This window comes from Phaethon aethereus (assembly GCF_964289735.1).
Source record: "Phaethon aethereus genome assembly, chromosome: 2".
Classification (NCBI taxonomy): domain Eukaryota; kingdom Metazoa; phylum Chordata; class Aves; order Phaethontiformes; family Phaethontidae; genus Phaethon; species Phaethon aethereus.
Window position 1 is genome coordinate 95938007 of NC_138582.1, and position 288358 is coordinate 96226364.

Consider the following 288358-nt stretch of genomic DNA (forward strand, 5'->3'; position numbering starts at 1 on the left):
TTTACTGTGGGAGCTGAAGGAGCCTTGGCCATCAACTGAACCTGCTGTAGAAATGGCATGGGGTCTGTGGTAGAGGACTGACTTTGGCAAGTGCGGTCACATCTGTGACTGGTCTATTCACAGCGCAGACAGCATTGTTCTGGTGCCTTCATTCCTGGGTGGCATGGGTGCCACCTCCTGCCCTGTGGTCTACCTTGAAGCTTTTCAAAAGCTCATACCTGCATGCAGGCATGGTTCCAAATGTATTGCCAAAACATAATGTACGGTATCATCCCTATCAAAGATATGAGTTCTTGCAGTTGTATTAGCTGTCTCAGTATGGAGATTGAGGTACAGGGACAAGCCCATGGAAGCTTCAGAGCTGCTGAGGTACCCAGGAATGCGGCAGTGGCAGAGTCAAGTTAAGGACCTATGTAACAGGAGATGGAGTGCCTGGTGCTTGCACGTCCACCTGAAGCGCTTTGAGAAGCCCCACTGGGAGCTGCTGACAGGACAGCCTGCGTCCAAAGCCCTGTGTTGGCTCCCCACTGCGAGTCAGAGCAACTGTGAAACCCAGAGTGCATATCTACTGGTAATGCTGGTGGAGCGCTTTGCCATCTTTGGATCGTAGATGCTAGTGGTGGTTGTTTAATGTTTATTTCCCATTTATGTATGTGTTTTCAGCTACAGGACCTACAGCTGCTGTTTGGCTTGCTGTGGTTGTTAGCTGGCTGGCAGTCTTTGTGGGATTCAGATTTTGTCACTGTGTACAGAAACCAGTTTCATTTTACTGCTGGATAACAAGCACAGTGGAAATGAAAGGAGAAAATGATAAAATTTAAACTGCATTTTCAGACCCTCAGATCTAGAAATAACTGTCTATTTATTATAAGTGAACATAAATAGTTAGTGTATCCTTAACATTGCTAGCAGAAAGGTAAATAGTTTTCTTTATTTTCTAGTGTTGCTCCCTGCCCTGGTAAATATTTCTTTGATTTGAAGGTTTCTTGTTTGGTGTAAAGAGTGTAAATGTGGCTTTTTCCTTCCTTCTCTATGGTTTCTGTCCCCAAATGTAATTTATCACCAGCTGAGTTGAACTAAGTCCAATACCATTTTTCTGTAATGATCTCGGAGGTAGCATACATGAGTCTATGGTGGGAGATGGCAGCAGAAGAGTGTTGGTGAAGGACTTCAATGTTCCTAGCACTCAGGTGTGATACCCTGTTAGTGGCTCCTTTAAGCTTGTTTGCTGTTGTTTGCAGTCCTTGGACGTTGGTGAACTCATTGGATAACATTGGGTAACTGCAGCTTTTTTTTCTTACTGCTCACAGTAGATTTTGCTTTAGATTAGAATAATAGTGCAGATAGTAATGCAGTTTAACTATTTAAGGCACAAGCATAATGAAAACTCTGATAACAAGTTCATCTGTAGGTTTTTCTCCTGTACAAGTTTGTGAAGAGTATGTATCACTTGCTCTGAAATATTAGAGTTTCTGAACTATCAGAAACTGATAGCAGTGTTGCTCATTACAAATACTGAAAAATCATCAGGTAAGACCTTAGGGATGTATACGTTAGTCTCCCTTAAAAATTATGAATCTTAAAATAAACAAACAAAAGTCCCACCCCCCCATCACTTATGGTTCATGTTCTAATTTCTTTTTCCATAAAGTTATAATCATGAGAAGACCTGTTATGTGAAAGTTAAACTTCTCATATGGTTGTCTCAGAAGAATGGTATTTAGGAAAGCAGCAAACATCACGAGACTCAGGATAGTCACGAGAGTGTTTTGTACATTACAGTTATGTATAAGTTTTGAATAAAATTTTTTAGAAAAATAAATGTATGGGCAGATGGTGATATTTACTTAAGGGAAGCTGAATTCATTATCTGACTAGAACTGGGTATTTCAAGCAGCTGTTTGAAAATGAGAACTCACTTTCCATGAAGAAGAACGTATGTTTGGGGAAAATGGAGCCTCTTTTCAAAATGTAAGGCTGTCCCTTGTTTAGTCTATGTCAGAGGGTTTCTGGTGTGTGTGTGTGTGTGAATTCATTTATGGAAGAACCTTATCAGTAACGGCCAAGAACTAATTTGGTGAAATAGTTTTGCAAATTCTTAAGAAAAAAAAAAAGTCCTTAAAAGTTTTAAACCTAGATAAAAATTGTAGCTGCTCTTTTTTCTTAAGATATTTGACCAGAAGAAGGATTAAACCAAATATTCTGTAATCTTATGCTGCCCTGCCAAATCTAATTTCTGACTACCCAACTTGTCTTTACTTTGATTTACAGTTACTTCAGGAAGTAGACCTATAGAGAACATTGAGGCATAAGCCCGAAGAAAGGCAGCCAAATATGAATATGCCCATTGTCTTTTACAGATCTGTTTTTTGGGGACTCTGTATTCTAGAATGTGTCTATTCCATTTGCCTTTTTTTTTTTTGAGCTTAAGAGTATGAAAAATAATCTTAGCTTGTTTGCTCCTTTTTTACAGAACAGTTTGGTTTTTTTTTCTTGTTTCTCTTATGTTTCTGTGGAAAGCTAACCAGATACTGTAATCCTAGCATAAAGATGGAAAGCTATCCCTTAAAGATTGTGATCTATTCATAGAATCTTAGAATCATTAAGGTTGGAAAAGATCTCTAAGATCACCAAGTCCAACCGTCAACCCAACACCACCATGTACACTAAGCCATGTCCCAAAGTGCCATGTCTACACGTTTTTTGAACACCTCTAGTGATGGTGGAAATTCCCTGGGCAACCTGTTACAATGCTTGAGATTGTCCTTTCTTCCCCCATTTGTTTAAGACTACTTTCATGGGAAATTCTTTCACTCAGGAAACCTGTGGCCCTGGATTTCTTAGTTCATAGAGAAATGCAAACCAGTTTGTTTGGAGCAGATGGCTTTCTCCAGTCACTTAACTTGTAATGCCTCTGCTTTCCCATTCCTTAAATAACAAATTGTAATGCTTAATTATTTTCCTTGACCCTTTGCTAATATTTGTGAAGGCCAGCTGTAGATTTTCACGTGATTTTGCATCTCGGAATGGGCTTACGCATTTGGAGTGACTGAAGGGCTCATGATTCTCAAAACTCTTTGTTTTTTTAATTATCTCTTTAATGCAGCTGTGTACGCGTGAAGCACAAAGCCTGCTCGTAAACAGGGTGGATGTGTAAAGATGGCCAGCCCTTGATAGGAAACGAGTTGTTTGGTTCAAACATCTTTCAGAATCTCATCACTTCATTCACCTTCCTGATATTTGGGGATCCTCCCTTTCCAGTACAGGGGTTTTGTGCCCACCCCAAAATGCTAACATTGGTTCTGACTATGTGGAGCCTTTATTGTGAATCTTGTGCAATACTCATATGTGAACTTAATACACTGTTTATATATAAATATATGCCTTGTGTTCTGGCCATCTGTTTTTTCACAGTGGTTCAGTGGTTTGAAAGGTTAAACTTAATGCCAAACAAAAATGGTAAGAATTAGGGATGATTGCATAGTGTGTGCCACATGCGTCTGGTTGATGTGGAATACCTTCTGTAGCTTCTGCTCATGGGGGGAGATGATACAAAAATAAGCTAATGCTTGGGGATTAATTATAAGCAAGTCTCTGACTGCTGAAGGGCGTTGCTAAATTTCTGAGTTTCTTATAAGTAGTATTCAGTTATTGCCTTGTATTTTAACCAGATGAAAAATACTGTTTCAAAGAAGACCTGGTGTTTGTTCAGCTGTAAAGAGTAACAGTATCTGGAATGGGGTTAAGGCTAGGTCTAGAGTCATTAATACTGATGCAGTGATGCAGAAGACTGATAATTGAATAAGATATCCTGGATGAAATTGGATCACAAAGATACTTTCCCTCCTCTAAAGTCTAAATAATGGTTTATAATGGGAACTTTGTCGTATTAATTAAGCAGACATCTGGATTTCACTTATCCCTGAGGTGCTAGCAACTCCTGCAGCAAGATTACGGTTCCTAACTAATTTTTTTTTTTTCTTTCTCTAGATAGTAAAAGAATTTGTAATGGCAATGCTGTGGAAATTCATGAGAGTTGCCAAGTATTCGAAAACAGCTTTATCACCAAAAGTAAAGGTAAGAGGAATTCCCGCCCATTCAAGGCATTCTTCATCCAAGTCTGTGCCTTCAGATTTGGCTGCCAACAAGCCCTGCTCGAGTACTGTGGAACTGCTTGGTAAAGCTTATCCTCAAGATGACTACAGCAATGTCACAGAGAAGATTCTTTCCAAGGTGGGGAAGAACTTGCACAACAAAAAGCATCACCCTTTGTGGCTAATCAAGGAGCAGGTGAAGGACCACTTTTACAAACAATATATAGGACGCCGTGGGACTCCGCTCTTTTCTGTCTATGACGGTCTTTCTCCAGTGGTTACAGTACAGCAGAATTTTGATAGCTTGCTTATCCCACAAAACCATGCCAGCAGAAGGAAGGAGGATAACTATTACTTGAATCGTGATCACATGCTAAGAGCACATACATCAGCTCATCAGTGGGACTTGATACACTCCGGCCTAGATGCCTTTCTGGCAGTCGGAGATGTCTACCGCCGTGATACAGTTGATAACACACACTACCCAGTCTTCCATCAGATGGAAGGAGTTCGGCTCTTCTCCTGTCATGAGGTAGGAATTCTCTAATTGGGGTGAAAGAGATTTTGCGTAAGTTGTATGATCTTGTATTTCCTGTAAGCAAAGTGAATGCACGTAAACATGTTACAACACCACATGTGTTATGCTGTACACTGATAAAGATCCAGTGATTGATCATGTAGTAATGATCAATGTAGTAATGATCATGTAGTAATGATTTTAATTTGGGAAAAATACAGGTGGAAAATACTGAGTCTGAAAACAACTATCAACTTCCCCAGACAAATGTGAAAAAAATGGAAAGACAATATTCTTGTGAGCTAGCAAAATAAAACATTATCTGAAAGGAAACAGCTTGTTTGGCTAATGATCTGCACAATTCAGTTCTGGGTCTATCACAAGTCTCTTCCAGTGAAGACACTTTACCAAAAACTTTATCATATTAATACTTGGAGGACTCATGGATGTGAGTTGTTGCAGCTACATCCAGAGTGCAGTTTTTATTCTGTCATCTTTTTTCTTTTAATAGCTCCAACCTTCTGTAAATTAATGTCTTTATAAATGAATTGTTCTATTCTTCATCTCACTCTAAGGCTGCATTAAAGGATTAATCTGTTGCAGCTGATAGTTATGGGTGTGACATACACAGTAAACTCAGAGTCCAGAGGCATCAGCTAAAGAGCCCTAGGTAGATGTCCAAAACTCTTGAGTTTACATATTTTGTTGCCAGAGCTTGCGTGTTCTACAGATGCTTGGGTGTCATTAAGTATTCTGCTGTGTCATTGATCAGTGGTAAATATAAGCCAGTTTGTTTTCCAAATAGTAATTAATTCGTATAATTTGTATATGCTTGTAGCAGTACTGCCAAATTCACATTTCTATAACTAAAACTAGCTTATTCTAATAATACTGAGATGTAGACTGTTCTTAGTGTGGTTGCCAATGGGTGACAGGAGCTTGGCAGGGAAACCTGATGGGTTTGGATGCCTGAGAGAAAATTAGAATAATCACAGACCACTGCTTTTCTCGCTGGTGGGAGGGGTTTGTGCTGTCCGTACTGGTGTTTCCCACTCCATGCAGTCACTGCTACTTCCGCTTTGAAAACATACCTGCCTCTGCAGATGTCCTGTGACCTGTGTGATGTCGAATACAGCTTGCAGCCACTTCTTTGGTAACCAGGAAATGGAAATCTTGCAGATTTATCCAGTCTTGTTTGTTTGCTGTTCTTTTCCCATAGGCCTGTTTATGAATCAGGGTATATGCAAGAGAAAAATGTACAATACTACATTATGAAAACACCACTTCTTAATGTTTTATGTTCATGACAGATTTTTTTCTTGAGCAGGAGCTCAGGCATTCAGATGGAAGGATTTTATCTGCCTCAAAGTTATACATCTACATTCTTGCAGGATGGAATTTCTGCAAACTTAGGTGTGATTGATCTAATTATTGACGTTACTGTTAATGAGTATACCCCTTAACAAATTGTGGTCCTAATGACAGACTATTTCTTTCTTCTCTACAAATTTAATAATGGGAATAATAATTTTTATTATTATTTAATAACTGGGAAGAAAGTTACAGAAATGTTCACTGACATTTACCTAGAAATACATGGTGTATAACAATCTGATTCATTGCATTGTAGAGGTCTTGTTTCTTTTTCTCTTCTTTCTTTTTCCCCAAGAAAATGATTGAGATGTTATTGGAGACTGTTAATAGCTGAGTTTGAAGTTAGCTATGTGCTGGAAAATGTGTCCGTTTCTCTGAAGAATGAAAGTGCAGTCAGCTTTCTGTACTCATGAAGAAAGAATAGCGGTATGGTGCACAATATGTAAAGTTTTGTTTGTTGGGCAACATGCATAAATGCTAAACCCAAGCATGATCTAAAGCATCCTTTTTTGCTTCAGTTGCAGATTAAAGACTGATAGATTCTTGCAATATGTAAAATTCCATACAGTCATCATCACGAGAGTCTTGTGGAAAAAATTAAATGTGTAATTCTGAAATTTCACTGGGGACTGATTCAGTGTTTTATATTCTGGTTGCTTGTTCAAAATAACCCATATTTAAATAATTCCAGAAGGAACTGTCTGAGCAGAACATAGATTAAATGGAGGTAATACCACATGAGAGAAATATTTTTATATTTTTTTATTCATTTATTTATACCCATGTTTAAGTTGTAACTGACTGAGCAGAAATGTGTGAATGTCAGGGCCTGTTACCTTCTTCTCAGGCTTTTCATTCATATCCAGACTGCGATCTCTGGAGAGAGGAAATTTGCACAGTACCAAGGAAAAGAAGCTTTGGAACTAAGGGAAGAACTGGTAGCTCTTAGCTAGAAGCCCTGGGTGCGTTTCATCTTATGGCCAATACAATAATTTTGTATGCTATAGTCAGTTAACTGCTCTACTTTGTTCCTTTGATTTATACAAAATTATTATTTGTTGTCTTCTCAGTGAAAAGTGACCACAAAACTGGTGTGTGTGTGAACAAAACCCAAAACTGAGAGTGATTTTATAGAAACTTGAATTTAGAGGAATTGACATCTCACGTCAGTTTGGGAGGGGGGGAAAAAATGTCAGTTCATCCTCAGCTGAAACTTTAGGCAGCATAAGAAAGATGTAGAAGACGTAGCAAAGTATCTCTCCTTTACAAATAACAAATTCTGTAGTCAAGGCTAGGTTAGAACTTCTGTCCTGTGACTGAAACCTTTAGTATCATTCTTCTTCATATCAAAGTTAAAATCAATACATAGGAAGTAAAAGCTGGAAAAACAAGTCACAGTTTTGCAGTTTTACAGCATTTTACTGTGAGACACTTGCAAGCTATTTGCTTTGGCTAGACTATTTTTCATGATGGTTGGTTGATTATTTTTGTAAGAGAAAAGTAATTTGAAGGTGAACAGGTAGCTGATGCTTTTCTGCAGCTTTGTATGAGTGCAGATTCTAAAGCACTGAAGAAATTCCCATCTTCCAAACTCACTCATTGCTAAAAGTTAGAATAATTCATGGTAAAATTTTCCATAAACTTTTTAAAAATGGCCTTGTACTGCTATTGAAGAACACCTGAAAATATATTTAGACATGTTCTCAGTATATTTAAAAATATTTTACGTAATTATTACCTGAACGAAATACATAGAAGCGTTAGAAACTGACTAGTAGAGATAGTTAAAACTAGTGCCACAAGTAGCTTCCCAAATCTGCTTCAAAATGCTGGACATAAAATAAACTGTTCTTCTTAAGTGTTACACACAAGTGGTATTTCTTTTGTATTCTCTCCCTCCAGCATGCCATTTTTCCTTCTAAAGGGTATTATAGATTTTTTTTTCCCTTCTATTGTGTATGGCTTTTTTCTTTTTTTAACCCTTTGGGTTGGCAGTATTGACACTGCTGTAGTCAGGTTTGAACTGGCAAACTTTCCTGGATGGATTATAGAAGACATTCTTTCTGTGCTATGCAGTGGTCTTTGGTGCAGTTCTTTACCTACCACAATTTATGGAAAGGAATAAAAATCACAGCTAAATCACACTTTGTGCATGTCAGCCAGCAGAGGGAGCCAATATAAACCCAATGGCAATCGCAGAACGTTTTCCGGTTGATAACAAGTAATGTTTACACATTGGAAGGAGACTTCATAAGGTATTTTATAGTCTGTACTGAATGATACATAAATTTTAAGGGCAACAGGTGTGAAAACATAGGAATTTCTCCTCTAATTTAGTAACCTTGTTCCAATGGAGGCCAATACCAGATTGTTCAGATGGAGGAATGATGCTCTCATCAGGCTTACTTGTGCTAACACCTGAAAACTATAAATCGAGAGACTGCGAAGAATTAGTAGGGGTACATCTTTATTCTTTTTTCTCCATTGAATTTTTTTTTGGTGGAAGTGGCAATATTTTTGTTGGGCACAATGGAAAACTGTAAATATTCCAGTTAAAAATGACTGCTCCTCCAAAGCAGTATATGTAATTGCAAGAAACCATTTCCATGTTGTAACTTCGTAGTGTTTATATCCTGAAATGTAAAGGCTCTCGGCCCAGGTAATAGGAGTGTAGATTTTCTCTTGTTCGCGTAAATATATACTCCTTTCTTTGTCTTTTCGTACTTGTGTACCTTGGCCGTATTCTTTGTGTATAGGTTAAAAAAAAAAGAAAAAGCTGCTTTTATCCTTTTCCTCATGCTTTGGGATAGGTGTGAACACCTGATTGACCAACATCTTTGTTTACACTTTTTTTTTTTATTAAATAGAATAAATGCATGCCACCCTAGGTTTTCATTTGCAAGACTAGTGTCATTAGGTTTCACTTCTCCAAAATCCTGGAGAAGTTACTGCAGCTTTGGACACTGTGTTTCTATTCTGACATTGTATCAAAGGAAAGCCCTTTCCTGTCTTCAGTCACTTTTTTTTCCTCCTTACATGCAATGGAATTTGAATAAATTTATAGTGTTTCAGGGATCAGCCTGTTATGTAGGGTGATTTGGAGCATTTACAGTACGTGTGAGAAAATTTGTCTTGAAAACATTTTATCCCCTACAGTAACTGGGAGTCATAATAGCAATGTTTACCTGGGCACTGAGGAACAAATACTTAAAAAGGCTTAACCGGCCTAGGAACGGTACTCTTCTTAGCTCTCTGCGACCTAAGGATAGGGAGAGGCTCATCCAAGTGTGATAAAACACCCTGAAATCAGCCTGTGGATATCCCCTTTTCTGTGTGTTTCTTCCCATTTGGGTGGTGCTCTTCAGTGCCTCAGCTGATGGGGATTAAGGCTTGGGTGAGGAGTCGTCAGTGACTCTGTAGCCAGGTGAGATGGACATGGAGAGTCATGGATTGGTGTGTCAGTCCCTCTGACTGAGGGCATTTATCTCCTCTCATGTAATAGCTTGTGCGGGTCAGAGGGAATTTGGGATTTCCTGGACGCTTTCAGATAATAGTATTGAAGTGGAGATCCATGCAGCGTTCTTCTGTAGGTAGCAAATGATGAAATAGATTTTTCTTTAGGATGGACATCTCCCAGGTACCTCCCTATGTGTCAGCAGCTGGTGGGCCCACATCTCAAACGCTTCCAGGCATGGGAAGTGGCGCAGGCTGCATATGTTTGGTGAGACACCCAGCTCAATAAGCAGTGCACATCACATCATGTTTCAGGTGCTACTGCCTCTGGGATGGTGTTTGAGACGTTGATTGTGAGCAATCCATCCATCCCAAGGAGCCTAAGAGATGGTCCTCCTCCTCTCAGGTAGCAGGCACAGGCATACAGGGGCAGGGACACCTGGACTAGATCCCCCCCATGTTAAGAAAAAGAACAGCAGTGTTACTTTGCTAGAGTGTTCTGGTGCGAATTTATTCCTGAAGTTGAGATTTGGCTAAGTGGTATGAATAAAGGGCCTGGCTAGTTTAGGTGGAACTGACTTCACTCTTGCGGATGTCTACCCGAGTTGTGAATGTTGTATTATTCAGTATTTTCCAAGTTGTGGTGTATAAATCATGACATAATAAGAAGAGCTTCACTGGTCCGAGGACCTGCATTGTATTCTTTCTTATTTTCAGTTGAAAATTTGACAGCGAAGGACATCAGAAGGTCTATGAGATTTTCATGGTGGTCCACGGTCTAGAAAGTTTGGAAGCCACTACTGCATCCTTTATTACAAAGACTTGATACAAAATATTTTTTCAAACTTTGTCTTACTTTGTGTCTCATCCAGCTAAAAAAATCTAGCAATGCTTTTTAGAATAAAACAGTTAAATTATTCAACGTGATATTTAGTTTGTGCAGGAAAAAAAAAAAGAGCAAAATGGCTCCAAGTGTATTTGGGAACTCTAGGGTGCTTAAAAATAAAGGAATTCCTATTGCCACAGGAACAGAAGTCTAAGTCCTGTCATATATGTCTCATTATAACTGATATCTGTGCAGCTGCATTGCTTTTTCTTTGCTGTTCCAAAACACCTGTATGTTTTTTTCCTTAAATATGGTGATGATGTAGTGTTTTTTTCAGAAACACTTTGATTAGGTTAAAAAAAACCACAAACAGAAATAACCTATCTCTACTGTAGTTGGAGGACTGAAAACTGAAGGATCCAGAAATTAAGATGACCACTCTGCAAGCATGTTGCTTGAAGTGAATTTTGCCATCTTCTCCCCCCAAAAATGCTTATCAGTATGCAATAAAGAGCATTCTGTTGTGTGGATGACAGACTGTGTATCTCTTTGGCACATGATACTGCCTGGATGGGGGTGCAGGTTTACCAGTTTTATCCTCTTTGAAGTTGATTGGGACTGGCATTAGGTTGTCTTTTTGATGAGCCATCTTCAAGTGGCATCATGTTCATCATTCCTGATCCATTGGTTGAGTGTTACAGCACATTTAAAATGTTGTGGAAGTGGTTTGCTATTTGTAAGTGGATTTAGAGTGCAGCTGTTTGTTTATTTATAGGGAAATTCATCAGGGCCAGAGAAGTCAAAATGTATTTGGTGTGGTAAGGTTGAGCGTTGCCACATGCAAATCCTCATGTAGAGCTAGTCTTCAGTGCCGGTTTGTCTGTGAGTGTAAGTACATAAGCATTATGTATTCATTATCTTAATTGCTGGTGTATGCATGACTGGCAGGAGGAATACACAACTGCATTGTGGAAAGGCAGGATGTAGTTACAGATCTTTCTGATCTGAAACCTACTGTGAATGCCATCCTGTAAAGGGACACTTAATCTTGGACTGAATTTTAAGCATATGGATAATGAAGTGATGTGAGTCTGTCAAGTGACTGGAGAAACGTTGGTGTCTTTGTTGAAATCACACATGTGACTTCTGCCCTCCATGCCAGGCTGAGAAATACCGTGAAGTGCTTTTAAAGGAGCATTGCTCCGTTTGTGTTTGTCCAATTAAAACTCAGTGTCTTCTGGCCATGTTACCAAATTTGACTTTATTCTTATTATGAGCTAAATTGTGAGCAAATTTCATGCCACATGATAAGGTCACTTCAATTCCTTTTTGCCTTCTCCTTTGTAATGCAGCATCAGTCAGATATGCTGATAAATCCTGGTAATTATTAATTTTTTTTACTTGTGCATGATGACACAATATTCAATATTTTGCACACCTTCACTTAAAGGAAAATCTTCTTGTCCTTACACTAGACAGACACATAGGTGCTCGATTTATGGCTACAGGAAATTTCTTTTCTGGTACTAGTAATGACTGATCATATTCAATACAATAAAATAGTGCATTTTACTTTAGTCTGCACTGGAGGAATAAATGTAGATGAAATTGTAGCATCTTGGATGTGTCAGTGTTTTATGCAAGACTGTCAGATTTTTTTTTTTCTCCATTTGCTCAAATATGTGCTTGAGAAGAATTGACTTCAAAAAGGAGTGACCATAGGTGATTCTTCATTTTATTCAAGCTTTGACTTTCCTGGCTTTATGTATATAGAAATGTTGAAGTGTTTCTAATCCAAGACATGTACTTAGTACAGTTCAATCGTTGTAGTAGTGGAATTGGTGTATCAATTTAAAGCTGCTCATATTGACATAGCAATGTTGGTGAATGGCAGGAAGGGAATAAATACTAATACAACTGTAAGTCATCTTTTTTCTCAGTGTAACCCCATCCACAGCTGTGCTGGAGTTGAAAGGAGCTGGTGGAGCCTCTCTGGAGAATACCAAAGTGCCTCTCTGTACCGAGCTGTAAGGGGGGGCTGTTTCCTTGCTGCTACCTGCCTTTCAGGGACTCCCCTAAGGCTCTGCTTTCACAGCCTGTGCAAACTGGTGTAGATTCACGCCTTTGCCAAAAGTGGCCCAGCTCCACCCCACGTGCCAGTGTGTCTCTTGGTGCCGACAGTATGCTGATAATTGATTACCAAGCTGAATTTGACTGTTTTCACATTCCTCAGTTTCGTCCCTTCTCATCCAGATCTACTTCCCAGCCTGGCTCAGTGCACTACTGCATGGACACTTCTCCTGGCACGGAGGAGATGGTGCATATGGCTGGTTTGGCAGAATGAACAGGCTGGCAGGTTAGAGGGCTGGGGTATGACTAAATGTATTTACTCTAATGGTTCTTGCATGTATTTTATTGCCACATCTGATACAATCTGCTAAAATAGTATTTTGCTTCAGACAGTAATTGCAATATCAACATTTCAGGAATAATACAGTAGTAAGGAAAAGTATTTCTATGTACTTGTTGATACAAATACTGTATTTTGAAGGCAGTGTCCAGACTATCTGTTCCTTGCAGCCATCTGATGAACCAGTTTTAAGCTGGGAGGTGAGGGGAGGAATGAAAGCGAAAAGTCAGAAGAGAGTTTCATGTCCTAAAATACTGCTGATAGGGGAAAATAACAAATACATCTTCTAGTGTGTAAATACAGTGTATTCTAGTCAAGGGGGCGGAAATCTCTGTGGCCTGAAGGGTGTTTCTGGCTTACTGAGGATAGTCTCTTCAGTCAATAGAAAGAAAAAATAGCTACCTGTAGAGGGTAGTTCAGAGCAGGAACCTAATTTAGCCACTCCAGGTTCCTGTGTGATGGAGCTTATGTCTGTCCATTGACCACGCAGTAAGCCTAAGATGATTAACCACCGTAGGCTAATGCTGGCCTCTGTGAATACCCCCTGGCTTTCAAAACTGCATGCTGGATGACTGATCTGCCCTGCAGACAGTAAATTAGTTACAGGATAGGTATCATCTGCTTCTTCCAGCCAGTGCAGAAATAACGCCAGTAAGGAAGAAGGGGTTTTAATCTTTCAGGTGAACACTTGAATAAAGAATTAGTTATTGAAAAGTGTAATACCTAGTTTTGTCAACCTGCTGCCTTTTGATTAGTAAAGGCGTTTTTGTTAGACTGATGGATAATTGTTTTATTCGGTATTTCCCTTTTTCCTTTTTTTATTTTGTATTTTTCTGCAGCGCACTAAGGAGATTAACTTGAGAGGTGTTTTCTCAGTCTGCCAGCCAAGTCTCCTTCTGACTAGCAATAAAAAGTTAAATGCTACTGGTGGGATTTTTTTAATTCCCTCAATCCATTTTGCTGCTAATTTGTGTGCTATCTAAACTCAGACTCCATCTATGTGCATTGTGTCTGTATGAAACGTGCTAGAAGCTAGTCTTAATTAATTGTGCCCGGCACTTGTAGGCTACTGGAGGTTCACCTGAATTTTTTTAGAGCATCTAGTGTACTGAAGGCATCAAACTGCAATTAAAACAACTTCTGTGGGCATCCATGAGTTGTTAAGGTTACACACTGCTTGTGGCATCTCCTGAGTAAGAGCTAGTTATGCTGGGAGGCTTAATGTGAAGAACATCTCAATGCGTGTTTTTTCCCCTCTGTGTGCTTGGTTGACGGTGGGAAGGTGGAGGAGGAGGGGTAGGAAAGAGCACTAGAAACACTTTCACAATTAGCTCTCCCTACCTTCCAGACTTAACAGAATTGGGTTTTGTACAGCTGTAAGGATTTCCAACAAAAATTCTCTTTAGAGTGTAAAACAGCCTGCTTGTCTCCCCAAGACACAGAGTCTCCAACAATATGGCTTAGCGAGAGTGTTTTGTTGGTCTCTCCAAGAGGATGTAGATTTGCTGTTATGTATCTGTCTGGGATCACCTGGCCAGAAATGTATGGGGATGTACAGGAAACAGAAATCTTCAACTTGCAGCGTATGTGGTGGAGAGCTGCCTCTGCATGAAGAACAAGTCTGTCACATCCCAAATACAGCCTGCCCCTGTTCTTCGTAATTTATCTGGAAACTCCAGACCAAGACCATGAATCCTTAAATGCCCCATAGACAAAATTCCTGTACACAGAAATGTGCTGTGTATGGGAAGACAGGAAAATAATAGTCTTTAAATGATTAAACTGTACCGAAGATCATAGAATCGTAGAATCATAGACTAGTTTGGGTTGGAAGGGACCTTTAAAGGGCATCCAGTCCAAGCCCCCTGCAATGAGCAGGGACATCTTCAACTAGATAAGGTTGCTCAGAGCCCTGTTCAACCTGACCTTGAACGTTGCCAGGGATGGGGCATCTACCACCTCTCTGGGCAACCTGTGCCAGTGTGTCACCACCCTCACCGTGAAAAATTTCTTCCTTGGATCTAGTCTAAATCTACCCTCTTCTAGTTTAAAACCATTAAACCTTGTCTTATCATGACAGGCCCTGCTAGAATGTCTATCCCCTTCTTTCTTATAGGCCCCCTGTAAGTACTGGAAGGCTGCAATAAGGTCTCCCTGGAGCCTTCTCTTCTCCAGGCTGAACAACCTTAACTCAGCCTGTCCTCATAGGAGAGGTGTTCCATCCCTCTGGTCATTTTTGTGGCCCTCCTCTGGACCCACTCCAACAGGTCCATGTATTTCCTGTGCTGAGGGCTCCGGAGCTGGATGCAGGACTCCAGGTGGAGTCTCATGAGAGCAGAGTAGAGGTGCAGAATCCCCTCCCTCAACCTGCTGGCCACGCTGCTTTGGATGCAGCCCAGGATACGGTTGGCCTTCTGGGCTGCGGGCACACATTGCCAGCTCATGTCCAGCTTGTCATCCGCCAGTACCCCCAAGCCGTTCTCTGCAGGGCCCTTCATCACTTTAATCCCTTCATCTCCCAGCCTGTATTGAATCAAATATAAGCATCTTAAGATCTCATTAAACTGTCAGGTTTTTGTTTTGTGTTTTTTGGTTTTGTTTTTTTGTTTAAAGTTAAGTTGATTACACCTTTTAAAAAATGTTAGATTTTTTTGTATATCTTTTACATCATTCAATTACTAAAAAAAGTTGAAGCTGTGATAAATGCCATTGTGTATTATAGTTTTTTGGATATAATTTACATTACAGTAGACTTTGTTCCGCTTGATAACTTTCAAACTAACAATCAGAAAAAAAGGAGATGTTTCCTTTATAAATTAATATTTTTCTGTAGCTAATCATATTATTTGAAGATATACAGAAGTAAAACAAATCTTATTATTTGTTATTTCTGATTTCTGTTCTTGTGATGATTTATCTCTGTCTTTGGTGAACAGAATAAAATTACAGTCTTTATATTTGTTTTTCATGGTGCAGACTTAGCAGGTAAGATTCCCACTTAATAAACCTTCGTTCTCTGTTTTTGTTTAGAAAGTCACTGATGCAAAGCACTGATGTTTTTGTGGTTTTGTTCTAGTTGTTCTCCAACATTAAAGATGGTGAAGGCTTACAGTTGTTTGAGCAAGGTCATCGAACTGCACATAAGCAAGAGTGTCACACCATGGAGGCAGTGAGGTTGGTGGAGTTCAACTTGAAGCAAGTGCTCATAAAGCTCATGACTGACATCTTTGGTGATGGTAGGTTCTTGCACCTTTTTTTTATGGCTGTAGTCACCTGGACTTCTGAGAAACATTTTGCTTCATAATAAAAACAGGAGGCTTAGGAGTGATGTTGACAGCTGGTATACTGAAAACACCCGTGGGGGGTGTGGTTCTAATCAGAGTTATGGTAATTTTAGGAGTCTTTATTCATGTTCTTTACTATTACATTTTTGTCTTAAGTTTGGTCAGAGTTCCATGCCAGTGCCTTTTAATGTCAGAGTAACTGGCTGTTGATCGACCTTTCATCTGTAACCCTTATTTATATATTGTTGTTCTTTAATACTGTTATATCCCCACCTTATAAAATTATGGCCCAAGAGGCCATACACATTCCTCTCTCGGTTTTCCTAAACACTGGTGCACACAACACTCTGTTGAATCATCAAGTTTTTGTGAAAATGTTTTGGTCTGCAGTGTGTCAGGGTAATGTAATGGGTATGAATACAGGTAGGGACATGTGCCAGACCCAACTACAGGCGCTCCTCTGGCAGAAGCCATGCGTGAGAGTCAACGCAGTGTACCTGTTTACTCTAACACATGGCTGTGAAACAGGTATGCACAGGTGTGGGTCCTGCAACGAGACGCAATTCCAGCTCCAGCAGAAATCTGCGTGGGACACTTTCTGCTTCATCCTCGTGAGCCTCCCATGTCCCCAGAGGGCCAGAGCGTGGCTGCAGCATCACATCTGGGGATGCATCAGAGCTTGGGTGCTTCTGGGGAGGGTGCAGGGCAATGATCACATCTCGCACTGGCAGCATGGAGATTGACAGGAGAAGGGAGGGGGTACATATGTGGATGTGCTACTTTGCTGCATACCTGAAGTGCCTTGAGTATTGCCCTTGCACAAATAAATGAAACCTAGCTGAGGGGAGACAGCATTTGCTAAGTTTGCACCAAGCTGAAAAATAATTGGGTTTTGGTGCTTAGAGTGGAATGAGGAAGGGTAATGAATGTCTGTGTATACAAATGAAATATCCTCTCCTTGGAAATACCTGCTTTCAGTTTCAGGAGCTGAATTTATAAATAGCCTGAGTCAAAATTCCTACCTTAATGCTCTTTCCTGGCAAGGAGGCTGCTCTTCTGAACGGATTCATTTTTCTGTTGAGGGAATACTGGGTAGTATTAGAATACACAGAATATCCTGGCTACTTTCAAAGCTCTTTTAAGATGCCCACTGCATTTAGAGCAGTAGTTCCAAGAGTCAGTTGATAATGGTAGCAAGTCCTATATATGACTGCTTGAGTATTTTTTTTAAATTCTAAAGGTGGATTTACAGCAAGCAAAACTTTTACCACTTTTTGTTCTATTCCACCTGCACAAAATTTTTTTTGTTCTATTCCACCTGGACAAAATTTTTTTAAGTTCCTGAGTTCAGATTTTCTTGTGGTTTTATTTTACTTAACAGTGGCCTTTTGAAACATACAAAATTAGGATGAAAGTGAGTAATAGTAAGAATAGTATTTTCAGATCAACCTCAGATGCTGAGAATGTTGTTTAAAGTGAGCAATTCCTAGGAGTTACTAGTGATATCTGAGACTGCAGTGACATCCTTCACTAACTGTTGACAGATGCTGCACTTTAAGCTTCAGTATGTTGTCTATTACTAGTTCTACAGTCCACACAGTAGCTATAAAGACATTAAAAATATATTCTTAAATTATTGTAAACCTACAGACTAAAAGTAGGTGCTGCCTTCTTGCTGTAGAGGTTTTCTATTTCTATGCCCCCAGTATTTTTCCTGAAATACAAAGACAAGATATAGTTAGTGATTTAATTTTAATTATATCTCCCCCCCATTCATGGAAATATTAAGCTCTCGCCCTGTCACCTTCTTGATCTTCTTGTAAGGTGTCAATAAAAACAGGAAGGTAATATTTGAAGAAGCAAACTTTGTGCTAGGCACTAGACATATGATATGGGTGCAGTGCAAGTGACCTGGGGGACACATAATTAAATCTGTCTTTTGACAGCTGTCACGTTTTAACTTTCATTTTACTCCTCACTTTACACAATACTTTTGATTACTTTTTTGTCTCAACTCCTGTAGATTTTAACTTAAAATTTAAAATGTATTTCACTCCATTTATTGCTCTTGGAAAAATTCTATATTTTTCTTTCATGTGGATATTCCATAAGGCCCCACGTTCTGTTAAAAGCAAAAATTTCATTCCTTTTATACTTCACATCAGTTGTATTCTTTACAGCCTGTGCTGTCAGCAGAATATTGCAGTGAAGTTGCACATCTTTTCTAGCAGGATAACATGATCATAGCTGCAGTAAGCTATTGAAATGTTGCATTGTTATACAGTCAACTGTTATTCATAGGCAGATTGTTTGGATTGCAGGTTAAGTCTACCATGAATGCACAGACATGCAATTTAGTTTTGCATAAACTAGCTTAGGCCAGAACTCCTGCACTTGGATAGCTGTGCTTCTGCAGTGCTTCTCTGAATTTACCAGCTAAGGGTGATGATAGATTGAGGAGCTCTGCAGGAAGGTCAGACCACTAACTTTTCTCTTTTTTTTTTTTTTTTTTTTCATTTCATTTCAGATATGTGTTGCACTAGATTACATAATATTTAATGAGCCAGTTTTGCTTTACCTGATTCATCCCACACTATCTGGATACTTTAGTGTTGACTGCATGTGCCAGTAAACAATAGAACAAAAGTTGCTTAAATATCACTAGGCTGTCATGAGGAAGGTCAAAGACCATGAAAATCTTCGCCTACATATATTCCCAATGTTTGTCTTTTTATTTCTTCCTGGCTTTGCCAACAGGCAAATGAATAATGGATATTAGAGGCAGGGAAAGATCTGGAGCATGCAATCAATTGTCTTAAATACTTGACAATATAAGATAGTTCTTTTTATGACATTTTCTACTGATATGCCATGTCTGATTTTGCATCCTACAAGTGGTGGTCTTTCAGTTTCTTTCATGAGATTTTGCTGTCAGGAAGCTATTTCAAATATTACGCCTAGAGATCACATTTCTTAGTTTTTCTCTCTTACCTCCAGATACGGTGCACACTTAAAATCCACTAATTTAACTTACACCTCCATCTCCACATGCAGATCCATCAGTGTAGGAAGTCTGTTCTGTCTCATTTCAGTTACCTCGTAATGAGGCTTTCCAAGGTTAGCTGTCTTAGGTTTCTTCATAAAGTTAGTCAGTTAGTCTTTCCCAAATCCAGTTCTTTCTCTAACCCCTCTGTAGTTTGCCAAAAGCTTTAAGGATCCTGAGAGATTCAGAAGTCATCTTACTAGAGCAAAAAGAAAAGAATGACTGTGTGCTGGTTCTGTGATTTGTTGCTTTACATTAAATGGCCCAAAATTCACTTCTGTCCCATATTATCTACCCAGTTCCTAGGCACTGGCAAGAGAAGATGGGAGGGTGAGTAATGGCGTGCTTTGACTGATGGCTTTGCTGCTGCTGGTTCTGACTGAACAACCGCTGAGTGTCTTTTAAATCGAACACGTTTTTCTGCTCTTTCTTCTTCTTAACTCTGTTGTACAGATATCTCCTTCGAGTGCATGGAGATCTATGAGTGTAAAGAGTTTAAAAAAATAAAATCTTTTATTTAGGACATAATGGTCTGGCTAATAATAAGGTGAGCTAACACAGGTTTATGGGCAGCCAGCTCCTGTCTGCTGCAAGTGAGATGAATTAGCCGAAGCAATGAGGTGCAGAGTACTTAAAAATCAGCACACCCCTCGAGTTGCTACGGCTCAATACCTTCTGTGCTCCTCAGCACCCGCCTTGTGTTCCTCTCCTTTTTTCTCCCATAGACTCCTCCTCTAAAAATAATCCTCACAGCAACAAAGAGAATTTCTGGTCAGTGAAGACCATCTGGGTCTCTGGCTTTGTTGCTTCTATTAGCAACAGAATAATATTAGCAATAGGCTGCTTTAATGTGTTGGGGTTTTTTTTTCTTATTTAGTGCCGTTGGTCAAGCCTTTTTCATTATGAGACTCAATTAGGCTCGCACTGACAGATACTTGCTTAGCTTAATGTCTGATATAAATGTTATTTTTGAGAGTAGGCTATGACCAATTCCGTACCTGGATTCAGTACTTGGAAATAACAATAACTATTCACTTTTTTCTTACTCATTGGAGATATGACATGTAAGTGTCCTTAAGGTTACATCCCTAAGATGTAACCTTGCGTGGCAAGGTTTTTGTAGCGGTGGGGGCTGCAGGGGTGGCTTCTGTGAGAAGCTGCTAGAAGCTTCCCCTGTGTCCGACAGAGCCAGTGCCAGCTGGCTCCAAGATGGACCCGCTGCTGGCCAAGGCCGAGTCTGTCACCGATGGTGGTAGCACCTCTGGGGTAACAGAGTTAAGAAGGGGAAAAAAAGGGCACAGCAGCAACTGCAGCTGGAGAGAGGAGTTGAGAATATTTGAGAGAGACAACTCTGCAGACACCAAGGTCAGAGCAGAAGGAGGGGCAGGAGTTGCTCCAGGCACCAGAGCAGAGATTCCCCTGCAGCCCATGGTGAAGACCACGGTGAGGCAGGCTGTCCCCCTGCAGCCCATGGAGCTCCACGGGGGAGCAGATCTCCACCTGCAGCCCAAGAAGGACCCCACGCCGGAGCAGGTGGATGCCCAAAGGAGGCTGTGACCCAGTGGGAAGCCCATGCTGGAGCAGGCTCCTGGCAGGACCTGTGGGCCTGTGGGGAGAGGAGCCCAGGCTGGAGCAGGTTTGCTGGCAGGACTTGTGACCCCGTGGGGGCACAGGCTGGAGCCGTCTGTTCCTGAAGGACGGCACTCCGGGAAAGGGACCCAGGCTGGAGCAGTTGGTGAAGAACTGCAGCCCGTGGGAAGGACCCACGTTGGAGAAGTTCATGGAGAGCTGTCTCCTGTGGGAGAGACCCCATGCTGGAGCAGGGGGAGAGTGCGAGGAGTCCTTCCTCTGAGGAGGAAGCAATGGCAGAGACAGCGTGTGATGAACTGACCACAACCCCCGTTCCCTGTTCCCCTGTGCCACTCCGGGTGGAGGACATAAAGAAACTGGGAGTCAAGTTGAGCCTGGGAAGAAGGGAGAAGTGGGGGGAAGGTGTTTTTAAGATTTCGTTTTATTTCTCATTATCCTACTCTGACTTTTGATTGCAATAAATTAAATTAATTTTTTCCCGAGTTGAGTCTGTTTTGCCCATGACGGCAATTGATGAGTGACCTCTCCCTGCCCTTATCTCGACCCACGAGCTCTTCATTACATTTTCTCTGCCCTGCCCAGCTGAGGAGGGCAGTGATAGAGCATCTTTGGTGGGCACCTGGCCTCCATCCAGGGTCAGCCCACCACAGTTACTATGGGCATGTGCCCACTGGAAGGGCTCCCATGAACGCTCCCGTGTGAGGCTGTGAAACGAGCAAGTGTCCTCTGCTAATACAAATCATTTCTTTGAACTAGGAAAATTACTGAGTTTGTATCTAGTGATCAGTCTTTGGTTTGATTCAGCACTGTGCTCTTTTAAGTGCCTCTGTGGTTTAAGACAGATACACATCTCTTGGCCTCCTAAAATTTCTAGAAAAGATCATTTTTGCCAGCATTTCATAGGCTGTATCTGAATAAATAAATTAGGCCTAATCAGGTAAATTATATAGTACTACAGAAAGCCTAATATAATCCTTTTAAGTCTTTAGTGGTTTAATTTGCTCAGTGTCAGCAATGCCCTTTATTCCTTACAAATATATTGAGCACCAAGACAATATTTTGTATCTAAATAGTAAATGTACCCATTTATTCTGTGACAGTCTATAGAAATGCAGTTAGAAGGCTTAATCTTGCCAAAAGCTGAGCACCCTCTGCTTTTCAGCAAAGTCCTCCAGAGCCAAAACTATGAAAGAACAGTTAAATGTAAACTACAGAGGTATTCCCAGTTGTCCTGGCTACTGTATGAATAAAATTATTGTGATATATGGGATTAACTGTTAATTCAGAAAACAGAATGAAGGTGAGAGTTGTTTCTTCATTGTGAATTTGTTTTATTTTATTCAGACTTTTGTTTGTTTGCTTATTTGCATTTAAAACAAGTGCCTCAGGTACTAATATGCATTAAAATTCAAAATGTAAAAAGAGCTTTCAATTAATGTTTTTGCCTTTTAAAATGCATTTTAATCAAGAACAAAAGCAGAGAAATAATTTTTTCCCAGAGCTTCATTTTGAAGTAATCAGAAGTTTAAAAAGAAACCATTGTCGGAATGTTGTTACTGAACACAAAACTATTTGAATATTCAATGTCATTCTTGCTGCAGCTGCAGATTTTGCAAGCTAAATGGAGATATTTTATATGTGCATAGCTTTACAGTGAATGCAGAGTTGTACAGCCCTAGGATTAAAAATGCGTTTGTACCAAGTGCGGAAAACATTATTTTAATTTCCTGATAACCATACTGTTGTATACGCATGACCTTTTTCATCTTGAATTTGTTTTATTGTTATGCAGACAAAAAAACAATAAAGTGATTGCTGTAAGTTGCAGTACAGTTATGAATGACATAATTGCTGATACTTACAGTTTTCTGAGTTCTGTGTATAAAATTCTCAAAATACCTTTTTTATCATTCATATAACTTCCCGAGGTTGATTTTTAAGAGAGAAAAGAAAATCTGGAAGTACCAATGTGTTTGTTTTGAAACCTGCTTCTCCATTTGAAAGTTCATAGCATCCAAAGAGGTTCCCCATTAACCATTAAGTGTTTTATGTTTTGACTATGTATGTACACTTTTGTTGTAACTTGTTGTTTCTGTATCCACATTTAATGTTTCAGAAGTAATCAAAGAAAATGTAATCCTTGAGGCTGCAGAAAATGCTTTAATTTGAAAAACTGTCAGTATAAATCATGCAATTTCATGTTTTAAGTTCCTTTCATGAAACAAACCCAAAATAGCCTGAAAATCAAACCAAGGGTGTTAACAGTTACTGTCACCCAAACAACCTTTGCTGTGCCGCTTATTTTCAGAACTGGACCTGCTTGGTTGTTAATGATCCGAATGCTGACTAGCATTTGGCTTAACTAAAGGGAAAAATGGGATTGGGCTGAAGGCATTAGCTCACAGAATTTGCAGTTCGATTCTCTTCCAAGTTTTTACGGTTCATGTTTCTGAGACTTCTTTTTTTCCTGACACCTAATGGCTAGAAAAAACTCTTTAGCGAAACAAAGCTTGTGTAAATCGTTACAAGAACTAAAACTCATCAAATATAACGAGGGCCTTGACAACACCTCTGCTTTTGGTGGCACTGTAGACTTTGCCCTCTTCTGGCTCCGCTGCTCTGAGATGCCAGGGATTTGTTTCCTCGCTCTGCGCAGTGGTACTTGCCGAGGTGCGGAGCTGGGGAGGAGGAGGAATTACCCAGTAGTGCCTTTCTCTTACACTTCACATCCACACAAAGTTAAACTCTTGTCTCCTGGGTCCAGAGTACTCCGTATGTGTTGGTATATAGTGTACCTTAATAATGTACAACTCTGTATATATATATTTCTATTTGTGTGTATTAATATCTACTTTTAACTTTCATATTTAAACATATACAGAAAGAATACTTTTGTATTTTAAATAGGTTCTGATGAAAAAAATTACTTGTCTAGCTGATCTATAAAATACTAAGTAAAAATTACAGACTTAGCTTTTCCATTGAGGAGTGGTTAATCATTTCCTGGTGCAAAGAATAACAAAATTACTGACTTTCCCATGATCTTGGCTCATTTTTGTTCAATGCCAGGTGGTTCCTAGAGTTTGACAAATGATTGATTTGGTTTCAAAGGGTGCTTGAATTGCACAAAGCATTTTTCATATTAGAAAAGACATGGTCATTTTTTCCCACAAGTTTTAAGATTTATTGCCTTGCACAAGTGTTGTAAATTAGCTTGTTTGCTATTTGTTTTCTCTGGACTGCTGTAATTGGTGTCATTAGTTGAAAGGCAGGTTTTACAGATGGTTGGAGGGATGGCCTTTTAAGCATATACCCTTCATATTTATGTATTTTTTTTAAACACCTACAGGATTGCAAGTCAGATGGGTGGACTGCTACTTTCCGTTTACTCACCCTTCCTTTGAGATGGAGATCAACTTCCAAGGAGAATGGATGGAGGTCCTGGGCTGCGGGGTCATGGAGCAACAGCTAGTTAATTCAGGTACGGAAACTCCTTTACTTCATTGACATCTCTGTTAGCAAACGCTTCCAGCGCAATCAGCTTCACAGTCTGAAGTGCCCCCTTCTCTCCCGGTGAGCGCAGGCATCTCCGTTCGTGGCAGCCGCCACAAACAGTCCTCAGGTGGAATGCAGCCCTTGCATGCTGTGATTTTAAGGTAGCAGTTGAGTGAGTGATCTGGAGCCTGCGAACAGAAAGCTTGCCTTTTATTCTGTGCAGTAGGGAGACAGACAGATGTCAGCTTTAAAAGAGAAACTGACAAATTGGGGGGTGTGGGTTTTTTTCGCTTCCAAGAGACGTCAAGTGCATTCATAGTTATGATTTAGAGTGTGATAAGCAAATAGTATCCCCTAGGATACTAGGAATATCAGAGTGCTCCTGTATCGCTGAAGTATAGAAAGAGGAATGTGGTATCTTTCACATTGACATTTGGTCACTCAGTAAATGGTAGGGTTGCTTTTTGCTTTTGTTTTGTTTCTTTTCTCCTGAGATTCACTACTTATGAGGTTGTAAACTGCATTAAGAGCAACATAATTTGTTTTAATCAAAATTATTACAGAGCGATGTTACCTGACGATTTTGCGTTCAAAAACTTACACATAAGTACAAAAAGACAGGAGAAATCGGTGGGGTTTTTCCTGATTATTTTTATGTAGAGAATTTTACGTGCTTGTTTTTTCAACAGCTGAGAATAGGCAATTCTTTGTAAGCACAGGGCAGAGTGAATGTGCTCAGACCTCTGTTGTTCAGTGTCTTCCAGTACTATGTATTAGGCATGGGAGCCTTTGGGCATATGATCCATTTAATTCTCACACGTGTACTTTCAGATGGCTAAGTTATACTGAGTTGATTTTTTTTGCGGTTGGTTTCCTCAGCTATCATCAATTTTTAAGTGCTCGAAATTCTTTCTGTTGAAGTCCAAGTGTAATAACCATGAATGGCTCAATTTTGGCCACAGTTAACTTGGCACTGCTTGTTTTCCTCAAAGTTTGCACTTATTTTAATGTGATCATTTTCCTTTTAAAAAGATAAAACCTCTTCCAGAGTTTTTCCCCCGTGTGTTTATGCTTAAATTCTTTCTCAGGATATTATGTTCATGGTGTGGTAAATATAATACAGCTTCTGATTGGCCTCAGAAGTGAAAGACTACTGTGTAATATTATTACCAGATGTAACACACCAGTGGCCAGGCTTTCTTCTTGAAAAGCTTTTATGTTGCTCAGTTCTTAATGTTTAAGTTCCTTAATGTGTGAGAAGAGCTAAACTGTGGCATCTGAACAATTACTGTATGCATTGTGAATGTGCATGAAACACCAATTCTTTCTAAAGCGGTCAAAGTTTTCAATTTACTCTTTCTGAATTATGGTCTTCAAAATTATATACCTTGTGCACCAAAACTCTCCTAACTATTCATTGTAATTCTAATCTTGCAAGAACTCATGAATTTAGTAACTCAAGTCTAGCTTTTGAATGATGTTTAGACTTGAATTATTAAAACAAACAAAAAAAGATTCTTTCACTTTACTAGCAAGATATTTTTAGAGAGTACAAATTCAGTTGTGGAAGTGCCAATTGTTTTTTCAATTAATTTAGAGAGAATTGCACTTTATGTAGCCAGAGTTTTGTTTTTCTGCTCCCTCCAGTAGCTCTGCAAAAACACTTGGCTACAAAAGCTGAGTCTAATATATCTCAGCATGATTTTATTGAAGCACTGGAATCTGTTTACCAAAAGTGAAGGAAAAGTGTGGCTAATAATTATGTTGGCTAACAATTAGCTTATTTGGTTTAAAGTAACAATTAGGACAAAGTAGATCACGTTTTCAGTCAGGTAAGGAGTCAAACACCAGTCTTCCCTGCCTATTGTTGCTTTGAGTATTTTCTTCTGTAATCTTCTTTTGCAAGGATTTAAAGCCCCAGTAGGCTCCTGGTGTGTCAACTTTCATCTATTTATGGTGAAGCCAAGTTTACTATTACTAACTCATAGAATTTTTTTTTTACTGCGTTACAGCAGCAAGCTGCTTTTGCCCAAAATTGAAAATCCACAAGTCCATAAAGGAGATTCTCTGTGAAAGGATAAGGGTGAAAGTTTTCTTTCCTAGCTCCTTCATCTTTTTTTTACTAGCAGAACTCAAGTGCCTTCCAAAGCCATCCCACATTTCAATAGCAGTAGTTTTTTCATAGTTTCCTTTTTTTACCTTTAGAATGTTCTTAATGCCTCCAGTATCCATGATCAATGGATATTACTTATAACTCTAGTCCCACGCCCATAAATTTCTTTGAAACACCAAAGTTTCAGTTTTAAATCCTTTCATTTTAAATTAGTGCAGATCAACAAGGAATAGGAACTTCATCAAACTTGGGAAGGCAGCCTGTGACTTCCCAACAGCTCTGTCCTTGTGTCTTTTTTTTCAGCTACTGACTGTTCATCTTTATAGTAGGCAGTGTTATTTTCAGTCAGTGGAGATTTCCAGGCAAAAGAAACTGAGGTGAGCTACTCAGAAAAACACTAGGTTGTAGGTTTGGTTTTGGTTTTGGTCTTGTGGGTTTGGGTTTTTTTTTTGGGGGGGGGGGTGGTTTGTGGGTTTTTTTATCCCCACCATTTCTTCACTAATAACAAAATTCTTTAACTACAGGTAAGTATCCCATTGCCCAACATGAAAGCATCTAACCTCAAAGCACTGACTCATACCACAGACCTATGCCCTCTGATGAGGGCGACAATGCTGGTGCCTAAACCTAGATGCTCTTACTTCTTTGTCAGATGTCTAGAATACGCACTGCAAACTTCCCATTCCTGTCTCAATCTCTTCAAGGGCTCTACCAGACAACAACAAAATAGAACTGAATGAAAAAGAGAAACATTACTCATTTTTGGCTGGCTAAAAGCTGATGCTTTTATGCATCAGCATCTTCTGATGATGAAGAAATATTTCATTCTAGGTGTGCCAGTTCACCAGGCAAATGCAGAAAGATCTTTTCATGGTGTACTGTACAGCTTGCTGATTAAAAACTGGAGAAGAAACTGATGAGTTTGCAGAATTTTTTTTTTTTTGCAATATGATCTACAACATTTCTAGTACCTTGCAGTTTGGGATTTTTGTTTTATGGGTATTTTTTGCTTGATATTGACTATTGAAATATGTATTTCTGAAATGGATTGTTTGCTGGCAGGCATTGCTTTTCCTTCCATAAGACAACATTTTCCAAAGGGAAAGGAAGAGAGCTTTTAACTTCAAAATCCTCAAGTCCTTTTGTTTTGTGTGTTGTTGGTTGAATACGAAAGACTGGTACGTGAGGCAATTGGCAGCAGTCACTAAAAGCAGAAGTTGGATGTGCCTGATTATCTATGGTAGTTACAATTTAAACAGTCAGGATGCTTCAGCACAGATTATTTTTCTTTTCATTTTTGTTTTGTTGGAAAAAAAATTCATATAAGAGTATATATGAAACACAACAAAAATGCAGAATAACTGAAGAAGCCTTGTGGAGGGATGAAAAGACAAGGACCATGCCACAAGTAGCTGTTTCTTTATGTTGGCAGACACTAGCCCTAAGTAGCTGTTTCTTCATGTTGGCAGAAGTTTCTATTGAACTGGCATGTCTTATAATGATGAATTCCTGCCCAAAATAACCTCACTATAGTTCCTTGGAGATTAACCTCATCCAGCAAATTTTGGTGGTATTGACAGATCATTTTAAGATTTTTTTTTTTTACTCTTGAGTGAAGATTTCTATTGTACCTTTCATGCCCCATGCAACCAGCATTAAATTTGTTTATATTTTTATTATTATTTTTATTTCTTTCATATTATGTTTAATATATTGTTATTTGTATTTATTATATTTATAATATTCAGTTATTTTCTGAAAGACAATATCCTATTGAATTTTTATGATGCCTTCTTATGTTTTGGATGGAGCCTTTCTTTGATTTCAGTGACTTTTAAATAGAAGTGAAAGAGATATTTAGTACATGCAAATAGAAATACATTTTATATAGGGAAAAATTGTCAAATAGGTTCAAATGTATTGATAGTACTCTTCATCACCTGCTTTCTTACTCTACTTTTTCCTTTTGAGGTCTGTGAAGAGTCTCTATGGTCCTCTCTTCTTTTTCCTGCATGCTTCTTAGCAAACTATATTTCTAGTTTCTGACGTAGATCTCCACAGCACAGGTGTGATAAAGAATAAGATATGAGAGGCAACAGAACAAAACAGCACTTTTTGTTGCAACTTTATCATACGTGGACTTCCATAGTGCTTTATCTCACCCTTGAAATTTCACATTCTTGAAATGTTAAACCAGATTGGGATTTGCCCAGGGAGGGAGAGCCAGCCTCATTCTTAGTCATTCACTGGGTGGTGGTGATGATCCAGTCTTCTGAATCATTCAGATTTTCTGTGTTAACAGCAAGCAAGGTTTCTGTTGTCTTGGTGTGTGGATGAGCAAATAAAGTTTGATGAAGGCTGTAAGTACCATTTCCATTAAAGCCAATCCAGATATTGAGTATTTTTTAAGAGCTGTTTGTGTTCAGGAAAGTCTCCTACTACTAACAAAATGGAGAATATGGTGTTACTTACTATTTTCTAACAGTGATAGTTGCCATTTTTAAAAGAAAATTATATACCCTTTGACAGTGTTTTTATATAGTTATTGAAAAAATATGCACTGCTGCAAAGATGCACTGAATTGTAAGGAATGATGTTACATGTTCCCTTAAGGCTGATGGTGCTAAACTAGAGCAATTATTTGGTATAATGTGAACATAGAAGATCACTATTATAATCAATGTTCAATAAAAAGTACAAAATCTAACTTATTGTACTGTTTAACTTCCCATTTTTATGTGTGCTTTGTTTTTTGTCTTAAACTGTACCTGGATGCATAACTTTAATAGGAATGTTATGTATAAATTTTGTTATGAAGAAAAGTTATTTTTATTCTGGTTAACACTGCGAAAAATATAGAAACTTTACAGTTTAAGTATAGTAGCAAGTACTCTCAGTTTTAGGTCCATGATGAGAATACAAGGAAATTTTGTGGTTCAGTAGAACTAATACCAATTAGTAGTATGTAAGCTATTTATTTCTGTGCTTCAGGAGTTTGTTAACCCAGATTTGCAAAGCTGGTGTTCATTGGTAGGCGTTGAAGTTCCCAGGTCTGTATGGAGTTATACGATTCAAAGCTTTGAATACAGGACGCTGCTTACTCAGGGGCTGCGATCACATAGTGCTGCTTAGTACCTGTGAAATTGGAAGCAGTTAGGGTGTGATCCTTCGCTGATTGAAATCAATGGCAATGTTCTCAGCACTCAGTGTTGCAGAATATGTTAGCTGGTGACAGAAGCAAGAAAATTGGACTAAAATTTACCTCCAAACCAAGAGACTGTAAACCCCAATCATTTAAAAAGAAAAAAAACCCTGAAACAAACACCCCACCCTAAAAAAAACAAACCCACAAACAAATCAAAACAAAACAAAAAAACTTGAAAGAGAATTCCTTAATTTTTTGTAAGACTTCTCATGTTGTTTTTGAACTCCTGAGGTATGCAAGAAAATAAACTAAGGATGGCACAGCAGATCAAACCAAAGTCCTGGGCGTCCCAGTATCCCTGTTTCACGACAGCATCCCAAGCAGGTGCCTAAAAGATGGGTGGAACAGGCATGGTTGTTGTCCCAAAAGTAGGATCGTATGCCTGGTGTGCAACACGCCAATATACACACAGAGTAGAGGTATTTTATAGCATATTTGCGCAGATATGGGTGCTAGGTGGTACTCCACAAAGCCAGCGCACCACACGGAGGAATCGCCACATATTCCATTACATGATTAGTGATGAAAATAATAGAGAACCCACCCAAGTTTCCATTCATTGGCTGGTAATTACCTCATTGCTTATTAAATGCCGATTTAAATCGGCACGCATGCTCCTAGAAGGAGCGTGGGGTAATTTGCATCGTCCCTCAGTTGAGTCGGTGGTCACAATCTCCTCCTGCCCTCTTTACCCTGGTTACTGAGGATTCTGCTGACCTCATGACAGTTACATGTTTCAAGAGTGCAGGAACAGGTAAGTCTTCATGGTTTACTGCTTAAGTACAGATACGTCTTCATCTTCTTGACCACCAGATCCAGTTTCATTGATTTTTTTAATTGTGTTCGTTCCTACTGACCTGCCCACTAGAATCTTCCATTTGCCTTAGATACTATGGTTATGCTGATCCTTCCCTGACACACTCCTGCAGCTGTCCGTTTCCCGAGCTGAAAATGGTACATTTGTTTTCAGTACTCGTTGTGGAATTTTCTTCCATTCATATTTATTGAAGTGTTCTTTGAGTCCTGGTAAAACTTTACTGTCTTGCAGTGTCTTGTAGCAAGAAATTGCATAACTCAACTTGCACGAGGAATCACTTTGTTTTGACCAACAAGTTAGAGTCACAGTTAGAGCTCCTTCTCTCTCATGCGAGAAGAGACAGTGAGTAGCTGTTTCTTCTTCCTTGTTTAAACCACTTAGGATTTGTTCAGCTCTCTGTTGTAACTCTCATCACTGACTTCTTTCCAGGCCAAAAGGTCCTGGTGAGACAGTCATTCCCTGTGTGGAGCTGATCCATATGTTCTCATAGTCATGATCACTCCTGCCTGCATCTTCTCCAGTTTTCTGCTGTAGGAGGTGAGTGTGTAATGTTCGAGCTGTGGGCATGTGGTGATTTTGTACACTGGCATAAAAACTTTGCCTTCTCTTTTCCTTTTACAGTAATTCTTAATATTCATTTTGCTGTGTTGACCTTTAATGAGCCTTGAGTTGAAAAATGAAGGGAGGTTTTTGAGTGATGACTGCCGGAGATGATTGCTTTTGATCTTTCGATCACTGGCTGGTGGTTTGAAACATCCTGGCACACAGCCAGCCATTCAGCTCTGGGTGGGAGCTCAGGCTGAGGTCTCATTTCTTGAGATTATGAATTATGAAGGTAGCTTGTATTTAGGCTCCCAGTAAGAGGAGTTGGTAAGACGTTCCTGCTCTATGTGGAGTTTTCTACCTTCCACATCAGAAAGAAACATAGATATCTACAGTATTAAGAAGTCAATTTTTAATTTTGTTTTTAATTTTTGCTTGTCAATGTGAACATAGTAGGGAATGGAGTAGGGGTTTGGAAGAGGAACTGTCAGCTTTCCAGCATGTGTAGTAGGAGACTGTCACGGCATAGCAAGGAAATGAGCAGGTGCTGGGCATTCAGTAAGGCTATAGAGGGAACTTTTTGTCAACAGTTTGCATACAACTATAGTTTTAAAAGTTGCTGGGCAGTCGTGGTCTTCAAAATGTGTGTGATATCCTGAATTCATAGCAAAGGTAGTTTCCCTAGTACTGTATTTCTTGTTAGTTCTGTGTGTACTTCTAATGAAGAAAAAATTGCTAACCTTGTCTAAACATCTTCGTGAATACGGTTGAACATGACGAAAGGAGTTTGTCATAACTTCTGGAAATCATTGCTTTTGTTTTAAAACGTGGAAGCTTATCTGTCATGAGTGTACACTCCGTGGTGAAACTTGATTCTTGAAGTGTAAGTCTGTCCCATTTGGAAGTCCTTTTAATGATCAGTTGCAGGACTTATTTCCAAAATGTAAATAGTATTTGGCCCAGGGCTGCCACCTTCAGCCAAATACAAGTCTTAACATATAGAACTTGTTTGGCTTCAATGCTACAGTAACTAAATCTTTCTTTACTCATTTATTGAAGATCATCAAAACTGCTGCCTGAGAGGAAGTAACAATTTTAAGTTCTTAACCTGCCCACACCTTTTTGATTTGTTTTTGGCAAAAGGATTATTAGTTTGGACAGTTCTCCATGGGCAGCAGATTAATAGTTAGCAGAAAAATTATGTCAATGTTACCTTGCAGACACAGGATTTTTTTTAAATTTCTGAATATGTTCTTAAATCAAATTTTAGTTATAGGTGAGCTTGGTTCATATATCAAGCAGCAGGGGGTGTTTTGGGGAAGGGGAAATTTAATATCTTTCACCTAGCAGTTATTTTCCTGCTCAGCTCTTGCCTGGTAAATTATATTAAAATGTTGGAGCAGATGGTGCATGTGGCTTAAATAGTATGCAGACCCATGTTCTGTCTACGCCAACAGCTCTCTGTGGGGACCTTGAAATAGTTAACGCTGTATGTGTCTATATGAATATAGCGTATAAGGGTAAATATAATGCATTTAAAATACATCGCCGCAACTCTTCAAGGTGAAATTAAAATTACAGAGGTATTAGTGTCTTGAGCACCCAGGGCCTCCCAAGAACATGAGGTAAAACTGTTGGATGGGCTGGTTCTTCCCACACAGTACATCCAAAGCAATTCAAGTCTGCTGCGTAAGCTTCACAGCTCCCCATCACAAACTTCTCGGGGGTTAAACTCTGTTCTTTTTAGGTCACTGTTTGTCTGCTGTATGATCACATCACTGCAGTACCTTGATATTTCCCAGCCTTGCCTGTGCTTATACTCCTGAGACCTTTAGGAGATAGCGAAGTGTTGCCATTCCTCTTTTTATTGCCTGAAGCTAAAGTGCACAGGAGACCAACACATGTGCACATGCACACTGCGGACAAAAACTTTAGTTGTCTTTAGTTGTCTTACAGTTAGCTTTCCTACAGTCCTTATATATTCAATAGAGAAAGAAGGTCTTCCAGTGTGTTTTGAGTATATGGAGCTTGTTTTCTGGACCAGTCTGCTGGGCAACCTCTTTCTATGACTGGCTGCAGGGGGAGCCTGGTCTCCTAATTTAGGCAGGTACCTGAAGGTTGAGTGAATGTCTCACAAAGACAATGTGTCAGATTAAATGAAATTAATGGGAAATTAGGAAGCATCTGAGTTTGGCTTCCCAAGGGTCTCAGAAGTTGCCTGTGGCAGAAACTGGAGGTAGCTCCAAGCTTTGTATCTCAGCTCCTGGGTCACCTTTGTCTCAGTTCATCCTAGTGATTTACATTTGCACATACATACATATACGTGTGTGTGTGTGTGTGTATATATAAAAATAAACACAGAGTGAGACAAGTAGAACAAATCAGTGGCCAAATAAATACAGAATGAGACAGATTTGGCCTATTTTTATTTTTGTGTGCATGTGGTTTTCTCCACACCCCAGTGTAAACAGAAAAACTGATTGTCACAGCTGGCTAGTTTGAGAGACACTCTGTTTGAGCTGGCAGCCACTGAAATTTTGCTTTGGCCAGTCAAACATGGAGCTGGTGTGGAGTTGTGGTCTTTTAGAGAAAGATGTGATTGAATTTTTATCTGTATTCTGTAGCATTTCATATAGTTACCCACAAATGTGTGTACATGGCATATCCAGAGAAGTGTGTACCTAAGACAATGCTGACCAATTTAAAAGGGAATAAGTAGTAGGGCAGAGGACCTGATTTTCCCTAAAAATTTGTGGTGATCCAGCCTGTCTGTACAAGGAGAGGAGCTGTGATTGTTGTCACCTGGGTAGCTACCAGCAAAATGGTTAAGCATGTGCTTAACTTTTAACCTTTGAATAGTTCATATAAAGGCCCAGACGTGTAAACGTGAGGGGCGTGGGGGGGGCAGTTAGCTGTCCTTAGTTGACTGCCACATCTCTTGGCTGTAAAGGAATTGCTTATAGCCAGTGACAGCAGAAGTATCGGCCGCTTTCTCAGCATCTTGAGACTGGTTAGTGCCAGCCTCCTTCGTGATTGCAAACCTCAGTGATGGTTTGCTAGACATCCCAGTCCAGCAAAGGGAATAGACACAGCACTGCTACCTATTTACACATGAGCTGGGCCGTAGCTTGTGCTTTAAGTTTTGGCAGGATTAGATCTGGACTTTCGGGATTTTGGAGGTTCAAGTGTCTAAAGAGCATGTATTTTTAAATTGGGATGACTCTTATATAGAAAAGCTATTTCTTCTATCTCGTTTCATCGCACTCAGAGAAGAAATTGGAGAGAGTTTTATTTCCCGCATTTGGATGAAGATTGTCTTTGGGGTTTGATTTTAGTTTGGTTTCTTTTGAACTGACTGGAAGGAAGTCTTTGTCTTGCCTGAAGTCTTTGTCTTGCCTTGATAAGTAAGCCAAAACACACAAATGAGTTGCGCAGAGGTGATGATCAAGTTTTTTATCCAGAAGGAACCCATAAAATTTTTGAAATGGTGCTTTCTCTGATTTTATTACCTTTGACAGGTTCATTATGTATGTTAGAGTTGGTGTTCCTCAAAAGAGTTAATAGAAGCTTACTCCCAATCTGGATGTGTTTCTGTAGAGTGAACAAATACAGTATTCCATTTTATGACAATCCTATTACACCTCTTTCTGGGAAATGTGTTATTTATTTACAGGGGTGTTTGTGGGAAAACAAGTATAGGATTGAATCTTGAAGTAGTTATTATAGAACTTGGATGGCCATTTAAGTTTGTGGCTCCATATGATTTTGCCAGCTGAGCATTAGAGTAGTACTGTCAATGGATTTAGAGGATAATTTCCCTTTCCTGGTGAAGACTACATTTTTGGTTGGAATGTATGTTCCTTATCTTAGCAATTTAGGAAACTACTTTGTCTTCATGCTTCATTTTCTCCTGCACAAAAATGCCTGTGAAAAATAGTCTAACAGTATCTCTAACACATGAAACTAGCAAGAGTGATTATGTGATTGACTGGTGCATGGTACATCTTTCCAGCGAATTAAAGCTCCTCCCTGGTATATGTGAGGCTGATTTTAGTCCATTTGGGGTTTTAAAAAAGAAAACAAAGAGGTGGGAGAATGTGCAGCTGCATCTTCCAAAGTTTCTATTGCCTTTGAAGCACTTTGCCCATGTGTATGTATTACCTCTCCTTCCCTTTAGTCTTTTTTAATCAAAAGTAAGTTAAAGGTTTAGTAATTCACTATGATTTGTCTCCTTGGGATCCAGCAAGAGGACTACAGCACCACACACAAGAGAAGGCTAAATAATGATGGATGTAGTTTATTAAGCAGCTCCCAAAGTAAAACAAAAAAAACCTTGAAGAGCAACAATTTATAGCACAGAGATGGTGTTTCCCTTGGCTTTCTTTATGCAAATGAAAATACAGCTAAATAATACTATTGAATTACTACACTGTTATGTGATGAATGCTGAATGTTTTTAATCAGTGAGGAGTTGGTCCAATGAGCCTAATATAATTCCTCATCAGGCTAGGATACCCTGTGGGGTTTTTTTTGTTGTGTTGCAATATTAATTTTTGCTGTTCCCAGGACATCTATCAGGACTACCCAGCTGAGGGTGGAGAAGAGATTTTACAGGCATGTTTCTAACTGTTCCTGACTCTGCTATCCAAAGCTCAGCTGAGATAGTTTCAGTTCAGCTGAGATTAGATCAAGCATTTTGGGAAGTATTTCTCTTCACTAGATCGCAAATACAAACTTGACTTCTTATTTGTGGAGGGGGAGGTTTTGGTTAGGATGTTTCTGTTGTGCATCATTTCTTGTCTTTCAATTTTCTAGTTGGTGAGAGGAATGGGTGAACACGGGTCTCCTGCGTGACTGCTGGAGGCTAACACATGTCTCTCTCCCTCTCTGCTCTGCTACTATATTAAGAAAATAACAAACTGGTGGTATCGTATGGGTGGTCAGCCTTCCCAACTCCATACCATTTATCACAGTCTCCAGCTGAGTCATGAGACACATGTCTTTAGAGGGTAAAGAGTGGGGAAGGGAAATGCGAGCATGTCACAGTTGGGAGAGAGCAGTGGCTTCCAGTGATGATGGGCCAGTTGTGGCAGCAGTCCAGGCCGAGCCAGTGATACCAGACTCTCATGGCTTATTTCAGCTGGAGGCTGAGAAGATTGGATTGCCCAGCTGTCTGTGTGCCAGTGCATAGTGATCCACAGCTGACCACATGGGCGAGCCTTGGCTGGGGACCTTTGTTTGAATTGTGTGTAAGCAAACACAGAACAGCTCAAGAGCCAGAGTTTGGTCACCATTTCTCTGTTGCTACTGCCTGCCAACAGAATAACCTTTTTATGTTATAAACTCTAGTTTTGTAAAAGTATGTAAGTCAGCTCCACTGGTGCCGTTTTGGCTTGTATTACAAAGAATAACTTAGCGTCAATTTTGCTTGGGCTTCATCTTCAGATATCCAGATTTGCTTTCCTGTTCAGCATTCATGAACATGCAGTGTCTACAAGCAGTAGAGGCGATAAAACCTGTAACACATAAATAAAAAGGTGTGCAGGAGGAGGTTGTTACACTGTGAAGGTATATTGGGTTTGCATAGCAAGGTTTTGCTGACGGGGTGGCTACAGAGGTGGCTTCTATGAGAAGCTGCTAGAAGCTTCCCCTATGTCCAGTAGAGACAATGCCAGCCGGCTCCAAGACAGACCCACTGCTGGTCAAGTCCGAGCCCATCAGCGACACTGGTAGTGCCTCTGGGATAACAGACTTAGGAAGGGGGGTGAGGGGAGGGAGGGGGTCAGTGGCAACTGCAGCCGGAGAGAGGAGTGAGAATATGTGAGAGATACAACTCTGCAGATACCAAGGCCAGTGAAGAAGGAGGGGCAGGAGGTGCTCCAGGCACCAGAGCAGAGATTCCCCTGCAGCCTGTGATGAAGACCATGGTGGGGCCAGCTGTGCCCTTGCAGCCCATGGAGCTTCACGCTGGAGCAGATCTCCACCTGCAGCCTGGGGAGGGCCCCACGCTGGAGCAGGAGGCTGTGACCCTGTGGGAAGCCCGCACTGGAGCAGGCTCCTGGCAGGACCTGTGGCCCAGTGGAGAGAGGAGCCCAGGCTGGAGTGGGTTTACTGGCAGGACTTGTGACCCCGCGGGGGACCCAGGCTGGAGCCGTCTGTTCCTGAAGGACGGCACCCTGTGGAAGGGACCCAGGCTGATGCAGTTGGTGAAGAACTGCAGCCCATGGGAAAGACTCATGTTGGAAAAGTTCATGGAGGACTGTTCTCTGTGGGAGGGACCCCAGGCTGGAGCAGGGCAGAGTGTGAGGAGTCCTTCCCCTGAGGAGCAAGGAGTGGCAGAGACAGTGTGTGATGAACTGACCACAACTCCCATTCCCCGTCCCCATGATCTGCTCGGAGTGGGGAGGTGGTAGAGAAAATGGGAGTGAAATTGAGCCTGGGAAGAAAGGAGGAGTGGGGGGAAGGTGTTTTTAAGATTTGGTTTTATTTCTCATTATCTCTACTCTGATCTGATTGGCAATAAATTAGATTAATTTTTTCCCAAGTTGAGTCTGTTTTGCCCATGACGGTAATTGGTGAGTGACCTCTCCCTGCCTCTATCTCAACCCACGAGCTTTTCATTCTATTTTCTCTGCCCTGTCCAGCTGAGGAGGGGAGTGATGGAGCATCTTTGGTGGGCGCCTGGCCTCCAGCCAGGATCAATGCACCACAGGAGGATAATCGTGTTTCCAGAAGGAAGAACAGAGTGTACAACAGGTTTGGCACCTCCCTGCTGCTGGAAGGCATCCGCAGCACAGCCACGGGGAGGCAACAGCCTGTTCCAGGCAGCGCACCAAACAGTTTCGAGTGGGATCTGCTGCTGCACCTAAAATGAATCGGAGAAAAATGCCAGCCTTTATTAATACTTCTTTCCCATGTAAATAACAGTGACAGATTACTAATAGATATTAAAGCAATGTCTCCTTTTTCCTGAAGAGAACGGGTGCCATAAATTACGTAGTCTGGTGACTATGCGGTGAGCATCAATAAGTTTGATCCTAAATATTCTGGCAGAGTCCCAGGAAACTTTTGTATATATCAACAAATGGCATTTAAGAGGTAACTGTGGAAATCATCTTGCATCTGTTTTCTTTTTGTCCAAAAGGAGAGTGGAGGGATAAAAAGGAGTTGTTTGTTTCCTTGCTTTTGAAGACATTTCGATTATTTAAACACTTTAGCTGAATATTTGAAAATCTTGGCAAATTCTGTATTCTCTATGTCAAAATGTTGGCTTTATCAAGAAAAAAGAAAAAAAAATCCCAACAAAAAGCCCATAAGCTGGTGGTGACAGTTTGAGCTCTTCAGCTTCTCACCCTGCAATGAGCAATAACTTTAATCTCATCTTTATCTTAAAATTGTGAGAAGACAGGAAAAAGTAACAGAAGAATGTTTCTTCCAGTCCTGAAGTTTGCATTGCTCATTCAAAAGTACCAGTTGTCTTTATGCTAATGACAGAGATTGTCGCTGACATTGTAATTCAGAGATTTTTCTGTTTAAAAAAAAATAATTAAAGTGGATTTACTGAGTTTTCTTTTAGAACAGTGATTGATGCAAAACAGCAGTGGGGATTATAATAGAAGAAAACTTCGTAGGATCCATTTAAATAAGGCAAGAGCCTCCAGTTAGGACTTAATCTTAGCCTGTATGGGTTGAAAAGTATTTAGCTAATGAATTATTCCAAAAGGGGTGGTACAGTGAGGGGAATCCTTTTCTCATATTATTTTAGACTTGCTGAGCATGTTTCAAAAGTGACAGTCAGACTACTGACTTGGACTCCTTTTTTCGTCTCAGGGAAATATATTCTTAGTACAATACTACTGCATGGCTCACAGCAGAAACTATAACTGCCAAGATATCTCTGCTACTGTATTAGAACCCATCATATCACAATCAAAGACGGGCAGAATTACTCACTTGTAGAAGTGCTAAATTGCTTTCTATTCTTACTGAATAAAAGCTGGCGATCTTAGAAAGGAAAACTGTACACTACCTATATTGGCATTTGCTGCTGCTTCTTTATTTAATAAGAGCTGGCAGTTCATCTTATAAAGAAGAGGTTATTTTCTCTAGGGTTCTCTGCTCACAAGGGGCAGTTTGTCCTGTGTCTGCCCTCTTGTGGTTATTTATTTACTTGTATGGTTCCTTGCCATCTGAGGTTCTGGCCATGTTCAGAGGAGGTTTAATAACTTCTCTGAGTTGCAGCTCTTGCACATCATAGGCACACGAGCAATAGGAACAAAGAAAGTCGGCATTTACTTGAGCCACTCCAGAACAGGAAGCTGGAGTTCACTTAAGCCATCCGAAAATGCACTTAATCATACAGTAGTTTTAAACAAAAGTTATTTTCCTATGTTGCTATCAGCTTTCACTCTTCAATAGTGAAGTGGAACAGGCTGTGCATAAGCATTTGCCACGTTTTGCATATGACTGATTGGAGGAGCTGTAAGCAAACAGTAGGCAAATGTTGTAGCATCCTCTGTAGATTTCCTAAGTTGTTCTATGCTATGTCTGTGGTTTTTTGGTTTTATAATAGTACCCAGGTGATAAGTGATGCACTGGTGAGTATCTGGGTTTCTTTAAATGTGACCCTATGAGCTGCTGTCCTAGTGGGACAAGGAACAAGCTGCTGCTTTGTTTTGGCAGCATGTGATGCTGAGCGGAGTTGCTCAAAAAAGTATAATTTGTGCTGTTTCTGCTTCTCTACTGTTAATCGATACAAATAATCTCAGTAGAAGCAAACCTGTACATCCTGGGGTAGAAAGAAAGAAGCACTCAATATTATACGACTGTAATTCAGTGAAAAGAAAATAAAGTGATTTTTGTGGTGCCCCATCAGTAGTTCTGTATTTGTCATCTTTGTGGCTGTCAAGAAGCACTAACTCTGAAAAACGGGAGGGAGAGTAGGGGAGTATGAAAGATCATCAGTAGGCATAATTTTTACACATACATGACTGGTAACTGATTTTTTTTTTTTTTTCCTTATTGTTACATTACAGACCATTCATAAATACTGCCATCACCCTGGAGTTTCCTACTGGATACTTCTATGAAAATGGTATTTAAAAACAAGAGGGAGTGCAATTAGAAGATGAGACAGGTAGAAAGTCGGGTCATCCTAAACCATGTTTAGGAGCAGTTGCAGGAGTAGTGCAACCAATCATTTCCTATAGACCTCTGTGGGCTCTCTGATGTCGGACAGAGAATGGTCTCACATTCTTGCCTCTTCTTCATGGGTCAATAATTAGATGAAACTTTTTTAGCAGCCATCAGAGACCTCCCACCTTCTGGTGCTCTTTATTAAATTGGCCATCAGGTTTAAAAGTGTTCAGGGGAAGGGAAGGAACAGCAGCCACTTGCAACAGGCATGCCCCGAGCGTGAGATCAGGTTGGCATTGTTTTTGTAGAACAAATTAACATAATAATTCTTAGAGGTGGAAACACAGTCACAAAAAGAAATGCAAATCCTTTACTTCACTTATTTTGAACAGACACCCTCTTATCTTCTGTGCTTTCCACCACACCTGCAGGTGTGATACTCAGCAGTGAGAGAAAATCATTAATTCTCTCCTTGAAAGGCTCAACTTTGAAAAAGCCAGTGTTCCCCTACAATGACCTTCTTGTTGCCTTATGATACTCTGCAGGAAGAGAAAATCAGCAACTCTTTCCTTGAAAGGCTCAAATTTGAAAAGCTAGACTTCCCCTTTTGTGACCTTTTTGCTGCTTTACTCCCATCTCGCTTTCATTATCTCTCTTCTCATGGGACTTGAAGAAAAATGCATGCACCTTAAGTTAGGGGAAAGCTCTGTGACTGTACAATTCACAGGTGGAGTTTGAGGAAGGTGAACTAAGGGGCACTAAATCTATAATTTCTTTTTTGTGTTCCACATGTTTGTGCAATACAGAGCTGGCAGGGCCTTCCCAGGCTCCCTGGAGATACCCAAAAGGCTTTGTAGCAGAAGGGATTAATTGCAGCGAGTATGATGGCAGCTAAAGGACAGCCCCAAGATGATTTTCAAACCACAGCAGAGGAAACTGTGTCAAGGAAGCGTGACAGCAGGGGAGATGCCTGCCTGAGATCATCAGCTCTTATTCTCCACCACCTGTGGAAGTCTTGTGCAAGACACTGAATTTGGAGGGCTAGGATTTGTCCCAAGCATTGCTTTACTCCTGGTTCTGGACACATGCCTTGCACAGGAAAGGTGTTTGACAGGTGACTGAAGGCCTCTGTAAAGGGTCTGTGACCTGCTCCACTGACTTTGATTTGCTTACTCAACTCCCAGCCTATTCTTGTAGAATGACAGTTTTTGTTTCAATAATCCAGTATGTGGACTTGCTTGCCGTGTCTGCAGGGATGTGAAATGGAAGCTGAAATCTTCCTCTGGGAGACCAGAAAAGCATCATGAGGAAGGGGTAGGACTGGAGTAAAACGCTGTTGTTAGGAATAAGTATGAGGAGTTGAGCACTGGTGAAAATGGGGAATAAAAAAAGAGTAGCTTGAACTTGAAAGCTCAAGTTTAAGACACAGTAGCAGCTGTAACTGGAACAGAGAGAAGGTGTGAGGAATCACACTTTTTTTTAATTTTTGTTTGGGGTTTTTTTTCCTAAATTAAATTGAGGGAGATGGTTTTGTTCTTTTAAGGACATGTCAACTGAAAAACCTTAAGATAAGCTGTAAAGTCTGATGGCTTGAAAGGGGTATATAGAAGACCAATGTTTTCCTGCGACCTTGCATTCCTCTTCCACTATTCCTTAGCCTTACTAGACTTCGAGCTTCCTGCAGTAGAGTCCACCCTTACTCAAAAACTCCTTACTCACGGTTGGCCATAATGCAAATACCTTTAAGATGTGATGTTTTGGCACCTATCCAGACCTGGGTCACTTGTTGTAGGTGTCATAGCTTTGAGAAAGTATTGATGTATAGATCTGCTAGCACTGTGTCCTCTTCAGCTGCTGAAGTGCATTCATCTGAAACCTCTGTTTGATGAACCCGTTGGGGTTTTTTTGTGGTGGTTGGTTGTTCTGTTGGGTTTTTGCTTGCTTTTTAAGGCATGTGGAGAAAACATACTTGAGAGGAACGCTGCCTCTAGCTGTGCTCAGTGAAAGAAGCATGGCCAATCTTTGTTGTTCTGCTTAATGCCCTCTGTTGGATGATAGTAAAAACAGTGCTGCAATGTAGCGCTTTTCAGCAGCATGCCTTAATAGCTTTTATAAAAGCTATATTATTAGACAGTTTTTACAGAAGGGGAAACTGTGACACAACTGAATGTAGTGACTTGTCCCATGTCACCTTACCATCCACTCAGAGACTGGCCCTATTTGGTTGTTTGTCCTCAGTAAGGGCAGCATTATTGCTACCTTGTCATCCTTTTCTAAACATTTTAAAGTTGATCTCTGGCTCAGAAAGTTTGCTAGTACTGGGCTTTTTTGTTTTTACCTGAGAAGCTCTGAGCTGGAGCAAGCAAAACAAACATTGAGTAACCTATGTTCCAATGTTACGTGAGACCTCCCTAAGATTGACAAGGCTTTTTATAATAGCCACAAACTTTGTTTTGCAGGAGTTGTTTCCTTTCCTGTAACATGTGATTGGCTTGGTGCACTTGGACTGATGCATTAGAAAAGGTTTGGAAAACCCTCCAAAATTACACGTTAACAATTCCTCTGGAATTCCATGGTACACAAATTCCACATGCTACATTATACTTAATATGATTAGATGCTGTCAGACTAGACAAGATTAAAATATACATGGAGTATCAGTCCTCATGTGTCAAGATGACCTGTAGCCACGTTATTGCATAATTACAGCTTCTATTTTCTATAGCTGGCAAAATACCAAAGCCATCAGATCCTTAGGTCTGCTCCTATTGTAGAAGATTCCTATGTATCATAAAATTGCAAGATTTTCAGATCAGTTCTCAAACATTTGGATTTTTTCTGAATATATTTGTAATCTTGGTTCTATTTGCAGAACGGTATGCAATTTCATACAGTAATATGTCATTTGTCTCTGTCCTGGTGATTACTAATCATGTACATACAGTATGTAGCACTTTTTCTGCATTGAATAAGATTAGAATAAAGTCATGCTTACTGCTAAAAATTGTTTGATTTGGTGTTTGCTTTCTGCACAAAAGTTGCATAGTTAATTGTATGGAAGGACTGATGTTTATATTAAAACTATTCAGTAGGATTGCTTGAACTTAACATCTCTGTTGCACTCACAGTCATCTTCAATTTACTTGTGTACAAAACAGAGATAATAACCTATTGACTTTTCCCTGTTGCTTCAGGCTTGATTAGCAGTTGCAGAATGCTGTCATACCTAGTGGTGGAAGTCAGTCAGCAAGTGCAAAGTAGCCTGGGAGTCTACAGGTGCAGTTGCTGGTAGAACTAGAGCTGCCCAGCCTTGGATTTTAGTGAGGAGTAAGCCACCCATGGCATGGATGCCAGTGGTGGCTTGTAAGCAGATGCCAAATGGTGTGCAGTAAGGCTGGCATAACGTTGGAGAACGGACTTCTGAGAGAGGCACAGCCTCTGACTCCTGGGAAATGCAAAACCAAGCAGGCTATAGGAAGAGCTGTCTGACGTGGAAGCGAATTGTTGATGAGAGGGTTGCTGACAGTATCTTGTCTCTTGGAAAGGTACCATCATCTGTCCTCTGTTGAATACCTACCAGCGTGCTTAGTTTGGGATGGAAAAATACAAACCGATATGCTGCCCTTCTTAAGTGAACAGCCTTGCTTAGTCCAGGTATCAGTGGTAGCTTATAAAGCTGCTTCTCCAACAAAACGAGTTAGTGGTTGCTGTGCTTCCAGAGGAAGAGCATCTGTGCTGTGAGGCTGCAGGGTTTTGTAGTTAATGCTATTAATTGCATCAGTGCAAGGAGCTCCCAAAAAGTGATTACTGTTCTTAAACATACACAGACCAGATCAAAAGTACAAAAGAATCCTCACTGCAAAGCTCACAAAAACTAGCACTGATCTGGCAAGTAATGAGCAAACAAACTAGCAAGCGTAGGAAAAACTGAGGTAAGTTGTCACCTTGGGCTTCCTAACTATGCTGGTAGCCTTCTGAGTGTTACTGGTCACAGTGCTGTCAGACTGCTCACAGTAATGTCCCTGCTTCGGTGTTATCCAAGGTCTGCCCCGCAGCCATGCAAATGAGACCTTTGCTGGGCATTATCTTACTAGTACATTTTTATATTATTCTTTCTACTGTCTTGAAGATAAAGATATATGCTGACAAGGCTCATGCTGAAGAGTTCTGCTTTAGCTTTCTGATCAAAATTTAGGACCGTTGTCTGCTGTACAAACTCATTTTGAGAGGTATCCAACTTGAACAGTTCCAGAATCCATTTGTCATTGTTGCTTAGAAGCATTCAATGTTTTTGATGCATTTTCAATCACTGTTTGCAGCACTCTGTAAAATGTCTTTATGGCACTTGGCTTGGTGGCTGCAGTCCTTTGCTGCATAGTTGGTTTTTATTCTGCTTAAAACACTTAGTGCTTGCAGCAGCTGTGACTTGTGCCCATCAAGATAAAAAGACAGTGTTTTTATTGCTGCTGCAAATCTTTCTGCACTGGGTGCTTGTAGGTACCTAGCAATACAGAAGCCCTGAAAGCCAGCAACACTGGCTGCAAAGACTCTGGGAGGGGCAAAGTGAGACTAATGCCTATTTCCAGCCCCTCTGGTGAGAACTGCTCAGAGCAGAGAAAACCCCTTCTGTCCTCCCCAGCACGTCAAAATCCGGCAGCTAGCTGCTAATTGCCTTTACAGTGATTCACATGCCATCTGCCATTGCTGGGATCTTTTGTCGTAGGCTCTGGGCGGTTCCATAAACTTCATGTGGTTCTTCTGTCAGTGACACCGACTCGATGCAGCATGGTAATAACAGCGACACTGCTATGTGCAGAAATTAATTAAGAAACTATTTACATGGTGTCACCCTTTCTTTTGGCTTTGAGAGGACAGCACTCTCTGGGATAAGGAGAGGGGGAGAAAAAAGCAAGAAAGATTATTTCAGCTGTGTGCTTCTAAGGGTTCCCCCACCCTCACAGAACGCAACTCATGGGTGGTGGGAGAGCGCTGTCGCAAATATTAAAAATGCAAAGGATTATTATGTATATGTGTATCACACCTCATGTGCCACCCAGGGGCAAGCAGAGGAGAGCGTGGCATCCCTGCGCAGTGGCTGGGGAGGCAGCGGGAGCCCCGCTTGCTGGGAGCCCGGGCAGGGAGAGGTGAAGGTGCTGGTCCTGTCGCAACTTACATAACGGTTGCATAAGGGTGCCAGTGCCGTGACAGTCAGAAACACGTGGGAAAGACGGGATTTTTTCCCTCCCTCTGCTTCCTTATGGCTTGAATCAGAACCGAAGTCTAAGACGCCGTTCTTTACTCCTCTGTGTAGCTGGGGATTCTCTCTTCCCCCCTCTCCAAGGCAGCAGGGGGGCTCCTGCTTTTGTTTAATCCTGCCTTGTTTTGCTCTTAGTTCTTATTTCTCTTCTCTTCTTTCTTCTTTCTCCTTTGCCTACACTTACATTTCAATACTCACCATTGCTGCCACCATGATTTTCAATAATTAAATGTTTTATCAGCATTTTCTAAAGCACCTGGATGATTGCTGAAATGCCATCTCATTTTAAAGTGGTCTCTTCAAAGCAGAGATGCTGCAGAACCTCATCTGGTTTTTTTTTCCCCTCGTTCAAGCCTTCTTTTGAGGATGCTGATATGCATGTCTATAAGCAGGCACATAAAACAGCTTAATAGATTAACATGTTAGGAAACAGGGTGGTGAGGGAGGGTGAGAGCGTGACATTATCCAATCAGTCCATTCAAGGCTGCAAGCCGAATACGCTTTTTCCAGCCACCCAGACGTACACCATTGGAGGGTGTTGTACACCTCAGTCAGTGCAGGCTGGCTTGCATGCCGGTGAATAAATTAATCCGGGAACAAGAAGTCGGAAGGGTGACTGGGAACGCCGGCCTCCTCATTCCCCAGGCAAGCTTTTTGCCAGCTGAGCTGGGGGTCAGTTAGTTCATGCAGCTTGGGTGGGCAGTGGCTTGGATAATCCTCATGGCTCCCGCCACACCACTGTGGCACTGATCCTTTCTGCTGCTGCAGGGCTGCCGGTGCAGCAATTCGTTTGTTTGGGGTTTTTTTTTATTTATTTATTTTGCTTTGAAGCAAGAGAGAAGCTTTTGGCACTCGCCTTTTTAGTTCTTGTTACGTGCGCGTAATTGTCGGCATCCGGAAAAGCGAACGGGTTTATATACGACCTGGTTCGCTGGTGTTGACAAGGTGATTAGAGCAATGCCTCCGTCCGCCGGAGGATTCCCCCAGGGCAGGTCTCATCCTGCCTGCGCACCCGTGGCCGGCCCTGGCACGCCAGGGAGCGGGGCCGCAGCCCGCTGCAGCAGATGAGGACCGGCCGTTGCTGTGGAGATGGCGGATACAGCTGGGACGCGGGCAAGGGGCACTTGATGCAGCACACCAGCTCAATGGAGACCGCGCGGAGAACAAGCCACCCGCGGGACAAGACCCCCGGCAGCCAGCCCAGATGGAATTTTAATTTCCATCCTCTCCCCCAACCCTGCTCATGGCGCTCCTTCCTTAACGGCAGTAATACCAAGCGCCTGAGTTGCCGGTGCGCAGCCGGCTCTGCCTCCCTCCTCGCCTCCCAAAGGCCACGGGCAGCATATTGATGGCTGTGTAATGGGGAAGAGGGGAGGGGGACGGGGCACGGGGCTTTCATGAAGGAGTGTGCGCCACTTGCCGCTCAGGCTTTAGTGGGTGTCATGGGATTTGTTTGCAGCATATGCGATGCTGTTAATGATTGAAAAATTACCACAACAATTAGTCATGGATCGCTGAAGGCAAGGCCCCCAAACACTGTGGACAATATGATTAAATCCATGTATGTGACAATTAACTCTCCTGCAGGTTTATCCACCAAGGAGATGGAAAGAAGATGGACAAAAAAAAAATGACAGGCGAGAATAATGTGGCAGAATGGACCCAATACAGCTGGCACTATCAATTTTAATCTGACACTGAATTAATCACACTTGGATTAATCCCATTCTTATTGCACCATTCTGGTTGCCTGTTTATTTTATATTCTTCTTCCTTTGTGTGCTACATGGAGGCATGACGGATTTAATTCCTGTCCGTTCCATGTTTTTAAATTTAAAAGGCAAATCCTTCAGTCATGCCGTGTTTGAGGTAGTCCGTGGTGCAATTATCTCATAAAAAATGAGCAGAGTCCAGATGCACCATGCCATGAATCCCCTTCAGTATCACAGCTGAGTAACTCTCAATAAATATTTGTTCACCCAGTATTCTCACTGGGTAGATCCAGTACTGCCTGTCTGGCCGAGGCAGACAGACATGCAGACACAAAAGTAATGCTTTGCTTGTGCATTTATGTTGCCATAAGGTAAAATTTGGTGCGTGTTCATTGGTGATTCTTGTTATGCTTATGATTTTATTTTGAGGAACCAAAAGCAACCCTTTTGTAATGTTTAGGTGTTACGTTACTGAGAAGATTCAGAGTGGAAATGGAAGTAGGTCTGCTGCAGGAACCAGAGGGGGCAGGTGTAGATGATCTGGGATAAAATTTTTAAAAGATTAAGACTTCTAAAGAAAAAAAAACACTAATGTTGGCCAGACACTGCTAAAGTCTTTCTTTCTGAAGAGAAACAGTGTGTATCAGCAGACAATCTGCTCACATTAGCCAACTGTGTGCCCTTTGTAGCACAGTAAAGGTAATTTGCTTATTGCCGTCGCTGTGCCTGCTCCCTGGCAAGTCTCTTGTTCACAAAGTGGCAAGTGCAGTTTAATGGTTGGACTAGCCACAGTTTAATTTCACCTGTAGCTATTGCAGACCTCTCTCTGCTTTCACCTCTTCCCATTCTTCCTTTCTTGTTTTTATTTTGTAATCTCTAAAGAAGCTGTTTTAACTTTGAATTCAAGTTGACTTAAGAGATGTATCCAGGCATGCTATAAGGAGTCAGTTTTACTGCGGCATATTACTATGGTGGTCTGCAATGCTTAACATTATTTTAAGTGTTCAGATTGCTAGTTTAAGTGTCATACCTTTCCTGGCTTTTAAAATCCCAGTTAAAACATTGGATATATTTAACTGTGTTCTTAAACAAGGTGCCTTAAAGGCGTGTTTCTATTTGAAATGACTAGTAAAATCCCTGCTGGTTTAAAAAGTCAATGTTTTCATACAGAGCCCTCTATTTATGTATCGGTGACTTGAAAACACAAAATGAAGTATAGCTGAACCACTTTTAGAGTGATAGTTCTTGTGCTCTTGTTGCCAGAGAACACAATCTGTTCTCCTGCTCTGACCTGTGGGCTTAACCACAAGGAATTGAGCAAGTCCTGTGAAGTTAGTGGGCAATAAAGAGATCAAGGACCTTGATCTGTAATTCAGTGCCCAGAGGAACCTTGTCTTTCTGTTGACAATGGAGCTTTCAAAAGGTGGTTCAGGGGTGGGTGCACGAAGCTAGAGGATGTGAATTTTGTGTCTTGTGTTTATTTGCATGCAAAGGTAGCACAGCACACTGCAACATGGATAGAGTGGATATCCTATTTACCGATAGAATAGTAAGTCCTAAGTGAAGGTCAAAAGAAACACCCAGGTATCTCTAGCACACCAGAAAATTTGCAGTAGGTTCTAGTCAGAATCTCAGTCTCACATTCAGCAGTAGTATTGGACATCATAGCCCAATGAAGTGAAATTTGAGTGAGAGCTGCTTCTTTCAGTCATTTCTCCCACTTTATATATTTCTGCATCTGGGGTCCATCTGGATTTAGTTGCAGTTACTCTTTTCCTTTTTTTTTTTTTTCCTTTCTTCACTGAAAATCTCCAGGGAAATAACAACCAAAAATATTTTGAATGGTTTAAATCCATGTCCCCCCAAATGCTGATGCTGGATTCTGAGAGATTTGCAGTAAGTACTGGATATTGGGTCTCATCTGGCAATAGTTTGATTCTCAAAATGTCCGAAGTAATAGTAAAAGGGTTTCTTTTGTTGTTTTTTGTTTCTGTTGGTTTGGGGAGTTGTTTATTTCTTTTGTCATGTGATGAGATCAGTTTTAGGTTCTGATCCTCTTTTACCTTCTGGCAGCTCAGAAGAGGAGTTGAGTGTATTATAAACTTGTAGCAGAGGATTGCTAGGTCTGCTGGGCATCAGGGATAAAATTTACTTTACATCAATATCAAAATACTGTCTGTACAGGTGTCATGAAATGCTAACAACATGAATTTAATTTCTTCTCCTTCCTGCTCCCCCATTCCCCTGGTATAGCCTGGTGTTTTGCAGTTGAATTTGCTGCTGCTTGATGGATAGCAAATACTTGCTGATTACGTAACTAATTGACAACTATGGAAGTTACTTCTTTATTAAGCAATTTATCAAGTGATTAGGAGACCATTTATGTAGACTCTATTAACATAACACCAATAGTTGAGCACATTGCTAGGGAAAAAATATGAGATGGTTTGAGACGCACTTTTTAAAGCAAACTTTGTTTCTTTTCCTCTGAGACTTCAAATCACAGGGGTATGATGCATTAGAACATTATTGCCTGGGGCTTCTTACACTGGATGGTCCATTGGCCAAACGTGCATTACATTTTACACCAATCAAAGTTTATTTAAATTTAAGATCCATCAGACTGATTTGCTGTGCCTGCATTATAAATAGAGTGAGAGTGACTTGGTTTAAGTTTGGTTAACAAGAGTTGAGCTTCATTGTGCAGTTAGAACATCAGTAAGTGCTATTGGCACACTTAAAGTTACAAGTGGATGCTCTGCACGTGACAGTGCTTGCAACCCATGTCAAACCTGTGAACGAGAGCATCATTAAGCATTTCGTGCGTGTGGGTGATGAAGTCAAGGAGCGGTTTGGAATATCTGCATACGTTGATTGCTTGGATCACTGTACAAATCAAACACGTTTGCTTACTGGCAGAAGAGACAAGCTTGAAATGGAGACGAGATTAAGAGGCCTGCCAACAGGAGAGTAAATCTTTCAAGTACACAGAACTTGAGCGTGATACGGTGAACTCCCTGGTACCCAAACCTGAACCACTGAGCTGAGGTGATTTTTCTGATCTTTCCAGCGAGGATGTTTCCTCCCTAGACCCCATTCAAGTCATGGTCTGCAAAGAGGAACAGTTCTTTTTTTCTTTTCCTCCCTCCTCCCCACTATGTGTTTTTCATTGCCATTTGCATACATGGAACTGGATGGGAACAATGCAACACCCCAAGTGCCAAAAATATCTCAGTGTATCTGTGAGAAAATAATTACTTAAGGTACTTCAGTGTCAAAGAGAATATATTAATCCAAGCGTCCTTCTGAATCAGCCAAAGGGGAAGTGGTGCACGAGGAAAAAGGCCCCAAAACTTTGGAATTAAAACTGGTGATAGAGCATTCATATTCTGCCTTTTTCCCCCTCCCCTTCTAACTGAAGCAAAATTTTCCCTTTTCATTTTTTCTCCTTATGTTTTGGCAACAAACGCTACCTGGGTCCCCATGTGAATGTTGGATATGCTTCTCAGAGGGTCAAATGAAAATGAAGTGACAAGAATAAGCACAGGATTGAATGTGTGGAGAAAATACCGTGCTTCTGTTGGTGCAGGGTTAATAGTTCTTTTATGCAATATATACGTAAGAATTCAAAAGACTCTTTTGCCTTATTAACGTACCTCTAGCTTGGCTAACCTATGAAGTGTAACGAAGAGGATTGTGTATATTGACCCAAATATGGCTGGCTGTATTTGACAGTGGTGTGTTAGCTTTGGCTGTGCACTCAGTGGTAGTTGCAAGCCAACTCCAGTCTGGGAGCTAGTAAGACATACTAGCATTTGGCAGTGCCTCTGCCAGTAAGTTCTAGCTTTCTGGATTTCGGGTTGCTGAAGTATTATTAATTTGGGGAGAATTTGAGCTGGAAAGAAGTAGGAGACATAAGAGGTTTCTGTTTTTGGAGACGATTGCTGTTTTGTTGTCTTTTGGGCAGTAAATTGGTGGTAAGTAAAGCAATTTTTTGCCATGTGAAACAAAGACTAAAGGATGATATTGCTGTTCCTTGGGGCAGTGCAAAACAATTTCATATGGTCTTTATCTAAGTCCTATTTGTAAGAGTTTAGACCATCACTTGGACAGATTTGATGATGTGTGGACACTGCTATATCTACAAGTGTAAAATATGATCTACAAGGGTGGAGATGGGGTCAAGGAAAAGGCAGAGTGTCATATTTTACTCCATGGTTTCGTGATGTACTCATGATACTTTCGGGATGTAGTAAGCCAACAAAGAGGTAAAGGACCCAATTCTCAGCTAGTGACTTTCATACAGTCTCTTTTCTTTAGCCAACAGAGAAAGAGAGCAGATTCCAGACAAAACAGCCAAAACCTGATCTTTCTGTCAATAAGGATGCTACTCAGGAAAATTGAGAGCAAAGTTATTGTTTTTTATTCCTCTGACACAGTTATAAAGAAGAGACAATACATAAAAAGTATGTAAATACATGTTTATTTATGTGCATCTATGTATGTTTATATATTTGAATACATGCACAGACAAACTCTTCCAATTTTTTGAAGTACCAGAAACATTTTCTACACACAAAATGCAAATAAAGACTGTGGGTGTTAGTACTAGCCTTTCTTAAAATACATATGTGGAATCAGATGACTAAAGAAGTAGAGAGGAAAGAGAAATGATTTACTGAAAGCTATCTCTTTGTTTTTATTTATGTTAATGTGCATGACCAACTAGTGTATTTGACTGAAAAGCCTTGCTTATTCATTTGTGGTTTTATACAGACAAACTGCTATTATTAAATTTTCCAGAAGCATATAATATAAAAGCATATGCTTTTGATTCTTAATTTGTATATGCTACAACTTTCTGAAGACATTAATAGATAGGATGCAGGTTTTCAGGTGATATGCTATTTGATAGACATACACAACTCTTTTTGTGCTGTCACATTGACAGCGAGTTAGTCAGTTTTGTGTTGGTATGAATTGAAAACATGTATGTTGTGCTTGTTCATATATTGCCCAGTAGGAATCTTAGAAGAGACAGATCTGCCTTTACAGGTTTTCCTGGTAGCAGCAGTATCATGTGGTGCATGCTTCTGTACTAGCCGTAAACCTCCATAATTACTTCCCACCTTGGCTTTAAAAGAACCCACGTACTATAGCCTTGAAAAAGGTACTGGGCGTGTATATTTGAGGCATAACAAATTAGGATTCCTAATCCAGTTCAGGCATTTGTGTAGGACCAATGCTTGTGTACTTGGTCCCTGGACAGCTGGATACATGGAATGTGTGCACTTACGATATTTCTTCACAGCGCATTGTAGTGTGCATGGAACTACTTAACTCTCAGGAAATGGAATTATATTTAAAATATTTTTTAAATTTGCCCTTTACCACTCATAGCTGGCTTACAAACATCCATCCTTCCTAAGCAGAAGTGAATTCTTTGTCCGGCTGATTAGCTAGGAAAAAAAAAAAAAATCTCTTGGAGACCTTTGCGAGGTCATTAGTGAAGCTTCCCTTTCAGGATGTGAATATGCCACCTGCTTTCCATAGCCCAGGGGAGCCTAAAGGCAGTGTGTGTCTGGGAGCACACTGCAGAATGGCATCTGCGTACTGCCAGGCTGATCTGCTCATAGCCAAAGGAAAGGGAGAATTGATGCCAGGGGTGAAGAGAAATGCTGAAACCTTGCAAAGTGTTAAGTGCTCACCTATTTATTAGGCAGTTAATGCTGCCTGTAGCGTTGCCAGTGGAGGATGAAAGAAGTGGGGCGTGTTGCAGATTGTTAATTGGTCTGAGAGCTGCATGTTGTAATTACTAGCTCACTTTCTTCTCTACAAAGGAAAAAAATATCCCAGAAGGGACCAAAGCTGAGACAGTTTTCATCTGCTAAAAATCATGTTATGTTTTAAATGTTTCTATTGTTTTTTGTTTAAGAAAAAGAAAAATCATTTTGCTGTCAGACTGGTAACCTGCAAGAAGGCCCCTACCTGATTTTGACACCTTTAATAATCATCCTTTGTAGGTGGTGGGGTCAGAACTGGTGATTTTCTGTGTGCTTTGAGATAGTTTGTGGTGCATGCATTTGTCTCTGGGAGAATGAGGGAGGTCATTTCAGTAGGCTCTGGTCTTGCTTTTCATGGTAAATTGAGAGTTATGTCTCTGTGTACAGACATTGTGTAGGCTTGAAGATGTGTTGGTAGGACCAGTGGACAGAACTGCACATAGGAGAGATGAATGGCAGAGCCATGGGCGAAGGTGCATGACATTTTTATATTACATGGTGACATGTAGTACATATTACATTATATGTATGCTGCATCTGTAAGTGTGCAACTTGTGATCTGCCCCTTAGTTCCTTCTCAGCTGAAACTTTATTTACATCACCTCAGGAATTAGCCAGCAGCTTTTTTTCTAATATCATTGTAAAGCCGCCTCACGAGAAGCATCTGGAGTTTTTTGCTGTCCCTTGTAGATTTTCCCCTCAAGATTATATTACTCAGAGATCTAATATGTCATCTCCAGTCTGTGAAGACTTGCCAGACTGAAATGTCACAACCCGTCATATCTGACAAGAAGATGCAGATGTCATTCATCTCCTTCGTTACCCTGTCTCACGCAAGGCAAAGGTTTAAAGGATGTATAAACGTGTGGGGAGAGATCTTCAATTGGTGCAGATTGTCATGAACCCAGCTGACGCATTGCACAAGCTGAACGTCTGCCTCTTTATTTGCTCTTCTCTCAGCATTTTGCAATGTCTAAGCATATACAAACACCCTACCCACCACTATCCCTAGTTAACTGAATAAGTGAGTTATGTTTTTCTGTTGCGGTGGAATATGGAGCATGCAACAGTACTAGCGCTGTTTCTCTCTCTCTCATGGTGTAAGTACAAAATGACAGTTTTTGAGTTTTTTGCAGGGAACACAAGTTCTGTATGTGTAATATGGTAGTGTTTTAAAAATACTTCCACAAGGAAGTTGTTTAAAGTCAACTAGCTGAAAATACACAAGGTAATTAGTTAATTATTTTTTTGTGATTTTTACTGAGACTGGGTAATTTTCAGTTGACTGTTAATTGACTTTTAAAATCTTAATCTTCCTATAGGAATAAGTTCTTTCTCTTTCCTCTGAGAGCTTCCATTTTGTCATTATGGTTTTACAGTTTGGTCCTCTCTGAGTATCCAGTTTGTGCAAACTCTAGATTCTTTGTCCAGCCATACTTTCTCAGTTGTGCCCCCATTTAGTCCATGCCTTGCAGGCTAAGGACAAAACGAATTGCAACATTAAACAGGAGATTAAATTGCTAACTGTTTTATTTGACTCCTTATTCTTGGGAAATGTCCTCTTAAATAAATCTGTTCACAATAGCAAGAAGGACAATGGTTGGTATTTCTGCTTTCTGACAGGTAACACAGTATTTTGCCAAGTATTGTCTAAGTAAAGATTTCAATCTTAGTTTAAATGAGTAGTTTATTTTCCTTTTTCATGCCTGCCTGCTTTCTGCAGGTTGATTGTAACAGGTTAGCAAACAGTTCTAAAACTAGATTCCTTGATGCTGCTGGGTAGGGTGGGGGAGGTAAAAAGGGGATGACTATCTCATCCCCATTGGTGCCATAAGTACAGTATTGTTCTCATGAAGGGGCAGTAGGTTTGCAGCCCTCCCTCCTCATCATGATTCTTTCCTCCAGCCCTGATTTATGCTTGCGATATAGAAAAGACAAATCTAGCCTACAGGTCTGCTTTTCCCCCGTCTATCCCTGCCCTTCATGTTCCCGCAGCAGGCACAAGGACCTCCTCCACCAGCCCCAGCTCAGCTTTCCCTCCGCTGGTGGAGCAGATTTGCCTCCCACACCAGCAGCAACTTTGGCTTCCCCTCCATCTTTGTTGGCATTTAGGGTAGAGGTGGGTAGAACACACTGAAAGAAACTTTTGTCTCAGTTTAATGGTAATGTTACAATACAGCCCATGTGTTCTATGGCCTTATAGCAGCTTCAGGGGGGAAACATTCTTTCCAGTATTTTTTTCTTTTTTTCATATCTAGAAGTAAATGAAGCTATATGTTGGAATGAGTTCTTCCTTTGTAAGGCTTGTTTGTAACTAAGGACTCAATGTGTAAACACTTCTTGCTTGCTTAAAATAAAGGCAATGCCTTGAAAATAATTTCCTTGGAATTTCCTTCCTTGCTTATCTGAGAACTTAGCATGGTAACGTTTGGTTGCTAGAATGCATGCTTCGCTAAGAGGCCGGACAAGCTTCCAACTGTGCATGCAGAAAGCATTTGAATTTGAATTTCAATTAATTCACGTACAGCATGAAATAAAAATGTCATGTTTGGAGGAGGATTATTGTTGTTTATGCAGTTTTGCTAGAAGACTCACAGAATAAATGATTGGCTTGTACTACAGCAGAGTATTAGAACAAGAAGTGATTGCATTATTAGCTGACAAGTCATGAGTGGCCTGGATGCTTTAGTTTGCTCCCATGTAAAACTGCTTTGAAGATTAAGGGTCTGTCTGTTATGTGTCTCATCCTTTTTAACATCATATTCAGGTAGGTTTTACAACATTACTTGTCCTGTGATAATTCATTGAGCTATCAGCTGCAAATATTTGTTCAGCCTAAGGAGACCAGGCAGGCGTAAGAGAAAAAAGGTCAGATCATGAGGGATAAAATTCTGTGGCCTGAGTTTTTGAGTAAATTAGTATTTTACTTTGTTCATAAAGGAATTACAATCGGAGCTGTATCGATTAGTCTGTGCCTGCGTGCACGTGCTCTTCATTGCTCGGCAGCCAGACTCTGCTTTGATTTTTGGATTGGCAGAAGTAATGATGCTGGAAGGCCCAAGTACAGGAGAATAAGTGGCCCCCAAAGGGGGGCTACTAAACATGCAGCAGAAACAGCTATGTATCCAAGCATGTACAGCTTCCACTGGGTGAAAACATTAGTTGACAGGACAAGGTTTAGGACTGCTAAGGGATTTTCTCATTAAAATGTTGTTGGTTTGAGCTGAAAAAGTTATTTTTATTCAAAATTGAAACCTGTAAAAAGAACCTGGATGATTTCTGAGAAAATTTTCATGATAAATTGTTCCAGAAATACCTGCTTTATCCATTTTTATACTTTTTGACATGACATATTGTGATTTTTTTCATTGTAAGCCATACTGAGAGGAGTGAAATACTACATTTCATGAACGATGTTTCTAAAACATCCCAAAAAGAAGCTTTTAAAAATTAACTTGATTATGAATTGAAGGACAGATTATACCACTGTTCGGAGGATCAGCCCAAGAGAAACAGTACAAAGTACTTATATGGTTCAACTGGATGACCTCTTGAGGTCCCGTCCATCCTGAATGTTTTTATCATCCTGTATGAGGACAAGGCTGCTTTTCTGCTCCTGTGTGTTCTTTGCTGTTACTGGGGCAGCCTCAAGGAGTTGCTGTAAAATACTGTGATCTGACCCAGAGTACTGTAACATTACGCCAAAGCATTGAATGCTTCAGTGTTAAAAAAGCAAACAAAAGAGCTGGGCAGCAAAAAGAAGAATTCTGTCAAACTTGAACAAGAAAGGGAGGGGATGCTTTGAGACTTCAGGTGTATTGTGTATTGATGACTTTGGGAAGATTCGCATCCATCTGTCTGGGGGCTGAAGTTGCTAGACAAAAGAGATGAGGTACAGGTATTAGTGAAGACATGGCTGTGCAGCTGAGGCCCTTGTAAGATGTGAGTGAATCAAAGGAGCTGCAGTTAGAATCTTTAAAGATGGAAAAGAATAGTAACTTTAATAAAAAAAAGTGGAGAATAAGGATTGCTATTTGCAGATCAGTTAATTGATATGTAAGTATGGTGTTCAGTTTTTGCATCTAGTGCATACTTACTTGATTGATTTGACTAAACTGTCCGTACTTAAAAAATACAGCAATGCTGTCCCATATTCTGACTGCCTTTCCCCTTGACTACTCCATAGAATTGTATATACAGGAATTGCCCAAGGGTCTTCTCTGCTTGCTGCACCAGCACGTTGAAAATAATGTTTAGTTTTGCTTTTTACCTCAGTTTTGAAAAGTCTGTTTGAGGCTTTTGTTTTCACTGATGACCTATGTAATTTAAAATCCCCCGGATTCCAAACTGATAGGAGTTTGAGGCTGTTGGGCTCTTAAGGAGCATGAAAACCAGCACTTTTTGTATTGATATGATAGTATTAGTGAAAAAAACCTAGATATCAGTCACTCCTGACATTTACAGTCTCACTTAAACCACTTGTAACTCTTCCTCCCTTTGAGTTAATTGATCTCTATATTTTGTTAACTTAGGGGGTTTTTTTGATCACCCATTCAGTTGAGTGATCTGACAAGGTTACTGCCTCATCAATCTGTTTGCTCTTCCATGGACCAAAAATATTTGTAAAAGTTGAATTTTACAGGGGGGAGGTGGGAGAAATTCTTTTTTTTCCTTGTGAAGGAATGTGTGACGTTTATCTCCAGAGTTTTCACATGGAGGAAGATTGGTGTATCATTTTTAGGTTAATCCTTGAGATGTCCTTTTAAGAGGAGCGGATGTTCTAAAATCCATTGATACTGCTGGCAGCTGAAAACTTAATAAAAAAAGATTTAGTGATTTTTTAATTGAACTAAACGCGTTGTCCTACACACAAGATGTTATTTGAACTTGTAGAAGCAAGGACAATAAATAATGACAGTGATGCATAATGACACATTAGTAAATTTATGGCAGCACCCACTCCTTGCTAGGCACTTACCACACAGTCTCAAATGACAATCAGATTCTCTGAAGACCTTGCAGTATAAAAATAGGTATATGAATGATCTACCAGCAGGATGCCATCCTCTAGAAAAATCCAGAAAACTAGCCCTCAGTGGCTTACAGGTATATTTATACACGTTGAAAGCGTATCTTTGGTAGTTTTTGCAACCAAGGCGTATCAGCCTTCATTATGAGGAAAGAAGCAAGAAAGGTAGGAGCAGTAAATTGAGATACACTAAACCGGCCATAATAAAGCCTGTCCAAGCTAGCCTTTCCATATACCTGTATTTCACCTCAGGCTTTGCTTCTGGCGTTCAACATCAGTTAGGCAAAGTCTTTGGTCACATTAATTTTTCAAACCTTTTTCTTGGTTGGACAATTTGAGCAATGGGAAGGAAATCTTCAAAAAATTGGGTAAAAGTACTGTAGGAGTTTGTGTTAAATGTATTGCCTTTGATTCTTAATTTATCCATGAGCTTTTTCTTTAATAGAGAAAATGTCTGGGTTTCTGTGAGCAATAGTCAGTTGGTCTGGAGACTCAGGCTACAGGGGGCAGGGGGGATTCAAGATAGGAAGCATTGGGGGATTTTGGTAATTCTCATAGAACAGGAAAGCTATTTTTTCTAATTTATCAAAGTTGCATGCAAGTGTCTTAATTTGACTTTGCATACAGCATAATATTAAACATGTGCTATTTTAAGCAGGATTTAAAACCATTCATCAAACGGGGGAAAAAATGAGCTGAAAATGTGGATTTATAATAATGGCATATTGGACCAGGAATGTGCAGTCTGTAAGATGCAAGGAGTACGTGCTTTCAAGAGCAGCAGCACTGAAAATATTGGGTGAGGATTAAAACATATCTTCCTGATCTTCTGTTACGTTGCTCGAATAGGTTCATATTCCTTTGAGGCAACGTGCTGTAATTCCAATAAATACTGCTGTAATCTTTGGGTAGCATCTTAGTGATTTCTTTCTCCTAAAACCCGTCGATACTCATAATGGAACGAGAGGAGAGGGATCTTCTATTGCTAAAAGACCCATGTGAGAGCTGGGCCCCACATGCTGCCTCGGCACAGGACCGAGGTGATTCCTGCCCTGAGGGTTTCAGGGAGGTTTCAGGAGCTGAAGGCTCCGGTTGATAACGTCCTTCTTCAAGCCAAGCTGTGCTAGCTGAAATGGTCCCCGACCACAGCAGTTTGTTTTCTTTCCTTGCCAGGCTTTTCCGTTCCTTCAAAGCGGTCCCTGTCTGGCTGGGATGTGTGAGGCAGTAGGTGTACATTTGGTCAACTGGACCAAAATGGGGGAGTTTGGTTAAGGGCCAGTCACCCACAGAATGGTGCTGACAGACCCGGGGGGAAGAGCAGGAGGTACTCTGTGCTTGAGGTACCTGCAGGGAGAAGGTTGCGACGAGTGACTGAGGGGCAGTGACCCCCTCTTCTGCCTCAGCCACAGAGCAGAAGGGACACCCAAGTCCCGAAGGCTGGGTTAACTTGGGCCTCCTGATCCCTCCAGTGCAACTCCCTGCCCAGAAGCTGATAGCGAGGAGGTGAAGGCTGCTGCCCGAGTGCGTGCCAGCTTCTTTTGTGCTCCCTCCGGGACGAGGGGGTAGTTGAAGAGGGTCTGAGTCAGGGAGTTGACGGTGGGGAGGACGGAGCGGGAACGGCCCCTGTGTCCCTGATAAAGGGCTACTGCTGAGCTTTCTCTCAGTCCTGAGGCTGAAGATTTGCATTTGTGAGCTCTCTGATAAACGGCCTTGGAACTAATTACAGTTAAATGATCTTGACTTTTTTTTTTTTTTCTGGGTTATTGTATGACTGTTCTGACCTTTCCTCTCTGTACTGGCCCACAACAGTATGAAATGACAGACCTGCCTGCAGCCAGCCTGGTTTCTAGAATTACTTGCCAGAGCTGCTGCTAGTGCTTTGTCCTCTGTGCACATCACTAAATGCTCTGCTTTTGCATCTGAAAACGTCTTAGAGTCTTTCCAATGTTATGTTAGCCTTCACATGAGGAGGGGGATTTAAAAGTAGCTGGTTTAGTGTCAGCATTTGTAGTAACAGTTGGACTTTCTTTTAAGAAAGCTTCCAGATTCACCACACTTAAATGTACAGCCTTTTTGCATCTCTGCTACCACTCCCTGCTCTTCAGAATTGGCCTGTGACTTTGTTCCTTTGTCCTTGATTTTTCTTCTTCTTTTTTTTTTTTTCCTAATGGCAGTTGTTCCTGATTTTTCTGTGCCAGAAAGTTGAGAAGAATGATCTTCTGTGGCACTATAATGCTTGTCAGCTCTTTCCAATCCTGATTTTTAATGAACAGTTAGTTCTTTGCATTTGCACTTCTGCCTCTGCTGTTTTGCTGCTGTTCTGGAGCTTTCCCTGCATGAGCAAGGGAGTGCCTGTCAGAAAGACAGGATTTCTGTCTTTTCTGCCTAAATAATTCCCTCTGACTGCATTTATCCAGACCCCTCTTTCTCATTCTTTCTTTGCCTTCCTAAGAAAGCTAAAGAGAAATGCCACATCCCTAGGCCCCTCTACACTCTTTTGTTTATCTGTATTGTAACAGCAGTGCTTACTTAGCACTTGCATAATTTTGCTCCCCTGCATAATCACTGTAATCATTTATGCATCTGTTTTATAACAGGAGTAGGTCAGATTCTGAGACGGAGCAGAGCAGTTCTGGCTCTCCACTGCGTTTGCTGGTTTGGCTGGTACTTGTCATCACTCTTCGATGTTTATTGTACGTAGTGTTTTATGTGTCAAACCACTGGGAGCCAAAGTTTTGTGGATTTGAGGATTACCTTTTGTTCCTTTGATTTTTGTGGAGTTGGTTGCCCAGCTTTGGGAAGGGGCAGCAGAGTAGGGATGACATAGCTGGATTCAGGTTTGTTCCTTCTCCGATCATTTTAGGCAAGGTGAGCAGGTGGTGTTTATGCTCGGAGTAAGGAAAGCTGAGACCTACTGCTGAAATTACCTTCCTGAGCCACAGATTATGGGGTGATTTGAGAGCCGGTGAGTTGCTGACTGTCCTCTGCTCGCCTTTCCAGAGTCCTGCTGCACTGCAGATAAGCCTGTGAGGTCTAAAGGCCCTCTTTCCTAATCTGATGGTGGGTAAACTACTCGTAGAGGAGCATTTCCTCCCAGGTTTTTATATTAAGGAGCCATTTGGATGCTAGCTGCAGCAAGCAGAGATTCTACGGAGACAGTGTGAGCAATGTGTGTGTTAAAGAGGTCAAAGAGCTGCATCATCTGTAGTCATTACTGCACAGTGCTGTGCGGGGAGTGCAGCGCCAAAGCTGGCACCCTGGAGGAGCATCTCTGGGTGGAGCTCTCTTCCTCCTCCATCACTCTTTTCATTTTCTCAGTGTTGACCTAGTTTATTAGTGTTAATTTTATTAGTGCATCTGCTTCATTTTTATGATTATTAAATGCTTTGGGGGCTTCATAATTTGATTATTTCAGTGCCTTTCTCGATATAATTGAAGCCCGAATGAATGTAGCCTGAAAACATACTTTATTCTAACTTGATAAATCTTGTACAGCTAAACCAATTTACGTTAATACTTTTTTCTTTTTTGCAACCTTATGCTTATGTAATGTGTTTAGTGGTGCAATATTTTTTTCTTTTTTACCCAGAGTGCCTGAAACTGGCATATCTCTCTGCTAGGTCTCTTTCTGTTCATTTTAATTTTTAAAAGTTTTAAACACTTTATGTTTAGGGCCTTACATAACATATCCCATCTCTGTAATAGGAGGTTGACAATCCAATTAGACACTGATTGTCCCCATCCATTCATTTGCATCGTTGCCTCCTGCTGTGATAGCTTCTCTTACGGTACCTTTTTATGTCTGCCCTTTCACATTATTGCTAGATCATCTCATCTCAGGTGCTGTGATACATTCTTCATTCCCTGTCTGTGCCACAATTTTCATAGCCTTTCATTTTCTGCTGCTTTTTTTTTTTTTTTTTTTTTTATCTTTTATTGCTGGCCTGAACTAGAATTGCTTTCCCGTGGTACTGGGGGAAGGTTTCCAGTGCCGGAAAGGAGAAGCTTCAGACTCAGCTTCCCACAAAAAAACAACCCCTGATGTTCTTCCTGTGCAGGTCATTCTGATGCCTTGCTCAGCTTGTTTGCTCTGAGGTGAGTCTAAGAAGCGTAGCAAGACCCTTCTCTTCTGCCTAACGAGAGCCATATATGCTCACTGGGGCGGGGAGTAAGAGGACTGACACATCGTTTACCTCCTTTGGGATGCTGGCAATGTGCAGGCAGTGCTAATTTCTTCTCAAGAAGAGAGCTGTGACTTTGACTTCCTTTGAACAGGAGTGGGCTAGGAAACTTAAGGTTGGGTTGGCAAGCACCTCCCTATGGAGGTCTAGGAGTCCTTCCAGAACCCACTGTGAGCCCCAGGAGATCAGGACCTCATGGGTTAAAAGGCACGAAGTTGTTGCTGGTTCATCATGAGGCAGCTGACAAGTTCTTTGGACTCTTGAGCAAAATCTTGCTAAAAATGTAATGGCTCATTCTCCTAAGCCTGTCCTTACTGTTCCTACATCTCTAGTAATGGTTTTCTGGTAGTTTAACTATCTTGTCATAGGTGTATAGCATACCTCTTCATAGATCATTGGAGTAATTCTGTTGCAGTTAGGAAGGATTTAAATCACAGCTCAGCTGAGGGCCTACTTTGATATCCTTGATGGTAACTTGCAGAGTTTTATAGATCTCTGACTTGGCAGAGTAATGTAGATTACTCTAAAATGTGTCGTAGACCTTCTTCCATTGGGAGGCTGAGAAAAACTTACATCTGGTTGGACAAGGAGTGGCATAGGCAATAGGAGTGAAGAACTCTTAATGCCCCAGAGAGTTTCCATTACTGCTTTGGATCCAGTGCAATGTATACATGCAACGTACAAAGTTACAGCATCTAATTGTCTGTGCTATGGCATTTGTCTTTTTCATTTTCTGTGTGATCAAAAGTCACAGACTTGATTGTATTTGTTTTTTTTCCTCAGTGTGAATTCAAGCAGTAGAGGAGCAACAGTTTGTTACGGTGCAAAAAGGGCTTGAAACCTTGCCAGAGATTTTCTGTAATTAAAAATGGAGTTGGAAATATCAACACCTTTTCTGTTTGTTGTACTGATGCCTCTCAATTTTCTGATAAATATCAGAGTTATGACAAATAAAGAGCCAGGGGAGTCAGTGGCTCAGGGGATTAGTAATTGGGTTCAGAGCCTTTCACCTTCAGGTCACCATTTTGCATCTGTCCAGGTTGGTAGTCACCAAAAATCACTGTCTGGTTGCTGCTCAGTGACCTATGCAAAATGGGTTTGTATTTGCAGGCTGGGTATATCGCCAGCCCCCTGGGAACAGTTGGCAGTGATTGATACCCTTGGTGTTTTCCTCAGGGAGGCCAAAAACAAATCAAGCCCTTTCTTGTAGAAGCACCACCCAAAGAACAGAGTGATGCCGGCAGCTCTCATCGTGCCCGTCTCAGACGTATGGGCTCTCTGCAATATGCAGGTGGTCTTGGTGAAGGGAGTTTGTCGGCCAGGTACCTTCTAATAATAATATTGGTACATTTAAAATATGTTCAGGAACAATCTCTGGTGCAGAACGATTAAAAAACATTTTACATCAAGCTTCACCAAGTAGGAAACTTTCATCATGTCCTTATTTATGGTAACATGCTCCAAAACTTCAAGGAAAAAAATTAGAAATACTCTAAGCTATTATTAACATATGATAATGCACATATGGGTAGGGTATACAAATGTTTAATGCACAAACATTTTAAAGGTATCTGGATTGACGTTTTTAATTTTGAGATATGGCTACTGAAATGTCAGTTTGAATGAATCTGGGTTAGTTCTCTCCTGGAGTACTTGCCAAAAATCTTTTTGAAATGAAGTGACTACACTTACAGGACAAGGAAAGATGTTCCTTTTTCAGTGTAAGGAAGCATTTGGCGTACAACGCCTCAAGCATTCACTACATGGTATGGGTACTGAGTTGCACCTATGAAAGAAGTAGGGGAAAATGTTATTTTTGATCACATGAAAAAAGGAAGCAATTTATACAGTGGTTTCTGTAGAGTGTTTTCTCTTTGTGGCAGAGACGTTTTAGACAGTTGGCGGAGATGGTAGGGTGCCTACAGTAAAATGGAGCATTCTGTCTGTGTTGGTGAAGTAGATGGTGTCTTACGGAGATGCTACTTGTGGTTTCACGTTTTGCAACAAGTTTTATAAGACAGCAAGAGCGAGTCACACAAGAGAAGTGGAGACTCGATCCAGCCATGTTACATAGATCAGGATTTCAAAGGTAGGTGGACTTTTTACCTAGCGGGGATTGAACCCTTTAATTCCAGTGGAGAGGGTTAGACTTGTTGTTTTGTATAGCTTAAGCTTCCTATATGGTCAGTAAACCATAACAGTGATATTTAGTATTTGTGGTTTTGTGTAGAGTTGAAGAAAGACAGAAGAGGCTACTCTGGAACCTAGGATTGCAAAGATGACAGAGAGGTTGCACCTGCCACAATGCCCAAGTAGATTTTAGATCCCAACAAAAGGGATCGGAATTTTCCTGCATTTTCCTGCAGGTGGAAAGAGGAGAGAAAATATCTCCTAATTGATCTCTCTGAAATATAGAATAAGAATATCTGAATGATGAGGGCAAGGAACTGTGGGTTTTTTTCTTCATAATGTTAATAATAATACCATATTGCAGTGTAATTTCATTTCTGCCAGTTAAAAGCTTATTAAGCTGCTATCATGGTAAATAGGTTATTAACATTGAAAATGAATGTCACTAGCATCATTGAAAATTCTTTCAATTCCCTTAATATCTCTTAAATGCTCAGCATAATGTACCAATCTGTCTAAGTTTTGGATGTGAGGAATTACATGTTTTTTAAAAAAAAATTCAGAAAACTCTTTTTTTTGTCACTACATTGTGTATTTCCCAAGAATAGAGAATTAATAAACATTTTAATGCCATATTTAGAGATCTGTCCACCCAATAATTTATTTCACATTGCTGTATTTGGATTCAATTTACTTTTCTTCCATCTATTTCCTCATTCCCTGCTGAAGTTGACTCCAGTTTAGAAATAATATGCCTAATTACTGCAGCTTGGTTTTCAAAAAGCAAATCTGATATTTTTCTGATTTTTCTGATTTTTTTTTTTCCTGGGGTTTTAAGCACTAAAACTACTATCAGAATGGCATCCAGAAATTCTTGTGTTCTTGATGAAGATGATAGTCATGTTTAGTAACAGAGGGATCAAAGATAATCCTGAGTGTACCTATTTGATTTGCAATCATGGAAATAGGCAGTAACTCTGCTGAAGTTTTTAAAGATTTTAAAGATTTGAAGATTTTAAACCCTCAGCAGAAACAGTTCCAAAGCAACAAACTGAAATCTAAAACATTGAATGCTTGACTTTTTAATTCGACTTGTTTTTGAAATATTTATTTTAGATTTTTTCCCACCTTTCCGCGGAGAGAAATCAGTAAAGCTACAGAAAAAAGCAAAGAGGTTGTTTTTATAATCCTTTCAGATCTTAAAATGCTCTCTAAGTATGGGGCGGGGTTTCTTAGATTTCTGATTGTGGCTATGTTTTGGCAGTGTTGAAGCTGTTTAACAGGACATGTCGATGGTGTGGGACAAATGTAGAATGACAAAACAATAAAGCAGAAGGTAATGCTGCAAAAGTGAAATTTTCTTTATACTACCCTGAGCTTTTTTTGAAATGCACTATCTTTAAAGGATACAAACAGTACTTTGATTTGTAGTTTATCTAAGTGACAGCATCTTCAATATTCTGTGTCCCCTCTCAGCTTACTAGTTAATTTTTAACATGTATAGCAAGAGTATATAGCATTACCCATGAAATAGCACAAAAACCGTAGCAGTGTTGTGGGTAGAGAGTCAGGAAGTCTTGGATCTGCTGTTCCCTTCTTGTGTGAGTATGTCTAGGTCATTTAGGGCAAGTTGTCCTGAGGAATCCGAGTGTCACGATGTTCTGTGCCTAATGGAGTTGGTTCCCTGGAGCTGTGGGAGCTGTTTTGCTCCTGTAAAGGGAGGGAAATTTGGTTCCTAGGCACTTTTTAAAAGCTGAGGATGATGGAGAACCAAGAGATAAATGGTCCTTTGTGAACTGTCCAGTAGCACATAGGGACACACAAAGGGCCCGACTGGCTTTGTGGAGCATGTGTTATATTGCTTTATGACTCAAATTCTTCATCTGAAAGCTGGGATTAAGAATGTGTCTTTCCTATCGTCTGTTTAGGCTGTAACCTCCTCGGAGTGCTTAGCGTTAGTTTATGGAGTGCTCAGGAAGATGGGGCAGCAGTCTCATACGGGACATCTCTTTCAGCCAGGCCCTTGCGGTAATAAAGACAATCAGAACTGCCTGCGGTGTCTGGATTTGCTTGCAGATGGTTTGCTAAAAACTCTTCACTATTTAGTTTATATGGGCCGAGTGTTGGAGTGTCAGGGAAGGTAACGTCTGTGCTTACTTGAGAGCCATTTAGCATTTTCTTGAGAGCTGCCTCAAGCAACTAAGTTGCACTGTGACATATGTATGCTTAGAGTCCCTTTTTTTGGGAAAATATTCCGGTGACAGGCCTTTGGAAGAGGTAAAGGGCTCTTATTTCAACCACTGCACTGAAGTGATGTCTATGGCGTGATCTGGGGTAGCTTCACAGCTCTGTGTATCTCTGTGCATTGCTCTTTGCCCCCCTCTCCATTTGCCAAGTGGGCAATTTAGCCAGCTCTGATATTTTCAAAACCTCAGTTCAGTGCAGAGAACTCAGGCACAGCTAGTTCCTTATTTGAAAACTTAAAAAGTGGAGTGTGTATTTAATACTAAATTTCATATAGCTTCCATGTTGTTCATTTTTAATCCATGTCAAATGTTTCTGAATTTGCTCACTATTGCAACTTGGTACTGAAAAGTTTTCTTTTCAATATTTAGTATTTGCAGGAAACTTGTCAATTGAAGCTTAATGCCTGGGTCATACAGCTGCTTCCAGCTCCTTGCTGTGATTTTACTCTCACTCAAAGCAATGCTAGTTCTAGTCAAAGACACCACAGATGATGTCAAGCGTTTAAAAAAAGATGCTTAAAAATGCTAGGCGTGGGTTTGGTTTTCTTTGGTTCTGCTTCTAAGCCATATTTTTACACTGCCACAAGAATTAAACAGTACTTTTTAAACCTCTGAAAGCTGTAGATTCTCATGTCAGAATCTGGGGGGAAAAACAAACAAGTCTGCTAAATATGGAAAGACTTGGTGAAGCTAAGTGAGCTGGCAGCATGGAAAGCCATTTTCTTTTTTTTTCTGGAGTGGAAATTTGGAACAGCTTAGTCCTTACCCTGCTGAAGGGTTTCTAGATCTAGGATCTATTTATCCTAGATCCTTTGCTGCTTAGAAGCAAAGCTCAATCCTCAGAATAAAATCTGTGAAGGAGTAAAGCCTGAGCCATATGCATGAAAATGTGCATACATGCTCAAAGTTGTGTTTTAACGTGAGTCGTGCATCCAGAATTGTCATTCTGGGCTATGCTTACAGTAAAAAAGGACAAGGAATATGTTGTTAGGAGAGGAATATGTTGTTAGGAGGACTTTATCAAGCAGGTTCCTTTTAGCTTCCTGGTAAAAAGAGGATTGCCAGCTCTAGGTGGACAGTTTGAGCAGGTTAAGTTGTGATGAATTCACTGGACATAGAGGGGCTGTTTCATTTGAAATGTTAACTACTGTCTTTTCAGATTATTATTTTGATTTTTTTCTTCCCTTTCTTGTTCTCTCCGCTCAGAAATGAAGGGACTGAGGTTTCCTGGTTTGGATCTGCCCGTTCTGGGGTTTTCTTTTTTTTCTTTCTGAAGAGAACTGAAACTACAAACTGCTACAGAAAGGGATCTTCCTACCTCCTTAATGACTTAGATTTATGTAGCTGTTGAGCAGAGGAGGCTGGAATAGTCGTCTTATCTCTCAAAGAAAGAATGCACAGTAGCTGCTGTTTGTTTGAGTCTTGCTGTGCCAGAGCAGGCTTTGTCTCAGTGATGAGTGAAACTGAATTTGGGACTGACACTGTGCTCTTCACTGCCATTTTGTAATTCTTATGAACAGGTCTTGGTCTTTTTGTATCCCAGAACTCCCAAATGTAATAATGATACAAAGTGGTAGGTGCAGGATTTTTTTCACTTTTCCAGTTGGTGTGCTTCATAAAGCATTGCCACAAGCAAAAGAAGTAAGCTTTGAACTGGCAAAGGACTGAAGTTGCAAAGGAGCCCCTAGACTGAAGAGAGCCCACATACAGTATTTATATTTTGTAACTAAATTTAGGAAATGGTGAAAAGGGAAACTGAGTTCTAATGGCCATACATTTTTAAAAAGCTTGTGTTAATAAAACAATCGGAACATGTAAAGCAAGCTGTTGTACCACAACCTCTTCCTGAATGTGAATCGCAGAGTGATACATCTCAGTTTTTCCAAGCTACTGTTCAGTCAGCTTCTTGAAGAATGTTAAATGAGAAGAAAAGAGTGCTGGAGGAATTAGCACTTCAGGGTCTCCGTTCATCAAAGATATGTATTTTCAAGCTTAATATAGTTTCACACATGCTGCCATCAGCAAAATCATTGTATTAAGAGGTTTCCAAAGTTGGTAGGAAATTAAGGGAGGCATGCTCTGAAACTCCAAACACAATCATAAAGACGTCAACGATTTCCTTTGATCTTCTATTTGTTTTCCATAGTTCCTTCAATAAAGGTATAAATCATCAACTATAACCAGAACAAGCCATGGTTTTCTGAAGCAGTGTTTCATCAGTAAGAACACCTGCTGGAATAAACCCTCAGCTTTAGGAGTACAGGAAGAATGTTGTTCTGACACAAAAAATGAAGTTGATTTGTCAGAGAGAATTGAGTGTGTTTTATTGTTTCACTTGCAATTCTACTTCTTCCTATTCCAGTATTTCTACATTTACTTAGAGGGCACAGATCATTCTCTTTATTATTCCTTGTATTTTTATCTCTCCTGATTTCTACATGAGTTGATGAAGCAGCAATTCCAGGCAGCTTACTCTTACAGTGGGCTAGCATACTTCTGGGGTGTCTCCTTGATCCAGCCCAAGTTGTGGTGATTTCGTGAATTGGCAGGCGTGCCTTCCGCTAAACTGCTGGGGGCAATTTAGGATGTTAATACATGATGCCACATTTGTGAAGAATAAACTCCACCAATAAGCAATAATCAGGGCCTCTTTCTCAAGCTTCACGCTAGAAGAAGACAGCTTCTGGTTTTGAATATTTCACACTTGTCACAGGCGGTGTCAAATTCTGACTTTCTTTGTATCCTGTCTTGCATTTTTTGTGTTGACTATATAATGTATTATGGAAAAATAAGTAATCTTGGCAAAGTGAGTCCTATGTTAGATTCCCGACAGGTGTTGAGTTTAGGAAATATGTGAAACACTCTTTGTCTGAAGAACCATCACAAATCTGTCTAGGGCCATCTTTTGGGTTTGCATGACTGCTAGCTCAGTCTTATTACACAATGAGTGTTATGCCAAGAGTGGTCCCAGCTGATGAGATTAGACATTACAGACCAAAGACTAGGAGTAATTCAGGTTAGGTTAATTTAGGAAGGAATAAAGAGTGCCATCTGGCTCCACATGCAGCAAAATACTCTTGGAGAAATGCAGCACTTCATTTTCTTTGAAATGCACACAAAATCTTTGAGACAAAGGATGAGATCAGTTGCAGAAGGGACAGGGAAAGATTCAGTTTGCGTCTCTGGTGAGATGCATCTGGAGTTTTGTGTCCAATTCTGGACTCCCCAGTACAAGAGAGAAATGGACATGCTGGAGTGAGTCCAGCAAAGGGCCACAGAGGTGATTAAGGACTTGGAGTATCTGTCATATGGGAGGAGAACCTTGAGAAGAGACAATGCTCAGGGGGAATCTTCTCGGTGTTTATAAATACCTGATGGGGAGCAGTAGAGAAGACAGAGCCAGACTCTTCTCAGTGGTGCCCAGTGACAGGAGACGCAGTGGGCACAAACTGAAATACAGGAAATTCCACTTAAACAGAAGAAGAAACTTTTTTACTGTGAGGGTGGCTGAACAGTAGAACAGCTTGCCTGGCAGGGTTGTGATGACTCCATCCTTGGACATATTAAAAACCCAACAGTACGACATGGTCCTGAGTATCCTGCTCTAATTGACCCTCGTTTTAGCAGAGAGGGTTGGACTAGCCAGTCTCCAGAGGTTTCTTCCCACTGGAGCCATTCTGTGAAGGAGACGGTATTGCACGATGGAGGATATCTGTTTCATACTTTTCACTCAGGAATATCTGAAATAGGAAGGGACCCCCAGGTACTACATGTATGATCCGTCTACTCACAGAGACCTCTTTAGGAATTATTTGAACTCAGACTTTTTCCACACTCCCAGAGTTCTGATTTTAATCAGTCAATTGAATTCAGTCTTAAATTTCCGGCTTGGCAGTGGCTTGGCTGGAAGATGTTTAACCACCAGCCTCAATTTTGCAAGACATATTTCTGGAGATAAAGGTGGGTGATACTAGCAGGAAAAAAGTCAATAGTTTATCAGGGAAAAAAGGAAAAGAAAAAGGAAGGATGACCCATTTCTCTACCACCCTTGAAAGAAGGAGCTTAGCAGAGTGCTGGCCCACTCTGTGGCAATTAACTTATAGCAACTACTAAGAGTTAAGATTTTAGTAGATGACTAGATAAGGATAGTTGTTCCAAGTAACCTATCGCTTTGGCACAGTCTTATTTAATTTTATCTATCTATATAAATAAAAATTACAGCCATAATTTACAACAAATAGAGTAAATTCTGAGGGCTAGCAGTTCTTTTGCTCCTAAGTGGTAGATCCTGGCATCAGGAAGATGTTTCTCCATTATGTACTGAGGAATACTTAGGCAGACCTGCTGTGGTGTACATAGCTAGTAGAGGGAGTGCCTTCAAATGTGATAGGTCTCATCATTTCTATCCAGTTGACAACTAATTTAAACAGCACTTTGTCAGAGCTGGAAATTAAGCATTTAAGCAATGTTAATTAAGAAAGTAAATTAAGAAAATGCCATAGATACATTGTTCCCTACGTTCAGAGAAGCCACACAACGTGGATATTTGGTGGAAAAGGGAGAAAGACGTATTATATCTTGATGTGAATTGGTTAATTGAGGGTTTTTTTCCTTATCTTTCTGTTCCCCAGCTGGCCACACCTCTGTATTCAGAGTGTTGTTAGTTACATATTTGTGATTGTGCATAATTGCAAAAACAGTTTCCAGTTGATTCTGAAATTGATATTTCTCGTCAGGCAGTTTGCTTCAGACATCACTGGTAGATCACATGTACTGTTTCTCAGCCAATGCCCAAAATTTACAGAGCTGTTTCTTTTGCATTTTTGATTGTTTTTTTCCCCTCGTTGTGTTATAATGCTAATTAAGGCTATTTTTAGTAATTATGTTCCAAAAATGGAACAGGCTGCACGAAGTGGGACTAGACTATTTGGGAATTGAAAACCCTTTTAGAAGTTCAAAAGTAAAACGGTATCAGGAAAGTCAGGCTGTAACAACAAATTACTGGCTGTGCTCTTAGGGCTGAATTGCAGCTTTGTGGAGTAAGGCCACGAGGCTAAATGTATATGCAAAGAACGTGTGCTTTTGTATTTTTTACTACTGAAAAAAGGCTTTGAGTTCTCAACAAAGGATTTTATTTTGCAGGCTGCACTCTTTAATGGTCTCTGTTCTCTGCTGCTTGAAATTTCAGATTATCCGAAGAGCCGGTCATCTTTGAAATCTGACCTTGCTAACTTTTTTCTCTAAAATGCAGTGGTACTAACTAGTCAGAACAAAGAGACGCTTTCAAAATTTGATGCTGTTGATTGACAGAATTTGTATTGTATGACAGTTTTATAGGATGTTGGAATAGAAAATTCATTTTCTGAATCCTAGCAAGATGGCATTTGTCAGTTTTTCGTGTAAATATTGGCTGAAATGTGTATGATAAATTACCTAGCTTATAGTCTCAGGGAGAAAAAAAGCCCTGTAGGTTTCAGAAAGATTTCAGTCTTCCTCTTAGCAATTCTTTATATACCAAACTTGTGGTGCATGTTTTTATTAAATATGTGTGCACATTCATGTATTCTACTAAACATGCTCAAATTGTTGGCTGACTGAATGTATGAAAGACCACTGATTCTGGATACTTTTCAGCTGCTGCATTTATTACATGGAAAATGCTTCAAAAACAGTGTAATTGTGAGTAACAGGTTAACAAAAAGACCAGAATGTACTTAACTTTATACTTGGCAGGTAGGGCACATCAGTTCTAAGCTCTGTATTATGTGCACAGCCACTGCCAAGAAAAGAGCATAGGTGCTTTCTTGTTATACTATTAAGAGCATATTTAATTAAGGCAAAATGCATAATTATGCTTTTCAGTGTAGTGTAGTTCCTTCCCAGATGAATCAGAATTTAACGTGATGGTCTCCTTAGGTGTTTGCTGAATACTCTGTTCTCCTCTTGTGTTACTTATTCATGCTGTTTCAGAAGCATAACTGCATGCCATGACACAATCATACATGATGCAAGAACATTGTACTATAATCAAAAGTTTTGCTCACAGATATTCCCTATTAAATAAAAGGGTGAACCTGATGATCACTTATCTTAGTTGCTTTGCTTTTTTCCTCCTCTAAGTATATTCTTAAGCAGAACAAAACAGTATCTGGAACTTCAATGTATTTCTTCTAGAGTACTTGGGGAGCAGAGACCCTTGAATGTGTCATCTTTAGCGTCCACAAAAGACTGTTCGCAAACACAGTACTTCCTTGCCTGATAGCTGTACCCTCCTCTGTGGCCAATCTCCTGAATGAATCTCAGGGACAACAGAGGTTTTATGTTACAGAAAAAGAGAGCGAGTAAGCTGATGCTTATGAGAGTGTAGCCCTTTATTCTCTTTACCCATGGCTTTTTGGTCCCAAGAGGCTGCTAGGCTTTGTTTTACCATTTTTGCTGATTTTTTTTTTGCCCAATGTCATTACTATTTTCCAGGGTTTTCCCCTCGCCTCTCTTCTGGTCTGTGTTGTTTCATGCCTGACTGTATCAGAAATGTTTATGCTTAGGCATGTCATCCAATTTTGCTAAAAGCTGGTTAAATCATGAGGGAGCGTTGAGGCAGTTGTGTTTTTACAGCCACTACCCAAACAAGAATCACAGAAGGAAAAATTAACAGAACCATACATGTTTCCTTAATTTCCAACAGAAGAAACTCATGGAATGACTTGTATTCTGTGTCTGCGTGTGGTGATAATCTTGTGTAATGAACAACTGTCTTGGTGGTAATGGCAGTGCAATTGCATTAGACGTTATTGGACACATGTAACTGGAACCCTGTGGTACCATCTTGTTCTTAGGTGCTCTTGATTTCTTAAGTATTGGTACTTAAAAGAGGTAAAGAACAGAGGGCCATACTTTTCACTCTTTGATTCCTACTGCTGGTGCCTGTAATGAAAAGATTCTTCTTCCCAAGGAGCCAGATATCAAAACTTCCTTTGAAAACAATGTGAACAGGAGGTGTTTTATCTCTCTTTTGAAATCTGCCCATGTATGTAGATGTAATACATTTTAAAGAGTATATTGCTAAGCTTGTATGCATGTTTGTGGGGGTAATGCATAACGGACTGGGTGAGGAAAGGTTTATATATGTTTGAAAATCCTGGAGGTCTCAATGGCTGTCATGTTACATCATCAAAAAGATGTAAGTTAACTATCCATCCCCAATGTTGTCAGAGCAGAGTGACCAAGCAAAATGAGAAATGCTGATGTAGGGCTATCTAATGCTCATGCTTCCAACATGTGCTGCTGACAGCCACCATCTCTCTCCAGACAGCAGTTTGGTTTCAGGCGAGTTGGATCCTGAGAGAGAAAGTACAGAAGTCAGAAGAAGGGCAAGTGATGAAATTTCAAGATGGAAGGGTGTTCAGAGCGTAGAAATTATTTGTGTAAGAAGATTTTTCTCTGCAAGACAGAGTTGTAGTGGTGAAAAAAAGAGCTTTTCAACTGTGTGTGGCTAAGAGAAAATTTAATTCTATTTAGGAGCTACAGGCTGAGAGGAGCTTCTGTGGTATCCACAGCCATACCAGATGTTGGGCATCTTGGATGTTGGTCCTGTGTGTTGTAGGAGCATATGCCCCTGAAGCACTGAGGGAGAAATGCTGGCACTACTTTGTTGCTTTGTAGTAGCTACAATTAGTACTTCGGAAGCCTGTGGCATGGTCTGGTTTCGCATTCTTTAGGGCACCAGGAAAAAAAGAAGAGGTGCGTGTTGTCTCTCCATTCTTGGCATTATACTTCAGGCTGGTCCTTCCAGCTATTTGTACTGTACCGTTATTTTCTAGAGTATCTCTACTAAGCCTTGCCCTCAAGTGGAAGTTGTGTGTTTCATCAGCACGCTTAGTTCTTATCAGCCATTTGGGCTGAAAAAGCTTTTTCTTTATAACTCCGAAAACACCAGTTCAGAAAGATGATGTATCTTTGTGTGATGTATACATATCTATCTATCTATCTATCTATCTATCTATCTATCTATCTATCTATCTATCTATCTCTCTCTATGTAAATAGATAAATATGCATTGTTGTGTATACACGATCACACAGTCAACTCCACTAAGCATAGCAGAGCACAACTTGACTTTCTTGCAGGTGCCCTTAGGAATGCAAGTGGCAACCGCTAAGACTCATCTACTTAACTATGACTGTTTACACCATAAAAAGAAATTCACTTTTATAATTATATTCAGAATTATAGAAAGCTGTTGCTGCTTTAGATAATTTGATCTCTCTGGGGAAACTTCCATCAAACATAACAGCCTACATTTTTACTTTGTTAATTATAAGCTGTGAACAAGAATGCAAGACAATCTCTGCTATTCTTAGTGTAATAGTAACTTCCTAAAATATTACTGCCTTTATGAGTCCCAGTAGAGGACCTTTCTTTGTGGGGGAAAAAAACCACCATCCTATTGCATAAATGAGGAAATAACATTCCAGATGTAGTAAGCAAATAATCAACACACATTTATCATGGCCTGTTATAAATCCATGCATTTAGGTTATCTTCAGGTTGGCTTATGATGTTTTTTCTCAGTCTACCGCATCCAAAACAGATGTTGTTTATTCTTTTGAAACATTAGCTTCTGCATTTTCTGCCAGGAAGGATAGATTAAAAATAGTCTCTTCTCTTCTTTTGTGCCGATATGGAAGAGCAGCCGGGAGTTGTGGAGAGTAATACTTTGCTTTTGGCGGCTCATGAGGTATTTCATAAAGATGAATATTTTTGTATTGTCCTCCTATTAGAATTTTTTTCAGAGTTCCTAAATATAACTAAGGTGTTATAGGCCTTTTTATTGCTTAAAGGATCTTTTCTTAAAGATGAAAATCTTAAGATGTCAGACAAGATCCATGGAGAGGACTGATCACTTTGTCTTGTCCATCTGGAATATCAAACAGCTGAAGATCATTGGAAAGGATTTGAGGCTTCCTCCAACATTGTCTGTGCTTGTGGAAGTCAACTTTCTTGCCTTTTACATTGGCATTCATTATTTTCAATTTGCTTGCCCACTATGTTTGTTACGATCCAGAGTAATGGCTTGTGTGGATATATTTTCACAGCTCATTTTCAGAAGGCAGGAATTGCTCTGTGAGGCTTATGATTTTAAATGACCATATAAAATTCAGTCTTTTTCAAGGTTTTTACTTTTTTGGCTTATTCACTGTTACTTTAAAAAAAAAAAAAAAAGGAAGGAGAAAGAAGAAGGAAAAGAAAAAGGAAAAGGAAAAGAAGAAGAAAAAGAAAAAAGAAAAGAAGAAGAAAAAAGAAAAAGAAAAAGAAAAAGAAAAAGAAAAAGAAAAAGAAAAAGAAAAAGAAAAAGAAAAAGAAAAAGAAAAAGAAAAAGAAAAAGAAAAAGAAAAAGAAAAAGAAAAAGAAAAAGAAAAAAGACAAGGTGTCCTAGTCAGTTCAGCTGGAGATTATTGACCTGTATCACTCATCTGTGGAGAAACTCAAAGCCCAGCTGGACCCAGTCCTGGGCGACTGGCTCTATCTGGCCCTGCTTGATGGGACTGGACTAGATGATCTCAAGAGGGCCCTTTCCACCTCAACCATTCTCTTTTTGTGTGTTGCAAAGACGTTGTTCAGATAATTCTTTCCTTTAATGCTTTGATATTTGTATGTTCCACTGTGATCAGTTCTGCTATTGTGATAATTAAATCATTATGGTGCAACTCCTGCAAGGTCTCTGCAGTTCTCCTTCTCAGAGCATCATCCGTTTCAGTGATGTCCAGTTGCTGGGCACTTCTAATTGCAGGACTAGCTGAGCTGATGCCCAAAAGTAAGCATTTGCTGAATTCTGAAACCATCAGGCATATGAAACCAGATCTGCTGCAATGTGCAGCTGCTTTTTGTTGTGTCTGTGCTCCCCCAAAGCACAGCTGTTGGAATATGCTTTATTGAACAGTAAAATCAAATCTCACAAAATTAGTACCAGGATGGTTCTGGGTGCAGAGTGTTTACCGCTGGCTTCAGAATTAAACCCCTTCTGAAGGGTACCATTTTGCTCTGAATTCATCAAGAAGCCATTGTTGTCACTCAGTTGAGCTTTAAGGTAGAAGGCCAAAGAAAACTTCTTATGAAATAAAAATTGATTAGTAATGATTTCATGTATGTATCTTGAGGATATGCCATAGTAACTCAGTCCTTTGAAGCTTGTAACTGCTTTCTGGATGGTCACTGAGCACCGGATGGATTTGACTGCTATTGTTGAAATAATCAGACTTGGGTTTTTTTTGACAGGCACCATTTAACAACCTGAGTGATAGCTTTGCACATTTATTTCACCAGTGAAACCTATGTTTATGCTACCTTAAGAGACCACTGTAAGCTTTTGGGATGCTTTTAAATCTTTACTGATAATTTTCACTTGTCTTAATTTTATTGATTAATTATTTTTTAAAGATTAATTTATTAGTCTTTTAGATCAAATCTGTAGAAGTGTTAAAGCAAATGTATCAACCATAGCAAATACATAGAAGTGATATTGAGGACCCAAATGTGTTTCTTGGCTCAAACAGTATTGAACTTGATAGCATCAGCGCTCTTCCTGCAAGATAGTATTCTTTTTCCTCTAATCATCTCCTAGTACTGCATTCCTTTTTGGCATATATGGGCAAGAAGAGTAACTTTACAATGCATATGAAACACAGAATTTGTACCTTCTCCTTTCAGTAGTAGCTAGGAGGAGTGGGAGATATTTGCATGTAGTTTCTTGGAAGTTTTTTGTCCAGATTTTACTCTGGTAGCCTTTGGGATTTTCTGGCAGTCTTCATGGTCATAGAATACAAAGCAATTCAAGGGCAGAGAACAGTACATCTTCATAATTATTTGTGAGCATTGCTTGAAGTGCAGTTGTGCAAATTCACCTTCCTTTCTTACTTGAACTATGTGGATTCAAAGGGAGGAAAGATCGATAGAGGCAGACTTTGCAGTTTTCCTATTGTAGCATGTCTGTGTGACAATATCAAAAATTTGCAAGGATCAGTACACAATTGTGATTCTGTGATAACAGCTGGAAGATTTGCCAATTGAAGCTGGACTAATAAAGCTGACACAGTGATGAGTTTATCTTGAGATTAGTGGTAGGAGCAGAAGATTGGGGAGTAGCACACCAGTTTTTGGGTCACTGGAAGAGGCAGGTGCGTTCTGCAATCTTGGCAGATGAGTAAATCCTCAAGATGTGTTTGCCACAACCAGAGCAGCTGTAGCAGAGCTGGCTGGTTTACCTCGGCAAGAAAGAAGTGGGATAAATTGTTCTTCCTGGAGCTTCCTATTGACCTGACTAGACCAGAATCAGCAGCTGAATTAGCTTGTTCAAGAAGTGGCCCGTGTACCTTTAGCCTTTCTGCACCGCTTAGACACTCTTGCAGTTTCCCTGGCAGCAAGACAGGGAGAGGAAAGGGCTCTTTTGTTCATCTGAAAGGATTGTCTAAACGTATTGTAAATATTGACTAAAGCTAAACCAAGGAATGGACAATGCGACTAGCAATTTTACTGAATTCAGCTTCCTCTGTGCTGTGATTAGGTTAATATCAGCTGTGCAGAACTGCGTAATGGCTGGACCCTCTTTCTGTTGAGAAGTTGGAGAGTGACAAAGCGCAGATGCTGGTACAAGCTTTCTTCCATCTCCCCGTGTTGGGGAAGGAGTTGGCACTGGCCTGTTTCTGCTCTTCTTGGTTTGCTCTGTGTGCTTACAACCCTTGAATTTTTTTTACTTCTTTAAGGGTGGAGTTTTCCAAAGCCAGTCATGCAGCCTCTAATAAAAATTACCGCCTGGCAGGAATCCTCCTGCTTTGTCTGGCATGACTTTAGTCTGATCTGAAACGTCACCGGATGGTGTTGGGTAGCTGAAGTGGTTGTGCAGTCAATAGATGTTTGTGGGCAAACCTGTGGAAACACAATACTTCTGATTTTTCTCCTACTTATGCTGCGGGAAACTAGGAATAACAGCAGTGAAGCCAATGATATATTTTTATGTGCACTTGCATGGAAATTGGAATACATAAGAACTAGGCCAATTTTTTTTTCTTTTGCCATTTGGCTAATAACAGCTTAGATCTCATCTGGTCTAAATTGGCACAGCTTCACTGATGTTGGAGGGGCTTTTATACTAATTCACACCAGCTGAGCTTGTTATGCAGTCCAGTCTGTGCAAATGTGGGGTGGGTTTTTTTTCCTTTTTACCTCTGATTCTGTTTTCCATCTTGTGCTCTTGTTCTTGGTGATCTTTTGTTCTGCCTCTCATGTGCAAGTTCCAGCTCTGGCCGATTGACTTGCACATAAACTACAAGCCTGTTTCAGAGTAGAGCTTCTTTACAAGAATCTGGAAGCCTATTAATTTTGAATCGTGGATGCATAGATATGTAAAGGATTTATTTTAAATCCAAAATGAGGATTTGTGCTTTTGTATAGCTTTTTTTTTTCCTATGAAAAACACAAACTAATTTTAATAGCTGAATACATTTCTGGGTAGGCAAGCCCTATTTATTCCATTTGATTTTTGAGGACTCAAAATGAATGCATACTGAAATCTGCTGCTGATGGTGATTCTTTCTTAGAGTTTGGCAGAAGAGCTTCTGTTTCTATTGTGACAACAAAAAGTAGGAAGGAGTTACATTCATTCAAGCATCATTATGCCTTAGAGCATATCCTGTCATATCTGACCTGCAGAAATTACATACATTTTGTAGAAAGAAAGCTTATGCTAACATATGTGCAAACTTCGTGTGATAATTATCCAAGGACACCTTGATTAATCTGGTTGTATTTTAATGGCTGATGACATTTTAAATTATTCAGGAAAGCAGGCAACCATGATGAAAACAGTGCTCAGAAGGTAAAAACCTCTTATAATTATGTGCAACTGGTGCACAATACATCCTAGGAACTGACAAGGAAAATGAAATTGTGATGATTCTGTTGAGTTTATAATATTTGAATACCAAGTCATGCCTGTGCAATTATACTGATTTTTCTAGTATTTTGTGGTTTACATTCTTAGAGATAAGGATATTTTAAAAGTGTGTTAATGCAAAAGAGATGATGGAAGTTAACAAATGGTATTCTCCAGCGGAGCAGTGGTCCATCTTGCGGTTGTGTCTCGTGACCAGTAATATTTGCTTCCGAGAAACATGTGGAAAAAAACCTACAGTACACAAGCGTGATAACCGAATATTGCATATATTTCTTTCTAGCCAGGAATGCTTAGCAGTTAGCTGACAAGGCAAAACTTTATGATGCTTATTTTCCCATATATCCAGTGTACTGCACGCTTGCAATCATATATTTTATTAAGTGTAGGTTTTTCATATATGGCTAATCTTGAGGTATAGAGTAAGGAAGTTTTGTAGTCTCAGTGACTTGTGATAAAATGAACTGTTTAAGAATGTTAAACACATGTCCTGGATGCTTGCTCGTTTTCAGTTTGTCACAACAAATTCCTCACAAACAGTATGAGTAAGTAACTGATGAGATAAAGTAATTTAAAACAGTATAATTAAGATTCTGGTAACGCAGCATCATTGTGTAGAATTTAATATGTTTGGAAGTTCAAAAGCTTCACGAAGTTGGAGCAAAGTACAGAAATTTCTGTTGAAGTGTATTTTCATGATTCAGACATCAATTCTAGAAATCAATAATTCTGAGCTCTGTTTTCACTTAGTTAATGATTTGGTTTCTTTGAGGAAATTACTAGTATGCTTCAAATTTCATCATTTCCAAGACAAGATTAATTGTAGTACTTCCCTAAGGCTTGATGTTTGCAAGAAAATATAAAGAACCATGTTATAAAAATGCTTCATAAACATTAGTCTCTAGGCTGTGGCTGGTTCTTGTCCTCCACTCTGCACTGCTGCGTCACTGTTGGAAAATTATTATCTTTTATTGTTTAATTCCCTTTGGGTTTGAGATAAGCCAGATGGTGAGGTCTCCTTGTAGAGGAGTTTTCTGCTTTGCATTATCAATTTTCCAATCCCTTATTAGTAATGGAGGAGTTGCAGCATGTAATCCCCTCTGGTCTAGACGATTTTATGTACCTATGTGTTCATTCGGTAATTCCTGCTATTTCTTATATTTAGCTTCAGTCCAAGTAGTCCATTTCTGCACGGCACAGAAATGGCCAGCTTCCAAGTAACAAACAGGTATGTAAACAAGGCATTGCTAATTAGTAGTTGGGTACCTTTACAGGCTTTTTTTCTTTTTTCTTACAGACTGTAATAACAAGATTATAGAAATGTCAAGGGAATTTAACCACAAAAGCATGCATTGCCTTGTCTTTTTTGGTAAGGCATCTTCCAAAGATCTCTAATTTGATTTCTTTAATATACGTTAGGACATATCCTTTTATGCTTATTTTTTGGTAGTAGGAGTCTAGCTCCTGTCAGTGATGTGAGAGTTTCAGACCTAGAACGTTAATGAAATTGTGGTATCAAAGTCAACGCAGTGGTTGCTGAACAACCGAGAGGACCTGGATTTTTTGTTTGTTTTCATCAGGATCTATTTGATTTGAGTGAATGATTATTCATATCAGGATTATGATGTGAAATATTGTATTCCTGGAAGAGGTTTCTGCTTTCCAGAATCTCAAAGTAAAATCCAAATAATTATTTGTAAAGATCTAAGGAAAGAAGGCAAAAAATACTATTTAACATGATTTGCAGGAATTGTGTAGATTTTGTAGGAGGTGAAGTTCAGCAGTTCACCATGTTAGCTAATCCTATGCAAACTTTAGTGTCTTGTGCAGTTGGACATCTTGTATCTTTAGCAACTTGTGGGAACCCCTAAAATCTCATGGTTTTATTTTGTTAACTGTAAGCATCCCACTGCAGTGTTCTTAAAGGGGTTTATGAGTGCATGTGCGGAGTTTTGTTTTCATTTTAAAAAAAATGATCCTATTGAGTGATGGGTTGCAAGGCTAAGAGTTCTTTGAACGTATTGTAAATTAGTACCCAGTTTGCATATCCTTGCATATTCCTGGCAGAACCTTGTCAGGTCTCACAACCCCCCAAAGCCCAGAAATCAGGCACTCAGAAATCAGGCATTTCTTCTTAAAGGAGGTGTTGGAGCCCCTCTCTTTCTCACCTGTGAAATGGTGCCATAATCCCAAGAGCTGTGTTAAATATTAAGTAGTTTGTCCACCATGCCTTGAAATGATGAAGTGCTCCATGAATGACAAGTGACATTTATAGTAGTTCTTCTGATTGTGATTGTGGTTTCATGAGGAGGGTAAGCCAAAGATGCTATTTAAAATATTGCCATGTGGAAAGTATGCGGTTTATCTACCCAAAATTAGATGCTTAACCATTCACTGCAGAAAGAATTGACAGGGAGCTGGCATGTAAATGACCTCAAAGTGTGTTAGTTTAAAATGTAATCTACTGAGAAAGAATATCACACTGTCATATTTTACCTCCATTTTTTTGGCAGTTATGATACAGTCTTCCAGGCTTCTTTTGTTTTTTAAGACCACTGAAATCCTGCGTAATATTGGTATATCATAGAATCATAGAGTTCCAATCCATTTAGGTTGGAAAAGACCTTTAAGATCACTGAGTCCAACTGTTTTCCATATGAAGTTTTCTGTTGAGATTAGTATTTTGTGCTTTTTCCTAGCAGAAAATTTCTCCTTAGCAAAGATTGAGCATGATTTTCCTACAAAGAATTACATGTACACACACAGCGCCACAGTCACAGAATCCTGTAGATCGGAGGGGACCTGCAGAGGTCTGTAGTCCGAACCCCTGATCAAAGCAATTCCAGGCAGAACAGGTTGCCCATGGCTTTGTTCAGTCAGCTTTTAAATCTCTCACAAAAAAGCCTGTACCCATCTATCACTCCAGTCAAGCGAGCTGCCCCACCATGTTTGTAATCCCAGTGAGGTCATGGCTCTGCAACTGCTCTTAGACTTTTAATTTCTCCTGTTTCCTTCCCATGCTGCGTGCACTGGTGCTCAATCCTCTTTTGCTTTCAGGAGAGAGGCAGCGTATACCTAGAGCTGGCCACGCCACCTTTTAAAATGGCTGTGGGTTTGCGTTGTCTTTAATATTAGCATGACCCCTTGCCCACCAGAGGGACGGGTGTCAAGCACGCGATGGCGGAGTGCAGAGCAAGTATAATAGGATTTGGGCTGATTCAATCTTTATCCACAGCCATGCTGATACAACTCATATTTACAAATACTGTCATTCAGTAAGTTCAGTGGGTATATGTAGATAAACTGATTATGTGTGTTCAGATATTTCTTTACAAGATGCACAAATATGCATCAATTGCTGGAAGCTGGCCCCGCTGTGTTTTCATTTTGTTGTATTTTCTTTTTCCATTTCCAGGGAAAGGATGAGGAGGGGAATGAGTTCTTAGGGTAATTTGTGCTGGAAAACCTGATATTATTTCCTGTAAATACGGAATATATTAGTTGAGATGACAACTTAGAAAACCTCCATTAAAATGCAAAGTAAAAAAAGAACGAAACTGCCTTACTTATCCTTTCTACCTAAAAAATAAAAAAAAAATGAAACTGTATGTATCCGGAAAGGGATTAAGAAACTTCAGATGGCTGTTTAAAAAAAAATATTAAGAAGGGAGTGGAGAAAGTGAAGACGAAACAGTTTCTATTGACTTGTTATTTCTTTTTTGGAAAGGTCACTGAAAATTTACACAGTGACAAAATAACAACCCAATTAGTATCTGTCCTGTAAAACTAAATGTTAATATATTTCAGATTCTCCTCTATTGACAAGTGGGACTGATATTCAAGATTGACTTCTCTAAATGAGTGCAGAGCAAAAATTACCAGACACAGTTACGAGTTTCTATAGAGATTGCTGTCAACTTTTAAACTGTAAAGGAGACAAGATGTAATTAAAAACTATCTGTAGGTTTATTTTCAAGGAAGAGTCTTCTTTTAATTATGTTTCTGATAGCTATAAGAGGCACAATTTGATCATGAGAGTAAATCTTAAAAGCACAGCAGCCCCTTTATCTAGTGCTTTAAAAAGTTCCCAGGGGAAAATAGTACTTCATTAATTGTCATTACATAGGATTTATATAATTAGGGGGGTCTAACATTTCTTTTATCATTCATTTCTTTAAGTGTCAGTGGCATTTCCTTTCCAAAATTAAGTTCGGTGCATAACAACAGATTAATTACCAACTGTGAAAGAGGAACATTAGTTAGAGAACTAGTGACTTTTTTTGAGAAAGGAATCTCTTTAATAAGGGTGTTGAAATTGCAGTGTTTCAAGTCAGCAAGAGAAATTATTTTTCTTAATATATTCATTCCTCCAGAAAGAAAAGCAGATGAATAGTCTTCTCTGTTAATTCATTTAAATATTTTAGCAGGAAATTAAAATACCATATAATCAAAGCAGTAACCTTTCATTTATGTTGTGTGTATACCAGAACATTTCCATTCATATAGTCCGTGAGCAAGGTACAAAACTCACTGAGTGAAGCTCAGATCTTTCCCACTGAGGTGCTGTGATACTCTCACACAGACACACAAACACCCCCCCCGACTGCACACTGGGATTGTGTGTCTGATTGTCTCATTTTCCCCACCGAGACAGTGGTCTGTCTTCTGTGCCTGGAACAAGGTGGTGTTCAGCGAGGAAGGAACTTTCCTGTACCTTGCGGAATTCCGTGTAGGATCTTTTTCTCTGTCGTCTTCAGTGGGCTTCAGATTGTATAGTCCTGTAGTTTTGAGTCAGCTTCTAGTCAAGTCTAACTACATCTTTAGCCCACCTTATTTGCAGTTTTGACTGAACGGAGGAGGCCGTTCTTTTGGGAGGGGGAACAAAAGGCATACAAGAGGTACGTACCTGTGTTCAGTAAATCCTACTCTCTCTCAGAGGCCGTGCCTGTGAGTGGGGCAGAGCACTGCCTGGGTGAAGGGTTCATCCACGTTCAGCCACAGGGGTTTGTTTAGCTCTGGCTTCCTCTGGAAACTGGCAGTGAGCGCGGGCTCACTGGTACCATGACTTGCTGCCTGCTGAACTCGCCCAGTCTTCACCCTGAGCTAGGCACAGGCTGAGTCAGGCCCTCTGCGGTTCAGCCCAGGGCTGTGGGCAGCCGTCGGCACCTTCCCAGGACGCAGGAGGCTTGCTCCCTCGAAACCTCCATGCTGCCTCCCAGCAAGAGAGAGAGAGAAACCTTCTTGGTTGGAAAGCCAGAGTCCTGGGGGGAAGCAGAGTGGGGGCAGTTTAGGAGGCAAAGGACATTGCTAAGTTTACTTCTCCTGTGAAGGAACGCTATCTGATTCAGCTTCCAGGCTGATCGTTCCTCTAGGGATGAATTGAGACTGCTAACTGGACAATTCTGCTCTTGCAAGCTTCTGACTCACTAAAGCTGTAGCTGGAGAGCATGAAATGGCGCCTTTAATGACAGCAGGAAAGGACAGTCTGAATGTGTGCTTGAATGCTGCTGTGCCTTCTCTTCCTCCCTGAGCAAAAAGTTCCTGGCTGAGTGTAGGGAATATCTCCTCACTCAAACTTTTTGCATGTGGCTGCTAACTGTGTGCTTTTTATTGTTTCAGTGCCGGACTTGAGACCGTGGGGTCTGATTTGCAGAAGTGTTGAGTGCTCACAGCTGCAGCTGTAGTAACAGGGAGCTGTACTTTGAACGTATTAAACACTGTGTAATGCTTGGTGCTCAGAAACACCAGGTCCCAGGTATCTCAGACTGGGAGCAAAATAATAGATACTTTTGATCTTAAAGTCTCTGTGCCCAGGTTCCCAGTCTGCAATACAGCAGACAGCAATACTTCCTCAACTCACCAAGACATGTAGAAAAAGAAAAAAAAGTCCTTCATATTTTTCAAGCATTTAAATATTGTGGAACTGAATGCTTCACTGGGAAGCTCATAAAAGGCAGAATGTGTCTTCAGAGCTCTGCTTGAATATTGCTCAGTGCGTAAGGTGCTTCAGGTCCATGTTCAGCAATGCAGGGAACGCAAGCAGGAATCATTAACCATTGGCTCTTCTCTGTGCTGAATGGAGCAAAGTCTTGTGGAAAGATTAATACTTGTTTGTCTCATTGAAGACAGCTTCATAATATATTTCTAAGATGAGACCATTTTAGTGTTCCTCAGGCAACCTTAATCCTAGCATTTCAGAATATCTGAATGTTTCGTTGAAACATCAAGTGTTGTATTAAGGCTCACTTTTGTGGGCCATTTCCTGGTTGTTTTAAATTGAAAACTGAAAAATGGAGATATTCTGTTGTATATCATCACATTCTTATGAGTCATCAGTGTAACATAATTACAAGCTTTGTAGAGTAATTCTATGTGTATATACCTCTGTAATTATTACACATACAGAATATTAGATATAATTGAGAGTTTATATGAACATAGTGGGAGAATCATGATTTTTTCCAAGCAGCTGTGGTGGTTGGAGTGCTTTATGTAGCAGTCTTTGCCTCCTTTGACTATCTTTTCTGAGGAAAATACCTCCTCCTTGAAAGGTAAATAAAGCTGTTCTGTTATGTGCTGTTGGTCCCTTTGTAAGGGAGCAAACTGTTCTATACAATACATATACCTCGGGCGAGGGTAGTTACGGGGTTATCCTGCAGCTCATCCTTTTGCAATGAGCATTCCCTTTGTTTCTGGCTGTTGTGGTATAACTCTACTCACCAGCTGTAACTCCAGTAACACATTAAGAGGTTGTCTTGCGGGATGCTAATGTGTTTACCTAAGCACATGTGTGCAGCACCAGCTGGACATCATCAGTGTATCAGTAACTTTGTGTAACACATAACGTAGTGTAACACACATCCTGTGTGTGAGCGTCGCTCCCCAGCCCAGTATAGGAGAGGGCAGCCAGTGCAGGTGTGCTGTAGATGTACTTCATACCAGCAGAACCAACGTTTTGCTGCTGGAATTGTGCTGACACAGACCTTTTGCTGATGAAAAGGTACATTGTTAAGAAGAATCTCTTCAAGCTTTCCAAAGTAAAACAAGTTTTACTAGTTCACTCTGCTGGGGACACATTGCTGTTGTCTAATAAGATAATATTTTGGTTTTCATTTTAGCAAAGCATATGTTTCCCTGGATGCACATCATGCCTGGGGAAATGGCCTTGCATGTAAAATAGGACATTTTGCTATTGATATACTTTGCTAGGAAATGTCATTAGAGATAGATAGCATAAAAGGGGTATTTAAAAGTGTGCTTTGAAAGACTACATATAAACTTAATTTTGAATATAGTCGTGGTTTAACCCCAGATGGCAACTAAGCACCACACAGCCACTCGCTCACACCCCCCGCCCCAGCAGGATGAGGGGAGAGAATCAGAAGGGTAAAAGTGAGAAAACTCATGAGTTGAGATAAGAACAGTTTAATAATTGAAATAAAATATAATCATCATCATCAAAATTAAAAGGAAAATAACAGAGACACATAAATAAAACCCAAGAAAGACAAGTGATGCAAATGAAAACAATTGCTCACCACCAACTGACTGATGCCCAGTCTGTCCCTGAGCAGCAGCCCCCCTGCCAACCTTCCCCCTAATTTTATTGCTGAGCATGATGTCATATGTCATGGAATATCCCTCTGGTCAGTTGGGGTCAGCTGTCCCGGTTATGTCCCCTCCCAGCTCCTTGTGCACCCCCAGCCTCCTCGCTGGTGGGGTGGAGTGAGAAGCAGAAAAGGCCTTGACTGTGTGTGAGCACTGCTCAGCAGTGATGAAAACATCCCTGTATTATCAGCACTGTTTCCAGCACAAATCCAAAACACAGCCCCATGCTAGCTACTGTGAAGGAAATTAACTTTACCCCAGCCAAAACCAGTACAAATGTATAAAATAGCAGTGATATCTTGCCAAGGTACTAGTCCTTGAGGGAAAAGCAAGTTCTTGTAGGATTCTTTTCCTTTTCTATAGATTTCATTTACTGTAGGGCTGTTGCTATTTTACCAGAAAGAATTGCAGAGCATAATCTGTTTCACTTGCATATTTTATTGGCTTGTGTATCCGTTTCCATGATCTTTTACGTGCCTTGTCAGCTACATGGCAAGAGTCAGCAAGAAGCCTCTGCAAAATGTACAGCTAGGGTGCTTTCACAAATTATTTCAAGGACATCAACCCAAACCTCTCCTTGTGTCTTTTCCTAAGCTTTTCTTGTATAGTTTATGTGCAACTTCAGAATGTTACATTTCTTCCAACTACAATAATGCAGAAGCTGGTAATACTGTATTGTGTGAAACTCCTTCAACCACTTTATGCTAAATTGTAATACAATTTATGTCACTTCTTAAGAAATCATTATTTTTCAGAAATAAACGTGCTGCTGCCAGAACTCAGGAATTTCGTACAAATTAGAAAGTAGAGGAAAAATAATTAATCTGAACTGTAAGGAACAATTATTTCCTCTTCAGTATTTTTTGTCACCTACTTCATATGGAGATGATGGGTTAATTTTAAAAATATTCACTAACTTAGATGTTCTAGTCATAAGCAAAAAGAGCATGGAGGTTTGGCTGTAATCCTGTAATATTACTGGTGAATAAGATGATTGGAAATAAATGAAATAAATTATAAATTTTAAGGCACTTTGTACAGTGCAGGAAGAAGGAGATAAGGACAGGAGAGTACTCAAAATGTAATTTCCATTGTATTTGTGCCATACAAGTTCCTAAATCATGAAAGAGGTTACTAGAAATTATGTAGCTACTTAAAAGAAATCTGAGAAAGAAATCAAAAAGAGAAATTAATGTGAGGTGATTACTCTGAGATGGGAGGTTTTTATTCTCTTCCTTGTAATTGTACAGGAATGCTTATTTCATGATAAAAAATGAAGTTGAAATGGGCACATAGGGTCGAATTCATCTAACCTGTCTAAAAGTTGTGTTTTGTCTGTACATGTCTTATGATAGAGGGGATAATTATTCGTGATTCTCTCTCCCCATTTACAGTAGGGCTGAAGGGATTGGTCTAGACCAGATACTACTACAATGAGTAGTGGTGATGTAGCCAATGGCGTCCCCACCCCCAGAGTTACGCTTCTGCTCAGCATCTTTTTGCAGGTATCTCTGCTTCCGCTTGGAAGCCTCCCCAAATCCAAAGAGAATACATTAATACCCATCAAGTTGTTAATGACTGGGTACGATTTCAAGACACGAACAGAGTAGGAGGGAGAACTCTTTTGCCTTGAGTGAAATCCTTCCGCTCCTGCCCCAGAGGAGCGCTGGGCACGGCAGTGCTGTTCCACAGCGTCACTGAGCGGGCGCGGGGTTAGGCGCAGCTCCAGCCCTTTCCCAGGTGAGGCAGTTCAAAGGGTCATGGCCACGTAGAAGTCAAGCAGTGCACTACAAGGTGAATAAACTCATTCGTAAGTTCAGGTTTTGCTCCATCTTAGTGTTCCTGGGAACGTGGGCATGATAGGGGAAACGGAGGAGATTTTGGGCCCAGGCAGAAGAGCAGGTCCTGGCTCACTATGCCTTTTCCTGGGGCACAGAATTGAGTTTCCTGGGGTATCCATTAGTGCTACAGGTGTATACTTTCCCTTTTATACATGCCTTGTCTGCTGGTACATTTTATACACTAGTTGAGCATCCATAGGTATATTATAGGTGCTGATAAAGATATTTGCAGGTGGCCAGGTTGACAAATGCCAACTGGAAGCACTATACTCAGGAGCAACGTGGAAAGAAATGCAAGAGGGTCCTTTTGTGACATTGTCTGCAAACCCCACTTGCTACTGTCTGATCTTATATATAGTATTTACTTTCTGTAATTATATATTTAAAGCATATCCATGACTTTGAATAGCATGATACCTATTGGCAGAAATTATTTTGCCCAGGAACATGCAATGGTCAAATTTTTTCGGATGGGAGATCAATAAGCAGGCATGGCTTGGGAATCCAGTCATACTTTGAAGAGCCCTTTGTGAGCAAAAGTGAGAAACTTTTGCCCTTCAATCTGTTGTAGCACAGGACTGGCGGAGTAGTAATCTTTATTAAGAAGAAAGGAGAACTGGAGATAGTACTTCTGAACAAAGATTTTTCCAGCCTATGCTATATGACAATACATTTAGGTACAGCTGGACCTTTCATGTTGTGATTTTTTGAAATAAATTAATTGTGTGTACCTTGAACCTCGTCAGAACTGCTGTGAAACACTGTAGTGGTATTATATTGGAGTTCATTGTATTGGAGTATATATGCTGCACTTCAGTGTGAAATCTGTTTATAGCTTTAACATCAGAATGCTGAACTAACATTGACGGAAAGATTTTGAAATGTAATGTTTTACATTTATCGTATGTCTTACCTAAATCATTCTAGGAAAGGAAGGACTGTTATCCCAACCCCAGTTATAAGGCAAGTGACGCCTATATGATCATGAGGTTTTTCATGAGTTTCTTCCAAAGAATGAGTTTGTGGCAGAAGAGTGTACTTGTTAAATCATAAACCTTATCTATTATTTTTATATATTGGTGAGCCAAGAAACCCTAGTCATGAGCCCAAGGCTTCTTTATGGTAGGTACTGTAGAAACACAAAACATGGTGTCAGTCCCTGCCTGTAAATGTTTAATATACTGTGCAGAGTCCAGGTCTCAGAGTAACCATGAGACTTGGTGCTATCAGCTGCACACAGTTTTTAACCTTTTAATATACACAGGTGTTCTGCTGTTCTGATTTTTGAACAGGAATATCAAACAGATGCTGATACCGTCCCATGCTATGATACATAAACTGCTGCCTCGATATCTTTTGAGGATGTCTTAATCTCTTGAAGATTGTATCACATTGTGATGGTCTTTGTGTTCTTCTTGTTCCTTCCTCTGCCTGCTCTTCTTGAAGAAAAGACACTAAACAGCCAACTTTGGTATTGATGGAATTTTGCCAAGAAAGTTTCATCTAGGGGCAATTAATATATATGGCGTGAATTTGTCCAGCTGTACTTATACTCCTGAAAAAATGATGTTCGTAATACTGTAGACTTGGTCTTTCTGCCAAACGGCAGCCCCTCATGTATTTCTTCATGGCTTTTATTTTTTCACGTTACATTGCCCCAACATCTTGGGAGATTTAATGGTATTACTCCAAACCTCAAAATCTGGCTTTGCCTGAATGAACAAAACATTATGAACAAAACATTATGAAAGGGATCAGAATTTGCTTTTACATACACAAAACAAAAAGAGCAGTACTGGAGCCCGCAGGAAGAGCCAGGAATTGACCCAAGGAGTTTTGGGTCAAAACTCATTTTTTGCTCTGTGACATAAATTAGGGTAGCAAATTGCACTGTCCTTCTTGGAGAATGTTCAGTCTTGAGATACACACGGGTAAAGGAAAAAAAACCTCAAAAACTAAGCAAGCCATTTGTTCAGATATGTAGGCTGAAGTACAGAGAAAAAGGAAGACTGTATACCATAAAAGTGTTTGTGGTTAATGACCAATAACTTGTATTGCTCTTGGGAGTTAAGTGGTTACTTTATCTTATATAATTTGAAAGGTTAAATGTTATTGCAGTATATGGTTATGAACTTTGAGAAAATATCTGAAGTTTTAAGTAAGGTTCTCTGTAATGGTGGTTTTGCTATTGATTGTGTTGTGAAAGTTTAGGAGGGCTTATGAGAATGGGAGAAGTGGATTCAGGCAAAGATAGGAAGATGGAAGGGAGCAGGGGAGGAGGACTGAGGAAGTAGAAAGATAAAAGAATTGGAAACTAAAAGTAGCAGTTCAAGGTAGGGAAAAAATAGGGAAAGGTCCTCCTTGTTGTTGCTGTGGTTTGCCCATTCCTCTTCTTGCTCATCTAGTTTTCCTGTCCTCTTTTGCTCTGATCATCCATTTCTCCCTATCAGAAGTGTTCTCCTCCCAGCTATTTGGCCTGGTGAAATATTGGTAAAATAGTAGAATGTATGTTAATTACATATTAAAAGAAAGTTGAATCTGGTGGATGGCTTCCCTGGGCAGAAAGTATGTACCCAGCTATTTTGATTATGGAACAAAAATAAACATACTATGAGGGTGGTGAGGTGCTGGAACAGGTTACCCAGAGAAGCCCCATCCCTGGGCATGTTCAAGTCCAGGCTGGATGGGGATTTGAGCAACCTGGTCTAGTGGAAGGTGGCCCTGCCCATGGCAGGGGGGTTGGAACTAGATGATCCTTAAGGTCCTTTCCAACCCAAACCATTCTATGATTCTGTGATATTAAAAACTCAATCAAAGCTTTTAAAGTTCTTTTGCTTAGTTTTCAAGTGGAGCAAACAGAACAGATAAGTCTGACGCAGGAGACAAAGCTGTGGTCTCAAAGTGATAATTATTGTTAGAAAATTATTCCACATATGAGACATAGAAAGATAACTTCTTTTTCCACAGAATAGGCATAATTTAATGTTTACTTCTTTTCTTGGGTTCTTGAGGAGTGGCTTACTTAGCATGCATAGTCTGAAAGCCAAGTCCTTATTTTGGGAGGTAATTTAAACTGAATTGCACACAGGAGCCTGAATGCATCAATTTAACAGAGTTAGAGAATAATATGACAGTTTTGATTTTTGCTTTCGCTGAAGAGAGCAATTCAGAAGGAAACTTCAGTAAGCTTTTTGGCATCAGTTGCTTAACATCCCAGTCATCTGACCTTGCACTTTCAGAAGCTCTTCTATATTAGACTGACACCTTAGTATGTTTTTTCCATGTAGAACCTTTGACTCCAAACATACGGGTGTTTTATCTGAAGTAGGTAATAATTAAAAATGGCTTATTTTTAACACGAGTAAACATGTTTACCTCATTGCTGTGGCCCTCATGTAAAATATGCAATCCTAGTCTCTAGCAATAACTAAACGTTTATTTTGCAGAAGCTGTTTTTCAAAGCCTTGTTCATAATCTGTCCATTAATCACATAGAGCTTAAAGATGGGCATAGGTCTTTGTTTCAGGAATTTCTGACATTTTGTGTCAAGTCACATTTTCATTATGTCTATAACTTACTTTCTGCACAGTTTAAAGTACTGATTTGTTTTATAAAACATGATGTGTAGTCTGTGTATCCTTGAGACTCTGTTCACCCCTCTTCCCACTATTTTAGTTTCTGAATTTGCTCCATTAACAGCCGTGGTTGGGACTGAAAGCAGGAGATCAAATTCAGGTCTTTGCTTCTGGAACTCATCCCAGCTTTCAGCTACATACACTTTGGGTATATTAATGCTTGGTCATTTTGTGAAGAACACCTTGTGTGCAGGCTGTTGTATGCTCCTGACTTTGCCTCAATCCAATATCAAAATTTGGATCTTCCACTTCTCAGTAACTGCTGAGTATAACAATTTGAAGACCCAATTTAGGCTCTATTGAAAGAAAGATTTCTTTATTGGCAGTTTTACGGGAGTAGTGAAAATTGTTAAATAAAAGCCAGCATAGATGTAAAAATAAGTGTGACTGAAGTGTATAACAAAAAAGTTTTTGTCAACCTGTTCCTAACACTACATTTCAACATATGCCTGAAAAATCTTGTACAGTGCAAAATGTCTTGCCTCACATGCCTTGAGAAGGTAAACGTTTCTGTCTGTGGGTATTTCTGAGGATTCAGTGGGATATAGTCTATGTGTTCTGGCAGGTCATTATATATGCCTCGGTAAGTAATTTCGATGCTTCCCATCCAGCCTGATCAAATTTAGCTATCATTTAACAATGCTTTTTGGCGAGTGCCTTGATTGGACTACACTTAAGTGTAAACTGATTCATTTGGGCTCAAAGCTTAAGAACAGGACAAATAGATACAATTTCTCAAGGAATATAAGGAGCTTCCCCCTAAGACGCAGCTGCAATGATGTACCCTCTGGAGTCAGATTGGGCTGTCTCAGCCCCCAGTGTGAGAAGCCAGTCAAACCATTTTATCCTTTCCTTTTCCATCTTTGGCTACCTGACATGCAAAGCTTCCAGCAATTTTCTTCTGGTGGGGAGTCAAGTTTTTCACGTGAGGCAGCAGGAGCCTGGCAGTGTACAAACCTTTGAGGGCCAGTTGGGGAAAGCTCGTTATGTCAGGAAAGCTTTATCCATTGGGCTGTGCTATTTCAAGCAGTGCTGCTATGATTGCCCCACCAGGTCCCTGGAATGTGCCGCTTTGGCTGGGTCTCCTCATCAGAACCTCAACCTGGTTTTTGCCACATTTAAAGCTATTCTGTGCTAGTACTCTCTGTCATATTGACTCACATTCACTTGACTTCTTTGCATACTACTTGCCAAAATTCAGTGTAATTAAACATATATATGTGCTGTGAAAAGCTATGGGTTGCTCTCTCACTCAACAGGGTGGTTAGTGGCACGTTTAAGTTCTAAGCCACCTGGTCATTTCCACTCAGAAATATGTTCTGTTTAGAAGCATGCTTTAGTCTTGTTGAGTTCCCCAAGGTAGTTCTTCAGGTGCTTTAAGTCAATGATATGTTGATTTGGAGCTTTACGAATAGGAAGTTGGAGAAGAGATCAGAGACAAAGTAATTGAAGATGCAGAGTGCAGTGGAGATTTGCCAGTGCTGATCTGAGGACAAACACTAATTACCTGCGTTTTCCTTTTTCTCCCCCACTGCCCCGAGTAGAGGGAATTCTTCACTGATATGTCTTTCACTGTGGACAGTTGAGAAGTTTTTAGTCTAAAGGCTGATAATTGTACAAGGATCATCCAAGAGACAAGTTCTGCAACCAGGTGTTTATTCACAGTTCAGATGACCATGCTCTGAGCTGCTAGGCAGATAGCTGGGTAAAGAATTTAGTCTGCTACATAGTGCAAAAACTTGTGATGTGTCCCAGTCCTTTTAAAACAAACAACAACAAAAAAAGAAATTGCTGATAGAAAAGCAAATCATTCATTGCAGAATTAAAGTGCATAGTAAATCAATTGGGTATAAAGTGTGAGGAAAAAAAGAGTTACAACGAAAGCCATTCTTATACCAAAATATTAAGAAAGCACAAATCTTAAATGTAAAACGAACTTCTCGTTGTATTTTCTCTTCCCTGTCCAGCTGAGGAGGGGAGTCTTTGGTGGGCACCTGGCCTCCAGCCAAGGTCAACCCACCACATCAGTATACAGAAATATCCATACTAATGTGGTGGTCTGGTATTTTTGAAATGAATAGGAGTTTTGCTACAGAGGCAGGAGTTGATGATCAAAGACAAGCTGGAAGTTTGGGGAAGTAACACCATTGCAATGAATTATCTTCCCTTCTTCATAGCCGTAAAAATACAATTACTTTTATATACAGGAGCATGGAGAGAAATGATACTTTCAGCTTGGAAAAGAAACAGTTTATGGTTTACACTTAAAGTCAAAGCTCAAAATCTTTCCCAAACATAAGTTTCAATATATCCTGTGTGGTCACTATCATTTCTTTAAAAATAACTCAATTAACGCTAGCAAATCTTGCAGTTCTTCATGTAATGTAGCATGGATTGTGGGTTTCCAAGGTCAGGTTAGCTCAAAGTCCATTGGTTGTTTTAAACATACTAGTTTGAGGAGCTCTGCCATGAGTTACATTTTGAGTTCACATCCAGTCCACTCTTTCTTAAGACTTCCACAATTCAGTTGATAAACTGTCTGCTTTCAAAGGTCAGAAAGTGCAAAATCTTGCCTAGGAGCACACAAGAAGGGACAAGGCAGAATATCCAGACACCTCTGTGAAGTACTCTTATGAAGTTGACCAAATTCCTGTGGCAGTGCAATGCTGCTAAGGTTGCAGATGAGGCACGGAGGGGTTCTGCTGGGGACTTGGTATTCCAGGTAAATAGGCAGGTTCAAATTAATTAAAAGAATCAAAGTGATGACAGTCTCTCTTTTCCCAAGCTTGTTATGCCTGCCTCTATTTAAACAGGACTTTGGACTGTTTTGTCTCAGCGTTGAACGTGACAGCATACCTCAGGATGTCATCAGCACCCAAATCCTTTCTGATAGCAGAGACAGGGGTCAGAAAGTAGACTTGTTTGTGACTTGAAAGTTGCCTCCAGGCTCCTGAATGATGGTGGGGAACCTACCGAGTTCAAAGTTGCCGAAATATTAGAGTTTAAATACCGGGGGAGGCAGGTATGGCCTTGGTCTAGCTGGATAGCTGTGAGATGTACAGTGATACTACGTGACTGAGGAGCATAGTGCCAGTGCTGGTGGTGAAGAGTCAAGTCTGTCGCACATGCGCGCATCCTTTCAGCATAAGTGTGTTTATTTAGCCATTTGTTTAAGTTTAAAAAGCTCTGAGCCTCTGCCAGAGCTGCTGGGCTCTCAGCTTATTTCAAAATCAGTAGGATGATGGTTAAAAATGGAGTTGGTTCCTGGAGTTGAAAAAATCCCTGTTTAATGACTCGGTGCTCCTGGCCTGTAAATGAAGGAAGGTATGAATATTTACTTTCCTGACATGAATGTTGCATCATTAATATCTGTACAACTCTTCTGTATTAAATATTCTTGTATTTTTATATTTAGTGCTGCATAAAAGAGACTTGTGTATGTGGGAGCAGTGGCTTCTCCCCGGGGCAGCAGCCCAGGAGTTCCCTGGTTGGAGGTGTGATGCTAACATGACAGCGCCTCACGTCCCATTGCTCTGTTTCTTCCAGATGCCTCAAAAGAGGCAATTTTGATCTTCTCATATGTTGGTAATGATGTTAATGCTGCGTAGGCTTGGCCTGGTCTGTCAGCCCATGTAAAATACTTTGAACAGGAAATTCATGTTTATGTGCCTTATAAAACACAACTGAGTCGGGTGTGGAAGTACTTAGCTCTAAGGATAGTAAAGGGAAGCGGTATGTAGTGTTATGCAGCATTTCTCAAAGTCTGTCTGAAACTCTGGACAGAAATTGCCAAGGGTGTGGCTTTATTGTATTGGCACTTTTGGTTCCTGGACTTGGTGATGTGCCCAGTCCTGCTGCAGTTTTTGCTGGAAGTAGGATCTGTCCTGTAGCCTTTAGATCTTCCATTTGGCAGTTGCTTGTAGGCTTTTCTATCTTGCTACTTCACCTTTTTTTTTACCTTGGTAAATAGGTAAACATTTTATCAGCAATTTCTCATGTTGTGAACTTAAGCTCTTGAATTCTTATCTTGTTTGTTGTTTATTGCAGCTGGTGCTCAGGATAAAATTGGCTGGGCATTTGGCTTGGGTTTGGAGAGGCTGGCCATGATCCTGTATGAAATCCCTGACATCCGACTGTTCTGGAGTGAAGATGAACGTTTCTTGAAACAGTTTATTGTGCCTCACATTTGGCAAAAAGTAAAATTCCAGGTAAAATAATATATAGATGATAATAATTTTCTGGCAGTAAGAAATGTGTATAGCCCTAGAGAATATCACATCATTAAAATTCTGTGCCATTAACATATTAGGTTTTAAAGCAACCGCTTTACAGCTAGAATGATTCTCTGATATACTGCAATAAAATCTAGCTTTTGATGATAACATTTTTTTTAAACCAGATAATGTTGTGAGTCGCTGCTGATACCCAGTGAATATCTCTGTTCTGACTAATACTTAATCATATATCTAACTTCTAAATTTATCCAGAATAGGGATTGATTTTGGTCTGCGTCTGGGTTGGGTATGTTATTGAATTGTGTCTATAATTCTGTTTCATTATAAAAATGTGTTTGATGCTGAGCATTCAAATATCATAACACAGTCCCAATTTTTGCCATTGTTTTCACTCTACATTTATTGAAGTCAGTGTGAGTTGCGTTGTTAAATTTTGGGAGAGGGCTTTGTGAATGCGCTTCACCATCTTCAATATGTCAGCTCTTTCCTCCAGGTGCTGGTGGGGGCAGGGTGCAGGCTCAGCTTATATTTCTTTTGTAACTCCTCTCCTGGGGTGATTTTTGTAGTTAGCAACCTTGTCTTACTTTTCGTAGTTGCAAAGTAATGAAGCATAACTGGAAATGCTGCTTCCATAACGTTCTTCAGCGTGAGCACGGGAAAGTTCAGTTGAGCTGACATAGCTGTGTAGATGCTTGACGAAGTCTGAAGTGCTAAAGCAGCTGCTGCCTTTTACCATTTTACTTGCTTTGTTTGTGAACAGCTCGAGTATGTTTTTTAAGAATTGAAAATATAAAAGGGGAAATCAACAGTGATAATGCTTAGGTGATATTTAAGCAGTCTCCACATCAAATCAGTAGCAGCATCCATTTTCTAATCTGTGGCAATTCTGGCACACCTTCTCCAGTAGAGTCAAAAAGTCAAAATAGTGTTTGGATAGGTTTGGGGGGTGGGTGTTTTTTGTTAGGTCTTTCTTTTTGCTTGGTTTGTTTTTTTGGTTGGGGTTTTTTGTGATGATACTGGCGTTGCAGTATTCAGATCATAGTTATCACTTACAGAAGGAAGACAGGTTTTTTCACTCTTCCTGAAGGTGGGTCTACCTGTAGGTCTCCCTGATCTCCTAAGAATGTTTGTTGTTCTTTTCAGTAAGGAGTGCTCAGGTCTCCTTTTCAGCCCATATCTTTCTGAATGGCATTGCTCCTGAGGAGCACAGGTTGTGGATTGGTTTATAGATTGCCATCTGATCTCTGGTGGAACTGAGATGAGATTTCTTGCTTGCTTTAAAATTGTGGATCCAAGCCTCAAACTGATATTAGCAGTAGATTGGGTTTTTGGGGAAAGGCCCAGATTGTCAGAATGATATGGTCTGATGTTGAAGGTGAGCCAAAGAGTGAGCTGGGTGTCTGACTTCTCTAAGTTGTGTATCATTGTCATGTTCAGCTTCAGATAAAGTCGGGTGTAGCAAACTAGTCTGAAGATGACAGAGGCATAGGTTACTGTGGATAGTCTCAGAGGAAAGGACACAGTTTCTAGGAAGCTAAAAGTGAAAGAATTTTTTTTTTTTTAATTGGTGCTATTTGGTAACCTTAGCTGAGCAGGAGTCACTAGGAGCACGTGGTTTTGCAGTGTTTTGCTGAGTAACTGTCTGTGTCATCAGTGTGAGTGGTGACAAGATCTTGGTAGGTCTTTAAGCACTTCTTGCTGAGCAGCATTGGTTTCAGCTGGCATTGGTTCAACTTGGAACAGGGGAAAAAAGTTCTACAACCCAGAACTGATGTTGTAGAGAGTCATGAAACTGAGGCTTGCTGGCTGAAATACTTTTCTAGGTAATAACACAAATCAGGAGATGTGATGCAATAGGTGGGGGACTTCAAGGAAGAGAAATTGTCAGCTGCCACTGTGCTCTAACTTGGACCAAAGGGAAAGACCAGAGTAATATTATTGGGCCATTAACTACTGCTCTGTCACATTAATGTGTTGGCAGTTGTTGTATCCCAACAAATAGGCCAATTAAAAGTGTACAGATCGGGACATTGAGGGGCATGGGAGAGGGGCAGCAGAGGTGGAAAGACGGATTATTTTGAGTCTTCTTTCTCTCTTCTAAAGAAAGAATATGGACAATGTTTTAGAAACAGATTTTTGCTCTGGTATCAAGCACTTCTTAGGGACATTTTTTTTCCCCCCCTTTTCTTTTAACACATACATATGCACACCCCACTTGGATGGCCCATCTTCAGTTTTGCTAGAATAATTCTCCCTAACTCTTAGTTTATATTTTTCAAGTCTGTCTCTGAATATAAGAGAGGCAAGCTTGGTCTTTTGTTTAAAAGGAAGTCTGTATCCAGCTTTCATCTGGTATCTTACATTGAGCTTTTTTGAGCTCAATACTGTACATACTGCTAGTACATACTGACATGTTAATGACCCTCTTTGAATGAGAATACTGTGAAATAATCCTTGTTGCTACCATAAGATCTCAGATGATGGGAGTTAATAAGCCAGCTTTAATTTCTTTCTGTTCTGTGTTATTTTTCAGGTATGCTGTAAACCCAAGTTAGCAGACCTTCTGCATCTGTCTACTTTCTAAGGAGTCATAATTAATGAATTACAATGTTTATTCATATCATATTTGAAAGAAAACTTTTAGCCTGTCTTGCAGTGTTGATGTTGTAAGAAATCTTGATGGATATTTAAGAAGTGTCAAAACTTCTGCATGCAAAGCCATGCAGTATTTTTCAGCCTGACTGAACTGAGCCAAGACAGACCAGGTGTTTTGAGAGCCTTTCATTACATAGATTGAATCCCACAGCCTCAGAAGGCCTGGGTAAATGTCCATTCTTTATGTGCTTAACTGAGATAGATATCTCAACCTTTGGATACTCCTCCCATCCTTTCTTATGATCTTAATACTATCCACCAACATAAATATTTTTCTTTTCTGTTCATTAAAATGTTCTTCAAATATGTGAAGTGCACACTACATAGCAGTAACCTTTAATAATAGCTGGGCTAAATATACTCTTGTTCAAAAAATGGAATTTAATTAGAGCATTTTCTTGGGTTGTAATGTATATTTTTTGTGCCTTTTAACAGCCTGAATGTGTCAGACTTTTTCCTGTGTCATCAGTTGTTCAATACACGCATGCAGGCTTCAGTAGGTCAAAAAGCTGCCGGGAAAAGCTGACAGTGCTGGTACCATTGTGGCCACTCAGCACAGCAGTGTTGGAGTGCTGCTCCCCACAGATCAGATTATTGCACTGATTTGGATTACCAAATTGCTCTAGCTGTAATTTGACACGTCGCAGCAGTGTGGGGGATCAGAGGCTGGTAACTTGCCTTCAATCATTTGTGTAGGGCTTCTTCTCAGGCTGTGACATGAAAAGCTGAGGCTCGACAGGGCAGGAAAGACTAAGCACCTGCAAGGCGTAATGTGATAAAACAAATGGCTTGGATCCGATCTGGTATGCTGTGTTAGATCTCTGTTCATCAGAGCTCTGCGCGTAGTTGCATGTAATCACCTTCCAGTTCGTGTTGAGCCGGCCTTCTTACAAAAAAAAGATGTGTCTGTGGGCTGACAACGCGCAAGAAAAGGTACAAAAATGAAGTGACATTTAGGGAAGGAAGGCACTCACAGTTCAGATGAAGTGCAGTGTGCCCAGAGGTGTTGATTAAGATGAATGGGCTCTGGCGGCCGGACGGTTCCTGGAAACTCCATCATGTCGCTGCCACGGCAAGCAAGCGGCATGTTTTGTCAATTGACTGCTGATGCATTCTCTCCTCACAAAGTCACTTTCATTTGATGCTGCTGGCGGCTGTGGTTGCTGTTGGTTTAAATAATTATTTATTTCGATTGCAGATGAGCCTTGTAGGCCAGACTGAGGTCAAGCAGAAGCATGTTTATGCGGTTCTAAGGGAAGCACTGGTACAGAGGGAATCTGGATCAGATTCCTAGCTAAAGTGCAGAGTCCCTCTGTGAGATTATGGGAGTCGCTTTCTTCTTTTCCTCATTTTTGCAATATCTGCAATAAGCCTAGCACCACCTAGTTTTTATCACCCCCTTCCATCACCTCCAGGGGCTGCTCCTTATATCTGCTGGCACATGCAGTCTCTCCAAACTCAGTTCCTTCATAATAACCTGTTAGCTTCAATACTCAAAATAATAGACTTTACAACCAGGATCATTCTGATGGTGCCAGGATAGACAAAGCTCCTAGAGCAGCTCCATTGGAAGACCGGAGGGGCTAGTAACCTTTGGCAGTGGTGAGGAGAGTTGACAAGCAGCTTGAAGTGATACCCCGTTCACCTTCCGCACAGCTGTAGCCAGAATGGTGTATGTGGCCCTAACCTAGGAGACTGTCTCTGCTTTGAAAAGTGAACAGTCAGGGATAGCAGAGATGAGAAGAAGTGTATCTTCAGAAAGATGTGGTTGTGTGGAAAGAAGTGATTCATTACACGAGAAAGGAAATCAAGGTGGGCTCGTCTTTCTCCTGTGCAAGATAGCAAAGACCGGGCCTCACACTCCCATTTGCCTTTGCTCATTGTGCCATAGGAATTAAGCCCCTATTCTAATGACAAAGGATTTATCCAGTAGCCCAGTTTGCACTCTCTGCTATGTATGTGAGCCCTCTTGTTCACACAGTTACACAATAGAACTTTTTTACCTTACTGTGCACTTTCCAGTTTTCTGAGACAGTCATCATTCCTCTGCATCTTTCCTGTGCACATACTTGATTGTTGCTGGGAGACATATAGCTTGTCCTGAAGCTTTAGAAGGTGCTGAAAATAGAATGCACTGGCAGGTCCAAGGGGAAACTTTTGCAAATTAAACCATCTTAATCTATATTCTTTATTCCATGGTTGAGAAGGAGAACATCTAATATATAAGCCAGCCTTTTCAACCAGTTTGCTCTTATTGCATTCACTGCACAGGGTGGGTCTGTCCGATCCATCATAAGTATGCTACTCCATATAATTTATATTTATCTTCTTAGTTTGTGATTAGCTTTATTTTCCAATAAAAATGTAAATAGATTCACTGGCTGCTACATTTTCAGATATTTTTCATCAAGATTAGGTAACTCCATGCTTAAATGGTTATTCATTTATTATGTTTACTTTCTAATAGTGCATCTATTAAAGGCAAATATGCAACCATTAGTATGTAAATTTAACTTGGATGTCTGAACAAATGAGGTACAGCTTCAACTGTGATTTATTGTCTAATTAGTTTTACTGTAATTGAAGATATATACTCTGTGTGTGCATGCGTGTGGAGGTACAACAGAGAATAGATGATGGTATAGCATAAACATTTTATTGGCGTGACTTTGAGAAGCTTGAATTTCTTCTGAGTGACTTGTGTAGATCTTCCTAAATGAACGTCAGTAAAACCTCTACAGTGCTGCATATCATCTCAGGTTTGTCTGAATACTCTGCAAAACATTGTGAAACTCCTTTTTTTTAATGTTGTATAGCCATGGAAAGAAGCCAAAAATACCTTCTTCACTGGGGAGATGCTGCACTAAGCTGCACGATTGGATTAGAAATGGCTTGATCTTCAAGTCTTCTCTCATCAGGATGTTATATCTCGTATTGTTTGCAGCCAGTGCTGGTATTGAAGCTCTAGGAACCGTAGCCCTCTGGCCCCAGTCAGACAAAGTACTGAAGCACATGCTGAGCTTTAAACTTGTGAGTAGTCCTGTTTAAATCAATGAGATAGTTCCTGTGCTCAATCAAACATAACCTAAATGCCTAAATAGTTTCAGGTCAGAGATCTCCATACTTCCTGGGATCCAACTGAGAGTGATCAGTGCCTTGCAGGGTTTAAGCAGAGGAAACTTTAAAAATGGCTCTTATAAGCAATAAGAGTTTAATGTGACAAACCACAAACTTCATTTGCAAAATCTTTGATACAAGCCAGTTTTACTGATCAACAGTTGGGTAAAGGAAGTCAACAAACAAGCATCTGGAGAGTAAACAGGACTTGAATTCCCATTCTCAACTAAAGACAGTTGGCTGAAAACACTGAAAGGAAAGAAGAAAATAGGTTTCAGAAATGTGGAAAGAGAGTGGATGAGCAGTCACATGAGACTGGATACAAGAAAAAACAAACCACTGAGATAAGACAAAGAAAGAGGAAGGTAGAAGAGAGAAGAGCTGTACTTTGGGAATTGGAGGCAATATGGAAAAGTCTGGGGGTGAAAAGAGAAAGTTTAAACAAGGTGGGGGATGGGGTAGAAAGAGGATAAAGACACCAGAAAGGAGAGTAGGTTTAAGGCAAAAACTGTTGCGACTGATGCAAAGGTTTTTTTCTAAATCAATCAGAAAGACTCCCCAGACTTTGTACTGTACGCATCTATTCGTGATCTCCTTTTTAAAAATTGAGAGGTATGAGTAACCACAAAAATTATGACCACAAGCCATCAAAGCAATTCTGTACTTTAAAGTATCATCATCAGTCTCAGGGTGGGGAGTGGTGTTGAAAGCAAGAAACGTATTGTCTGAGGGTAGTGATTTACAGCAGTTCTCCATAACTCAGGCATACCTCAAAAACGGAAGAGGAGTGATGAAAACTGGGATAACCAGTGCTATCCTATCTTCATTTAATTTTGTGGACTTTTAAGTCCAGGTCTAAAAAATAAGCCACTTACATACCAGTGAACTGCAAATGAGTAATATAGCGGCTTTTCCATCATATGATATAGTAAACAGATGCTCAGACACACATGCAGTTTCACTGGAGCACAGCTGGACCTGTGTGCTCAGCCTTTCAAGGTAATGAATTTTCCAAACACATTCAGTGCTTTCTTTCTCTGGCTGTTCTTAGCTTTTTATTTCCCCAAGTAAAACCTGAGTGAGGATACTTACCACAGCTACTGGTTCTATAGACTGTCTGTCTCTTGTTTAAAAGCGAGGTTGTGTCTGACACTGTACAGAAGTGCAGATGTAGGAAGGTGTTGAAGAGTGTTACCCATATTACTTCAGTGTGCTAGGAACAGCAATATGGCAATCAAAGGAGTACCCTGTCTTATCTTCCCACCACATCTTTACCTTAGCTTCCATTCATCTTCATAGTCTTAAGATCTAAGGCTAATTCAGGTTGGAATGGACCTCAGGAGATCTCCAGGCCCACATCCTCCTCAAAGCAGAGTCAGCTCTGAGGTCAGGCCAGGTTGCTCAGGACATTATCCAGTTGTATCTTGAAAACCTTTAAAGGTGGAAACTGCACAAGCTTTTTGAGCAACCCATTCCACTGCTTGACTGTCCTCATGGTGAAAAAGTTTTTTCTTACACCCTGAATATAAGAATATTCTTATATATTCTGAAATTCTCTTAGATTGACTTATATCCATTGCCTCTCATCCTCCCACCATGCATGGGAGTTAAAAGCCTGGGTCTATCTTGTTGATGACCTCCTTGTATGTACTTCCAGGCCGAACAAACCCAGCTCTCTCAGCCTTTTCTCACAGGGCCAGTGTTTCAGCCCCCAGATCTTCTCGGTGGCCCATTGCTGAAATTGCTCCAGTTTGTCAATGTCTTTCCTGTATTTCTGGAGCCAAAACTGGATGCAGTACTCTAGATGCGGTCTAAAGAGCACTGAGTAAAGAAGGATAATCATGCCCCTTGGTCTGCTGCCTGTGCTCCTGCTGATACAGCCCAGGATGCTGTTGGCCGCCTTTGCTGTCAGGGTGCACTCATGCGCAGTCACTGTCCACCAGGAGCCCCCAAGTCCTTCTCAGCAGAGCTGAATTCTTCTCCTTTGCATGTTTTCTTGTTATCCCTTCTGTGGCTATCAATGAGATGTTACTTTTCTGCACTGTCAAGGCTCTTCATAGCCTGTTCTCACCTAGCGGCTCCTAGTCCTTATGCAGAAACTGATGCCTGCATCAAACTGGAAAGTGGTTTCAACATTTCTTCCCACTTGTTAAATGCCCATATGAGCATTTTGGGTTTTTTCTGATGTTGTTTCTCACGCTGGGGAGGAGCCTTCTGTGGTAACCACTTTCCTGTTCTTTTTCAAACCTCTCCTTCACAAACTCTCAATTTCTTGCAATGCCTACCAAAGCAGCTGGCAGCAGATGTCTGTGGTGGTGAAGAGCTGAGAGACCTGTCTGTCATTTTTATGAGTTTCATGTCACGGGTCCAGTGGACTCTAACTCCAGCCTTGGTCTGCTTGCTGTCATTTGTCATACAGTTAGCACATCAGCTTTTAGGGGCAGGAACCATCACTAGACTCCACATTTTGATTCTGGATTTGTGAAACACTTAGTGTGCCGGAACCCAGGCCTGTGACTAAGGCTGCTCGGCACTGAGATATTACTGAAACTCTTGGTAAAAATAACCACTGACGGGGGATGTGGTTCCCAGAAATCCAGCTGCTACTCTTTGGGCTAATATCGATGATGCAGATTTTCATGCATACCCTGTTTCCATTCTTCCACCCACCCACTGCAATCTAGTCTTACTGACAGCCTCCCATTGAACCTGGACAAATCAGCAACAGTTTATTTCCTTTCTGCTTCTACTTGGAAAAATGTCAGTAGCCCTTTGTGCTTAGATTAGTGATATTTATCTTACGTAATATCTCCATCTGCTGTCTGCTGGAGCACCAAAGGGTGAAGCAAATCTGTGTCATCCATCCAGCAGCCACCTTGATAATAGTCAGATGTACAGAGCAGCCTATGATACTCATTAACAAAAATATAGCTTTCCTTATAGGAAAAACTCTCCTTATAGGAGAGCTTTCCTCTCCCTCACCTCTGTTCCTTGAAAATACTTTAAGTAATTCTAGGTTGTTTTCACAGTCTTAGAATATTTGTAAACTCCCATGTTGACCTGTGTTATCACATGCCAATAGCGGATTTGGTGTTGCTGGTGATGACTTGAAGCAAAATAGCTAGTTTGTGCTGTTTTTCTGGATGTTGTGAGTTTTCTGTTTTGTATTCTTTTTTCTGTCCCAGTTGGAATTTGTGTAGAGTGGGGGGAGTATGTGTATGTGTGTGTGTATATATATGTGTGTGTGTAAAAAGAGCAAAATACTTCATTCTTACTTTCAATTTTCTATGCTAACACAGAGTTAAATCACCAGTATAGGTTTTATGACATGTCAGGTAACTATAAAAGCTGGTAGTAATTCTATATTCCTCAAATTCTCAGCTATGTGGGAAGCCCAGGGCTTTACAAACAAACCTAGAGTGTACCACAGGGGTTTTCGGAAGCTTGCAATGTGATATACTAGTGTGCCCACCTGGAAGATGTCCTCTCTTTTGACTGCAGGTCCAGAGACAGCAGTTGAAACTCTTCTCTCCTTGAAGGATTCTGATGGTTTTGTGACTGCTCTCTGTCACTTCTTCCTAGAGCCTTGGTTCTCGCAGTATGAGGATGAGAGTCACGGTGTTTTGTTTTTTCCCATGTGCTGTACTGCTCTGCTGTTCAAGTTGTATTGCAGCAGCTACTTACGTGGCTACACTGCGAGGTGGAATCAGGGACCCTTTTTCCTCTGTGGTTCCTTAAAGCCGTATCAGTTCCCTCATCTGCTTCTCACTGTTGCTCCATGCCCTCAAGCACAACTGAGGAGACAGCACTTTTCTTTTTGGAGGCGGGATAAAACCAGAATTGACTGGGGAGAGAGGGGAGGATAAAACCTGTAAGGTGGCTTTTCCGCTGGATAGCGTGGCCCAGCACTGTGGCCTGCATGCGTAAGCAGCACAAGGGAAAGGTCATGGATCTGTGAGGGAAGTGAGCAGCCTGGGTGGAAAGATGAGCCTTTGCTAGCTGGAAGTCTTCTACCTTTTCCTTCTGTGTACATTGGAGATCCAGAACCTCAGTCCTGGAGGAAGAAAGGAAGTAGTCAAGAAGTAACTGAAAGAAAAGTCAAGGACTAGAGAGGAGAGAAAGGACAGAGTAACTTGCATGAAGACACACAGCTGTTCTTGTTGAACGTTTTTTATCACTTAGATTCCAATGGTGGCATCCCAAGTGAAACACAACTGTGCAACACTTACGGGATCCAAAGACCACTGAGTCTGTACATGATTGGTGTTTTCCATTGTCCTTCCATGCAATTAATGTAAAAAAACTTTCACATAAAAGAAGAACATTACCTGTCCAAAAAGAAATGAAAGAGTCAAGATCACTGGGTTTTTTTCTGCACCTCTGTAGCCCAGAAAGTTGGAATGAAATAGCAGAAACCCAGCCTCTCAAGTCTTCATGGGTAATATCATTCACAGTGTATCCCATGAAAGGCTTTGGCATAAACAAAAGAAAAAAAAATAGTGTCTTGGGAAGTCCTCTCAGGTGTAGCTGAATTAGTGCTGTTAGTTTAGAGGATGATGGGTGAATATGTAGAGACTGTGGTATACCCAGGAGGTGTGTCATCAATACAAGTGGAAGAGATTCCCAGCAACTGGGAACAGACCACCAGGGGCTTCCTTCCAATTCGTTTTTAAACAAAAAAGAGCAACTGTACCTTTGACTGAATTTTGAACTCACCCCAACATGAGATAAATACAAAATTAATTTCTAGTTACCAGTGCTACTGCAGTGTACAGTTACTGACAGTAGAATGATTTTTGCTGTTGATGTCTTTTTTTTTGTATGTGAAAGCCAATGCAACCCAGTCAAAGTACACCTGACACTATTTAAATGATTACTTAGCAGAAAGTGCAGTAAGCTTCAAAAAGCATGTGTTACTGTGGTTTGCTCTGATCTCTAAACCTCATATATTTGCAGTTTGACTGGTTGAGGCTTTTTAAAACAAATAGCTCACAAATGAGTAATTCTGCTGCTGAATATATCAACCGATCTTTATTGCATCCCAAATGATGAAGTATAATGGTTATACAAAGTGCTTAAATAAGCCATGGAATAATTTCCAGCAGTGATATATGTGCTGAAACCCACATTAAATTAATATTAGGTGATGTAATGAGTAAACCTGGAAAACTAAAATAACAATAGATTTCTTATTGGTTATGTGAAGCTATGAGAACCAGGTGCTGGTGGTTTCGGCAGGAATCCACAGATGTTCAGAGCTTTCAGTCTTACTGTCTACAAAAGTATGTAGCTAGTAAGGAGGGTAACCCTTACACTTTTGCCAATGTTTTTCTAATCTTGATGAATCGAATTCTGGCTAGGAAGATGGCACAGTAACTATCTTTACTGTAGTCTTTGGCCTTGACCTGACAAGTGACTCAATTTCCCAATTCAATAATTCTGTTTTCCATGCTCTTTACAGTTGTAGTTGTCTTGTACCTCCTGCCTCAGCATGTCTTCTCCAATACTGTCCCAGAGTGGAAAGTTCTTCGAGACAGGGGCTATAATTTTGTGTTCTGTCTGCCTAATGGGATCCTGGTTTCTGACTGGCAGTCCTAGGTAATTATCAGAACATGAGTATCTGCGTGCCTACAGCAGCGTTAAATACATCTTTGTGAGTGTACGTTATGCATTTAATCTAAGAGTAAACTCCTGTTTAAAATGTACTTAAGGACTCCTGCTATGCAAGTTTGTGTCAGAGATACAGCTATGTATTGGTATTCATACACAACCACTGAAATATACTAAAAAACAATAAAAAGGAAGGGAAAGAAAAAAAAAAAAAAGAGTTATCTTGAAACCAGTAGGAAATACAGTCTAATCCTTTTTTCCAGTTTTGGATAAAAGGATGGGTTTTGTCAAAGATGAGTTTGCTTGATAGCTGTTTTAACATTTGTGCCAATGTTTTACACACAAAAGATACATCTTGCAAAGAACTATTGATAAAGTAGTCTCTGAAATCATGCCTAAACCCCTACAGTCATCATCTGCATCATGATTAGCCACTGCAGCTCAGCTGTAGAGTGTCCCTAGGAAATGAGGACTGGGGAGAACAGTCTGGGTGCATGTGTGCATATGTGTGAACAGGAGCACCTTTTGAAGTACATGGTGTTAATAAAAAACCTGATTTTCAGCTACCACTTCTCTGATCAGAATACGAATTAGGCTACAGAGAATAGCCAAACAACAGAAGGCACAGCTGGGGAGAACCATATTCTTCTTATCGTACCCATCCTCAATTTCCTTCGTCTTGCTAGTGTGAGACACATGGACCATAGTATTGACAGCCTAAACCAAAATGTGACCAGTAAGTAATGCTTTGGGGTGCATATGCTGCAGAGGATTTGTTTTTGCAATTTTCTAAAAATTAATAATGGGAAGAAATGGCTTCTTTTGAGAGTTGCTTGCATTCTGCTGAGTTAAATCCAGTTTGCATAATTATTCCCACATGTAACCTATTCTAAATCAGCAATAGTGAACCCATATTCTGATTCTTGTAAAATAAGGAAAGGCTCGGTAGCTTCCTGTTTCTAAGTGTTGTTACTCTTGTTAAAAAGACTATAGCTTTAGGAATGCTCAGGGTCTGCCTGAAAGGAAAAATTAAAGGCTTTTCTCCCACTTCTGAGTATTGGACAGGAAAGTAGAGTCTTTCGTTTCTGTTTCTCTCTGTTCTTTAAAGTTAGATACTGTTTTTAGCTTGCTGCACTACCCTGGTGTTTTATTATTGGTTTTGCACTTTGGAGGATGTGATTTGTCTTAATTTGGTAGTTAAGGGGGAAAAAAGTGAAGCTGACTGCTCTGGAGACTGAAGTAGTGGATTTGACCAAAAGTCATTGCAACTCGGGCAGTTTTCTCAAGTGAAGAAGGAAACCTGGCTACTTTAGTGGCACTGGAAATCATGAAGAATATTTTAAAGCCACCAATAATCTGCTCAGGTAAATTGCTGTACATGGCAGTTGGGATCTTTTAATTTCCTAGGGAGCATAGATTTTTATGATGCAGTATCTACAGTAGCATTTCCCAGACAATACAGATGAGCTCATAAGTCTGAGAAGCGTAGAAAGATGAGGACATTCCTTTGTAGCATAGCAATGTCCAGGGTATTATGTGGAGTTGTATCTGGCCGAGAAATATGAAGCATCATTGCTGTTGTCTTGGAAATCCCTATGCTTTTTAGGGGGGAGCAAGAAAAAAAAATAAAGCTTATTAGGCAGGAAGAAGGACTTTTTCACGTGTTGTGTGTTCCTGTAAGATTTCTGATGCCAGCTTATTTTGGTGTAAGTCATACTCAGGTGTTCTGGAGAGTCTGCTATTTAAACAATAACTCTCTGGAATGGTGGATTCAATGAGCAGAAAATGAAATATAATCAACAACGCTTTATATGAGATTTTTCATCTAAGCTGAAATAAAATGTTGGGTGCAATCTGTTTCTGTTGTGCTATGTATTTGGAAGAAATACATCTTCATATTGCTGCAGTCTCTTTTCAAATACTTGCATTCTTTATTTAGATATAAATCTTTTACATGAATTGTTGATGTGTGCAGTATTTTACCCCACTGAGCTATGTATCTCGGCATTATTATTGAGCATAATGAAAAAAACCATACAAACCAACAGAAAGGAGGAAACCTGACTTCTGAGCATGGCAAACACTGAATGCCTGCAGCAACCAATGCCTTCTGCAGGAATTGCAGGTGCTGAGCACTGCTGAAAAAGAAATTCTTAGTATCTGCTGAGGAGTTCGGTTTCCTTGCATGCATGGTATATATGTTTTAGAAAAGTGCAGGATTGGTACCTACAGTCTTTATTCATTGATGGTTTGTTTTCTGAGGTCTGTGTCTTCTCTGCCCTTTTTACCCCTGCTACAAAAAAAACTGGTAGAGTGATTCTTCCTGTGCCGTGGGAGATTTGGGTAGGAAGGACAGACAGAATATGGGCAGCCCATGCAAAAAGCAGTCCTAAGTGTTGATTATTAGGTTTGATGTGAGAATCCACTTTATCATTTTGGTGATTCCAAATCCACTGGATTCCTTCTTCAGGATACAAGCTTGCTCATTTTATATAGATGACATCACAATATAATAAATAGATTGTCCCATCTGTTCCTCTTTGTGTCACAACAGTTCTCTGGTAGCAACTGCTCAAATGGAAAAGTGATACCAGAAAAAGCATTTCTTTGCTTTTAGTTGTCTTGCAGTGATATATGTGTGTTTGAAATGGGAGAAAGTGCCCTGAAAACAGCTAGCTCAGTAGACCATCAACTGGGGTGTTGGGTAAGAAGCATGAGGAGAATGCACACTTTTCTACAGTAGACCTACAGCTGCTATAGGAACATGTCGGGCTAATCTCTTCTGCACCCTGGTGCTTTCAAAGGGGATTGTAAGAAGCTGAGAAGCAGGAGTGAGTAGTAGAGACATCCCTTTTGTTGGTTCTTCCTGTGAGTCGTATCTGTTCTATGGGAATGAGAAATTGTTTTTGACTAGCCAAGCATAGAGCAGAGAGTCCATCACTGGTGTTTAGGAATCCTGTTTATTTTTATTGTTTTTTATAATCAGATCACAAGTGGCAAGGCATATCCAGATAGCCAAGTGTGTGGATATCTGGAAATGCCTCTCTGCTGTGTACACTGCAACACTGCAATAACCCTGCTGCAATAACCCTGCTTTTCATAGGGTTAGGTCAATCCTCCTTTTTTTTTTTGTCTTTCCTGCACTCTTTCAATTCCTTAGTAATCATATAATAACCTTTTCAGTGGTAATAGAAGTGATTCTTTTGTATCTAGAAAGCATATCAAAAGCCATGCATTGTTTCTCAGGTATTTTTACCATATTTTAATAAAATACATATTTGCACTCAGTGAAGTGTGTTGTGGCTTTAAACTTGAAGCATTGTCCATGACAAATTTAAGTGAGGTTGACTTTGAAGTAAAATGCTTGTAATTTAAAAAAATGTTGTGCATAAGAACACAGTGTTCCTTTCTGGTGGGACCACAGAGGCTTAATAACTAGCAGTAATTTGGGGTGAACATACTTAACAGCAAGCTTTTTACTCGCTCATTCTGCCACAGCACCAGTCCTCTTGTGCATTCTTCCTGGTGCTTGGAAAAGGTAGAGCAGCTTATCTAAAAAGTTTAATCTTTTCATTGTTAGTCATCTTAATTTTTCAGTGTCATATTAGGTATTGACTTTCCTTTGTCAGGCAGGCTCCTCTATAATAAGCTATAACTTTTAGCGTGCCAGAAAGGTCGTATTTGTTCTTGTGCACGTGCATGTGTGTGTGCATTTGTCATGAGTCTTTGGCGGGGGGGGCGGTTCTATTCAGAGGTGCTTCACTAGCGTTGGAGAAGGTGACTGAATGAGATGATATGAAGAGCTACCCAGTGACCACTTAGGCATAATACAAGCAATTGAACTCCTTCTTGTTGGGCACCTTCAGGGAACCTGTAATATGGCTCAAGAGAGAAACTCTTCTCATCAACAAGATCCCATAGGGCTTAGCTTTAGGTGGCAAGGGGACTCGTATGGTGGCATGCACCGCACAGCAGAGAGGGATCAAGTCCACAGATTTGGCCAGGCACAAAGCTGCAGCTCCTGCTGAGGGGCTACAGCTGCTTCATCCCACATTGAAGCCGAGACTGGGCTAGAAAGTCAGTCTGTGCCCCATGGCACCTCCCTACTCAACCTAGGTCTAGAACAGGTGTTTCAACTTTGAGAACAGTTTAATTTACTGTGTTTCTTGATAGCGTCATTTTCTTTCTTATATTTTCCACAAGGTACTTCCTGTATTTCCATAATGCCATGATTGTTTTTCCCCAGGGACGAGGAATGTAAATGTAGAGTGCTATGCCAAGATGAGGAACAGCAATGACTTGTAACCCAGTGCTGTTTTAACTGTGCAGGCTACTGCTGACAAACAAACTGGTCTTTCTGCCAAACATACAATTTTCTTCAAGATACTGATCTCTAGAGGGGTGTCTGACATCCTTCCCCCTTTTTCACTCCCATGAAGGGCTGTGAACTGCACTAGTTGGGGTGGAAATGGGGATATTATTTGATTGATTCCACCTGTGGGTGTGTGTTGGCAAGTCCAGTCAGCCGCAGTATCTGGAAGCAAATGCTGCTTGTGGCAGGTGGTAGCTTTCACTTGGGCTCTTGTCAGAAGTGAAAGAGCAGGGTCAGAACTGGGGCTTTTAAACACAGCTTAGAAATCAAACATTTCAGTCAACTGTCACAAATTAAACCCTTTGGGAATGGAAAGGAACCAGCCTGGTTCTAAGTAAAAAGGGGGGAAAATGGAGATGGCTGTGGGAAAGTTTGAGCAATCCTTCCCTTTCCCCCCCAGCCCTTAAGCCCCTAGAAGACTTAACTGCATGGTACTGCTGCCATGCCTAAGGGGAGTCGTATCTAAGGTGGTATACACCCAGTTCTCTTCAGTAGCTCAATGTGTTTATGCTGTCCTGCTGTCCTTCATACTTGCTTTAAGGTAAGAAATCACTAAAGTAGAAAAGAAAGATTTGGTTTCGTAATATTGGCATTACCAGAACACCATGAAAGAACGGATTTTCATAAAGACAAAAGGCCTATTATGCTATATGTAACTGTCCAGATCAAGTACGCTGTCTCCCATGATGATGGCAAACGGCAAGTGCTTGGAGAACAGCATAACAGCAGAAGTATGAAAACAGTGTGATCCTTCTCAAATTTTACTGATCCAGCATAAAGCCTGCTGAACGAAAAATGCAGTTGGATCACTTTCTTTAATAGTTCCTAGAGGATCTGTCCAACATGAATTTATTCAGTCCCTTTTGGTTCCATGTAACAGGTCTGTAGTTCTAGTATGTACAATTTGGGGAAAACGCACCCTTTAGTTTATCTGAAACCTAATGCCTCGCTTGCTCTCTCTTCTCTTTTCTCCTTGCTCCTGTGAGAAATAGCGAAGGATGTTTCCCTTTCAGACCTTGAATGAATTCATGGTCTGAAGCCATTTGGGGCACTCAGAGGTACTCACATGATCTTCAAACCAAGGACAGAGTGTTCTCACCCATGCACAAAGAAAAACTCTTCCACTCAAAATGGTCCACGTACAAGCAGAGCGCCAAAAATCCAGGGAGCACATGACGTTCACATGGACACATGGCATTCCCTGTACCTGTATGTGAGCTTGCAGAGGTGAAGAGCTCTGTTGGGGGGAGCAGACTGCTGTCCGAAAAGGGCTGATCACACTGTGTGTTCATTGCCCTTTACACTGAGAAGCTCAGAGTACTACTGGAAGCTATCGCCCTTTCCTCCCCACAGGAGGACAGAGCAGTGCATCAATCCCAAACTGGTCCATTTGTTTTACTTTTAAAAGCTTAATCCCAGAACATAGCTGTATGTCTGCTTGTCAGATTTTATAGAAGTTCTCTGCTGAAATTTCTCAATTTCCTCCTTTGGATATATGTGTGTGTTTATACATAAATGTATATGTGTGTGTGTTTGTATACATGTGTGAATGCATAGAATTTACTATATAAAACTAAGAAAAAAGATTGATTCAGGGAAAGGAAGGGCAGAAAACTTACCATAATGGAACATTGTAACTGCAAATTTTAAGCCATGACAGCCAAGAAATTCAAAATTATGTTTCCTGCAGCAACTGTAATTTGTCTTGCTGGTCATAAATACAAAAATATAAATCTAGGAGCATACACACTAATACAGGAAACTTCATTATGTGCAAGGGGGCTAAGTTACAGTTGTAAATTTGCAAATTTGAATTTCATGCCTGTTACGTGTTTAAATTTCCTATGATAATGGTGAATTAATGTAGTTTCACCATGGAATATATTAAGAAAGGCTTAGCTATTACAGGAATGAAGCTTTCATTTCAATGAGAATATGACATTGCATTAAAACTGCATACTTTATGTATGTATTTGTCCAAAACTGGGGCAAAGCAGGACTGTTAAAGCTTGGTAGCTATGATGCTGCTAAATCTTACATTTTTCTGACTTAGACTGGTGATGGCAGTAAAGCATGCCTGGCTTTTTAATAGTTTGGCTGCTGTGGATTTGCTAACCCAGTTTTTGGTACATGTCGTCAATAACCTTGCATCTGTGACGCCGCTGTCAGAATACAAGTACGGCTTTTTCCTCCATTGTGTTGGTCTCTCGTTCGTTGTGTTCCCAGGTCTGCAGATGGCAACAGGGAGGGAACCGAGTGAACAGCCACAGCACAAAACTTCTCTTGTCCCCTTGGCATGTTGCAGTCATGGTTACCGCATTGGGAGAACTTTTTTTTGCCCTAATGCCAAATATTTGTGGAAAACTTTGAGGTTCATCCTGTTTTTCGGGACTCTGGGCTAAAGACAATCTGTGGCTTTGTGCTTACTGGCACTGGCTGTGCATTATCACCAGCTGCTTCTCAGACAGAGGTGAGGGCTTCTGCCGTGTATTGTATTTTCTCTCCTGTGCAGCTGTGAGGTACATGGATCCAGGCTAGCTGATGATCCTTTGCCACTTGTGGGTGACCAGACTACTCTTACGGTGACCACTTGATTCCTGCTGCCAGGGTGTCCAGAGTAGCGCCCTGGTGTGCCAATGTATGCAGACCCCAAGTATTTGCTATTTTATGCTGACAGATGAGTTCTGGTGGATCCTGTTGCTGATTAAGACAGCTGTCCACCGATGCCCCAAGGTGCTGCAATCTTTCATCCAGCATATATTAGCATATACCACTGAGAGAGGCAACTTTGAGCTGGCTACAGTGGGCTGTGAACTGCAGTGGTGGAGGAACAGGCACATGTTTGTTTTAGCAGCTGCTGCAGGGACAGGAATCTTGGACAGAAAGGTAGAGCAGAGGGCTGGGGATGAGGAATGCCCTAAACTATCACAAACCCTTGTAGAAGAGTCACAGCTCTGACTTTTCAGGGGTGTTTCAGACTCCTCGGGTATATCTAGGCATGGGCTGGGCAGGCTGGCAGAGCAGGATACAGCACTACTGCCCAGCTACTCATTTCCAAACTAAAATTAGCATCCTGAGAGGGAAAAGCTTGCAGTTTTAGTAAGCACTTGGCTTATTTATTCACCGGAGAAGGAAGTGTGACTAATGACTAGTAAACATATATCATTGAGGGTGGATCATCATAAGCCTCCATTTTATTATGAAAAAAAATATAGTAATTCAGTGCTCTTAAATGCTTTCACCTTGGGTGATTGAAAAATGTGATGTCATTATTTGCAATATTCCCTACAACTGGGGTTTGATAGAGTCCTACAGATAGTGTAATTACTGGGAAAGCACTCTTGTTTTCCAAGGCTGTTGAAAAATGTCAAAGATAGTGCACAGCAGTGTTTGAAATGGAAAGTGAACAGAACATTTAAAGTAGCACTGTGGTGACAAAACTCTGATGGGACCAAAGAAGTGGTGCAGAGTTGTCTGTGCATCGGCAGTGCTGCCTGCCAGGTGTAGCTGACACCTGGCAGCAGCGCTCTGCAGGTGGAATGAGTTCTACCTTCTCCTTAACCTCTTTTCAGTTACTTACAGATCTTTAAAAAAACACAGCAACACCCTAAAAACCTAAGGGGAGTGGTCAGGCAATGGAAGGAAGGGATGGCAGGGCTTCCAGGCTTAGGCAGCGTGCTGGGAGTCAGGGCCAACATGCAGGCAACAGAACCAGCTGGTGTCCTGTTAGGTTCTCCAAGCACTATGCTGGAGCACATCTAAGTCGTGAAGAGGACGTAGCTGGAAGTGGTGGCTGGAGGTGACATCAAAGGGGAAAATGTAGTGGGAAGAACACATTGCTCTCAAGAGGGGCCTCTAACATGTCTGTAAATTCTTAAGAAAATGATCTTTGGGGTTGCTGTTTGCCTTGAACCTTGAAAGGGGTCAAAGTCAATGGGCTTTAAGACTGCTCTATTCTTAAAGGGCAGGAGAGTATAGAAAGGAGGACAGTGATGGCAATGGGATCTGTTGGACCACAGTATGTATTTGCTGGGGTGCCTAAATACAAACTTAGTAACTTCATCTTGACCTGCCAGTTGGAGACTCTTGTCCCATCCTCTTCACGTTTTAGGTGTAGATAAGAAATGATTTTGTGGCTTATGTAGCTCTATAACAAACAGATCAATACATTTGAGAACTAAGAATTTTATCCTTATACTAACTTTAGTGTTGATATAATACTTACTGCAATGATATTGACTGCAGCCAGGTGGTGAAGGGACAATACAATACAGGATTATTGCCTTGTCTTTTATCATAAAAGAATTTTCTGCATTATAAGGCTCTGAGAAAAGGTTAGTACCTAATAATAAAAAAGTTATGCTCACTGTTTTAAACATTTGTCCTTCCAGTCTATGTAATGCACAAAAGCATATACACATGCATGCACACACAAAATTACAACAGTTCTGTATTTAAGGTAGTAACGCCATGGATTGACTCAAAGCAGTTTTCTTGAAGACTTGATAATCCAGGAGGGACAGACCCTACAGTTTATTACATTTTTAGTAACTTTGCTCACATGGAATTTGATGATACTGATAATGTCAGACTGTTCCAGGGACGTTTGCAAGATCTGACCACATTGGATGCTTCTGTACACCTAATTTTAAGTGGAAAGAGAGGGCTGTTTTTATGTGCCTCACATAATCCTGCTGCTTTTGAACTTGATAGCAAATACTCGCTCACTCACTATGAATTGGGGGGACTTTTCTCTTTTGGGGTTTAGGATATTACTGAGTTACTCAAACATGTAATTATTTTTCTTTAGCATCCTTGTACCTGTGGGAATAAAAGAAGGCACCTGTCCAAAGGGAATGGTCACACTTAGGCTCATGAGCCACATCTTCTAGTTGAATAATTAAATATCCTGAACTAGGAGTTCAGTGAGTTTTCGATTAGTCCCCACAAGCTTAGAAGTTTGTTCCATAGGTTGCTGAAATATAGCAGTAGTAAATATAATGGTAGATAGGGGTGAGATGAGAATATAGGGGTCTACATCAGGATTATAACTTTATTTACACTAACACATTTATCACATTGTTGGCTGAGGAGTATCTCCAGCATTTGCAGCTGTGTTGTTCATGTAAGCAGAGGAGATGTTTACATTTAATTCATTAGTGTTTCATCAAAACCTCTTGTTGTGATAGCTTTATTGTGTAAGTTTTTTTTTTAATTTGGTGTGCACGATACGAATTCATTTGACAAGTTTATTCCTTTAAAAAGTTGGATAATCATTTGTGATTCACAGTTTTATTCACTGGGGGTTTATTAATTTAAAACTTGCACTGTATTCCTTATCAGATATTTATTGACAGGTTTACACTGTACAGAACAGGATTTGTGTAAATCAGCGTGCTGTAAATTTGCCTTTTTAACAGGTTTATTGCTTTAGCAGGTATTCACTTAGGATTTCACTGTTTCATCATAAAACATTCCCAGGCATGGAATACATTTTTGAGTGAGATAATATACTGTATAGACCAAGGTGTACACATCAGATGTCATCTACATATAAGCAAAATAAGAAAAGATGTTTTCTCCTGCAGACCCCAACGATCTTGTGCAAAAGTATTTCTTTCAGCTGCAGTCCATTAATGGAAGGCAGAAGTAAGATATTGCATGACCCAGAGGGCATGAAAGAAGAGCATTACCATTTTCTTTTCTTCAAAGGGGGAAACATCTCAGCAAAGGCGAGATCCTGAAGCCCATTGACTCCAGAGAAGTTTCATCAAAACTGAAAAACGAATAATTGTCTTGTTTTCTTTCTCTTTCTTTTCCTGTTTTTGTAAATAGCAAGTTAGACTGCTCTGACCACAAGATGAGGTCTTTCTGTCTGCGGCAAAGATGCCCCTTTATGTTTAAGAGTCTGTTGTGGTACTTGCAGAACTAATAACTATGCTAACAGAAATAAATTTTTTGTTGTTGTAAATATTTGGATGTCTATAAAAACTGCCGGGAAATTAACTCATCCCTCTTTTTAAGCCAAAGTGTGTTTCTTATTGTAACCTTTTAATAAGAAGGCACCTATTGATAAGAGTTTTTAAGCATGAAGTTGGACAGTACAAATAATAAACATATTGTGTTATATAAGCATGATATAAAATACATATAAAATGTATACATTAATGTGATAAGAATTTTTAAATCTGTAAAAAAAAAAATCTGAAAAATGCTTTTTAAAAGTGCAGTTCTACCCAGTGAATATTCATGTTAAAATGATCTCTTCCTGATCTCTTCATCTGCTGGAGGGCAGGAGGGCTCTGCAGAGGGATCTGGACAGGCTGGATCGATGGGCTGAGGTCAACTGTATGAGGTTTAATAAGGCCAGGTGCCAGGTCCTGCACTTCAGCCACAACAACCCCAGGCAACGCTACAGGCTTGGGGAGGAGTGGCTGGAGAGCTGCCCGGCAGAAAAGGACCTGGGGGTGCTGGTTGACAGCCAGCTGAACATGAGCCAGTAGTGTGCCCAGGTGGCCAAGAAGGCCAACAGCGTCCTGGCCTGTATCAGGAATAGTGTGGCCAGCAGGAGTAGGGAAGTGATCGTGCCCCTGTACTCGGCACTGGTGAGGCCACACCTTGAATCCTGTGTTGAGTTTTGGGCCCCTCACTACAAGAAGGATGTTGGAGGTGCTGGAACGTGTCCAGACAAGGGCAGTGAAGCTGGTGAGGGGTCTGGAGCACAAGTCTTACGAGGAGCGGCTGAAAGAAATGAGGTTGTTTAGTCTGGAGAAGAGGAGGCTGACGGGAGACCTGAGACCTTATCGATCTCTACAACCGCGTGAAAAGGGGTTGTGGCGAGGTGGGTGTTGGTCTCTTCTCCCAAGTAACTAGCAATAGGACGAGAGGAAATGGCCTCAAGTTGCACCAGGGGAGGTTTAGACTGGATATTAGGAAAAATTTCTTTACGGAGAGAGTGGTCAAGCATTGGAACAGGCAGCCCAGGGAGGTGGTGGAGTCACCATCACTGGAAATGGTCAAAAAACATGTGGATGTGGTGCTTCAGGACATGGTTTAGTGGGCATGGTGGTGTTGGGTTGATGGATGGCCTTGATGATCTTAAAGGTCTTTTACAACCTTAACGATTCTGTGATTTTAAACATCTCTGATCTGAAAGTGTATTCAGGCTCATAAATGATGATTTTAGAAAAAACACGTTTTTTCTTCTGAATGAATGAACCTAAGTGGTTATGAAGGAATCTTTAAAAGACATTTCCTAGTGTAAAATCTTGCATCTCAGTTGTTTACAAGGTCAGTTTGCTTTTCAAAAAGCATTCCAGAAAGGTTTAAAAATGTGTGCTCTGTGTGTTATATACGTTCAAAGCAGTTGTAGGTATACCTACTAAGTATGGTCACTTATAAAGATATGTTTTTTAATTTTTTTAGCCACTCAGCAGATATCCACCTTTGATCAATGACATCTCCTTTTGGCTGCCTTCTGAGACATACTCTGCAAATGATTTCTATGATTTGGCTCGAACCATTGGTGGAGACCTGATAGAAAAGGTTGTCCTAGTGGATGAATTTACACATCCAAAGTAAGTAAAACTTTTAACACATTTTTCTAGTGGTCAGAATATAAATATTTTAGTTCTGTATACAAATAAATTCTTGATTCAGAGTTCGCACATTTCATTTTTTATCTCGAAAACATTTTTACAACACTTTCAAGAATAAATATTTTTTTAAAAAACTGTATCTTATACTTCACTTATGGACTAGTACTGAGCTTGTGGTATGCAGACCGCAGCCCCAATGTCTTGTGCCCAGCTGATCACAGCAGCAGTGAACAACTGCCTGCCTCAACACATCTGCCAGTGCATGACGCTCTTATCCATAATATATCTGAGATTCTAGTCCTTCTCTTCGCTGAGTGACTGGTGTTTGTCTCCATGTTCTCTTCCTTTCCTTTTCTAGTCCTGATTCACTAGTAGACCTTTACTATAAATAACAGGGATAATAATGATTTGTTGCAGAATACTATTATTGATATTCAACAGGGAGAAAAAGAAGTAGATTTTGTTCCTTTTTCTCACACTTGTTTATGCTGTTGAACAATCTCCCAGGCTTCGGAATACCTTCTTGTTGATAGAGCAGCACTGACATGACCATTGGGTACACAAGTTACTTGTCCAACTGATCAGTTCTCTCAAAAATTGACAAGTATCAGCTATTATACATGCACTGCTTTTAAATTTGCGCTTTCCAAACCTAGAAGTAAATATACTGCTGGCTACCCATGATTCTAAAATTGAGTTTTAAAATAAATTCTCTTTTTGAGGGTGGGGGATTGGTGCTGTAGAAAGGCAGGTAGTAAACCTAACTGCAGTGTTTTTTCAAGTTGGTGGGAAAATGGTTCATCTTGTGCTCCAATACCTTTTTTTTTTCCTACATCCAGGTATTTGACCCTATTGTCCTTTTGAATTCGAAGAGTGTTGCAGACTAGATGGGTAGATAATTCTCTGGCCTAGTTTTCATTCTGGTTTAGTGGATTCATATTTATTTGATTTATCCTTTTTACCCTTTTTATGTGGTCTTATATGAGACTGTTTCTGCTGTGTGAAGGAACAGAAGTGCCAATGGAATCTGTGTGGGCATCTGAAAGCTTTGAGTCATTAACTCTTGAGTGGTCCTCACATACAAATCGTGGGAAATGATCTTAACCCTATACTCAAAACAGAATGTCCACCAGAGGAATAAAGGCTAGGATAAGATAATGAGTACAATTCATTGTAAAGAACAAGAGTATATCTTACAGAGAAATTGAAAAGCGAGTTTGTTGTGGGTATGGATAACTTCTTATTGTCACTTGGACTGCACCGTTGTGTCAGTTAGCACAAGTGCATAGACATTGAAGGCTGCTTACATGGATGCTGCTGAAAATACATTTAATTGCCTTTTACCATGATGGTTAGAACACATTTTTTGTAAAACCTGGGGTGTTGGACCCATTTTTGGAACTGGTCCTTTCCTTTCCTTTTGCTCATGCTGAATGTTTATTGTATATATAACACCGTTATACGTACAATACTGTATACATACAAACAACTGTGTTCATTGCCACTTTTTGTCTACATTCTTCCTGGTGATACCAAACATGCGATCATCTTTGTTGTTGTATCTTCTCTTTGGGGAAAATCCTGCATTCAGCGTAAGCAGCTCTGCCAAGGCTGAAGGTTTGGAGAAATTTGGTTCCCTGCTCCATTAAACAGAGGCAGTGCTACTCTGTGCTTCCTCTTGCAGCTCGCTGGAGAATCCACACACACAGGGAGGGCTTCGCCAGCAGCACTGCATCATCAGTCATGGCTTAGCTCATGGGTTGTGCTCCTTTTCTTTACTGAGACTAATATTTTCCATGCTAGTAGAGTGGTGAGGTAGGGACAGGATTCACTAGTCTGGATTTCTAGTATATATGCTTTCTCCTTTTATATACTTTGAGACGTATACCAGGGCTGACAGGTGTACAAGATCTTTTCTTCCTCCGCAAGGAATACACCTTGGTTCCCTCTGTGACTTCTGCAAATCCATGGGAAAGATGACTGAGAATTGTCACACAGATTTAGGACTTTCCTCGTATTGTCCTCTAAAGCCATTAAACCCTCACTCAGGAGGCATCCAAGTATGTTTTGACGCTACAGGGAGGAAACATTTCTCACATTTATGTCTGAAGAATTTGGGTGGTGACATTAATGGATTGTTGGTAAGTGATGTTGTAGTCCTCTTAGTGTATTCAACTGCCACAAAAATAAAGGAAATCTTTTTAAATGCCCCATTAAAAACAAGCAGTATTCCAAGGAGATTATCTAGCTCATTTTAAAAAGAATTCTAGATAAAGACTGCCTTTGACATAGTGGTTAATTTGCCTCTCTTCTTAGAACAGGGTGTGTGCAGATATGTAACTAGGAGACAGATGATGTAAGCCATGTAAGTCATTTTATCTGTTCTCCAAAGCCTTTGGAACACTGGCTCTTTTCAAAGATGAGTGTTCTGCTTAGGCTTAATTCCAAGATAATTGTCTTGTTACAGGAACGATACAGTGGCTTCTTTAATTCAGTGTTGCAGAAAAGCCTCTGGGCACAGAAATTAACATAAGAGATCCTCAGTGTTGCTATGGATCTGTATGTTACTGATCTAGATGCTTGTAATCATTATCTCGAATTTGTAGTGATTCTGGTGTGGACGATGGGAGAAAAGTGTATAGGATAGGGAAGCCTGCAGTGCTGCTGTCTTGAATGTTAGTTACTTACAAGCACCTTGTCATTAATCACTTCTAGAATTTTAAATTCAGGCGTTTTTCATCCTTTAAAAATACCATTTTCATGAGGAATTAGGACATTTGGCAGTCTTGTTTTCCTTTTTAAACTACCATTCTTAGTTATAGGACTATAAAGATTGGAAAACAGAAAATGCTATACAAATAAAACTAATTTAGAACACAGAAAGAGATCTTTTCATTAAGGCCCTTTATAGAGGCTGTCTCTGTGATACTGTGTAGTTACCTTACAGACTTTTCTGTGGTGCAGAAACCTTTCAAGGTTCCACTGGGCTTCGGACTGACAACCATGTTACAGTACATCACAATTACAGTGTGCATCAGCAGTGAAAATGTATTCCTCTACAGGGAAAAGGAAAGGGGGGAAAAAAAGCATGAGACAAGTAATTGTTTAAACAAGGAAGAGACGTCTGGGGAAGAAAAGTAAATCTTGATTGTCTGCTTTGTAAGGTGATAATGTTGAGACATCTTCCAGGAAAGGACAGGCAATTAAAAGATACAGCAGGAAGGAGTCTCATTGCTGAAAAGCACAAATTTAGGAGAATGCCAAGTTACTGTGCTAGGGTAATTAAGAACCATTCCAGCCTAAATGCATCTTAGGTAAACTTAACTTAGGTAAACAAGACACAATCTTCAGGTAAACTGAGTAATGTGTGATACGTGAAGAAGGCTTTCCAGAAATAAATTTTTTGGTTCCGTTTAGTCTCCAAACTTCTTTTTTTTTTCCTTACAGCTGAAGCTAATTGTAATGGATGTCAGCCTAGTGGGGCTAGATCGATTGCAAAATGTTTCAAGCAGAAAGTTACTTCATACTGCACTCACATGTTACTTTGAGGTGGGAAAATAAACATTCCCTATTAGAAAATAATGTACTAGCAGTAGTAAGGACATGTAGACATTTCTGTATTTACCTCTCTTGAATTTTGTCATTCTTCTAAATTCCTGTTCACCAGCGCAACAGGTAGACTTCACAAAGCAAATAAATCCATATGCTCTGTTCCAAGCAGAGAACTGAGTTTTAGCAACTAAGTCGAGGTAGATAGCTTTTGTGTAAAGTGATTCTGGAAACCAGGATAACCGTAGGGACACTCAGTGAGAGTCTTGTGATCCACAAGAACTTCCTCCCTTCGGTTTCATCCCAGCGATTCCAAACAGGTCCACCTGGCCCAAACGCTCCTTTTGAGTGAAAAGTGTTGAACTAAAAGGAGAACATGGACTTTTCAGGTATCTGCAATCCCCGCACGCCTCTCCACATTACAGATGTGTGTCTGCACAAGGTATCACATGAGAGGAGACAGCCTGTGGACCTCAGATACCAAACAGCAGTTGGGACCCTAGGCAACCGCTCAGGGGATTTAGATCTGCAGTCAGACTGGGAAAGTTGGGAACAGGGGATCCGTGAGTAAGAGAGGAGCATCACCTGTGTGAGATATGGCTCTTGCATTCAGAACATGCATCCGGGGAAAGGAGCGAGTAGTACATGAGACTGAACAGGTCGGAGGATAATCCTGTCAGCTGTTGATACCTTCCCATCGCCCATAGCATAAAATGCCATCACAGACCTGTACAGCTGAATGTGGATGGGAAAGTAAAGCCCACTGCCACCTGATTTTTTAGGATATTCTTGGAATCTAAATGTTGTATTGGGCTTGTCCTGATAACACAGTCAGGGTGCAACTTCATCCAACATGAATAACACAAAACATGGCAGTAACACACCCATTATTTAGGCAAATAAAGAATAAATCAACAGATATGAAGAAAAAGTTGTGACTTTGCTGAAAAGCCAAAGAAACTGAGTGAAACTGTGGTGATTATGGCAAGACCACGAGGGAGGTATCTGTAAGGCAAGCAGAATAGAGTAGAAATGTCCCTTCACAATGAGCAAAAAGTTTTCCACAGTTTGTCTTGCAGACTTAAGCTCTCCTTTGCTTGATGCATTAGCTGCAAACATTTAGATTTTCATATGTTTGATTAGTGAAGAGTATTTGTCTGTGCATGGTTTGTAAAATCAGTTGACTGACTTGCCTTGAGTTGTCCATTGCCACATGCTGCGGGAGCCGTGTGACCAGCCACCACAAGGCACTGGCACTGTTTCTGCTACCTGGCTGAATTATTTCTTTCAAATCCTTGCAGATCTTTAAGGACCTTTAAGCATTGCTGTGCAAATACATGATGAGTAAGGATTTGTGTCTGACATTTTTCCCTTTGGAACATTCTAGTGAACAAACATTTGCAAAAACAAAAAGAATATTTTGGACTATATTGATACTGAAGGAAGAAAAGAAAGTCAGGGGTTTTCTCCTTACTCTTTGTAATGGTTGTTGTACCCTCCGTATTTTTAAGTTCAGGTCTTCTACTCGACTTGTCTAACCTGTCTAATCGATATGAATGACCTTCAGAAGTGAAATCATAAAGTAATCACCTTTTCAGTGGCCAAAATGTCTCCAGTTTCAGAAAGGAAACAGGTTTCACAGAGAAGAAGAAAGGTTGGCTGAATGGCAGTCAAAAGGTAGAAAGGCCTCTGCCCATTATGAGTAAGCAAATCAAAACTGCTGCCATGCAGAGAATCCCGGTAAGAGCGGTGTCTTGCATTTCTGAGACATTCAAGTAAGTATTGGAACCGCATACACATGGAATTCCAGGGATGGTAACGAAAGCATACATGTCCAAAGTAACTGAGGAAATACTGGCTAATCAGACATGGTAGAATACGTGGTCGAAGTGGCAGAATACATTTGTGACCTGAGTTGTCCCTGAGGAAAAGGACAGACAGAGAGAAGAGTCCAGGGGTGAGTACCTGTCCCCTAAAAAGCAGCACCACAAAGAGAATCCAGAAATGCCGAGGTTGCTTATCTTTGCTTTGGCTGGGTTTTTTTAGCTTAGCGTGCCATGTCTCTTCTCCTAGGTACCTTGCATCATCCTGTCAGGTGTGATGGCCTCACATCCTCATTCTGAAAAAGTATTTTCTACATTTTTCAGAGGGGTTGTTTTCCTACTGGTCTGGGACTTGATTTTTTAAAGTTTGGTAGTAAAACTTCTTTTTTGTTAGAAAAAGAAGGGAAGGAAGGAAGGGTATGCATCCACATCTTATTATGTAAAGAAGATATGTAGGTAGGCTGAAAAAAAGTATACAAAACTGTAATCAAGAAATGTACTGTGTCCTCAGTGGTACTTAAGAGGTAAATTTTTAATCAGAACAACTAAAAATACCCTGAAAAAGGCAGTGTGGAGACAGTAAGGGGGAAAAAATTGATTTCCTGCATTTTGACGGCTATGCTGTTAAAAATGTAAGTGGGGAGTAGGTAAGAAAGGATTTATTCTTGCGTCTGAGTGAATTACTTGCACACTTCTGGGGTGAGATCTGCACATTTCTAACAGTCTGTTAGGCGAAGGGAGAGGAAATGTATTGGCTGCTGTGAAGAAGGAAGGTAGGTGCACTGTGGCACCATCTTCAGAGACTCTGGGAGTACTCAGATGACCTGTGTCTGGTTTTTTCCAAATAGTAAAAGGAACAGATCTGAAAGTGAAAAGTCAGATCCAAATGACTGCTGTGTTGTGTCAATGCATACCCCTAGCTCCTTGTTAGTATATAGAAAAAACAATGTAATAACATAATTTTCCTTCTTATGGCCAGATTTGTTGCACGTTTCCTTATCTAGATGAAGATCAAATCAAATACTTTTAGGTCTGGTTATTTATTGAAGCTGGCTTGGTTTGCTCTTTCCTCTGGAACAGGTGAATTAAGCAGAATAATTCTGAAGTGCTGCTTGCTGCTAGTATTACGCAAATTAAAACAATCAGTTCAGTCCCTGAACACCTTGTTGTTCTTCAGCCTGAGCACTTTACAATTTGCTGAGGGATTCTTTGAGATTACCTTTAACTGCTGAACTGGCAAAGTCCCAGCCGCAGCTTCTCTGCAGAAAAAACAACCCAGAAGCTGCTTTTGACAGTAGCTAGCAGAGGATCAGTTTCCTATTAAATGAACTGTGTTCTCCATCTCTGGATTTTTTCTTTCTCTCATTTGGTCAAATGAGTGTAAGACTAATATTTTTGCAATAGATTAACTGTTTATGGGAGGCTCTGTCAGTGGATACTGGTTGACTTCTGAGCCTTTCTTCAGCTGTTGCGGTAGAGCATGACTATATAGTGGCTAGTTAACACACTACAGTAGTAGCCCAGTCCCTCTTCTCTTTTCCCTCTCTTGTCCCACCCAGGAGCAGTGCCACCTGTTTTCTCTCATGAATGAGAACCTTTTCTGTCATTTCTTTTGCCTTATGGGCATCAGCTTAGAAAACATACCTGTAATGGATGTTGCATACTTGTGAGTCCATTTGACTCCTAGCGCATGTGTGTCAGGCATTCCGCTGTGCCCCAGACCAACCCAATGGCCAGTGGTGTTTGCTTGATTCACAGAGTAGCCCCAACTTCTCTTCAGCTTCTTCCTCATCCCTGCCTTTTCTCCTTTGAAAAACAGCTGTGTAGAGAGAGCAACTCTGTTCTCATAGCAGTTCCTGCGTAGAGGTGGTCGGGGACTTTCTCTGTAAAGACTGGGTTATGAAGATATATGGGTTCTGGTCCTGTCCAACCAGAGCCTGGGCAATCTGCCACCTGAGGGCTGAAATGGTGAAGTTTTCATCCCAGCTGCTTAGAGGTTTAAAGGAGCCCAGACCTGGGCTCCATGTCTGTAACTACAGTGTTTCATGCTGATTGTTGCATGGCTCCAGCGTGTCTTGCACTTTCTAGCCGTCTCGATGCCCTGCTGTCCCCCACCAGGACTGAGGCTGTCAGAGTTTAGCTTTCCCACATATCTGGTGGAGTAGCAGGGGTATTCATGGAGCACAGGTCAGCCATCTGCTAGTTTTGATTTTTGAGGAAATTGAACTGGAAATTGAAGCTTTTCATTCCTCCTTTTCCTCCCCAGCAAGAACATTCCAGATTGAAATTAATCTAGAGAATTAATTGAGTAAATATGCACATATTTTTGTTTAAAAAAGACTTTTTCAGATATATTAGAAATTCTGAATTTCAACCAGCTCTGTTCCTCCTTCTTTTAGTACTTACTTGGTGAAGTGAGAGAGAGCAAAAAATAAGCATGCACTTATATAGCACAAGCCAGAAAGTATTGTTCCAAATATCCAAATCTAAGTGTCATAAAGAGCTATGAGGGGAGAGAAGGGACAGAGAAGTCTATCCTGTAGAAACTGTGTGCCCTTGAACTGTTCAGCATCTGCTTATGCTGGGCATTTCTTGCTCCATCCGCCAGAAAGATGGCCTTGAAAAATACTAGTAAATGCCTTGAATTTGTTTTACAAAAAAGAAAAAGAAAAAAATTTTTTAAAAAATCCTTGCTTTATACAATAAAGTGTGAGTTCTGTAACTTACAGCTTTTTACACAGCTTGTGCCAGTTCAGACCTCTGATGCCAGTGTTTACTTGAAGACCATCTGGTGAGCTAAAAAAAACGAATAATCAACTGATCAGGAAAGACAGACTTCTACCTTCCCTCCTGTCCTCAGTGTTCAGACAGGCACCATACAAATGTTGTTAATGGCTTGCTATTGAAGTCTGAGGTTTCCTTCAAACCACTGTATTCAAATAAATTGTGGGGCAGACAGTGTTCAGCTGTACCATCCCTGGCTCTTCAGAGACTTCACCTAGAAAATCGTCCTCACTAACTGAAAATAATTTACTATTAATGAGCTTCAGTAGGAGTCCCATTATTCTTCTTTGGTGGGAGGCTGGTGGCTAACATGCAGGCCTGTGGGAAGATTGGTATTCAAGAAAGGAAAAAGATGAAGTAACCACAGGTTCCCATTAGAGCGGGGGGGGGAAACACAGCCCTGAAGTGTGATGTATCACCAGTGATATTCCATAGGAAATGTAATCACCCTTCATGGGTAATGAGGAGAGAGGAAAACTTAAGTATGTGAGCCACACAAGACAAATGTCAACTCCCTTAAGTATTCAGGCAGATGCAGAGGGTAGCCTTGCTGTATAGAAAAGGGATAGCTGGAGTCACAATGAATCTTTCTAAGAGGCTGCTCAGCTGAAGAGCTTAACCTTTCGTCATCATGTCAACCTGGAGTCAGCCATTCAGCACCAGTTCTCAGATGCAGCCCAGAAATCTTTGCCGCAATTCCCAGAGCACTTCACAGGAGGCGTCACAGGAATTAGCACAGTGATTTATTGACAAGCAGTGGGCTGGTGAAAAATGGCTAAAGGAGTCAGCTGCCACAGGATGCACGGGAGGATAGCAGTAGGCTTGTGAGTGCTTCTGAGTTCAGAGAAATCCTAGTGAATCGTTGTACTTGTAGACTAGAGGTTGAAACTACTTCTGTGCAAAGCTGTTTTTCATAGTATGTAATTGTGAGCGTATTATAGTTTTAGAAGCATTGCAATGGCTGTGAATATGTCAGAGATGGAGTGAAAGCTCTTGTAATCACATTCGTTAGATGGTAAACACGCTGTTCTCTAAAGAGCTTGGAATCAGTTTACTCTTGCAGTGCCTTTTGAAAGTGCTCTACTCAGCTGCTAGGACCGGGGGAGAATTCATTACATGTAAGAGGCGAAGAGTCCTTTTTTCACTGGGTGATTTGTCCCTCTATTTCTACTATATATTGAAAGGGTTTTCTCAGGCTATGCCATTTCTCTGTCTCTTCCTGCCACTGCCTGCGACACTCATCGCTCTGCTCAGCTCTCTGCCTGAGGGTGGGATGCAATACCCATCCCCTCTTTCCTTGGTCTCTACCCCTGCCCCATCTATTCTCCCACAGGGTAGCTATCCTTCCCCAGCAGGCTAGGTGGACTAGTCCTGTCAAGGCCACCAGCGATGGATGCCTGTGCTGCAGGCTGGGAATCTCTGCAAGAGAATATGGGTGAGGGAGGACAATGTGTTTTGGCTAGGTCTCAGATATGTGCCTGAAACTAGTTTTTCTTTAAAACAATAGACACATCCTTTGTATAACTTTTGTCCCACTCTTCCTTAATCAGCTTTTAAATGAACTTCAGCGTGAAAGTATGGTATGTTTGTTTTCTGTACTGTTCTAGCCGTGTGAAGCAGCAACACATCTGTAGCTGACACTGAGTTTCTCTCAAATTATCTTGAATTCTTGAATGGCGGACTGCATGGGAAGGCAGACATGGTACCATTTCTTTATCTCTTACAAGGATCTTTCTAGCCACAGAAAGCAGCCACAGCACCGAGACAGCCACACCAAGCATTTCCTAGGATGATGGAGGACATCGCTGTCCTCTGTGTGTTGAGGATCGCACGTGTGCGGTGCCTGCGCACATTTGCACTCATCTCTTGACAAGGTGTTCACAGAACTGTGTTGAGGCTGGTAATGTGGTGACCAGACCCCTAATTCTTAGGCTAGATTCAACCAAACATGCATTCTGTAAAGCTGCCAAGACGGGAGACGAGCAGAAAAAACTCTTTATATGCCCCTCTTCACTTCCTAGTATTACTGCACAGAAGAGAGATGGTTTTAGCACTAAATAATTAATCCCGCTCTTTATATTTTATGGATCCAGAACACATTTTTGTAGGGAAAAAACACCTGTAGCTAGGAAGGATTTCTTGAAGCTGAGTCAAAGCAATATGCATCTCAAAGGTTATTTATCTCCATGCTGGAAAATGTCAACATTTAGGCTGAGGAAACAAGGTTTTCTTTAATTTCAGAACAAACAAATGTCGGCATTCCTGAAACAGATCACAGCATCTTCCCATTGTTTGTTTTGTGCTTGATGGATATCTGATTTTAACCTACCAGTTAACTTTAAATAATTGATTTAAGAAAATTGTTGCCAAGTTCTATCAAGCATCCTCATCTCTGTGTAAACGGAATTCATGGAACTGTGCATCCCACAAGATCTGCATTCTATAGAGATGGACCTGAGCTGCAAAATGTACATCTGGATGGTGACTGCTGCAGTTCCAAATTCCTCCAGGACAGAATTCCTCATGTTTCTGTCCTCCTTCTCTTAAATGCTGTCTGGTAACATTAATATTAACACACTATGCAACTGATCTATTATTTATCAGGCATCACACAGAAATGCAAGGGAAGGGTGCCTTTTAAAAATCATTCTGAGGATGAAGAAAAGACTTATGTTTAGTTTTTTTATGCCTGTTAGTACACATGTGGGACAGACGGATAGTTAGGAAATGAACGGCTGTTCGTGCTTGTAACATTTGAATAGTTTGTGTTCATACTTTGTGAATGAACACCAGAATGGAGATAGATGAAGACTGATTTAATGTAGTTCTTGTGGGGATTTTTTATTACCTTTATATATGAAAGTCTCATGGTTCTCAGCTGAGATATTGCCACCCTCATCCCGTGGACTAGCGAAACAGAGGAGGCCGAAGTATTAAGTGAAACGTCCTACAAGCCACGATGGAAATTTAACAGTTTAGGTCAAAACGTTGCCTTCAGTTGTGTTGGGCAGATGGGATGTGTATTGAGCAAGTGAAAATCCACTAGGACGATGCAGCAGATTAAAGCTTTTCTTGAAGTAAATAGCAAAGCTCAAATTATGCAAAGCCAAGTGTTTAACTGTGGGTTGTGTCACTTAGGCAGACATTTTTCTTAGTGTCTGCTAATGCAGATATTCCCAGCTTTGGTTTTATAAAATAAGTCTTTATTTTCAGAGCTTCTGAGTGTTGGCAACTCCCACTGAAATCACTAAGTACTGTGGAAACTCCAAAACCTTTCAAAAGCACACCCTTGCTGTCATTCATAGAGTACCCAAAAAAACAAAATGCACAAATTTAATAGGACACTGTGAAAAACCAACCTTCACATCTTTGGTGTTTTTTTAGCTATTTTTGATCATAATGCTAATTGTCTTGTTCAAAGTGTTTTAAGAGGTGAACATATCTGAGTATTTCAATACACAGCTTTTGGATGAAGATGATACTCTGATATGAGAAGAAAAAAGGTCATTGAACGCAATGGAATTTCATTTGACAAAAGGGAAGACAATTCATGAAAGATGTTTAAAAAAATTGAAGGTGATGAAAGAAAGCAGCAGGACCATCTTTCTCCATTGTATTAGTCCAAGAGGAAACATTCAAAACGCTAACTAAAACATGTGTCATGGTGTGTAATAAGTCTGCAGTACTGGGTATCTTTCAGGCAAATAAACCTCTGTGGTTACACAAAAATTGCAAAGGCTGTCAATTCTTGTGCTTCAGAACATAAGTGACATCTGCCTAGGGTCATGATGAAATCTCAGTATGAATTATGGACCTGCAGTATTTGTAAAATCACTGTTCCATTTCATACAGCCCTGAAACGTCTGTTACTAGACAATTCTAGTCAGGATACCAGACAATTTCAGCAGGATAGTAGCTTAAATGGTGTCTTCTTAAACCTTAGTATGGCAATATCTATTTCCTGTGTGCTTAATTATATAGAACATCTATATGATCTCAAACTTCCTTTTATGTACAGTAGTTTCCTCTGTGGACCTCAGTGGGTCCTTTTGGGCTTTTACAGTCCATTTTCTAAATAGGAAGTACAGTTATATACCAGTTGTGAAATTGAATATTAACCTAGTAGATGATGATAATAGCCATTATGGGCCACCACGTTGAATGTGTGTTTATGCAATTCTAAAGTGGTAGACGTTTAAAATTACAAATTTAAGGTCTTTTACTCTGCCGATTCCTAACCCAGTTCTTTGTGTTGACTTTGAAGTAAATCCACTTTCAGCTCAGTGGAAAATATTTTAGGGAGAAGTTTCTAAGTTGGTTTGGTGCAAGTAAATTAATGTGCTTCACTAGTGTATAATTGTACTAGTTTTATATATGTTGTGAATCTACTGGATTTGAAATCTACTTGGAACCGATGCTTATTTTCTCTTTAATCTTCTTTCTATCACATGAGGTCAATTCCATCATGCACATCTCTCTCTGGAGAAAAGAACATTTCTGTGTACTAAAGGAAGGACTATCAAAATAGGCAAATACAGAATGGAAAATCAATATATAACAGGGATTCAATTCAATCAGGTTATCTTCTGTGAATTAATATTTCTTCCCCCATTCACTCTTTTTTTCCCCTACATTCAGTTTCAACATCTATTCTCCTGTTGTTTTCCTTATCTGTAATCCTCGTAGCAGCACACAGAAAGCAGGACATGAGATGATTGATTTCTAACTGAAGCAACAATGTTCACATGTGGAAGAAGTTAAAGCAAAGAGGTTCTCCTGTTACTAATGGTATTAGTTTGTTAAAGGTCTAAAAAACCAAATGATCCTATCCATTAATGCAAGCTAGCTGAAGCCTCAGGATGATTCAGGGATTCAGAATGGTTCTCCACTGCCTTTCAACTTGTAGTTTTGTTTTTGAGTATGGCAGTGTGTTCACAGGGTGAAATTTCTTCTGCCGCTATTGAGTTTATTTGGAGCATTGGGCAAATCAGGAATGAAAGCTGAAGGAAAGCAAAGGTGAAAAAAAAACCCACAGGGCAAAAGCACCATAACTAAAAAAGACCAATATCTTCAAACATGACTGATGAATTTTCTGGATAACTGAATTAAGAAGCTTTAAAGGGCTGTGATTCCGAGAAGTTGATGTTTAGCACTTCTGAAAATGAGACAAAAAAATAATTCACCAAACAACTATATCTTTTGAAAATCTTGTCTAAGAGTTTAAAAAATGTACATATGAGAAATAACTGCAGCCACAATTCACGCACATTATTTTTCCTACGTGATTAGACTTCCAAATGTGTTCAGGTGCCACCTCTGTCCCTGCAGAGCTGCTGCCTACCCGGGTATTCCCTGTTCCGTACTTCATTCCTCTCTTCAGTGGAGAGCTTGCAGTGAGTGAGCAGTCTTGTCAAGTGGCATGCTACACACCAAGAATGTGCTCTAACGCAGAGAGTATAAATCTTAGTCCTTAAATCAGAAAATCTGCTATGGATTTCAGTGTGAAAATACGTTACTTGAGAAACCTGAAGGTTTCTGGGGCTGGAGATTGTAGCAGTTTGAAGTTACTGTGTTAGTCTCTGACTCTCTTATTCTTTTATTTATTGATTATTTTTGGCAGGAATCCTAGTTATAAAATAGATCTGCTTTGACTCGTAAATTCAAACAAATTGGACTTATTCTTTCATGTTGTTATGGAGAACATCTACTGTTTGCTTGTCATTTTCATTGTAAGTATGAATAAAAAGAAGCATCCACAGAAAAAGGATATATATGCACATGTTCTATGATAACCAGGTAGCCAAAGCTGTTGCAAGTTTGATGGGCAAGAGCTAAAAACTGTGACTGGTCAGAGTATCAAATGGAGGGGTTCTGAAGAACACTCCTTTGCTGACCCCAGCTGCATTTGCATAGTGTACTGCCAACAGAGTGCAGCAGCACCACAGAGCATGCTGCAATCATGACTGTCGGTTTTTGTTGTGGTTTTGAAGAATTTTGCCAAGAAAGGTTGGATCACATGATCCTTGGGATCCCTTCCAATCTGGTATCCTATGATTCTATGAATTGTGTCCTTAGCTCAAAGCTTACATGTAATTTCTTACGGTCATTAAAGAACTTATTTGATGAGTAGGTCAGGCATACACTGAAGTAATGGCTTGCAAAGCACAACAGTAGACAGAAAAATACCATACAGGCGAGAGAAATCTGTGTCTTTTAAACTGTATGTTATAAATTGTAAATTTAAAAGTCCTGTGTAACCCGTCATCCATGATAAGTTACTATTCTAGTGTATTAGTTTGTCCCAACACATCCTACCAGTTCCATATGAACAGATCATTCCAGTGCTGGAAAACATGATTACTAAAATAAGTAGACTTGAAAATAAAAGATGCTGTCAGCAGGGCACCTGTAAGTAATAGTGGAAAAGATTATAATACATTTGGAGCATTTAACTGCACTTTCTTCGCAATCAGGCTTGACACAAGATGACCCTACTGAGTGTCATCCCAAAAAGTTATCTTTTCTTTTTTTTAAAAAGCAATCTGAAATTCTCAGCAGATTTCCTGCTTATAATGGGGGAATTTCCATGTTGGAGGAAGTGGTAGTATTCATTGTGGAAGAACCATTCTTCATTGAGCAACACTGAAACTCCCTACTGGTGTCAGTGAAGCTGGGCATGCGACAGGTGCAAAAACAGGACCTCAGAGCTCCATCCGAAGCCCCTTGAAGTCAGTAGAAACCATCCCATTGACTTAGTAGGATTAAGATCAGGCCCGGTGTGTTTCCTTTGCTCATTAAAACCCAATCTGTCAGCAGAGAGCACCGAGTCATTTCTCTTCCAGGAACCTGGACTTTATTGCCAGTGAATTCAGTTCTCCATTAAGAAATATGATGCCTGATGTTAGAAATACTCTTGTTATTCAGGAGGGACATGCTGATATTTGCTCAGCAGGGTAAAGTGGTAATTAATAATGAGATTTGCATTGCAGTTGCATTCAGAAGTCCTTCCAGTTTTCTGATATTTTGGAGCTAGAGAAGGCATCTAGATGTTGTAGCAATATACTTGCAATCTGCTTAGCCACATTTTTATGCATTGTGAAAACTGGTCACCTCTGACTGAAAAATCAATCGTCCCAACTTTATCAAGGACAAATAAAAAGAGATTCATTGTCAAATTTTCTCATATTATAGCACAAGACCAACCAGGTATAGAATATGAAAGAGCAGCTAAGGCTGTAACTAAGAATGGGGTTTTTTTTTGTAGATATGACAGTTCAACTCTTGTAAGCATGCAGCTAAGAAGGAAGGGAGGACATAACTAGCCATTGCTGACTTTGACTTTGCCAAGCCAAACTTGGCTTTGGATTGCAATAATGCCTGGTTTTTCTGGCTAGGAAACAGGTTCCTTCATCAAGTTGTTTGGTTTATTGTTTGCCATTGACAGGCATTTAGGGGTGCTGACAGGGCTATCAGCATTTCCATTACTGAAGGATACCCTCTTTACAAAGAATCTTACTACCTTTAGGAGAGCCTGTCTTAAAAAGGAATATATTTGCTTTGGAAGAGGCTTTGAGTTTGCTTTTGCAGTGTCACAAAGATGTGGTAAAGGTATACTGTTCTTGGTTTTGTTCTTATCTACAGTCTGTTCCTGGGTCTCAAAAAAATAACAAGATTAATAACTTTTACATAAAATTAAAAGATGTAATGATAGAATGGCAAATAAACTCTCAGAAGACTGAAGAGTGAGAACTAGTTTGTTTAAGCATTAGAAAGGGTTGTAAGAGAGATTACAGAAGGTTTACCTTAACTGCAGAAGTTTGGCTTTTCTAATCAAGGCTGCTTGGTAACAGCCCAAACGTGCCTTAAAGGATATGCACATCCTTTCAGATGTAAAATCTGGCATGCTCCTAGTACCTGCTGCCGCTGAACAGTTCTGGTAGCAGAACAGCCCTGGAAACCCAGGAGGTGCTGGAGTAATCCGATGGGTGTCCCTCTAGCTGGGTGTCATGTAGCCAGCAGTAACAAGTCTAGGGTGCTTACAGAGGGTGGTGTATGAAATCCCTCTCTAAACTGTTAGGAAATGATATCTCCATTACAGAATGTCTCCCTAATTTCCATCTGTTAGTGATTGCCTATAGTGGAACTGCGGGGATTATTCGTATACGTATCCCAATTGTGGTTAATCCTCTTGATTCTTGGCATCACTAGTATTTTGTAGCAGTGACTTCCACAGGTTATCCATCTGTCGTTTTTAAAACCAAGTATCAATTTGAAATGTGATTTAGTTCTGTTTGACTTTGTATTAGGAGGGCAAGTAAAAAATACTTCCTAATTAACTTTCACTATATTGTATTATTTATCCAGTCCAGTTGTTATCCTTCAGATAAACAGCTCCAATCTTGTCAGTGATTCCTAATGCAGTTGTCTTTCTTTGACTAATAACTGTTGCTGCCTGACTCTAGGACCCCTTATTACCTCCATATATTTTTTAGATGTCGAGATCAGAGCCTGTATACAAGGTGAGCACATGACATTGACTTTTGTGCTAGCATTATAGTATTTGAAGTGTTTTGGTTTTCTTGTCCTTTTTGGAAGATTCTAGCTTTTGTTTATCATGTTTGTGCTGAGCAAATTTCTTGATCTTTTAGGGGATGGTGTGATGGGTTTTCCTGCAATGAACTCTCTGTTATGTTGCTGGATTTTATTTCTACCTATTTTTTCAACAGTAAATTTTGTAATCTGGTTATTTACTTATCTTTCTTACCAGGGTTTATTGTGTACTCTTAGTCAAAGGATAGACTAGATATTGTGATGATGAGATGGGAAGAAAAGATGAAGCCACCATTCATCTTGGGTAGTGTTGCCTCAAAGGTTTTTTCATTTATAGTCAACAGAAAATTTGGACTATACTCTGAATGCTCACTTGTGTGCTTTTTTTCTTTCACTCTGTGTTTCTGTGTGTGTAGAAGTAAGCACGTCTTTCCTTTGCTCTGGTCATTTCAGGGGTCTGCAGGCAACAGGCTGAGAAGCACTTTCTAAATTATGTACGGAACTGGTAGCAAAGCTGTAATAAAATATATTTGCCTTTTTAAGAGAAATTCCTGCCACCTCCTTAAGGCAACCTAAGACCTTTAATTCCAGCGCTCCCTGAACTCAGCCTGGCTCCTCAGTTGCAATAGCGCTTTTTTAGGTGCCTTTTCCCCGAAATTCCATTGAACTTCTGCTGAGGCCCAATGTTTTAACGCTACAAAATAGCAACTAATGATAACAGCTCAGTCAAAACTGCCCTTCAGTTACCAAAGCAGTTATTCTACTGCCCTGGGAGCGTTAAAGAGAGCTCGGTGCTTTGTGACACCCCCGCACCCCCAGATCAGCCCTTCGTCCCAGCACTAGCCTGAAGAGTCCGTCTCTCCATCAGAGCTTCCGGCAGCTGATCTCCAGCGCTGCTCCCTGGGCTGTGGCTACAGAACCCACCGAGGAGCAGTCTCTAGCGAACGCTTGTTTTGTTAGTTTTGACTGCAGTTTCAACAGAGTAGATGTTTTCAAATTAAATTAACCAAGTAAACTGTTTGCAAAGCCCAGCCTGTTCAACTTTAGTTTTCCACTTTATGAGTGTGGATCACACGAGTCCGTAATTCCAAAGCCTCTCTGAAATTACAGTTCCCCAGCCTTACACAGTGAGTGGCACAGACACTTGAGAGGCCAAAGTTGCAGAGGTGACTAAATAGTTTCTCTTAACTTTTAAGCAATTAGCTCTGTGAGCTAAATGCTGCCCTTTTAATAAGAATTAGGAAATATGTTATTAATTCTTCTCCTGCTTTCTGGAGGGCTTTCAGTTTCAGCCACACTAGTGGTTGAGCTCCTACCTTTTGAAAATGTGTGGCCAATCTAATCTTGTAAAGTAGCTCATCTGAGCAACATCTGAATCTTAGAATCTTTTACGGGCTCTCACAAGTCCTAGCAGTGCTGGGACTAGCCCATTTTGGGATGCTTCTTTGCGCTGTGATTTAAATAGGGGGTGTACTCCCTCCTTGCTGAGAATGTTTTTGTGATTTTTAGGGTTTTCTTTCTCAGCATTGGCATTCGCCTGTTTGCCTGTCTAGCCCCTTCCCTCCCTCTCCCCCCGGTTTTCATTTTCAGTTATTTTTGTTTATGCTGAACTTCTGTCTGCTCAGCTGCAGCAGAGCTCAGTGTTGGCAGCCTGCCTTGTGTTGTACAATTCTACAACTTCTGCTGCGTAGCAGCATGTTGGAAATCACTTTGAAATAAATCCATGTTGGACCAAAAGCAGCATCTTTGTTGTTACCCCCTCAGAATAATTTGGTGCTATAATTGGAATTCTTATTTGAAATCAGTAAACACGATTTCTGATCTATAGACAGATCTGGATGCATAGTCAGTGAGAGAGAGATGGGTTCATACGGCCCTGTCCCTGGAACAGAGATGCGCTTGCAAAGCGCGCATGGCGCTTCTGGTGCCTTGGGGCAGGGTAGCACTGGGGAGGGAGAGCTGGAGGGCAGCCCCAAATCCACGCTGCATCCCCTTGAGACCTGTAAAAGGAATTGTTTGCTCTGCACTGCTCTTGACGGGAGTGTGCCGAAAGCCTTGTGTTGTTTCCACTCTCATCTTTGGAAAGCTGATACCCTGTGGCTCCACCACGCTACTGCCGCCTTACCGGTCCGTGGATGGCGTGTGGGAAGGGAGACGAAGCTGTAGGCTCTCATGCTCCATTTTGTGCGTAGGCTGAAAGCTGCACACGGTCTAGGATTTCCATTTCAACAAGGATATGCAAGAAATTCAGAGAAAATTGACAGGAATAATCAGAGCAAGAGAATTATTGAGAAAAACAATTCTGGTTTAGATGATTTGGTGGATGAATAATGATAGCAGTCTAGAAAATCATGGGTGGGTTGGAGAGGATGGGTAGAGAAGGATGGTTTCATGCCTTCTAGTACAGAAGGCAGCATGCTGCAGATGAAACTACTAGAAACCAGCTTCACAGCAGGCAGGGACTCTTTGCAGGAGGGTGACATAGATGCCAAAAGTTCATGTGGGGGACTGGATGTGTTGATCAGAGTAATATACTCAGACATGAGAAGTACATAGAAGCGGCATGCATCTCAGGAATGCTTTGTGTTGAAAATGGATTGGAGCTCAGGAGAGTACGAGAGGCTTGTGCTAATACACATGCACATTGACTTGGTTTTTAACTTAAGGTATCCACTTACTGAGACTGTGTGCCTGGGTTTGTGTGTGGGGGGATATTTTTTGTTGCAGACAGGAGAGGGCTGTATAGACCTTTGGCCTGGCCCAAAACAGCTGTTCGTGTGTTCTTGTATGGTGTAATTCAGTAACTTGAAATTTATTTTTTTTCCAGCACTTTTCTGGGCATTTTTGCTGCAGGCTATTGCTCTTTTTCCCCTGGACCCCTATATTTGCAATCAGTTGTTTGATTTTTAACAAACAGATCTTCCGAAACCTGATTGCATTAAAATCTGGTGCTGTGGAGGGAGCACCACTCTGTGCTCCTTTAATTGAGAAACGCCTAGGACACAGAGACTTAAAATTGCTTTTTCAAGCCAAGAACATGGTTGCTCTTTGTCTGTCACACCAGTAATGGTTCCAAGCATATTTCTGAATTCAGTCAAGACACAGTCTAGTACAGCTGGAAAAGCGAGGGGTGAGAAGATACTGATGAGATAACAGTGAGGCAGGGAAGACCTGCAGAACAGCTAATTTGCAATTAGCATCTTCCCTCTTCCCTGTTGTCTGCCTGTCCTGCAACTCCAAAGGAGACAGAAAGAATTTGGTTTGAAAGGATGCTAAGGATGGCTTTAGAAAGCTGTCAGGGCTACAGACAGAGACATGTCTCTGGTGCCGGCAGAGGAGGAGCAGGTCGTGCCCTGTAAGCTTCTGCGGAAAGAGTCATTTAGCACAGCTTGATGGGAATTGGGTAATGGCACTATGTTTGGAGATTAGATGGAGGAGTAAATGATGGATGAACTGCATCACCCAAAAAATACTGTATACAGCAGTCATGCCCGTGTTCTCAAGATCAATAGCTGTCGTAACAGTGAGTAGTTGTCCCTACACTGTCCCCTTTTCCTCTCCCACACTTAACTCCCCAGTGCACTCCTGTTGCTCAGTGATGCAGCAGCACCTGTGAAAAAAGATTAAATGGCATAGATTGTATTTTAAACATACCTGAAAATCTGCTGGGTTTTTTTTTTAAAGGTTCACTTTTCATTGCCATTTTCTTCTAAACATCCAAATGGACTTGTGCATTTCTTGAACATAATAAAATGAGTGACTCAGTGGGTTTTTTCCTCCTGCTTTATCTGACAAAATTCCTCCTTCTTTCTTAAATTATTCATGATTCATATCACAACATTCCTGAGGAACTGGGGGTATTGGTACCCGCACTGGAGAAAAATAGACTCCTGGAAGAAGCTTACTGGCTTCTTTAAGCATTGAGTAAACCTACTATAGGATAAACTTTTTAGAATTGAGTCATTTTTTGTATTGCCTCTTATTGGACTGAAAGTGGGGGTCTTTGGAGACCTTGCTGAGTTGTTTTTCCTGGAAAGATGCCCCAGGATTTGTGCCAGACCTTTCTTCCTGCCGTGGTCTGCAGAGGTCAGTTTCTGCGAATGCAGTAGGGACAAAGAGACCGATGCAGGTTCTTTGCTTGTTATTTCTGGACGTGTCTTCCCAGTGGGAACGGTGTTCCCCTGACTGTTGTCCATGTGGTCTCTCAGCTCCATACTCACTGCGGTTTCTCAAAAGCTGCTGGTTTTCTGACAACTTTTCTTACACAGGATCCAAAGAGCTGCAACCGCTCCGTCCCGCTAGAATCAATGCAAACTAAGGGAGTCCCTTAGTCTATGGCTTGACTTCACTTTGTGCTTCACTTTGGGCAGCATCCTCCTGCTGTTTTAACCACCACTTCACAGATGAGCGTTCCAGTGCTTGACACTTTCGATCTGAAAGAAATCTGTTTATGTCATCACCTTAACTGCAGTCTGTGTATGATGATGCTTATTAATAACTTCCAGTGTAGCACTGTTGCACAGAAAACCAAAGAGCCACCTCTGATGCCTGGAAAATTTGGTGGGTATGTTTTTGAAATGGACACTGTTGTGTGAGTGCAAGTTAGCCAGTCATGGAACTGGGAGAAAACATGGCTGAAGGAGATTTTTCTGTACAATTCCTATAAAATATAATCTTTTCAGGGAGAACTTACACAGAAAAAAAAAAAGGATTATACACAATGTCTTTAAATTGTATAGTAAACCTTTGTATTACATTTTTAATTAAATTGTGGACTTTAAATTATTAAAGTTATTATCTTTGAACATTGATGCATTTGTATAACTTGATTATTTTTGTATCTAATAAAATTCTAAAGAATTTGAGATTATTTCTTAGTGCTTAGAATTGTACTGCCTAGTATATTATTGCCTTTAAAGTAAGTTGTTTAAACTACTCAAACTGTTGATGCAAGTTTCCTCTCTTTGTACTCCTTCCAACCTAGATAAAATCCCTGTTTCCAGAAGGTATGTTGCTGCAGGAGGCATGTGATGGGGCCCCTGCCTGGCTCATTTTCCAGCCTTTCCCATGCCGTGAGGCTACAGACCTGTTCCTGATTTTGGTTCTGTCATCCAACCTTCTGCTAACAGCACAGTTGACACTGACTTCAGACTGAGTCGCTCAGGGTTTTATCCAGTCTGCTCTTGGAAATCTCCAAGGATGAAGGTCACACAGCCTCTCTGGGCAAAACCTGCTCTACTGTTTGACTGTCCTCATGGTGAAAAAGTCTTTCCAAATACCCTATCTGAACCACAGTGAATCTTGATTTACCATTGTCACTCATCCTCCTGCTGTGCACTGCTGTAAAGAGGCTGACTCTGTCTTTTCTATAACCTCCTTGTAGGTACTAGAAGGTAGCTGTTAGGTCCCCCAAGCTGTGTCCCCCTCCAGCAAGGCTCCACAGCCTGTCCTCACAGGGCCTGTGCTCCAGCCTCCATCTTCTTTGCATTCTTCATCGCTACCCAATCTTTATTTCTATATATTTTTTGCCTTTGGTGCTGATCTCTGTGTCCAATTACCTGAGGATTTTTCTCTGCAGTCAAAATTTTTCATCAGTCAGAGCAGTCCATCATTACAGAGGGCATGATCTGGAACTTTTGTGGCTAAAAACAACACTTCTGTGGTGTGTCAAACCTGTGGCACCAGGTGCGGGGGAGCGGTGGCACTGCTGGCTAGATCAGCAAGCTGAACTGGACCATTTGTGTTCCCAGCACAGTGCAGCACCTTAAAAACTGGGGAGAACTGAATGGGAATCGAAATGCCTGTTATGATGTAAATAAAGATGTAAATGAAATACTTGGCCAGAAGACAGTCCTAGTTTCCGAAGAGTTCGTTTCATTTGGGCACGGGGTCATCTGTGTCCTGGTTTCACCATAGGTGAGGGAGGTGATGGTGATTAAAATGAAACAGGAGCTCAGCTGGCTTAAAAATGAGGGATTGATCCCTTGTATGAGAGCTGAAGGGACATGTGTTTAATCATTTTTCCATAAGGCTGAAGTTTTATTCAAGGACTAGGAGGATGCAGCTGGATGGGGGAATCCATAGCACAAATTCTCTATCAGCCTGAACAGGGTGACAATGCCAGTTTACTTCTGTGGAGACAAAGGCTTAGCATTTCATATAATTTAATTTTCTGTAATTGTGAAATCAAAGTATATCAATCAAGTGTGAAAAAGGGCTCAATAAATTTAATCATGAAACACTACATTATGGCTAGATGGTAGGTTTAATTTTGTCTTCTATTTCTTTGGATGACACAGAGGAGTCTATTGGGTATGATGTTCAGGTAATCACCTATCACAGTGATAGTTTTAATGGCACTTGTTTTCTGGTGTTTTCCACTTGAAAAAATATGTTACATGTGAGGAAAAAAAGATAATTTTTGCAATTTTGTAGATTTTCATTAGCAGGCAAATGTATTTTTTAATTCAGCCCGGAGACAGTCATGTAAAGATAGCCTCTTTCATTATATAGGGTTCCATTTCTTGGTCATTTTAAACACAGTTGAGAATGTACCAGAAACGCTGTTGTCTCAACTGTCATTTTATGTCAGCTTTTCTAAGTATCTCTGCATAGAAGTCTTTTAATGGAAGAACTTCCTTGTGATTTTTTTGTCTTCAGATTTTTCTTTCCCTAGGGGAGCCTGTTAGTCTTTTAAAATGACATTACAGCTTGCTCAATAACCAGCTTGGGAGTTGGAAGAAATCTGGGAGGAACGTTGGGAGGAGAAGAGACCTTCTGAGTAGCAATTTACTAGCTGTATGTGGAATGCTGAGCTAATATAAAACTGTATTACTATTCTACCAGTGCTAATAATGCATAACATTATTCTTCTGTCTTGCATTTTTGAAATAATGTATGTGTACAAATCAGACTTCACAACATCCTGTGAGAGAGATAACTATCAACATTATTCTAATCCTCATAGTGTATTAAATGAGAATAATGACTGTTTCAAATGGAGAGCTCAACAAGAAGTAGAAATAGCATGTTTCTAACTCGAAGTCCTGTAGCAGGTTGCATTGATCATCTCAGCCCACTTATTACACTTTACTTTTGCAAAAACTTCTCTTATAATTCTCAGTTTGAACTTCTTTTATCATTCTCAGTTTGCAAATTTCCTATTTTGCTGAAAATCATAGAGCAGCCCAGGTTTGAAAGGACCTTGAAAGATCATCTGTTCCAACTTTTTGTGCTATGGGGAGCCTAGATGAGGTTATCTAGCACCCTGTCCAGTCGCACCTTGAAAACCTACAGTGGTGGGGACTCTACCACATACCTGAGGAAGTTATTCCAGTAAATGATTGTTCTCAATGTAAAAAATTTCTTTCTTCTGTCAAGATGAATGATCTTGATATAAGACCAAAATGTACTTCAGAATGACCCATAAATGGTTATACCACAGCCTGCTACATAAAAGCATGTGTGTGAGCGTGTATGACACATGCATGTGTGTGTGGGAGTCCATCCATCTTCCTATGTGAGGAAAGGAGGCAGAAACCATAGTGCCCTCTAAAGCAGAAGTCCCCAGGCCTTCTGGTTGCAGTTTGGCTTTTGGTTGAGTTCTCTCCTTTCAGGCTTCTGACCATACCCACCCTTCATACTCAACTCCAATCTCAAACCTAGGAGAAGCTATTGTATTTTTGTCAAATTCTCAACTTTATTTAGCACCTTTATACTGTATGTCTTTATACTTTAGTGCGCATGATTGAACAGGGGTTTGGTTATGTAGGCAGTGTAGTTTACAGAAGATGAAAATATACTTACTGATCTAAGAATAATGATTATTGAGTTAGTACTGATAGAGATATACTTTATTGGCAAAGGCCTTGTTCTTGCAAGAACTTCAGCCGAACTACTGCAGAAGCACTGTGCAAATTCCTTTAGTAACGTGGGGAGGGAGGAGGCTTTAAGCACCTTTAAAGTGATAGCATGTTAATTGGTGGCTTGCTCACAATGCTGAGGTTTCTCTGGTGCATTTTTTGTATTCTGTATTCTGCTTCTGCCTAGGTGTATCTTTGTTTCTGTGAACCATGGAAACTCCGTTATTTCATGCATATACTCTTTCACTGGAAAGGCTCAAATAATTAATGGATATATTGCCTATGCAACAACCTATCAGACTATTGAAATATAATCTTCTCCATTATATATCACCTTATTTTAATCAGTTTCTAACAAACATACCTACCTTGTAAAGGATGGATAAAATCATCTTCAAAATTATTTATGCATCTTTCCCACTGACTTGCTGACCCAACGTGCCCCTACTCCACTACCAGCTCACATTTTTCTATCTCCTCATGGCTTCTCCTTCCTCATTCTGACAGTGGGTTTGTTTACTCAGGCTCTTCAGCTATCAAAAATTCTCTCTTATGGCTTTTTTCCCCTCACAACCTTTGAATAGCACTTTATCTCCAGATCTTATTTTAACGCTCTTTTTCTCTTCCGTTATGATGGTGGCTTTAATTGTAAATGGTGGTATTTAATAAAGATTACTGCTAAATAAAAAAAAATATTTACGAATTCAGGAGGAAATTAGAGTCCCAGGTGTGACTCTGTGATTTTGTGACTGTTATTACTTTGAATGGGACCTTGGTTCTGCCTTTAATTTTTTTAAGGAACCTTCTTCCCTTCGCGCTTAGGTACCTTTAATAGTTGAATAGTGATGCAATGAGTCATTTTAATATTAATCCATTGCAGCTCTGTCCAAATTAGATTATAAATTTGGAAACCATTTTACTGCAGGACGTGCACTGCTGGGAACAATCTGTAGTGCAGACTTCCAGGAGTGGGACAGCTAGTTCTGTGTTTCACCTGCAAAACCTCTCTTTTTTGGGAGATGGCCAAGGAGGCAATAGATTTATTCCCCATGTTTCCTATGCAATGAATCTCCCTGTTACAAGGAAAACCAAAAAAGGACTGTACAGCTCAGAGTCTTCTGCAGTGGTTTTTGCCTCTAGGACTTCTTTCGATACTGTGGCTAGCGTCACTGTCTGTTTCCCATCCTTTTTTTGGACAGGTATTTCCTAGTTTTTGGCCTAAGACAGATCATAGTTACTCAGACAGATAGACTCAGTCCTGACAACCTGTTTGAAAATCTTACAGTACTATGGATTTAAAACCCTCTTGCAGTGCCTTAGTCGCAAATTTCATGTACAGTTAACTAAAAAAAAAAGGCAGAAGTCTGAAGGCTTTGTGCTCCTTCACCTTTCACTTGCCTTGCTCTTCTTTCCATTTATCTGAGTATGTGCTGAAACAAGCTTCTGCTCCCTGCTGCGCATCCGCGAGGCACCGGAGAGATTCCGACCTCAAAATTTCCCTTTCCTTTGTTCTGTAGACAATGATAGGTGTTAGAATAAATCAAGTCATGTTCAAAGAAGATTGTTTCTTTACTCTGAAGGTTTAATCTCCACTTTCACATAGGAGATTTCCTACATGGCATAATTTGCCAGCCAGTTTTATCAATAGCTTTTTTTTTTTCTCCCCAGAACTCTTTTACTATGGCCATCCAAACTTAGCATGTGTTTTTTGAGAGTCTTGCCAACTTTAAAATTCCAAGTGTGAAAGTACAGAATCAATTTTCTAAAAACTTGGCTCACTGTTTGTCTGACTTAGTGTTCCATAAAAATAACTTAATATGAAGTTTCTAAGTTCAGCCTTCTTTTTTTCCCTTGAGGTGTTAGACTGCAAACATTTTCATCAGGACTTAGGGAGAATCTTTGCTGATAAAGATGTAATCAAAATTTGATTCACGCTGTCACATGCTTACCAATTCTGCAAAAGCAAAGATTATTAATCTGCAGCTGCTTAATGGCATATCTTCCTTCAGCAAGTTAAATGTACTCCTTTCTTCGTTATTTTAAACTTCACAACTCTTTCATTATGGCAAATTTAAACTTCCATTTAGAAATGATACCCATTAGTTTCAGGAGTTTCTTAATAAAAACTGCAGTAGACAATCTAATAAGAATTATGTGCACCTTCATTTGACAAACAGTACACAATACGCTTTTCATTTTATATCTGCTTCTAACTTGGAAATGCCTCATCAGATAATTACAATCTGTTTTCCTTACCAAATCACCTATTAAAAATTTCAAATAACGTAGGATTTGGCAGGGGGGGAGCAAGGCAAGTGGCAATATCATTGGCCATTATGTTTCAGTCTTACCTAAACTGCCTTTCCCGCTGCTGAGCTAGCTGAGATTTATATATGCAGCCCTCACTGGGCAGTTGGTGTCTGAAGGACTCTGAGGGAAGCTGCAGTGATGCCTTTGCCGAGGGCGGCTGAGACTCCTTCCCATCTGCCAAGTCGGAGTCCCAGGGGGGTGAGGAGCAATGCCCAAATGTAGTGGAGCGCTGCCGGTACAGGACCTGGTATATGCAGAAAGCAGTAGGCTCACCCAGTACAAATACAGGCTGCGGCCGTGATCGGCAGACCTCTGCACGTGGTGCTTTTAGTGGCTTCGATAGTCCTCGGGGGTACTGACAGGCTTTCTGTTAAGCAGAACTAAGTGTATGTGCACATTTGTCACTTTTGTATCCACTTTGGCAGAAATCATGCATATAGGTGGCATTTCACACATAGTTTCACGGAGTCCAACATTCTTAAGTTTGCCTAATTTCAGAAATCTATAAATAAAACAGCTCAAAAGTGTGTAGCTAGTAATATTGGGAAGCCTGCATTGGCCTGTGTGGCAGAATGACCTGTATGTTACAAGCCTTATTATCGTGCGTGGTTTTACAGGAAACATTTTAGGACATTCAGAAAGATTCCAGCTGAAACTTCACTTCTGAATATGAAAATCTCATTTTGCTAAATTGCCTGTTGAATTCTTTAGAAGCGCATTATCTGATTTAGTCTGTGCATTTAGTCTTCAGTAACGGAGGAAGCTCTTATTAACCCAGAGATCCCATTAAAAATTACATACTCCAGCTGACCTGAGTGATTGAGTCTTTGGATGCTGACATTGGTATATCCTGTATTCTGGGAAATCTGCAGTTTCCTCCAGTCAGCACTGACAGGCTTGCAGGTAGCTAAATACGGTCTAAACGTTAATGCTAATTCACCTTAGATAGAGGTTTGCGTGTTATGAAACCCAAATCACATTACCTGTTTACATGAAACCAAAGTGGTCTGTACTAAAGAGCTAAATTTTCTGTCTCGAACATACATTCCAGGCTGCTGATGTTAAAATCCGTAATATGAAAAATAAAAGCAAACAGAGGATATATGTAGATGCATGTGGACAAGTATTCAGAAGAATACAAAATTAAATTGTATCTATCTGCTGTGTAATAGGCACTGCCTGCAACTATATCGCATCATACATCTAAGGTCACCTTTACTGTGTCTAGAGAGAATAGAGGAAAGGGAATGATTCCTTTGAGGCATGGGGTAGAGATCATGTCTGCTATTTAATTTTATGCAAGTTCATGTGCATGTTGCCAGCTGCTGGAGTTGTGTAGTGTGCTCCTGGTTGCTGCCTTGGGATCCAATCTATGACCAACCTATTTAGGGTGTTGGATCCATGTTGCTTCTAGAGTAGAGCAAGGAGTAAAGTGGCAATGTGCGTAACAGAGCTCGTGTGGTGATACAAGACGGGGTGCCTGACGAGGATGAATGAAGGTAATGTGCACTAGAAAGTCCACTGAGGCTAATGAAGAAGGGACGTGTTGTTATTTTCTAATTGCCTGTGTTACAGCAGCTCTCAACAGAATGTAAATTATCCATTGCTGGCACATGTTGTTGCCAAGTTGAGCTAATGGCAGGGCATCTTTGTTAGAGCAGATCTGCGAAAGAGCATCTTCTTTCCCGCTGTCCTCATCCTTTCTAAGAGTACCAGCCTAAGTCTGTAGGAAACTAGTCACTCCAACTGTGATTTCATGGACATCTCGTTGAGAATGGCAGAATTGCAGCCCAGATTGCAGAAGTCTGGTGGCTTGCTAGAAGGCACGTTAGAAAGAAAGAAATTATGCAAGGTAGTTTGCACACTGTTGACTCACTGTATACTGTGTGCAGAGCAGAGTATTGCAGAACGGTTGACCTGCTGCACAGCTGGGTACACCTTTAACTGATAAAGCCTTAGCGATGTACTGTCTAAGAGAGAAACACCCTTTTTTCTAGAAGAGAAACTAGGGTACCTAGTGTCATGCTAAAATATGGAAAGGCTTGTGGTTTGGGATTAGAACTGAGGATTCAGGGAGGGCACTGAGGTATGTTTAAGCAGAGGTAGACTGCGCATGACTCTGTAATGATAAGCCTATCTAGCTAGTCTCAGGAGAGATTATATAGTGGAACATTTCAGATTCATGTTTCTGTGTCCAGGCCTCTCTTTCCAGACAGAATTGGACTAGAGTATCTGTTACTTCTTAGCAGCCTACCACCCTTGTATAACACCATGTTTCTAAACAGCAGGTCAGCCTGTCTTTATAGTGCTGAGATTGTTTTCAGGTGCTTCTCTTAAAATTTTGGAAGTCTCTCTATATCTGATATTTTTCAAAGTTTGTCATTAAGTGAGAGTCAAGGGAGCAGCCCCGTCACCCGATCAGTGCTGCAGGGAGCCACACCATCATCAGCTGGTGAACTGGCACAAAAACGTTAGTTTTGAGATTACCAGTTCAGAGCCAGTGATGGCTGAGAGCGCTGTGGGGATGAGGAGGTGCAATTTTCTTTATCAGAAAGGAAACAGTCGAATTTTGAAAACGTTTACCTGTTTTGAACCTGCACCATTAAAAAATCAGTGCTCAAAATGGAAATTTTTGTTGCTTCATCACATGGACCTTGGAATGCAAAGATGTGGTGATCAGTTGAAGTGTCAGGGGCAACTGAAGGTCAGACACCGATGCCTTAACTTTCCCCACTGAATGAATACACTAGGCCACTGATGGGTAAGGAATTATTCCGCATGAGTAAGAGTATCAGAACACATATCCAGAAAGGCCTGGTTTTGAGAATAGGCTCAGATAGTCCAGAAATATTAGTAGAAAGAGTAATCTAGGCAAAGTTTGCAGTGCTTCAAGACTCTGAAACATAAGTTTCTAAGAAGAGAGTTACAAATAGGCAAAGTTGATCTGAATGATCATACAGTATAAAGAGAATTGCAGCTGTTGTCCAATGAAAGTGAATAAGGAAATAGCAACTGTAAAAATGATGTTGTAAGGTTCTCCCTCAATGACTTGCATATCAAATTTGCTCAATTTATATTTTAAAGGAAGAGACAATTTCTAACTCCCTATGCTGCACAGTCAAACTGTGGTCAAAAATCAACATATGTGCTTTCTTCCTCCTTTTGAGCATCACTATCAGCAAATATTTTGTACTCAGAACTTTGCAAACAGTTTTCTGACTGATGCATAAAAGCAGATGAAAATACAACTATAATGTTGTATGGCTGATTTAGTGCTGCTCTTGTAGCAGAAGTAACAGCTTTCTTGACCTAGTAAATAGATACGATCAGCAGTTTTGTATTACATAGCAAGACACTGCTTGGTATTGGGCAAGACTATACTTCTCTGGCTGTAAAGAAATTATAAACAAGAGAGACTGGAAGCTTAAAGTGTTTAGTATTTTAAGTGTGCCCCTAGGGATATACAAGAATCAAATGAGAAATAAGTTACGGCATTGTCAGGTCCGAGGAGGTTGCTCCATTATATTACCAGTATGCAACTTCTCTGATAGCGTAGGGCCTCTGTCGTCATGTCTGGGACACGTTCTTCTTCCCGTGGCCTACGCTAATAGGATGAATAAGGAGAGAGAGGACAGTTTAGGTTTCCCTAGTTCTGCTGATTCCTTCCTGCTGGTGCAAGTCAGAGCAGTATCCGTGGTGCTCTAACGTATGTTGGGAGACTAGATCCAGGGACAGTTAGGCCATGACTGGATGGCTGCCTGGGTGACCAAGGGCCAGCGTTGGTCCCTCATCCCTCAACAGAGTGACTCTGAGCAACTTTGCAGTGGTTACAGCAGAGGACCTAGGTCTGCGATGCTGGAATCGAGGTGATCATGTTGATACCTCTGTAAAACCGAGTGCGCACAGACCTCAGCTGGATGCTTATGTAATTAAAAAGCATCATGGCTTCTCTCTCAACTAGTTAGATCCTGAAATACTTTACCTCTTTTAACTGCTGCATGGAAGGTAGTGCTGAGAATTGTGAAAATCTAGAAAAGCGAAGAAAGACGGCAGTTCTCAGTGGAGGCAGAAGCTTCTGCACACTTGTGTCTGTGTGTATTAATTGGCTGTTTGTACATACACAAATGTGAGTGAAGTGATGCGTGTTTAAACATCCTCATGTCATCCACAATTTTATGGAAAGTAATGCCTTTTTTATGAGTGAGGTGAATTTTGAGCCTAGCAATACAACACGGATGTGAAGTCCAATGCATTACCCCAGAATAAAGGGAGAAGAGGACACAGTATGTACAAATTGGATGGTTAACGCAATTCAAAGTAAACACAAAAATGTGTATCTTCATTTTGGGCACAGGCATGGAAAAATACTTCTGAAGTGGAAAGTGGGGGATCAGCAATTAACTAGATCAATTATATAGGGGAAAAAAGAGATTGCCCTTTTCATTTCACTGGCGGGGGGGAATTAGCATTGGAGGGGCATATAGTTTGGTCTAGTCCTAGGAATAATCATCTTCCCGTCCACTGTGGGATTTTTGTGTTTAAGGAAACAACACTTGTGGTTTGCTGGAACTGATGCTTCTGTAAAGAAATTTGTCCTGTCCTCAAAGGGTCACAAATATGTTTTAAAACACTGTTGTTCCTCATTCTCTCTTTACTGGCCTTGAAGCTTGGTTGCAGTCTGGCAGGAGGCCCAACACTTCCATAAAGATGTGCTACAGGACAGCTGTAATAAAAGAATATTAAAAGTTATTTTGTATTTTCAACTGCTATTAGATGAAAATCAAGTAGACACACGCTGGTGGTAGCACTTAAAATTTAATGCAGAAATCTGGTCTTCTCTAAAAAAGTCGTATGAACAAATGTTTGACGTTACTTCCAGCATAGAAGAGATGAAAACACCGGTGTGGCATTTGTAAACCTGCTTGCAAGATGATCTAAAGACTTTATTCTCTTAGACCCAACCCCTTTTTACACTAATCTTGTAATAGCCAGATGATTTATGGATAAAATATCATTTTGCTTTTATGTTGTGAGCAACAGAAGAATGATTGCTTCTAAAGTGTTGCTGTTTAGTGAGATATTAATGGAGGGATAATCCATTTACATTTTTACAGCGGAAGTTTTGTAATGCTTTTGGGATTCATTTATTCTTTGCATTTGCGAAATAGCCTCTACTGAAATAAAGCTGAAGTAATTTGCTGTGGAGGAATAAAGTAGTTTGTCAAAAAAAAATTTTTTCAAGGCTCCGTACAAAATCTTGCTGTTGAAATAATAATTTGCTTTTTAAATAAATATTTTTTCGCAGGCATCTTATAAAGTGGATCAGAGTTGTAAATTCCACATCCTATATATTCAGTAAGCACTGTGTGTGCATTTTAACTATGTGGGTTTTGTTGATCTGCAGTAGATAGTGAGACGCATAAATACGGGTGACATATCAATTTGTATTAATCTTTTCAGTAGCGGTTGTTTGCTGGTTCTGCCTTATCCCGCCTAAATTCTCCTCTAGGGGCTTGGGTCTGCTCCTGCCTCTGCTTCTGTCGTACAGTCCTGCCAGGAAAAGCACCAAGACTACCATTATTCTGTGCTAAGAGGGCAGTATAGAGTGCAATTTTCATTTAAAGTGAATATTATGTTAGTCTACTGTCTTGGCATTGCAGAAACTAGACAGTGATTATTTTGAACTGCAGACAGTGTCCTGCTTCTATGTTTTCTGCTGCTCAGGTAACCTTTGCAGAAGAAGTGGGGCAGGGAAGGAGGGAATTAGGAGGGACTGACAATGTGCATGTGGTCAGGCAGCTTGTTGGTAGCTGGAGGTTATGTGCATTGGAAAAAAACCACCAGCAATCAGAAATGTGACACAGCTGACCAAGTGCTTGGATGCTTCAGCACTAATAAAGAAAGAAGCTGGAGCAGAAAAAAGCCTTCTGTATTGAGGGAACTTATCCCATTAATAAAGTCTTACTGCATTCTGTTTCTCTGAGATCCTTTTGAGGCTGGAAACATTTTAAATTATAATAATTTGACACACGTGGCCTGCTCTGCGCTTTGCATTACTATATGATGCATTTATTTTATTGACTGTCAGCCTGTGTACTCTACTTGTGTGTACATATGTGTGTGTGTAAGTTGCAAACAAAAGCAGGTGATTTCTTGACTCCCTTTTTCGTGTTCAGGGGCAGTATCTGTAAAAATGGGACAAATGGCACGATGTTCGCTGGTGCTATGCATGGTCTAGCAGCGTGTGAACTCTCAGCCCTGCAGCTCAGGGAGCTCTCGCAGCCTCTCTGAAACACGCTGCTCGTTATGTGATCAGGTCGTGAGTAGAATACACATGCTAAAATTCCCCTTTGCACACTTGGCTGTACAGCACGGGGCTCTGGCTGGCACCTGGGGCAGCACAGGTTTCTGAAAATGTAGCAGAGGAGGAAAAAACCTCTATGCAAAGTTTGCTGCTTTTTGTTGTAGAAAGTCCATGAAGTACCAGATAGCAAACCTCCCGCTAAGAAAAGAGACTCCAAAGCCAATGCAAGCCGACAGGTTTTTTTACATTCTTAATTAGATCAGAAAAACAGCTCTTGTGTGGCCAGTTTTTCTTCAAAGCTGTTATAGGCAGCAGCAAATGGGGAAAGTCCCTGCATCCAGTATCAAGCAACTAGACAAGGAGAAAGGAAAAGGGCAACTATGTATTTTAAAGTAAGTTTAGCGGAAAGAAAAGATCTGTCACCCAAATTTGGGTATTATCTGAAAGATAATGTTTTGGTATAACCCATTAAGTCAGTCATTTCAAAGCAGGTTACCACTGGGTGAAATTCTGTTGTCTGTGCTGCGGATGGAAATCAGAAAAGGACCCCAGGATGGTGGTTTTGGACTTAAGGCTTATGAAATACACCCTTTTGAACAACGGTGTGTAGGATGGATAGTGCTCTAAGGCCTCGTGACCTGATCAGAAAAGCTTTTTTAATGCGGGAGCACAGCCGGCGATGGAGGCAACGGGCAGGATGGGGCTGTAGTATATCGAACTTCTCTTTCGAATGGCTGGAGCATGCGTATGGCTCCAGCAGGTGAGAGATGGTGAGGGGGCTGCAGAGATGGATAGACAACAGGATATTAGTGGTAAATCTCTCTTAAAATGCACTGGTTGTAAACTACAAGTATGTCTGGAAGAAAAAACTTGCAACAGCCTATACTACTTATGCTACTTGTGTAATTTATGTTCTTTTTAACTGCAAAGCTTAGCTAAGAGAAATAACGTTCTTGAATAACACTCTTGTAGCAGCAACTGCAGGAAGCTGTGATGGCTTTCAGTGCACAAAGGAGAAAGACATGAAACAAAATTTAGATGAATCAGCTTTCAATTATCCTTTGAAGTGTCTTTAAATCATCATTTTAATATCATACTCACACTGAACCTGATTTACATTCACCTGCAAACTTCAAATATGAAGTCTCTGGCTAATTTCAGGGTGAATTCTAGATGGGAGATGATATGTCCCTGAAATGTATCATTCATTTTCACATTTAATACTTGTTGAGAAATGGAGCCAAAACATTATCCTGACTGCTCAAACAAATTTTGCGAATTACAAAAAGAGTCCTAACCAAATGGATTATAGAAAAACTATACTGAGTTAGAGATTATTCTTCAGAAGTTACCTAGTTTTCCGTGGGGAGACTTACTGGCCATTTACATTGTTGTGTGTGATTTTTTTTAAGTAAAAGTTTTCTTAATTTGAAGGTCAGATTTCAAGTCAAGGTCATTTTGCCAAAAAGTGGCTTTCAGATGGAGAAATAGCGTATTTTAGAAAAAACTGGGGAGTAATGCATTAAAAAAATGAGACTTAGCTAAGGTTGCTCTGGCAATTAACTATAGATTCCAAGATTGGAACGGTTGGACTTGATGATCCTGTAGGTCCTTTCCAACCTTAGTGATTCTGTGATTCTGTGATTGTAATTTTCAGAAAAACAATTACCCTGTTGCTAAGACAACCTATTCTGAACCCAAAACTTTCTGAAGTTTTGTTCTTTTCATCCTGAATTTCTCTGTCCAGCCCATGTTCAAAGAAGACCTTCAAATGTGAGCTGTATTTAAGCAAGTGTATCCAGTAAAGTGAGTTAACCTGAAACGACTCCAGGAGAAATGATAAAAGCAATTGTAGCAACCTCTATATAAAATAAACCAGAAAGAAGAAAAAGAAATAACTTCCTTCAGGGAGATCAATAATGAGTAGGACTCATGTTTTCTAAAGACCTCAGGAACCAGCTCATAACTTAACTTGTTAAATACTGCTGACACTAAAAATACTGATTTCTTTTTTCCCCAGAAGGCTGAAGAGCAGCAGACCTTTGACAATTAAGACTTTTTAAAAAATGTCAGTTTTGACATCCAAACCAAAGACATGCAGGGAATCTGTTAATTAGTCTTGACAATTTTGTGATGAAATGCTTCACTTCTAGGCCATAATGTTAGAGACATTTCAGCCTATGTCTTCGGTCAACTGAAGAGGATAGATTTCTTCTTCTCTGGGTCTAGTATCTTAAAGTTGTAGAGAGTACATGTGATTTATTTTTCTGTGCTCTGCTGGTACTCTGTGCAATATTGTTCCTTGGAAACCTGTGAGGTTTCTGAAAGTCTTTCTGATGACTGTGAGGATGTGGTGTCCTGAAAATGGGAACTGTGGTCAATTCCTCATCTTTAGCAGACATTTGCAATATAGCAACAAAATGAAATGTTTGTTTTCATTGGAGACAAAGCTTTCGGTCTGCTGGATTAATCTGTGATGGCAAACTGATGAAGCTGCTAACCTAAAAAAAGCTAACAGCATCTATCTGGGTCTTCTTCGTGGTACAGGTAAGAATTTTTCTCATCTCTTTGGTGCTGCACATCAGATCTGGAGAAAACCAAGCAGAGAAAGAAAATCATGCATTTTAGTGGTTTTGGTCCCTTTTTTCCTCAAGAGGTTCACCAGTAACTGGAGCACAGCATTACCTAAAACTGAGATGCTTGTTTTCTCTTTTAAACCGTGCATTTCTCCCATTCTGCCTTGTGCTTGGTAAAACTCTTCTGCCTGTGCCCCCCAGGCTGTCGTAGCGGAAGCTGGCGTCAATGGGAAGAGGAAGGCCGTGGTCTTACGGCCTGGATTTTCTTGCGTCTTCACTCTACAAAGCCCTGGAAGGTTATGAAAAAATTTGGCTGTATTTGAAGTTCTCTCTTTCGCTTTTTTGCTTAACTGTGATGTCAAGACCCTTTTTGAGAGAAAAGATGTAACAAACCTTCAACTAACGTTGAAGAAAACTCAGGTTTGCTGATGATCCTTAGAAATGTTTACTAGCCTTAAAACTGCACAAGCTAATGGGGAATTGTGGTGCATTCTGATGAGTGTATTTTATTAACAAGATGCTTCATATTTTAATGGGCTGTTTCTCTCAGGCATTTGAGGTGCTGTTATGATAGTTACTCAATTTTATGAAGTTAAACAATAAACATTAAAAGTAAAACCTCAGGAAAATTGCCAGAGTGCAAAATAGATCTGTCCCTCGGCAGATTTAATTTACTTTCATTTTCAAAATGTTTTTCTTTTAGTTTAGTAACATATATTTTAGTATTTTGAGCAGAGGAAGACAGACTTTAATCTGAGTCTCTAGGTCTGAAGGCACAGAAAGAAGTAATCTGTGTTCTCAAGAGGATGGCAAGCCTTGTTTTCGATTAACCCAAGCATTTGCAATATGGGGCCTGTTGATGCTTCTGCACTTGAAATCTTTGTGGCCGAACCATAGTGAAGTTGAACTTGGAAGTCAATCACTAAGAATCCTGGAATGGTCAAATTAGAACAAATAAATGTTTGATGCATGATGTATGTTTATCTTTTATGTTTTCTGCATTTACCTAATTTTATAGACAGTACAGGCACCTTTGTTGATTATGAAAAACTAAGTTATTTATTTAGCTATAGTCTCACTCTTCCACATGCATGAATCCGAGCTATTCAGTGTTTTGTTTGGGCCACGCCAGGAAAGTAAATACACAGCCCAGGGGGCAGATAATGCCCATTAATTCCTTTTACTTCCACCTGGCCTGCGGGCATGTAATTATTTTTCACGTGTTACTGTCAGAAAATCCTAAGCTGTGTGATTAATGTGAGTCTATCAAAGGTGTAGAAAGGCACAGTTATTTTTCAGGAAGGAGCAAGACCTCCCTTCTCCGGGGTGGAATATAAATCATGTGGGCCAGGAGGGATGGCAGGCTCCACATTACGGTAAGCACAAAATTTCTAGGCAGGAAACTCGCCATCTCTGCACAGCCATTACTTACTACTCAAGCTATTAGCCCCAGGCACGAAAGGCTTAGTTTCATGGCACAGATGGCATTTCCTCTGCCCAGGCAGTTGGGCTAATTTCACCCTTGGACCTGTTCTACAGGAGGTCTTCAAAAATGGTTAAGAGCAGTAGGGTTTGGGCTCTGCTGTTTAGTAGGTGCACTCCTCTCAGCTGCTAGTTTGCTGGAGACATGGTACACGCATGTTTATCACCCTGGTGCTTTCAAAGCATACAGTGGAGTAGGAGTGCTTGTAGTCACGTTTTGACCATTTTTCAAAGTTATATTGCTGTACATACTTTTTATTTTAAAATGGTGTTTTAAAAAATATTTAAAGAACCTTGAAGAAAGGGTTACAAGAGGGATAGTAACCTTCCCTGTGGTCAGGAGCATTCCTGTTCCCCAGTCAGGCCGTTCAGGGGAGGAAGCAATGCAATGAGCTGAGCATATAACCAGCTCTGTTAGTTGTGGCTCTGGAGACAGAAGCACCTCCAACAGCAGGCAATTATTGATCACCTTTGGGTGATATGAGCTGATGCCAAGACTTGCCGGGGACTGCTGTGCAGAGCACAGCCAGCTCAGGTCTGCAAGGGCTTGCTAACACCCAGCGCTGCCCGAGATGGCCGAGCTGGCCCTGGAAGCAGTCAAATTGCGTTCAGCAGTCTCGTTTCTGAGCGACTCTCGGGGCCTGAGCTGCTGACGTGGAGCCAGCTCTGATGTCTCTCCATCGGTGGCACAGTTAACTTGCAGCCCCGTTCTTCCTGGGATCCCCTGACTTCAACCATACCGTCTGCCCCCTCAGCTTTTGGACTGAGCAAATTGCTAATTACTGTGTCTGCTTGTATGGCCCAGTTTAGGCATTTCTGCAGCCTGGATTAGTTGATCTCGTGGGTCATGATCTTGTTTCACGCATAAAAGGCCTGTGCTTCTCTGTGCCTTTTAGTTCTGACTTACTTTGCATATTTAGTGAAGCTGGTTTTTATTCCCGGTGGGAGAGGTGCATCCCTCTAGCTCTGGGCCCTCAGGCTGGGACTTGTTAAGTAGGGTAAGGACAAGCAAGAGGATCCTGACTGAGTGGAATGGGGAACCCCGGCATCAGAAACTGGAGAGTGGTAGGGGACAGTTCCCCTGATCTACAGTTGAGAGGATCATCAGGAAAGACTACAAGCCAGCATTTCAGAAGAGTCTGAAGCAGTAATGGGAGAAGCTGCATTTAGAGTTAAATCCTTCAATGCATTTGCTGCAGAATTTTTCATCCTCAGATGAAAGAAGATGGAATGTAATGAGTGCCGAGTATAGCAATCTTGACTGTAACCAAAGCCTTTTGAGGAATAAAAGCAAATTAAAAAAAGAAAAACAACAAACATGCCTAAAATAGAAAAGCTAGTGGAGCCTGTGAACACTTCCCAGTTCATTGGACTTGTTCTTGGGTTGGGTTTTTTTTTTCCTTCCCTTGTTTCCTTACTCCCCTGCATCAGGCAGTGCTTGATATCATCATCTTGTTGTCATATTTGCTTGGGGAAACAAATCTGTCACAGCAGTTTCCTGTCAATACCCTGTCTTGAGTTAGCAGCATGTGCCTAGCTCCAGCACTGCAGGATGATGTTGCTTTTGCTGATAAAAACCCACTCTTTTCATTATCTATTGAAGAATGAACCACACGCTGGCATTACCCAGGTTTGGAAACCAAGTGTGCTGTCAGAGGCAGAATTTGTAGCAATTCTTTGAAGTCACAGTTGCAGCCTATGTATAGAGTTTATAACTTCAGATTTCTGTGGAGCATAAAATTATTCACATTCAGAATAAATTCCCTGATGTTCTGTGTTTTTTCAACCACATTTTTTATTTTTTAGCATTTATATAGAAAAACACATATATGGCATTATTATTTCCAATGTTATGTTGTACCTATACGCAGGAGCATCCCCACAGAGAGCTGTCAGCATCTTTACTTTTCTCTCACCTGTTGCTTCATTCTCATTAGGATTTTACATTGCTTGGTGTACTGATGGTGCCAGAGAGGGTAGTGGTGCAAGGAGACTGGTTATATCAGAGTTGTTTAGTGGTTACTGGTACCAGACAGTTTGCAAAAAAATATTCTGGTAGCAGGAATTTAAAACAGAACTGAATCAATCTACTAGGTTCGATGGTAGCACTGTTTGTAAGGGGATAAATATATCCTAAGAAGAACAGATACTTAAATGGACAGAAATGACAAGGACTAAGCAAATGAGTGTGTTTGTCTAATCAGTTAATGAAAATCACTGCATGGCTATAGTGTGAAAATGCTAAAAGTAACCTTGGGAATACCTTCACTAAGCATTGTATCAGAGGTGAAAAATGATAGCTCTGCTTTCACCAAGATATGGAAAGCAGAGATTCAGTAAATCCCAGAGCAAATACTGCATGTGAGAGGATGGAGGCCACAGAGGATAATGTGCATTAGTCTACATATGTTGATCCACATGAATCTTTCTGGTTGTTTTATGTTTGCCAAGGCTAAATTGGAATTAATGTGGTTGCTTTTTTTTTTTTTTTTTTAATAATCACTGTCTACATTGAACCATTCAGCTCAGTTTTGTATCATGTGGAAAATTCCTCCTGAAATAAAATGGCCATCTGCAATTTAGCTGGAAACTTAGGCTTCGTAATGCAAAAGATCAATAATGTTTCCATTTGTATTTTTTTTTTTTAAGAGAGTCTTCTTAGGACAACAAATGGGCTGAACAGAGAATAAGTAAACTGTGCACATCAGTAAGTCTGAATCAACAGCGTCAAAGATTTGATGGACTACATCAAAACAGACAGGTAGTAATAGCTATGAAGGAGGCTGCGTGACACACTAAAGATCAGCAGTGGGCTAGTAAAGTGGGAATGTGAAGGACCTTCACCCTCTGTGAGGCAAGACAATTCAGGAGGCAGTCAAAATGCCATGCTCACCATAGCCAACACCAGTTCCCCCCTTCCTCAGAAGCTACCTGCAGGACTGTTTTGAAGCAATTCTGGTGGGCTGAAGGACCATGAGTAACCAAGCTGGATTGGCATCCTTGCTGAAGACATACTGTGTCAGTACGTGAATGAGCCCAAAAAAACAGTCCCACTGACAATATCCTGACTGAGCCATCTTTTCCTATTTTCTAGAGTATGATCAATGCTTTAAAAAGTGAATTTGGGGGATTTGGCCTCCCTTTCCCTCACTCTGCAGTAGGGTGAGGGAATCTGAGCAGGTATCTGGGACACCAGCTAACGGTCTTTAGGTTAAAGTAAGAAATAGGATGAAAGAAAAGGTCTCTCTCACATGACGCTGTCCCCCATAATGAACAGGCCTACGAGCCTGGATGTGCAGTTCTCCCCAGCAGCCGGGCAGCCGGTGACTGCACCACTGCCTTTCCAAGGAGTCCCATCCCAGGATGCTCCCCTTCGTTTCAGCGTATGCGTGGTTGCACGAGCAATACCCAGAGAAGGTACTGTCCAGGAACGTCTTGGCCAACGCCCTGGCTGATGTGAGACCAGCTTTAGCATTTAGCACTATCTTTTAATTTATGCCATTCATTCTCTTTTTAACATTTACAAATCCATTTGTAAAAATTATGTTACCAGCACCCCTGTTGATGAGTGACTACACATAACGCAATAATGCCTGAAGTGCACCAAGAGCAGGGCCCCATTACAATAGCTGTTGCAAAAAGAAAGTGTGCTCAGAAAAGCTTTCTAAAGACCAAGCACATGAGAAGAAGACAAATACTAAAATGACTTAAAGCGCTCTGAGGCGGAGTGAAGCTGAAGTGAAGAGAGCACAGAGTGAAGAGCCAGGAGCCAACAAGTTCAGGGAACGATGGTGCAGGCAGAGCTGTAGGAAATTTGTGTTCCCCAAGGGCCCTGTTTTCACAGCTTCTGCAGCAGTTTCTCTTGGATCGAGTCCTTGGCTTTGTTCTCCCTTCCCTGCAGTCAATCCGGAGATACCATGTCAGTCTTCGTTTTCTGCAGAATTTACTGCTTTAGAATTTTATGCTTTCTCTTCCAGTGCAGTATGCGCTTGCTTAGCCACTTTTGCAGCTCTTTCCCCTGTCCCGGCTTAGTATTAAGCTGTCTGAAAACAGCATTTTCCTCACCAGTGGATTGGCCCAGGCTTGATGTTGCAGTGCATTTAGTTGGAATGGCGAGTGCTGCAGAGGTGGCACAGCTGTGTTTGTTGTGCACTGTCAGCGATACCATCAGTGGCAGGATTGTTGGGAAGGATCTGTGGAAAGGTAACACAAACGTTGAAGAGGCTCCAGGAGGAGCCTGGCATTTAGCAAAATGTCTTTCTTTGCAACCTGACAAATTAATAAATGATGGAATCAAAACTGGAAACCTGCAGCGTCACTTCAGAGTTGGTGGTAGGAGCAGAGCAGCACTTTAACACTTCGCCTGAAGGGAGCGAAAAAAACCAAACACCAAGCTTGTCGTGAGTTAAAATGAGAAATGTTCATCCCATAATTGCCTGGTGCAATTGTCTCATTTACAATAAACTGTGAGTTGCAATTTTCAGCCTTCAGAAACAAGTGGCCTGGTGTTCAAGACTGCAGTGTACCAAAAGTTGTGCGGGTCAAGTTGTGTTGAGAACATAATCTGAAAACAAAGTAGCAAGACAGATGTTATAACTTCCTTACCTTTGATTAGCAGGACGGGTGTACGAAAAGAAGAAAGCAGTCCTTACTCTCACAGCCCACTCAGAGATTTTTAGAGTTGCTTTTAAAACACAAAATCAAATAATTTTATTACATGCAAAATGAGAGCATTTGATTTTGAAGCCTTTAAGACATGGACAGAGGGTCCCAGGATGCCATTTTAGGCACTGAGGTAGTCCTGAGTTTTAATGTTAACCTGTCTGTCTTGGTATGATGCTACTGACCTGTCCCATGTTGTGAGGATGAATTACTTCAGTTTGCAGTGCCGCTTTGAAGACATAAAGCACATCTCACATCAGGTAAGGTCTGTATCGAAAGATTAAAGAAAGCACTAAGCACTGTTTTGGGTTTTTTTTCTTTTTAAGTCATCAGACAGCACCTTTACAATCTACCACTGTGCTACAGGATAAGTTTATTACAGGCTGAAGGGAAGAGCAGACTGTTTTGAGATGTTTTCAGTTCACTCAAGCCATTTTTGCTTGCTATAGCTTTAAGTCATAAATTGATTTAGAATATGTTAACAACTGCTGCAGGTTGTGAATAGACATTTGAAATGCTGTTTGAGTGAGTGTGTCCTTAATGCCATGAGCTCCGCAAGAAAAGTGTTCTAACAGGCAAACTTCAGACCTTTATTCTTTTTTATGTAGAAAAACCAAACCAGTCCTTCTCCCAGCATTTTGGGGGGCAGTCATGCCTCTCAGGTGATCATCTGAGAACTGCTGTTGGCTTCCAGGGCCAGAGAAAAATCAAAGCAAATAAATAAACATGGCCTCTGATGTTATGGGGGACTATAGAAGGGCAAAAGGGATGTCCTACAGATTAGCTTGAACCAGACTCTACCATGGTCTGAAAAAAAATGAAGAGTGCAGATCCCAAAGTTTGCAAAGATAAAGGAATATCAGGACTGGCCTGTCACCTAACGACCAGTTCCTGGTCCTCTGAATTGGACCAATTAAAAAAAATTGTGAAATTAAAAAAAAAAAAGAGTAGTGGACAAAGTGTCTCCCTAAACCTTTTTGACAATAACTCACGTAGCCGAGTACCAGCTCTAGACTCAGAGACTGCCTTTGCTTCTTTATTGAGACGATTGACCTAAGGTCAATGGATAAGTTCTTTTCAGCAGTCTGTCGTGTGAGTGGTGGTCTGGTCTCCTAGGTCTGAGTGGAGCAATTTCTTTCCAGATCAGAGCGCTTCCAGCAAATGAGATATTTTGAGGTAAGCTCTTTCCCATGGGAGTAGTTGATCCAATCTGTTCTTTTTTCCATTGCTTTGCTCGTCCCAGCCATTTATACTTCTTCACTTTGGGCTCTGATGAAGTAAATTCTCTTTTGCAGTGACCTTTGCTTCAAGTGTGCAGTAAATGGCCCAGTCTGTCCGTATTCCGCTCTATCCATGACACAACTTTTCAGTTCTGACTTTTTGATATCAAAGATACTAGAAGGGAATTTCATAGTACATATTGTGTATCATGATTTCAGACTACCCCTAAGCTCCTACTTTAGCTCTTACTTTAGGGGAAAGGGCAGAAAAACAAGATTCAGGACCACATTGCTATTTCTTGTTTGCTTTTCTGAATGATGATACTGCAGATAGTTAAGTGCTTACCTGACTACCCAGCTGCTATGGTTTGTGTCCTACAGCCAGCAGACAAGCCGGTTTTGCAAGGTACACTCAGGTTGTATCTGTCTGTGTTGTGCTCGTTCACAAACCCTATTCTTTGCAGGTTTTTTACTTCTACTTCCTGAGTGACACTTACGTCACATTTTTGGGCTGATATAATAGTGGTTGACATTTTTATATCCTGAAGGCTTGTGGAGGGTTTTAGTACTTGGAGAAAAAGGTGCAAATCTGGAAATGTGTATTTGGATGGGGGTAAGTCATTCTACGTCACTACTAGTTTAGGTGTTAGAAAGACCTCTGTGTCTTTGGGACTGCCTAGATATATACTGGCTGGAGAAGGTCAGGAGACCTCTTCCTCTGTCCAGGTTAATTTGGCAGACTAAGCTAGAGAGTCACGGGGTCTGGTGTGGGTTTGTGCAGCAGAAACCAGGTTCCTCAGATTGTGTGCATGTGTTTCTTTATTAATAACGCTTTGAAGGAACATCGAAATGCTAACAGGTGGGCAGATCTCTAAATTTTACACTGTGGAATGAGGGAGTCCTGCATAATAATTGGCCACAAGGAATGGCAAGGTCTCTGTGGCCCCAAACTGTTCTACTCATTGCTACTCTTTCCCCTCAACTCTCTGTGCTACTTTGGGTGACATCACTTCTGCCAAGCCTCAGTTAACTCATCTGTAAAATAGGGCTAATAGATTTGCCTGCCTTATGGAGATTAATTTATTAAGTTTATATTGCAAAGCAGTGCGAAGGCATAAAACGTTATGGAAATGTTGAGTGGTAACCATGTTATATTAATTTTGTTTATTGAGTCCCATCACACATAATGTCAATGCACTTCTACAAATTATGGCAGCACAAGCTAATCAAAATGTAGGCTTTTCTAATGCTGTTTTTATTTTGCAATACTCTTGCTAGTTTTACAAATCAATATGAGCTGGGTAAATAAATAAATGGCCTATCTTTTGTTTAGCAGCACAGGCCATTTTAAAGTCTGCTCTGGAATCTGATTGGGAGCTTCACTTTTTTTCAGCTTCCTATATTCTGATCATCTCACAATTTTAACCCCTCTGTCCCTTGCTCCATCTTGCTCTTCCTGGGTTTTTTTAAGTGATTCTGCTGCACTTAAATCTTGTTGGCCCTTGATTTTAACTTGCTGGGTCTAGTGCCATCACTTTCAATGATTTTGATTTGAATTTCAGTCTTATCTTACCATCCTGACTGGCCGGTATAAGCTCAGTACTAAATGTTTACATGTGTAGACCCTATGGGGAAAAAAGAAGCCCTTCTAGTTCATCTACGAGGAGATACAGTGATTAAGTGTACAGGACTGAAAGTTCTGCTCTGCTGTTTCCTGCTGCGAACAAATGTGCTTTCTCAAAACCACAAGTAGGGAAGGAGGCAATACTTGGCAGAGAAGTTTCCATTAAGAGCACTTGCTGGAAATGTCTGCACATTGTTACTGAAAAATACGCTACGGGACACTGCACGCTTCAGTTTGCATTCTTTAACATGGGCAGAGAAAGAACTTTGTTGGGGACCTAGGTGTCTTGTTCAGGAAGCTGTTGTAAGATACAGAAGTCCATCGCAGCCTGAGCCACTCCAAACACAAAGCAAACCCCCAGATGATCCTTGAGTCCCAGAGTTGGGGTTGGTCAAGAGAGAAAGGCATTAACAGTGGCACAGAGGGCATGAAGTCCACTACACAGAGGGCACTTGTCTTCATCTTCAGTGTAGTGGCAGAACGTAATTAGGTGTTCCTGTAATCAGACCATTTTCAAGCAGAACTATTTTGAGGTGAAAGAAAAAATAGAAGTTGGAAAAGTAAGTACAGTGCTCTGTGTGTGTGTGATGTATGCGAATGGTGCATTCTCCCAAGAAAACACTAGCTGGAGAGAAGTGCCATGTATAGTGTAGGTGTTTTCATTCTATTTCTACAGAAAAGCTGCCTCTGAAGGCGTGGGCTCGGTTTTTGTGTACCTCTGCAGATGCCTACATACCAAGCAGTGTGCCGGGACCAGAGAGTACCCCATGCACTTGGCATAATCAACTTTTTCAGCCCCGAAATGTCTGACGTATGGTAAGGCTGACACGCAGCAGTAACCCCAAGTGGACTGGCCTGGCCAGCAAGCACTACTTCCAGAATCAGAGAAGTTGATCTGGCTCCTGAGCTGCTTAAACTGTGGCTTATTGTGGGCCATATTTTGATGTTAGTAAGATCAGTTTAAACCCAGAAGAACTTGGCTGATATTGGTGATTACTTCAGGGGGTCTTGCTTCGAATCCACTTTCCCTGAAGTTGGAGTGGGTTCTTCTATTAGTAGTTCTGAGTCAGGCTTCCTGGCATAGAAAATTCCCAGTGGCTCATAAACATGTTCTCCTAATCCAGGGAGGTCCTGCAACATTGGCACTTAGTGTCTTTTGGTATAAAAGAGCAATTTCAAATTCATTTTTAATAGACTTCAATGTTTTTCTCTTGGGACTTGTGCAGTTAAATTGTTAGTAACTCATTTGTTGAGCTATTCATTCTCAGGGAGTTGAATGTTCTCCCTGTGTTCCTGTGGGAACACACCAGGCTCAGACTCTATGTAGCAACCCCACGTGGACAAAGGCTTGATATCACGCCATCAGCCATCACGTATTCATTCTGCATAGCTTTTACTGCGTGTTTGTTTGCATGTGGGGAAGTCTTTGATCGGTCTCAGGATGGCAGTTCAGTTGAATGGGGATCTCTTCCTCCATCAGGAGCTCCGGAGGGAGAGGTTGGTTCTCTTGTCCAGGCTGTGGAGATAAACGGGGTTGTGATAACATGACGGTGTTCAAGAGCAGGTCTTCATTGTGAGATAAATTGTACAAATGTCAAAATGGACAGAGAGCACATGAGCAAAAAGGGGTAGAGAGGAGGAAAGATGGGGAACTCTAGCTTTAGGTAATAAAAAGACAAGGGAAACAGACTAGACTTTAGGCAGTCCTATCGGTGGTAGAAAAATGTGAGCCTGGAACATTGCAGACCCATGGAGTATTAAGGGCCTGACGACCAGGGGCTCAACATAATTAATGATCTTGTTTCTTTAGCGTTTACAACATATGGTGTCAGAAGCCTTGGAAGTGCCAGATTTCCCAGCCTGGAAACTGCAGTTAGTGTTTTCAATGCAAACAGCTTTGGCCTTGCTCTTTTTTTCTCACATCTTAATTAAAATGCTCCTGTCAATGAGCAAATGAGCAAAAAGTTGAGCCAAAGAGGTGCACTTGAAGTAACTTAGGGTGAGATTTTATTCGGCAAGCCAGAACGTCGCCACCTGTACAAGTGTCTGCTGTGGCAGCCTCCTGACGCAGAAATCAGCTGTGCAGCTGTAAGCAGCCAGTTCAGATAGAAACTGAGGTGTAAAGAAATCCACAGTATAAGAAGCAAGAACCTACTTAAGAGGAGGTCATGGTGTGGGCCTCACAAAGACCAAGTCACTCTAGGTTGATGCGTCCCTGAGAAAAAGGAGAATGGACAGACAGCAGATGTTAAAATTAATAAACAAAATGAACCACTTCCAAGGCAAGAGTGGTTTGGTTTTCTACAACATGCACAGGTGCTGCTTTATCTTACTGTGGGAGGTGCTGTGTCAGAATATCGGTCTGCAATTTTCAACACAGTCATTCAAAATGTCCTTCTAGTAGATGCTGGTGGAATTGTGATCCCTCAGGACTCGCAGAGGAAAAGTCGCTGTATCTGGCTGTGTTTCTCTCCTGAATGCCTGTAGCATTTCACTGAATGCTTTCATACGCTTGTATGACAAACTACCTCCAACCAATAACTCTTTACACGTACCTGTAAAATTAAAGTGAAGTGTGTCAGTATAGTAGCTAGTAGAAATTAAATTCACAGATTGAACTGGCAACAATGAAGAGGAAAAATCATTGGCTATGAGGGAACCTTAAGGAATATGAAGTAATGCATTTTTGAGACAGAATGTTAAGCATCATCGGTTAGGCAAAAGTGATATGATTTCATAAAATCCTTGTAGTATTGTAAATGTGTCTACCAGGCAAAACATTAATATTACCAGTATTTATTACACTGAATAAAACATGGTGGGTTTGGATCATGGGAAGTCATGTAAAGCTTGTTCCCATTCACAAGGGTCCACATCACCTGGGTCTCATGCAAAGAAGGAAACCCAAAAAAGCTTGGAGCAAATTTCAACTGAAAACTAAGCATTAGGGTTTTATTTATTTATTTATGATCCCTAAATATTATTTGCTTATTTAAATTTAATTTATTTATAAGCCAAAGATTTATTTGTGTATTTATTTTTATGATTCCCATATGATCATAAATACCACATTTTCTCAAAAAGTTATATAAGTTTATGAAAAAGTTGCCAAAACTTTTTTTTTTAACTGCAGAATTCATCAAGCTGTTTCATTAGTAATAGCATCTAAGCTAAGTGGTTTTTCTATTTGATGTACTGGTTTTGAACAACTTCACTGTAGGTAACTGAATCGGGTGCTTTACTTGCTTGAAAGCAAATGATGTTGTGAAGGGATAATTATGTTTGAGATCTTGAGAAGTGACTTTACCATCAGCGACAGTATTCGTGCTTCTGAAGTCAGCTGGATGTAGGCACTTGCACGTTCCTGTGCATTTGGACCTCAGGCTCCTTGAAGGCAGACCTGATGTTCTGAAGCTCTCAAAGGGCCTTCTGAAAACATACCCATTTTCACTAAGTCTAGAATCATGCCTCATTATATATATTTTTCAAAAAAAACCTGTAGTGTTCCATGTTTTACATGATGAAACTTGGATGCCTTGCAGAACAGGTAATTACAGAAGGATCAGAGAGGTTTCTGAGCATTGCAGCTGCTTGTCTCCCTTAGTGTTTCCCCTGCTTTGTAAAAGTTTTGAAGTGTGGGTACTTTCTTGAGCTAAAATGTACAGCTGTGGAAGAAAGACCGACTTGTTCAAATTGATTGTTGCTGTTGGCAAAAGAATTTGAGGCTATTTCAAAAAGTAAACACAGGGTGTGAATGAACCATTCATTGTGGTAAGTGGCATGAAGTAGGTCAGTGTGTGTGTAGCGGGCTGGAGCAGCTGCTAACTTTTGCTTGAATTACGAAGAAAACTTCAGCACAGATGTAGTGTATTTTTATAGAAGACACATCTTCTGAAAGAAGCCAAAGTTTAGTGCTTAGACAAGGACTCAACATCAGATGTGAAAAATCACAGTTCCATCTATTTTTATTTCAATAACATTAGAGAGCAATGGAGGGGAAAGAAATCTACTTCTGTGCTGCGAAAGTAACATTGACTGATGACTAGGTGCCAGCCTGGGGAATTACAGTAGCTGTATGTGTGGCATGCTTTAGGTTTCGTGGATTTTGAAGGAACTGCAGAGTCTGACCTGCAGGTGCCAGCTTGGTCCATTTTTAAAATTTACCTGAAAAGGGCATTTAAGGAGAGGCAGCATGTGCTGTCTTCAAAAGCACCGTCTGTCTTGCTCTTGCAGAAGGAGCTGAGCCGTGTTGGCTACTACAAATAGAAATAAAAATTTCCTGGGTAAAATTTCCATGGGGCCAATGGAAATCACGGCCTCTGCATTAATGAGCACCAGCCCTCCCCATGACTCTCTCTTGCTGGTTATGGGCTCTGAGGATGCTGGGCAAGAGTCTACAGAGATGGTTTGTTCCTCCAAGCAACCTGGGCTGCAGGAGCATCACTGTTTGTTTCTGATGTCACCTCTGCTCTCAGCCTGTTGAAAGGGTTTGAAGGTGTCTTGGATGCCTTGATTTTCAACCCTGCTTCATACCCATGTCTTCATATCCCCCAGTAGTCTCGGGGGGGAGAGCTGTGAGAACCAGTATCGCCACGAGTCTGAACAATTTCCTGACCTTACGGGATGTAGTGTGGGCCCCAGCGAAGCCAGCAGCAGTTTGCTGTCGCCTTCGACAAGGTTGACATTTCATCTGTGGTGTCTGCTGACAGCGGGGAGAGCATGACAGGGGCTTTGAAGAATGAGTGTCTGAATACGTACATGTAGTGTTAGTAAGACTGATGAAAACACAAAAAGTTGCTGAAATTTTGTAAGCCATCAAAGCAGGGAGACAGTAAGGATGCCTTGGACATTTCAGAATAGCTAACTAGTTTGCTTGTGGGAGATCCAATTCAATCAGCTTCTGAGTCCCTCAGGTACCTCAGCCAGGTTTAAATGAGTCGCCTTGTTCTGGAAATAGCCTAGCCACCGAAGGCTATGGTATGTGCAGGTTGATCTACCTGTGAAGAAGTAGGGTAAATTGTCCTGTGCCAGGCACCGGGCTGTCACAGCTGGATTGCTTCTGCTCCAGACCAAGGTATAAGAACGCTAGCTCAGGGACCTCTGCACTGCTTTGCTCTCTGTAGTGCAGATGTGCCATCTATCAGAAAGATACCTGCAAACAGTAGCTCTGGGAGGGCTAATAAAGCTTAAACGTGTTTGAGAAGGAAGGAGGTTGGAGCAATATGAGCCTGTAAATTGCAGCAAGTTGCCAGGAGTTTTTAAGGAATCTCAGACTGAATGAAGTGGCTGTGCTGATAATGAAAATATATAATCCCTTGTGAAATTCAGCTCCTGTGCAACCTACAAGGCCTTAAGCGTTATTTTAGAATGAGCTAAACTTGTTGCGGGGAAGAAGAGCAATGACAATAATAAAACATGTTGGGGAACATGGCTAAAGAGGGATAAATGCCTATCAGAAAGGAGTATTTTGTAGTTGTTGCAAGATGTTGGTGAATTTTAAATATACAGAGTAACTAGGAAAAAACTGTTGTTGATGGTCTAGGAAGTAGGATTGCTGTAATTTATTACTTTGATATAAAGAAGACTGCTACATAACACTGCAAGTGCTTGTATGTGTAGGTAGTTCTGCCGATGTAGGAGGGAGAACTCTTTTCAACTGACTGGCACTCCTTAAGGAGAACTATTTCTCAGCTGAAGTCGTATATCCTGCACTTTGATGTAATTTCCTATCCATTTGATTCTTCCTTAGTCTCATTAAAGGAAATGAAGTGAAACATGGTTGCATGAGGCTGTAAATATTATGATGCTATTAGATAAATTGTGGGCCTGTCCCCCTTATGAGAAGGTGTGTTCATAGCTGGTCCTTGCATCTTGACAAACATCAGGAAAAAAACATCCAGGCAGCAGAGGTTGCCTGAGATGTGAAAATGCACGAGATATGAGGATGAATGACATGTATTAGAACTGCTTAGGTTGGGGAGGAAACAGGTAACAGGTGACATGATAGCGGAATGTAAAAATAATGAATAGTGTGGAGAAGGCTGGCTGCATGCTCGTACTTACTGATTTGCAGATACAACAAGAACATCCAATGCAATTAGAAAGCACCACATTCAAAACAGTTAAAAGGAAATCTTTTATGACAAAAGTGCATAAATAATCACTGACACAAGAAAGTCTTGAGCAAAAGAGCTCCAGTGGGTTTGTAAGAAGATTAGACTAATGAATGAATGAAATATTTCTGCTTTGGTACATAAGGCCAGTCATTAATGGATGAGAAAAATCTTCCTCCACTGACTTGTTATCAGAGAAATGTTCTTTATTGGACATGGGACTGCTTTCTCAATGAACTGGTACTGGATGCTTGAAAGGACCTGAGGGCTCTTGATCTGTCTTACAGCACTAATCCTTCTGTTTCTGTAAGTTGTTTAAGGCTCAGTCTCTGTATTTCAACTCTTCCTACTTGAGGTTTTTTTTCTGTAGGTTAGCAAAACACTATTTTTTCACTCACTTGCAAATGACTACTTCCAAATCAAAGCAGCACGTAATTCTTGTTTGAAATGTAACTGAGCGCACTAGATTTATCTTTGGGTAACTTTGCAGTAGTCAATAAAATTACCAGAAACACTAGTTAGGATGAGGTTGTTCAGGAAGAAGCTATTTTTATACTGAATTAAAAGCTGTTGGATGAATAACAGTTGCAGAAGTGGCAAATTACAGTACTGGCATTTTGTTGCCTAGTTAAGGTGATATGGTACCAAAGATTAATGTGAAAATAGTGGACAGCGCGAGGTTACAAACTGAAGGAAACACAGCCCCAGCTCCCACGTTATTCTGAATTTAGCGTCAGAGCCTAAAGGCACCCCACTGCAGCAGGAAAGAATGGCATCCCTCATAAAGTGCAAATAGGGTTTTCAAATACAGAAGCATCTGCTGTATGGAAATGAAAAGCAGAATTTGGGGGGGCTTTCCAAACAAAAATACCTTTTCACAGGTAGGGAGGCTCAATCAAATACTTTGGTTTTTGACAGTACAAGAAAGATGTTGACAAACCAAGACCCGCAAAGGGCCACCGAGATGGTCAGGGGTCTCGAGCGCATGACACATGAGTAGCTGAGGTTGTTCAGGCTGAGTAAAGGGGCTACCGTAAACTAGAGCAACCTCAAGAGTGTTTGAAGTTGGGGGTTCCCAGCCTCACTGCTGCAGCTGTCTCCTCTCCACTGTTACCTCCTCTCCCCTGACGTTGCTGTGGGGCTAGTGAGGCCGATAGGGACAGCTGTACTAAGTAATGCTGTTGCTCATGCCATCGCTGGCCTCCGTGAAGGCCATTAATACAGCAGAGATTGCCTGTGCCTTTTAACCCCTGTCATGTTCTGTCCCTGAGTCCTAAATAGTATCTTCACTGCAGGGTGTTTCCCAGCGAAAGGATTCTCCCACGATTAAGTCCGTTTTTGAAAGCGCGTGTCCTGGTATTATCTGGAAACGAGAAAATCTGGGTCTGTATTTTCAGACTGGAATCCTGTGCTCTTCCCTCCTTCTGAGAACAGCATGCCGTCAAGGACATGATAGGATGAGCTTTCCTTTTTTCCCTGCAGGGACTGCCAGTAAAGTTGGACCACGATCCCCAGTGCAACAGTGAAAGAGAAGTTTTGAAAGATCTTCAATAACTTTTTATCCTCTCTAGGACAGAGGCATTAATAGATCATAGAACAGTTTTCCTCATTTGATTACAAAGATAAGGCTTCTAGGTGCCTTTTTCCTCTTTTGCTTTTTTTTCTTCTTTAAAGATGAAAGTTGAGTCTCCTGTTGGGGGGTTCCCCTTGGCCCAGCTGGAGCAGGGGTTGGCCACTGTTTCTGTGTTAGGTAGTGAAAAGAGACTTACGAAAAAAGCTCAGGTATTTTGAAGGGGTTTTCTTTCTGTCTTTCTTCCTTACGTGTATTAACATGGTGTTTTTTCAGTATCGTGAAAGTGCTCAAGAGAAAAGACTGTTCCCCAGAGATTAAATGTTACCAATGCAATTCATCTTTGGCTAGCTTATAAATGTGACTACAGAGTTTTCATAAATGCTCATCAAAAGGATATTCTTAATATCAATAGCTAAGGCAGCTGAGCATTTAAAATGCAACCTGCAGCGTTATTTTTCTTCCTTCCTTATCCCTTCACTCTGTGTTGGGTTCATAGGATGGTGAACAGGTTAATCAGAAATATCATCTGTAACGGAATTTAATAAATCCATTTGAAATGGCACAAAAGTGCGTCTTTGCAAAGAATTTTGTCCCCTAGGTGAGTTGTATTTTTGTTTTACAAAAATTTGTTGTTTTTTATTTTTTTATTTTTGTGGGGGTTTTTTTATGAAAATATTAGGGTTTTACTGCATTAAATCACAACAAAATGCAAGTTTTGAACAATTTTCCAAGTCCAGCTCTGGGTCTGGTCCTGTGAGCTGATGCTTGCATTCAGCTCTTAGTGAACCTGGAGGGAGATAAAGGTGATTGCAAGTTGCAGATGAGATTCTTATGCAGAGTATCCACAATGAAAGTAAATACCATGCTCACACAAAGTAAATTCTTCCTGAATACGAATACAATTTTATTTCTTCAGCTAAGTGTTTAACAAAGACATTGAAGCATGGAAAATCTTAGATAAACTTCATCTAAGTGCTAATAAATGAATGCTTCCATTGTGCAGAAGGTAAGTCCAACATATGACATAGTAAATGTCCTGAAAAATATATATTGCATTACTGGATAGGGTTTTTGTTTTATTCGTTACTCGACAAAAAGCATTTCAAAACCAGTGAGTAATGAATGATTTAACAACTTCATTTGTAACATACTTAATATACTACTTTTTCTGCTTTTCCATTGAATTAGTACATTGGGTGATTTAGTGATTTCTTTTTAGACCTAGCCAATGTCTGATAGGATTTACATCAAGACAGTCATAAAATTAAAACAATAAATAAGTAGTCCGACAGATTCTTTCAATATTAGCTTGATTCTTGCTCTGACTTATCAAGGGTGATATTTATTATAGACCTAAAGGGCATGGAATTAAAAACCATATGAATTAGCAGAAGAATCCAAACCAGCAGTGAAAGTCGATTTTGTAGCCCGTGTGCTTCCCTGCATGGCTAAGTAGGAAGGTTATGTCATTAGAGCAAATAAAACAGCTTTGGGATAGATGGCAGGCAGAGAGAAAAAGCATGCAAGTGTTGGTCATCCATGTAAATATGTTCTTATGTCTACGGGCTTAAAGTGGACGAGCTGAAGTGCGGGAAGCAACGACTACAAGTTTGCGCCTCAACTTTATATCCTGGTGGGCACTAAGCCCATCCAAACAGCCCGTGATAGTCTCACATTAACTGTCCATTTCCCCTCTGTCCCCTGTCTCCACAACAAACTGTGGAAAAGTCTTCCTGGTGATCTTTTAAAAGAAAAAGATATGGTGTCCACAAAGAGAACGTTGTAAAACAGCAGCCTGTTAGAGAGCTAGTTGCAGGAGGGAAGCAGAAAAATGTGAAATGGTGCTTACTGCCAGCACTGTGACCTGCTGCCTGTGGTGGGTGGGAGGGTGGTGACTATTTGCCTGAGTGAATTTCATGAGGCATGACTGGAGGTTGCTTTTACTCACATTTTGAGACCAGGCTTCTCTAGACACCGTGTGGGTGCAAGGCTCTGGGCTTGGCATTTCCCAAAGGCCAGACCTTAAACCCTGGACTGGGATTTTGACAGTTTCATAGGTGGAAGGAAGATGGTTTAAGACTCTCTTTGGAGTCAGAACACTGGCTAAGTCGCCACTCGGGCACTTTTCTTCACCTTGGCTTTTCTCAACATGTCTGTTTGCTTTGATTTTGTGTTTTCATGCGGCGTTCTGTTATGCACTGACAGAAGAGCCACAATTCACACTGCAGAAGAACTTAGCAGGGGTGGCTCTTCAATTTTTTGGTTTGGTTTTTGCCTTTGTAAAGGAGAGCATGGGCTCTGAAATGTCTGTGTGTCTGCCTTTCTTGCTGCCATAGTCTGAACGGTGTCTTGTGTAACGTTAAAATGAGCATTCAGTGCTTGTCTTTTTCCAGTAGAGGTAGCAGCCTTTGCAGAAAGGCAAGCTTTGCAGTGCTTTGTACAGCCTCCTCTTCTGGAAAACCAAGACAGAAAATCTCCAGGGCAGTTCATCAAAACAGATGTATGAAACCCTCAGGGGAAATCCTTTTTTCAAAAAATAGGCCCTTCCTCTATGTGCACACAGACATGTTCCTGTAAGTGAATTTTCCGGAGATATATCTGACAAGCATTTCCTTCTTCTGTGCTCCATGTAATGAAAATCTGCTGCTTCATCAACTGGGATCAACAATTCCTGCTTTAAACATGAGCTTGCATTCGTATAGCACTAAAGGAATATTTTCCTTCGGGGTTTCGGGAAACACCTTATGCAGGCAGGAATTCATAACAAGTCCTGCAACACGCATATTTGACAAGTGTGCACGTAATAGGTGCACCTGGAGTCATTCAGGTGTTCAGAAGCACGATTTACTTGTTTTGCACCTGGATATAGTGTCATAGCTACAGAAGTCTCCCACTTAAAAAAAAATTAAAGAAGATTTGTTAGTTATCTTTAAACTATTGATCCTGTAGTAGTTTTGTGCCGTTTGAAGGAGTATGTGTTTAATTCCTCATCACAAAGGATACTGCCTGCAGCACTGTCCCACTGTAAAGGAGCAGCAGGAAAGCTGTAAGGCTGCCCGCTCTCTCAGTGCACCAGAAAGAAAGAGAAGTTCATGGAAGGAGCGAAGTCTGGTGGGCTTGCAGCTTTTGAAATCCATCAGCCGTTCTTCTACTGACAGTAAAGGAAGGCTTGCGGTATCACCTGACATTGCTCTATTGGTGGGTAAGGGAGGACCCCAGTCCAGGACTCCGAGCATATCCCTTTTGGATTTGCTCACAAATTAAGACTTAAGCGCATGTTGGTTACCAGCTTCAGGGAGTGCTTCAGGCAGTCTCTTTCATGCCATCCCACATCTCCCTTATCAGTTACCTACTTCCACCTTCAAATTTTGTGGTGCTACTCCTTTTCCTCTCAAGTGGAGTCAGTGAACATGCCCTCCTACTTACACCTTGTCTTATTTTCCTCTGACCTTACAAGTGATTTATGTCGTGGGATAGATGGATGTAACACTTTGCTAGGTCTGCTGCTCCCTTCCATGTTCTGAATGTTGAGCATTTGATTTTAGTTCTGCTTTTCATGGTAGTACTGGACATCTCATTGACTTCAACAGAACCATACTAATAGTCAGGTGATACTTGTTTTGTGTCAGGTGTCAGAATCTGGCACCTAGTAACTTCCCCTCTAGGGAAAATATATATATATATGTGTGTGTGTGTGTGTGTGTGTAGGGCTTTTTTTACTTCCCACCTACGTTTCTTTTCCACATTCCCTTCCTCAGGGAATTCCACATATAAATTACTGATGATCTAGGCATAGAGGAGCAGACTGAAGAGTAGGGCTTAAAAATAGTTCGACGCCTGTAAAATGGATCATTTTCACAGTTAAAGTATTTTTGTTCTTGTCTCAGAGGAATGTTGAAAGTGCAAGGAAAATGTTTTTGCAACAAAAATTATTGGCAATTTGCAGCTAACACAAAAGTATTGGCAGTACTTGGGTTTTTTCTTTCCTTTCTGAACTCTACTTGAGCACTGTTCTGTTAAATATAACAATATACAGTTGTATTATAGAATATATGTACTAAATAACACACACCAGTTAGAACTGTATTTCCATCTTCCCAATTACACTTACTTTGCTCTTCAGTATAAAGGTCTACCAGTATGAAAGTTGAACCAAGATACAGACTTGTTTCCACCAAATTGAATTTCAATGTCTATATGGGTTCTTTGTGCTCTTTTAATTAATTATTTGGAAGATCACAATTGTCTCTTTAAAAATGTAAATGCAAATGGAAGATAGAAATAAAAGGCTTGCCTTGCTTTTAGAAAGCCTGTGCATGAGCTAGTTTGAGGACAGGGAGCAGTCTGACACAGCAGTACAGAGCCCGGCACGGGCTGCAAGCCTTCCCAGGAATACTCTGCGTGAGCATCCCCACACTCGCCTGCAATCAGTTGTTTAATCATGGCTCTATTTTGTGATTGTTTGATGGCTGTCACGTTTCTGAAAAGAAACACAAATGAATTGGATTCTCTTATGCCTCCAGCCAGACAAACATCCCAAATCCCGCAAGCCTCTACTTGCTCTCCCAAGAATCTCTGCAACTATGAGGAACAGAAAAAAAATTGCTTACAAAATGAATGTATTGCAAGGTTAACCCACTTCAGTGTTCTCTCGATTCTCATAGGTGTTACAGGCAATATCATTTACATTGCAATAACTCACGCTGAAGTGAGAGGAATATGAAGGATGTTTTCAGTCAAACTTGAGATAGGCTAGGTTAAGACTTTCAAACCTTGGTCCTAGGTGGTACCCACTGAAGATAGCATTGCATTGGCAATTGTTTATGAGAGCCCAAAGCAGGTAGGAGCTGAGCTGGCTGGTTGCCTGGGTTTGGCCCTGGAACTGTGATCTTAGGCTGTGGCAAAAACTTGTATTTTGATTAACTGTTCCCAGTCTTCACGCCTGCACTTGTGCCATCCTCTGTGTTGTGGCATCCGAATCGGTGAACTGAATCAGAGGACTGATCTAGCTGAAAACCTGTCCTCCAAAAAAAAGCAGGGGGGAGTGTTGTGCTTCAGCCGCATGAGTATCGCTTGTCCACACAACCGGCTGCGTGGCCACAAAGCAGGGCTAGTGCTGCCACAGGCGTGAGCAGGGCAAGGGCTGCTTCAGTGCTGTTGCTGTTGAAGACCTTGCTGCCTGCTCTTTCCAGAAGAAGAGGCTGTGGTATTTGCTGTGGGAAGAGAATAATCTGTGTCTTCGGAGGATGTCTAGCAGAGAAGTCACATGGATGCCCTTTACCTTCTCCTAGCGACTGGCCTTTTGATGCAAAAAGAGTTGGTTACTGCCTTTTGATTTTGCAAGTAACCTTTGCAGCCATTGCCACATCAAAGATTGCAGTTTAGACTAATCGTATTTGTGTTTGGACCTACTGCTCTCTTCACCATGATGGATGAGGGGAAACAGTTTTTTTTTAACCTGTTAAGCTTGAGGGTGACAGATTAACTGCTAGTCATTGCTCTCAAGTCTAATAAACTGCCCATTCAGTCCGCTCAGCTGTTTCATAATAGACTGCTTTATTCCTTATTGAATTATCTGATGAAGAGGAAATTTAAACAGATATGATATTTCTTCAATAAATACATTGTAAAGCATTTATGCACAGTTTTACCCTCCCTATTTTCCAAAGTTCCTAGTGGGAGTTTTGTCTTAGCGTGTGTTGCCACTCCACACTGCCAGATTCCCTCTGAGAAGCCACGTTGTGTCACGTAAGAGTTGAGCAGTCTTGCAGCAGGACTACAGGTATTCCCAGAGAAGGTCCCGCACATGAAATCCAGGCATGTCAAATGCTTATATTTCATTCTTCCAGGATTTCAGAGCCCTTTATTTGCACTGGAGCTTCTACTGAACTGAGCTTCTTAGGAAGGCTACGTGAGGTGCCTGTATTTCTCTTTACATGCAAAGAAGTTAAATGATTCTTTGAATGACATACAGCAAGTCCTTGTCACTCACTGCCCTTCTCAGCCCTGCTTCCCCTTCTAATATCCTGCCATGGTTAGAGATGTCGGATGTTTGTCAGAGATGAACATGCTAGTTTAGGCAGGCCAGGCTGCTATAAATAACGTATGAACTTGTAATTGGAATTGATCCCATTTTTGTAGCTGAATGAATTGCCACCGCTCTGCTCATCTGCATAGGCTGGAAGTTTTCACATTCTTAAATTTTTATTACTGGAGCAGTTTAAACTAATGTATTTTATTGTATTGCTGGTATGGATATAAACATGGACATGGTTCCTTTCAGCAGTTCAGCTGATGAATGGTAACTCAGTAATTCTCTGTAGCTCAAGCATCACAGTATGTGAGTACACTGAAATTTCATTTTGGCATTGTCTGTAGTTCTTGAGATATTCTTCTTGGTTTCTAGTAAAAGACCAGCTAGTTCTTTCTGTCAGTGCTTTGCTTCCTTGAGCCTGCTTTCAGTGCTGCTTTCTACCTCTTTTTAAAACCAAGCATAACTAGTTTCTGCTCCTTGGAGAAAGCAGAGGGAAGGCAGGTGTGCTTGTCCTGAATAGAAGGAGTAAAGCTAGTGAATGTCATGGTTACTGTGTGCATAGGTATGTTTATAACACCAGAGAGGGTAAATTTTCAGCAAGGCACAGGTTTGGTTCATTTCGTGATTAAAATAAATTTCTATGATTTCATCCTGCTCCATTCATTCTTTCAGTGGTAACCTTTGCAAGCCACACAACAACACTGCAACTGGGTTGTCTGTAGCCCAGTGATGTGGGGTTTAACTGTTTATGGTTTAACTGTTATGATCGTTTGCCATCAGAATTTCAGTATGGATGGATCAAGTTCATCTAGATCAAGTTGATCTTTTGTGGTATTCTGTTTGACATCTGTATTGGAGGAAAAAATGTGCCCTTTATCAAGGGTCCTTAAAAGGTATGGAAAATAAAAAAAAAGGCACATCAAAGGTGCTATTGCTATGAATCTGAAAGAAAGGTGCCAACCACAAACACAGCAGAAAGATGGAATTGTGAACCCTCTCCAAGTCTGTCCTATGCTTCTGTGGCTTGCGTGGTGTTTCCAGGGGGTTACAGGTGAGGGTGACCATGAAATTGGTACCTCTGTGCTGAAAGTAGTTTTCAGGTAGTTTTTACAGCTTCTTTCCTTGGATTTCCAAAGTAACTTTGTTGTCCCACACACGGGTTGAGTCCCTGGTGTGCAACAGGCCAATCTTACACACAGAGACGAGATATTTATTTATTTAATGTTTGTGCAAAGATGGGTGCTGGGTCATAATTCCACAAAGCTAGCACACCACACAAAGGAATTACGACGTATTTATCCTGTTACATGATTAGCAAAAATAGTGGAAAACTCCCCCAAATTTACATTCATTGGTTAGGGATTACCATATCGCTTGCTGTTGGTTTGTTATATTTAAATTACCTTCGCTTGCCGTGTAAATCAGCACGCATGCTCTTGGCGGGGGCAGTTTGCATCATCCCTCAGTTGAGTTGGTGGTCACGATCTCCCCCGCCGCCTTTACCTTTACCCCCGTTACGTAGATTTTGCTGACTTCATGCCTGTGGCATTCTTCTATCCTTGTTATCTTCCTTGTAACAAGATGTCTCCTTTATCAGTCCTTTCTGAAGTCCCTCTTATCAGTTCCTCCTCTGGAGGTTGGTGGTTAGTAAGGCATACAAAATAATCAGACCTAAATTGAACAGTGTCACCATTATCTAGGCATTAACCCAAACATATGGTTGTACTCAGCCTACAACTTCAGTTGGCTCCACGTACAGGATTTACAGCTCGATGCCAGCAAATGCCAAGAAAGTAGAACGGAAAAAAAGAGTGAAAAGCCAGAAAAAGACAACTGAGAATAGTTGCCATTTAAACAACAACAACAACAAACCAAAACCTAACCACAAAACCCATAAGGGCAGTAGAGTGACCATGTGTAAGGGTCATGAAAGTTGCACTGCTGAAGACAGCGCTGCAGTTGGGAGTGATGCTCTGATTCTTCTGGTGGTAGGTGTGCAAGGACATCTTCAGAAGAGACGCTCATTTTATATACAATGCTGTCAATGTCACCTTTGAGGAAAATCACTGGAGAGGCTTATTTATTAGTTAAACGTTCCTCCTCCATCCAGTTTGACTGCCTTTGTCCCCCTCCCACGTGCTATAGAGTAGCTGCAGAGACCACCTCTCCCCCTTCACAGCAGAGGGAGCGAAGAAGGTGCAGTTCCCCCTTGCTCCCTGGCCTGCCCACCGCTGCACAGGGCGGTAGGCACTGCGTAGGCACTATGGGGGGAGCCTTCGTCTCCAAGAGCCCCAGCGCTGCATCCCTGAGGGTCAGCGGAGAGCAATTCGGCACCGCTGCCTGGGAGGTGCCGACTGCCGAGATGCTGAATATTCAAGCTAAACTTGGTGGCTTAATATAAGGGTGAGAAATCGTAAAAAGGAGTGCTCTTTGCTGTCTCTGCCTCTCTCTCTTACAGTATTTTTAAAATGGCTGAGTTGTGCCAAAAGATACAAGTTGTCTTTGAAACAATTTTTAACTGTAAATGTGACATTCCCTCCACTAATCACTCTTTCTTCAGGTGAAAGATAGCAGAGTTGTCTGACCAGCTCAGCCCTGGGTCTTTGCTTGAGTAGTTACTCCAGAATGAGTTATAGCCATAGTGGTGATTTTATAAGTTCTTCTCTTTTTTTGTGTTAAGTGCTCAGCTCATTTAGCATCTCAGTTTGAATGTGAAAATATTCTAAGAGGAGAAAGATCAGTGATATATACGTAGTACCCAGCATCCTTCTGCCCAGTCCTCATTTTACTTTTGAGTTGATATCATAACAGATACATCAGTGCGAAGAACATACTGTCTTTTTTCCCCAAAACATTAAAAATCCATGCTAATTTCATGCCTGCTAGTTCTCAATCACAGGACATCTTTAATTAAAAGATAAATGACAAAATAATGTTAGTGTGGATGGTATATAATTTCAGCTAATTATTTTCAATTATTAATTTTTTATTCTTGAAAATCCATGTACATGTGTGCTCATTTCCTTCTTCTCTAACTAAAAGCAAACCACTCAATGTCGCTAGCCATATGGATTTTGTGTGCCACTCAGAGCAACCCAGTCTTATAAGGTAATGACTCAACAACTTACTGAATCCAGTTAGCAGCTTTATAGATCGTTACTCAAAGTATCTCATAGCTAAGTTTCATAACAGTCCCACTTAGATTATCTTACATCCTCCATGTAACTATTCATTAAAGGCACCCATGCCTTCTATCAGCAAAGGAATGATTCACCGTTAGAATTTCTTTTTCTTGATCCCCACACCCTACTCCTGCCCAGCCTGGCTTCTTAACATCCAAAGGCGAAAACAGTGAGCTTGGGCTGATGTCCCACAATACAGGGGAGTAGTTAAAGGCAATGATCTTGAACATTGTAATGATGTAAAGATGTAATGATACATCTTTAGTGGCAGTAACCTCGTAAGCATTGCCGCTATATTTGATGAAAAACTGAAAGAGCGAGCTTACAAGCACAGGTCTCTATTCCCGGGATGTGTATTACATTTGCTGGAAGGGAGAACTTCACTTGCATAGAGTGAAATTTGTGCTGGAGCAGAGACCCTACAAAGGACCCAGCACACATAAGGTCTGCTCAGACTACTGACCTCAGGCTTAACTGGTAGCAAAAGAGTTTGCACTGTTGCAAAGTTCAGCTGTCATAGCTGTTTTCGCTTACCTCTTCTCATGCTGTCCTGAACACATTCATTCATTTCCTAACTAAACTGGTGTATCATCATTTTTAAGAAGAGGATCCGACTGACTGCTTCTGCTGATCAGTTTTAAAAACATTGCTACCCAGGGACCTGTCCCTCTTGTTTTGTAAAACGTCAGCTGAATCCTCGGTTGGCAGAAAGAGATGTCATTCCATTGCCTTCAGTGGGAATAGGTCAGGAGATTGGGCTCAACAGCATTTGGGGACAGCCAGGCAGGTTTATTCCTCTCCCTTATATCTGAGTCTCATTTTGAACATAATGTGTAACACATTTTTACATCAGCTTAGGGGAAAAAAGGAGGATGTGCTTTAGTGCTTATGTGGATTCAGTGAATGACCAGCTTGTGATTTTAGCCCCTGTTTCCACATGTGTTTCTCCTGGCAGCGTAAGTCTTGGTTTGTGCTGTTCTCACCCCACACTGTGCTGGCGCAGTGACTGGTGTGGCCATTCAGTGAACCAGATTGGGAATCTAAGTCTTTTTTTCTTTTTCTACCTGGTCATTTTTCAACCACCTCAGCCGCTCAGGCAGATGTGCTGGTTTAGTACAGCAGGGCAAATCTGAGAAGCAGGGAGAAGCACCTGGAGACAGGATTGGAGAAGGATTTGTGCAAATGGCACTGCTGCTCTGTTGTATTGACTCACCCATGTGCTACTGAAATGCTCACCCAGTATTTGGGGAAAAGAAAATAGATACAGGCTCAACATTAAAAAAAAAAAAAAAAGACTCAAAGATTGATCCAACACAGTATGGATCTAAGCATGGGCTTTGTAGGTGAATGCTGAGCCTGATCCAGCTTCTTTCATTGCTTTCCTGTGGAGTTTCTGTGATGTATTGTGGGGTATACGGAATCAGAACTGAGATCTGTTGAGATACAAGCGACTGTCCTTGTCCCTGCCAGTGCAGATGTGCTAGCAATATAAGAAAGCTCTCATCCAGCTTAGAAGTGCTTATAAATATTTTGACGGCCCTATAACTGTCCAAGTCCCATGCAACCCATGCTTTGGACTTGATGCTTCAGCTTCTGTGGTGGGTTTATCCTGGTGAAAGGTGAGATAACTTTAACCTTTCCTCGTATGGATGCTAAAGTGAAATCAAAATAGCATCATGTATCATGATACGGATTAAATCCTGTGGATGAAAAGTGCCTGGGTTTGAGAGTGAGATCTGCAGATGTCTCTCTCCCTTTATCTACTTCATGCTGCTCAGCGATCCGGTCTTACTGGGTTGTCCAAACTGTGTCTCTGTCTTCACCTTTTGGTAGAGACTACAGTGCAAAATGTCACTGGGATATTGTAGTCTCCCTCTTCTTCCTCTTTAAGGGCTACAGTGTTTCCTCTGTCCTCTCTTCCATTTTAAGGAGACATATTCCCCCACTGAATCCACATGCCCAGCACCTGTGTCAGTTCAGCCATCTCTGCAGAGAGACGGTGCCCCTGGCTGGGGAGCAGAGTCTGTGCATGTGAGTGCAGGGGAGAGACACGTGGATGCAGATGATTCAGAAGGGAGCGTGAGTAGTGCTGCAGCCCTCTCAGTGGTGGGTGCCTAATAATTTTCATATTCTTTGGTGTTGTGTATGTTTCAAAGCACAATGTTAGAACACCAGCCATCCTGGCTAGGTGTAACAAGAATTAGGCAAAGCAGAGAACAAACTCTGCTGATCTTAATGGTGTGACCTCCCGATGACACTTGATGAGGTGACTGCTCAGGTGTAGCTACCTGTAATCTCAGAAGCAGCATCTCCTTTCTTGTTTTGTTACTCTGGTTCAAATGAAGAAGATCTACTAGCAGAGATGATGGTGTTTAAGGTGATGGCACCAAATTACAGTATCTTATGTATAATAAATACCAGTCTCCTCTCCTGTAACTCTGAAGTCAATAATGTAAGGATAACTTGAGTTCATTTCAGTTAACTATCTGGATTAATAGCTGCTGCCTGGGTGCAGCTGTATGCAACCTACGCTCAATTACCTACAAGCAAGGCAGGTATGTAGGACTGTGGTGCTTGAGCCTGTGGCATGTGTGAGTTATTCTGCTATGACTTAAGACAATTGTGTCAAGAATTTGATGGGGGTTTTTTGAGGAGAAAGGAGAGTATACATCTTTAACCTGCTTAAGAGAGTCTCCAGTTTAGGGAACAACAGACTGCAGTACTTTCAAAGTAGTATGTGCCCCCATTAAGCCATTCTTCATTACTGTGCAGGCGTAAGTCATAAATAGTTTATTTGTTCCTTGGCAACGTCATATGTCATGTAAGAACAAAAGAACACATATGCAATGGAACCTTCATGAGATCAACATTTAATCCCTGAAAAAGATTTAGTAAACATCAAGATTACCCCAAAAACAGTGATCTTACCAGTCCAAGCAAACTTGCAAAGGTTAATAAAAAACTAGCCTTTGCAGCAATGACTACGAATGTATAAATACACTTATATACATATATTCCCATGGGGTTATATTTATAGCAGAGTCATGGCCTCTCATTCTCTGCTGCAAAAGGCAATGTAGGTAGATAAAATGAAAGGCAGCTCCTTCTTCACAGCTGTTGTATACATGAGGAGGAGGTACAATAAATGAATACAGAACAGCGAGTGAGAATGGGGAGGCCAGGATAACATGTACGAATACAAGGGAAACATGGCTGGTTATTCAGAGCATTATATTGAGGCTCCGTAAAATGAGATTTCTGCTACATTTCTATGTGTTTCTAATATGAGATTAGCTGATCTGCAGTATGTCCTTGGACATGTCATTTCCTCTGTATTTTTCAGTTTCTCTACCTGCAACAGGGCATAAAGTTAATTGGCTTCTATGTCAAAAGGCCTCCTCAGGGCCAACCAGCCTTCATTCAAGGATTAGTGTCTCAGATGTCTCCTAGTCCCTGGACTTACCCAAATTGTCTTGGGTGCAGGTTTCCAATAGGCTTGTTTGCAACATTGTTTTGTTAGAAGAAAGATTTTGTCATTTTAAGATTGCTTGGGCTTGAATGTGAACTTGGAAAGCTGAAAGCAAAGGGTTAACCTCTTGATATAAACTTAGAAAAATGTAAAAGAGAAAGATGCAGTTCCGCTTATCAAGGATATGCAGGATATCTTCTGCGGCTGATCCTTAGAGCTTTCCTAAGGCATCTCTCAGCCCTGAAGCAAAGGGGACAAGCAGCTGAGTGACATTCTCCCCTTGGGATGCTGTCTCACAGAGTGGACTTTTCTGGGGTTTTAGTTTTTTTTTTTTAATTGGCTTTAGGCAGTGAAAGGTAACTCAGCAGCACTTTGCTTTCCTATCTGCTGTATTTCAATGTTGGCCTATAACGCTAATGAAAGGGTTACTGGCCTAAAGAGGTTACACCATTTTCAGGACATTCCTTTCCCCTCTGAGCCTGTTGGTCTCAGCTGTTCCCCTTCAAAAATTTTTCCCTGTTTGCTTTATTTTCTGGGAATCTAGTGTTGGTAACATGGAGCTCTTTTGCCAGATAAAGAGGAAATGATTTGTATTTCCTACCTCCTTGGCTTCCTGACCGGGTTTTTTCCCCTATCTCCTTTTAATGCAGTGGGATAAACAAATACACGGTGTGTATTCGGTTGGAGCTACAAGGAGCTATCTTTTCTACTTGAGTAACTTTCTGCATTTTAAAGACGGTTACATTATTTTATGCTAAAAGAGTTGAAGATACTGCCACCTAGTTCATCCTCCTACTCCAAAACAGGATCAGCTCTACTTATAGCATTCCTGACAGACACTTGTATAACCAGTCCTTAAAGATTTCCAGCAATGGGGACCCCACTGCCTTTCCAAGTGAATTTTCAAGCTGAACATTTCTGCAATATGAGCTCATCACTTTTGTCTCCTGCTGCTTGTGAATGTTGATGAACAGATTATTACCTAACTCTGTGCAGCAGCATTTTATGTATTTGAAGGGTGTCTTCATGCTCTCTCTTCTTTAGGTTGAGCAACCTGTGTTCTCTCAGTCTTTCCGTATAATTTGTGTTATCTAGACATCTGCTTGTTCTCATTGCTCCCCAGTGATCTGCCTCCAGTTGCCTCACACCTTCCTTGAGGTGTGGAAAGGGTACTTCAGATGAGCCAGTATCAGTGTTGAGTAGGGCAGAAGGATGTCACTCCGGCTGCATCCCAGCAGTTTGTCCCAGAGTTGTGCTTGCTTAGCTTAAAGCAGCACAACAACATCACAGGTTCACCTTCAGCTCTTGATTTTGTGTGGTCCTTAGATGCTTTGTGCAGCACTGCCATGTGCCCAGTTGTTCCCCAGCCTCTGTGAATGCAGCTAGTTGTTCTTGGCTAAATACAGAGGCTTGCACTCGCCCTGGTTGAATTGTATCCTTCAGCTTTTCTGGTTTGTCAAGATTATTCTAATCTTGTCCTCAGTTATACTTACTGTTTTACCCAGCTTAATGTAATTTGCCAGTTAATAAACACTTACGCTGCATCACCTGTTCCATTAATTAAAATATTGCATCATCTGGGAGCCAGGATGAAGAACTCTAGAAGAACAATCCTTCAGATTTGGCTATGAACTGTGGATAACTGCTTTCAGAAACAACAAATTATTGGCAGCTGCTCCAGCCATGTGGAATATCACCTTTTAGTAGTAATCATACTCATCACCATCTTTTTCATCTACCTTCGTGCAACTCACTCCAAGGTGAAACATTATGAAGGCAGGTTTTGTACTACCTGATTTCATGAACTGGATTTAGTATTTTTCTTCTTCTTTTCACTGTTTGTTATAACTTTTAAAAAATTTTCCTAAGATTTTTCAACTTTGTCTGAAACTGCTTGCAAACTGCCAATGGATCTATGTTTTGTGGCATATTGATCTTAGACTATTTTTTCTTGTCTGTTTTAGCTGACTGAAGATACGTGCATATGGACATACACACCCCTACACATGCACCTGCCCCCCATGGTGTTTGCTACTTCCTGCAGTCTATTGTTTCATTTGTTGATTATTGATTTATTAGCCAGTTATCCCTTTGTAGTGGGAAATTAGGTTATTTTGACTATATTTGCTTGATACATCCATGTTTTCTATTTTTTGGCTTTTTTATTTCCATTGTATGCTTACAAGTGGTTTGGTTATCTGCACCAGAGTCTTTCTGGGAATTTAAAGTAAAAGCAGATTGTCTATAGCTCCTATGGCTTCCTAGCTTTTTTTCTTCCATTTTCAAAAATAAGCACTGTGTGACCTTTTCCAAACACTGGGTACCTTACTTGTCCTCCATGAACTCTCAAAGACAACTGTTAACAGCTCTGAGATTTCTTCTGCTCATTCCTAAAGTATCTTAGGGCAAAGTTCATCTCTTGGACAATTTGAGAACATTTGATTTACTCTACTGCTCCCTGTGTATTCCCCATTCTGGATTGAAATCTTATCCCTTCTTTGCTGGTATTAATTCCTGCTAGTCAGAGGATCATTTGGCCTTTTTTAGTAAAGTCTTAGCAAAAATGGTATTTTGATCTTCCTAGTGTAATGTCTCTCTTTTGTTTCTTGAGTGGCAGACCAATAATTTCATTGTACTTACAGAACGATGCATCTCATTTTTAGTCTTCATGCCCACATGAAGATATTGTGTGATGCTCATATCATCTTACTGCAGGAGGTGTTCACTGTGCATACGCCCTATCACATTCACATTTTTCTTTTCATTTGTCTTTTCATAAAAAGTAGCCACAATACTAAGGGGGCAACATGCCAAACACGGCAGTTAGAGTTTTCCAAACTAATGCTCATTTTGACAGCTGTAAAAGTTCTGGCCGGTGCACCTGGTTGGTATCTGTTGTCATAATTTGGCTAGTCTTGATGGTGCTATGACATTTTCCCCATCATTATATTCTAAATAACCAGGCAAGCCTCATCTACAAGACACGGGCTCTTTGTCAGTCTTCGTGGTCCAAATGTATTACCTGTGCAAATGGAACCCGGCAAGAAAAACTTTTAACAGCCAGACAGTTTTCCTGTCTGTTAACAGTAGTTTAATCTGTTGGCCAGTAGTTATCCTTACTTTGAGGACTTTTTCTGAGTTGTCTTCCCAAGGCACCAACTGTCAGAAAAGCAATGAGAACAGGTTTCTTGTGACTGTCTGTGTGGAACCACACTACCCTCAGGGAGGGAAAGTGGGGAATTTCTGCGTCTCCAGAACAAATCCAGTTAGCCAGATTAAGGCTCATAAAACCTGACAATTCTGAGAGGAAAAATAACGTATGGACTGGAAGGAGATAGTAAACAACACTTAATTGTACAAGCGGCTGCAGAATTTCCACCAGGTTTAACAGACACTGTAAGCAGTCCCATTGAGAAACCCCCTGTATTTGCACACACAGAGGTAGAAATGTTTTTAAGTTGCCTTCTAGTGCTGCAGGCTGCCCCAGGAGGCAGGTACTTTTAATTTGTTGCTTTTACGCAAAAAGGGCAAATGATTTCTTTTAACCTCTGCTCTCCATTTTGAAGTCCCTCCTGTCTTCTCATCTCCAGTTAATTCATCTCTTCGTGCTCCTTCCTTCTTCTCCCCCTCATGTTTTCTCCTGATTTGGGATTAGTTTGTCACTTAACAAACAGCACATTTTGTTATCCTGATGTTGGTTCTGCATTTTTCCCTGCCCTATCCATATATCCATATATGGGATGAGTTGCTTCTTCCTGCCATAGCTTGTTTTGTTTCCAGGGCTGCTGTACAATTTGCAGAAAAGAAGGGTGACTTTGTGTACATGGGAAGAGTAACTTCAAAGAAGGGTAACTCAAAAGTCTGTGTCTGCACTTATCCAAGTGCCCCTTCTGTCATTGATTCATTGTGTGACCCTGGAATAAACACTTAGGTTCTTGATTTGAGTCCAGAGCCATGTCCCTTTTACCTCAACTCTCAGCAAGTGTAAAAGAAACTTAAACACCAAGCTCCTGGGTGTGGTGAGGATAAAACCACTAATCTCAAGGATGAAATCTATGCAAATACCTGAAACAGCATCCAGTCCTTCCTATGCACTTGTCTGCCACCTAACTTTGTAGACCCTGATTTCTGTTGGTGTTCAGTGGGGATACTTCTGAACTGGCTGTCACTCCCATCCATCTTAATTTCTTAGGAGAACGAATTGTTTTAAATTCTTATATAAATTCCTTTTTTACTCGATTATGAAATATGTTTTAATTTGACAGCAATGTTATTTTTAGTAATACTTTTTGTAGCCTTTAGTATTAACATCTAGTTGGGGGAAAAACTGCTAAATATTTATACTTCTCCTCTTTGATCTTTCACTCAGAAGAACTGAAAAGGTATCACACTTAACATTTTTACGATAAATATTTTAGATAGCATTTGAAAGAGTCCAAATTCACCTCTTGTGTTGGATTTGTTCGAATTATTGAGATAGGTTGTCATTCTTCAATGCTTCCAGATTGCATTTCAGTTGCCAATCGCTGGAAACTTTCGTGTGATACTGGCTCAGTGACCAGTGATGGAATCATTAATATTGCTGTTTGACAGAAGTAGGACCAGAGCCTCTTCCATCCTCTTACTTGCACGCTGTGGCTCAGAGGGAGGTAAATATAATGTATTCACACAAGGAGCCCAACAACTCTGCAAACACAGTGCGACTTCCAGAGCGACTCTTTGCAAACAGGTTGTGTCCCTGACCTGCTCCAGTACCAGCCAGTTGCCCTCGAAGGGCACAAAGGATTGTGAATGAGGTATCTAAGTCATGAAGTTCTGCCAGGCCCACAGGCCTGTTGCTGCCAGAGCTGCCTCATTCTCCCATTAAATTACAAGGGATTTAGGAGGTCAAAAGAAACGGGAGAAGTGGGAGAGCCAGCAATGATGGAAAATATGTTGATTTGTTGTGGTTTTACTCACTGAAAATGTAAATTCTTCTGTGAGAATTTTCTGGCTAACAGCCAAAACACTTCAGCTGCCAGCACTGCTGGGGCTTCCAGGTATCGCTTCTGTTCTCCTCAGTGTTCTCTGATCTCTCATCAGCTATGTCAGCCAACTTTCTCTTCCAGAGCGGGGAGATGATCCATCATAGGAATTTTTGGCCTTGGCCTCTCGTGGGAAATGTAGTCCTGCCATGGGTTCTGAACTACACAGGCAAGGAGAAAGTCAGGGAGCTTAGATGGCAGTTCCCATGACGCACAATGTCCAAATGGAGTTAACTTTGTTCTTTTGTTTGCAGGGTTGGTGAATGTTTAAGCCTCTAGTGGTCATTTTTTAAACAACAAATAATAAACAGTATTACCCCTTGCTTTTTCTTTTGGTGAAAACGTGATTAGATATTGAAAAGCATTTGACACTGAACACTTTCAGTCAAACCTAGGGAAAGTGAAGCTAAATAAAACTCTGTGTTGTACACAGAACAGGTATTCTGTCCTGTCTGATGCTGAGACTATTGCTTTTTCCCTCTTTAAGCATCCAATTACTTTCCTATGTTTAGTACATAAAATAAAGTGTCTCAAATATTTTACCAAATAACTTTCTCTTATTTACCACTGCAATGGGTAGGAAGTATTTTACTGGATTTTGTATCTGTGCATTTGTATTGGAAAGTTTGCTTTCTCCTATCTTCATTCCACCTGTGCAGTCCTTGTATCTGTCATAGTGATAAATCCTGAAGAAAAAGTAGGTTTTCATACCCTGTTCTGAGGCTCACAGGCTTGCACACATTCTGATCTTTGTGTGCATGCCCACTGCACAGCTTGCTTTTATTCCTGAAAGCCTCAGTCTCAGTAAGTTGAGAGACTCATTCTATTAAAAGTGCCTAACGTTGCATCTGTCTGGCATGATGAGTGCTCCAGGGTTACGAAGCTGACAGCAAGGCAAGTCTTGAAGATACTCAGCTTCTAGCCCACTCTCGAATCTTCCTGAATTTAAAGCAGGATTTTGAACCGACTCACTAGATGGAGTGGTGAGGCCCAAAAAATTGTGGAGGCCCAGTGTGAACTGGGAGCACAAAGTTCATCTTACAAGAGTGACAACTCTCAGTCTCATCCAAGTTTAAATCCATGTGGAGTGGATTCCTCAGTGTTGGTGTAGGTCAGATACGATGGGAATTCTGTTGCCTGTGCTTGATAGATGATTTTCCCGAAGGGAGGGAGATTGGAGGACAAGCAGTCAGCACTGATGCTGGAATCTATCCCCTTGAGAACTGGTTTTATACCTGCTTTACAACCGTTGATCATTCTTTCTTCAAGGAATCAGTGAGTCATATTAAAACAAAAACAAAAAAACACAATCCCAAATGCCAAGGCTTTGCAGGTTTTTTTCTGGCCTTCTGTGGCAGTAGAAGTTGGTGTCACAGTTAGCTTATGATCCTGTGGGGAATTCGGATTTTCTTTTGGTATAATGGAGAATTATATTTTTCTCCTTATTCCTCACCATAGTGATATTTCATCGTCCCTTGCATGTAATGGATTCCATTACTTTTGCTGCTGTGAGGCTTAAGAGCTTTTTAATGGGTAGTGCTTGGATCTGAGATGAGTTGACTGTATCGTGGGCTGGTTACTGAGGTGACTATAGAGGCGCACACAGGGAAATCTCTCTCTGTTTCTTGTGTAGCTCTGTTTACAAGAGTTCTTCTGCTTGGGAGCTGACAGAAAAGAGCCCAGCACCACTGATATTAGTTCTCCCTTTGCTGGCATGTACCAACAAACCAAGATGGTCTGCTGAAATGGCCCAAAGTGCTGGGCGAAAGCACAAGTAATTGTTTTAATCGTTTCACTAAACTTCTAGTGAGCACATCTAACAGCCAGCAGGCTTTCTCTTTCAGGTGATGCTTATGAATTACTTTTTTCAGTATATATCTGTTTGTATCTTTTCCTGCATGAAAAGAAATTAGGTGATAGATTCGGGTAGAAAAGGAAAATCATGACCAAAACTTTCTAACCGGTCCAATGTTTTCAGATACTTGACAATGTTTTGGATCCTATTTATGGCTATTTAACAGTCTCTCAGTGACTGAGAAGCTGAAAAGTTTCTGAGTGCTTTCATTTTTCACTCACCTTTCATCACCTTAACTAGCAGGTGTTATTTATGTCCTTTGCCACTGCAGCCCATACCATGCTCTTTATCTCTCTCGATAAGCTGGCTATTAACAGAAATTTGACTTTTTTTCTACATGAAGAGAAAAGCTTAAAATGGAATTAATATTAAAGAAAGAAAGAATGAAAAGGCCAAGCAAGTTCAGGGTTTGGTATTCAGATACAAATTTCACCAACTCCAATTAGAAAAGAGCAAAAAGTCCATTACTGTCTCCGTTTTGTGAAACGGAAGAACAATATTTTGGTCCAACCATCTGTCAGTGAACATGTATCTCTTTTAAAGTGACCACCAAAAAAATCCACAGTGGTCGAATAATGTTGACAGTTTCTACATGGTTATGTTGACCTGAACTATTGTTGAAGCTGAACCATCCTTCTGCCAGGTGTCAGCTGGAAAAGATGTGCAACAGAAATGACCATTCCCTGCTTTCTGTGGGTTTAAAACAATTCTTTCTTCTGGAGGTGATCCAGTGCCTTTCACTAGCATCAAAGTCACCTTAAAGAAAAACATGTCCATTTTTTAAAATATGCTCTTGTATACAATAAGCTCTTCCAGAGAAATGGAGTATTAGCATTTGAAAGGACTGGTGAGAATGCATCTTTGGGAAAGACCTTTGTTCAGAGAAGTACTGCTATATTCTACATGCATATCACCATGGTAATTGGATTTTTTGCCATTGACAGTAAGGTATATAGCACAAGCCTTTTACCATTTTCCATGATGTGGTTCCTGAAAGAGTGCTATTTGTCAATTTAAAATTCATAATATGACAGTTAGCAGTTGTGCCTACTATCGTAGTGGTGGATGTGGTTTGAAAGCATGAAACAAAAAGGAAAAGGTAATTGCATCATCTTCCGCTTCTTCTCGCAGTTTAATATTCCTCCCCATTTCCACTTACAACGCGAAAAATGCATTCTGGAACTGTTGGGGCCACAAGGCAAAACCAAAGCTGTGCCCTCCGCATGGCTTTGGCAACTATGATGCTAGTAACATGAGACAGTATTTTCACTTCTTCCCATCACCATCCTTTCCAGGACACTGTTGCAAGCAAAATAAGCCTTTCTCTTCCCTGAGGTCATTCCATGCACACTCAGAGCATGACATGATCTCTGCGAAGTGTGTAGTGGTCATTGAATACTGTGTGAACGTTTATGTAAGGTAATTACATGATGAAACTTTAGGGGGGGATATAGGATACAAACTGCTATGGCAGGAATTTGGAGAACCTCAAAGAACCTCATTAAACATGACTCACTTAACAGAGAGAAAATAATCTCAAATACTTGCATTACCATGTGTGTAGATCTTTCATTTTAAATAATACTCTGCAGGAAAAGGTGCAATATAGATATGGTGGTGAGTAGTTCTGCTTAGTGCACTTGCTCAGAGTGCAAAAGAGGTGGTACTCTTTTTCGCTCCTTGATGCCATGGCAGATTGTAGTCTCTACTTTTCTGTTCCTCAAAGTAAATCCAGCTTTCTAGAAAAATGTTTGATTCTGTGTTGTCCTCACCACATAAAAGCAGGGGTAACCTTCCTACAGAAGTCTCTGTACTTCTGTGCTTTATTCAAGACAGATGGAAAGTAGAACACAGTTTAAATGGGGGGGGGGGGGGTCCCCAACTCAATGCTGCCCTTTTATCTAGCTCTTCAGGTACAGGGTGGAGAAATTTTCATTCTTGTTACAGTATTGCATGTGGATGAGATAAATGCCAATATCAGGCATTTATTCTTTAGGCAACATTTTGGTTACCAAATGACCCTGTGTCTTAGTTTAACCACTGAGACAGGTTCCTCAGTATATGTTTTGCTGTTCGTAGCTTCTGGGATCAGCTTTCTCCTCAAGTTGTGTTTAAAACACCCTTCAGTGGACTTCCATGCAGGGAAAGCTAACACACAGGTACTAATTTTTATTGCCTAACATAACCCTTTTATTCTAGCCCTGGTGCCAGTGTCAGGTTGCTTTCATGTTTGTTTTATTAGACTAGTGGCAGACTAAGGCCCCTTAATTTCTTGCTGTGCTCAGATATGAGGCTGAAATATTGAAACATATACACTGACCTTCAGGGTGGCCCCACGCAGTGAACCTGACCGGGCAGCGAGCAGCTCCCTAGCACATGGAGGTGGCTGTGTGCCAGTTCCTGAGAATCACGAAGCAAAGCTGTTTCCTCCAAAAAACATAAGAAAGAGCATTAGGCATTGTTTTACTCCAGTGTTTGTTCATGGACTGTGTTCTTGTTTCCTCCTGTGGTGTCAGAATAAATCCCTATTTTCCTTTTCCCTTTGAGCAGTGCTTCACTGTGTTCACTGCGTTTCATTACCCGAAAGCCGCAGGCTGGTGCAGAGGAGACTTGTGACACTAAGATCAGCTGAAGCCTAATGGGAGAGGAGTCCATGTGACTGCAAACCACATGGACTTGTCTGGTGGTGCAGTTTAGGTAAATAAAGCCCACTGCGCTCGCTGTTAAGCTTCTGCTTTTTTTTTTTTTTTTTTTTTTTACTTGGTGAAGCTGCTGTTCTAGGTTTTGGCCTCAAATTTTCTGTGGCTCAGGATGGAGAGCTACTGCTTCTGTATCGTCAGGCTGCAGCATGACGTGCAGGAGAGAGTTCATTATGCATTAGCAGAGCCATCTTTAGGGTAGGTAAACACTCTGTGACTCCGCAGAAGAAAAGGAAAGCAAGAAAGGGAATCAGCAAACATGTATTATTTGCTGACAATAATTGTTCCCAGTTGCAGCTGATGGCATTGATTAATCATATTGTCTCAGTATTTTTTTGGAGGGGTGTAGGTATTGGGATTGAGGAGAGCCAAGAAGTACTCCTCCTCATCTCCCTTGATGGAGCTAATCCTGCTCTGAAAACAGTGCTTAAGGTTTTGAAACTTGCAGTGTGTCTTTCATTGAAATAGCATTGAACCATTACACTCCTCCGTTCTAATTAGTAACAAAGGTGCAAATAATGCTAACTAAAAGGTAGGAGAAAAATGTAACATAACAACCACGTGAGTGATGTGTGGCCAGCCATATATATTAGTAGTTACATCAATTTTTGGCTATAATTAAAATTAGATTAATTATAGTTAATGCAATCCCTCATTTGTTTCTCCTGCACCAATGCTTAACTTTAGCTGCAGCTAACAGAACTCTAGTCCAGTGCTGCTCTGTAAGACCTCTACCCTTTCCTAATTTAAATGCCTCCTAAAGATGCTAGTTTTCCACAACACCCACAAGAAACTATTGCATCCCATTCTGACCTGTTTAATTTACCTCATGAATGAACCGCTCACTAGAGCGGAGGGAGGGGAATACCTAAACGTGTGGGTCAAGAGAAATTGTTACCTTCAGTTAACCATGACCAGTGAAGGAACAGTGCTGTAGCTACCCTACCACAGCTTAAATACGTTAAGCGAAATTGTGTTTACATCACATTAAATGGTGGCAATGAGTTTTCCATCATGGGATATATTGCCAGTACATACGAGACTTCAGGATCAGGGCTGTGGCTGCACATCTTCTAAATAGATTTTCAGCCAAAGCAATTTGCAAATGTTTTTGTTCAGGTGGGTTGCTGTACCACCGTTAAAAGCTGAAATACTACCAACTGTAACAGTATTTGCCAGCCTGGTTTTGAAAATTGTTTCTGTTGAGCCCAAATTCATTATCCCCCTCTCTTACTCAAATTTCTCTCTTACACTGTAGCATCTGGACAAACCCTTGTTATTCCATTTACTTGCTTCTCCCAGGTCTGTCCTCTTGACTGCTTTGCAGAGGTGGAGCAGAGCAACACCTTCTCTGCAGTTACACTTCCCCCGCTTTTCTCCAAGATCACTTTTCTACAACATTTAACCTGCACCTGGGGAAAGCTCTGGACTGCTTTTTGGCAGTTAACTGCAGTCAGCTTAACACTTTATGAAATGCAGCTTGCCCTTTCCTATGCTAGTCAGGTTTAACTTGCTTTATCTTCTGAGCACACAAAGAAGGAGGAATGCTTTAATTTGAAATAACCTTTTTGTTGTAAACTGACACTGGGAGCAGGGCAGGCTTCCCACCCATGTTGGATGGGACGAAGTTGGTATCCAATAGCTATTCTGAGATAAAAACTACCTTTGGCTGTTTCTAGTAGGATATGAGGTTGAAATGAGTATCATCTGGAGAGTTATCTTTGTGTATGAGCACATATAACCTTAGTTTTAATCAAATAGTCATAATAACCATGGTTTCTAACATGAAACAATTTTCAGGAGAGAAATGACCTGAAGCTTGCTGAATGCCTTTGTGTGCCATTAAATGCAGAGTTCTGCCAGTCTGGGAGATCCTTCTGTCTAGTACTTGATCTCTGCTTTCCTGTTATTTTTCCCCTCAGATTTTCTTTCTTTCACTGAAGTGAGTGTTTACCTTTGAAAGAAGAAGCTGTCTGGGCTCCATTTGAAACTGAAAATAAAAAGGATGCCACAGCTGCCATTTAAGTTCAGTAATACAAACACTGCAATTGTAGAGATGCCCTTGCAAGAGCTATGTACTCCACCCTGCTTTTGATGGAGAGCCAGAAGATTTTTTGCTCTCTTGTTAACATACTGGTTTGCTCCTGGTTTTGCATTAACTTGTCTTTGCCTGACTCAGCAACTCTTAAATACTTACTTTCTTCCCCATCATTCCCTCTTCCCTATTCCTTTTCCCTGTTCCCTTTTCCTTTTCGCAGCAAGGGGTGAGAAATTTTGCGATGTCTTCCTGCTGTCATCTCTCGCCCCGTTTCTTCCCGAGTTTGCTGGGTTGCCCCTGCGCCTCGGCTGCAGGCGCGGGCACCGCCGTTTGGTGCTCTGCTGTGGGAGTGACGGCCACCCTCATCCTGTGTCTCGGGCCTTCTCCCACAAACGGAGACTTCAGATGCATTCTGTCCTTGTTTCTTATCTCCAGCGAAGGCAAAGAAGTCGCTTGAATTGAATAATAAATGTCATACTCTGTTTTGCAGCTGCGTTCTGTCTCCTCCCCCGGGCTGGAGCCTGGATGGCGAGGCTTGTGAGACGCCCCGCGTTAGCTAGCGACATCGCTCTCCAGCGTAGAAGGGCTGCGCGGAGTTTTCCTTATGCCCATCACCGCCAGCCCCGCTGGTCTGGGGGGGGGTGGGCAGTGCTCCCTCACAGTAGCCCCATCGGCACCAAAATGAGAGTGCTGTGGTGTCGGCAGCAGTTCAGTGGTGTTAGCAGAGCTCTCCTCCTGGGTTTGTTTGCTCTGGTAAGAAGCTACCACACCACAATACACGTGGAGGTGTAAGGTGGACTTCAGCAAAGTCCTCTCCCAGAATTAAAATTCAGCTCAGTCCCACCTCTGCAGAGTGTGTATTTTAGCATTAAGGTGATTTTCAAGCAACAGGAACAAAATTAGACCGCAAATAAAAAATGGTCCAGAGGCTAAGTGTTTGGCCTCATGTATTTGCATTTGTAGGCACGTGTATTTATGAGCCCTCTTTTGGTTTATATTTTGTAGGACAAAGAAGGTTAGCCATTGCTACCGCATTACTTACCGCCACCCAGAGAGGACTTTAACGCAAGACGAGGTGCATCGCATCCATCAAGCTATTGAAGAATCAGTAGTTCGAGAACTTGGGGTTGAAGGCAGGTTCTAGAATTGCTGGTCCAAAGTCCTAATGACAGTAGCTTTTTCCTTTTTTTTCCTTTTTGTTTTTTGGGGATGGAGGGGTACAAGTAAAGACAAGGGTTTTGTGTCTGCCTCTAGCACGTGGAAAACAATTGATAAATGGGCAATGGTAAAACTACCAGATAATAAACATTACTACTGAGAAATCATTGACAAAGCGCTGGCGCTTTATTTTAAGAAATGGGGGAACAGCAGTAATGTAAGATTTCCCTCCTGTTACGGTAAGAAATACACTGGCTGGTGGTTTTCTGTGTTGTTAATTGGTCCCTGGGTTCCATTAAACTGTAAATACTTGGCATTATTTCTGTGTTGACAGGATCTTCTGTCCATGTAACGAGTGAAGCAAATCAGAGACACAGATTAGCTCAGGGAAGAAAAATTATTTTACCCTTCCATCCCTGCCTCTTTTTTAAATAAGAAGTGGTAGGTTTTGCTTCAAGAAACCTTCCAAGAAGTACGTCATGCGAAGTTTGGCTCTCTTGCCTTCAGAGCCCATGGGTATTGCTTTCATCTGCTGCAGAGAAGGAACCAGTGTGGCTCTGGGGCCAGGCTGGGCTGTCTTCAAATGCTGGGTCTTTGGTGAGTCTTTCCTGTTGGATGCCCTGTCCCACATGGCTGAGCAGAGCCGCTTAGCGAGGCGCTCTGAGCTGTGCTGTCTTTCCCGGGTGAGGACGTCCCTTGTCTCAGTTCTCCTCACATAGGCACCAGTGCAAGGTAAGTCAGTTCCCCTGTCACCATCAACAGATTGATACCACATAGGGCAGGATGGCAGAAAAGAAACTCTTCCCTACAATGCCCTGAAATACAGCTGCCTTGATCTCTCACCGTATTTTACATTCTAGCAGCAATGTCTGCTCAGAAATTTGACCTTTAAGGCAGGAAACCAAACTAAAATGGGATCTCCCACTATTTCAGGCACCGGTTGCTTTACAGGAGGCTTGGCTTTTTCATTGCAGGTTATAATAAGTGACTTCTGGCAGTGGTAGATGCTAGGCACTGTAGAAGTCTTCAAATGGTCTGACAAATGCTTGATGAGCTATTGCAGATGCTGATATGGAATATGGGACCTGGTTTTGCTTGTAATGGTATTTCATACAGTCTTGCAGGTCACATCTGGTTGCTGTGCAGGCAATATTCTTTCCTTCAGGGAAAAAAGCAGTAAAAGCACTGCAATAAACAGCTTCTAACACTGATTTATACCTTATCAAGAAACATCTGTGCAGCAGGCTTGTACTCAACCATAAGAAGCCAGTTACTATTGCAGATGTGACAGAAGCAGAGAGCTCATTTTAGTTTCATTACTCAACATATTTAGCTATGTAAACAAATCCTAATCGAAATCACTGTTGTGTTATCCAAATAAGTTGATTATGAAAACAATATGCTAGACTTTCTACAAGGCAAAAAGAATGGGTGCCATTTAGGCACCTGAAGAAACTACTTGGTTATTTTTAAACCATGATCTACTAAGATCCATAAATACAGCCTAGACCATTTGATGTTTCTCTGTCTCCTTCATCCTTCGCTTTTTCAGGATTCTCAGTGAGGACCACTGAAGAGCAAGAGCACTCCCCTGAACTGCACTGAGCAGTAATTGTTCCGAGACAGGGCCTGATGGATGCTGCCACATGGGGAAGCAAATTATGTGGATGTTAATTGATGGGATTGCCTATGGAGAGAGTATTAACACTTGCCTGCTAAGAACTAAGTCTCTTGGAAAACAAGAGTCTATCTGAGGTGGAGTAGGTTGCAAGATTTCCCTTTTAATTTATTCATTAGTGAAGTTTCCCTTTTCTGCTCTCCAGGTCCTTCAGTTCTTCTCTCATTCTGATCAGCCAGTTTGGGGGGCATAGAAATCTGGAGAAAGCAAGGAGGAGAAAATTGGACAATGAGCCTTTGTCACTGCAGCTGCAGAATGTCATGTCCGGCTTTGCAAGGAAACTTGTGTGTTCTGGAATCGGCTAGCCTCCAGCCACTAACATTAGTTGTGTTTGATGTGTCTGGCTGCGAACCCTCTGCATTCTGGTGAGGAGGGGCTTCCTGCAACAGCCAGGTCTTGGTGAAGTAACATTATTCTTTGAAACTTGAAAGATTAATCTCATGGCCTAAGAGGATAAGGGGGAAATGCAAAGTTTTCCCTGAAGTTGACATTACACTATGGGATCATCTTCTGGAGTAGGTGTTTTCATACCAGCAACTTTCAGGCAAAAATGTGACCCATTAAGATTAAAAAAACAAAACAGCTTCAGGAGCAAACGTGATTCAATTATATGAAGGATTTTAAGGCCTGTAAAATCAGATGGGCTGGCTGTGAGCATAATATGAATACTTGGGTATGTTTAGATTAGGTAAGCTTAGTCATATATATTCTAGGATTAATCTACTTTGAAGACCTATTGTTCTAGCAAAGATTCACCACTACTAGCAAAGCACACCTCAGATCAAAAAGCATCAGAGTTGCATTTTTATGCTGCTATCCTTTGTAAAATATGACTTTCCCTTCAAAACCTGACCTTAATTTTACTGCGGAAATTTGCTACAGGCAGCAGTAGACTCTCAAACCATATAGTCCCTTGTGAGGGGCTGGTGAGGTTGCACCTCGAATACTGTGTTCAGTTTTGGGCCCCTCACTGCAAGACGGACATTGAGTTGCTGGAGCATGTCCAGAGACGGGCAATGAAGCTGGTGAGGGGTCTGGAGAACAAGTCTTACAAGGAGTGGCTGAGGGAACTGGGGTTGTTCAGTCTGGAGAAGAGGAGGCTGAGGGGAGACCTTATCACTCTCTACAGCTACCTAAAAGGGGGTTGTGGTGAGGTGGGTGTTGGTACCTAGCAATAGAACGAGAGGAAATGGCCTCAAGTTGAACCAAGGGAAGTTTAGATTCAATATTAGGAAAAATTTCTTCACTGAGAGAGTAGTCAAGCATTGGAACAGGCTGCCCAGCAAGGTGGTGGAGTCACCATCACTGGAAGTATTCAGAAAATGTGTAGACATGGCACTTCAGGACATGATTTAGTGGGCATGGTGGTGTTGGGTTGACAGTTGGACTTGGTAATCTTAAAGGTCTTTTCCAATTGTAATTATTCTGTGATTCTGTGATTGTGGATACCAACAGAGAGCCCCTGAGAATCTAATGGTGTAATAGCCATGATTGATTTTATTGCTGATCAGAGATACATGATGCTAACAGTATCTCAGGGGAGTGATCCTTGGTGGGAGTACAGAAAACTTGACTGAGGAAGGTCCTTGGTACAGTCACTGACCAACTCTGTCAAAGAAGGGGGTAACCTCAGCTGCCACCTGGCTTTTCGTAAGGCATATTTAGCACAAAGGTAGGTGAACTAGCTTGAAGACCAAGAACAGCGTAACTGTCAAGGTAAGTTCACTTGCTAGTCTCTGCTACCTGACAGTCTGTCTCATGAACATCTCAATCTTGGATGGGCTACAAGTCTAATAAAGTGATAACAAATATCAAAGTGATACCATGCCATGTGGAAATATTAAGGGGAGCAGCATTTGAGTAATTGATGTGCGTGCTGACAGACTAGCATAGTGACAGGCACAAGGTCCTGCTTCTTGTTTTTATCAACTGCCTGTGTTTATTTTTGTGTGCCGCTGGGCTTTATATCAGCATGCTTTAATAAAAGAGAAAAAAATCAATTGTAGCGAAAGAAGCTACATGTCCCCAGGACAACCAGCTGGGGATTTCTATGACTGAACAGTACGTACTGTTTTAATGTTCTGGGTGCTGGTTTTGTTCCTAGTTGCCATTGGTTTTCAAGCTAGCTGTGATTCCTAGAAGACTAAAGATTTAGCTTTAACACCCAGTTTGGGCTCTTCCCAGTAAACTGGCAGCAAATTTACAGTGCACTGGGACTTACCTGCTTTTGGTGTTCTTACTAAAGGCGCTGCAATGGAAAAGTGTTGTGAGCTAGATAACCAGTAAATTGCTCTGTGTTTTTACCCTTGAGCCTTCAGTGACCTCTGCCATAGTATTGCCAGGCATGATCAAACAATTGCACAAATCTGAAAGCAGTTTTGTACTGAGAATCCAAACTAGATTAGTAAATGACTGGTGGTGGTCGTTTGCCTTCCATTGAGAGTGTTACTTCTGTCCCTTCTGCAGGTTGGTGGCCATACTTCAGCACTGAATTTTCTGTCGTCTTACTCTGTGCAGCTGTACTGAGTTTCTCAGGTACTGAGAAATTGGTCTCAGCCCTTGAATACTTTCATATAGGGGTTAACTTGTTTTTTTAAATGGACTTTTTGTTTGTTTGGTAGTTTTCATCTGCAGTGACTAATGTATTTCAGCAGCTGTCCCAGGTAAGACTCACGGCCAAGATAGGACTCTTTGGTGGTCCATTGAAGTAAACATGGGGAGTCTTGCCCCAAAAAGCAGAATTATGTCCATGTTATTGAGTTCATACTGGGTAAAACTAAAGAACCTTGTCTTCAGTGTGGGTTGACTGAAGGTTGGCTGGTGCTCGTTAGTTAAGCCAAGGTCAGAAAGCACTGTGTGTCTTGCCACCACCACCCCAGATACACACAGAACTAATTTTATGCACAAGGAAGTTCTGTCAAATTTCAAATGCAGTGTGAGCATATAAAATGGTTATGCTGCATATTTGAGGCCTGCTAGTTGACATAGCTGAACTATCTCAATCAGAATTGTTACCATCTGGGAGAGAAAATGGGTTCGTACTGCAGCTCTGAAATAAGTAGCTGTATTTTTAAAGCTCAGGGCTCTCTTCAGATATTTTCTGGTGTGCGTCTTTGCTGAGAGAGGACTGTTTCTGTAAAACAGATTTGCTTTCTGTGCAGAACAGGCCATATTGACTAATTACACACATCCCGATCAAATTTTAAGATATATGAGCATTGTCTCTGAAGGGCCAGCAGAACTAAAGCAATCTTGAGGACCTTGAACAAATGTGTAGGGAGCACAAGAAAGCAGCCATTGGCACTTACTACCTGCTTTTAGACATTACTGCAATTACATCTGACTTTTAAGCTGACTATCCCGGAGGAGACTATTGCAGTTCAGCACAGAGTGTGGGCATATGCTGGGTGAAGGCACTGACTTCTCCAGAATCTGTTGTATAAGGTTTGATCATCATTAACATCTGATGCACTTGCCTGTTTGGCAGTTTGCATGCTTTTGTGCTTTTGTCAGATGGCCTCTGTTCTATTTATGCCCACTGTTAACTAAGTGGAGTCTGTTTTAGTCTGCCTTTTACACTTGGAAAACTGTGCCTAAAACCACTTCTGCCATGACCTAGCTTTCTCATTTCAGTTTTGCTTACCTTCTCTTACACGTCTTGCTATTCAAGTTTGGTATCACTTTGGTGAAGAATCGGTGTCAGGCTTGTAGGCAGCGAGATGTATTATACCACAGCTGAAAGCCTGTGCTCCCACACCACATTACTGCAGGGTCTCTCTGTCCTCACCCTCTGGATGCAGGTGATTAACACGCGGTCCAGGGAATTGTGCCTCTGCCTGCTCAGTAATTTGCTGGGCAGCACCGCAGTCACCCAGAGCAGCTGCCACTTAAATGGGCAGTAGATTGTTCTCTTTTTATTTTAGTGTCTGCAGCCTCACTTGTATCACAGTATGATACAGCCAGAGGCTCTCTGCTGGTATTTGCTGCAGCTAAGCATCAATTAGATGCATCTCGTGATGTGGTGCCTGTGCAGCCATTTTTCAGTACCATCACTGTGTGCTTGTGAATGGTTATTACCATCTCCACCGACAGATGTGTGGCACGCTGAGACCAAGGGTCAGGATTAAAACATTATTAGACCCTGACCGGTAACCCGGCACTAGATGACCGTGGTGACACTGGTGTCATTTTGGGAGAGGGGAGCAGGTTTAGCGAGAGATCACAGGGTAGCTGGGCAGCAAGGCGGGAGGAGTTGTCTTCTGATGTCCTGGGCTCAAAGCGCTGAATTACCCTCCCTCCCACCATGCTACCGGCAGGCATGGATGTGAGTTTGGCTGCCTGCCTTTGCATAGGCACATAGTAAATAATTAGCATGAATGGCCAGGCTTTTTGGTCATCAGTTACAACAATAACTGATGATTAAGGGATTATTAATTCTTGTGCCAAGCCTTTACTCACTGGTGGTAGAGAAACTAATAGTCATTCACTGGGTCTTTAGAGATCAGTCTAGACTGACAGATCTCAGTCTAGGAATTGAATAAATAGGTGCGGGAATGGAAGTATAGGTCTGTAGGTTGGTTTGTGTCTTCCAGATCATGAGGGGATTGACAGAGGTTTAACTCAAGTCAAAGGTCTAACCTCTTGTACCCAGTCTGAGGCTCTTTTTGTTGGGTGTTCAGCAGCTTGGTGAGTGCTTTCAGGAGGGATGAGGCCATCTGAGACCATGAAACGGCTCTCCAGAGATGTCTGCCCAGTGTCCATCAGGAAGCCCTTGTCTGGGGGCTCTGAGCACATGTTGTACCTCTCACAGCAACACTAGTGGAGCCTGTTATCACCGCAATCGCCTTCAAATTTCTATCCTATGCTCACAATATGCATAAGCCTACCTCCTTGGGCCATCCTCTGAAAACGCTTCCTTGCCTCTGCAATCTCCTAAGTGCTATTTATTCTCTCTCCCATGACCCCAAACCTCAGCTCTTCACCCCTTCCTACCGCAGTGCCCCACGCAGTGCCCGGTGCCTTGCCAGAAGCTTGCTTGGAGGGCTTTCATGCTGGCTGGCCAAGCAAACCAGATTGATGACCCCTGTGCACATGTGTTAATGTTTGGGTCTCTCCTCTCAGCACAGCTGCTGTTTTTCACAGAATCACAGAATCACAGAATCACTAGGTTGGAAAGGACCTTTAAGATCATCAAGTCCAACCATTAATCCAGAACCACCATGTCCCCTAAACCATGTTCCGAAGCGCCACATCCACATGTTTTTTGAACACTTCCAGGGATGGCGACTCCACCACCTCCCTGGGCAGCCTGTTCCAATGCCTGACCACCCTCTCAGTGAAGAAATTTTTCCTAATATCCAATCTAAACCTCCCCTGGCGCAACTTGAGGCCATTTCCTCTTGTCCTATCACTAGTTACTTGGGAGAAGAGACCAACACCCTCATCGCCACAACCCCCTTTCAGGTAGTTGTAGAGAGCGATAAGGTCTCCCCTCAGCCTCCTCTTCTCCAGACTAAACAACCCCAGTTCCCTCAGCCGCTCCTCATAAGACTTGTGCTCCAGACCCCTCACCAGCTTCGTTGCCCTTCTCTGGACACGCTCCAGCACCTCAACATCCTTCTTGTAGTGAGGGGCCCAAAACTGAACACAGTATTCAAGGTGCGGCCTCACCAGTGCCGAGTACAGGGGCACAATCACTTCCCTACTCCTGCTGGCCACACTATTCCTGATACAGGCCAGGACGCTGTTGGCCTAAACTTTTCACAAAGTTTACCAGAGCATCATGCCTTGGGAGACACTCACCTTGAAGGCCAGCATGGTTTGGTTTATTCCAGGGGGATCAAAAGCCAGTGAAGGTTGCTGACAGTGGAAGGATGGACACCCATCACTATTACGCACACCCTTGCTTCCTTAAGAAGATGAGACAGAGAAATATTAGGGTTGTAAAGAGGGTTGTCAGTGTAAATAAGTGTATCCTGACTGAAAGTTCAGACAGGGAAACAGCATATTCTAAGAACCTGATGCCCAGCATGGTCCCCTGCACGTACTTCCAGAAAATGATTACAAATGTGTTCTTGGTAAATAATAACAGCAGCCTTCTGCGTGTGTTTACAAGCTGCTATGTTATGGTGCTATATAGTCTGCATCACTTTTCATTCCTTTCCACTTGCTAGAAACTGAAAAAAATTAATTTGGTTAAGAATGAAATTATCTCCTGTTGTTCCTGGTCTTGTAGCATTTCCTCTTATTTTTGAACAAGGAGGGCAGCCCAGCATTGCTGAGGAGATCTTCGGCACCTTGCCAAGTTGTGTTGTTCGTGTGCTGCACACACACGCATATGAAGTTGATTTTCATGGGTGATATATGCTTTACTTCTGTGCTGCAGACACAAAAGCAGAGTTGCTGTTCCCCATACTCGGTGTGATTAGAGACCTTTCTCCCCTGCTGCTTTGCTCCAATACAGAGAAAATCACCTTCTTCCAAGAAAAATTCAATACTTTCTGATGCCTCCTGCTGTCAGAAAGCCAACAGTCTTCTGAGCACCCCCCCTTCAAAGAGCAATCGAATTTTGGGCAGAGAACTCTCTTTCCCACTTGAGACATTTTCCTTTCAGCCACAAAGACTCTCTGGCATCTGTTTTAGGCTCCTGTGCAACACCTGCTGCTGGTGACAATGCAGGTGTTTTTCTGCCTTGCAGGAAGAAAGGTGACATAATAGAAAGGCCAACTTTAAAAAAGAAATTTGAACAGCTTAAATGTCCTGCCCTAATTAAAAAAAAAATCCTAGCCTTTTAAAAATTATTAAGAAGTCAGTTCTGATCTTTACTAGAGGGAAGGCTTGTGTGGTGGTAGCATTTCCACATCAGTGCAGCCCATGAGGCTCCAACAGAGGACAGCTTTGCTACTGAAGGCTCATTCATTCATGTTTGGAAAATTGCTTGGTAATTTTCTAGCTTCCTTTCTATTTGGTCACACATCTGGAGTTGCTGGCTGCACCTTCTCTGCTTATTCCCTAACACCTTCTGTGGTACTTTACAGATTTAATTCCTTGACTGTTCACAGTGTTGGAGTTGTTAAGCATCCTTAGGGCTACCGTGAAATATATCACCAGGGGAGTCAGCACTTCAAAGGCACCCAGCTCCTGGGGTGCCCTCCGCTTTACTTGCTCCTGTGCAGCCGGGACAGCTGCCAGCCCAGCCACCTTGCCCAGGCAGCCTGCAGCTCAGAGCTTGTTCTGCAAGAGCAACACAAACTTCTGGAGGGCTCTTATGCAATGGGCATGGGTTTGCCAAGCTATGCAGGAACCAGTGTATCTATGAGTACATTTCTGTCCAGACAGTTGGGTGGGCTTCCCATGATACCTGGAAGGAGATCCATTTTAAGGCCAAGGATGACAACACATGGTTGGGACATGGAGGAGAAATTCCTGCTTTGGTTTCAGTGTGTTTCAGGAAAGCCACTGTGAGATGTATCAGTTATATCCTTGAAAGGAACCTTGTTACCTGTCAAGAGGAAAAGGCTCTGCAGAGGACAGGGCAACAGATGGGAAAGTGGCTCTTAACTTGCAGGGGCTGTTGATTGCTACCACTTTCTCTGGGCTGTGAAGGAGATCAGCTGGAGGAGAGGTTGTCCAGGCACAGTGGTGCCTTTCCTAGCACCAATGTTTCAAAGGAGACACGATGCACAGGAAGAAAAGTACTGAAATGTCCAAGTGGTGAGTAGATGTGAGATGATCCACACGAGAGAGTCGACCCTGCATTCAGATAGCAACTGTTACATGCTGCTAGGGAAGAGGCGATTTGTCTGATGTAGGTGCAAGTGTCATGCATGGACATCTCCACCTGGAAGCAGTCCAGTCTGATGTTGAGCCAAACCAAGAGCCTCCTTGCCATCTTCCTGATTTGGAAAAACTCAAGTTAAAGGGCTCTGTGCAATCCTCATCTAGATCATGAGTCCCACAGTTGGCCATGGTGATGCCAGTGGCCTTTCCTACATGGCCATTGAGTTATTTTGTAAGTAAAGCTAGAGCACCATGTGCGGGGCCCAGTCCAGAAAGCTCTCTGGAAAAGCATGCCAAGTAAATGGGGTAGAGTAGGCTTATGAAACCCCCTCGCTTAGTGACTGACCTAAAAAAGAGGGGGAAATTTGACCATAAATGTGAGACTTTTTCTTAATAATGCCAATAAACCTGAGCTTTCCCATAAGATCTTAAGGATCTTTAAGTATCTTAAAATCTTAACATTTTTCATATGCAGATCAAATCATACACATTTATCAGACGCATGAATGAAGGCTGGAGAGGCTGAGGGTTTTGTCTGGTGCCTCAGATTAAGTCCTGGATCCAGATATCCCAGAGTCCCCTCTGATCCAGTACCAGAGTCCTGTTCTGTAAGTGGTATGTGCCCTCAGCAGTAAAGGAAAAGAGGACCTTAGTGTTTTACCTGATACTTGCAGTACTGGGCAGGATTAGGCCCCACTTCACTACTCTGCTTCTCTGCATTGCAGTGGCATTTAATAAATTACACTGGATGCTTTCTCTACCTGAATTTGCAAAATCAAACCAGAAGTGTTACAGTGACTGAGACAAAGAACAAAGGAAGGCAACTGGGAGGCGAGGTGGGTCACCAGGCTTTTAACTTTCCCCACTCCTCCCCGAGCCTCTCTCCTTTTTGAAGTACCTGTTGGGTGAGGCTAAAGGGGCAACTGGCAGCACGTTCACAGGACCTTGGTCCTCTGTGGATGTGTCTTCTGCAAGGACCTCAGTCTGGAGCATGTACTGAAACTATGTCAGGAGCTACAGAGTTGCTGCCTGGGGCTTTAGCATGTCTGGTCTGATAGATTTAATGTTCCCAATCAGAAGCTCTTGGGCACCTTGGATCTGCTATAAGGAGGGAGATAAAATGCTTAGTGGTAAGGCTTACCCCTGCGGGGCCATCACTCCAGGCACGACGGTACAGCAAAGCGGAGTGCTTCTCTTCCCTCTGGTCCTTCCCTGCACGAAGGCCAGTGCACACCACCAATGCTTGCATCGGGGCAGCTTATCTCGGACACATCTGTATAGGGTGCCATAAGAGCTAAGACTCACGTGGTGGTGACTGAATCACATTTCCTCTTGTGAAAGGCTGGTAAGCATACTTGAAAGCATTTCATCAATTTATCAAATAGTATTTTGTTCTTGTCTCAATATGATGAGCACAACTTGGCAGTCCAGGCACTTAAATACAAGATCATGTATGCATGAGCTCTCAATGCATTATTTTTCTTTCATTAACTAACTCTGTTTCCCTTTGTACCCATGCAAACTTCCGTCATTCATGTCCTGTGGCAAGGAGCTCAGTTTAACTAAGCTGTGTTAAAAAGAAAGCGTGCTTTGGATTGGTTTGAATCTGCCATCTAGCTTCGCCTGGTGTCCCAAATCCCAAAATAACTGGTACAGTCAACACCAGGCCCTCGATAACCAGAGAGGTACTGACAAATCTGGAAAATGTTTGGAGGAGAGTGACAAAGCTGATCAGGAGAGGTGGAGGTAAAGGTAGATGAGTTCAAATATAAAACGATGCAGAGCTTAGCTCAGGAATGACTAACAAATGTGTGGTTTGTGAGACATGTAGCACCCTGATGAGTATGAACACCCTCCCACGCTCCTGAGCGCGAGAAAGGAATTTTTAGCGTGACGTGCAGGGATATAACAAGGGCTAATAGTGTGACAGTCAGGCTGAATGTGAGGTAAAATTTCCTGACAGTGAGATATATTTTACTGTGGAACAGTCCCCTGAGGGAAAGGGCAGGATGCCACCTGCTTGGTCCTTTTTAAAACCGGACTGGACAAAGCATAAGAGAGCAGGCGTTAACTGGCAGGAGGACGAACTAGTGATCAAATAGGTCCTTTCCATTTCTAGCTCCTACGATGTGATATTCTCTGTAACGAGTTTTGACTGGTTTTAAGCTCAGAGTGTAACAGGGAGATAAAACTGAATGACAAGATTAACAATAGAAACGAAGAAAAAACTGTAGGTTTGTTTAATAGTCATGGAAAGTGCCAGATTGAGAGTTCCTTAGGCCAATGGTGCTATTTGAAAATAGCATTGCAAATGAGAAAGTGAAAATTGTTACACTGGTAATGATTATGGTAATGACTTATTTTTATAGAGCTCTGGTAGCCCAGGAGGATCCAAAAGCACATTTCAGATTGGGGGTGTGCACGTGTGCATCTATGTAATGGGAGAATTGGTGCAGCTGACCCTGAAATGCAGCAACCACTGGACTGAAAAAAACTGATTTAATGGCAGACATCAATGCAGGGCAGCAGTTTAAGATGGGATATAAGGAATAACTTCTGTAATTGACACTATAAGAGAATTGTTTTGCTTAGGCTGAATTTCATTAACTGATGAATTATCTAGGCAGGAGTTTCTTTTGCAACTGCCTTTCCCCGTGTCTTTGCTTTTAAGGCAGCAGGGTCTGGCAATACCAGCCTGGCTTCCCTGGTTGCTTTTGGGTGAGCAGGGAGAAATCTGCTGAACTAGCATGACCCTGAGCCGAGCCATGTTGGACTGGTGTCAAGAATGGGCATAAGGTCACTCTTGATGGTCATGACATCGCTAGTTCTGTTGGCCCACGTCACCCTCACACTCTTACCTTTTGGAAGCTTTTCAAGAAGGGTTTCTTGCAGATGCTGTATTTTGCAGGCGGTTGGCCGCAGACGTTTGATTTGTGTAGTAACATCTTGCTCTGGGCCTGGTGCATGAATGTGGCTGCTATGGCAAAAGCTGCCTCTCTGTGTAGTTTTTATCTCCTTCTTGTGAGTCCTGACTTTCAGACTGAATTCCTGGAGAACAAGGGAACTTTCAGTTGTTTTAGCAAAGACAACAAGGAAGTCCTATTGGAAAAGAAAAGTACGAAAATATGAAATAGTAAGGTCTGTATATGAAACCAGAAAAGGCAATTTGGAAAAGCTGAAATATATTATTAACTGGTTTTAATATTGTCATTTTAAAGTGAACTGTGTTGGTTATCATTCATGTGGAGAACAACTCTTTTTTTTACCCTTTTTTTTAATAAGCAGTCACAAATCTGAGAGAAAGAGTTAGAAAAGTGGCCAGAATACAGATGTGGAAAATTAGACTTTCTTAGACGACAGCCTTGAGGAGTCATTTCAGTCAAAAGAGGAAGGAAATGAGCTAGGTGAGAACTTGCATGCTGAACATATCATCCTTCTGGAGCAACATGCTCAGCATGGAACTGACTCACATGACATTAAAAATGGTTTGTTCTCATTTACGCTATCTGCAACACTATGTTTAACGTAGTATTCTTAGCTTCACAATTAATCAAACACTATCCATTTGTTAATGAAGGTGGCAAAAGTATAAAGTGCTTTTGACTACCGAATAGCTGAGGTACTGTATAGTTTGACTACCTCTATTTTTCAGACAGATTTATCCAAAATTCAAGTTTTTTTTTCAATAGTCACTACGGATTTAGTTCTTTTGGCTGTTAGCTAGCCATGCAGAAATCAGTCAAAATTCTCCTTTGAATGTTTTTATTATTCATAGGGGTTGGTTGGAGTTAGAGTTCTCACTTTATCCACCAGAAATTTTAGCATTTCAACAAAACAAAGTACACTTTCAGGTCTGAGACAAAATCCTGCAACTCTCATGCTTCCAAAATATCAGAGCCCCCAAAAATATTTATTTAAAAACAACTGATGTGATAGTCCTTTTTTTTTTTTTTTTTTTTACAGATTGATGAGGCATTCAGAGATGTTCAGGGAATTGCTGCTTCCTTATGTTCTGGTGAGAATTCAGCTTGAAAGCCACTGTAAACTTTCATGATCTGGGATTCCCAGGGCTTGCAGGTTCTTAGTATTATGGCAACTGACAAAATAGTTACACCAACAACTTCCACCACGTGAGCTGCCAAAATTGCAAGGTTCCTCTGAAATAGCTCGATTTTCTTTCTGGACCATCTTATGGAAAATTTCTCTGTCTAAAAAGTTTCAGCTAGTCCCAGGACTTAGGCCATAGATTAGTATTTGACTTTCAGTAGGACACATGATGTTTCTAGACTTTGTGAACAGGACTTATATTCCTTTTTCATTTAGGCATCTTAGCAATACTACCTTTCTTAATAGCATGATAGAAAATCTCTCAAGCTGTGGGTTGTTCATCAGCAGCTGTTACCTGATATAACATTCAGTCTGGGTATACAGTCTTGTTTTGGGAGAAGAATGGCCTCCAACAAGAGACCGTAGATCCCTTCCTTCTGTTTCTTGGTGGCTGCTGGTATGAGGAGGCTAGAAAAGGATGGGAAGGGACCTCATTTGGGATCTAGCATGAAAACTATGGCATGAGTGAATCAGAGATCATTGTTTCCTACTTAAATGCTAAATTCATATTAGGTAAAAGGAAAATCCAGGCACTGGGCAGATCCTGACCAGTCAAGGAGATCTAAATACCATAATAAATTATGTGATTGACTGAAAAGGGAGTTGGGGGCTCTGCTTTTTATTTCCTGCAGTGGCATTGACCACTGAGACCATGAAGAAGTCACATCCCCTCGGTTTGCCAGTCTGTAAAATGGGAATGATGACGCCAGTTTTCCTTTGCCACATGTTTTGAGACTTCCAGTGGTAACACCCTCCATAATCCTGCTTTATTAGCATGGGTATTTAATGAGATGATGTTTGCATTTACATCACAGCACATCCCAGTCATACAGGGACCATCTACAGTATCTGGTGCAGTACCGTGAGAAGGGCTACTCGGGAAACGGTCCCTGGACTTCAGCAGGTCGCCATGGCAACAGAACAGCTTAGCGTGGCAAGGAAAGAGAAAAGCGATATATTCTGTTAAGGATAACTTATGTCATCAAGGCTGCAGTCTGAAATATCTCTGGTTTTCTGGGTCTGGGATTGCAGTCCGGGTCTGGGATTGCAGTCCAAGTCTGGGACTTCCTCTCCATGAATCCTCTTCTCCAGCTCACCTACAATGAACAAATATGGGCCAAAAAATGGTATATCACAATGGTGAGAGAACTGCAGGGTAGTTTGGCTTTTTTGCCAAGTCCCTTGGCTTTTTTGTTCATAGGGTGGGTGGGAGGGGAGTCTGCGTCTCTGAAGCCCTTATGCATGGACTTGGGTGTCGAGAGCTGGTCAGTGCTATCTGCTGGCCTACTTTCTACCCGTCGTTTCATCCGTGCGGCTGCCACGCGCTCCTTTAGCCCCCAGGTCAGCTGCATTTCTGGTGCAAGGACTTTTCCTGCAGCCAGCCCCAGGGGCACCGGTCACCCTCAGAGCCTTGCGCAGAGGGCGGGGAGGGACGCCCTCGTTGTTCAGGCTCCTCAGGTGGAGAAAGCCTTTTGCTCTGCACCCCGCAGCACGCTCTGGCATTGCCGTGCCCCACGGGGACCCGGTCCCAAACCCTCGTGGTGGGTGTTGCAGCAAGCACCGGGCGCAGTGGGAGAAAGTCCTCGGGGAGAAGACTGGCAAAAGCTGTTGCCATCCCAGAGGGGCCTGTTCACATCGTCCATGTTGCTATGAGTAAGCTTGGCAAGGCAAGGGGGGCAGCATCCTGACGTCTGTACCGTGGTGCGCATTACAGGCATCGTCGCCTTTAGCCAGGGCCTCACCAACGGGCCGCGGGGAGCCCGCCTGGCTGCGCAGAGCCGAAATCGGGTGCCTCCACACCGAGGAAGGGCTGGGACCAGCGGTGCCTCAGCTGCCACAGGCCCACTGAAACATGCAGCAGTAACCAAGGAAACTCCGTGCCAGAACCGGCTCAACGTGACGAACTCCTGCCGAATAACCGGCTGCTCAAGGGTGCAGGTAACTCAGCTGCTCCCCTGGGGCGGGTGCTGCGTGGGTGACTTTCAGGTGCTGCCTTTTTGTCCTAAACATTCCTAGCATGAACGTTACCGTCATGGCGAAGCGGGAAGGCCGCCGCTTGCAGCCCACAAGCCCAGCACAACGCATGCGCGCTGCTGGAGGAGCCCTGAGAAGCCTCCATACGGCCGCAGCTCGCTGCGGCTGTGTGTCTCCACCGTGCCGTCAGGCGTGACTTCCCTGGCCCACCATGCCCTGTTAGCATCTTCCACATGGGCCTTGTTCTTGCGTGATTTCTGCTGTTTTCAGGATCGGCTGCAGTCGGTCGCCAGAGGCGGGTTCTCCGGGCAGCGGCAGCGGCTGGGGGAATGCAGCAGTCATTCAGTGCCGTGTGCCGACAGGCACGTGAAGACTTTTCCTTGGTGGCCTCCAAGCCGCACCTTGGAGGGTGCCGTGTTAAGTGACGTGAACTTTCTTGCTTTCTGCTGCCTTTATTTCATAATTTGAAGGAAGAACTGGAGAGAACTTTGCTCCTGATGAAGCACATGGTTGCAGCGTGGGGACCATAGATCTTACAAAGGAAATGATGAAAAATGCCTGGTGGGCCACACTTGCTGGTGAAAGTATGACTGAGCTTCTGAAGATGGGAGGAAGAAGACAGTGGTCTAGGAGATCTCTAAAAACCAGGGAAAGCATAGGGAAACTTAAAAGAAAAACAAGAGAAAATGGCAATTACATATAAGCCTACGCATTCACTCACTCTCTTGCTTTCTGTTACACCCACACGCTCAAGCACATCTTTCTGTCCGAAATAGTAGGGAAAAGACATCATAGCCTTTATTGTCAAGAGTAATTTCTCTTCGCATGTCACTAATAACAAATTCTCAGAGCAGGGGGTTATATTGCACAAAACTCATCCGCCTGCTTTCTTCCTTTTCTAAACCTGAACGAAACAAAGAAAAAAGCCCCTGTGAACTGTGGAGTTGAAGAGGCACATGCTGACAGCTCTTGGGTGGACGAAGGCTGAACACAACTATTTGTATGCCGCTAACGCAACAGGAGGCAGCAGGGTGACCGTGTGGGGAACCAGGGCTCACTTTTCCTCACAGGAATGGCTTTTAGTCCATGCCCCTTTGCAGCTGGGGATGTCAGGGAACCTGGCTGTAGCTCCGCTGTGTGTTTCACTCCCGAAATGCTTTGCAGGCTGGGGGCTTTCCCACCCCTCATGTTCAGCCTGCAAGGAGCATTGCTGAAAATAACCCACTGTTTGTTCTTGCTTGGGGGCAGGACACCCCGCAAGACTGATGCCCTTTGGTTGTACAGGCTGCACAGTGATTTTACGCAGCAGGATGAAGACAGGTGGCTGCCAGCTGGATTTAAACTTGTGCCGTCTCTCCACGCTGTTGGCGATAGCATGAATACTCTGCTCGGAAGGGCCAGACTCTGGGTGCCTCTGGGGAGATGGAGCCATAATGTGCTCAGGTAAGGTCGGCGTAGTCTGCTTGGGTTACGTGAGCAAAAGCTCGGGCCCACACTAAGCATGCCCGGACTCTCCCTTTCCAGGGATGATCTCTTAACGTACCCTCGAAGATTCACACAACGGACTACAGGCGATTTGGGTCTTTGTCCTGTATTTAACTGATACTGCAAACTTCCCTGCTGGATATTGGTACAGGCCCCGTTGACTTTGACTGCTGTTCGGCTCCATGAGACTCTCCATCCCAGTACGCTTGGGTGAAAGACTTCACCAGCTCATTTAAAAATGAAATTTGTTCATCACAGTCATGCCCCATGCAGAGAGGAAAAAAAAAATCCATGGACTGTTGTAGATTCCTCTGTATATTCATTCCTGGGTGATGGTCGGGATCTTACAGTATGCAAGAGAAGATCATTATGGTTCCTGCCAAGGAATCGAATTTGTATTAGCAGGTTTTTTTTGGTTTTTTTTTTTTTTTTTGCAAAAGGCTGAATAATACCCAAGATTCCCTCAGTCCACTTCCAGTGTTCCCTTCTTGCTACATGGAACTACTGAGTCTGAATTGAAAATACGTGAAAAAACATAGGGTTTTTTTATGGTGCTTGGAAGAAAATGGATTTGCAGAGCTTCTCTCTTTAAATGTGTCAATATAAATGACATCCTAGCAGGTCTTGCAGATTGCATGGCATAGGCAAATAACTGCTATTTATTGGATGGGCTGTGCAATTTTTTACCTAGCTATTTCTGCTACATGCAGAATACATGAAACAAATTTTCCTTGCACATTTATATACTGCCTGTCAAGAGATGAATGCAGTGGTCTCCACTAATGCTCATTTGTGCCATGATGCCTTATCCAAGATTTAACCCCTCCCAGAGGAAAACTACATCATATCTGTGATACCTATTGCAAAACAGGCCCGATTCTGTGCAACGTTCTGTCTAACAGGTTACACATGGCATTTTCCTTCCCTTTGGCTGCCCTAGTCTCCTCCTTTGTAAAGGCAGTCTAAGGCAAGTCTGTCACAGTTACGGGAGAGAGACCCTGCAACTGGCATTAGAGGCCAGCACTAACTCTTTAAGGTCTCTCAGTCTTTAGCTACCAGCTTGTTTCAAAGGGATAGCAACATAAAAGAGAAAAGTATTAAAAAAAAAGAAGAAAAAGTAAGTCAAGTGAGGCTCAACATGGAAACTCAAGAGCTCTGTGCACATACAAACTATGTATGTAAGCGCGTCGGAGTTAATTTGATTGGAAGTTTTGATACTAAGGAAAAATTGAAGTATTTCTCTATTTCTTCTCTCCTGTCTATCTGTATTACCAGAGCTGTTTGCCCCACTGTCCTTGGGTATTCTCTACTAGTATGTTATTTACAAAACCTGTTCTGCCCCAACCGATCGCTTCTGTTGCTTACAGCTGTCATCAGAGGGCCAACGCATGGGTCTAGAGGTACCCCTACATTTTGCTGAATCAGATTCTGAGTTTCCTTCTACAGTAACATATTGCAATTCTTTCCATCGCTGATCTATATATCTCCGTTTGGTGATACATGCAAATTATATCTGCGATACAAACATTACTCGTGCCTGTGTCTGTATGCTGTTTACTTGGGCAGAGCTTTTACCACTCATGTTTATTTTTCAGAGTAAGAAAAATAAAGGTCTCTGTACTTAGCCTACGATGACAGTTTTGCAGCAGGAGAACACTGAACAAGAAAAATGAAGACTGCAGAAGTGGAAAGAGGAAATGAAAGTTGCTCTACCGACAGGGCTACATGAATTCAGCAATGGGTGGATTAGGCTGAGTGTTATCAGTGATGATGAAACACAGCAGACTGTGGTAATGAAATATTTATGAATGGGGAAATGATACTGCATTCTGCAGTGCAGCACAGGGGAAAGTGAAATTTCAAGAATACTGTAATAGCAAAGCCCTCCATTAATTATCGAAAGCAAGCTGTAATGCCAGTTACTATGACAACAGGGTCCCCTATGTATTTTGCACCATTTGAGGGGGAGGAGGAGGGGGCTGCTTCTATTTACTGGAGTGCATTGTATTTATTTTTCTGTTGTTGTTGTTAATTATGACTATCCCAGCCTGTGACTACGTGGTTAATGTAAATGGTAAAATTATAAAGTGACTATTGGCTAAAATATAAGGAAAGCCTTTAATAAGTAATACGGCTCTTTTTAGTCTGGAAAGAACTAAAGATGCCCCTTCCCATATTAAGGGACAGACTATTGTCATTATTAATAATCTTATGTAATATTAATGCATGATAATGTTATAATAAAAAGTGAAATGCTACTAGAAGTATTACTACTAATAATAATTTTGACTGTTAGACTTTCACCCACAAAGCATTTTAGAAGCAGTGATTAATTAAAATGTCAATATTGGCATATTAAATCCACCACTGCATTTCCAGATGGGGCAAAGGAATGTACAACCTCTGCCCACTTATTTTTAATTACTACTTATTTGGTTCCTTAAGTCCATGACCGTCTTTGAGATTTCCACTTTTCCTCAGCACAGCCAAGGGTTTTTCCTGCCCACAGCTCTACCTGGTGAAGTGCATGTAAAGAAAGAAAGGTGTAGACCATGATGAGGAAGGAGGACATTAGCTGAAACATGTCTCAAGTCTGTGGCAACGTGTCCCATTACAGCAGGTCTGCCAGCTCTCCACGTGGCACACATTTGTGGACAATATACCTATAAAGAGTTACTAAATGGAATAGGCAGAGATGTGCCTTCCAGTCCCTCTGGTCTGATGACTGTCCGTGCTGGGGATGGGTGGGGATAATGAGCCACAGACAGTGGCCAGGCTGACCAGCTCTCTCTAGACAGCACTGTAAAAGGCAGGGCACTCCTCTGCATGGACCATTGCTCTGGGCCAGTCAGACATTATGTATATTTTTATCTTCCTATTTTTAGGCTTAGGAGTGCATTTCATTAATCATTATCAGAGAGCTGTACAGATGTTCTTCTGTAGCTCCTTTCCAGGTGGGCAAAGTGTGCTACAGATCCATTAAATGGCTTGCCTAAGGTGATACAAGATATCAGTAATGGAGGGAAGAACACAAGCCAAATCTCCTATTGCCAGCTTCAGGACCTTCTTCCATGGCATGCAACAAACTCCTGGTACTTGGCTCTTGTAGGAGGGAAGGCATTGCAAAGGTAAGAAGGGCAAATGGTTGGGTACTTGCAGCATGAGTGCTCTCTTGCAAGTAGCTAGATGCAATAATTTCCTTTGAACGTTTCCTAAACTTACATGACGAAACAAGCCAGCAGTAGGTGTCTTAGCCCTGTGCATCTGACTGGGCACAAACCTGACTGGATGAAGAGCAAGTCAAACATGGTGGTAGTGACAGAATTTCTGTATCACCACTTAATAGGAGATGCCATGAAGGACATAATTTCATATGCCTGAGTGTATGTACATGCATACATATGCACACACGCATATATAAACATGTTTTATATGCATAGAATACAATGGACTGTGCCCTATGATGGACATTAGCTTAGAGAAGAAGGATTTTACCTGATGTTCATGATAAGCTTACTAATGGAAATAGAGGAGAAATCCTTTTTTTTTTTTAATTACTGCAACCCTTCCCATCTTCCCCTTGTTGCAGTTCAGAGCCCTCAGCTCCTCTTTGCTTGGATGCCGTATTGCCATCCTAAGGCAGAAATCACCTGCTTTGACATGGGTCAAGACCAGAGCTAGGAGTCCTCCATGCCCTTTAGTAGCCTGTACTTCCTTTTTTTAAAAAAAAAATCCAAAAAACACAAAAACCCACAAACCAAAACAGAGCACTGTGAGAATGATGTGAACCCTGTGAGCAATAAACAACGGAGTAACATAATCTGTCCTCCCATTGCCTGATGAATGGCTGTGGGAAGCTGGCGGGGGAGGCAAGGGCTCCGTTTTCACTGTGATGAGAGCTGCCCCAAAGGACCAATACGGATGTGAGCTTTCCTCTCCTTGGCTCCAAGGCTAGAGGCATCCAATAAACAGCTCAGACTACAACTCACTCACTTACAAACAACAGGGGAAAGGACAAGCCTGGTAGGAATGGGAAAGAAGAGCAGGTCATATTGGTTTAACAGTTTTGGAAATTTGACAGAGAAGAAAAGGTTCTGGTAACTGTTTAGTGCAGAAAAGGTAAGAAGTAGCAGTGAGCAGTGGAAATGTGATAATATTCCACAAACACAAGGTCTGCCAGAGACAGGTAAGATATATTGATCCTATTCCGGCACACGAGGATGGCTGGACACCCCCTGTAGCTCTCCCCTGTGTCAGGAGCTCTCTGTTCGTATGCGTCTGGTTGCAGGAGGTTGTCTGTCAGTAAGGGGCACAGTTGGGCTTCAGAGAAACCCAGCTCTGGCATTCAGAGCCATGTCATCTGGGACAGAAGATGGGGAGAGCCTTGTGTGCTGCAGAAAAATCATTAGTCCCAGGGCTAATTTTAGTGTAAAGGAAATCATGCCACAAATAATTCCCTTTGCTACCTAGAGGGCACTACCTGCACCTCTGTGTATTTGGTGATGTTGGCAGGCCCATACCGCAAAGAGGTTGAGCTGGGGATGTCCCCTTTTTCTCTTCTAAATGGTTTTTGGTTGGCAGTCTCCTCAGGGTAAATCTTGAGAGTGTGCACATGCACGTGTGTGTGTGTGTGCACGTGTGTTTAAACTTTAGTTCATTAATTGTCACATACTTAGGGTCATCAGGGTGATTGCAAGAGTAATCTGGTGGCCACGTAAACTTTGTCTTCTCTGGGATGGAAGGCGTTGTTAGCAGATCTGTACATCTTCGTGTGGAAAAGACAAACCGTGCCCCTAAGATGTATCAGCCAGCTGAGGTAAGCCTTGCCTGGCCCTCTGGGTTTGCTTTATCCAGCTGCTGCCAGCTACAGTATAAATTACCCCATCTACACAAGGATTAACCCGTGAGTCAACCTGTGTCAAAAGTCATCCTTGTCTCAAGGAGGATGGAGCTGAAGCTACCATGCCACAAAGATTTGCGCCAAACCTCGGGGTCAGTCTAAAATAAATGTCAAATGTCTATAACACAAACATTTAGAAAGAGCCTGGACCAATGTTTACGGACATTTTAACCCATTGAGGTGAGAGCCCAGTCACCAAGCTTGAGAAGGCACCTGTGAACGGCACAAGGAAAAGCAGCATGTGAGCCTCGGCAAGTGAGGGGCTGCGTCTGTGCCTGCCCGGTGCGTAGGAGGAGGGAGGGAAATCAGAAGGGGAGTTACTTTCTGGTTGCTTCTGCTTCTGACAGCCCCTAAGGTGCTAGGGAAACAAAGATAATAATCCTTGCATTAGACATGGTTGCATCGCTCCATAAATAATGAATAACAGCAGTCAGACTGAGCAGGGGCTTCCCCTCAGAGATGTGAAAGCCATAAGGGAGGAAATCTGGAGCAGGAGGCCATACGTTGCATTAGTGGCATTTCTCCCGCAAACTCCGTGTCCTTGTTGCAATTCAGCACGTGCAGGCGGCCAGCCCTGCCCCAGTCTGCGGTAGGAGCCCCTTTTGTACTAGATCGGTGAGCAGAGAAGCCCCCTTCATTAACTGAGGGATTTTATGTTCGTGCTTTGGCTGTTTATTCTTTCTAGTGCTATTCTGTTCAGTCGCTGCAGGGACTGCTAAGAGACACAGGGGAACGAGGAGCACTTCGTCAAGGGCAGAAATATTTGGATGCAGTCAACAACAAAAGGAATCCCTGAAAATTATAGACATTTTCCAGAGTAGCTATTTTCTCTGCCTGTACTGTTTCACGTGCTCTATGCTGAATTACCCTGAAATGCAATTAAAATACTTCAGTGTTTGAAATCTGGAAATCCTTGGTCCCACAGTCTTAATATAATTCCTGGCTGTGAAAGAGGAGGGGAGAAGGGAGGGATTTATTCTCACCAGGCTGCAGGGGGATTTACACCAGCAGTTTTCATCCACTTCACTGCAAATCCTTTCCAATCAAGAAGCAGGCGGTGCCGGTGTGCGGGAGGAAGGCAGAGGTGCTGGTGGAGCCGGCATCTCCAGTGCTTCCAAAGGAGCAGTGCAGCTGTGACACTCTCCCTCCGCAGCCCCGAGTCAACCAGCCGCTCTGTGCCCTGCTTTTGACAAACCTGGAATAATTTTACATTGACTCCCATGGGAGGAGGTGTAAAGCTAAGATTGCAGTTCTGCCTCTGGAAGTTCACTTTTTTTTTCCTTCTTCCACAAACAGGTAAGCCCTGACTTTTGAATGCAAAGTGAGGATGGAGCCACAGCATGGGGTTTGGTTTGGCTCTACAAGTGACAACCAGAGACAGGATATCAGAGAAATATTGGAAATCTGCAATACGTAAGGCCGCTGTGGCCACCAGGGAAGGAAGGAAAGCCAGTTTGTTCTTCCCTCGGCTCATCCTTGGCCCTCTTGCGCTTTTGCCGCTCCCCACAGCTGCCAGGCAGAGCATGCGCACGTGTGTCTGCATGTGCCTTAGAGAGGGAAAAGCGCTTGGTAAGCCGGGAGGACTCTGCATTGCTAAGCAAACATTTAGATGAGGGATATCAGACTTTTCTTAAAGACCGGGAGCTTAATTTAAGAGCCAGCAGCCAGGCTGAGACAATACATGTGTGCTGGCAGAAGGCTGCCTGGGTGAGTGATGGGAGCCTGGATACCTGGAGCATAGCCTGCAAAGTGAGAGAAGCTACAAGTCATCATCTGGGTACTTAGGAGCAATGTCCTTTATGATCCTCTGATTCATGGGCAAGGAGCATCACATAACTCAGGGACACTTACAAAGCCCTGTGGTGCCATCCTTCAAAGTTTCGCTACAGCGACTTCAGGATGGACTCCAGGCAGCTCCGTAACTCTGGGTCCAGCTGAAGAGGGGCTGGGCTCAGCTCTTTGCGCTTATAATTAGTTAACGCACTTACTGCTACAAGACAAAAAGAAGCCGCGGAGTTTTCCTGCCTAGGAAAACTCATGATGACAGAAAGGTAATCGACATGGAGCAGCAAGAAAGTGAGAGAAGAAAAAGCAGATCCCTGTGGTTGATGGTGTTGCCCCTAAAGCTGCTCGCAGCTTTCTACTGCTGCCGCCGGTTTTTCTTCTGGCTTAGGGGTCTGCCAAGAGAGCAAAAGTCTCGCTTACCTGGCGCTCTTGACACTCAGATGCGAAAGGGAAGATGAGTGAGGGTGGCCTATTCAGTGTCCTGCGGCTAGAGGAGTATCGGATGAGACACCTGTAATTACTGGCAAATCAGCTGGGAAAGCCTAGACCTTTGGGCTGTTACGTTGCAGACATGGGTGTACCAGCGATGGTGGTACATACCAGCCGCTGCTTGTAGCCAGCCAGACCATACCGCTGCCAGCAGCTGCAGTCCATTAGCAGACTATGTGAGTGCTCTTAACACACCAGCACAAAGACAGGTAAGACGTGTCTTACAGTGATTTAAATAACCGAGAAGACTTGGCCTGAAAGTGGGCAAGAAGTGATCTTGGGATTTGCCGACAGATCGGCTGCAGGGACAGTGAGCAGCACCACAAGGAAGGTTAAAAACCAGCAGGGACTTTAATGCTTTGAGACACCATCAACTCTTATGTGGGCATGTTGTTGGTTGAGAAACTTTTGGAATTTCAATCCTTTCTCCATTTTCTATGCCCTAGTAAAAGTCCCTCCTGTTTAATGGCGTTATCTATTAGGGAAAGATTAGCCAGACAAACTGTATTTGGGGGGCAGCAGATTTTGGTGCTGCTAGTACATTATCACCTCATTCCACAGTCTTTACCCAGAATATGTGCTGAGATGTTAAGCATTTTCTGTGAAGAGCTATTTATTAAGCTGAGAGCGCCTCGAGATAGAAGTAAGTGTCCAGATTTTCTGGGAGGAAAAATACAAATCTTTGTAGGTTAAAATTAGCTTTCAGATTGCAGGGGTGAAGCCACCTGAGGTTAGAGCCTTGCTGCTTTTTAATAGGCAAATGAGATATTTCATGAGGAATTGCCTTTACATGACTACTGAATGAGTGTCGTCTTCCAGCAGCACCTTCTGCAGCGTGAGGTGTCTCTCTCCACGGGAGGAACAAAGCGGGGAGCCAGGTGAGATTGCTGGGGAGACAATGGATTCCCTCTGCGCTACGCGACACTTCGCAGTGAAGTGGGTATTGCCATTTATTGTAAGTGCCCTGTCATTAACTATTCATTGTGATGTATTAAACAGAGGGATCTCACAGGGCTCTCATGCACTTCCTCAGAAGTGTGCCCTGACTCCCCTGAAGCTTTGTCTGAGCTGAGCCTGACAGCACTTGTCAATGGAGCACTTGTGGTGACATGTTTGAGAGTCCTAATGCACGTTTCTTTCTCCTCCATCAGTCTCCTGCACTTTCTTTCAAATTCAGATATGGGTTTTTCCACCATGCCCATCCCAGAGGATGAAAGCTGTGCTTGCTATGGTCTTTGTTCTGCTCTTTGCCTTCTGCGTGAGCTGGTCCCTGACTGTCTGTGCACCAGCCCTTTACCAGAACATGTCCTAGCATTTTCCTTCCCAGAGGACGTGTCCTGGCCCCAGGCACTGAGGACTGGCCACCACAGCAGGGACAAGGATGACATGGACCAGCTTCCTCAACAAGGAGCAAATAAATAGATTTAGGGTCTTCAGCCTCCAAGACTGAAAGGAGGTAGGGTGGAGGCTTGCTGGAGCCTGAATGGTGTGGAGTGGAGAGTTGCAACCATTTCAGACAGTTCCTCACTCCTTCCTTCGTACTAGAGGCCATACACATAAGCTAGCACGTGGCAGGCTCAAAGCCCACAAAAGGAGGTAGTTCTTCACACCACAGACTTAGGCTGTGGGAACTCCTTGCCACAAGGAGGGTGCAGGTGCTGGAAATTTATGTGGGCTCAAGGGATCATGAAGCATGGTCATGGAAATCCATTGAGAGTTACCACATACAAAGGCTATGCCTCTGAGAGAAGCCCCTGAGCTGCAAGTGACTGAAGGCTTAGAAAACATTTGACTTAGAAAAGATATGACTCTATGCTTGTCTCATTTTTATGCTTCTTCCCAGTATTTGGTTTCAGTCACTGGGGGAAACCTGGGTAGATGGATGTCTGATCTAACACGGGGTGGCTCCTCTTGTGTTCACCCTGTCATTACCACAGTGCAGTCCCCTTTAGTGTGAAAAGACCGAGGCCAAACCTCACGGCCTGCAGTAGGAACTAGGCTAGTGAATACATCATCACAGCAGGGTAAAGCTGCTGCCACTAGCTACAAATCTGCTCCTCTTCCAAGGTCTGTCCCTTTCCATTTGGACCTACAGTCTGCATTTTACTGACAGAAATTATTCCCAGCATCTACTAAATATTGGATGCTTTATGTGCCTGAGGTATTATTAGTTCTAGAGTATGGGAGGCCTTCCCTTTTCACTGCCTGTTGTACTTGGCAGGCACTGCTCACCACAGACGCAGGACCGCTGAGAAGTCTCTTATACTATTATCATTGTTTGTTATATGTACTTATTGTGATTACTATGTTATTATTGTAATATAATTGCTATTAAGCTCTAGTTACAATAATGTTTATATTTCATATATAAGTTCTTATTTAACCCTTGGTTTTCTGTGATACTCAGTGACTTCCCTGTGCTGAGGTTGACTTAGTCCATTGACAAATAGTCTTTTATAGCACAGTTCAATACCTCAAAACCTTGTAGGACATGATACCTTCCTTGACTGGAAAGGAAGGAATGAAACATCAGGGTGTCAGGCATATCGGGGTGTGTTACCAGGGCCTGCCCAACCTCCCAGGGTGCCTTGATCCTTCTGGTATCAAGATCCCTGAAGGACTTAAAATGCAGTTGGTGCAAGGGAGACAGCTAATGAGGGAACCTCTCTGTGGCATCAGCTTCATTGTCATGAACACTATCTCCAAAAGGGCTGATTTCTTTTCTATGCTGCCTATGATGCATGAAGCAGGGGGCTGAAAATCTATTTTAATGCCAGTGAGTGGTGTCAGGTGAATATGAGCTGACATAGCAATCCAGACAATTAGAGCAGCTTCCCTTGACCTGATATTAGCAGGTTTTTTGCAAGTTGTGATAGATGTGGACCCTCAACCATTGATTTTTTTGGTATCCGTCCACGAATATTATGATAAAGTGTTGTTTTCGTGAGGTGTTTTTTTTTTAAAGAGAGTTGACTTGCTGCAGCTGTGTGAAATATTGGTGAAGTAGTTACATATGAGCTCTCTAAGCACTGTGACACACAGAGCATTAGAATTCATCATGCTTGTTATTGTCCTTTTACAAATGACTTTATGCCAACCAGTGAAATCTTGGGACTAAAAATGCAGCTACACAGAGATAGCCGCACACCGTCTTCTGTGCAAAGGGTCTGATTTCATCATAAATGAGGTACTTCCAAGGGACCATGGAAATGAAGGTTTTCATGAAACAGGGGATGTGGACTCAACACTGAAGTCAGGAGAGGACTGCAAATACAAATGTGACGGGAGGTTAGGAGAAAATATTTGTCAGTGAAAGGTAATAAATGTGTGTCCAGAAGCACAGGAGCTAGGGAAAGCAGAGAGATGCATTTTGGTTTGAGAAGACTCCCTTATGGTTTCATGACACCCCTTCTAAGCTTGACTGAGCTTTAGGACTCATGGATTCTTTGCAATTATGTTCACCTGCATCTGAAATCTTCTATTTCCCTCTGACAGCATCACTTTTTTGGAAGACTCAATTAGCTGACTTACCAAATATTTTTTCCATTATTTCAGGACTGATTATCAATTCTATTCCCTGGGGTGAATGGCCTTGGATGTAGCCTTTTATCCTCTCATCCCTCTGTTGTGTCTGTATAGGAATTCTTTCAAGTTTCAGCTTCATTTTTCTGTCTCACACCTGGGTGACTTAATCATTGAAACATCCAGCCATAAATACATGGCATCCCTAGAGTTGCCAGGGACCCCTTGCACAGCCCACAGAGCCCCAGGACACAGCAGGGTGAGGGCCAAAACCTCTTAAGGTACCTCAGGGACTGAAAATGATATGCTTGTGGCAGCCAAGACTGCACTATCTCATCTGAGAGGCAAGTCTTATTCATCAAGGCTTGGGGCTGTGGCTGACTCCAAAGGACACTGGTGAAGGAGCCTCTGGGCTGCAGCATACTGCATAAACGAGGGGCTAAATGTACTCAAATTTGCTGCATTGAAATCTACAGTGTGAAAGACTTGGGTTCAGGTCTTTCACCAGTGTAATCAGAATTTGATCATGCCTGTTCAAGGGGTTAATCCAGTGTAAAACTAGCCACAGTGCAGCCGACGTGCCTACTTTCATCGTGGGGACGTTTATCTTTTATATCCACGCAGGAGTTAAAACAAGGGGAGGACTGTACCCTTTAAGTGGCGAGGATATTACAGCTGGTTGGTGATTGCTGGGCAGGTTTGTTGTGTCCTTATCCCAGCACTACTGGCCTGAGGAAGAAGAAATTTTATTGGAGGAAAAAATCTGAGTCTCACATGAGTAAAGTTGGATAACACCTAAAACCATGAGTTGAATTACCTTTTTTTGAAAACTGCAGATAAACCCAAGCACATTTTAAGGCACAGACTTTAGAAAATCTGAAAAATTGACACCAAAGCCACAGAAGTGAGGGGTAAAGACCTTGCCATTATACTTGTACCAAGCGTCTGCTAGGAAGAGAGGAGGGTTACCTCTTGTCTGCAGCTGGGGGAGGACAGCATTGCTGGGGCGATATGTGCCTCCAGGGAGAAGTCCTACCCAAACCTGCTCCTGCCTCCCTGGGGCACTTACAGTCAGTTCTCCTGCCTGAGAAGGTGGAACACCAGGAGCAAAATGTCAGCGTATTCAAGCCATTTTCTTGTGGCAAGCTTCACATGACTGATCGCCTCTTTTTATTCTGACAAACACCTGCTCCACAGAGAGAGGGGTAAGAAATAGCACTGTGGGTGATGAAAGTCCTGTTTCTTCTGTCATCCACCAGTGGCCAAGCAACTACGTGTACCAGCTTGCAGCTGAACGGGGGACCCACAGGTTGGAGAGGCAAATACGCAGGACTTGCAGAGGTAAGCAGTGATGGAGGGCTAGCGAGGAGGTCTTGTGTCATGATCCATATCAGAGCCAAAGCGTCAGAGTCTCGGGTGCATGTGGTGCCCCAAATAAACTGTCAAAAAGCAGACCAGGTCATATACAACATGTACATGTCTCAGCAACACCCTGTTTAGCACAAGTTACTCTAAGCTTTAGATACAATTGATGGAGTTATCATTAATTATCTTACACCAATTGTCCTGCTCTACCCTCATTAAACTAACCTTTTCAATCACTCCCACTCTGTCAGATTTCTTTCTTTATTAGATGCCCTCCAGTGTTTCACTTAAGACGTTATTATGCTTTTCAGGGCAAAATAATTTTCTGCCTTCTGTACAGCAGTGAGAACCCCTCTCCCTGCTTATTCCCTGAGCTAGCCTTGCTGACACTTTCTCGTTTCATCATACAATCAGTGGGGAATATTAATCAGGGCCTGGTGGGGTCTTTTTCATTTGGATTACAGGCAGTGAAATGCACTATCTTTAAGTCATAAAAAGTACATCCATAAGCAGCAGAAGCAATGAGATGCAGTTTCCTAAGGACCCGTTTAGAGATTGAAATCTGCTGTCTAGTGAAAGCTATATTGACACTGCTGTTTTCCCCTCAGTGTGGTGATTAATAATGTTTATTTTCACTACTCAGTGACTTTTATTTGTTAATTATATAAGAACTTCAGATTTTTGAATCTTTCCCACTCTGTCAACTGGACAACAGCTTCAAAAGTGTGGAACGGACCAGCTGTGACAGAAAAAGAGACATATGATCAGTGCGCTTACTAGTGGACCTAGTTTCCTTAGAAACCAAGTCTAAAAATTTGCAGTAAGAGCATGCTTTTTGGCTTGCTCAAACAAGGTAGGTGGTAGGATACACAATGTCTTAATTATTAGTGCAGTGGACAACAGTATATACTCTTGTCTCATCCTGGCTAGAGAAGTAAGCCTTCAGCTTTCAACGGTGGTAAAGCTACTGAAGATGAGTGAAGTGGAACAGATCTTAGTTGCCTCCATTCCAGCATGGCCTGCCAACAAAAAAAAGGTGCAGCAACATATTTTGCAGAATCCTTGTTAACTATATAAAACATCATTATCAAAATGTCTTTGATGCTGAAATCACTGCACCCAAGCAGCACTCTGGCATGTTGCTAGAGTGTGTTTCAGTCCCGAGGGAGTTTCTGGGAACCGTTTGGGCCAGTTGCATTGTAGATGTTGCTGGATGAGCTCCTGCATTTCCACATGTATTGCTTTCGCAGAGCAGAATTGCAAAGCAAATTCTTCTTAGAGCTGAGGAAAGCAGTCCCTGGTGATGGATATAATCACATTGCTGGCAGTGTGATCTGCCAGGAGTTCAGCAAATGGCATCAGAGCCAGCCCCAGCAACTGTAATTTATTTCTTGGTGGTTATAGATTCTAAGAAGAAATGCACATTGGATCCTATCACCATTGTAAGCACCATAGGACTTATGATAATTTTACTTTTTTTAATGTTCACTGCATTTATCCACATTAAGAACAAAAACTATTGTCATGCAGGGTTAAAGCAAAGGTGCATCTATTCTGGTATCCCATTCCTGACAGTGGCCAACAGAGGATAAGGGGGAAATAGTGGACAAAGAGAAAACATACAGGGATGCAACCTCAGGACTGAACAAATTGCAGGTCAGACATTTCCTAAGTCAGATGTATTGTCTTTGTATTTAACAGTCCTCAACAGATTTTTCTTCCAAGTAGCCACCCAGTCCTTTTTGGACCATGTAAAAATTAGCATCCACAGGATCCCATCTCAAGGAATTCTACAGCCTTGTTAGGCATTGGGTGAAAACTATTCCCTTGAACCTGCCAGCTTTGCTTAATGTCCCCTGCTGCTTATCCTGGGAGGGACAAGGACTAATCGATCCCTACCCCTTACAAAGGCATCTCTTTCTTCTATTGCTGTTTTTTCCAGGTTCTTCTGTGTTCCCACCAATCTCCTTGTACTCAGCATTGCTGATTTTAGAATTAAAGGCGTCAAGTCATCACAAAATACCTTGCCTTTTGTCATGGATTCCCAACCAGGAGAGTAGGATCCTCCAAATCCAAAAGTGTGCCCAGCAATGATGCGTCAACAGCATCTCTCAAGTGTCTTCTCAGCAAAAGTTGCTCTGGCAAATGGGAGCTGCCAAACGTTTGGAGGAAGACAACCCTCATTAAACCATTGCTATGGCACTTCCCAGAGGCGGTTCTAAATGCATCACAATCTGCCTCGTGCAGTGTTTGTGCGATTTCCAGGGATATAAAGGAAAGCAGTTTGTATTGAGACTCTTCGATCAACAATAAAAAACTATTATGCAGCTGGAATACTTGGCCAGTGTTCTTGGTGCAGATGACAAGTTAGGAACAGCTGTGTTGCGGTATGAGAAGTGTAATCAGACTGTCTAGTGAAGATGGTTGAGGGGCAGTCGTTTGCAGAAAGTAGGGCAGCCTCGTGTTTGCACAGGAGTCTGCTCACTGCTTTGCATACGTCGTGATGCCAAGGAAAAGTTGCGGCTTTGCAGGGGTGCTGAACCTGGGAGTAGCGTCGCTAGAGCCTCTAAAAGGGCACCAGAGTCATGATTGCGTGACTTTGATTTAGTGAATTCCTAATTGTGCAGAAGAGCAGGTTTGTTTTTACACAGAAGCTTTTAAGCTGACACCCTTTTCAATTGCTTGTCTGCTGCACAGGAGAAAAGACCAGCAAGTGGGTGTAACAGCTGGGTACCTGGACTTTGGAAGTATTGGAAAAAAGCTGCCTGCTGCTTCATTTTCAGCCTGTTGCTGCACAGATTGAATCTGAAGTTAGGATTTAAACAGTGAAATCCCTACCTCGTGTCAAGTCTGACAGTCTGCTGCATACTGTCTTGCTCTGCTACATCTGAACTCCCCTCTCCTCGCTCCATTTCGGAGGCAGAAGAACAGCCCTTGGGATGCCTCTTCTTTGTAATTCAGGGTGCAGCCTGATAGCGGGAACACTACTTACCCTCCGCGTTTATTGGAGTGCGACGTTAGTGTGCGGTGGAGCAGAGCCCATGCTCGGAAGCTCCCCGTGTGACTGCAGCGGGGACTGGCAGAGGCTGCAGAATAGTTGCAGGCTATTTCTGTTATATCTCCTCAGAATAAGCTGTATTTTTAACAGCCTTTCAGCCGTCAGAGCTCACATCCAGAACCGTAGCGGGGATGTAGGGCGGACAGCAATTTTCCCTGCTAGCATCTTTCGGTCTCAGTCTGGAGGGGTTGGGTTTCTGGTCCCCGTGTTCAATTCCACGTGTGCCAGCCGGGCATTCCCTTTAGGGCAGCCACCTGGGGAGGCAGATTTTGTGAACAAATGCCAGGTGTGTATTTCTCAGAGAAGAGTCATCAGAGGTTGAATATTTGTAGTTGTTCCCTGGCTCTGGGGTATGAACATGTCACCTAGATGTAAAAAGCGCCTATGTTACCCATCCTGTAAATCTCTGGTCCCTCAGTCTTCGACAGATTGTTATTTTTTCCATTTGTTTTGGTCAAGCCACTGTGTAAATGAAGCTACAGCTTGTTGGTCATACAAATAAAAGGAAGAGATTGGAAATTCCTTGGGGCAGAGGCTGTCTTTATTGGTCCCTATTATAGCTCACACACATCCCTGAGAGGCAGTGCCTGATAATTAATTGCTAAATCATTAATAATAATATGAAGCAGATACTACTGGGGAAGTAATTAACCTCCTTATGCTTACAGGGAAGTCCTATGGAATGGAAGAGTAATTAAAGGTTCTTTAAACGACACAGAAAAACTCCCACTGACTTCAGTCAGGGCAGGTTTAGGAACTGGGTCCAGTAGGATTTCCTCAGACATAAAATAAAAATAACTTTGTTCCTATAGGTAAAATTTCCTAGTCTGATATTTTTGGTTAGTCTATACAAATGTGCAGCCTGGATGAATAATTTCATTTTCATTTCATTGAATTTAGGATAGTATGAAGCAGTTAGTGATAAGGTACCCTGGAATTTTCCTTGGAAAGCAAGCAGGTGGCTAATTCATGTTGGAATAGGGGGTTCTCACAAATTTATTCAGGCAGTATCATACAACACACAAAACTAAGGCCTGGATGGCAAAATTAGTTTGCAAGAACTATCTTGAGGTAACATGATCCATCCACAAAGGCACAGAGAGAGAGTTTAGCATCTTTTTTTGTCCATGCCTGAATGAGACTTTTGCAGTCATTTCAATGTTCCTTCAGATGAATTCACACAGTCAAGCAGAGGAGATATGAATTTTCTGGGACTTCAGAGCTATCGTTGCTGAGAAAACTGAAAACATCAGCTAAGAATATCAGATCACACAACCACTCAATACTACTTAATTAAGGTAAACCTTGCAATTTCATCGGTATCTTCTTGCAAATCAAAATGAAAAGAAGAAAGGTACAACCTCCCCAAACTCTTGCAATGTATTTTTAAATCAGGGTGAGTTAGAGCTCTGAATTGCATTATTCCCAACTGTCCTGGTTTCATCTGGGTTAGAGTAAATTTTCTTCCTAGTAGCTGGTATAGTGCTGTGTTTTGGATTTAGTATGTGAATAATGCTGATAACACACTGATGTTTTAGTTGCTGCTAAGTAGTGCTTATGCTAGTCAAGGACTTTTCAGCTTCTCCTGCCCTGCCAGCAAGAAGCTGGGAGGGGGCACAGCCAAGAGAGCTGACCCAAACTGGTCAAAGGGGTATTCCATACCATATGATGTTACGCTCAATATATAAACTGGGAGGAGTTGGCCGTGGGCACCGCGGCTCTGGAACTGGCTGGTGGTGAGCAATTGCGTTGTGCATCACTTGTTTTGTATATTCTATTATTATTATTATTATTATCATTATCATTATTATTTTCTCCTCCTTTGCTGTCGTATTAAACTGTTTTTATCTCAATCCACGAGTTTCACCTTTTTTGCAGTTCTTCTCCCCATCCCACCAGGGAGCCGAGGGAGGAGTGAGGAAGCTGCTGCATGGTGCTCAGTTGCCGGCTGGGTTTAAACCACACCACCAACAGCGTTCATAATGTGCCGCCTTCGAGGGTGTGTGTCTCAGGAGCGTCTTGATGCGCTGATAATGGACACTGTCTGGTTTTCAGGATCCACTGATGCCCTTTATAAGTCCTTCAATTTTTCTTTGTCTTCTTATTATACAGGCTATTCCTTCTCTCCTGATACCAGGTAAAGGTGATTGCATTATGCTGCTTTTGTCAAATGCATGTCAGAGAGTATGAGAAAATGTCAGTCATTTTGGCTCAGTATTCGGGGCTCTTGAGTAACTTCTGGCTTTCAAGAAACTTCCTATTTTGTCGCCTCAGATGTACGTGGCAAACTTAGGGGTTAATACTCTCTAGTAGTGCAACGGAAAATTAAATTGCCTTCTATTCTCCTGAAGCCACTTTTGATGGGATCTTCTGCATGGATTGACTTCACCGTTTCAGATAATCCACCTTACCTGTATTCGTGTCCTGGTGCTTGGCCCTAGATAAATTGTACCAGCCATCCTCAAGAAAAGGGGTGGCCCAGAACTATGTCGTGTCCCTGGTGCAGTCTAGGGAAGCCCATCTGGTCCCTGCACTCCCCTACCACCCTTCACCAGGGCTGCTCAACCAGCAGCTCCAGGCTTAGCCCTGCTGGAGCCCCTGGTCCCAGCCCAGTGCATTCAACCTCTAGTTCATCAGAGGAAATCTCAGCCAAATCGTTCCTTATATGGGAGGCCAAGAGGTCTTCCCAGCCCTGGATCTCCTGCTGCCACAGGCCAGCTGTCCCTTCTCCTTTGAAAACCAGGTGCACAAAGCTTCAGGGGCTGCAGAGGAAGAACAGAGAGCAATTAGTGATGGAGACACTGGCAGGTGCCCCACACCATGAAATCTAACCCGAGTGCCTGGATCACCCTGCACCAAGCTTCGGGGAGAAGTTCTCTGAACATCTTTTTGCCTGCTGCTCATGCCCGATCTGTTTTCTGTGACCTCTGTGGCAAAAAGTGCACACCAATTCTCTGAAATTTAGAAGATGGATGATTTTTAATGCCTGTGAGTGCACAGCTTGTTGACATGGGGCTGATGGGGAAGTTGCTGGTGACCACACCTTTATAGTCACCTCCCAAAATGAATCTCCATTTGACCTCTGACTCTGAGGCTTCAGTGTGAGAGGCTGCATTTTCATGGCACGCCGTCACACAGGTCATGGAGAGGGCTGGAAACCACCAGCCCTGGGAGATGCTGCAGCAAAACCTGCTTCTTCCCACCAGCCTGGCTCTTCTACCCTTTCAGTAACTCCTCAGTGTGGTAATAGACCAAATAAATTTGTACTGTTTATTTTAATGCTTGATGCTGCTCTAATAACAAAGCTTAATTATAAATCTCATTCTGCTTGGTGCAGTATGAACCCACTGTTTAAAAAAAAAAAAATTAAAAAATCATCCTCTGCAGGGTTTATAAGCCCAGCTGAGAAAAACTTTCTCCTTGGAGATGCATTGCCATGCATTAGTTCAGGTACAGGTGATTGAGAAAGGTTTGAAGTCAGGCAGGCACCCACCCGCTGGCAGAGCTCCCCGACCACCCCACTCAGAGCTCGGGCTAAGGGTCCTTCCCATTTAACAGCCTTCAGTGATGGCATAACAGGGGTATTTAATAAGTGTGCTAAGGAACATATTTCCATTTGGAAGGTGAACATCAACATTCAATAGAAGTTAATTAAAATTATATAAAAGGCAACCTTGAAAAGATTAATTGACGTTAGTGACAGTTTGGCTCTCCCTCACGTTTCTCGAAACACAGCCTCCTAGTTCAGATCCATAAAAACTTGCTGTGGGGTTTCAAGGCAACATTTTACTTACTCTCCTCTGAGTCAGCATTTGCTGTAAATAGGAGTCTGACCTGAAAAAATGAGTGATCAGTTTAAATATATTAAAAAAAGAATGGTTAGGATTTTCAGAATCTTTTAGGTGAATTAGGGTCCTGTTTGCTGGCGTACTTAATCTGACAAAGTTGTTGTGGAGGACAGCCGTGTCCTCCTCCTTCCCTCTTGGCCCACTGCTGCTTTTCTGACAACTCCCTTGCATTAATTGAGCCATGATGCAACTGCTAACAAGATGAGGTGATTGAAAACACACCCCCACGCCCCTGCCAAGATTCATTTTCCAGTGTGTCATCCCAGTGCAACTGCAAAGTCTCTGGATCCACCGTGAGAGAACCGGGGAAACGTGGAGGGAGAGGGTGGTACTCTGAAGCAGCCCACAAGGTGCTGCCTATTGAACGGCCCTATTGAACGCCGTTTGCACATTTGCTCTCCTGAGATTTACACATTTATGAAAATCCTAATTTGGAGCCAGCTAAGGTCCTCTCAGATAGGAAGGAGTTTCCCAGCTGAGTTTCGTTAGCTGAGCTAGGAGCTGCATGCCAAGAGGCTGGGAGCAGGGGTAGCCAATGCGGCTACTCTGCAGTACAGAGGGAGCACTGAAAGCTCTGGGGTCTCTGGCAGAAATGCAGTTCTTTTTGCTTAGGCATCACTCTTGTGTCCATCCTGAGGGCAATAGGCTAGTTAGTGACATACGTCTACCTGACGATATGTTCTAGCTCACAGTCAGTGTGACAAGACTTGAGCTAATCTGTACTAAGTATTAATACTACATGTGGATTTGCCCCATCCTGGTGGTTTAGGAGTCATTAGGACTAAATGCCAGAGGAAGTCACCATAATGTCCCTAGTCACTGGGTGGCATCCAAACAGCTTGAACAGCAAACAGAAGACTGTGAGGTGAGGAAAAAAAGCCCCCAGCAGAAGGGGTGAGGGCTGAGGTTGTGGCGGCATGATAGATTTCCCCGGAGGGAAAAGCAGCTCAGGACTTCTCCTTCCTGCTGGTGCCTGTGCTGCAGTTCCCAGCGCCCCAGCACTTGTCTCCAGCCGGCCTGGAAACCTGGTCACTGCAATGACCCAAGTTACAAGAACACACCCAAACTTCCAACCTCCCGTGCCACAGCCACCGCTGCACAGTGGCAGAGCGCCCTTGGGACGCTAACAAACAGCTGAGGTGTCACCACATCCCTGCTGCTGGGGTCATCTGGTCCCAGGCCCCCCCTGGACATTCCTGCTGTTGCATGAGCCTGCACAAAGCTGCTCTTGTGTGCAAGCACTTGCAGGCTCCAGCACCCCCGTTGACTTCAGGTGCTCAATAGAGGGATCTGCACTGCAAAATGTTAGCCTATAACTTCATAAAACCTCTTAAAATCAACTTTCACCACCAGGGCACAGATGCTTCAGTCCCTTATTGCTGAGGCTGCTCCGTTTCAGCGTGTCGGGGAGCTGTGTTCCCCCAGGCACATGGCTGGTGACAGCAGAAGCCACTGTATGTGCTAGGAGAAAAATATGGTTTGAACCTCCAGTTCCCACCCCTAATATTTATTTTAATGTTTTGTTCTGACTTAAGACATTATTGCATAAAAGCTCTACCGCTGCCCTAAGGGAATGTTTTTAAGTGTTTTTATTCCTTTATGGGTTTTTTTTTATTCCGTATGCCAAACAACACAGCTGGGAGCCTGTGTAGACACTGGAAGACACTAGGAAAATGAGAAAGTCACAGCATCACCTGGACTCAACCCTCCCTGCAGCAGCAGCTGTCTGCGAAGGTGAGTTTTGCCTGGAGAGTAGAAGCAGGAGTATTCTAGATTTTCGGTAAGAAATCTCAAGCAAGATTGCATTGACTAGGGCCTCATGCACACAGCAAAACTGTCAGTGGTAAATCACAAAGTAAATTAAATGAAAACAGGCATCCAGCATCAGCTGCCTGTTTCACTTGGGGCATAATTTTCCAACCTCATGCAATTAAATCTTTCCCTTTTCTCAACTGTAACACTAATGTTAACTCTATTATGGGCCTCAAAGTAGGCACCCCATTCTCTCAAGAACTAAAAGCTCCTCAGGGGTGATTATTTTTGCCACCCTCAGGTTCCTGTGGCAGTCCCTGCCCAGCCCCACACCAAAAGTATCTCTGTGCTTTCTCTTCTCTGTCCCAACCCTAACCACTAACTTCTCAACCCTAACCACTGACTTACCCATAAGACAGGGTCCCCACTGTCCAGATACTCAATATTCCTTAGAGATGGATTCTGGTATCAGCCCTCAATTTCCTTGGGCAGCTTCCTTCAGCCCCAGTGACTGAAGTGTGGGCGAGAGACTTTCACTTTTCCTTTACATTGGCACTCACTGTAGTTTGAGCCCTAGAAACAACATCCCAGCCCTCCCACAGACTAAGCATTCCTCAGCAGAGGGTGCTTTGTCCGAGTTTCATTCTCCTCTTGTGTCCTCCTGTGAGCCCCCATATACCTCTGGGCTTTCACTTCTGTCTCTCAGGGAGCAGCTCTGCTCTTGCTGCAAACTCTGCTCTACCCAGAGCCTCAGTTTGCCTCAGAGGAAAGTTCATAAAATCACAAGATGGTTGAGGTGGGAAGGGATGCCTGCAGGTCATCTGGTAATACCCCCTGCTCATGTAGGGCCAACTAGAGCAGGTTGCCCAGGACTGTGTCCAGACAGCTTTTGAGTATCACCAAGGATGGAGACTCCACCACCCCTCTGGGCAACTTATGCCAGTACTTGGTCACCCTCACAGTGAAAAAGTGTTTCCCGATGCTCATAGGGAAGCTCCTGTGTTTCCATTTGTGCCCACTGCCTCTGGTCCTGTCCCTGGGCACCACTGAGAAGAGCCTGGCTTTGCTGTCTTTGCACCCTCCCTTCAGTTATTTGTAGAGACTGATGTCTTCTCCAGGCTGAACAGTCCCAGCTCCCCCAGCTTCTCCTCATATAAGACATGCTCCAGTCCTCTTTGTGGTCCTTTGGTGGACTCTCTCCAGTAGCTCCGTGTCTCTCTTATACCGGGCAGCGGAGGACTGGACACAGCACTCCAGTGTGGCCTCACCAGTGCTGAGCAGAGGGGAAGGTTCACCTCTCTCAACCTGCTGGCAACGCTCCTCCTAATGCAGCCCAGGATACTGCGAGTTGAAGCCCCTGCCTTTCCTTTGGCAGAGTTTTCCCAGCCCTGTTCCAGCTGTATCTCTGAGGGGGTGGGATTTATTCAGCCTTAAGAATAAAAGGGAACTTTATTGCTGTTTGCAGCTACCTGATGGGAGTGTAGAGAAGACGGAGCCATGCTCTTCCCAGAGGTGCACAGCAACAGGACAAGAGACCACAAGACACTATCTGGGACTTGGGAAATTCTAGATAGATCTTAAGGGAAAAAACTTCACAACAAGGTTGGTCAAACACTGGAACGAGTATCCAGAGACACTGCAGCATCTCCATCCTTGGAGATATTCAAAACTCAGCTTGCTGAAGCCCTGAGTAGCCTGACCTAACTTTAAAACTGGCTGTGCTGTGAGCAGGGGGGTAGGGTCGGATGACCACTGGAGATCCCTGAGTAACCTGAGTTACTGTATGATTACTCTAGTACATGCCTCAGCCTTTGTAAATTCAGAGCCTAGTCAGATTACCTAGATGAGATCAAGGTGTTGTGTCGTTAGCAGCAGACTTAGCCTTTGCAATTCTTGCTCTGTTTTGAGCAACAGTGTCAGAAGACCAATCCCTAAACAATTCTGGCCCACTAACACATAGCTTTCCAACAACTAATGACAGTAAGAAATGGTTGTAGCTGACCCAAAATCTAACCTTTCAAAATTTTCCTCATACAGCTTGTCAGAGTTAGTATGGGTGTCCAACTTTATACCTTGCCTAACCTGTGCAGTTTAAAAGAAGTGGGGAAGATGACTCAAGCCCTTTAGAAAATCACTGGCGTGGTAATGGCAAGGGGGAGGAATTTCCATGCCTGGAGGTGAATGTTGGGAAAGTCACAAATAACCCAGTTGCTGCTGCCCTTTCCCATGAGCGATGCAAGAGCCCTTGTCTTCATCTCTTCCTCTCTCACTTAAAAGCAAACTAAAACCTCTTCAACATCGCCCGTTTTGACTGGAGGCATTGGATAGATGCTCCCTCATGCTGTTCTGCTGCCTGCCAGTGACCTGACATCCTCACTGACATTCTTCCCTTTCACACAAGTGACTCCAGAGTCTCCCAGCATTGGGCTTTCTTTTCCCTCCTTTTCTCCCCTTCCTTCCTCCTCCTCTTCCCTGCCTAAACACCTGTTGAAAAGAAAATGAGACATGAAGAACACACGTACTTGCTGTGGGAACAGGGAGGAGCAGCCGCCCCGACTCGGGGCAGCATTTGGTCAGGGCAGACCGGCCCTGGGTTCCCTCGATCATGGTATGCTCCACGGCTCACGTGAGTATTTCCCCAGGGGGGAAAGTCTTTGCTTTCCCTCTGAAGTCATCCATCACCTGGCAGAGCACATGCATCAGAAATGTGGTGTCTGGCTTCACTGCAGGATCATTACAAGGGTTTAAGAGAGAACATTTCACCACCTTACATATCTTGTCAGAAATCACCTGACAGGTCAGTGGGGGAAATGAGTACCCTTCCTAGCTGAAGCACTGGCTTGAGGAGTGCCATCTACAGGCACAGGTCAGCTCAAACCAATCTCCTCAAGCTGGGAAACCCAGAAACTCACAGCCAACATAATGTTTGCAGCATCTACCTGACTCTCCATATTCTGTGTATGGGTCTCTCACAACAGAGAGGCGAGCAATTGCAACCATGAAACACTGCATACGCAATGTCTCATCCAGATGATGGTCGTCTTCTCCACTCCTTGTCCCTGGGGCCACTCATAGACCAATTTCCATGTGAGTTTGTCCTAGTCCCTGTCTGAACCCTGCTTACCCTGACGACACCCATGGCAATGGGATCCATAGCTGAATTTTATCCCATGTGAAAAGTTATTTTCTCCTCTTTGTTTTCTAAAACCCACAGTCTGGTCTTTTCATTGGCAGTGCCTAAATTCTCTCGTGGTGAGAAATACCATTTCTCCCATTTTGGGTCATGACATAATTATGTCAAATCATTGTTGACCCCAGCATCTCTCAGCTGGCTGGTGGGGAAACTTCAGGGTTTTAAAAAGCAACTCTTTGCTGGTTATTGGATGTGCTGTCATTGCTATTCTCTTCCCTGCCAGAGCACGAAGCATCTGTGGCTGTATTCACAGACCTCCTCAAAAAAGCAGTACACAGGCTGACACTACAGTTTGTCCTGGAGTCTCTTTTCATCCGTTGTGTGCCAATGAGTGGAGTCCCAGGCAAGGAGAGAGGCAGATGTTCCAGGAAGCTATTTTACTTATTTCTTTTCCTGCTCGGGGAATGCAGGCAAACATGATTAGCATGGATTTTATATACTCTCCATAGGAGACTGTGGTAAATGTAACCTCTCCTTTATGATTAATAAACATTAATAAACATATCCAGAACTGATTAAGATACTGAAATAGAGATGTTTAGTCAAGGCAAGGAAAATTCTTGGATATTCCCATTTTTTCTTTGCAAAATCAAAAACCAATGTACTGAATACAAATGACACAAAACCAGCAATGTGTCCTTTTCAGCAATAAAGCCCCAGAGAGTTAACTTAATCAAAGAAACCAAGCAAAAAGAATCAAAGTAAAACCAAACCCCACACTACTGATGATGTGCTGTTTCTATCAATACACAGCTGAGCATAATTCAGCAGTGTCTGTTTTCAGTATAGCCTGTACTTTGTTCTGCTGTCTGTGCTTAGTTAAGGTACCAGGCAGAAGCTACAAAATCAGATTTCAGGCTGTTTTAGTCAAGTGCCTGTTGAAGCTAATTTATCAAAGTAAAAAAAACAGGTTATGAGGTATTAGTGGCCACTGAGGCTTCACTCATCTTTCCCTTTTCTTTTTATTGCCTTCAAAATGAAGACCAATTGCTATTTGTCACTAGGCCAAAAAAAACTTGTTTTCTATGACATTAAGCAAACAGTCTCACTACCCCAGCAAACAAATGCCTCGAAGGTGAGAGAGGGTGGAAAAGAAGAAGGAAAAGAAGAAGAAAAGCAACCTGTGGGAAAGGTTTTATAGGGCAAGTGAAACCACGAAGACAAAACTGTGGTTTGAAGGATGATGAGAAAGGCTGTTCCCAAGGCAGTGTCCCAGCCCCAGGTCCAACACCGGCGCTGTTGCTATCACTTTCATGGGCCTGAATGCCCGGCCACGCCGTTTGCACCATGGCTACCTTTAGCCCGGTGCGGTTTCACTCTCCTTTGCGTTGGGAACAACAGAAGGTCATGGTATCGTGCTGTTTACCATGACCTTCATTTCCAGCAGCACCAAGAAAATTCATGCACAGGAGTGTGGAGCCAAACAGGTTGTCTAAACTCATTGTTTTCTCCCTTAAGCTTTCAGAGTGGAGGCGGGAAGCCGACGACAGAGGAAGATCCTTTTTCCCCCCCATGTCTCTAAATGTAAGAAGGAATGATCTTGTTGAGGTTTTTGTTATAGGGTACATGGTAGAGAAGGGAAGAGAGGAGGAGATAGGAATTTTGGAGGAAGCGAGGGAGGAATACGCAAAGATTTTGGGGGCTCCCTGTCCAAGACAGGTTTAGAGCTGCTATTCTGTCACTTTCTAAATTAGCAATATTAGGCATGATGCCTCTTCTAGAAGCAGTCATTGTCGGGCTACCTCAGAGTGCAGGTAACAAACACATTAGGACTGCAGCACTCTATGCATTTATCTACAAGTGCCTAGCATTGCGTCATGCCACAGAAACAAATGGTGCTTGGTACTCATGGAATGCTGAGGACTGGTAGAAGTATAATCACCGGTTTTCCAGTACAACTGCTGTACTGCAATAAGTATGGCAGGGCTGACATCCTAGTGTAGGGAAATGAGTAAAATACCTTTTTATTTCACCAATACAGTCTTCTAACTCCTGCTAGTGTTTGAAATCCTGATGTTCCCAGCAGAAGTGACGGCCTGGAAACTTTCTTCTGTCTCATTTTTCCCTTAATCACCTGTGGACAATGAATTTCCACCTATTAGCATCCCAGCCTTTGTTAAAATGGGCCTGTTAAGTTTGGGGGTTTTTTACCTGAGTTACTAAAAAAAATTGTTCCAGCCTAGTGCAGTGGACTTGTCATAAACATTTAAGATGTACCATAGTGTCATATTCTCTAGGCAGTATAATAGTATTCCATTTATTGTTTCCCAAGGACTAAACTTGGAAATGAATGGCTTTATGAAGAGGCTAGTCTTATATTAAAGTTGATTGATTCCATTCATCCTCCAAAAGGCTCCTCAGCAAAACAATTTCCCCTTAATTAAGCAATATGATGTAAATTACATGGTAATTGATTTAATAAAAATATATGATGCAAACTAACATAGGGAAAAACATCTTAAGGAACAGCAGAATGATCCTCTGAACAGAGTAGGTAATGGAAAGACTACTGGAAATGAGGTTAGAAAACAATAAAAACAAAGTTTTATAGATTTTTTTCAACATTTCTGTTTCCCTAACAGTTATGGATGAATCCCTTGCTATATCTCCCTCATTTTCTGACATTAAAGATGTTTGAGAAGCTGTCTGCCTTTTCTCTCTTCTACCCAATTATTAATCTACTTTAGAAAATAACAATATAGTCAGTTCTGATGTTAATGCTTTCTGGGGCAAATAAATGTACTTTTCTGACTTATTTTTCTGATCTAAATATTCTTTTGAGTTTTCAGTGTGCGAGATTTTTTGAGTTTCAAGTGAGAGACACTTCTTGTCCAAAAACCTGTGCTAATATTCTTGTGCAATGCTGCGCAAGTGTTATTGCATAAAAGACTCATGGGACAATGTTAAGGCAAAACATCCTCTGCCTGCACTCGTCACTTCAAACACGCTTTTTTTAATCTGTGGAGATGGTAAGGACTACCCAGTTGTGAAGAATCATAACACAATGCATGGTAAATTTGTGGGCCTCCTTATAAAAATCTAGCCCTTTGCAGCATATCTTTTCTCTGTGGCACAATTTTCTCTGCAGCCATGTAGAGGCAGCTTCAAGTCTGCCGCTTGCCATTGTCCGTCCCCTTTTGGTATGGATGAACCCTAGAAGGCAAGGTTGCCGAAAGCAGCATTTTTCCATGTTGATTTCTGCCCAGGGATGTCCATAGGAGGAAAAGCTGTCTGGTAGTGCATATGGGCAAGCTGGGCAGAGGGAATGGAGCCACAGCAAACTGATGAACTCCTGGAAAGGGATAGAGACTTAATGAAGGGTTGCAAGAACATGAGCAAAGACTGCAAGGACAGGGGAAGGTACCCAGAAAGTGCTGTGAAATGGATGAGTAGAGCAAGCTTTGGACAAACTCCTGCAACTCTGGTTCAGAAAGATGTGTGATTTTCTCATAGGTGCCTGATTCTTCTTGAAAACATTGCTGGTTGGATAAGTGCTTACCATCATGGTTTCAAGGCCTCAACATATGTCAGAGGTAGCAATGGATTCATATCAGGCAGGCTGATTTTAGTGTGATTAGTTGCAGCTCTTATGTCTGCAAAATTAGTCCGACAGCCTCATAAGCAGTTGTTTGAGGACAGCTAGCATTTTTTTCAGCTTTCTTTAAGGCAAAAATCTCCCACTGTCATTTTGTGGATGTTGTTTTTTCTGATCTCAGACAGAATCAGAAAAAAATATGCATGAATACAAAATGTTTTCTTTTGGTTTTAGGATTAAATTAAGTTTCTTTAGGAGTCCTTTAGAAACACTAATACATCTCAACTCAGACTGTAGCCAGAGCTTCAGATTTGGATCTTATTTTAGTTTAATTTCCTTCACTGAAGCAAACCATCAGTCTTTCCTGGCAGGCAGTCTACTTCAAGTAAAATATTTTTCCATAGTGAGCTCCAGATAGGCAACATCCTAATGTTTGCCTTTAAAGACAGAAGAGATATCCAGAGTCCTGATGCCTTCAATCAAAACAGTAAACATTGATTTCTGACCAGCCTTTTCCTCAACACAGTAAACCAAGGGAGAAGCAAATCATTGCTTTCTGAAATCAGCAGTGTCAATCCTTGACAGAGAGGAGGTTGGTGAAGAAAGGTTAGCTTTGGTGTCATCGTGCCACTAGGTCTAAACGGCTCCGAGAGATCACTGGTACAACCTGCCATTCACAGACCCCCAAGGATTTCTTTTTTAAATGAAAGGTTGCAAAAATCTCATTCCCTATTCCAGCACTGCACAAACAAGACGTTCCCCTTCCCCCCGTCAACTGGAAGAAGCTAATGGGTCCTTAATGGAGGGCAATGGCGATTCTGTGCAGGTGGGAAGGCGTAAACATTTGCCAGCCAACCTGTTTTGACTGGTGGTCAATGAAATATTAATATGTGACCTTCATAATTTTCACTTTCCATTAAAAATCTCAGGACACTAGAACCACACTGTGTATTTAAAAACATTTCTGCTTCCTGGTAATCAGTATTTAAAAGAGAAATAAAAATGTATCTACAGTCTTCGCATTTGTGACCAGAAAGCTTGCCCCAGACTGGCTCTGGTCTTAGATACCAATGTCCTTTTTAAAGGATTTTAAATGCAACTGAATGTGTGAGACACACAACTTCTCTGCATAGCCCAGCAACATTTGCCTTTGGAGATGAGAGAGAAAAGGTTCTTGCTTCGGCCGCGCCCATTGCTGGATTGCCGAGATGACCTCTCCTGCCCAGCACTATCCAAAAAAGCGGTGTAAGGTCTAAAGGACTGGAGCCACCAGTTACACGAAGGTTGGTTGGATATAAAGTTTTGTAAATGTTGTGTCTTTTCCTGATTATATTGATTTATGTTGCAGGGTGGCAAGGGAGCTGGTTTAAATAGGAACGAACTGGCAAGGTTTTACTCTTTTTTTTTCCCCTGGTGCTCATAATCAAGAATATTTGCATGCAGAAAGCTATCTTAGTGTTCAAAGACAGCTTCTCTTCACCAGTGTCACCAAAACCACAGAAGACTGAACTGGTTTACAACCAGAATAAACTGTAACTCTTCCATTCTTTGCCGTGCGGATGAAGACAGCTGTCGAGGAGTGATTGGAATGGTGGCTTGGGAAGGGGAAGCACAAAAGGTAAATGTCAGAGATGCATCACCAGTGTCCAGGTTGTGTCACAAGCTTCCTTCATGAACTTTGGTAAGTAACTTCATATCTTGGTCTTAACAGATACTAAACTCCTTTGTGTCTGTTGGAGTCAGGATTATTGCATCATGGCTTTGTGTCAGTCGTACAAGGTGAAATCCTGAAGCTGCTACACTTAGTAGGAAAATTTGACCCATGGCTGGAATTTCACCCCAAGGCATCTTTATGATCTTATTCATGGGTGTATATTCCTAATGAGTTAAAACGTACTGCTCACCTGAGGAAAATTATACAAGTGCCTGATATTAGTAGTTCTGGGTCATGTGGTGTTACAGATGAAGTGGTGTAAAGAGTTGAGGTTTATTTCATGTGTGATAAGTGTGCAAAAGACTTGGGGCAGAAATTACAGTAAAAATTGAGATTTTTTTCAGTGCACAGAAATGTTTTGAGTTGCTTTAACTTGAAAATGATTGTAAATATAAGGTCAAAATTCTAATCACTTTCTTTTCCTTCTTTTTTGGGGAGGTAATAATATTCTTTTCCTCTTTTTTATTGGGTCAAGTTATCCTGCCATTACATAGACTGTCCTATGGCTTTGCGTGACCCTGCAGCAAAGCTAACCGTGGACCAGAAAATAAAATTGGGAACTGTGTGAAGGAATGAAATGTTGTGGGAAGAAAGACATCTGTAACACCTAACTAAGCATCAAATGTAGGCTCAGTGGTCGGTGCAGGAAGGAAGTCCTCTGGAGCTTCTTTTTCTTAAGCAGTTTAAATTCTTTTCTCACTGTTGTCTCTGCATGTTGTGATGGAGTGAAGTGTTGCTGCTTGGTGTGACATGGCTCATGTCCATGGTGCTCAGGGCTGCACCCCTGGCATGGCGTGGCCACGACGCTCCTTGACCAACGTCTTCCCTGATCCACTGTGCAACCCCTGTGACTCCGAGACATAGAGATCACTGTTACATATGTGTGTGGGTCTTTAATCCAAAGTGCTTTAAGTGCCGGGGATGGTTGTATCACAGACTCCTCGGTTGGTTCCTGCGTGACAGGCATGTGATCTGTCCCCTGGGGTAAGGGGGAGGCTGCAAGTCTTGCTAGGACATTGCTGGGGCTTGTCCTGGGAGGGAAGAGCTGAATATGATGGCATCTGTGGCCACGGTGCCTGTCTGCACTGTTCCCCCATCCCTTGTGCTCGGATTTCCTCTGGGAGGGAGGTGATTGATTTACTCCAGAAGGAGTGACTGGCCACGCAGGCGCTGCAGAAGGCAGCGGAAACAGGCTGGGGAGAGAGAAAAGGTCATCCCAGCTCGGATCTTTACCTTAATCGTACCCGGGGCAGCGATCCCCACAGCAAAACTGAGCATTGGTCTCTGCTTTTACTGTGACTGTGGACCACACAACACAAAAAGGGCTCTTGAAAAATATAAATTATCCCACGATTGCTACCCCAAGTGATCGGTGCCTGCAGGAGAGAGCGAAGCCTAATGGCCCCCGCCCCTGCCCAGTCGTGCCAGTACCAGAGTGTTTGTTTTTATCGGCTCATCTTGCCACAGGTGGGAACAGGCTTGTCCGTCAACGTTTTAGGCTTCACGCTTTTTCCTGTGCTGGAAGGGTATGGATCATTGCCACAAGCGGCCGCTCTCCGTCTCTGAGCAGTGGAGAGTGTGGTAATATGGTGCACTTGTGGCTGACATTTGCAGTCCCTATCCCCACTCCCAACACTGATGTCAGGGGACCAATCCCTGCGGGAAAAGAGCATGTACAGGAGAAAGGATATTTGTCTTCTTTGTAGCTGTATAAATGCTGTAGCATTCAGCAATAGTGCTGGGCTCATGAAGGCTTCCAAACTCTTCAAACCCTGATCACAGTTATAAGTCAGGGAAGCAATCTGTGTTGTAAAAGGACTTGAAGAGAATTTCCTCCTCTGAGCTCAAATCCTCTCACTATGTCTGTAGGCCTTGCGTACTGCAAGAAGTACTTATGCTTCTGACGTTTTGTATTCTCCAAGCTATAACTACAATCCCAACACAAACCCTAATGTTATTCACAGACAGGAGGTGTCCGCCCTCCCTAAAGGAGCACATAGTTCTACCTATGCTAATACCAGCTGTCCTTACGATGTTGAAGGCCCTACAATGATGTATGCCTCATCCCCTGTGCCTGCTGATAGCCAAGGGATTGTTCCCCATGGGCAAAGAAAACCTATGGCCTTGGTCACAGCACGACCAGTCCTTTTCCTAGTGTTTTACACCCTCTAGAACAGACTGGCCTCTAGAAAGTGTGTAGTTCCAATTCCAGCTGTATCCTTAACAGTAGCAAGCGGACCACAATAAAAATTAAAAAAGGAATTGGTCCCCGATACCAGCTTTCTGCCTAATTCTGGGAGCTCTGTAGAATCCAGAAGGAAATTGAGCATTAGAATGTATCTGTACCATAAACCCAAATCCTACCACTAGCCCTCCTTAGACCCCAGGAGCTAATAACCACGGTGAAAAAGAATGTGACACCTACAAACATCATCCTCCTTCCTAAAGCTGTGGGTCCTGACACACTCTGCAGTGAACTGACCTCTTAAAGCTGTTGCTGGGTATATTGTATTTGTGGATGGCATCAGGCAGAGGTCCTGGGGCGAAGAGGTGTGGAGGGGCTAATTCCTGAGCACTCAAGCCTAGCGAGCTCTGGACTGACCACAGCCTCCCTGCACAGCAGATGAAACGGTAAAAACACACATGCTCACACAAGTTTACACTTACATGTATATACATGGTGTTTTCTCTGTTCAAAATACATACACTAATTGTCATGGCTTTTCTTCCGGCCTTCAGAGGAGGGCTTTCTGTAACAGGAAGGGGATGCCCTTCCCTGTCCCTAAGAAGAAAGGTTTAGAGAGCAAAATCTGCGGAGGTAGAGTTGAACAAGCGTCTGCGTTAGAGGCAGCCAAATTTCTTGCTTTCCAAGTGCCCTCTCTTTGCAGACCCTGGGAGACGCTGTTCTCTTCGGGTGCCTGAGTGTCCTCCTGGGTGTTCGCTCCCAAAGGGAGCCGACATGCGTACAGGATCTGTAATCGGAGGAGCCGGGCAAAACGAAGAGTGACCTGATTTGCCAAAGCAGGCACATTAGGCAGCTACTACCCTAATTACCTATTGGGTGGCTTAGTTTAAGCGATGTGACGATTTCCCAGCGATAGCAATTATCCTTCCGGCCTGCGATTCACTTTTTGGTGGGTTTATCGAGGCCTCCTAGATGAAATATGCATGAGCACGTCTTGCCCGACCTCCACAGCCGGGCTTCTCCTACCAGCGGGCTAGTAGGCATCCTGGTGTGCTTGGCACATTGGCACATTGGAAATGTTTTTCGTCCTTGCTGCAGCAGTGCGATAGTGGAGAGCTCACTTGCAAGAGTCCTTTAGACTTGTTCTTGGTACTGTTTTCTTGATCTGATTTCACCCATATTTTACTGGAAAACAGCGTAGAACAAACTTAGGACTGAGGCATAGCCTTTGAAAAAAACAGAGAGATGCAGAGAGACAAGATTATGAATGCTGTATTTTTATTTTTACTTTGTCTCAGTCCTCACGCTGCCTTCAGCAATTTCTGTAAGAAAATACTGTTATTAGTTTTAATAGTATTACAGTAGCATTCAGCTAATGATTTTTAGGAAATTATTTCAGAGATATCTATTTGTCAGCTTATGTGTATGTGAAAGAGAAATATGAAATATGCTTTTTATAAAAAAACATACTGTCCATAGCTTTATCCAGTTAGTGTTGGAAGACTGTTTATAGACTCAGTTGTACTCTGTTGGTGCTAAAATTGATTTCTTGGCTGAATTATTTTGCAATAGGATAAACCCACTAATTGTGCACCTAAATAAAATTGAATTTTAACAAATTGAATGACTTTTATTTTACCTTGGATGATAATTTATTGACACAAATAGAACTCTTTAATTAAATTTGGCATAGCCAGCTTGCTGAGGACACATTAAACCCTTTTGCCACATGACTTTAGTACTTTTTTAAAATTTTAGACCGTCCTGATATTCCTAGATTAAATTGTGTTTGTTACAGCTGTACAGACAATTATTTCCACTATGCAGCCCTTAAGGATCCCACATGGATTTAGCATAGATCTTCTGTGAAGAAGGACTATTAATTTATAATTTCTCATTAAATACAGCAGAGATTGAAATCCATTGTTGCTATTCTGGAAACAGATATCCTAATTCAGGAGTACATAGGCTGCAATCTGTAAAAATGGAAGGGAAGTGAGGAGGACAGAATTACATTTATCACTCTCTCTCAGACTTCAGATCTCAATAAAGCTGTGAAAGTTTAGTAGAAAGGAAAAATAGCTGTAGGAGCATCAGTGCTCTCAGGGAAGCTGAAGACTCAAGGCCTCACCTACACCTCTACAGAAATCACTTCTTCTAGAGGAGAAGCCAAGAAGGTGGTCCTGTCCCCTGCAGCAGGGAGAGCAGAGTGATAAGCCTTGTAAAATGGGGCCCTGCATCCATCCAGGAGATCAGAGTTGGTCCCTGTGATCCTTTGCTTTGTGGAGTGCGATGGAAACTTGAACCAGAACGTAAATGTCCATAAATGTCCATACATTTCCAATAAAGCTTGAACCAGAAGTATATGTCCATAGGCCTGTTACCACATCAAAGAATAGGGTTGACACAAATAGAACTCCTTAATTAAATTTGGCATAGCCAGGCTGCTGAGGACACATTAAACCCTTTTGCCATGTGACTTTAGTACTTTTTTAAAATTTTAGACCGATGGTCTGCTCTGCAGGACAAACCTCTAGAGGTCTCTACCAGCACCTTGGATCCCCATCAGGGAGTGCTACCAAGCCCTCACTCCCTTGAAGTGCTGTCACTGTCACCAGCCAAGCAGGTGAAGAGCTAAGAGCCCTTCTAATGAAAGATCAGCAGATGTCTTCTTGCTCACTAGTAGGCCTGCCAAATCAAGGGGGGAAAAAAAGCTTTAAAATGGAATTCTTCATTTCACATTCGGGATGACAGGATTTAAATTCTGATTTTGTTATTGTGCTTCACTCAAAATAATGACTTTTTTTTTCTTGATTCCTATATCCACATTGTGTTTAGATCTTATGTTCTTGTATTATACAAGTACACATTGGTACTACACGCGGATCTTTACATTCAGAATAAATACACAGAGAAAAACTGCAGCTAAAACCAACCATGAAACAAACATTCATGCAATATCAGGGCGTACAGATCAGATTTCAGTTAAGGTTTTCCCCCTTCCTAATTTTGCAAACATATTGCTAAATTATTTCTAAACAATGAGATATCTGATTTTGTCTCTGCTCTGGGAATGGCCTCTTTGGTTTGATGGGGATATTGTCCAAGCGGGCTAGAAGGTTTGAAAACCTTCTCTGAGTTAAATAGGACGGCAGGACTTTGGACTATACCAAAATAGCACAGGTTTATTCACAGGTAAATACCTTGGGGTGCTTGGGAGTCATTGGTTACTGGTATCTTCTGCCGGTAGCATCCTCTCTTGCTTTCTCCCAGTTTATGTCTCCATTTTGGAGTCTGCCAGCCTGATGCTTTTTGTGCTGTTCACTGTCTTTCCTTTAGTACTACAGCAGGCAGAAACGGTCAAGCAGCTCAAAACAACTTCCTTTAGGTTTTCAGAATAAAGCTCTTAGCCAAGGAAAAGCACAACTTCTTCCCTCCCTTACCCATCTGGTGAAAATTGTTAGTGGACGGTAGGCTGACAGGGTACTAGGAGGGTGGCCTTCATTATGAGGGAGAAATTCATATTTGTATGACTTTAAGAATTTTTTCTTCCCTTAGTTTCTGCTGCTTTTTGAAATGGGCTACATACCTGTGTTTGGCAACAGAGGCAAGGGAGAAGGAGGCAGGGGTGAGGAATGAAGCCATAAACAAGACAGCCCAAGACAGCCCCTTGTTGTGAGCCTTCCGACTTTGACACACGCTGGTATGTTTTGGAGTACAGCACATTGAAGTTGGTTGTTTTGGCTGCTCCTGGTTCTTGGCTCCTGTCCTGGCTTCTGGAGCACCGGGAAGAGTCCATCCCCTGCCAAGCTCGCAGGTGCAGCGCACGGGAGCTCACCAGCATCGTCTGCCCTCTGGAAAGCTGGTCCCGTGCCGGGCACACGGCGGGGGATCGGGTCTCAGGTGAGGTGTCAGGGCTGCCAGCTCCCGCTGGGAGTGGATGGCGTGAAATGGATATGGAAAGCCAAGGCTGATGTTTTAAAAAAATGAACAATTAAAGAACTTAATATAAAAGGGGAACGGGGGGAGCCAAACCAAGCACATTCTTTCCCAAACAAGTATAATATAAAGTTCTGGAAAATTTCTGAAGATATCTCAGCTATAACACCTGGAACAGAAATATTTTAACTGTCTGCTGGCACTCACTGGGTAAATAGTAGCTGTTGTTCTGCTTATTGGCCTTTTCTTCTCTCTCTTTCATATCTGTCTCCTCACCTGATTCTCCCTGTGACCTGTTAACTCTGAAGCTTACTGTTGTCATTCAGGTCCAGCTAGTGCTGTGTTCTGTGTGGCACACCGCACTTTGAGAAGAGCGAAGACTGACTGAAGAAGGTCCGGGGCCTGCAATGAAATATGTTTTCTGAGGAAAGATTGAACTAACTGGAATTGAGGGGGATATATGATAAGTACCATCAAGAATGTAAAAGGCTACTGTGAGGGGAAGGAAATACAGCCACAGAACCACAGAATTGCTGGGGCTGGCAGGGACGTCTGGAGATCATCTAATCCAAGCCCTTGTTATGAGCACGGTCAGCTAAAGCAGGTTGCTCAGGGCCATGTCCTGTTGTGTTTTCAGTATCTCCAAGGTTGGAGATACCACAAGCTCTCTGGGAAGCCTCTGCCAGTGTTCAATCACACTTAGAAAGGTTTTGCTTTTATATTTAAATAGAATTTCCTGTATTTCAGTTTGTTCCCATTATTTCTTCTTGTCCTGTCAATGGACACAACTAACAAGAGTCTGGCTCTGTCTTCTTTACTTCTTCCCATCAGGTATTTATACACATGGAGAAGATCCCTCTGAGCTTTCTCTTCTCCAGGTTGAATGGGCCCATGTCTCTCAGCCTGTCCTCATACATCAGATGCTCCCATCCCTTAAACATCTTTGTGGCATCACTGGGCTTGCTCCAGGATGTCCACATCTCTCTTTTACTGGGAAGCCCAAACCTGGATGGAGCACTCCAGGTATGTCTCACCAGGGCTAAGCAGAGGTGAAGGATCGCCTCCCTCGACCGACTGGCAGTGCTTTTCTTAATGCAGACCACAAGGCTTTTGGCTTTCGGCTTTCTTTTCTGCAAAGTCACATTGCTGGCTCAAGGTCAGCTTGGTGTCCACCAGGACCTCCAGGTCCTTTTCTGCTAAGCTGCTTTCCATCCAGCCGGCCCCCGCCTCCACTGGGCCATGGGGTTGTTACTTCCCAGGGGTAGAATTTTGCTCTTCCTTTTGTTGAACTTCATGAGGTGCCTGTCAGCCCATTTCTCTAGCCTGTTGAGATCCCTCTGGACGGCAGCACAACCCTCTGGTATATCAGCCGCTTCTTGCAGTTTTGTGTCATCTGCAGACTTGCTGAGGGTGCACTCTGTCCCAGCACTGAGGTGATTAATGAAGATGTTAAGCAGTCCAGGCCCTTGCATCAGCCCCTGGGGCTCATCACTGGTGACTGGCCTCCAGTTGTACTTCATGCCACTGGTTGCAATCCTTTGAGCCTGGCAGTTCAGCCAGTTTTCAGTTCATCTCACAGTCCGCTTCTCTAGCCTGTACTTTATCAGTTCTTCATCATATAATCTATTTGTCAGTTCTGTAGTGGATAGGACAAGAAGTCACAGCCATAAATTGCAGCAAGGGAGATTAATATTAGACGAAAGAAAAAGGCTTTCCAATGTTGGTGACAGTGAAGCACTGGGACAGGTTTTGTGACAAGGTAGTAGATGGAATAGACGACCCGTTAAGGTCATCTCCAGACTTTTTTTCTTTGATACTTAATAAGATTTTCGGAAACATCAACTGTGTGTATTTATCCCTCAGAATGAGCTAAAGTGGGACTTAAGTGAGTGCTCCCAGTGTCTGCTCAGGAAAGGGATGAGGGGTAAAAAAGTGGAAAGACAGTTCCAGTTTAGTGCAGATGTACACCCTGAGGTGGCAACGACCTCACCCCACCCTGACATCACTCAGGTGTCTGGAGCTCAGGCTGAGAGCACTTGCTCTACAGGAGATTTTTTTTTTATTCAGACATTAAGTATTCCCATGCATGCTTTAAGCATCTTGATCAGCTATTAGTGCATTGCAGCGTATCAACCATAGTTGCTTACGACACGAGTTTAAGAAAGAGGAAATCAGAAATAACCATTATGGCTTGTCCTCCTGCAGAGACAGGTAGAGGCTGGGACTTGGGAGCAAAGTCCCTTTCTATTTTCCTCACATGGAAGCAGGAGTGCCTGTGCCTCTGGCCCGGGTGGAGAAGCAATTGCCAGCAGCAGGAGACGCTGGGGGGTGCAGATTGCCCCGCGGCCATGGACGTGAGGGACGCACTGCTGGTGCCTCTAAAGCGAAAACCTTCTCTCTAGGAGCACGGCTGCAGCTGATAAGGTGGAGGTGAACAAACGCGGAGCACAGGGGCACAGCTGAATCTGATGAAGGCAAGCTCATCTTTACTCCAGTGGAAGTCCGGCTGGCTTTAGTCTATGCCTTCATGCCTGTGGCTTGCCTCTTTCCCACGCTTGCGAGACACAGGTCCCTTCTTCAAACTTAATGGGCTTCCCAGGCTGTGGATGTGGCATGGTTTCTGCACCAGTCTGCTGAAAGACGGCTCCACATAGCCCGTATCTCTGCTTACTTTGCAATAGCTTGCCTTGAGCTGGTAGGAGAGATGATGCATGTTTGACACAACTCCCCTGGGTTCACCCTCTTCTTCCTTTAAACTTTTGTTCAGGTCCAGGAATAAGATAAGCAAAGAAAGTGCCAAAATCCCTTCTCTCTCTGATTCCTATCTGAGGTAAAGGGGCTTCCGGGCAGTCTCTGATCAGGCAAAGAGGTTGAGAAGAGAGGCAGGAAAGGATGCTGCCCGATTAAAAACCATAGACAAACACTTTGTTCAGTTTGTCATGCAATTTCTTCTTAGAAGTGAAAGCACAGAGTTAGGTGTGCTGGTTGGGAGGCACAATGGTAGGCTGGTGGTGCAGGAGCAGGTGGCACAGGCTGAGGTTCTCTCCTTAGCTCTGACCCAGAGTTTTGGTGCAAGTTGGGGCTTGTATGTTCAGGGCTTTGGTTGCACATGTGAGAGAAAGGAATGGCAGACTCTATTAAGGGAGTCTGAATCAGAAGTGATTCATAGCTTGTGGGGTACTCAGATATTTCATGAGTGCCATAAAATGACTTGAAAAGAAACAAAAGTGAAATATGAGGCTGGATGAAAAGGAAAGGACAACATAGTGATCCACTTACTTTCAAGGCCAGAAGAGACCATTATGGCAATTCAGTCAGACTTCTCCCATAGCACAGACCTCAGGACTTCACTGAACTAATTCTTACCTCAGCGCAAGAGCTGTGATCAAGCTAGAGCAGGTATCTCAAGAGAAACTCCACAACTTGATCTCGGAGAATCCACCTCTGCCCTCGGTAAGTTGTTCCTTCTCTATTAAATATGCATTTCTCACTATTATTTGTCTTGATTTGGCTCCTGACAGTCTAACCTATTTCATGCTGGTATGCTGGCTAGAGGGGCACATTGTCACTCTAATTCTGTTCCCTGGGCATGAGACTGAGCATCACTAAAGGTACTGCATAGATTTTTCATTTATTAAGCTAACTAACTTCATTGAGCCCTAAAGCCATGGGTGAACTGGGAGACCCAGGAACTCTCTCTAACTCTTGATTCTGGGTGAGTGCCTGGGGTGTGACCTGATTTCACACAGAAGAGCACACAACCTGCCCCTACCACCGCCCTCTGTGCTCTGGGTCTGCACCAGAAAAGCCCAGGTGAGCTGGCTGGACAGAAAGCCCTTTCATCTGTCTCCCCAAGGGGGATGGAAAGGGGCCAAAGACCCTGTGATGTACTGCAGGATGTATGCTCAAGGTGAGCTGGGTGGATGCACAGAATATCCCATCCTAATGTATGCTCAGCAACCTGTCCACATTTCTTCAGGCTCATCACTGAGCCCTTTCTAGGGTTTCAGCTTTGCCCTGTGGACCCCATCTCCAGGTGCACTGTCCCAAGGCCGGTCACGCTGGTGCTGAGCACAGTGGTAATGACACTTCCTGAGGTAAAATGACAAGCAAATGTTCTGCAGTTTTCTCTCCAGATTTGATTTTGATTTCATTTGAATGGTTCTGTGCCTAATTGCTTGCCTATAGTGAAAACTTAATGTGTTGATTTTCCAAGGGCTACAGAGCAGCACTTGGAGAACAATCAGTCAGATGTTTTGTCACATCCCAGGCAGCCCTAGCAGCATTTGCCTGAAATGAAATGTAACATCTCTACACTGCAGGCAATATTTTTGCTGATAACGCTTCTGCATATCTTGCTAAATAAAAATAGATCTCTCTTTTTTTGGTTTAGCCATCAGTTAAAAGCAAAACCAAAACCCCACTCGCATTAAGATGACACAGTACCAAACTGGAAGCTGAAGTTGTCCTCCACATTTGGCTGCGGTCACATCAGGTCCCAGACTTGATCCTGAGCCATCTGCTAATTGCTGCGGTTTTGCAATCATATATCCCAAAGCTAATTTAGTTTGGAAGAAGCTGTTGGAACATGGATTCATCCTTGGAAATCACACAGCATCTCTCTTAATGGGCACTGCAGATTGCTAAGCAGCTCCAGCCTGCTGTGCCACGGGATAAACTCAGATAGTGTCGGGCCTTTTAAAGACTTCTTCCACCCTGGGGTGCTGAGTAGCTCTGGGGGATGCTGCAAGCTAAGGGAAGCTCTGAGGCCACCTGCCCTTAAAGTTGGACTCAAGGGCTGGAGAGACACTGAACCTGAGGGCACGATGGGCAAGCCCCCCCAGAGCACCTGGGAACCCCATATCAGAGCATGCCAGCAATTTGCCTGCCAGCATGTGGGAACTGCTTTGTCAGGCGGCTCTGGGGCACACGGTGTGTGGGATGCAGGGTGGGCCATGCTCTGGGGTGTTCTGGAGGTTCTTCTGTCCTGCAGCTGCCAAAGCCCAAACTGCAGCACTACTCTGCACCCCAAACCACTGCCAGGCACACTAAGAAAAGGCAGAGGCTAAATGCAGATCGTGCTCAGACCGAAGTGGGATGTTCAGATTCCTGAAAGCCTGCATGTGTCCCTCTGAATGCAGTGGTGACAACAGCACAAAGTGTTCCTGGTGCTGCTGTACCAGCCTCCTCGGGGGCCTTGGTCCTAGACACAGGTCTGTCACGGGCATTAGAAACATCAGACCAAACAAAATGTGATGGAAAGATAGGCAGTGATGTGCCATCATCTTCTGCTGTTATAACCAGTGCTCTTATGATCTCCATTACTCTGCTGCCCCATTTGACTCTTTTAAGGTACTTGTCCTCATGACACCCTGGTGAGGTAAGGGAAGTGCTGCAGATGGGCACAGACACCGCATCTGTGTTAATAATAGTAACGAACATTCCCAGGTCTGTCTGGTGCCCGGAGGCCAGAAGCACCATGTGGGTTGTGATAACAGGGTCACCCCTGAATGGGACCACAAGTTAGTAGGCACAGGCTGTGGTGTGAACTGCGTCCCATGGGGCAGGCCACGTGCCTTTTGCATGTACCCCAGTCCCTTCTCCCCTGCTCCATGCATGAGGCACCATGACAAGCTTGGGCTCTGAAACAGGGCTCTGCAGGCTTCACCCCTGGGGTTTGCGGTATCTGGTTAAGTGGGTGCCGCATCTGCCTTTGCTATTTCCTCAGGCCCAGGGGGAAGGGGACAGCTGCCTCCTTTGGGTGGGAGCCAGCAGAGACACGGCTGGCCACATCAGATCAATCCCATCCCAGCAGAGAAGTGACTGTAGAGGGTAGAGAGTAGACTAGCAATCTCTGACTCCTTCTGATCAGGTACAAGCAATGTGGGGCCAGGAGGTAGGTTGGAGTGGGGTGGGGGAGTTGGAGGCTGTTGGATAGACTGCCCTCTCACAAGTGCTCTGTGGGGCATCCTCACAGAGCATACCTTCTACAAGGCTCTGGATTTTCTTCCTGCTCCCCCAGCACCACTCTAACTGGTCTTGGGACGAGGTTGGGATGGAGTCAGGCTGTTTTTCCTGGAACAGGCCACTGTGCTCTTGCGGTTTGCAGCCTGTGCTGCTGTCAGCACCCAACCAGCAAGCAGAGGATGGTTTCAGAGGAGCATGAGCTGCTCTGTGAAAGGCTCTTGCCTGACCACACTGAAGAGCGCTGGGCTGCTCTGCTCTTTACTGGCTACCCATGTTGGTAGGTTATTGCCCGAAGGTTAAAGTGTGTCTCCTTTGGACGGCCTTAAACATCATGCAATAGTAAAAGCCCAATGTCCCAGGTGTTGCAACAAAGAATCTTGAGACAGATTCACATGCACGAAAGTGTATTTGCAGGGGCCAGAGCTGATGGGATACATCAGTTCTCATTGTGAAAGTTACTTTTTGGGGAAAATAGAAACAAGAGAGAAAAAAGGGAAAGGGAAAGGGAAGAGGAAGGGAAAGAAGGGAAAGGAAAAGGGTAAACTCTCCCCAGTGTTCACCCAGGAAAAGACATCCCATTTACCCCATGTACATGCTGGGCATGGGTGGGAGGTTGTTCCCAGCTTGGTGACACAGTGGGTTGTTGGGCAGATGTGGTCCCAGGCTACTGCTGTTTTTTCTGATGCAGTTGTTGTGGAAGACCATCAGTTGATGAAATGGTGGGCTGTGTCCATCATCCTCACACACCCACAATGTAGAGGGCTCCAGTTCCTCACAAAGGTTACAAATAGGGGTGCTTGAACCTAGATGGGCAGGATCTCTGGTCTTGGGCTAGGTTTGCTAAGGGGCATGGTGGCAGTCCCTCTCTCGCAGAGCCAGTACAGTTTGGTGTCAAATACATTCTTGGTGGATAGGTTGTTCTGGCTCGACACTTGCATGTAAGCTGTGTTTAGATGAGTTATTTTGTCTCTACTCTGGGCAATGGGCTTGTGGAAGCCTTGCCTCCATTTCCCTCTGTTGTGGTTTAACCTCAGCCAGCAACTAAGCACCACACAGCCACTCACTCACTCCCTCCCCCATGGTGGGATGGGAGAGAGAATTGGAAGAGTAAAAGTGAGAAAACTCATGGTTTGAGATAAAGACAGTTTAATAGGGAAAGCAAAAGCCACGCACGCAAGCAGAGCAAAACAAGGAATTCATTCACCACTCCCCATGGGCAGGCAGGTGTTCAGCCATCTCCAGGGAAGCAGGGCTCCATCACGCGTAATGGTTTCTTGGGAAGACAGACACCATCACTCCAATCGTCCCTCCACCCCTTCTTTCTTCACCCCATCTTTATATACTGAGAATGTTGTCATACAGTATGGAATATCCTTTTGGTCAGCCTGGGTCAGCTGCCCTGGCTGTGTCCCCTCCCAGCTCCCTGGGCACCCCCAGCCTTGCTGGCAGGCCAGCACGAGAAGGTGGACAGTCCTTGACTGCTTAGCAACAACTGAAAACATCAGCATGTTATCAACATTTTCTCATCCCAAATCCAAAACACAGCCTCACACTAGCTTCTGTGAAGACAATTAACTCTACCCTGTCTGAAACCAGGACGCGCTCAGTCTGAAAGCAGATAGTAAGAGACTCCACCATTCTTGCTCAACTCTGTCCCTCTTAGGTTGCAATAAGAACAGACATGTTGATTGCTCCCATGATCCTGCTATGCCCAAGTGCAGTTGTCTCATCTAATGAAAAAATGGCAAAAAGCAGCTCCTGCTAGTGAGTTGATGATGCTGAGTTCAGAGTGATTTGAGGATTGGTGTGAGAGCAAGAGAGTTGCATGAGGAGAAATTCTACTGGAGGACAGTGCAGGAGGACATACCAAAGTGGCACACTCTGTATTGCTTCCTATGTTACCTGGCCCATGCCATGCTCAGACAGTGCTTAGGAACTGCTTAAGTGCTACCTGGCACAACCCAAAAGCATGATGGACGCAATTTAACAGTAGAGGCAAATGTGCGCTCATCCTAGGCACTCACCTCATTTAGGATTTTTGGGCAGAGGTATAACCAGAGAAGCTATGTCTCATTTTCCTACAGATATTGCCCTCCCTCCCACTGATCTCAGATTCAGCCTGACACTCCAGGTAAGCACAGAAATATTCTTGCAGACCTTGCCCCAGCTGTGTGTCCCCCCATCATGTGGGAAGTCTGTGATGGAGGAAGAAACTTAACCTGAATCACTCTGGCTGCTGTACTCGGGCTGCTCACGTGGGTAAAGCGAGGTACCAGAAACAGGAAAAGTGGGACCTGTGCTCATCGTGCAGCCGCCTCAGGGCAGGGGTCTGTCATGTCTTCATTTGTCTGCAAAGCACATAGCTGTGGCCCTGTCTAAATAATGCATAACATGCACAGTCATATTTTCTACACGTCCCTGCCTGCACAGATGGGTTCAATGGGAAAATGACATCACTGATCATTAAAAGACGACAAACTCTTCAATTATCAAAATAAGTAAGTGGTATATTGTTGGCTTTTAAAGTGAGTAAGATACTACATGTTTTGTGGTGGTTTTTTTTCCCCGTGTATGCACCTTCAGCAAATTGATTTGATAAAACCCAGTTCCAGACATCACCTTATTTCAAGTTCAGTTACCTAGGAAACCACAGTGCACTGCTGGGACGAGCTGCCCGCTCCTGCTCCTGTCGGAGCTATTACACACATCAGCTCTTCCTTCAGGAAGAACAGAATGCTGCTGATGCCGACTCCCAGCCTCTTTATGCACAGAATCACAGAATCATTAACGTTGGAAAAGACCTTTAAGATCATCAAGTCCAACCATCAACCCAATGCCACCATGCCCACTAAACAATGTCCTGAAGTGCCACGTCCACATGTTTTTTGAACACCTCCAGTGATGGTGACTCCACCACCTCCCTGGGCAGCCTGTTCCAATGCTTGACCACTCTCTCAGTGAAGAAATTTTTCCTAATATCCAGTCTAAACCTCCCCATGTGCAACTTGAGGCCATTTCCTCTCGTCCTATCACTAGTTAGTTGGGAGAAGAGACCAACACCCACCTTGCCACAACCCCCTTTCAGATAGTTGTAGAGAACGATGAGGTCTCCCCTCAGCCTCCTCTTCTCCAGATTGAACAACCCCAGTTCCCTCAGCCGCTCCTCATAAGACTTGCACTCCAGACCCCTCACCAGCTTCGTTGCCCTTCTTTGGACACACTCAAGCACCTCAACATCCTTCTTGTAGTGAGGGGCCCAAATGCAGGTACAGGCTGTGTATGCATCAAGGCATACCGTTACAAATGCCCATAGGAGGGAGACACACAGCTATCCATACCTACGTCTGTGTATTAACAATTGCTCATTTAATTATGAGACTGCTTGTAGATGTTGTACCTATCTATAACATATGAATGTATAGATGTATGCACTAGCTGTGTCTACATATGCACGAGTACACATATGCCTACGCAGAGTGGGTGGTGTGTATATGTGTGCTGATACATGTAGGTACTGCTTCTCATGAAATGACTAAATTTATCAGGGTTTCCACAAAATGGTAATTTTATTTGAGGATTTCAGGTAACATGGTCTCTTTTTTTTCAGAGGACTCATTTGTTGCAGGTGAGTTCCTTTGGGAAAACAGGGCCTTTGCACTCTCTGCTCTGCATTTTCTGAAAAATTAAGCCCTTGAAGAGCAGCTCTAGCACATCACAGTGGTACTCGCAAAACGGTTGGATGGCAAAAAGCCCACGCACCACAGCTATTTTGTGAAATGCTTGATTTTACCAGATTACATTAACATGTCCACAACTGCGGCATGTCTCTCAGGTGTGAGACATTCAGCTGCACAGTGGCCAAGGGACACGGGAGGCTCAGGTGCCGGGCTGAAGGTGGAAAGTGTAAGTGAACAGCTGGGTAGGGGAATCCCATTTCCTTCCTTGCGCCAGGGCCCAGGAGCTACACCTCACCTTGGGGATACATGGGGATACAAACACATACATAGTCAACTTGTCTACTCTTGTTTAGCGCAGGTAACATTGACTGGAGCTAGTTCTTATTTAGTAGACATCCCTGTCAATGAGAAACCCCCTTTTCCCTATGCTGTCATTCAGCAATTTTCTGGAGATAGCGGATGGTTTTAATGTTTTCTTTTACAGGAATGTGGAGCCCAATGTGCATCTCACAGACGGGAAAATAAAATCTGCTGTGCATATCTCTCTGATTAGTTTGCTCTGTGCCATAACTTACGTAGCCATCTGCAGGTATCGGCAGCCCTTTACCCCGTCTTTCACCAACTACAAATATTGTGGCTGCTCTGGTCGAAAGGGAAAATATCTTGAAGAGGTAAAAATGGTCTGAGAGGCTGCCCTGAGGTGCCTTGGTAGGAGATCTATTGTCTGAGGCACAAAGTCTATCCTGATGGACTTTGAGGCACAATATACATCTTGCATTATTTGCAGGAGGTGATCATCAGTACCTGTTCCTTTTGCCATCCTGTACAGGAACCCAGTGAGTAACAGGGACAACAAACTCGCAACAAGAACAGGAGGTGAACTCCTTCTGCCCCTCTCCCCCACCCCCATAACCTGCATCTCTGGGGTAAGGAGCAGCAGAATAACTCCAGTGTACGGGCTAGAGCCGGGCTCTACAAACACCCTCCCCCAGGGAGCAGGGCTGTGCTACTCGCCTAAGCGTAGCTGCGTTGGCAGACACGTATCCAACACCACCCTCTTCGGTAGCGTATTTGTGCTGATGGCTTGACCACTCCACTGCTGCTGCCTTGCCAGCGCCCCATCGGGTGCCCAAAGTGCCAACCTTTGTCTCACTGGGTCCCGAAACTTTGGCGGTCCATGAGAAGGGAGTCACAGAACTGCGATCACGCCCCGTGGTTGCACTCACAGCCTGCAAAGCTGCGTGCGTGATGCTGCAACGGCCGCGCGCAGGCTCTGCTCCCTCCCCGGGGTAGCTCACGCCTGGGGAAAGCCAGAGGCATCCCTTCCCATCCCCACAGATTCCCAGGCCTGTCCCGCGGTGCGCCAGGCGGGCAGCCACTGTTTCTTTTGGATTTAGGGTAAGCTGGGTGCGAGGTGCAGCTCCGGACTGCTGAGTGGCGAGTGTGTGGCTGCAGGTGTTTCTTGGAGCATCCACACTCTCACACACGCGCCCTGAGTGATCTAAGGAAGGGAAGGGGGACCCGCACGTCAGAGCTCACCTTTCAGTAGATTCATTTCATAGGCAGCTGCAGGTTTAAAAATGTGATTTTAATTTCTTCTATTTTGGGTGCCTTGGTTAGGCCCCAGTCCGAGGGACATCCTCCATTTGTGATAGCACTTAAGCATACGCCTAAATGTTCTGAGCAGGCGCTTACCGGTTGTGCGAAGGCAAGGAGTTGTGCGCTTGCTCTGTGAAAGGCCTGCCCCACAGGATGTTTGGATGTCCTCATGCCTGGCAGTGGAGGCAGGAGCAGGCAGCATTCGTATCAAGGCTACGAGCTGTTGGCTGCGACAGCTCCCAGGCAGCAAGTCACTCCTAGGGCAGCTGCGTTTGTTCGAAACGTGCACCGGAGTCGCGGCACTGCAAGGGTCATAAGCGACGAAATCTGTGCTGTTTATCCAACCACACGCAGAGTGCACTTTGCTACAAGACTCCCTGTCAAAACTAAGCAGAACCACAGATTGGAAAGGTAGATCTACAGTCCCGTGGGGAAGATGCCCACAATTCCCACTCCTTTACCTGCCCTAGTCCCCAGCTGCACTTGCTGCGGGCGTCTGGTCTCCCCAAGCACGGTGCTGTTCTGCATCTACCCCCTGCACTGGCGGTGGGGGGCGGTGGGGCGTTGCCACGAAACTCCAGAACTTTTTCAGGGGGCACTGATGCTGCTCAGGAGCCTGGCTCACATCTGCAGGAAAAGAAGAGAGAAATGTATTCAGGGTTGTGTCTGCCTCTTCTTCCAAGATCTACCTCTCCTTCTGACCTGTCTGGCCAGACACTCAGCTCCCCACCAGAGATGCTAGCAAAGTCTCTTTCACAGAAGCAGTGTAGCGAGCATCAAAACTGTTGAACCATGGTATATTGCTAGTCAAAAAATTACCGGTAAGGTCTAACTGTCCAGCAGCTAGAACTCAAACACTAGTCATGCCTTGTAGAACACATACGTTTGATACATATACACAGAATGTATGCAGTAGGCTTTCTAATTTATTGCATTGTCTTCTCACTAATTGCCTACAAAACATAAGCTTTCCATATACTCAAACAGCAGAAGGTATCCTGATTAGGCATTTGGCCAGTACATGCTTGCCATGTTGGAGCTCTTAGGGTTTGCAAGTAGCTTGTTGACCTATTTAGTTTGTGTATACCTAGATAGACAGCTAGACAGATAGTCAGGTAGATATTTGAAAGTCCAGTTCAGTGACTGAGAAACTTTTATTTTCATCAACCTGTCAGCACTGTCATTACTGACATTTATTTGTCATTACTCAGTGTAATATAGAGTCCTGAAGTTCCTTGTAGCTCCCCTGTTAATAGCTGCATATAATTTTTATAACTTGGCTCATGTCTGTAATGCATACTACATGCATCTATGTATATGTGTATACGTATACACATACATACAAAGACCTAGATACATATTTATACATGTACATGTACACTCAGAAGAGACCCTATATATGTTTCAAACTCATAAACAGCTAATATGGAAACGATAGACACAGGATTTCTTTCATCTACTACATCCAGGATGAAGTAGGACATTTTTAACAGTGTTGAATGATGCTAAGGGAGTGAGAACAGCCTATCCAGATCAAAATCTCTGCAGTGCATCTTTCACTTCCTGGGGCAACGGTTCATGCAGCTGGGGACCTATTTTTATGAATATCTATTCAGAGAAGGGATTTGGCTATAGCTGTTGTATCAGTGCCTGGGACTCTTTCCTGGAACCTTTTGTATGTGTCAGACATTTCAACTGAGTTTATGTGTTATTCTGCATAGCAGCAAGTCACTGATCTTTGACTGTTGCGTACCTATATGCTGGAGGATATTATGCTTGCTTGGAGGAATTCTCTTTTGAAATAATGAAAATGATGAATAGAGAAACTTTGGCAAGAGCCAAACTTGTGATAATTGCCTGAGCTGTAAAAGCTGCTGGGGCCTCACAGCGATAGTGGCAGCAGATGCATCTGTGCCTGTGTTACCCTGTTTCCCAACATACCCAGAGCTTAACTGCTTTTTTTGACAACGTTACAAAAGCAGTGTAGAAAGGGAAAGAAACACAGATAGAGAGAGTAAAACATTTACTTACTTGGAGAATTGACTGAAGGTATGGATGATGCTAAAAAAATCAGAAGACTGGCCAGAGGGCTGTAACATCTAGGAATTTTTCTCTCCAGACGGTATTTTTCATGTCCTGTTGCCATACAATATGTCACCCTATACATCTCCTCTGTTCGGAAACCTATGCAGGCAACAGAAAAAAGCCCCAAACAGCAGAAGCTCTCCCACCCAGATCCACAGACCCATTGACTTGACTTGGAAGAACCAAGAGCATAAAGTGAAAGTGGAGATTTCATCCCTTCCCCTCAGCTGGGGTCAGAGTTGGTTCCCTGATCTACTGGATGTCTCTGCGCATCTTTGACCAGTGGCCCAGCCTCACTACAAGCAGAGACTCCAGCTCCATCCTTGGTCTGGAACTGCAGGTGTTACATGTGAAATTGGTCCTGCCACCTCAAGGTCACCTCACCCTTTCCACATGAAACTCCTGTTTTCATTTCTTTATAACTTAGCCTGAGCATAATACATTTTTTGGAAGATGACCATGTGAATGGCTTACAGGTCCAGACCTGGCTTCAGAATTTTCGGAGCAATGCACTTCAAGTGGAACAGGAGCAAGGCAGGGACACTAGTGGGAACAGAGGGAGAGGACTGGCTGTCTTCCGAGAGAAAACTGAATTTCTCTTGTTTAGCCTAGCAACGAAAAAGCTGACAAAATCTAGAACGGCTATCTGGAAATACCTCTGAGAGGGAAAAAAATTTCCTAAAAAAGTCAGTTTAGCTTGATAGCAAATGGTTTTAAAAAGCCTGGAAGTCAGTCTAGACTGGAAATGAGAAGCTCTTGCTACTGTCAAAGTGATGAGGTCCTCACACAGGCTTCCATGGGGTGCTGTGAAGCCAAAATAACCCATTAGCTTTAAGGTGAAGCTTGAGCAACTGATGAAAGGGAGCCTACAAAGACATTGCCTGCAAGTGCAGGACCCTGGATTGCATGATCTAAGGGGTGCTTCCCAGGGCTGCATTTCTAAGATGAGAACTGCAATTTGGACACAACATGTGAATACTGAAGTTGTAGATATTTCATCCTGGGTGTTCAAAATCATCCAATTCACAAGCAAGGCTTTACGGCCTCTACCCCTTTTCCCTAGCAATGTTGTGGAAATAAATGCATCATTGCTTTAGCTCTGCTCAAGTATTAAGGTGAGTGCGTTAGAAACATCCTGGAGAAAATTAGATAATCTCCTGTCTGGTGTTTTGTCATGTGTGCTGCATATTTTATTTTCCTTCAAAGAAATACTGAATAATGGTGTATTTGGACAACGCTTTTTTGGAAAATATAGTGTGTCATCATGTAATTGAACCCTGTATTTTAACATAAAGTTATATAATACAGTTTCTAGCTTTTCGTCAACTTTTCTAACTTTTGAGTGCTTGAGTTTTCAGTCTTATGGTTCTTTTAACATAGAGAGGTGTTTGACTGCAGTAATGCTGAGGTGGCTGCAAGAATGGTCAATCAAAAGAGATTTTCATCAGTGGTGCTATGCCACTAAAATAACAGAATGTTCAGATAGGGGTAGGTAACAAAGGCTAACAATAAGAAAAAAGTTGATTTTCTAGTCAAATTATAACTGGACTGTTTTGAGAAGTGTTTTACTAAATCCATTTGCAAGAGTTGGATACCACTAGAAGAAGACAGAGAATTTCAGCACTGATAACGTTCTTATTCCTAAAACCAATTATTTTCGAACATGTCATCTACACTAGCTCTCAGTGAGGATTAACTACATGACAGGTTTGAACTTTTAAAAGCAAGTGAGGTTTAAATTATGGAAGAGCAGGGAGAAAAGGTGAGACTAATTTTTACTGTACAGAAACATGTGAAGTTTTTCAGTGCATCATCATTCAAAGTCTTCTTGTGATAATTGCAATGAGAATTATTCCCCGTCTCTTCTTTTCTTGACTCCCAAAAAAGAAACACTTTGTGATTGGATGGTGTAAACTAATTTTTTAATGCATCATTTATCATACAAGTAGTTTATTGAAAATTAGTCTCCTCCACCTAGCCCAGGAGTGTTTTTCTGTTAATTGCACTGCAAGCATTTAAGTATATTTGTACTTCAAACTGCATGGACCAACACTAGTTGAATGCTACATTTGTGTTGTCTGACTGGATGGGATTGGCCATCCACCAAGAACTAGGTGTTTCGACTGACTCTTTGCAAAAGTCAATTCAAAATCCAATTTCAGCAAATATTCATGGACATTATGTGAAAATATGTTTCACTCTACTCTCCCAGAAGTATTTTTCTGACGCCTTAGATCCTCCTAGGTTAAGAGGCATGCTGCAGTTGCACTACTCCTCTGCAGAAGAGAGGCTTTCATCCTCAGACCTGGCACAAAATGAACACTGCCATTGGGTTTTTGTGGGAATGCTGCTTGTATTTTTCTAACTGCCTGTGGGTTTACATCAAGTGTGAAGTGTTTTATCCCCAAAGCAAATACTTACAGGTGTGGGAAGCTGGTTGTTATTCAGGATGCGGCTTGCTACAGGGAGTGCAATCCCACTGAAATTTCCACGGATGTAATCTGTGTTACTAGGACATCAATTTACCACACAGGCCACCAAAATGATAGATCTCCAAAGTCAGGAGAATCAAAAGTGTCAATAAATGTACTCACCCACAATAGATAGGAGAATGTCAGAGTGACCTAGGTTGTCAGAGTTTCAATTCATACCTGTTGATATTCACTTTTTTTAAATTTTGGACTGAGCTTTAATTTGAGATATCAGTAAACTCCTGGAAAACCTGTGGAAAACCAGCAGTGCCTGAAGTGGCTTAGCTGGTGGCCAAGGACAAATGGCACTCATTTCTCAGGGGTGTCACATAAATACTGGTTGGAGATATTAATGAAGGAGATATTTCCAGGATGGAAAGGATATCTGGATTAAGAAAACTTAATCCTGAAAATGGAAGAGGAAGACTGAAAAACAAATAATCATAAGTTTCAGGTTGTAAACTTCAGTAGAATAGGGTGAGATCTGTACGACACAGTCTGTGTCATACCTAGGGTTTTTGGGTGGGGGTTTCTCCACAGAGGTATTCAACCTGGCCACTCTTGGCAAGATTAATATTGGACAAGATGGGCAACACGCTGGTTTCAGCGCAGCATCTGGGGCTGCTTCCCCAGCGCTTGAGGAGCTCAGACACAGAATCTGAGGGCAGCAACTTCATGCCTATTACCAGGCATAAGGTGAACCATGGGAGGTGATCCTATGCATTAGTCCACAGCAACTGTGAGATAAACTACATTAGTTTAAAAGTCACTGAAGGAAGTTTGGCTGATGTATGCAAACTCATTAAGCTACTTTAGTCCTAGCACTCTAAGAAAAGGTGGTGATTTCAGCAGACTGAAATAAGGTGGGGAGTCCTCACTGCGTGAGACAAATGAGGGAGCACTGTGCACAGCTCCTTGAGCCAAGGGACCATAGGGAAGTCCTGTCTTTCAGGTGGAAAAATCAACTATGCAGTCTTGCCCTTTCCGTAGCACCTCTGCTTAGCCAAAGCAATAAACAACAGCATGAGGCTCGAGGGACTAGACTGGCACAGGGCACAGGGACTAGGCTGGCACGCCTCATCCTGCAGTTTCATTCCTTGCAGAAAAAGGCATTTTCGGGTACAGATGGCTGAAATAACTTCAGTCAAAAAAGAAGCAGTTTGGAGGTTTTTTTTTTTTCCATGAAAAGCAATCATAAACCTATGTCCTCTGTCTTTTCAAAGAAAATTAAAAACCTCCCCCAAACAGATTTTTCTTTTGCTAAAATTACATTTAGCTTGGTTTTTTTAATGGGGTGGGATATTATGCATTGAAAGTAATGATTTTTTTTCATGAGCAAATTTAGAAGAAAAACTTTTCTCTTGGTTGTAAAACCAATTTTTAACTGGGTTCATCCATAGACATGAATTAGATATTAAAAAATCAGAGAGATTTTGATCCTGCCAACTGTCAAGCATAGTGCCAACAAAGACATTTTGGCCTTATTCTGATTTTTTAGCACACTAATAGCTCTCCTAACCTTGTAGAGATGGCCTGAATGCTGCAAGTTAAGTTTGTGCTCACCACCTACTTGGCGGTGAGCCTAGGTTTTCATGGTTGTAGAACTGAACTGACAGTTCAGAAAATAAAATGTTTCTTCCTTTCTTTTTTTTTTAGCTGATAAGTGTACTGATGGCCAGTTTCATCTGATTTGACACAGATGGTCATTTCAGTTGGCAATCATCCACCAAAGTACATGTCACTGTTGGCTGATGACCTAGCCTTGTCGATAATCTTGTGACATCTTTTCCACATTGTATAGGACACGTGCCTGTGAACTTCCTGCAATAACCCCCTCATGTTTTTAAATCCCAGACTGCCAAATGCCTGGCTCCAAAATGTCATTTCTTCCTCACAAGTACGCACCAGCTGCTGAGTGATCTTCCTGTGATGCTCCCTCTATCTTAACCCGAAGGGCTGGTGGGAATGGACGTGTAAAATGCCACAGGAGGAGACATCTTCCCCCTGTTTCCATCCATCACACCATGCCGGGCCGCAGCCTGAAGGTCCCCTAGAGCTGAGATGGAGGGATGCTGCATTGCACCACCATAGATTGGGGAAGGAGATTTCTTTGCACCTATGTTTTCTAATGGATCTTGGTAATAATTATTAATGGACCCTAATAATTCTAGATCCTTATTTTATCTACATCTATAATGGTTGGGGATCTATAGTTTTGCCCTCTGAGCTGCCTGATCACTTCCGAGGAGGAAGTTTAACCTTTCGTATGCACTAAAACCTTAAAACCTGATCCAGAGTACCCTGTAATCCATTGCTGCCTGAACAGACTCAGGGTTGTATGACATGCGGGATGCCATCAGCTTCTACAGAAGTAAGTGGTGAACAAGATGTTTGCAAGATAAAGTCTTGCATCTCCATGCGAGACTTTCCAGTCACTCTTTGAAAGACACTTCCTTGTCACTGGAATCCTTCTACCCAGTTTACATTTGTTTCCATCATAGGGCCATATGCCCAATAAATTAAACGGTCGATAAATGCAGTGGCCATAAATCTTCTCTGTCACTAATTACCTTAAAAATGAGGAGCCTGCTATTCTGCCTCCTTGATTTCATCTGATAGTTGTAGAGGCAGTAGCTGATCTGGCTAATAATCCCAGCAGTTTGTCTTCAACTATGGCCCATTGCAGTGTCACGGGGAGAGAGAATATGAAAATCAGGCATGTGTAGAGTAATTTTTCTCATGAAAGAACATCTTAATATCAAGCAATGAGAAGCTCTGGGACTTCCTAACCTGGATGTTGCATACCTTTCCCTCAGCTGAGGTTGTTTTGCCATCGTGGAGAAATGCCCTCTGGGAGCTGCCACTGTGTGACGGCTAACACTTGGCAGCCATTCCCCTACGTGAGCTGTGGGGAATCTCCATCACTGTGCAGCCATCTGAACCTCACTTCTGTGAGATCCCAAAGGCCTTTGCAAGGTTTGTTTATTATTAGCCTCATTTATCTCTCTCATGACTGATTTTGAATACAAGGAAAGTGGATTCTATTAAAAAATTCACACGTTACTATCTAGGACACAGAGTCGAGTGTGGAGTAACCCATATTTCATCGTCATACTATTAAATAACAAGAATTAATTTACTTTATGCCAACTAGCTAAGCACAGCTGAACTAAATTTTAACATGTGACAGAGAGCTGACATCTGCTAGATTAAAGATGTCGCATGTGGATCCAGGATATTTTATGAAAAAGATTAGCGAGTTGTTTCTGACATCACAAATTACCTTGTTGTTCTGCTAGGAAAACATTTCCAGTTTGCGATGCCCACTCTGAACAGTTGATCCTAACAGTGCAGCCCGAAGCAGGTGGCCATAGATGACCTAGCAGCCCTGCCTACATTTCTGTGGTGCATATGCCTGTGTGGAGGGAGTAGTATTTGGAAAAGGAAGAAGATTGCATGTCCCATCAAAGTCTATCATCTAGAGAATGTAGCTGTGGGATCATCTGTGAGCAAAGTCCCTGTGGTTAAAGCTGTGCTTGGTGAGATTTTGTTCCAAATGACAGTACCAAACCCATTTCCAGCCTTTGCTACACATATCCACTTCCTTGGTTGCGTTGAAAAACTCTTTGCTAGGCAGTGTTGTGATAGAAATCAAGGTAGTGACATTGCACCTGCAAAGTTGAATGTCATCAGCCCAAAGGTCCTGTGCAGTCACCTCAGCACAAGTAAGGGGGGAAGGAATGGATGGCAAGGTCTGGCAATGTGTGACGCTGGTGTTGTCACCCCTGTCTGCCCCCACCAACACACAGCCCACCATGCCCTCTTTTGCAGTGGCCACTTCCATTGACTTTCCGGCATACAAGGGTGAACACTGACAGAGCTTTTGGACCCACCGTGCACTCAGTTTTTTTCTAAGAGGGATCATTACAAAGACAAAGGTCATTTAAAAACACACCCAGAAAAATCCCATTTTATATTAAAAAACACGGTGGAGTTTGACCTTTGGTGTGTCTTTTGCCATGATTCCTCGCTAGAACTTTATATGGTATTTGTGGTCATGCTGCTTTATTATTCCCACTGCCCTGTTTCTTCCTTCTAGGCATTAAAAACAGCAAAGCTAAGCAGCACAGATTTTAGTTAGAACTGTTTGATCTACCCTTTGCAAACACCAAGTGCATTCTTGAGTAATTCACGAACAGGAGAAAAAGACAAGGTCAACGATCAACTCATTCATTACAGCTTGACCCGTCTTACCAAGCCTATGGTTTGCTCCTGAGCTCTCATGGTCGGAGTTCTTCCACACACTAGTGTTTGGGATTTGCTGACTGAGCACAGATCAAGGACCTTTCTGTCACAGGGCCTTCCAGACTCACCTTGGAGACCGGCTGGCTGATTTTTAGTGGATTGACGAATGAGTTAGGACACCGAGTCTCACTCTGAGCACAAGGACTACAGCTCTCCATTCAAGTTTTCAGGCTACATTATCAGTACAGAGATATTCGGAAGAGAAGTCCACTGTGGCACAAGGCCAATTTGGGATGGTGGGGAGAAGTCCCTAGCCACAACAGCAGAAGGACATAGGGACCTTAGCTGTATAGGAGCATGGATTTTGCCATGGAGAGTCCCACATGGATCAGAAAGTGGTCCAGATGTGAGCCAGCTCTCAGAAACCAGTCCAGCCATAAAAATGGACTCTCACATGGCTCAAAAAATCAAAAGAGGCAAACAATGCATCTGGGTTGCCAAGAGGTCCCCGGCTCCTTTTTGAGAACAAAGCAGAGCACAGAGGGAATAACCCCTGCAAAATGCCGGTGATTTTGTACTGTCCACCCTGCTCTGGCGCACTGAAGAGCAGCAGACTCTCCCCAGCCCACAGAGCTCACGGCTTTTGTCTGTCTGCACAAGGGTCTCTCCCCTGCAACACTCTGCAGCCCTTGCAGGAATAGCCTTGGCTTCTCTGTCCTATCGCTCTGGAGAAGAAAATGAGAGACAAAATGAGAGATAATGCGGTCTGATGGCTATAAGGATATTAGCAATGACGTGGCTTATTTGGAGCGGGAAAGTCTGGTGCTTGGAGCCCCCCTCAGGGACCCATGTCACACACGTACACACTTAGTAAGGAGCATTATTGCATTGGGCTTCTTTTCTCTTCCCAGAAGTGCCAAAGTTTCCTTTGGGTGCTTGTCCCTCACCGGAGATAGGAGGTATGTTGTTCAGAGCAATTTATTTCTCATACATGAGTTAACATCTAACTGCACGTCTTAACTCTGACTGATGAAAGCCTGTGTAACTTGGCAATCTTCCTCCTTCATTTGTAGGTCTGATGGATGGCAGCACTCTGCAACATCTGTAGGAGACAATTTATATGAGAGTGGAAGGGTATTTTCCCCAGCTAGTTCTGCAAGTTCAAGGCAAACAGTGTATCCTACCAAAACACTGGTTTGGTTCCCTTTGGTTTATTTCCTTTGTTTTTGCTGATCGAGAGAAAAAAGAATCCCATTTCTCTTTCCCAAAACCTCCAAGGTAAAGTTCGTTTCAGATCCCCTCCATGAGCTGGCTAGATAGAAGAGCTTCCCTTAGGACTGCTCAGCATACTCATTACATTGCTCTCACTCCTCTAAGATAATGAATCATGTATCCCAGGACTTGCCTGCACTTGAAAGTTATCTCTGACTAAGGTAAGGCGCAAATATAAAGTGCCATTGCTGTTTCTTAAGAGCAGCTCAAGGGTTGAGTGAAGCAGGAACAACGCACTCTGATTTTGCAGTAACCGCATCCACACAGGGTGCTAATCAGGAATAGATGACTGGAAACAACTCAACACAGAGGCATGATATGGGTGGATCAGCCACTCTCGCTCAAACCTCTCCCCAGAGGGTTCCAGCTGCCCTTGCCAACGGTAGGAGAGCGTTTCAGGTGAGCTCTGCTGAAGCTCCTATGGATGATTTCAGTTAATACAGTACATGTTGAGGTCTGTACTGTGGTTTGCAGTAGGTAAGCAGCAGTTACCTTAAACCATTAATACTAGTTGAGCTATCTGCTTTGCTAAAGGATGGCTAAGAATAAAGGCTGGTGTGTTTGCCTATTGAGCAGTCAAGCAAATTAAAAGGCATTTGACAAAATGTTCCAGCTGCAAATGAAAGCCCAGAGCTAGATGAGACTTGTCCACAAGAGCCTGTGACTGGTGACGGTATTGCTGCTCAACCAAGTTGTTGTTAGGCAACAAAGCTACGAAGGAACATTTAGCGGGTTGCAAATGCTCTCTTCTTGTCTTTCACTTTTGCAAATTTTATTGAGTGATGCTGCCCTTATTCTGTAGTTGTCCCTGCTCAGTAGAGGTACTTGACAAACCATCTGGGAGGATGTACCATTGCATAACCTCATACTCGACTGGCAAAGCAGTTCACCTCTTTTGACTTGCGCTCGTCCCCCTCATGCAGCTGCGGGCACCAGGCATTCCTCAGGCATCCTTCAGCAAGATACACGGAGAGGGAAAACAAAAAAACCAAAAAGCTCAGAATTTGGCTTTCTTCTATATTTTTCATGCACTTAGCCTAACCCAAAACACTTCAAAAAAACCCCACAATTACTGTTAAGAAAAGATGTGAGGGAATTAGGTCTCTGATCTCTAACTGATACGCAGGAATGGAAAAACACCCCACCCTTGCCATGATTGAAGTGCCTGTGAGAACTATTTGCACTTTCAGGCAATCTCCGGCCACTTTGTTCCTTTCAGGCCATTGCAGGTATCTACAGAGACAACTGTAGGGATTTCCTGGTCAATGCTCAGAGAAAAGCAGGTGCTGCCAGAAGGCAACGCCAGGCTGGGCTCCGTGCTTGCGGGGGACACACGGGCTTGTCCCACCCAGACCTGCATCAGCTGGACGCGCGTCTGTGACAGTCCATGGAGGGGCTCCTACCCCACGGCACCTGCGAGGGGTGGGTGGCGAGGTCCTTCCCGTGTGCTGTGGGGTGGGATCCAGCATGGGGGCTGCGATGGGGGGGCAGCTGGCCAAAGGTAACTGTGTGAGGGCCGCTCCTCCCTGAGGCTGACGCGATGCCCCACTGCGTCTGTCGCCTGGGCTCAGCCTGTCCCGGGGACCTGAGCATCCAAGAGAGGGTGCAGAAGGGGGGTGCTTCAGCGGCAGGCTGGCAGAACAGTTTTGGGGTGTGGGGTGACAAGCGCAAGGGAGAACAGGAAGGTAAACTCCTCGAGGGGTAATTTACAGCCCTGCATCTGAAACCTGCTTGGGGACCCGCATTACCTAGCGTTGCCCCGTCAGCTGATTTCAGGGGACATTCAGAACAAGCCCCTCCGCCTGCTGAAGAGCTGTGTCAGAATTTGCTGGGCGATGCAGGTGAAAAAACGTAACCTAAGGGAGTCTGGATAAGTCTGTGAACAAAAACTAGCTTCAGAGAATGCAAGTGCATTACAACCAAGCCTGCGTTTCAGGGAGGACAGATAAAGGTGGTGGGATAGAGCACATAACACACCCAAAATGTCCTAAGACTATTTTTTCAGTTTTCTTTTCTACATGATCATTAATTATATTTTTTTTCAAAAACAACTTTCCCATCAATCCAACCCTGAGGTAGGTAAGACATGGGACTAAAAGTGACAGCTGACCCATGTCCGCACAGCAGGCTAAGAGCAAAATATTTCATTAGTGTCTTGAAGTCTCTAACTCAACCTTTGCTTAAGCTTGAAGATGAGTAACTACAGCTCCAGTTGATAACACTGGGAACTGAGAGGATCTGATTTGGAAAATCAGTCCCAGAGGGACTCAGAATTTCCATCAGTGCCAGAAACCCAAGGAAATTTCCCGATGGTTGCATTTTGTATTTGGAGTTTCACTGATCTGGAAAATAATACATTGAATATATATTCTGTGTATTCCTCAGACAGCTTCCACATGGTCATCTCCATTACTGGACACAATACTCCCAGCTACAGTCAGTGTATTCTTTTGCTCTAAATCTGTCTTCCAGAGCTGTATTTCTCCAAAGATATAATGTGAGTTGGAACTCTACTTTTATGGTCATAAAAAATGTTGTTTGCACTGTACTCTTTAACAGGTGCATCCAGAGTCTAAGCCCATTTTAGGACAGTGTCAGAGGGAAAGAGCTGAAATGAGTCGCCAAAGCTGCTGTCTGACCTTTAAATACATACTTAAAGCTCCACCTCAGGGCTCCACAGCCCCAAGGTCTTTCTTTTCCCAGTGCCAAATGCAGAGCACATGCAGGTCAATTTTGACCCGGCTCCTCTGAGCAAGGTGCTGAGTCCACGTGCTAAAGCCAAGTGCCATTTACACAGAAAGTTGTGGCTAACCTGTGCATGTCACCAGGCAGCTTTCCTGTACACTGAATGGAAATATTCAGGGTAAGCCTTTTCCTCTGGACTGTGTTTCCTCCTACACCTTTATCTTCTGGAGCATCTTCTGTAAGTGACCCAAGAGACACAAGCTTGCCTGTCACAGTGTAAAAATACTAAAACTGCACTGCCTTAGAATCTGCTCCCTTTGCTGGGGGTCCATCAGCTCTCCAGGATGTGCTGCCAGGAGACACTATCCCTAGTACAGGGTTTGACATTTGGAGGTCTCAGCTGACCGCAGTTATGGTTGGTGAGGGGAATATAGTTTATAAAGCTGCTGGGGAAAGCTGTGCTGCAAAAAAAGCTGTGGGAGGGAAAGGTGACCAGTTAAGGACATGGTGGATCTGACTGAGAGGACTTTCCTTCTGCCTAGGCCAGGAGCTGAGAGAGGCAAACCACCTGTCCTCTTGGATTAGAGACGTTTCTCCAACCTTGTGGAGAATGGATGCCACCAGTCAAGAAGGGATCCGGAGCCTGAAGGAGGCTGTGCTTCTACAGCTGGTACCTAAAGTGATAGGGTAGCAGCTTTTTCCCGGTGCCCCCCTTGGCACATGAGATGTTGCATAAACACAAGGAAGCTCTCAACACTTACCGGTGGAGAAATGTTTCACAGCCAGTCCTGGCACAGGTCAGGCTGCCCAGCAGGATGAGTATCTCTGCTACTCTACCTTCTGCCACAAGCCAGCAGCAGCCAGCGGCTGGCATGTCTCCGGAGGAGGCACCCACCGTGCACATCTCTCAGCATGCCATCTCCCTGCTTCTCCTGCCTGGACATCAGCCTGGGGATGCTGGCCCAAAGAGTGGAAAATGGTTTTCACTTGTTGTCCCCAACTAGTATGAGGTGCTCCAAGGTACAGTAAGTTTAGACATTTTGTCCAAATGTCAGCAAGATCAGTCACTGGCTGGCTTCCCTGTAACCCCGCTCCTTGCCTAGCTGTATCTAATGTTAGGTTAACGTTGAAGCATAATGATGGCGAGTTGACAACTGTACTGCTGACTGTTTCAGTGCTGATTGTTTTACATACTTCGCAGGCTGTGTGCAGACATCCAGTGCAGCTTCATGTCTTGGGAATTCTTCCATCTCTCTGATCCCAAAGCAACGTATGCTGACTTTCCAGTGCAAGAGCAACCTCACATATTTGTTTGGAAGTCTTTGCCCCTGTAAGACTTCAGAAAAGCTCCTATTTTTATATGGATCAGCAAACGTTTTCATAAATTCAGTGGTGGTAATGATTAATGACCAAATAATATTGTTTATTTAATCAAAAGAACATGATCTGCGAAGAGCAAATATTTCAAAAGAACAAGTATTTCATGTAGCTGTTCATTTATCACACTGGAATTCTAGAAAGCCACAAAAGAGGGTTGGAGAGGCCCCCAAGAGATCTTGATGTCTATGGCTGGTCCATGTCGCTCCTGGTAGATGTTTGGCCGATCTGTTCATAGTCACTTCTAAAGCTGGAAAATTCAGGTTGAGCTTAAGAGACAGTGAAGAAAGTGCAGCACTGACAGAGGCTGAGAAGTCACCAACCAGTGACTTTGGTCATTCAGTCAAAGAGCTTGGTTTTGCAGATGAGATAAAACAGCAAGACTGAGTGAAATAAGTGCTCATTGCCATGTGGACGCTCCAACCAGGATGCAGCCATGGCTCTCACACAGGACACAATCTTCTGCGTGGACTATAACCCAGAGGCCAATGGGTCTTAGGTATCTTTGAGAAGAGAGATCACTGACCTCAAACTCTGCTGGGACAGAGCAGGAATTCCATGGCCCAGATGATTTTTTACTTTGTGCGTTGACACAAAGAAAGTTGAGGCAGGTTGACAGGCACAAAACACATGCTTTATTCACCAGTCGTGTAGCTGATGGCAGACGCCAAGTTCAAAGTTAAAAGGAAAATTGTAGCCAGTGGCCAGACAAGAAGAGATGTAGTCGTGAGTCTTCAGGTGAACACCCTCTCCTGGGCATCCGCTCCAGTACGGCAGGGGATCACAGTCATATCAACAACCACTCCCTATAATTTTCCCCTGGTAAAATTATACCCTTCATTAAAGCCTGCTCAAGTTGCCTTTCAGTGATCTTTGTCTGATGGCCACGCTGGCACTGACTGCATTATGCTTAATTAGGTACAAATGTTGCACGCTAATTGGCTGCTAAGCCTTGTACACAGCTGTAATTAGGTAATGCTTATCATATATTAAAATGACTATTGTTTACTCGTTATCCATCATATTTGTTCTACTGTGGAATCATCAGTCTAGAAGGTGCCAAGTGGACAGGGCGTGGGAACCTCGGTGCAGACTGCAAATTGTAACTCGACAGCAACACGAGGAGAAGGTAGAGGAGAACGGAAGGATGGCTGAGGCGTAGGAAGCAAGCCCTTTCTCAGGGAGTAGGACGTAACAAATGCACCGGTGCAAGGCTGCGAGAAGAGCGTTGAGACACCAGGCCAAGGGTAGTTAAGTGAAAGGTTACAAGCAAGAAAGTCCTCTAAAAATTGCAAATGGGAGGCCTTTAGCAATAGGCAAGTACAAGCACTTAAGCACTGTGCAACATTTGAATAACACAACCCCCTCCAAGCCACATAAAAATGCCATCATAATAGGGATTGAGCATATCCTGCACTCTGGGTACACCCAGAGTTTCAAACTATCCTGTGCACTTGGCACACAGCAATTGATGGGAAAGTCTGAGCTTTTATTTCCGAGTTTCATTGTGTGTAAGATCTACCGTAGGTGGGGAAGATTAAAGAGTAAGGAACACCTAAATCTGGAAAGAACAAAGCAGAGCTCAAGAGCTGAATGTCAGTAATTGCATCAGGTGCAAAAATACAATTAGTGACATTATAATTACTGAAATTAAATATCAGTTTATATGGGTATACACTATAATACTTTTGACAGCCTCAAACACTGTGTGATACCAAATAAAAACAGGATGACAGCTCTCTGATTTGTAAAGAAGTAGTACTAGAATCATTAAAGCTCACTTAAAGTATTTTATTCCATAGGATACAAGGACAGGAAAGGTTTTAGTGCACAGAAGATAAGTGCTTATAAATACCCGGTAAAACCATGCATACATCTGCAGCTACAAAGACACACAGCAGCTTTTCTAAAATACAAATGTGGTACGTGGAGTAACAAACCCTGCAGCAGCACCGTGGAAAACTTTGGCCTGAGGAGAGAGTTGTAAGAGCTTCGTTCCCTTTGGGGATAGGGCCCACCTCACTTCAGATACTGCAGACACACAAGTTGCACACTAGTTGTGCCTGTGCCTTGCTCTAGTCAGTAGAGAGAAATGGGTGCCACTGGAGACAATCCTTACCTTATAAATATCCATTTAGGATGTCTGGTGGTGAGATGAATCTCCCCTAGTAATTTTCACAGGAGATCTTGCCATCTGCTGAAGAATATTTTCTCCAGTGTGCCTCTCCAAGGTTGTCCCTTTAAGCATGCAAGAGCTCTGCAGCCACAAGGCAGTGATTTTTTTTCCCTTCAAAACAGCTCCACTTTCCTCTCCCACCTTCCCTCTTTCCTCCCAGTGTTTAGGTCCTTTTTGCTAGCAGGATGGCATTTTTTTTCCCCTGTTGCTAGGTTGGTAGCCTAGTTTCCCAAGGAAAGGAAGCTTATGAGATCACACTGTCTGTGCAAGTGCCAGTCAGTCCCTCCTAAATAATTTTTTGAGCCTGTGAGCTGAGTTTGATCAAACTTGACAGAGAATAGAAGTCTCAAAGGTTTGGGCTGCTACAAGTCCTGTGGAAGTAGGCAGGCAGAGGGGGAAAAACCCTGGGAGTGCATCCACCGCAGACACGCAACTGTATTACTAGACACCAGAGAGTCCACATAGGAGACAGTCATTAACACTGAAGACCACGGGAGGTACAATTTCACAGATGCAGCAGCTCACAAGATGACTTGATTAATAGGAGTATGAGAAAAATGTTCTTCTCCCCTCCTTCTAGAGCACCAGGCTTCCAGTTACAGAGCAGCAGGGGGAGAGCTCGGGAAGGCCAGGCCGGCAGAGGGAATTCAGAGCTAATTGCCTCTCCTTCCCGCGCTCCGCAGTACTCGTGCGGAACTCTGCTCCACTTCCCTGTGACTCCGGACTCCCTCCCCCGTTTACATGACCTAGTGCACACAAAGGACGAGATCGGAGACTTCAGACCCCGGGCTAACGCAAGCAGAGCAAGTCCTAAACTGCCGCGAGCTGGCACAGCTCCGCCGTCGTCAGCGGCGCCGCCTTATAACGGGCCGTCGTCTCTAAGTGCCGCTCCATGACTAAGCGCCCGGCTCGGTTTTCTTTGCATTTGTCTATATTACAGTTGCTAATGGCAATTCGTTTTACAGGAGCATGAGTCGGAGCATAAGCTAAAGACCGGCAAAAGCTGTGCCCGGCGCGTAGGCTGGCTCTCGCTTATCGCCGCTGTGGCTTTTCCTAGAAAGGCAGCAACCTCAGGACTGCCTGACTAGTGAACAAACTCCTCACAGTTCCTTGTTAACACTAGCAAAGGAGAAAAACCAAGCTATTCGCACAGGTGGGATTCAGAGAGAAGTTGAAATCACTCAGCTTACAGAAAAAAAACCCAACTAACCACAGCTGACGTTAAAATGGAGACTGGGGATTTGTGCAACTTTGTGTGTTCAGTGAAATATTGATGCTTTCTTCTTCTCTTAAGCCTTCTAAGTATTGATGTGCCAGATCTCTGATTTAGGTAGAGAGAGCGCAAATCACTGCCACCTAAAGAAAAGGGAGGGAAGGCAACGAAATGAACCTTTGATGCACAGCAAGGCAGGGAGCTCACCAGCAGTGAGTGACATGGCTGAAGGTGGGCTGGGATGTCTGCAAGAAGGACAGGTATTGCAACTTGTCCTCAACAGCCTAGCCATGGGCACAGGCTGACATGCCTGCAGCGCAGCATCTGCATTAGCTAGGTATGCTACAACATTCTTTAAAGTGAGGTTGCTTTGGAGGGAGACGTGAACCACAACTCTTGGGCGACCAGGGCTGAGTGTTTTCCGTTACACAGCAGATCTATGAAGTCACAGGGAAGCATCCTTTACCTATTATTTGTTGTTGTCATTTCAATCCAGACGTTTTTCTTCTGATGAAAGCTAAAAGATAAAATAAGATCGTTCTAATTAACAATGCCTACCTCCTCATGTAGCATTTTTCACCCACCAAAGATCTCCGAGTACTACTCCCATTTTTAATAGACAGTAGAAGTCAGGGTGAGAGAGTTCAAATGAAATGTCTTGGCAACAGAACAAAACCAAGTCTTGCATCACAGGTCTAGTAAAAGGGACAAGGGTGCCTATTAAACCTCAATAAAAAGCAAAGCTTAGGACAATTTTCTGACATATTGGATCCTCAAATGAGGCGTTGCAAAACTAATGTGATCAATGGTCCATGCTAATGAAGTATGTTCTGGATTTTTCATCTGACAACATAATTTAGGGATTTCTTGGAATGTGGGAAATGAAATGGGGCAGTGACTTTACAGGAATCATTCTTTTGCAAAGGCAGCTTGTGCCAGAGCACTGGAAAATTGAAAGTGCCCCAAAGGACCACAGGAATGGATAACACTCTTTCACTGCCCAGCCAAAATACAATGCATAAATAAAAGGAGCATAAATACCAAACTATCAGTTTACTGCAAAAGTTCTTGTACTTAAGATACTATTATTAGAAGTTCTGACAAAGAAAGGCGCTATCCTAGACACATGATTTGACTCTTGAAGAGGTGCATTTGGCAGAATTAGACCAGGTACCTAGCCAGTCCTGAAGTAAACCTACTGAGAGTGTTTGCAGCTAAATAGGTGGTTTAAGGAAGGATAAATATGATTTAAAAAATTCCTACAAATGTAAGTGATGATTTTTTTTTTATGTTTTCTTCTTTCTATTTTTTTTTTTTTTCAGTTTGGTTGGCTGGGGTTTGGGTTTTTTTTTGTTCCCTGCTTTAGGAACCATCAGTCTGAATATCCAGTAGTTTCCAAAGTGTTATAAAAATTGGTGGTATTAAAGTGGTATTAAAGGATGCACTGCCCATCCACTCTTGAGTCTGCTGCTTCACAGCAAAAAGGTGCCCTGCAAATTTGATCTTTGATGCTTGAGAGATTTAGTACGTTTTTCACACTCCTTAATAAATTGGTATCATAGGCAAGAAACCTGGAGGTGCAAAGTACGATGCACACACAAACGCTTTGTATTTTGGTGGCATGAACCTGGAGTTCATATTTGGATAGCATTGCTGTCAGAGGCAAAACTGAGCATTCAAAATCCTTACTTAGGCAGAATGCATATTGACTTCAGGGGATACCTTTTCCCAGAGAAGGGCTGTGTAAAGAAGGTCAGGGCTAGCTGTTTGTCCCCTGCAGCGATGCTGTTTCTCTTGCTGAGGAGACTTCCAGCACCTGTGGGCATGGGTTTCTGATGGTGAATAGCAGCACCTGGGTGAACTGATGATCAGTCTCACCTTGACCTTCAGCAGGCTGTTTCCCTCTTTTCTTCATATCATCTTAGGAGATAAACAAACAAACAAAATAAAACAAACAATGAAAACTAAAAAGCTGCTGGGGCAGAGGCCACGGGGTGAGTTTCTGATCATTTGAATAATTTAAACCTATTTCTGCAGTAGCTCCTGAGAGGCAAAGCCTACGCCAGCACAGCCTGCCCATCCATTAGCAAACCCTTAGCTCAGGCATCTGGGGCTTTGAGTTAGATCTTCTAACACAGACCCACCGTGGGGATTTGAGAAGAAAGGAACAGCCAATAACTCACCAGTGACAGTGCTGTGTCTCTCTCCCATGTCACCTCCAGCTTTTCTTCTCACTGGAGGAACTGGACAGCAGAAGGCCTTTAGCCCAAAGCAAATGAAAACCCCTTGCTGTACCACCACTGCAAAGGGCCTTGGGTTGAAACTGTCCGTCAGGAGAGACAGCAGCCAGCTGGCAGCGTATTTGCCAACAGCACCATTGATCTGCCTAGAGCAGCTCTTTTGGACAGCTAAAATTGCATCTGATTTTGTAACAGTCTCCTCTGCAGTCATCACTTTGCCCGCCCCTCCTCCCCCCCAAAAAAAAGAAAAAAAAAAAACCAAAACACCAACCAACCAAAAACCATCCCAAACCCATCCCTTTGCCCTGTGATGAAGAATGAAGTGGCTCTGAAAAATAACCTGATTTGTCACCTCCTCCTGAGAGTCCTGCTAGTCACATCCTGCACCGGCCTCACTCTGCAGCAGCCCATAAGCAGGTTCTGCCGCTAAGGTGAAGGAGAGGGAAAAGCCGGAAAGGAAGAGAGAAGGGGAAGGCAGAAAGGCTGCCAGGACTACTCCTGCTGCCCACCCTGGAGGCACCACCTCTGCATCAAGGGAGAGTAACAGGGGGAGAATCTGGCTCTCTGGATTTAACAAGCTCACTTTCCTTTAATTGGGGCCCTCAGGCACTGCTGTAGTGCCCCTAACGACACTAATTATTAATGAATCAGCCCTGATGAATAAGAAGGTTGAACTGGCCTCCATCTCCTTGGGTTGTCAGCCCTGCACAGAGCCTACTGGATTTCACGGGCAGGAAAGCAACTGCACAGATTTAAAGAGGGCCCTGGAAAGGAAGAGTCACCATTACATTGGTCCCCAGACTGTGCAAACCAGCCAGGGACAAACAGCATCTCGTTACTTCTTCTGAGGTGTAGATGTAGCCACCGGACAGTCCTGCAAGAAATGGAAACTGCACCTGACTTCTACACCATCCCTCCCTGCTCTTTCCGTCAGGACCAACCTGTTTTCCCTCGCTGCCATTCCAACAGCTTTTCCTCAGTTTTGCGTCTCGTGGCTCAAGCCTTTGCTCCCAGCACAGGCCTGCTCCATCTCCCCGTTACAGCCTTTGAACTGGAGCAGACGGGAAAGGGACTTTTTATTTCTTTTTTCGCCTTCCCTCTTTAAAGAAAAAAAAAAAAATCGACCGCCACCACCTCGGCCCAGCGCTGGCTCGGTCCCGCCGCCTCGGAGGGCAGCCCAAAGGGGCAGCAAGGAGCAGCCCCCGCTCCGGAGCTGCGCCAGCCTGCTGGAAGGCGGAGGCTGGCAGAGAGCAGCCGATGGCCAAGCACGGGTTCCCCCAGAAGGAAGGAGGCAGCTTTCCTGCCGCCCTCCCGGGGGCTGCGGTTGCTCAGTCGGAGCTGGGGACAGGAATTAGGGCAGGCAGAGCTGCAGTGGCTGCAGCCGCCTCCCCCGCCCCGATTATCCAGCCAGCTAGAAAGGCACTGGCTTGCCTTTCGGTTCAGCTGTGGGGTTTTTTCCCCTGTTGCTCTGTGTTTGGGCTTGTTTGGTTGGTTTTTTTCTTCCCCATGTGTGTGTATATATTTTTCGTTTAAGTAGGTAATAATTTTACTGTGGTTACTGTCAGAGTTTACATATTTTTCTGCTGCATTTTTTTTTCTCTCCCCAGTTCTCCAGCTCACGTTTGCCCAGGAATTAAGGGGTGTTCAGAGGCTTGAACCTCTCCAGCTCGTGTTCAAGCAGCCGCTGGCTGGGGCAGTGGGAGCAGCCCCCCCAAGCGAGACCCCAGCCTCCCCCCGCAGTCCTCACAGACCCTACAGGTGCAAGGCGACAGAAGGCAAGCCGAGTACGCTCAGTTACCGTCTGGGACTTGGAGGGGGAGAGCTCATGTTGCCTTGGCCACAAAACAAGGCAAGACAGAGCAATCATCCCTGGGTTAAAATAAAAATCGACCATTGCACTCAGGCTTCAGAAACAACACCTGAAAGGGAAATAACCGGTGCCTTGCGCGCTGAGGGGCTCTTATAAAACGAAGAGGGGGAAGGAGGGGAGGGAGTTTGTTGGCTGCTCGTGGTCCCCGAAAAAAAGTACCGAGCTGCCGGCGTGGGGAGGGGAGCGGAGCCGGCGGGACGAGGGTTTGCTGCCGCCCCTGCCACCTGTGCGGGAAATCCCGGGGGTGCAATGCAGGTTTTGGAACAACAAATGCCTCCTTGCGCCCCGGCTCGCCCGGTGGCCGACCTGCGCCCCGGGGATGGGCGCCCGGCAGTTAGGAGCCCGAAACGGGAGACCCCGCGGGAGGTGTCCAGGGGGTGGTAGGTTGGGAGAGGAGGGGCACAGCCACGAGCACCGCCGGTCGCCACCGCCGGCGGCCCCCTCCTAAGCCGCCCGGCTATTTTCCCCGGTTTGCCACCGTTTTATCATTTGCCTCAATGGCGGGCTAACTGAGGGATGTGCTAATTATGAAGAGACTATCCATTAGTAATTTAACCTCAGGCGAAGGTAACGCCAGCCCACTAACGAGCTGGAAATCGCCCCCTTATTACGGAGTTTCAGCTTTCTTCCGAGGGGCGAGGAAAAGCTGTGAAGCTCCCCGCCCACCGCCCCTGACGGCCAGGAAGATGGGGCCAAGGGTGGCCGGGGCCCGGCCGGCGGTGGCAAGCAGGCTGCGGAGCACCCCGCACCCCAGCAAGGGCTCCCTCTTCCCCTCTCTCCTCCGCAGCCGGCATTTCGTGCTGTAGGAAACCGTAACAGCCGCTGCCTGGCCTCGTGAATAGAGATGTGCACAGAAAAATCAGTTTAGGTCTAGATCCTCGGTGGGGATGGGAAAATAACCCAAACCGTTTAAACAATGCTTTGCTCTCCAGGGTTTTCCTTTTTCTTTGGTGGTGGTAGGGATTAAATCTAGAGGGAGGGCAAAGGAAAAGGAAATGCAAGCAGACCTGCGTCTGCCGCAGCGAGGTTGAGCCCAGCACACCCCCACCCCCCCGCCCAACGCACACATAATGTATTTTATCATTAAAAAATCAACATCGCTTCCAGTGGTAAAGGCGCCTGGCTCCAGTTCCCGAGCGCATTCGTTGCTGGGATTCAATCCGTTTGGGAAATGCAGATTGGCTTGCGACCCACTGTTTGATTTATGAACTGTTACATTTGCTATTGCTTACACATTACATTGAGGACCTTGGGAAGGAAGGGGAGCGGTGGAGAGGGGGTGAGGGGGAGAGGGACCACCCTGCCACCCCACACATTGGCAGAGGAGAGCTATTGCACGGGCAATGCCTCCAAACCGGAATAAATTGCCTCAAACCAATTCGCGACCCCTTGCCTCCCCACCACCCACTCACCCACCCACCCCCGTTGGCCAGCTGGGCTCTCGCCCTATAAGTAAAAAGGACATGTTTTGTCTTTGATGTGTATTTCTTTATAAAGGCACCAGGCGCCTATAAATAGCCGAGGTTAGAGCAGCTTCTGCGGCGAAATCAATACCCCGTCCCCCCCTTCCCCTTGCTCCTGTGGCTGAGCTGCCTTATTAATTATGAAAGGGCTCCTCTACGCCCCGGCTCCAGCTCCGCAGCCTCCTCCTTAATGGTGGTTGCTGCCCTCTCTCCGCCGGGTCTCCGCGTCGCTCCGCGCCCGCGGGACCGCCGCGCCCCACGCTGCTGCGCGGGGTCTCCTTCGCCGGCTCCGGGCGGCTGGGAAGCGGGGACGCTGCCTTTTTGGGCTTTGGGACGAGGAGGGTGGGAGGATTTATAGCGGTTTTTTTTTTTTTTAAGAAAGAAATTAAAAAAAAAGGAAAAATAAAGGGGAGGCTGCGACTAACCGATTCAGCCGCCCTGTCCTTGTTTGAACTGAAATTGCAATGTTCATCAAGGGATCGGTTCGGGATTTAGCCTGCCTTGCCTTAAAAGCCCTGTCCTTTTCAAGATACTCTAGGCATATTTTATAAACAGAACGACACCCTCATTTCAAACAATAATTTTTATTTTATACTTCTGTCTATACTTTGTAGCAAATCTTTTTTTGTTATTTTTTTGCTGAATTGGCTTTATAATAAACTTCTGTTTAAATTACATTTTTCTTCTCTTTTAAAATCAAGGCTTTTTTTTTCAAAATCCTTTTGCTGTTGTTGGGGTTTTTTTGTTTGTTTGTTCGTTTTTTCTTTAGGTTCACATTTAAGCCCCCTTTTTGTGATCTCTACGGTCGGATATTCAGGTATTTTACTGGTATGTGTAACATCTAAAACAAAGAGGAGGAAAAAATTAAAGGCAGTGAATTCGGAAAGATGCCTTCGAACAGCAAGTAAAGATACACTCTCAGAGATCTGTTAGCAGCATTCCGTCACTCCTCCGGGCATTTAGACACATCTCTTTCTTTCGCTCTTCCCTCCCTTTACTGTTCGTTTCCCTCTCTTGCTCGCTCGCTCGCTCTCTTTTCCCCTTGAGGAAAAAATGCTCTTTTTTTTTTTCCCTTTTTTTTTTTTTTTTTTTTTGCAGTGGAATGACCAAAAAACAAGCGACTGTGGAGGAAAGATGAGAGATTGTGAATTATTCACCATATGCTTCACGCGTGGTCATCTACCTCGGATTCATCGCCAGTGCCTTTTTTTTGTCCTCGCCTCGCACGCTGTCGCTTTTTCAGAGGAGCCCGTGGCCCGCCGGGAGGTATCCCGGCCGATTACAACCTTAGCATTAGGTGGCCCAGAGCCGTTCCTGAGATTGCTTTTGCACAACGAGGGCTCGAGTTTGTATTTTTATTATTTGTGTGTTTTGTTTTTTTCCCTATTTTTGATTCGAAGCCATAGTAAAGCTGAGGTCCGATTTGGGCTGCGCGCCGCTGCCTGTTTGGTAACATTTGGCAAATAAAACACACCAAAAAAAAAAAAAAAAAAAGAAAAGAAAAAAAAAAGGGAGAACGCTTCCACAGTCCTACACGGGTGTTTCACCATCATCAGCCACCACCACCACCACCATCATCATCAACCACAGAAAAGCACAACGTCCCCAAAGCAACGGATGGACACTTCCTCTCTAGATCCAGCACATGGAGAAGGGGTGGGTGTGAGTGTGCTCGCCCTCCTAGAAAGGCAGCCAGGTCACTAGGGCAGCCCACAGAGCCGCCAGCAGCAGGGGCACGGCCGGCGGGAGGAGGGACGGGGCCGCGCCGCTGCCGCCGCCGCACAGTTCAAATAAGCTGCCTTGGAAATCGAGGTTTTTGGATTCCCGTCTCAATTTCTCCCAGAGGTCTGTCGCTCCTTCCTGGCAATCGGTGAGCGCTGTGAGGGTGCAGGCGTGGAAATCATCCCAGTACCTGCAGGGGGGGGAGAGCAGCCGGCATCAAAACAGGCACGCACCCCACTTTCCCACTGGGGACCCCCACCCCCCGACGGCGGAGCTGAGCGGGGCCATGCGTTAAAGGTGTCTGGCACCCGGGGGGGATGAGCCGTCGCCTCCCCACCCTAAAACCCGAACCCTGCCTCCCTCCCCGTCCCGCAACCCGAGACACCGGTTTCTGGGAGGGATCCTCGGCCACTCGCCTTCCCCGGGCTGCCCCACAGTCCACTCCGTGCTCACGCGTGCCCCACAGACCCCGGGAGTGGAGGGGGGGCTGCCGCTGGCTCCGGGTTCGGGGAGTCCCCCTCCTCAACCCCGCCTCCGGCACCAGCCAGGGCCGGGAGGGATGGTGGAAAAATTGCTTTGGTCGGTCTCTGCCGGAGGGGGTGTTTACCTGACGGGGGGCGGGGGGGAAAGGCATGCACCCCTCGGCTGGCAAACGCTAGCCTAGGAGCCCACGGTTTCGTCCCGAGGGTTTTTCGTCACCGGTGGGAGCAGGCAGATGAGGGCGGGAAAGGCATCGCATTTCCCAGGCGGAGGCGGCATCCCGGAGGGTCCCGGTGCGGCCTTAGGAACCCTTGGGAGGGGTCCCCGGGGCGGGAGCGGGCTCAGACTACGGAAGCACGAAGGGAGGAGGAGGAGGAAGGAGGAAGGAGCATCTTCCCCTCCTTGGCCCCCCGCCCCGGCCCGCGGCGGGAGGGACTCCCCAGCCATGGCCAGGGATCTGTGCGCAGCGAAGAGTTTCTCCTTCTCCGGGATAATTTCCAGACTGTCCCACACGTTTTGCCTTTTTTTTCTTTTAATTCCTGCCTTCACGGGGTCTGGACGGGGGTTTGCCATCGGGGCAGGACCCGTCCCACTGCCACACCTGGGGGGACGGGCGGACCTTTCCTCTCCACGTCTGGGAGTATCGCAAATCACCTCGAATTTGCCTTTCTCTCTCCCTTTTTTCCCCTTTCCTCAAAGCTGGCGCCTGCAAATTTGGATCTTGATTTTCTTTTCTTTTTCTTTTTTTTCTTTTTTTTTTTTTTTTGTTTAAAGTAGTCCTACGGCTTCTAATTTACGAGCACTCTAATCTGGTTGTAGACTCCCAATGTTTGCTACATTTGTAATAAATAATGAGATACTGAGAAGGCAGAGTCTGAGAGTGTGCCTCTCCTGCAGTATTTCTGCTGTAATTGCATCTCCCAAAGGAGAATTAAATCTTTCCCCATCTTCTTTCAATACACATCCCGGCACAGAGCAAAGGCAATCGGATGGTGGGAGGTGGTGCGGAAAAGGGTCTTGCTTGGAAAAGTGGTACTTTTTACAGGTCAGGACCAGCAGTCCTGCACTCCAGGGCCAAAGGACATCATATTAGGACGCTGCTGCCCCTGGGTATCTGTTTCTCATGCAGGACAGAAGGTAAACAGCAACCCAGCATTTACAGCGAGGTGCCAGCCTTAGTAGGTGCAGCAAAGTCATACTTGGCTCAGAAATCTCTAGTTAGGACGAGAGGAGGGTTACAGAGTTTCTTTTTCCTCTTCTCTTTTTTCTTTTCTAATATTTCCTTTCCTCTCCTCTCCCCTCCTCTCCTCTCCTCTCCTCTCCTCTCCTCTTTCCCATTTCACGTTCTTCGTTTTCTGATTTTCGAGGAGCAAAACAAAAAAAATCATATTCCAATTATATTTATGTCTAAAGACCTTATCTGGTTTCTAAATATTTATTTCTTTCTTTATTTCGGCGCAGGGAGTTTGTTACGAAAAGTACCAACCGTGAGACGGGAAAATACCCTGTGCAGCCGGGTTTTTTTTTTCCCCCAGCCGTAAGGCAAATGCCCCTTCCTGCCGCCCCGCCGGCAGGCGAGACCGCGCAGCGGGGCGGGCGAGGCCGGTGCCGGCGGCTCCCCGGCCCCCGGCAGCCCCCCACGGTTTCCCTCCCTCTGGTAAGATCCGCTGCCCTGAGCTCTGGGGAAAACTACCCCAAATTTAGGGCTCCTCCAGCTGTCCCAGCTCAGAGGGACTGGGGAGGAGGGGAGCAAGGGGCCGATT

General features: G+C 42.4%; 2 protein-coding genes across 2 annotated transcripts in view; one reads left to right on the top strand and one right to left on the bottom strand.

Annotated features, from left to right (window-relative positions):
* Positions 1 to 3534: 3534 nt before the first annotated feature.
* Positions 3535 to 198530, top strand: FARS2 (phenylalanyl-tRNA synthetase 2, mitochondrial). The gene is made up of 6 exons (XM_082014600.1): positions 3535 to 4626; positions 15751 to 15910; positions 23941 to 24072; positions 96315 to 96475; positions 119682 to 119833; positions 197593 to 198530. The coding sequence occupies exons 1-6, from the start codon at positions 4009 to 4011 to the stop codon at positions 197729 to 197731; spliced, it is 1362 nt and encodes a 453-aa protein (XP_081870726.1). The 5' UTR covers positions 3535 to 4008; the 3' UTR covers positions 197732 to 198530.
* An 86444-nt stretch (positions 198531 to 284974) lies between these two features.
* NRN1 (neuritin 1) overlaps positions 284975 to 288358 on the bottom strand; it is a gene marked incomplete at its 5' end in the record, with an annotated part of 8766 nt that continues 5382 nt past the window's right edge. Inside the window, one exon of the mRNA XM_082015010.1 lies at positions 284975 to 286305. Within this exon, the coding sequence (XP_081871136.1) occupies positions 286074 to 286305 (232 nt within the window). The 3' untranslated portion in view covers positions 284975 to 286073. The remainder of the gene's footprint in view (positions 286306 to 288358) is intronic.

What these genes read in the sequence shown, in the direction of transcription:
- FARS2 (XM_082014600.1), top strand. Translation starts at nt 4,009, where the DNA reads ATGGCAATGCTGTGGAAATTCATGAGAGTTGCCAAGTATTCGAAAACA. An exon ending in GACTGACATCTTTGGTGATG is followed by an intron (nt 15,911 to 23,940) that starts GTAGGTTCTTGC and finishes AAACACCTACAG; the next exon opens with GATTGCAAGTCAGATGGGTG. An exon ending in GCAACAGCTAGTTAATTCAG is followed by an intron (nt 24,073 to 96,314) that starts GTACGGAAACTC and finishes TGTTTATTGCAG; the next exon opens with CTGGTGCTCAGGATAAAATT.